Source organism: Pristis pectinata, chromosome 7 (genome assembly GCF_009764475.1).
Source record: "Pristis pectinata isolate sPriPec2 chromosome 7, sPriPec2.1.pri, whole genome shotgun sequence".
Taxonomy (NCBI): Eukaryota; Metazoa; Chordata; class Chondrichthyes; order Rhinopristiformes; family Pristidae; genus Pristis; species Pristis pectinata.
Genome location: NC_067411.1, coordinates 40,445,026 through 40,700,905, shown reverse-complemented (window position 1 = coordinate 40,700,905; position 255,880 = coordinate 40,445,026). Strand labels below are relative to the sequence as shown.

Here is a 255,880-nt window from a genome sequence, read left to right as displayed (position 1 = left end):
TATAAAAAAGGCCAAACTAGGTTAGGATAAAGAATGCAAAGAAAAATCTGAGTGTAATTGCTAAAGTTATAAAAATAATAAAGTATTTTATAGACACTTAAGTAACAAAATGAAAATTGAGTTACTAAGAGACAAAAGATAGATTTGAAAATAATGACAAAAAAGAATATTGAATAATTATTTTCCACAATTATTACTATGGAGGTTATGAAAAAGATGATATGAACCAAAGGAAGCAAAATGGATAAAGACAGACATTAGGTAGAAAGGGGGAGGGAGTTGATAAAATATCTGGTCTCATGGATAAAACCCTTGGTCTAGATGGACTGCATTTGTATATACAGCGTAATTCAAAAAAACCATCAGCTGGTTAAAAATACCACTGACCATACGAAGAAAATTGGAATACTTACTTGCAGATGCAATAGATGAATACCCAGGAACTGAAAATAAAATTGGCCTGGATTATGACAAGAGTCAGATTAGAATCTTTGTGATGTTTCCTTACTACCCAACATAAATGCGATAGAAATTGGCATTTACATTGGGCAGTGAGTAGTAAAAAAAATCACAGATGTCATGTTTCATACGCATATTGGGCTATTTAGAGTTTTTCAGTTCGCAAGTATTGCATGATGTAAACTTGGCCAATATAGAAAACACCAAAGGATTCCCCTCAGTTGGTGATGGCAAGTTTATTTCTTTGTGGAAATTTTACTAATTTGTGCAAGATTTAATAATTTGCATTTTTATAACCCCCTTATTTACTGACTAATGTCCCAATGTGTTTACTTTAGGCAGTGTATGTGGTGTACCAGCTGAAAATCAGGTGGTTGTGCTAATTTAAAGAATGAATGAAAGCATTGAAAGGAAAGAAAAGGGCGGCACGGTAGCGTAGCGGTTAGCACGACGCTATTACAGCGCCAGCGATTGGGGTTCGATTCCCGTCGCAGTCTGTAAGGAGCTTGTACATTCTCCCGTGTCTGTGTGGGTTTCCTCCGGGTGCTCCAGTTTCCTCCCACATTGCAAAGACGTATGGGTAGGTTAATTTGGGTTTAAAATGGGCGGGGCGGACTCGTTGGGCCGGAAGGGCCTGTTACCACGCTGTAAATAAAATTTAAAAAATATTGGATCAACATATGCAGGAAATTTTGCTGGGCAGTCTACAGGGATATTATATGAGGGAGAAAGGTATAGAAAAGAGTACCACTAGAGCAAGATGAGGAGGCCTGTGTGGGGTATAAGACAGAACAGCTCATTGGGCTAAATGACATTTTTTGGTGATGTAGATTGTGTAATTGAAATAGAATTTCTTAAATATCCCATATCAAAGACACACAAAAACACTTGCTTAAAAATATAACTTTTTGTGTACCTAATTTAAAGCTGGCATCTTGGTAGCTAATGTTTAATCTTCTAAATATCTATAGTCCATCCAGACTAAATTAGATCGTGATTTTAGTTTGTGAACTACTTAGTAGGTTCAGTTAATTCATGAATTTACAAGAGGTTCAGTGCCTATTGTTATTCAGCATTAGCTATTCACTATTTAACACAGAATAAAAATTGGTATGTGGTCAGATTCCTTAAACAGTGGACAGATTAACCAACAGTTATGTACAAGTGTGTAAAACTTATATTTCTGTACATTACAGATTGGAGCTGACTTGGGCAAACTTGCCTTTCTGGACCTCTGGAATAATGAAATCAATGACATAATGGGTGATCTGCTTCTACTCTATTCTGTGAGTTTTAATTCATTTGCTGAACAAGCAACTGCCAAACTTATTTTTATTATTTTCTATTGCTCCCTCCAGATTTTTGAGGTGTTTCAGGTTTTCACTCACGTTGGTGTACTACATCCCTGAATGGTCTGGTTCTGATCTTAGCACCTGCATTTCTGGGCTAGCTCAGAAAAGGAAAGTTTCACCAAGCACTAAATTGTTGTTGTCCGAGAGGGATCAAGGCACGGATTTCCTGCAGATAACAAAAAAGTGGACACGACTAAGGTCCTCTCCTTCATACCCAATACACCCACAAATATACCATATGTTCTAAAAACATTAACACACATTAATAAACCCATTAACTGTTTAAATATTTAAAGGAAAATGATATTAGCTAATAACTTACTTTTATTGAAACTTAAAAGCTGTAATTAGTTTTGAAATCACAAGGTGCAGTTGTGTAAACAAAGACCACTCTCTAGTAGAACAGTGTATCACAGGGAGCCAGTTGACTCAAGTGGTTTGGAAGCTGATCACTGTACTTATACAGACAATGATTGGTTCCTCAATGTCTACATGGGACAATGTGACCTGGGACAACCTTGCGAATACACAGACCCGTGGATAGCAAATCAGCAGAAAACAAAGACTGAATGCATCTTGCATCTTGGTTCCAACACATACCAAAGTTCAGATATGTTCCAATTGTCCTACCCCTGGTCTTAATGGCTTTTTGGGCTGGGAGGCAGTGTAGGGTAAAGAAGAGTTACAGATTTCCAACAGCCATCAACTGTTATTCTATGGGTTATTCTGTCCTTAAAATTATTACTCAGGGTACATGCATGCACTTGTGTATCTTTCAGCATAGGTAGAAATACTACCAGAGCAGAGAAGTGACTCAAAAGGAGTGACTCAGAAGTGCACTGCACAAGTCACAAGCTGCAACCACTGAAGAAAACAGTGGCCACAGGAGATAATTTCAAACACTCAAATATGAATTGTTTCAGATAACTAACAACTTGGGCATCACAACTTATAGCTCCCCATCCAAAAACTGATTTATATGGAGAGGCAGAGAGCTGAACAGCCATCAAGTTGAAATGTTAACTCTTCCATGTAGCAAATGCTATTGAAGATTTTCCAAAATTCAGATTTCCAGCTTCCACAGCATCTTGCTTTAAATCTCTGTCACATCGCGTCATGGGATATCTACAGTCTGACTCTTCAATCTTGCAGAGAATTGCGAGTATAGCTGGAAAGATCATTGGAGTACCTCTTCCCTCCATTCTGGATATCTACAACACATGATGCACATACAAGGTCTGCAGAATCATAGATGACCCTTCTCATCCCTCCCAAGACCTATTTGTCCCACTGTCGTCTGGCAAGCGGTACCGGAGTATCCAGGCCAGAACTACTAGACTGTACAACAGTTTTTTCCCCCAGGCTGTCAGGCTGCTGAATACCCTGGAGGCAGTTTCAGACACATGCCATGTCAAAAGCCCTGGTTTGCACAACGGTGTATAAGAACTTTGGCTGCTGCTGAACATGTTTATACATTTAGTGCAACACACTGAGTTCTGTATTTTCTTTGTCCAACTCGGTTTTGCAATAACCCTGCACTGATTTTGTATTCTGTATATACCATTTTTTGCACTATTTGTACTTGCAAAATTTTTTTGTCTGTGCTTATTGTATGTCCTCTGTTGTGAGAGTCTGGGGGAAATGACATTTCGTTCCTCCACGTGTTTTTATAGCATATGGGTGAATGACAATAAAGTATAACTTGACTTGACTTGAATTCCATTGAAACGTCACTGATTGCCGTTAGCAACAGTTTTCTCTCCACAGATATTACCTAACCTGGTAATTATTTCCAGCAATTGATTTATTTACATTTCTGCATGAACATACAAGGTATATTCTAAAGTCAAAGAACATTTAAAATCCAGAGAATACATTTTGCTGGTTTTATTTATGTGACTTAGCAGAAGGTATGCAAGATTGTAATTAATTTTAAAGACGATTTATAAAATACAACAATCCTTCAGAACAAAGAGAAAGTCTGACCACTACAACAATGTAGTTAATTGCCCCACTCTGTAGCAACAGCTTAAGTTAATAATAATTAGTCAAATTTTCATAAATTCAAAAGATAATATTTAATTTGGACATTGTAAACCATACAATAATCATTAGTAAATCCTAAGTATGGTTAGGTCACATCTGTCGAAGGTCTCCAAGCCATTAGTTTAATTGACTTTTACAATATGGGAGAGAAATTTGCCTTTGGATGTGAGCACTAAGTGTGTGTGAGTATCAATTGCTCACTATAACCACTGTTGCACATTCAGTTCAGGCAATGGACCCGACTGTGCAAGGGACGAGTGTAATTAATAGTCAATAATCTTGCACTAATTTCTCCACTCTTTCTCTTTCACAATAGCATTCTGGCAACATCGCATGTTCCTACCTATGCAAAGGATCTCAAAGGAAACACTGTTTAGTTGATATGCATGTCAGACAGTTACGTAACCACCTACGGCAATGATCAAGCTCTTGCATGCATACTGGTTGTTGCCTCAATCCTCAAGATTCAGGCTGGAAAAGTCGAGCTCTCCCTGGGCTGTTGTTTGTTTGCTCTTCAATGGTTTTGATTTCTGCAATGGCATGTCAGTTTGTTGGGTGGATGGATGACTTAAAGATGCTTCAATGGACTTGGCTCCATCTTTAACATTGTTGCCATCATCACCATCAAAATCAGAGTCTTCAGTACTATTGGCATCACCACCCTCATCACCTTTACTTTCTTTCATGCAACTTCTTGTGTCAGGATTTGTTTCAGCATCGCCTTCTCCATTTTGGGTTTCTGAAGAAGTCAACCTGAGAAGTGGGGGGGAAAAAGTTAGATTAGCGTCCTTACTCAGCAAACTGCCCCAGAACACTACGCAAAAGATGCATTTCACTGTGTTTCAATGTATATGTGACTAATAAAGATATCTTGTCGAAGGAAAAAATAAATTGAATTTATGTCCCAAAGTCATTTAGAGGCAATTTGTTTTTTAGAAATGTAAAGTGAGTTGCAATTGTAACAGCCAACTTACATCCATCAAGGTCCACAAAGAGAATGCAGAAACATTAATCAGAATATTGGATTTCTGTGACTATTTTTGTAATATACTTCTATGTTCAAGTAGGCTAGCACCTATTGACCACCCACAATTGCTCATGAAGTGACTGAGTAGGCCATTTCAGAGGCAGTTAGAGTCAACCAGATTGCTGTGGGGCTGGTATTTCATGGAGACCAGATATGTTAAGGACAGCAGATGTTCTTCCCAAGTGAGTAAGGGTTTTTACAAGAGTCTGACTGCTTAACAACTGACATGAGCTTTCTATTCTAGACTTCAATTTAAATTAACCAGCTACTGCGCTAGGATGTGAACATGTATCTGTAGATCAATAATGCAGCAACTTGAAATGAGTGCAACCAAATAACCACTATAGTGTCCATCCTCAACAAGACAAATATTCTCACAAAACTCCTCTGCTCTTTTCTACTATACTGCCATGGACCTTTACATCCATCTGAGGTTACAGCTGTGTGTAATTGGGTAAGATGGACCGAACCAATGATGATCCAATCTCAGTCTGGAGTCATTTTGATCTGTTGTTTTTAAGGAAAGTGTATGGTGGAGTCCAGGGGTCAATACAAGGATCACAACTTTTCTAACTGTAGATTAATGACTTCAATGGGGCACACAGGCAATTTCCCATGGAGACATGGTGAACCTTGAAGAGGATAATGACAGACTTCAAGGAGAAGCAGATAGGCTGGAGGAATGGGCAGATAGATTGCAGGTGAAACTTAATGCTGAGAATTGCAGAGTATTGCATCTTGGCTAAGGTACAAGAAAAGGGAACTTCAACAGGGGACACAATTGTAAAAGGTGCTCAAGAGAGAGAGAAGATAGATTTTGGAATATATTTGCATAGTTCATGGAAATTTGCACAGTTAAAAAAGTAGCTGTAAGATCTGGGGCTTTGTAAACAGAGGCTGAGAATTTAAGAGCAAAGAAGTCATGATGAACCTTCATAAAACACAGTGTGGGCCTCCTTCTATGTCATTGTGACCTTCACTAGCTCCCCTGTTGTAAAGTGTACTTGCAGAACTGGCTCCAGCACTGACAGAATGTCCTGTGTATAAAGGTTGCCACCCCTGTACAATCATCACATGGGGAGGTGGGGGGTTCAAGAATGTGCCCCAACCACAAAACTGAAGAAACTGACAGCGGGCTGGTCTATGCCCCCTGGCTTGGCCGACTCTCAGTCCTATCAAAACTGATGCCTAGAAATCTCCCTGCACACGGGAGGACTGCACAAAAGTGTCAGCTTACTATACTTTGCATTCAACATTTGTTTTATTCATTCACTCAATGGAATGAATTTCAGAAGCAGAGTATAAATGTTGTCACTAGGTATGTTTAGTGCTTCCAACCATGGCTGAATTACTGGTATAAAAAAAACAAGAGCAGTTAAAATATTCATATCCCAAAAAACAGTTATGAGCTGCCTCCTCCACCCACTCCATCTACCCACCATCCACACACGCCTCCCACTGGTTCTCCTCTCCCACTGCTTCCCTCTGCCCTCCCCAACTCCCTCACTTGATTCCAAGCTCCACCTTCCTTTTTTATCAGATTCCATCATCTGCAGCCCTCTGTCGCCTCCACCTATCACCTCCCAGCTTCTGTCACTATTTCCAGTTTCCCCTCCTCCACCTGCCTAACACCCCTCCTCACCTGGATTCCCATATTGCTTGCTAGCTCTTGCACCACGCCTTCCCCTCACCTCTTAGTACTGGCTATCTTCTTTCCATCTTTCAGTCACAAGATCACAAGACAAAGGAGCAGAAGTAGGCCATTCAGCCCATCGAGTCTGCTCCGCTACCTCACCATGAGCTAAACTATTCCCATCCAGCCCCAATTTCCGGCCTTTTCCCCATATCCCTTGATACCTTGACTAATTAGATACCTATCAATCTCCTCCTTAAACACTCCCAATGATTGGGCCTCCAGAGCTGTATGGGGCAATGAATTCCATATATCCACGACCCTCTGGCTAAAGAAATTTCTTCTCATTTCTGTTCTAAATGGGTACCCTCTGTGCCCTCTAGTCTTGGACTCACCCAAGGGAAACAGCTTAGCCACATCTACTCTGTCCAGTCCTTTCAACATTCAAAATGTTTCTATGAGGTCCCCTCTCACTCTTCTGCACTCCAATGAGTACGGTCCAAAAGCCAACAATCGCTCATCATATGTAAGCCCCTACAATCCGGGAATCATCCTCATAAATCTTCTCTGAACCCTCTCCAACATCAGTACATCCTTCCTACGATAAGGGGCCCAAAACTGCACACAGCATTCCAAATGAGGTCTCACCAGTGCCCCGTAGAGACTCATCAACACATCCTTACTTTTATACGTTATACCTCTCGAAATGAATGCCAACATAGCATTCGCTTTTCTTACCGAACCTGGTGGTTAACCTTTAGGGTATCCTGCACGAGGATCCCCAAGTCCCTTTGCACTTCTGTACTTTGAATTTTCTCCCCATCGAGATAATAATCTGCCCGTCTATTCCTTCTTCCAAAGTGTACAATGGCACATTTCTCAACATTGAATCTCATCTGCCATTTCTTTGCCCACTCTCCTAAACTGTCTAAGTCTCTCTGCAACCTTCCTACTTCTTCAATACTCCCTACTCCTCCACCTATCTTGGTGTCATCTGCAAACTTAGCCACAAAACCATTTACTCCATAATCTAAATCATCGATATAGAGTGTAAAAAGAAGTGGCCCCAACACCAACCCTTGCGTAACACCACTAGTAACCGGCAGCCAACCAGAACAGGATCCCTTAATTCCCACCCTTTGCTTTCTGCCTACCAGCCAATGCTCCACTCATTCTAATATCCTTCCTGTAATTCCATGGACTCTCATCCCATTTAGCAGCCTCTTGTGCGGCACCTTGTCGAAGGCCTTTTGACAATCCAAATACACCACATCCACAGCCTCTCCGTTATCCATCCTACTTGAGATTTCCTCAAAAAACTCCAATAGGTTGGTCAGGGAGGATCTTCCCTTCATGAAGCTATGCTGGCTTGGACCTATCTTGTCATGTACCTCTAGGTATTCCATAACCTCGTCCTTGAGGATCGACTCAAATAACTTTCCAGGTGAAGGGTCTCGCCCCTATACATTGATTGTCCATCTCCTTCCATAGATGCTGCCTGGCTCACTGAGCTCCTCCAGCAGCTCGAATTTTTTGCTCCAGATTCCACCAACTGCAGCCTTATGTCCTCATACACTGAAGATGGTGGTGGGGAGCTGCTTTCAGGAATTCTGCAGCTCTCCTACTGAGGCTGCTTCTAGTTTTGCTGCTGCTGCTTCTCCTCTACCACACTCTTTCCTAGGGCTCACTGAGATTTTGGATTGAAAACTAATTCAAACCCAGTGTTGTATCTGAGAATGGAGAGCATCAGTCCCAGCTGGTGAGGAGGCCCCAGGATTTAGATCAAGTGATGTTGAAGTAACAGCAATATATTTCCCAGTCAAGATGGTTACCATTCATGGGCTTGAAAATGTAGATGCAGGAATACTGCTTCCCCTGACTGAAGTGTCTAAAACTAGAGGTTACAGTTTCAAAATGAGGGGTTGGCCATTCAGGACATAGATGAGAAGAAACCTCTTCATGCAGTCGGAGTGAACCTTTGGAATTCAATATATGTTTAAATATTAAAAGGGAATCAAGGGATATGGGATTATTGCAGGAAAATGGCACAGAGATAAAAGATCAGCCGCAGTTTTATTAAATAGAGCAGGCAGAAAGGCCTACTCTTGTTTCTCTTTCTGATGCTGCGGTGACCCATACATCTGAAGCCTTTGTCCTTCGAGGTGAAAGAGATCATGGGTTTGAGAGGTCAGAGTTGGCCAGGCCAGTAACTACATTTTGTAATGATACACATTTTAGCCACAGCATATAGTGGTACAGGGAATGAATGCTTAGAGTGGTGGATGGGGTCTGATCAAGCTGGTTGCTTTTTCCTAGATGGTGTTGAACCTTTTGAGGGTTGTTAGAGTTGCACTCAAGAGAAAATTAGACAATATTCCATTATGCTCCTGACTTGCATCTTGTAGATGGTGGAAAGCCTTTGGGGTATCATAAGGGAAGTCAATTATCACCTCCTCTTGCAGCCAGAATGTTTGTATGGCAGGTCCACTTTAGTTTTTGCTCAATGGTACACCTGTGATGTTGATGGTCAGAATCTTGATGAAGGTATTGGCTTTGAATGTCAAGGACACATAGGGAGACTTTCTTTTGTTGGAGATGGTCATTGCCTGACTCTCTGTGGCATGATTACTTGTTGTACATTAGTAATTGTCTGAAATGGTTGGGCCAAGGACACCATCTTGAGGAACCACTGCAGGGATGTCTTAGGGCTATAATGAATGATTTCCAATACCTTTCTTCATGCGAAGTATGACTCTCACTATTTGAGTGATTTCTTTTTGTTGCACAGTGATTTCTAACGGTGAGAGTTTAACCAGGGCTCCTTAAAAATATAAGAAATAAGAGCAGCAGTAGGCCACCTAGCTCCTTGAGTCCGCTCTGCCATTCATCAAGATTATGACTGATCCACCTCAACACCATTTTCCTGAACTACTCCCAAAGCCTCGACAGCCAGAAATCTATTGATCAGTGTTGTGAATAAACATAATCACCAAATCTCCACAGCTCTCTACAGGGGAGAATTCTGAGTGAAGAAATTTCTCTTCATCTGTTTTAAACAGTCTTGCTTTATTCTGAAACTATGCCCCTCGGTCCTAGATCTCTCAGCCATCAAATCCTTGACATCATGGCAATATCTGACCAAGTGTGGCATCAAGGGGTCATTTTAAGTTTTGTATGTTTCAATGACATCCCCTCTCATTCTTCCAACCTCTACAGAAAACAGTACCGGGCTACCTGATCACTCCTCACACAGGCAAACCTCACCATCCCTGGAACCAATCTGGTGAACCTTTCCTGCCCTCCCTCTACCTTTTCTTCAGTAAGGAGACAATACTTCAGGTGTGGTCTCACCAGCACTGTACAATCGCAGTAAAGCTTCTTTACTCCTGTAATGAAAACCTCTCCTGATAAAGGCCAATATACCATTTGCTCTCTTAATCACTTGCTGCACCTCCACGTTGGCCTTCAGTGACACTGCTCAAGAATGCCTAGGTCCCTTTGAAAGTCAACATTATCCAATTGCTCAATATTTAACAAATACTCTGGTTTTCCGTTGTGAGTACCAAAGTGGATAGCTTCACATGAGGCGAGAACATGGCAGATGGAATACACTCACTCAGCTTGCCCATATCCCCCTGACGTTGCACTCCGTCAAATACTTGAAATCTTGATGTCAGTCTTATTTCACCTCTGGAATTCAGCTGTCTATTCCAAGTGTGAATGCAGGCTGGAGTGAGGTCTGGGCCAAGTGGCCCTAGTGAAACCTAAACTGGGCATTAGTGAGCAGGATATTGTTAAGCAAGTATTGTGAGATCACATTGTTAATGACAACTTCTATCAATTGACTGATGATTACACCATTTGGCTTTGTTCTGCCTTTTGTGAACTGGACACAGGCGGCACAGTGGTGCAGCTCGTAGAGCCGCTGCCTTGCAGCTCCAGTGACCCAGGTTTGATCCTGACCTCTGGTGCAGTCTATGTGTTCTAGTTTCCTCCCCATCCTAAAAATGGGTGGGTTGTTAGGTAAATTGGCCACTGTAAATTGCCCCTAGTGTGTAGGTGACTGGTACAATTTGGAGAAAGTTGATGGGAATTTGGGGAGAATAAAATGGGTTAAGATAGGATTAATGTAAAAATGCTTTATGGTCAGCACAGACTCAGTGGGCCAAAGGGCCTGTTTCTGTGCTGCAACCCTCTATGACTGTGACATAACTGGTCAATCCTCCACATTATCCTGTGACTGCCAATGTTGTCACTACTGGAAAAGCAGAAGCATTTATGTAGAGAAATGCCACTGAGCACTGACATTCCGAGATTCCCTTCCCAAACCCAGGCCACAATTACAACTGTGGATTGCGCACATCCAGTTCAGCAGAGTTCTGACATTGCATCCACAGGGGCTGCAGTTCTTTGATGTAGGATTGTGACTGCATACCGACACATGGTTGGGAGAAACCATCAGGACCACTGACCCCAACTGTGCAACAAAGGTAGCTGCTCCTGCCCTGCCAGCAACGTAAACAATGTTGACAGCAGAGTCTGAGGGAAAAAAAAAGAACTTGCTTGCAAAAACGTATTAGTACTTATGGTCTGGAGCTGGCCTGATCCATTGTGATTAGGCCCTGTGCATTGACAGGACCTTCTGAATGGTAGGTGAAGTCATAATAAGCCTTACGTACAAAGAGTTGGAAGTTCCTCTTTATTCTGTAAAAAAAAGGTATGTGTCCCCCCTTTATCACTTTGAAAAGTTGGTCTCCCTGGTGGATGGATGGGTACATGATGCCTAAATCAATTTTAGTTTCCTGGGAAAGGCAGGATTTCTACTGAATCAGTATGTTCCCCTTAGGTCCTTCTGCACAACTTCTGTTTTTCTATTGCTAAAGTCACTGATGGAATGATGGTAGAAAGCAAAAATGTGAAGTCTTGGGAAGTGAAACGATGACATTATAACACTCATTTATTTGATACTGCGCAGAGCCTGGGGTCAAAGCAGTTCTTACAGAGTCTGACCAAAATGTTTCGGACTTTGCACTGTCAAATACTTGTACAAAGCAAAGCCAGAAAGAGTGGTGATTTTTTTTTGCAATGGGCAAGGAAAGAAATCACAATGGGCCGTAATCTTAACTCTTAAAACTGGAACCAAGGCTGAGGTGGTACATGGAATATTCACTTCATGGAAAAGGCCAAATCTCAGGGATTGGATGGAAATCTAGCTCTACACTGCCGTGCAGTATAGAAGAGCATCAGGCATCAAATCTGTGATCTGAACTTCTTAGTTTCTTGTTTTCGGGAAGGTGGGGGGGGGGGGGGGGGGGGTGAGGTGATAGGATTAAATTACTCTCCAAATAACTTTCTGCAAAGAATGGTTGGGGTGGAAACACTGAGGGAAAGGAAGAGGGAACTATCAGCTTCAAGCCCTCATTCACTCTTATATTGACTGGACCTACAAAAGGCAATTTCCTGCCAGTTTTCCTCTTAAAATAGGTATTATATGAAAAAGATTACATTGTGACTCAGCGATTTATAATCCATGTGCTATGAACAGAAAGACATTAAATACTTGATAATGGGGATCCATGTAATACAAAAGGCATGCGACTTTTGTAGCCTAAGAATGAATACCATAATTTTTGTCCATGGCAGGAGGCTGTGGTTCCTCTTCCAACATCTTAAGGGACTGCTCCTGAATTTTTGGTTCTATTTTAATCTTTCCTGCTTCTTATGCTACTTTTAATTTATAAAAAGTACATCTGCATCAGTGTTTGCTCCAGAAACTGCCTGCAGTTCACAGGAAAATCCAAGCCAATGAAGGACAAAAAGATGATTAGAGTGCCACCTGGTGGCAGAGAATGATTTAGCACACAGCATTTCTCAGCTCAATAATGTGTTGCCTCATCAGTTCCCAGTGTAAGGAAATATGAAGATTTCTGGATTTTGTTGCACAAGTATTTGAAACATTGAATACTATGCCCTAAAATTGCCTCCTAAAAAAAGCTGCAAAGCACGGTGAAGTAAACTGAACATATCAAAATGATTTTTGTTAAGCAAAGGGTATCAAAAGTCACAGAGCCATTAGATCAGATAGAGTTGTAAATGGAGCGTCAGCTGTGTCTCAATCTCTCCTCTGGATCAGAATGCTGTGGGTTCCAGTTCCTCTCCAGGTGAGACATCAAACTGAGCTCCCTCAAGTGGATACAAAATACCCTGTGGCCTAGTTGGAAGAACAAGGAAGATCTCCTGTGTCCCAAGGCCATTACCTATACCCCAATCAATATCACTGAAAAAAATAGTATCATTGTCACCCTGCTGTTTGTGGGAACTTCTGTGCACTACAGAGAGTCCCTGGGCTACAAACATCTGATTAATGGACATCCCCAGATACAAACAAGCTCCCATAATGTTATTAAAAATTCATAAATTTGATGGATGTGTGAATGGCAGAACTAGTTTCCCCTGTCTCTCACTACTTTTAGTAATTGCTCTTTCTTACCAGTTTTATGTGCTTTTGATGCCAATCATTACATTACTGTGGAGCTATGGTTACCATATCGAGTGATTTTATGTATTTTCTGACTTACGGACAAAAATTGCCAAATGGATACCTGTAAAAATAGAATCTGTTCGTTAATTGGGTATGGCCTGTATTGGTTTCCAACCTCACAATTGGTTGCAAAATGCTTTGAGGATGCCCCCAAACTGAGAAGGGTGCTATAGAAATGCAGCTGTTTTGTCTTCAAGGCCTTGCCTCTGGTACAGCCCACACAGAGCAGTGAGCAATTTCAATGTGAAATGATTCCTGACAAAAGTTAATCCCAGTTTACAGGATAAGAGCTAATGGCGTTCTAAATTGGCAGCTTCAGAGAGGCCATAACAATGGGGATAATCTTGAATGATACCTGGATGCAGTACTGAGAAGGTGCTGCACAACTGGAGGTGCCTTATTTTAAATGGGACCTATCACAGATGCCAAGACACTATTTTGAAGAGGAGCAGGAGCACATGCTCACTGATGAAGGGCCTTTGACCTGAAACATTAATTATATTTCTCTTTCCACAAGTGCTGCCTGACTTGCTGAACGTTTCCAGCATTTTCCGTTTTTATTTTGAGTTAAAGGTGGTGCCCAAGGGCTTTAATCGAACAGAATATCTGGTAATCACATCACTGTGGGAATTTGCTGTGCACATATTCTCTGTAACTTTCATACATTACAGCAGTAACTACACTAAGAAAGGTACCCAAGAGACTGCAAGGCCTTGGGACACTTTGAGATCCTGAAAAACAGGCCCTTCACTATTGAATACTGGAACAGGCTTAAGGAGCCAAATGGGCTTCTACCATGCTCCTTAAATATATATTTTTTTAAACCAGGTCTGGGCATTGAATGTAAAATTAGCAAGTTCATTCAGGGAAGGATAAAGGGCTCTGTGGGTACAGGAAGCCCAGGCAATGTAACATTGCTTGCCAAGAACTGACTATTTTACAGTCAAGGAAATTTTAAACTCCAACTGGAAAGCCACCTGGAGAAAAGGCACAGGTTCTCCTAAATTCTTCGCAGTTCTGGCACATGCTAACTACGTGGGCAAGCTACAATTTGCTATGTCTGCACTGTAGACTGTAGCAGGAGACTCAACTAAAAGATACTATTCATGGATTTCATCTAAAATACCAAACTTTAAGTAATGTGTTCCAAATCCACACAGACGTATTCTGCTTAGCTATAGTATTGATTCAGTATCTTGTTAGTCTGCAGGTAAGTTTAACAAGTACCTTGTCTAATACAACAATCTGCTGGAGGAACTCAGTGGATCAAGCAGCATCTGTGGGAGGAAAGGAATTGTCAATGTTTCAGGTCAAAACTCTGCATCAGGACTGCAAAAAGGGACTTCCCCTGCAATTTGTCTGTTTGTTATAGGCCAATAAAGTACCTGCCATCTTTTGGGATTAGGGTACTGCAGCAGTCATGATGCTGGAGTTGCAAACCATGGAAATGTTAAATAGACCATTCAGTTCAAATGGCGCCTGTCAGCTTGCATGCTCGACACAACCTTCTTTCCTCCGTATTCTGTTCAACTCTTAGTGTTTGCTATTCTTTTCTCCCTCATGCTTGGCCCTTAAATGCTGGTCAACTTAACCACTACATATAAAAGCAAGTTCCACATTCTCCAGATAAAGGTTTCTGTTGAATTCCCAATTGGAATAAATGAGAACACAGCAAGTTGTAAAAATGAATTCAATTAAATTGGTCCATTGCAGCTGACTCTTGTTAAATCCCACCCAGTTCCCTGTAGTACGAACAGTTCTGGGCCCTGCACCTTGAGGATATATTAGCCTTGGAACGAGTGCAGATTCAGCAGAATATTGACATGGATCCAAGGGTTAGATAGATCACATTAACTAGGCTGTAGAATATTCTGGAGGTTGGGGTGGTTTGATTTGAGGTTTTTGAGAAGAGTTGAAGGGATAGATTAACTAATAACTACATTTGAGATTTATATTCTTGTTAAGCAAAAAATCAAAGGACATGAAGCCGAGGCAGGTGGATGGTCTGTCATGATGTCACTGAATGGTGGAAGAAACTTGAGGGACTGAGTGTTTTCCTCATTTTCTTAATGTGTTTGATGAAAGGGGACTCAGACTAACCTGCATGCGATTTCAGCAGCAAAAGAGTGGCTGACTCACAAGGTAAGAAAATGAAGCAGGAGTCTGCTCTGACATTCAATAAGATCATGGTGGATCCTGTCATGGGATGAAATCCACTTTCCTGCATGTTTCTCATCATCCTTGATTACCCCATGGTCCAAAAATCTAGCTTAGCTGTGAATATATTCCGTGGCAGCATCCTCTGCTCTCCGGAGTAGAAAATTCCACTCATTTCATGACTCAGGAGAAGAAATTCCTCCTTATCTTAGTCTTAAATGGGCAACGCCTTATGGTTCATGAAGTGAAACATGAGCAGAGAGCACAGATCCCTGTGACACTCCATTACAGCTCCCCAACCTAAAAATGTATTTCAACTCTGTTCGTTAACCAATCTGTTGCTGTAACCCAGACGAGTCCAGCTTCAATAACACTCAAGGAGCTTGACACTATGCAGGACATAGCAGCCCGCTTGATAGGCACCCCATCCACAATCATTCACTCACTTCACCCACCGATGCTTAGTAGAAGCAGCTTGTACCATCTACAGGATGCACTGCAGGAAGTCACCAAGAGTCCTTAGTCCTTCCATAACCTTTATGAGGTCACCTCCATGACAGTCACTTTCATGACCCCTAACAGCTAGAAGGACAAGGGCAACAAAAGCATAGGAACACCACCACTGGAAAGTTGTTCTCCAAGCCACACACCATCTGGATTTAGAAATATATCACCAGTCCTTCACAGTTGTTGGGTCAAAATCCTGGAACTCCCCCCTACACCCCGTACAGCATTGTGGATATATCGACACCTCAAGGACTGCAGCAGCTCAGCCTGAGAAGCTCACATCCCTTGAATGAATAATAATAAAAAACCTTCAACACGACATCTGTTGGAAATCCAAATGTACAATATCAGCTGGTTCCTTTATATCTACTCTGCTAGTTATATAATTAAAGAACTCTTAATAAATTTGTCAATAACAAGTTGTAAAACTATGTTGACTTTACCTAACTGTACTATGATTTTACCAATATGGTTCTACTGATTCTAGTATTTCCCCAATGACAAGCTTTCTCCTTCTATTCTTAAATATAGTTGTTATATTTGTGGTTTTCCAATCTGCTGAGACCTCTCCAGAAATTGGGAATTTTGTATGATCATGACCATTGCACCTATTATCAGTACAACCACATCTTTTTAGAATGCAAGCCATTAAGTCGAGGGAATTATCAATCTTTAGTCTCATTAGTTTGCAATTGCTTTAAATCTCCTCTTTTCATGAGGATGTTCTAGCATTATTTGGATGTTTTAAAGTCTGTTACCATGAAAACAAACATGGAATATTTGTTCAAAGTCTCTGCAGTTTCCTTTATTCCCAAGTCTTACCCCCAAAGGGGAAAGTCTTTAGCAACTCTTCCTTTTTGTGGATATAGAGAGCAACTAGAGATGGATAATAAATGCAGTCTTGCCTGTGTTGTCCTAAAGAGAGCATTGAAAGAAGACAGAACTAAATGCACTATTGTCAGAACATGGGAGTTTATCAATGAAAACAGCCTGTCTGTTGTTAACTTCAAATTTCCACTGCTTTTGAACCAACTGTTAAAGCTGGCACGAGCTACTTACGGATGCACAATCTCTTCCTTCTTCCCACATTTGGCACAGAGTTCCAGTTTGAAAGCACATGGTTTACACATAATGTGGTAAGAATCCTTCACCGTCTTCTGATGGCATTTAACACTAAACAGGATTTTGAAAAGTCAAAAAGTTATGAAAGAGGTACACAGAAAATATTTCAAACAGAACATAGGCTCAGCATGTAAATAGTATATTAGAAGGATCGTTAAGATCTTGAAAGTTTGGGAAGTTTAAAATGTCACACTATAGAGAGACAGCTCAGTCCATTTGATCTGCCATGGTACGAGCCACTTGGCTGAATTCCAAAACTTCCAGAATCCACATCAATGCAACTATTTAATGTCTTCAAAAGGGAGTTACCTAATTTAAATAATCTGAAAGGTTTGCTGAGCTGCAGAAATAATCCATCATTGTTTTCCTCTCTATAACTGGTCTATAAACTGCAGAAGGTCACTGCTTAACTTTTTTTTAGTGGTCACTGATTTGTCACTATGATGATCTTGGTTTCAGGCTGATTAAAAGAAGCTCCTTCAAAAGGTAGTGTTCACATTCTTATCTTTCCTTCATTTTCTGGTCTTTATTGGCCTTCTAAACCCAGCAAGATTGGGATTACTATCTTGTAGTGTCCAACAAAATCACTCTGTTCAGCTAATGAATGCAACACTGCACATTGTGTGCAGTTCTGGTCACCCCATTACAGGAAGGATGTGGAGGCTCTGGAGAGGGTGCAGAAGTAGTTCACTGGGATGCTGTCTGGATTAGAGAATATTAGCTATAAGGAGAGGTTGGACAAACTTGGATTGTTTTCTCTGGGGTGTTGGAAGCTGAGGGGGAGACCTGATAGAGGTTTATAAAATTATGAGAGACATAGATAAGGTTGACAGTGAGAATCTTTTCCCCAAGGTAGAAATGTCAAATACAAGAGGACATAGCTTTAAAGTGGAAAGAGGAAAGTTTAAAGGATGCGTGCAAGGTTTTTTTTTGTTCACACAGACAGTGGTAGGTGCTTGGAACGTGCCGCCAGGGCGGTGGTGGAAGCAGATACGATAGTGGATTTTGAGAGGCAGTCAGATAGGCAGAGGAACACACAGGGAATGGAGGGATATGGACCATGCACAGGCAGATAGGTTTAATTTGACATCATGGTCAGCACAGACATTGTGGGCTGAAGGCCTGTTCCTGTGCTGTACTGTTCTATGTTCTATGAGAAGCCTCTAGCAGAACTCTTCCTCCCCTTCCCCCACCTCATTTGACAAGCACTGCAGCTACTTCATACCTCACACGTTGATTGTGAACTTGGATTTTATTGTTCAAGCCATCTTTTCTTCTTTACCCTCCATCCTCCCTCCCCAGCTGGGAACGCAATGAGCTTTACAAGTTTACTTTTTTAAAAAAAAGGATGGAATTTAGTTTGTCATGAGATAAGAAAGGCGCTCTACACTATACAATTAAGCATTTGCTAAACCAAAACTGCCAAGCTACTGGCAACCTTGCTTAAGCACAAGAAGAATTTGAATTACATTAAAAGCCTGCTCATGATGGAGTTTGGATGCAAAGCAAAAATGCAAGCTTCACAGCTAGCTAACTGAAGTTCAATTCCCAAGGACACTCCATTCTAGTGTTTGCTAGCAGTTCTCCACTAGGGGAGGAGCAGTAAGAGGACAATGCTTTGTGGTATCCCAAGTTTAATTAATTTCCTTTGATTGTGGAAGAATGGATTTATAAACCTGATCAGAATGCATCACACTATCTAGGCATTATGAAATCCTGGATGGTCGACTGAGTCCTTCATGCAAAACCACACTACTTTTTCCACCTCTCAAAGCCATAAGAAGTAGGAGCAGAATTAGGCCATTTGGCCCATCAAATCTGCTCTACCATTCAATCATGGCTGATTTTTTTTTTAAAAACCCCATTTCTCCTGCCTTCTCTCCATAATCCTTAACCGCCTTACCAATCAAGAACCTTTCAATCTCTGCCTTAAGTACACCCAGTGACTTGGTCTTCACAGCCCTCTGTGGCAATGAATTCATCACCCACTGGCTGAAGAAATTCCTCCTCAATTTTAAAGGGATGTCTCTTTATTCTGAGGCTATGCCCTTGGATCCAAGACTCTCCCACTAATGGAAACACCCTCTCCACATCCCCTCTATCCAGGCCTTTCAGTATCCGGTAGGCTTCAATGAGATCCCCCCTCCTCCTTCTGAACTCCATTGAGTACAGGCCCAGAGACATCAAACGTTCCTCATAGAGTAAGCCCTTCATTCCTGGGATCATGCCAATGCTTATGCTCCACTTTAGCTGTCTCCCATTCTTCTTCATCTCACATTATCAACGTAGCTATCCTTTTTCACTCTATATTTTCTGTTCTTACTTATCATGAAACAGGACATTCAGCCCATCAGGCCCATGCTGGCTCCTAGCAGAACAATCCCATCAGTCCCATTCCTGTTCTCCTCATTTCCCAGCACTCTCTCACACATGCCCATCAAGTTCTTTGATTCTTTTGCCACCCACCTACACTAGAGATCATTTACAGTTGGCAAATAGCCCAATAGCACCTCTTTAGGAAGTGGGAGGGAGCTGGAGCACCCAGTGAAAAGTCACACGGGCAGCATCCATGGTCAGGATTGTAGCCCAGAGCTGCTGTGCCATCCTCTCTCTCCATATTCCTTTCTCACTTGTATGTATCCAGCTTCCCTTTAAACGCATTGATGGTATTTCAAATGTACCCAAATAACCATAGAAAACTATAACTAATTGTGAAATACTGACTCACTGCTTTGCTATCTCCACCCATGAAAACCCAGTTGGACTGTCTCTCACTCCTCAACCCCTGTACTTGGTTACCGAATTCAAAGTGTGCTCGGCAAAGTTCACATTATATTCAATAACGTGATGTAAGCTTCACACAAAAAGGCCAGCACATTGCCCATTGCTAGAGAACGTGGTAGTGAGCTGCCTATGGTGGTCCATTTGGGGAAGGTGTTGTCAGGTATGAAGTTTCAGAATCTTGATCCAATGATTTCTCAGGCAGGATGATGTGCAAGATGGTGGGGAACTTGAGGTGGTGATATTCCTATTTATTTACAGCCCTCACCTATGTGGGGAGCTGTTGGAGTTGGAGCTGGTGTACATTTTGTAGGTGGTACACATTGCAGCCTCAGGGAGCCAGTGGTGGAGGAAGCACACATTTTGGGTAAACAAACAATTTGCTGGAGAAACACAGTGGGTCAAACAGCACCTGTAGGGGGAAAGGAATTGCTGACGTTTCAGGTCGAAACCCTGCATCAGGATTCATGGTATTTACTGCTTTCCGGCTCTTCAACCACGTTCTTATCAAGACTCGCTGAACTTTTCCTCCTCTCTTCGTTGAGAGTTCTGCGAGACCCTCTCTCACTGCTCCTCCTGTGGTTTTTAATGCTCTCCGACTACATTCTTACCATGACTCCCTAAATTCCTTTCTACCCATAGATGGTGCTCGACCCACTGAGAGCCTCCAGCAGATTGCTTGTTGCTTCAAATTCCAGTATCTGCAGCATCTTGTCTCCCCAAAAATTTAGGGTAATGGATGGGGTGCCAACCAAGCAGATTGCTTGGCCAGCATTGAGCTTCCTGAGCATTTTTGGAGCTGTACTCATCCAGGCAAATTCCTTCACCCTCCTGCTCATAAGTGAGTACTGCAGAGTTTAGGTGTTATTAGCTTAATTAATTTGGCAGAACATGGTGGGTTGAAGGGCCTGTTCCTGTGCTGCACTGTTCTACGTGCAAATCATTTTCTCAACTACTTTACTGACCATTCCAAAGTCCTACGTAGGATCAATTAGATTGAGTCTTCAAACACCTACATCAATGCACCCTGAGTGGGGCAATGGATAACATTTTTGGGAGTGGTCCAAGTTTGCATCCTCCCCTACGGCAGGAACAAGCAGCTCAAGTAAAACAACAATGTGCAGAAAACTATATCAAGCAAGCATAAAAAGTTATGCAAAGAGATCAAATGCATATTCAAACATTAAACACCCAGTCAGATTCAGGATAAATAAAATGACAAAAATTAATCATGGCAAATATTCTATTTATAAAATTCCAGCAATGGTACTATTTTGAACTTCCTGCCCCATTCCACATGCTAATGTCATGAAAGTCATCATGTATATAGAAGAGAGTCATGGGAATTTACAGCATGGGAGACAGCGTATACCCATAGTGTCCATGCTGGGCAACTATTCAGCTCTTAGCCCATAACCTTATAGGTTACGGTTCTCCAAGTGGTCATCCAGGTAATTTTCAAATATGGTGAGTGTTTCTGCCTCTACTACCGTCAGTGAGTTTCAGACACCCACCACTTGTTGAGGTTTTTTTTGTTTCTAATCCTTCTACCAATTAACTTAAATCTTCACCCCTACATTACTGACCTCTCCACCAAGGGAAATATGTGCATTTGGAGTGAGAGGGGGGTAAGTTCAGGGGATATGTGCGGGCCAAGTTTTATTTTTAAAAGCACAGAAAGTGGTGGGTGCCTGGAATGCACTGCCAGGGGTGGTGGAGGCAAATACAACAGAGGCGTTTAAGAGGGTCTTAATGTGCATGAATATGTAGAGAATGGAAGGACATAGATCTTGTGTATGCAGAAGGGATTAGTTTAGTTAGGCACTTAATTACTAGTTTAATTAGTTTGGCACATCATGGGCCAAAGGGCATGTGTTGTACTGTTCTATGTTCTAAGCCCTTCCTTTTCACCCACGATGTAAGCTTCCCTCTGTCTACTCGGTTCCAAAGCAAACACCACTTTCGGAACTATAATTCTCCAGCCCTGGCAACCTCTTTGTAAATCTTCTCTGCACCCACTCTAGGACTATCACATCCTTCATGTAAAGTGGTGAACAGAATTCCATACAGCATTCCAGCTGTGGCCTCTTTAATACAAGTCTAGCATGACCTCCTTGCTCTTGTATACCATGCCTTGGCCAATACAGGAACATATTCCACATGCCTTCTTAACCACCTTATCCATCTGTCCTGCTACTGTCAGGGATCAGTGAATGTGCACTCTAGGATCTCTCTGCTCCTCTACATTCCTTAGCATGCTACCATTCACCATGTATTCCATTTCTTTGCTTGCCCTCCTTGAATGCATTAACTCACACATTTTTGGATGGAATTCAATATGTTACTTTTGTGCCTACCTATTCAGACAACGGATCTCTTCACACAGCCTACAACTTTCTCACCATCAACCACTGTCGATTTTGGTATCAGTGGCAAATTTCCATAATTGTGGCCTTATATCATTTACAATAAAAAGCTAGGGGTCTAGTACTGAGACCTGTGAATCTCCACTGCACAGAGCCCTCCACTCATTAAAAGCATCCACTGACCTTTTGCTTTCTCCCAGTGAGGCAACTTTTAATCCAACTTGGCACTAGCTTGGGATTTCTTGGATAGAATCAGAATCAAGTTTAGTATCACTGACATATGTCGTGAAATTTGTTATTTTGCAGCAGCAGCACAGTGCAAGATATAAAAGAAATTACTAGCAGTTACAAAAATAAATAACTAGTGCAAAAGAGGAATAATGAGGTAGTGTTCATGGGTTCACGGACTGTTCAGACATCTGATGGAGGAGGGGAAGAGGTTGTTCCTGAAACGTTGAGTGTGGGTCTTCAGGCTCCTGTATCTCCTCCCTGATGTGAAGAGGGAATGTCCTGGGTGGTGAGGGACCTTAAGGATGGATGCTGCCATCTTGAGGCATCATCTCTTGAAGATGTGCTCGACGGCGGGGGTGGAGGGGTTTGTGCCCGTGATGGAGCTGGCTGAGTCTACAACCCTCTGCAGCCTCTTTCAATTCTGCACATTGGAGCCTCCATACCAGGCAGTGATACAACCAGTCAGAATGCTCTCCACTGTACATCTGTAGAAATCTGCAAGAGTCTTTGGTGACATACCAAATCTCCACAAACTCCTAATGAAGTAGTGCCACTAGCATGCCTTCTTCGTGATTGCATCAATGTGTTCGACCCAAGATAGATCCTCTGGAACTTGAAGCTTGCTCACCCTTTCCACTGCTGATGCATCAATGAAAACTGGTGTGTGTTCTCCCGACTGCCCCTTCCTGAAGTCCACAATCAATTCCTTGGTCTTGCTGACGTTGAGTGCGAGGTTGTTCTTGCGACACCACTCAACCAAGCGATCTATCTCACTCCTGTACGTCTCCTCATTGCCATACGAGATTATGCCAACAGTGGTGGCATCAGCGAATTTATAGATAGCATTTGAGCTGTGCCTAGTCACAGAGTCATGAATGTAGAGAGGGTAGAGCAGTGGGCTAAGCACGCATCCTTGAGATGCACCTGTGTTGATTGTCAGTGAGGAGGAGCTGTTGCTACCGATACACACTGATTGTGGTCTCCTGATAAGGAAGTCAAGGATCCAGTTGCAGAGGGAGGTACAGAGGCCCAGGTTTTGAAGCTTGTTGATTAGTATTGAGGGGATGATGGTGTTGAATGCTGAGCTGTAATTGATAAACAGCAGCCTGAAGTATGTTATCTAGCTGCTCCAAAGCAGAGTGGAGAGCCAGTGAGATTACGTCCGCCGTAGACTTGTTCTGGTGGTTGGCAAACTGCAGCGGGTCCAGGTCCTTGCTCAAGGAGTTAATTCTAGCCATGACTAACCTCTCAAAGCACCTCATCACACTAGATGTGTGTGCTACCGGGTGAAAATCACTGAGGCAGCTAACTCTGTTCTTCTTGGGCACCAGTATGATTGATGCCCTTTTGAAGCAGGTGGGGACCTCTGACTGCAGCAGTGAGAGGTTGAAGATGTCCTTGAACACACCAGCCAGTTGGTCAGCACAGATTTTCAGTATCCTTTGATATTTCCAATTTTAAAGCTGGTGTATTTCTTAACATGTCTTCCTTCTTTTTTTAATCCCCTACAATGGCTCACTTTGTTCTTCAGTATCAATGTCTATATAATTTCCCTCTTCTGCAAGGACAAATGCAAAGTATTTATACACATCTACTGCCTCCACATACAGGATACTATTTCAGTTCTAACAGGATATACTCTGTCTGTTCTTATTCTTTTTTCACATTTATAGATCATTTTAGGGTTTACATTGATTTTACTAGTCAACTTTATTTTTACATACACTTTCCAAGTTTTCTTTTCACTTCCAGTCTTTGCATCTTCTGCTTTCTAGTCTTATTTACAAAGCCTCTAGTTTCCATATCAGATTTGCTCTCTTCCTTCTGAAACTGCTGTCAGGTTCCCAGCCCCTCCCCAATGACACTACCAAATCTCTCTGCAAGAATATTGAACCCAGCCCTGCTGAGATGCAACAGGTCTAGCTCATACAGGTCTCACCTCCCCCAGAAGCAGTCCCAATGCCCCAAGAATCTTAAGTCCTTCCTTCTATATTATCTCTTCAGCAACACAGCCATATTAGTATCATCCAATATCTGTGTCCACTGGCAGAAATTATTGCCCTTGAGGTCCTACTTTTCAATCTCCTTCTACACTCACTGCAATCAGCCTGTAAGGACCATATCCTCCTTTCCATCTATGTCATTGGTACAGATAAATACCATTCCTCTAGTTGTTCACATTCACCTCTTCCTCCCCACTCCTCAGGATATTCTGTAGCTGCTCAGTGACATCTATGACCTTGGCACATAGGAGGCAACATATTATGATGTGGCCACAGAAATATCTATTTGCTCACCCTATCTCAGAATCAGGTTTATTATCTCTGACATATGTTGTGAAATTTGTTCTTTTGTGGCAGTAGTACAGTGCAAGACAAAGACATAAAAATTACTACAAGTTACAAAAATAAATAAATTGTGCAAAAGAGGAATAACGAGGTAGTGTTCATGGGATTATGGACCGTTCAGAAATCTGGTGTGGAGGGGAAGAAGCCGTTCTTGAAACACTGAGTGTGCCTCTAAGTCACTCTTTATAAACCTACCTCTTTGACCAAGCTTTTGACCACCTGCCCTAATATCCCGTACACGGCTCGGCATAAAAGGTTGTGTAACAATCATTCCTATGCATTTCCTTGAGGCCTATCTTTTAGTATATTAAAAGGCACTGCACAATTGGAAATGGTTGTTATTGATATACATTTTTAAAGTTTTATTAGAAAGGCTATCCTTTAACTTACCATTTCCGAGGCTGACTAAGTGGCTTATACTTGCTATATTTTATTTTCCATTCCAACACTTCCTTGCATCGTTTGCATACACCTGCATGCGTGATAGCATTTAACCTCTGGGAAGGAAAAAATATTATGTGTTAAAGTTACTACAACAATTATAAGACTGGCTTCAGTAATAACAAGGTTTTAACTATGAGTTAAATAAGCTGAATCTCTTTTTTTCCCCTAAAGACTGGGAAGGACGGGGTTAAGTGACAAAAAGTACTTAAAACTATGAACTGTTCAATATCATATCAGAAGGGAATATATTTCCAATTGAGTGAGAGCCAAAACAAATGGCATAAGTACAAGATGACCACCAATATATCCAGTAAGATATTCAAGGGAAACTTCTTTACCAAGAGTGTGAACAGCAGCAACATGCATATTTAACAATGTAAAGTCTGTGTAGAATGACCTCCTGTCTTTCACTGCAGATTCTGATCTACGATCACAGATTTACAGATGCAAGAATGGAACTTTACCTTTGGTGAGCATTTATGTATTTTCTGGTTATAAATTTTCAATTCTTCTTGTAATGCTGTTTCTCACAAAGTTATTCCAATTACCTCAATACAAAGGAATTCCTCAGGCTATATACCCACCCACTGAGCACCATTGAATGCCCATCGTAAATTGGCACATACTGCTGCAGCAGCCAGAAGCATCTGTTTCAGCCTTGAAAAGACACATTCAAAAGATTTTAGAGTAGAAGGAATGTGCATAAGTGACCATCGAGTGTTCCGTTCCCAGGACTTCTTGGGATGGTTTACACGGAGCTATTACAACAGTGCTGGAACTCTCATAACTCCACTACAGAAGCATAATTAAAGTTTTAAATGATTATGATTTAATTGGCAATGTTAAAAATTTGATAAAAAGCCACATTATAGGCTTGTCATCAGATTGAAGCCCATAAAACAAAAAAGCTGTAAAAGTACAGATAGAAAATTGGCGAAGTAACAGGAAATGGAGTAGTAGTGAAATGTTGTTTTTAGAACTGGAGGAAAGTGTACAATGGAGTTGTCCAGAGGTTGGTACTAGAACCACTGCTTTTCTTTATATATAATAATGATTTGAAGTTGGGTAAACAGGGCACACTTTCCAAATTTGTATGTGATACAAAACTAGGAGATGCAGTGAAATAAAAACTGAATATGTTGGAGGTACTCAGCATCTGTGGAGTGGGAAAAAGATGATCTTTCATCAGAAATTAATTTCTTCCCTGTGTGTATCCTATTGAATCCCTTTATAATTTAAAAAAAAACACTTGTCAGGTAATCCTTTTCTTCTCTATTGTAAGGAAAAGAAACCCAGATTTAATCATTCCCTTATAGTTATAACATCTCTACTCTAGAACCATCCTTGAAGTTCTAGTGAACGGTCAGTGACCTGAAATGTTAATTCTCTTTCTCTCTCTCTCCCCACAGATTCTGCTGAGCACCTCCAGCCAATTTTTTTAATTTCAGATTTTGAGCTTCTGCACTTCTTTTTGCTTTACGACTGGAGATATGGTGAACTGTTAGGAGAAAAGAAATAGACTTCAAAGATAGAGATATGTTGGTGGAGTGGGCGGATAGGGGCAGGTGAAACTTAATACTGAGAAACGCCAAGAGTTACACTCCAGTAGGAAGAGTAGGAAGAATAGGAACCAATATAAACTACAGGATGCAAATGTGAAGGGGCTACAGGAACAGGTGCATAGCTTGTTGAAAATGGCAGGGTAAATTGAGAAAATTACCTACCCTAGGGTTTACAAAGAGCTATGGGCAAGTTAAAAAGGTTTACGGGAGCCTGGGCTAGATAGAGTACAAAGGCAAAGAAGTCAGGTTTCGTCTTTATAAAACACTAGTTCAGCTCAGTCCAGATCAGGAAGCCGCACTTTAACAAAGTGAAGGCATTGGAGAGCCCTCAACCAAAATTATTAACAACAGATTACCAAATCGCTTATCCCAAAGTTGTCTGTGAGAACTTTCTGTGTACAAATTGGATGTGATCTTTACTACCTCAGTGATTAATCTATAGCTATTTCATTGGCCATAAAGGGTTTGAGGTGCCCAAAGTTGTAAAAGAGCATAACTAAATGTCCATTTTTGGTAAAATGATTTACAGTCAGGTGCTGCCAATTCACTTCCAGCCATTTTGCTGTTAGAAACCTAAAGGCAGTATTTATGTGGAGACACAGATGCTGGAAATCTGGAGCAACACAAACAAAATGCTGGAGGAACTCAGCAGGTCAGTCAGCATTTATGGAAAGAAATGGAAAGTCGATGTCTTGAGCCGAGACCCTTCATCAGGACTCGTCTCATCAGGCAGCATTTATATACCATTTTTCCAACCCCTTTCAGTTTCAATTAATGGATTTTATGGCAAGAGGTACAAAATATTGAAAGTGAAATGTAGTGGCAATTTTACGAACAGATTTATCCTAATTTAACACTGAAATCCCAATACTACTTGCAGTACTCCAGGTATGGTCTACCCAGGACTTTGTATAGCTTTAACAAAGTTTCTGTACCCGTCCTCTAGATATAAAGACCACCAACTATGTCTGTCCACACTAATAATGTACATTAGCCATGCACGTGGATCTCCAGGTCTTTGTGCAGTTCACAGTTTCTAGATTTTTATTATTTTGCAAGTAGCAAAATGAATGAACTCAGATGTCTACACTACAATCCACGTGTAATAGTTTATTTTTAATCCATTTCAGGTACTCAGCTAATTGCAGCATCCTACAGCACAGGATACAATTGGGAGACAACAGACAGCAGATGCTGGAAATCTGGTGCAACACACAAAGGCGCTGGAGAAACTCAACGGGTCAGGCAACATCTTTGGAGGGAAATGGACAGTTGACGTTTCAGGTCGACACCTTTTATCAGGACGGGAAAAAGAGGGGAGATAGCCAGTATAGAAAGGCGGGGGAGGTAGTAAGGGGCGAAGCAAAAGCGGAAGGTGATAGGTGGATCCATGTGAGGAGGGAGGGAGGGAGGGGGGGGGGGTCAACTGGGTACAGGTACAGGATACAGTTAGGCCCATTATGTCTTTAAACGAGGCTTTTAATGAATTCCACTTCTCTGTTCTTTCCTCATATCACTGCAAATTTTCTCCATCCACATCCCATTTTAAAACAACTAAACCCGATGCCACCATCTTTTCAAGTCGGGCATTTACTCCTCAGATTCATCCGTATCCGCTGGTTACTGAGAGCCCTTTAAAACATTTTCCCTCATTTACTTCGGCAAAACTCTCGGAATTCAGATTGCTGAACTAGTTACAAATAACAAACATTAAGCTGGAAGAGATCAACTTTACAAGACCAGACGTTCATTCAGCAATGAAACTAGGGAGTGATTATTTACCTTTAACTTTTTACTTTTGTCATACTTGTCATTTTTAAACACAATAACATTTTGATGTTTCTGCGCTCGCTTCCTTGTGACATTTCCCCGTTCAGAGCTCATAATATTCGTTTTTTAAATGTATATATTTCACAAACCACATGCACCTCCAACCACCGCCATAACCCCGGAAGCTGATGGAGAAAAATCACAGGGAAACCTGACAATGAAGCAATCCAATGACGTTTCCCCGTTTTCTTTGCTCTGATTGGTTGATAGCTGTTCGATGGGCTGATATGCACATCAATCATCAAACTACATCCAACCAAAGCAAAGGTGGGCGTTTCTTGGAATGACCCCGCCCACCTTTTACACTAACCGTTGTAAAAATATTTAAATTTACGCCAACCTCTTCTAAATTGTACTACTTACCAGATATCTCTAAAGCGCCCCCCAAAGGGGGGGGGGGGGGCAACGTGTGTTTTTTTTAAATTAAGAGTTTTATTTACCCAAATAAAAATTAAATTAAAAGTTCTATCCTTGCTGCTCAAGATGCACTCCAGCCCCGGAAATGCAAACTGTCAAGTGAGTCTGTGAACCAAATGCTTCTTCTCCAGGATCACCCCGGCACAGATGAATCAGAATCAGATTTATTATCACTGACATACATTGTGAAAATTGCTGTTTCGCAGCAGCAGTACAATGCAAGACATAAAAATTACTATAAGTTACCAATAAATAAATAAATAAAATTGCGCAGAAGAGGAATAATGAGGTAGAGTTCATGGACCATTCAGAAATCTGATGGTGGAGGGGAAGAAACTATTCCTGAAACATTGATTGTGGGTCTTCAGGCTCCTGTACCTCCTCCCTGATGGTAGTAATGAGAAGAGGGCATGTTCCAGATGGTGAGGGTCCTTAATGATGGATGCCACCTTCTTGAGGGACCAGCTCTTGAAGATGTCATCGATGGTGGGGAGGGTCATGCCCGTGATGGAGCTGGTGAAGCCTCTTTCGATCCTGCACATTGGAGCCTCCATACCAGGTGGTGATGCAATCAGTCAGAATGCTCTCCACCATACGTCTATAGAAATTTGCAAGAGTCTTTGGTGACATACCAAATCTCCTCAAACTCCTAATGAAGTAGAGCTGCTGGCGTGCCTTTTTTGTGATTGCATCAATGTGTTGGACCCAGGATAGATCTTCTGAGATGTTGACGTTCAGGAAGTTGAAGCTGCTCACCCTTTCCACTACTGACCCCTCAATGAGAATTGGTGTGTTTTCTCCCAACTTCCCCTTCCTGAAGTCCACAATCAATTCCTTGGTCTTGCTGATGCTGAGTGCGAGGTTGTTGTTGCGACACCACTCAACCAGCTGACCTATCTCACTCCTGTGCATCTCCTCATCGCCATCTAAGATTCTGCCAACAACTGAAAGGGGTTGGAAAAATGGTATATAAATGCTGCTATCGGCGAATTTATAGATGTCGTTTGAGCTGTGCCTAGCCACACAGTCATGAGCGTAGAGAGAGTAGACTAAGCACACATCCTTGAGGTGTGCCTGTGTTGATTGTCAGCGAGGAGGAGATGTTATTACTGATCTGCATTGACTGTGGTCTCCTGATAAGGAAGTCAAGGATCCAGTTGCAGAGGGAGGTACCCTCTGGTTACCAAGCTGTAATTGATAAACAGCAGCCTGACGTATGCATTGCTGTTATCTAGGTGCTTCAAAGCCAAGTGAAGAGCTAGTAAGACTGCATCCACTGTAGACCTGTTGTGGCGGTAGGCAAATTGCAGTGGGTCCAGGTCCTTGCTCAGGCAGGAGTTAATTCTGGCCGTGACTAACCTCCTCGAGACAGAGATCACAGTGTTGCCAGACGCTGTGGGGATTCGCACAGGTGCAGTGTTATTCTCCCTTTCAAAGGTGTTGGAAGAGGGGCAGGCAGTTGACTCCCACAAACTCCAGAAGGCCCACTGCCTGGGCCTGCAAAAGGCACCTTGGCCAGGCCTAGAAACAAACAGACAAGAAGGTCCCAAGTGTAAAATGAACTGCTGGAAGAATTCAGCAGGTGAAGCAGCATTTGTGGAGGCAAAGGAATGGTCGATGTTTCAAACCATGATCCTGCATCTGGATTGAGAGCATAGAGAGAAGATAGCCTGTACATAGAAGTGAGAGGGAGGGGTGAAACTGGTAGGTCATAGGTGGAACCAGATGAGGGGGGATGATGGGCAGATGGAGCTAGGTAGGGGAGAGGGAGGAGGTGGGGAATGGGGGGTATTGACACTGAGGCTGGTAGGTGATAGATGAACCCAGGCAAGGCAGGGATGATGGGCAGATGGAACCAGGTGAGGGATGGGATAGGAAAGGTGAACCAAGGTAGAAGAAACCCAGGTAGATAGGTAGGTGGGTGATGGACAGGTGGGGGAGATTAATAATCTTGGTAACGAGGGATGGAGGTGAAAAAAGGAAGATAGCCTCTAGGTGGACTGATGGGAGTGGATTACCTAAAAATTAAAAATTTAGGTTCCCAAACTGACTTGGACCACACTGTACTGGAAATGTGCAATTGGGTGATCAACTTTAATGATTCCTTCCCTCTCCCCTCACTCCCCCAAAACCGAACTCTGCACCTAAACTTTGGCTGACTTTGTCTCCATCTGGTCACATGTGTGACAATGAATTAAGCAGGCTTCCCTCGTACAAGGGAAAATAACAGAATGCAGAAAAAAGTACGTTTAAAGCTATAGCTGGGCCGACAACTTTGGTTTGTAATTGAAGAAAAAACTCTGCAAACGCTGGAAATCTGAAATAGAAAATGCTGGAAAAACTGTTTATTTTCCAGCAACCTGTGTATTAAATTTTGATAGCATTCGATCAGGCTCTCCTCTACAATTTAAAAGACGCATATCTTCTCACTGTTCTACCTCTGACAATCAAAATTTCGATTCTATTTCTTTCTCCGCTACCTCCGTTGCATGACCCGCTGAGAGAATTGTTTTTCTTCCTTCTAAATTTGCCCCGCCATTCAGTGTGCGCATGCGTGAACGAGCAAAAGTCTCTCTCTCACCCCCCGGGCTCCGAAGCCGGCAAAATACGCACGCGCAGTTTGGCTGGCCCGGCTTCCGCACCATCAGGGGGCCTCATTTTGTTGCGCATGCGCCCCATTTGAGACGAAGGGCCGCCCAAAATCGCGACATGCGCATGCGCAACAGCAGGCAAACGCCCCCCTTCCCCGCTCCCCTGTGTGACATTCACGCATGCGCGCCTGCCCGGCGATCGTCGCCTTTCCCTTTCCCCACAACCTCCAAAGGCGTGTCAACACCGTCAGATCTTAAAAATACGTGTTTAAACACAAAAAAACATGGGAGTGCCTCAGTCGATAGGTGCAAAAATAAAACATCGGATGTGAGAGGAGTTGCGGCTGGAGGGTGTGTGGTGATCGTTGGTTTGTCCCAGCGGAAGGTTCCACCGACGGTTGCGTCCCCCGGGGCCTCGGCCGGCCGACAGGTGGGGGCGGGAGTGCCGCCGCATTGTCCCGGAGGCCGGCAGAGCGCAGCAACGCGGCCTGGCCTCCCGCTTCCTCCTCTCTCCCCCTCCCCCGGACAGCTTCAGGGGATCTCGCTTGGGTTCCCTCCTTCCCTCCCTCCCCCCACACACCCCCCACCCCCCCGCCTCCTCGGGGCCCAGATGACTTGCGGCTTCAGGTCAAGTTTCTCTTCCTTTCGTGAAAGGGCTCTCGGCTTTCACTTCGATCGATGAGTGTTAAGAGAAAGAAAACTACGGTGGATTTATCATTGAAACATCCGGTGTGTGGCAGCCCGACTTCCCTCGGAAGATTCAACATGCCATCCATCACCCGCTCGGAGTCTAGTCACCTGTGAGAAAATTCCACAAAGCTATTTCTCAAAGAGAAAGTTTCACTTCGGGATCTCCGACCCAGTAGTTTCCCCTCTTGTGATCACTGGAATAGTCAATTTTTTATTTATTTATTCGATTGATTGACTGGGAGTGACTTGTAGTTGGCCTTGCCATGAATAACCTGTCTCTGAGCGAGCTGTGTTGCCTCTTCTGTTGTCCACCCTGCCCCGGTCGCATCGCCTCCAAGCTGGCTTTCCTGCCCCCCGAGCCCACCTATGCTCTGCTACCCGATGAGTCCGGGGGCCGCTGGAGCCTGCACCTGTCCGAACGAGCGGACTGGCAGTACTCGCAGCGAGAGAAGGACTCCATCGAGGCCTTCATGACCAGGACCAGCCGGGGCAACCGTATCTCTTGCATGTTCATTCGTTGCTCCCCCAGCGCCAAATTTACGCTGCTCTTCTCGCATGGCAATGCCGTGGATCTGGGTCAGATGAGCAGCTTCTACATCGGCCTGGGTTCCAGGATCAACTGTAACGTATTCTCCTACGACTACTCGGGCTACGGAGCCAGCTCCGGCAAGCCTTCTGAGAAAAATCTCTATGCAGACGTTGACGCGGCTTGGCAGGCCCTCAGGACCAGGTAGGGAAATACCACAACAGGTTTGATCGTAGACTTTTCCCCCTTCGAGCAGACTCTTGAACGACCTATCCTAATAGTCCAACTCTTCCTCTCCACCCCTGTTGCCCTGCAAAGCTTTCCATTTACAATATTTATCCACTTCGCCTTTTGAATGTAACGTGAATTTACTTTAAATGCATTATGTGTTCGTACTTTATTTCTTCATAGAGCTATATAGCACAGAAACAGGCCCTTTGGCTTAACTCGTCTATGCCCACCAAGGTGCCTTCCTGAGCTGGTCCCATTTGCCTGCATCTAGCCTATATGCTCTAAACCTTTCCTATCCATGTACCTGTCCAAATATTTTTTTTAGTTGTAATTGTACCTGCCTCTACCACTTCCTCAGGCAGTTTGTTCTGTACAACCATTGCCTTTTGTGTGGAAAAACTTGCTCCTCAGGTCCCCTTTAAATCTTTCCCCTCTCACCTTAAATCTATTTCTTTTAGTCTTAGACTCCCCTACCTTGGGAAAAGACTGTGACCAGGAGCTTTATCTATATCCCTTGTGATTTTCTAAACCTGTGTAAGGTCGCCCCTCAGTCCCAGTATCTCTTTATAACTTCAGCTCTCCAGTCACAGCTAAACTCAGCCCATGTCCTAATCTGCACCAGTTGCGTTCACCTATTACTCGTCACTGGTGAAGCAGTAATTTAAGTTTTAAGTTTTCATCCTTGCTTCCAAATTCTCCACAGCCTAGTTACACTCTGTCTCCTAAACTCCTTCATCTCAATAGTTCTCAGAGATCTCTGCACTTGTTTAATTCTGGTTATTTCTGTATCTCCGAATTTAATTACCATTGGCACTCCTGACATCAGCTATGCCTTCAGTTGCTTGCATAATTTAAACTCTGGAATCCCTTCTCTGAACCTTCCTACCTTTTGTTCTTTGTTTGGGACACTCCTTAAACACTACCTGTCTGACTAAGCTTTAAGTAATCTTGTGTGTCTGGACATCAATTTTTTTTTATTTGCTAATGCTCCTGTATAGTGTTCAGGGATATTTTTGCTATATTAAAAAAGCTCCCAAATGAAGTTGCTGTATGTTTGAAACTGAAACATAAAACCACTTCTGTTTTTGATCACCATTTTTCCTTTCCAGCCTCTGTCCAGTGGATCAGTTTTTCTGGGTTCAAGACTGTTGTATTGGGTTATAACTTCTGTAGATAACTTTGCAGTGTTCTTTCAGGGTATTAATTTCTGTATGCAATAAAGTTTCTGTTAAGCAGTGCCTCAAAAATTAATTTGTAAGTGCATGCTACTTCAGGCCTTGTCCATCACTGCAGTAGTTGAAGTGTATGCAGCAAGGATTGGAATTTGGTTGGTATCTGGGAACTGAAATAAGGGTGTGTATTAAGATTGGGTGGAAGTGATATTTGGTGGTTTTCAGCAATGTCTTGTTGGGAAGATAAGTCAAGTCAGTACCTGAAACAGCATTATTCTGAAGCTTGCACACTCAAAATGGAAGGGGCAAACGCCACAATTGGAATGTCTCTGCCTGTCTAATGTTACCCTTGTCCTGAATTAGATATCTTTATTAGTCACATGTACATTGAAACACACAGTGAAATACATCTTTTGCGTAGAGTATTCTGGGGGCAGCCCGCAAGTGTCGCCACGCTTCTGGCACCAACATAGCATGCCCACAACTTCCTAACCCGTACGTCTTTGGAACATGGGAGGAAACAGGAGCACCCAGACAAAACCCACACAGACACGGGGAGAACGTAAGGTGTGCTTGGTATGGGATCATGCAAAAAAAAATGACCTGACAGTTGCAGAATGGTCACTAGTTGCCATAAGTTAATGAACATCAATCATCTGTGCATCCAGTGAGCTGTGGCCAGTCAAGGAGAAAGAAAATGGCAAACAGAGGAAACCAGACATGGACTGCTACAGAAGAGTAACAAGTCAGGCAGGAAGTTCAACTTCCTGGGAGTATTTTGGAATTCAGTAAAGAGTGACCAAGAAATTGATAAAGGAGAAATAGAAATGAGGGTAAACTAGCAAGAGAAATAAAACCAGCTTGTAAGGTATATGGAAGGAAAAAGACTAAAAGGCAACTATGGGTTTGTTATGGATGGATGTGAGAATTTATAAAGGGGAATAAGGAGATAGCAAAGAAATTAAACAAGTACTTTGTGTATGTCTGCATAGACCTCCCAGAAATACTGAAGAGCCAAGGGTCTATTGCAAGTGAGAAAGTAAAATGAATTAATATTGGTAGAAAATTATTGCTTCAGAGGTTAATGAGTCTGAAGACTTAAATCCCAAGAACCTGATCCTAATTGCAGACTTTTAAAAGAAGTGGTTTTGGAGATGTTGAATGCTCTGATTATTTTGCAAAATTCTGTGGATTCTGGAGTGGTTCCAACAGATTGGAGAGTAGCAAATGTGACACCATCTTCTGACAAAGAAAACGGGGGACTAGCAGCCTGTTAGACTGATATCAGTAGTTGAGAAGAATGAGAGGTGACTGCAGTGAAACATACAAAATACTTAAAGGGCTCAATTTTGTAGATACAGAGGATGATTCCTCCTGGCTAAGGAGTCTAGAACTAGGATCAAAGCCTCAAAGTGAGGGACAGAACTGAAATGAGGAGAAATTTCTTCACTCAAAGGTAGTGACTCTTTAGAATTCCCTTCTCCAGAGGCCTGTGGAAGCTCAGTCATTGATAGATTTCTGGATGTTGATTAGGACAGGAAAACGATGTTAAGATGCAAGATGACTTCTGATCTTATTGAATGGTGGTGCAGGCTTGGGGGAGGGCAGAATGGCCTATTTGTGCTCCTAGTATTGAGATATTTTGATGACTCTGGGTAACCTACACTCCCTGGAATTTGGTGTGCACTTTGGTGTCAGCATGGGCAATAGGTAATTAAATGGCTTTCTGCAGGGGCATAGGAACAAAGAAGCAGCTGAAAAACCCTTGGTTACGTCTGTTGGCTATGGGCTGACATGGTGAAATGGTGCAATGAGATCTATGGTTGTAGTGCGAGGCAGATTATGGAGCAACTTCTAGTCTGCACTTTGGCCCCTCCATGGGTCAGGATTTTACTGATGCCATTACCTCAGCTTTGGATTTTAGCTATGAATGGAAAGAACTATAATTTGGTGAATAGTTACAAGAAGCAGTAGCCAATGAGTAAGTATATTGGCCAGGAGACTGGGGATTACTACCCTGCTCTTTAAATTGTGCTGTGGAATCTTCTATGCCCACCTGAGGGCAGATGGAGATGTGGAAAACAGTGCAGATATTACATGGACATAGATTGATCAGTGGACAAAACTGAGGTATTAGTGTGAGAGCATCCACTTTTGATTAAAAGAAAGGGAAGGATAGTTTCTAAATGGAGAGGGTGGGGGATAACAGGAATTGTGGGGGAACAAAAAATTGAATGTAGATGCTAAATTACAAAGACTTTTCAACATTTTGGGAACCAAAAGCTGAACTCAAAATATGAAATGGTCACCAATAAACCACCAAAGGTTAGTGAATGTGATACAAAGGAATTAAGCAGACTAATGTACTGTAAAAGGGACTGGAATGTCAAGCACAGTGCTTACATTATACAGAGCACTGGCCAGAATTCCACTGGAATAGTGGGAATGCAGCACACAAAGAATATATTGGTCTTGGAGAGGTCAGTGAAGAGTGAAATAAGGAAGTATGACTTTATGCAAATTGTGGAAACTGGAACTCTTTTCCATGAGGTGCAGTGGCTGCTGGGGGTCTATTGCTGCCCTCCTTTTCATACAGTATATTGCTAACAATTTCATTTTGTTTGTTCTGTATTTGGATATAGTTTATAGGAGCAAGGGAGGTCATTTAGGTCTTTGAGCTTGCTCTTCCATTCAATAAGATAGTGGCTGATCTTCTACCTCAATCCCGTTTTCCTGCCCTACTCCCTGTATTCCTTGATTCCTCTAATATTCAGAAATCTGTCAATTCAGTTTTGAGGTAACAAATTTCATAGATTTGCCACCCTTTAAGTGAAGAAATTTATTCTCATTTAAATTGTGGATGGCTGAGCCCTTGATTTTGAGACTGATCTTCTAGTTTTATTCTGCTTGACCAGGGGTAACAACCTCCCTGTACCTACCCTATCAAAGCCCACTAAAACATAGAAAATTTTGCTGAATTTGTCTCACATTCTCCTGAACTCTAAGGAGCAGAGGCCTAGACTGCTCAATCTCTCTTCATGTGATGGAATGCTAAGGAATCTGTCTGGTGAATCTTCACAGCACTCCCTCTACAGCAAGTGTATTTCTTGGGTAAGGAGACCAAAAGTTTTCACAGTTCTCTAGGTGTAGTCTCGTCAAGGCCCAACGTAATTGTTATAAGACATCTTTGTATAAGTAATAATTTAAATGTGTAATCTGGTGCTGGTTGAATCATTGGAATTGTGTTCTGTACATAAAAGGTCTCAATTGATCTACAGAAGTTGTGTAGATTTTTTGTTTGGTATCTCTGATCTCATCAAACTATTGAGCTCTGTTTGCATCTAAATTTAACTGATTTCCTGTGGATTACTTTGAGTAAATTAAGCTGATAAGAACAACCCTAGTTATGACTAATATTAACATAAAGATAATTGGTACTGTCATTAGAATCCTTTGAAATGTCTGTTCCCACTGAATCCATAGACTTGTCATGATTTCTGGTTCTGTTAATGTTGCTGATTAGGGCTAATTTTCCATAAATGTAAATCTAGTGGAGTACTGACAATTATTGATTTTTTTTTGTGTGTTGTGAATTCAGACAGTGCTCCAGAGAATTAACTTAGGTTGGCAATAATATTGTATCGAGAAAGCATGGCACCGACGGGTTTTAACTATCCCCAGAAGTGGATACGATGCTCCTTAGAAGAAGCACTATGAAGCTCACCTCTTAACGATATTTATCACTGAACCAGCCACCAAAAATATCTGCCTTTTCATTGCTTGTTACTTGTGGGCATTTGCTACATGAATTAACTGTCTTGCTTCTCTGCAACAGTGGTTGCAATGACATATAAGTTGCTATACTAATGCAGATTTCTTTTGCTTTGTAGTTTGATACCAGTAGCCTTCTGGAGCTTTGTAAGTGGGCCTCTGTTAGCCACTTGGTTCTAATGCTGTTAGGGAATGCATCAAGCTGCTTCCAACCTCTGTATAGCAACTTCTGAATCTATATGCTTTTATCCAGTGTTATTACCTGATATGTGGATTTTACTTGCCCCCTACATTTTGTCAAGTAGGCAGTTTCTGATAAAATTTTGTGCTCATTGGTGAATGCCACATGCAGTCAGGCGACTGTCAGAGATTTTATTTTGGTTGGATGTAATGTTCGTAGATATGAATGGATGTCCAGAAAGAGGCAGGGAAATCACCCTTCTGATCCTGTGCTGGATTTGTTTGCCGTTTCTGGCCCAGTGAGAAAGGCATTGCGTTGGTATCCTCTTTGGCAGTATTGCATGGTTCTGGGAAATGAGCCAGGTCAAATGAAGAAGTATCAGTGGAACAACATCTAGGAAATTATATGGTATAGAATAACCATGAAAATGGATATGGATTATTCCAAGATAAAAATAGTCAATTGGCAAAGCGTCAATTTCAATGTGATGAGAACAGTGCTGGTTCAAGTAAATTGGAATCCAAGCTTGGCAGCCAAAACTGTAACTGAACAATGGGAGGCTTTTAAAGTGGAGATGTTCCAGCTTCAGTGTAGGTATATTCCCATGAGGGAAAAGGTGGGGTGAAGAAATTAAAACCAGAGTTCCCTGGATAACCAGAGAGAGAGTGAAATGGAGCAGAAAGGATCATGTGACAGATCTTGTGTTGTTCCCACAAGTGAGAATGAGGCTGATTATGGAGGAAGTTCCAGTAGGAAGTTTTGTACAAAAAGGAAGTAAGTGAGCCAAAGGAGAATGTGGAAAGACTGGTTGAACACATAAGTGAACACAGAAATATTATACATGAACAGGAAAAGAATTGAGACAGAAGAGCTCGGCCCAATCATGGTCCAAAAAGGCAATCTACTCATTGAGGCAGAGGGCACTGCTGATGTACTAAATTAGCAGATTACCTCGGTCTTCAGGGAAGAAGGTGCTGCCAAAGTCTCAGCAAAGGAGAATGTAATTGAGATTCTGGATGAGCTAAAATTGATAGGAAGGCTAGCTGCACTTAAAGTGGATGACTGATCTGGTCCAGACGGGATGCATCAAAGGTTGTTGAGGGACACACAGGAGGAATTTGCAAAGGCCCTGGCCATCATCTTCCAAATTCTATCGATTCAGAGGTGGTGCCTAAGGAATGGAAAATTACAAATATTATACAATTGTTCAGAAAGAGGATGCAAGTCATGGAGGATACATGGAAACAGGCCCATCAACCCATTGAGAATCGTTCATTTATACAGATCGGACAATCCCATATTTTTATACTCTTTGTATTGTCATCAATCTCCACCCCCCTTAGATTCTACCGCTTGCCTACACACTGGGGCAAATTTATCTACCAGCTCAGATTCCACATGTCTTTGGGATGTGGGAATACTCTGAGGAAACCTCCATGGTTATGGAGAACATGCAAACTCCATACAGACAACACCCAAGATTAGGATTGAATCAGGATCTCTGGTGCTGTGAGGCAGCAGATCTACTTGCTGCACCGCTGTGTCATCCTTAAACATAATAAGTACAAACCAATTGGTTTAACTTGGGGAACATTATAGAAACAATCAGGAATAAAAGTGACAGTCACAAAAGTAGAACTGGTGAGAGAAAGCCAAGATGGATTTACTAATGGCCATTTGTGCTTGTTTCTGGAAGTTCTATGGTTAATGAGGGAAATGCAGTATTTTGATATAAATGGACTTCTAGAAGTGTACCACGTAAGAGGCTTCTCATTAAGAATGAAGGCTGTGGAATAAAAGTTGTAGCAACATAGAACAGGAATTGGAGAGTTGCATTAGTCAATACTAAGATCATTGCTTTTCTTAATATCGTAATGATTTGGAGTTGAGTGTACAAGGTACAATTTCCACATTTGTAGATGATACAAAATTTGACGTGTAGTGAACTATGAGGAGTATAGTAAAATAGCAGACCTAGATGGGCTAGTGGAAGGGGCAGATAAATGAAATTTAATGCTGAAACTTGCAAAGTATTCCATTTTAGTGGGAAGAATAAAAAGAGGCGATATAAACCAGAGGACACAGTTCAAATAGGGGTTTTGCTGTCTGAAGTTCCCACCTGCTTCAAAAAGGCATCTATTGTACCAATACCCAAGAAGAGCATTATGTTCTGCCTCAATGACTACCATCTGGTAGTGCTTACATCAACTGTAATGAAGTGTTTCAAGAAGGTGGTTTTGGTGCAAATCAACTCCTGCTTCAGATATGACCTGGATCCAGTTCAATTAGCCTACCGCCACATCAGGTCAACAGGAGATGCAATTTCTCTGGCTTTTCAGTCTGCTCTGGACCATCTGGACAACAGGAATATGTACGTCAGGCTGCTTTTCATCAACTACAGCTCGGCATTCAACACAATCATCTCATCCAAACTCTTCATCAAGCTTCAAGACCTGAGCCTCTGTACCTCCCTCTGCAGCTGGATCCTTGACTTCCTCATCGGCAGACCTCAGTGAGGATTGGTAACAACAACTCTTCCGCGCTGGCCATCAACACAGGTGTGCCTCAAGGCTGCGTGCTTAGCCTCATGCTCTGCTCCCTATACACGCATGACTGTGGGGCTAAGCACAGCTCCAATGCCATATACAAATTCGCCAACGACACCACTGTTGTTGGACGAATTGCATAGTGATTAGTCAGCGTACAGGAATAAGACAGAACATCTGGCTGAGTGGTGCCACCACAACAACTTCTTGCTCAATGTCAGTAAAACCAAAGAGCTGATTATTGACTTCAGGAAGGAAGGAGAGTGAACATGCAGCAGTCTACATTGGGGAATCGGTGGTGGAGAGGGCCAGCAGCTTTAAATTCCTGGGCGTCAACATATCGGATGACCTGTCATGGGCCCAGCACATAGATGCAATCAGAAGGAAGGCACACCTGCATCTTTACTTTCTCAGGAGGTTCAGCATGTCACCCAGCACTCTAACAAACTTCTACAGATGTACTGTTGAAAGTATACTGACTGGTTGCATCATGGTCTGGTAAGGCAATTTGAATGTGCAGGAACATAAGCTGCAGAGAGTAGTGGACTCAGGCCAACACATCACTGGCACATCCTTCCCCACCATTAGTAGTATGTATGTGAGGCAGTGCCTCAAGAAGGCAATGTCTATCATCAAAGATCCCCACCATCTGGGCCATCCACCTTCTTGCAGCTACCATCGGGTCCCACACCACCAGGTTCAGAACAGTTACTTCCCTTCAATCATTTGGTTCTTGAACCAATCTGCACAACTCTGATCACTAACTCAGTATAGCAACACTGTACCACTTTGAACACTGCACTACAGTGGACATTTTTTTTATTCTAATTGTGTTCTTTCTTGTAAGAACTGTGTATAATCTGTTTTTCTTCTGAATCGTGCATATCTGATGCTATGTACCTGTGATGCTGCTGCAAGTAAGTTTTTCATTGCACCTTCATACACGTTCTTGTGCATATGACAATAAACTCAGCTTTGACTTACAAGAACAACGAAATCTGCTATATATGTGCATAGTTCATTGAAAGTGGTTAAAAAGGCTTTTATCAATAGAGGTATAGATTATAAGGTTAAGGATGTCATGATGAACCTTTTATTCAATACTGCTGTAGTGTGGCTGCACTATTTGTGCCCAGATCTGGGTTTTAGAATGGATGTAAAGTTTTAGAGGGGCTGCAGAAGAGATTTACCAAATGATTCCAGGGATCAGGGTCTCTGGTTATGTTGGTAGACTGGAGAAACTGGAGGGATCTGATTGATGTATTTAAAATCATGAAAGAGATAGATAGAGGGAAAGTTCCTGTTCAGAGGGGGTCAAGAACGGGGTACATGGAATGGAGATGGTGATGTGAGGAAGAATATTTGTGTGGGCAGCAATTAAAGCTGAGATGTCCACTGATTGTATCCAGATCTCAGACTGTTCAGAATTGAGTGATCCTGAATTTCTCTCATTTGCACATTATCTGTGAAATTGTTGAAATAGTAATTGGAGGTACGTATAATCGTGGCTTGTTTTCTACTGTCAAACTACTGCCTTTGGTGCCAAGGCTGATTTTAATATAAACTCTATGATTTGTACGGTTCAGAACTATATTGTTTATCAATTGAGTCCTTTGGGTTTTGCTTGTTGGGACTGAAACATACCCCTGGATCTTTTCAAACAGATAATAGATGTGATCATCGATATACTGATCATAAATGTGCTTTTAGGCCAGCACATAATTGCTTGCAATGGAAATGGGTCACTCTGTTACGTTGAATAAAATCCTAAACACTTTTAACTTGTGTCTGTGCTGACTCCAATGATACTTAGTCCCATGCCTCACCTTTTTCTCTGTAAACTTAAAAATTAATCTCCAACTAAGTGTCTCATTTGCACTTTGAAATTTCCTACGAAAATCTGCTTCCACAACTTTTTTTTAGGTAATGTGTTGTATAAATTGATGTCATTTGTCTTGCTTTTTTAAATGTATACTTTTCAATTTTTCTTGAATCCTCTGGCAATTGTTTTAAATGTATATGACCTTTGACTTACTGAACTACTTGTTGGTTTTTTCCTTGCTTTATCAAGTCATTTTAAAAACTTTGAAGTCTCCCTTTAATTTCCTCTACACTAAGGACAGTCCCTGCTTTTCCACTCTCTACATCCAATTTAAGTCCTTCATTCAGGTAAAGCCCTTTTGTACTCTCTGTAAGGACCTAACATCTTTTTAAGTGTAATTCTCAGAATTACACATGTCAATTGAGTTGAGGATTAAGCAGTGCCTTGAACAAGTGGTCGTGACCAGCAATATGCTGCTTGGCCTGGGGAAAAGGCCTCTGCCCACCCCTTTTTAGATTAAGGAAGGAATTATGAAGCAGGAAGAACAAATTTATTGGAGTGGATTTGGAGCTTGAAATAGAAACAAATTGCCACATCATCTTTGGCTCATTACTCCTGTGGGTTTCTTGATCAAGCTATCTGAATTTCATTGTTTCTCTACCCCCAGATGAAAACGTTTTAAGGCATGAACATTTCAAGATTAAATACTGCTTTTAGATGTGGCAGAACATTGATGGTTTAACCCACAGCGTTGGGAAGCCTGTGTTCAGTTCTTAAAGATTTCATGGTTTAAAAAGAAAGAGCTTTCCCTTGGTCATGGAACTAGAACAACTGCTTTCATTTTCTACAGCTCCTTCAGCACAGAGCTGAGAGATGATGTGACAGGTGGTCAAAATTTGGCCAAAGAGGCGTGCTTTTAAATATTTGGGGGAATTCCAGATTTTGGGGCCTCAGCAGCTAAAGACAAAGCTGCCAGTGGTGGAACATTAAAAGCTAAGGATGCACATGTGGGTAGAACTTGAAGGAATACCAAGATCTCAGAGGGTTGTTGAACTGGAGGAGCTAACAAGGATGGGGAGAGACAAAGCCATCCAAGGAGTTGTGCCTAATGCTGAATGATCGATCCTACTTGATGAGAAAAATAAACTTCTATATTAATATGCAGGCACCTGTATGTGTTAAACTAATACCTAAGAATATTTTAAGTGTATGCAATAATTCTCTAATAGTTTTCTAATCTAATATTTGGATGGTGGTGATGATTCATTACAGGGCAGAACAAAAGATTAAAAGCTCATGCTGTAGTACTTGAACAAGTTTGGTGAAATAGCTACCTTGCCTGCACAAAATATCAATGAGGAAGAAAGGCACTCTCATACACATTCCCAAGTGATGCTGCATAATTGAAACTGTCTTGCTTGCCCTTCCCTGTGGTGAGTCATCATCAGTACTCAAAATATATGCAATATAAATATTTCACCCTGGCACGAATAGAACATACCAGTTAAACAAAGTGAAATCCTTAGAGAAAATAAGTTCTTCTCAAACTATATCATGTTTAAACTTGGAAAAAATTAGGAGTGGTACTGTTGATCCTTGGCTTAAATTTGAGGAAGTTTGGAGTCCATTTATTCAATATTTTCATGTGATATAGATCCCCTTATAATAACCTTTCAACTTAGAGGAATGGAGTTGACGACGTAATATTGCTCTGTTTCTACTGAGAAATTTTAGTCCAGTTTTTTTTCTGTTTGTTTTTTTTTTGAATTTTTTTTTCTTTAGCTTAGTTTGGTTTGATATACTGTTTATAAATTTTCTTATTGTTTTGGGGATTTTTTCTTTCTTTATATTTTATAATAAATCTTTTCCTTCCTTTCTTTCATATTCATTCACTAAGAGATCGTTGGATCTATAGATTTTTTAATAAACTTATTGTTTTCTATGATTATCCATGCCATGATTGTTCTCCTGATCTCTTTGTATTACATGTACAAACATTGATGTTATATATTAATCTGTATTAATTTGAAAACTAATAAAAAGATTGAAAGAGAAAATAAGTTCTATTTGTAAATCCTCTTTTAAAGGTAGTTTTTTTTCTACTTTTCCAGATGCTCTATTCTGTAAAATTACTGATTTTTGTTTTAATAATTCATCATAGTAAAAATTCTTGTTATAAGTAGCTCTTGCATGAAACAGGCAAATTAATAGCAAACCCTTAAATTCATTCAGTAGTGTACATCCTTAAAAATAAATGCTGATTTTGCACAGGGAGCGCACTACAGCTTGCTCAAGTTTGCTGGAAATGTCTATTCTTGGGTTAAAAAGTTATTGAACAAATGTTATAGAATGACAAGGGCAGTTGTTGTTGTTGGAGTATAGAAGGAAATATTTGCAGTGGCACAATTGAACTAATTGGATAGCTCTTTCAGACAGCTGGAGTAAGACAGGTAGGCTAGGTGGAGTACGTGGCCTTCTGTGCTGTAGGAATTTGTGCTCCTGTTTGTTTTACTTTCACATCGGTCCCATTGCAAGCAGCTCTTAAGCTTGATAAAGAGGATTTGGCTCCACAACTTTCCCTCACCACCACCACCCCTCCCCCCCCATTTTTTCTTTACATTTTTGATTAACAAAAGTATTATCAGTCTCCAAAATTAAATTAGTAGTTGACCAGCTTCAAGTTTCATTGGTAGAAAGTGATCTAAATGTCTCCTACTCTTGTATTTCCTAATTTGAGCAGTCTGGCTCTGATCTTTAGACTATATCCCCTAATTTTAAACTTCCCAACCTGTGGTGATTAGTTTTTTTTTGTTTCTGTCTACTGTATTAGCTTCACTTAATATAACAATACCAACTTAGGCTTATTATTATTCACTTTGTGGATCATTTTCCAGTGTATTCTGGAGGTGCTTGTCCAAGTTTTTATTAAGATCCAAAATAGTATAGCTGCAGAGAGAATCAAGAATGGAAGGTAATGGAAGGAGCAGAGCTAATTACCTGTTACCTTTTACCTGATTTCTTCTTTTGGCAAGTTTAAAAAGTGCATCTTAAAATGCTTTAGACAAAGGTTTATGTTGAAATTTATCAGGTAAAATAGGGACAATATTGAGTACTTTTGAAGGGCTCATTGGCTGAATCAAATGGGTTTTCTTCCCTTTTAGATATTGATGAACCAGAACATCTTTTTATGACAGTTGTCACAAACCAGCAACAAAAGAAACACACTGAGCATGATTCAGTGTTAAAAACTATTTTATTAATCACTACTTATGATAATACGTAAATAAAAGTTAAAAAAAAAATGTTAGTATGTTAGAATTCAAGAATGTTAAACCTCGAACATTAACCCCAAAACTAAACTCTTTGTGTGTGTGTGTGATAAAAGTCCAAAACTCCCAGTTCCTGAATGGTTCTTAAAGTTCAGTTCCGCAAGCCATAAGGTGAAACATGAGCAAGGGCTTCTTCAACAACCACCGTTGTCTGAAGATAAGATGTAGATGTAGAAAAACATAGAGAGAGTACATACGAAATCCAAATGTTCCACGATGGAACCCAAACGACACTCCAGTGCTTACTCGGTAGTGACTTCCTCACCCCGAAAAGCATCCGAACCGTGGTCGTCCACACACAAATACCTGTTTCCTTCTACAGGTCAGCAACAAAGTGAACTCCACCGGATTACTTCCAACTTCCATACATGGATTTCAGTGGCAAACACAGTTATTGTTTCTCATCCATCGATAGAGAAAACAAGCAGGCTGGTGTCTCTCTCCCTTCTCTCTCTCTCCTTCTTCTTCTGCCTTCTTCAACAACGTCATTACGTCCTTTATCTTCTATTGACGTAAGCACACCCCACACACACATACACACACTCTCTATCTTAAAGGGACTTTCACTGAGTCCGTAACATAGTCTGGTAGCTTCATGGTCACTGATATGGATTTTTTTTAATCCAGATGAATTTAAGTTTGGTTAATTAAATTATCAAAGTGTCATGATAAGAATTGAACTTTGGATCATTTAATCCAATGCTCTGCCTTACTCATCTAATAGCAAGCCCTTCTTTGCCATGTCCCTTAATTATTGCCCTGATAATATTACTGAACTGTGTTGCGTTAACACTCTTTTAATGTGTACCAAATAAAACTGCTTCAGCCTTTTAAGCAACAAGCTTAGAGGCTTACATCAGAATCGGGTTTATTATCACTGACATATGTTGTGAAGTTTGTTGTTTTGTGGCAGTAGTACATTGCAAGACATAAAGACATAAAAATTACTATAAATTACAAAAACAAACAGTGCAAAAGAGGAATCATGAAGATGTCCCCGATGGTGGGGAGGGTTGTGCCTGTGATGGAGCTGGCTGAGTCTACAACCCTTTGCAACCTCTTTCGATCCTGTGTACTGGAGCCTCCATACTAGCTGGTGATGCAAAAACTCAATGCTGTCTACCGTACATCTGTAGAAATTTGCAAGAGTCCTTGGTGATGTACCAAATCTCCTCAAACTCCTAATGAAGTAAAGCTGCTAGCGTGCCTTCTTCGTGATTGCATCAATGTGTTGGGCCCAAGATGGATCCTCTGATATGTTGACGCCCAGGAACTTGAAGCTGCTCACCCCTTCCACTGCTGACCCCTCGATGAAGACTGGTGTGTGTTGTCCCAACTTCCCCTTCCTGAACTTGGGACAACACACACCCAATCAATTCCTTAGTCTTGCTGACATTGAGTGCGAGGTGGTAGTTGTTGCAATGCCACTGAACCAGCTGATCTATCTCACTCCTGTACACCACCTCATTGCCGTCTGAGATTCTGCCAACAACAGTGTTGTCATCGCAAATTTATAGATTGGCGTTTGAGCTGTGCCTAGCTGCACAGTCATGAGTGTGTAGAGAGTAGAGCAGTGGGCTAAGCAAGCATTCTTGAGGTGCTTCATCAGTTTGTGATAATGAATCAGTGAGTAGCAGGGATGCAGAGGAACAGTAAGTATAGATTTGTGCAATACATCTAGCCTCAACTTTTCATTAGATTAGGTTAAATTTTCAGATGCAATTTTTGGCAGTGCTGATTAGATAATTTGTATGGTATTATTAGATGAATTTTGCAATCTTGTTAGATCCAAGAGACTATTTGTATGTCCAAACCCATGACCTTAATGGTGTCAAAACAGGATATTAGAAAACTAGCACTATTGTCCCATCTTTTGGTACCTTTCACATAGGTTTTTAAATGTTCTGCTGAAAACTACTGGCCATTGAGTTATGGGGTAACTGCAGAATGAAAAGTGACCTGTTTCTATTGCACTGCATCACACCATGTCTGCAGTTAGTCCAATCAGGATATTTTGATCTTTGCAGTATAATGATTAAACATTCCAATTATTGACCTGTAAATAGGTCACAGTCGCTTGCTTATGCCCCACCACAGTGGGTTGATAGTTGCTACAGTGTTCAAACCTTTGTCTCAAACTCGTCATTTTACCCCCTAACTTATCTTTGACAGTAAAGCATTTTCATCTGTACATTACAGACACGCAACTTGATTTGATATGAATATGAAAACTTGCATCGCGATTACATTTTAAATGCATGCCCTTGCCACAGGCCACAGACTTCACAACTCTGACAACTCTCAAGCTGAACAAGTAGATTTTTCCCAGATCTCCTGCAGTACTGTTCGATCGTTTTGATGCTAAGCTTTTGTATCAAATATTTGACCTTCATGAAGTTTTTCAATACAGTTGAAGTAATTCTGCCTAAGTTCATGTGTGCATGATCCTTGCAGCCAGGGGAAAAGCATTGTATAAATCCAGGCTTGATTCTATGGGAAGGGAGAGTTTTAGGGTAGAAAGAAGACCTGATATGAACTTCTACAAGTTGCAGGTAAAGTAATGTGCTCTAAACAATGGCACCATCCAGCACTTGTGATTTTAAATTAATATATTTTGTGTCAGGATTGAGGTCAGAAGGTCGGGATTGAACCCGGATCACCGGAGCTGAGACATTAGCTCCACTAGCCATGTCTGTGTTCTGTCTCCATTGCTGTCACTACTCAAGTATCAGAAAGTCTGTTCAAAATCAGTGACAAAGTTAAATTATTGAAATAGAAAATGCTGGAAACATTCAGCATGTCAGGCAGCATCTTTAGAAAGTGACAATGATTAGGATTGAAGAAACATTAACTCTTCTTGTATATTAATTCTTGCAGTAAGTTGGGACACTCCAGGTGCTTTTTAGCCAATGATTTATTGTTGTTTAGGGACTGAATCATGAATAAATCTGCAGTTGGTTTATGCATGATGTAATACTAAAGATTGCAAATTATTAACTCTTCAATTTTGAAGTCTGAATTTTTGTCTGGGGTTAATGCTATTTTCCTTTTTAATTTCACTATTCAACCACAATAGAAAGATTAGGAGTAAACTTTAGCCTCAACTGGGAAGGCTCTAATATGTCTCTAAATACATTCTGGTTTTGCACCTCTGCATTTTTACTGAGATATCTGTGTAAGTCACTTGCTTTTTGAGTTTCTGAATTGTTGGTGGCACGCTGAGGGGAGGGGACAGGGGAAGGAAAAGATCCAAGCAGGGGAGTGGTAGGGGTTGGTTTAAGTTCTAAAATCTTTGTAGCTTGAATCCTGCCACAGGACTCGTTGCAATTTGGGAATGTGTGGTTTTGTTTCAAGTGGTTTGCTTCACCGGACCTGCAGCTGGTGAGTCACACTGCAGCAAACTTTATGCCTATCTGAAGCTTGTCTTTTGGGTGTGCCTTGTACTGTAACTATGGAAAATTGACTACAATTGTAAGTTTGTCATGGCTATAAAGAAATTTGGGTGTTGACAGTAATTAATTGTAAGAATATTGCAAGAACGCCACCTGGTAACTTGGTAAAAGGAGGGGAAATCTTTGTTTTATTTCTCTTGTGCTTTTTCTCAAAAAAACTAATTTGAAACCAAACCAGCAAATTATAGCTTGATATGTGCTTTGTCATCTTTATTTCAGCAAATGGTTATGCACTGGCCTTTCTGTTTATTATCTATTCATTTCTCAGGATATCCATCCCTAACTGCTCTTAATGCAGTCTTGGTGAGCCACCTTCTCGAGCTACTGCAATCATTCAGTTAAGGCACTCCTACAATGCTGTTAGTGTGGAGTTTTGGGATTTAGTCCCAGCAACAATGAAAGAATGATGATCTGTTTCCAAATTGGAATGGTGTATGACTTGGGAGAGAATCTATAGATAGTGGTGTGCATGCCTTTAGGTGGTAGAGTTCATGGGTTTGGAAGAATATGTCACAACTGCATAAGTGAGTAACTTTAGTGCATTGTATGGATGGTACACATTGTAGCCACTGCACTGCACTTTGGAGCTAATGTTTAAGTTGGTAGATGGCGTGAAAAGTGCTTTGTACTGCATAGTTGAGCATTTTTATGGTTGTTGGAGCTGCACACATTCAGACAAATGGAGAGTATTCCATCATATGGAGAGAGGTAGAGAAATTTTGAGGGGAATTCCAGAGTTAAGTGGTCGAGGCAACTGTACACAAATGTCATTAGTGGAGCGATTAAATCAGAATGATCAGGAGACGAGTACAGCGATCTCTGAGAGTTAGTGTTGGAGTTGATTTAAAGCAATAAGGAAGGGAATGGCCATGGAAGGATTTGAGAACAAGAATTTTAAATTTGAGGTCATGATGCAGTACGAGATAATATGTCACCAAGCATAAGCTTGACGAGTGAATCAGACTGATGTAAGTTAGGAGTTAGGCAGCAGAGTTGCAGATAGCTTTGAGTTTGCAGAACAGCCAAGTCCAGAAGTAGCAAAATTGTGAATATAATAAAATAAAAGTACTGGAAAATCCTCAACATATCATTTAGTATCTATGGAGGCAAGTATGATGAAAGTTTGAGAACTATTTGGCTTTTTAATGAATTTCAGTTTTCTTTGTGGGCATTGTTTTTATTTGCATATAGACTATCAGATCCACAGTGTGACCATTGCTTTTGGAAGTACTCATTGTAACTGTTTCAAGTTACTTGAATTAAAATCTTTCTTTTGCTCAACTTTGCCTAACAACAGAGATTTTCTCATATTTAGTCATTGTTAAGACATTGATCTTAAGTCCACAAAAGATTGTGGCCAGCTTTTTAGGGTTTTAATTCTTATCAAAAGAGGAGGCAAAGGTGGTGACTTGTGCTTTCAAGTCACTTTTTTTAAAAAAGTTCAGAGTATACCTTAATAGTAATCAGTATTGTAATATACAACTGAGTATCAAGGGTTTTGAGCAAGCTGATCACAAAGAATGGGTAATGCCATCCATTCGCAATGTACTTAAATTTTGACACTGGAGTAACTTAAATCCTGCTGGTGGACTGGAGGGCAACGTCAGACTGTTTTTATGGAAGATGGAGAAGAGTGATGTATCTACCATTCATTGAAACCATGACTGATTTGTGAAATAACTCCATATTTCAGCCTTTATTCATATCCTTTAACTTTTATTGAAATCCTAGATTCCCATTTGCTGAGGAGATTTAGCACTGGCACATCAAAATGTTTCCTAAATCATTTGTCTATACAGTAACTCGTTTTGCACTGCAGCAGTTTACACTTGAACATTGTTACAAGCGTCATCTTCTGTTTTGAACCGCAACTTGTGTGCATGTCTTACAGGGTCATACAGTGTGGAAACAAACCCTTTGGCTCACTGAGTTTGCATTGACCATCTAGCACCCACTACACTAATCCCACAAAGGTTTCCTGAATCAGGAAGCACCTGACTGAAGGGGAGAGAATGCAGTAAGATGAAGCAGCTACAGGTTAGGAAGCTGGTAGGAGCAAAAATCAATATAAGATGCAAAGAAGCTGGAACAGGAATTTTGAGAAAAAGATATGGAGGTGAGGGTCATTATTTTTGTGTCAGCTGTGTCTCTAGACAGAGCTCTCACCTCTAGGTCAGAAGGTTCAAATTCCATTTCAGTGACTTGAGAGAAAAAAAAAATTTGACGTGGTGCAATATTGAGGGAGATGTAAAATCTGTCTTGTCAGTGCATTCGAGTGAATGCAAGATATCCCATGGCACTATATCAAAGAAGAGCTGGAGAGTTATCCTCAATATTTTGGCCAGAATTTGCCCCTGGATCAGTGCCACCATAAAAAAAGATTTATCATTATCAAGTTGTTGTTTGTGGGAGCCTGCTTGGCTCAAACTGTCTACCGTCCTTCTCATTTTGAAACTGAGAGTACACTTCCAATGTACTTCATTAACCGTGAGGTGCTTGCAGTGTCCTGAAGAAACCTGAAAGACTCTGCAGTCAGGAAAGCTTTTGAGTGTTTTGATAATGTATTGAATGTTGGTGCAGGTAAAGCTTTCTATATTCTGACTGTAAAATCCCTGGTGTACATCTCAGTTGGCTCGGCTGACTTCAAGCCAGGCTGGGAAAAGACGCAACACTCTGACAAGGTGTGATTGGCAGGGAAAGCTAACTTCAGTTTATCCTTCTGCCAAAATGGTTGGATCACATTCTTGTCATAGCTAATATTGTGTTTTGTCAGCTGGATAAGCACAAGAGTTCAAGACAGCAACTTCACTGGCACCTGTTAGTTTAAGTAATTATCCAAGCAAGGCACCACAAAAAATATCCACATTACATACCATGATGGGTATCAATAACTGCTGGAATGATCACAGTCTAATCTGCTCTATTATTTTCATCAACCTGGCCCCAAACAAAAGCGTCAACAAAAACATTTCCATAGACAGAGCCTCAAACAACCTGTCAACTCCCAAACTCTTGGCTTCTGTACCAAAAAGGACCAGAATTGGTTTGATGACAATGACTGTGAAATTAAGGAGCTACTTAACCACAAACACAACACATTACAGGATTGGAAGCTTTAAAATTCCATAGCAGGAAAGACTGCTGTACAGAACCAAATCTTTTTTAATTACACATATGGGCATGTCATTCTGTGAAGTTAGGTACTTTATCATGTTGCTCTGCTCACCTTTTTGCCATGTGGTTTGCTTGTTTTTGCTTGCCGCAGCGAGACAATTTGGGCTATCAGAACATTGCTCTTTTCTTTTCATTGTGTCATTTGTGTTGTGAGTCCAGGGGATCTGTTTCCATTACTTGAGGGTATTGGGAAGACATCTTTTTAAAGCAAGGTTAAAATGTTAATTGGCTTTGAGTATTCATCTTGGGTTGTTGTGCGTTGGAAGAATGTTTTGGGGGAGACCAGTTTAATAAAGAATAGTTCATGTACATTTTACTTCTATGAAGGGGAGGTCATTTAATTAATGACCTCCTTCACTTGCATGCATTTAAGATAAATCATGTTATAAATTTGAGGAAAATTGGAAAGCATGCAGTCAAAATATAGTGTTGCAGAATGTTTGTGATAAATCCTTTGTAAAAAATCTGTCCATAACTGACATCTGTCCTTGATGTACACAACAATTCATTGAAAAACCTTGATTTCATTTGCAAGTAGGTACAAGTTATTCTGAAATGAAGGTTCTTGTATTTAGATAATTGGTTGGGTGGTCCTAAATCATTTCCTTGTATCTCTGTAACCTGAACAGTAACTTGGATGAATCATGTCACAGTCATCCTTAATTACTATGGAACTGGTAATCTTCATGTTACAGTTGTCTGTATGCCCTTTGCCACAAATCCTCTGAAAGGAAATGTAGTCATGCTAGAATGCTGATTTCTGGTATGACAATTCATTCCTGTACCTGAATTTCTCAAGTGTTTTGTTGTATATACGAATTAGTCACTTAAGGTATGGAGATATGTATATTGAAGTTTGCAGATACCACTGCTGTGGCAAGTAATGTCTGATTGTGCAGAAGCATGAGATTTTCCACTTTGGTCTGAGAAAGAAAATATCCCAGATTTTCTCTTTGACTTGAGTGAGACTGAGAACTGTGGAGGAACCAGAGATTTGGGTGTCCATATACGTGCATCACTAAAAGTCACTATAAATACAAACAAATCAAAGGGGTTATTGGAATGTTGAAATAAAAACTAAATGCAGGAAATGTTTAACAATCTAGATAGTCTCTGGGTGTTAATATTTCATGATTTTCTTTGTCAGAGTTGGAGAAAGTTGAAAATGAAACAAAAAAATTGCAGATAGTGGATATCTGAAATAAAAACAGAATTCTGGAAATATTCAGCAGTTGAGGAAGCATCTGTGAAGAGCATAAAAAGAGTTAATCTTTCGAGTTGATTCATCAGAACTAGATATTTCTTTTGTAGACTGAAAAAGCTGATTGTCTGAAATTGTTGAATTCGTTAAGTTTTGAGTGCTGTGACTTCAGAAGATGACATGCTGTTCCTTGAGCTTTGGGTTTCCTTGGAACTTTGCAAGAGGCTAAAGACAGGTCTGAGTCCAATTGAGAATAAAGTGATATGGAACTGGAAGCTCAGTCGCCCACATAGTGAGTGATATTTTGCAAGGCTGTCATCCAATCTGCATTTAGTTTCCCAGTGCAGAGGAGACCACGTGAGCTGCAAATGCACTGCACTAAATTGGAAGTGCAACTGAATTGCTGCATTGCCTGGCAAGAGTAAAGGCCTGGATGGCAAGAAGAGAGTGGGTAAAAAGTCAGGTGTTGTATTATCTGAAGTTTTATGGGAAGATGCTGAGAGAAAATGAGTGAGTACTGCTGGAGATGGAAGAGTGAACCAGAAGAATGGCCCCTTTGGAATGCTGAATGGGGAACGGAAAGATGTGTTAGTCTGCCAGCATGTTGAAGTTGCTCAGAATTACAGAGGATGATCTATTGAATGTGGAAGGTGAGGATAAATGCAGCCCACTTGTTCTGGGTTTGTCAAAAAGTGGTGAGAAAATACAGGAAACAGAATGATGCATTTGTGGTAATGCAAAAACCACAGATGAGAAAAAGGAAGACACATTGGTAGCCTTATCTCCATGGGGTTAGAGTTTACTGATTCATTGTAGAAAATTTACAAATAAGCAAGACCATTCAACCATTATCTCCTTCTCTGAGATGGCTGAAAAAGACCTCTCCAGTCTAATTTCACCTCTTGCACTTGATCTGCAGCCCTGCAATTATGGGTCTCTAAGTACATACTGATGTACTTATAATAGTGAGTTTTCCCGCATTTCAAACCTCCATGATGTCCAAGGTGAAAATTGTAATTCTTCATCTTCCCTCCTAATTTTACTGATAACTTTAAATCCATGACCTTCGGTTTTTGACCCCTAAACAAGAAAAATAGTGCCCCTGGATTTAATTATGAAAGACATTTGAGTAACCTTGGCTTGTGTTCCCCTGAAGGTTAATGATTGGGGGGGAAGTTGATGACTGATGCTTTAAAAGTAATGAAAGGATTCAATAGGTTTGATGCTACAAAACTGTCTTTTAGTGGAAAGCACAAGTAGATGTTTGTGTCATTTTAGGACAGCATTTCTTTTGAGTAGTGAAAACCTTAAGCTTTCCATTCTCCAATCCCACCAAAAGACTATTGACCTGGGTGAACTGAAATTTACAGGATTAAGATCAATAGGTATTCATGCAATAATCTTGAGTACAGATGAAAGGTGGATTACGACTAGTTTACAGCTCTGGTATGATGTAGTTCACTGGCAGAAAAGCATCAGAGTTGAATGCTTCCACAGAATTTATTTTAATTTGGACTCCATTCAGAGAGGCTAACAAGTTTGCATTTGTCTCATTTTATGTGGGTCTATTACAATATTGTTGGTTACTTGGACAAAGGAAACTAACTGTTATTTTAAGCAATGTTATTGATAGTTAAGACTGCAGTTACATTTCAGAATTGTTAGTATTAATAATTCAGGAAAAAAAATACAAGGAATCTATGTAAATCCCTCTGAAAATTGTTTGAATGTCTATATTATGATGTATCTGGTCCTGAAAGTGGAGGGGAGAAATTCTTGTATCTGCCCATTCACCTGTAAATTGACCCTAATGTGGAAATCCTATTGTTTTCAAATTAGCTTTTAAACTCAAATATGTAAAAGCTGCAGACTCTCATAAATTTGGCAAGTTATCTATGCTAAAAAAAAATGAGTAGAAGAATCCAGAAATTGCACAAAACTGTTCTGCAGATAAACATATACATTTAGGATGGTGAATAAGAAAATTAATAACAAGGAATAAAATGATATTTGATTTTTGTGGCAATGGGTACACTTTGCTTATTGCAAATTGCAACTATTTGTAATTATATTCTTTGGCACAAATGTTCATCCTTATTATTTGGAATTGGTTAACAGGCCTAGTCTTTTGTTTCCCAATGTGATAAATTAGAAATATGGCAAAGTCTGGGTTAATAGACTGGAGAAAAGTAGATTGTGGGGAAAACCTAATTGTCAACTGAATTGAAGAACAATGCTGGAAAATATTTATAACCATGTTTGACAGTGACTTGGGCTTCACAAAAAGCTACTACAAATTAATGAGGCGCCTGGACTGAGACTATGTTGGGGTAAGACATAGGGTCAAATTAGAAATTAAATAACCACAGTGATGGATGGCATTTGCAGATCTTGAAAGAACTTGACAAAAGATAGCAGTGTCACCAATACATATTTTTCTTTAAATTATTAAATACATTTTCAGCAGACTCTGGGATTGTGGAATTGCTAATGTTAAAGCTATTTTTAAGGAAGGAGATAAAAACGGGCCAGGCAGCTTCCTTAAAAATGAGCAATCAAAAAGGGATGTTGTGCTTCAAGGGCCTCAGTGAATTCTTTCAGAAAACAGGAAAGTGTAATCAGGTAGGTGTTATGTATCTAGATTTCCAAAATGTTTTGATAAAGTGCAGCATAATTGATAGAACAGATGAATTAATAAAACCAGATCATGCAATTTCAGAGGACAAGTAGATGAATGGATAGCTACCTGGCTACAAGACTCAAAGCAGAGCATAAAGGACCATAATTCAGAGCAGTAGAAGATGAAAAGGATTAAGGACTAAGACCACATTTGTAAATGTCTTGTATTAGCAATTTGGGTTTTATATAAAAAAAAATTCCATAAATTTGCAGATGACACTATATTGGACAGGCAAACCTGAGGAAGAGTAATAAATTAGAACTATACAAGCATGCTAAATAGGCTTATAGTTAGTAAATGAATTTCAACATGCATAAATAAGAGAGATTATGCCTTCACAGGAATAATATGGGGAAGCTGCATAAGCATGAAGGAATGGAAGGATGTGCTAATATGGAGAGACAAAATTGGGTGGGAGGAAGCTTGCATGGTGTAAACACTAGCATGGATTGATTGGACTTTTTCGAAAGTGCTTCACACTTTTTCCAGATTTTTTTTAAGTTGATACCCAAGGGGCAAAATACAAATTCCTTTACAACTTTTTAGTGATGCATACAAGTGAAATAATAGCCAAGGAAATATAAGCCCTTTGTGACAAATATCATACATTGTTAGTTTGTGTTGTACAAAATGTGATAAAACACTTAAAGGCTTTTTATAGAAGACTTGTAGATGTTATGGTTTTTATTTCATCTTGAGCTCACTGAGTTTGCTTGCATGAAGAGCAACACTCATTCTGTTATGTGAAGCAGCTACTGGTTAAATATTAATATGTACCCTTCTGTCTGCTCTCTTTGCAGCCCAGTGAATGAAAGTAGTATTAGAATTATTCATGAAACCACTTAACATTATTTGTAAGATGGAAGATTCTTAATTTGTATGTAATAAGATCTTTTGCAGGAAGCTATCAGTCATTAGTCTAAATAGGTGAAGTCACTTGAATTCTGTAATAACTGTAATGGCAAATTTTTTAATAATTTTAAGAACTTATTGTCTGTCTTTCAGATTATGCAAGTACTTTTACAAGATTTAAGGTTCATGGTATTGTTCTTGAATAATCTAACCATATTTGAATCTGGTTAGGATGAAAGGCCAACAACTCAACTTAGTTCTTTTCTGTCTACAGATGCTGCTTGACCCAAGTATTTTCAGCAATTTTTTTCTTTGTTTACATTTCAGATTTCTAACATCTGCAGTATTTTGACTTTGAATCTGCTAGGGTGTTGAATCTTAAGATCTTGATGTCTAAATTGGCAAGTCTCAGAGGCTTTTTGAGGTTTAAGATTGTACTTTTTAACAATTTTAACAACTTTTAACAAAGCCAACAGCATTATTACTTAGTTGTGAGATGCAGAGATGAGCCATTTGTCAGAGCTGATGGAAGAACTGCCAATGTATTTCAATCTGGAGCTATCCTGCCAATAATTTTGTTGGATGTTGAGTTTGGAGCCACAAGCTGTGTTATATAAAAAAAACAAAACTGTTTAGATGTATTCATTTAAATTTACTTCAACAAATGTTTGTTATATTTCTCATGACCCAAGTGTGTTTAGCTCGTGTGGCACAAGGTTAAAAGGCAAAATTGATCCTGGAGTTACAGACCCTTGATCAATATGGAACTAGCAGCCTGTTGTAATGCTTCAGGGGGACAAGATTAGATGGACTCTTGATGCCCTCCATGCTGACATTCATTGTCTGACCCCGCATCTGAATCATTGAGATACCAGCAAGCAGCTGGTTCTCTATGAAACTACATCTGACCATGTCACGTAAGAGTTCAGAAGAGGAAAACAATACCTTGGTTTTGGCAAAAGTAAGATTATTCCCATCCGCTGGGCATTTTTGAAAAACTGCAGTACAAATTGTCTCCTATGTTTCTTGCATTAAGGAACTTTAGGGGCGGCACGGTAGAGTAGTGATTAGCGTAACACTATTACAGTGCCAGTGGTCGGGGTTTAATTCCCATCGCTGTCTGTAAGGAGTTTGTACATTTTCCCTGTGACTGCATGGGTTTCCTCCCACATTCCAAAGATATACGGGTTAGTAGGTTAACATGGGTGTAATTGGGCAGCGTGGGCTCATTGGGCCGGAAGGACCTGTTTCCATGCTGTATAAATAAAAGGTTTTAAAGGTTTTATTTTATTATAGGTGAAGATTTCATTTTCAGTAACGAGATCAGTTGTATATGTTAAATTCAAATTCTAAACTGTCCAAAGTTCAAACTGGTACAGTGGCACAGCAGGCAGTGCTGCTTTCTCACAGCTCCAGTATCCCAGATTCGATCCTGACCTCTGCTGCCTGTATGGAGTTTGCACATTCTCCTGTGACATGACCACCACCAACACCACCCACCCCCCACCCCCCATGTGTTTTCCCCAGATGCTCTGTTTCCTCCCACATCCCAAAGACTTGCTGGCAGGTTAATTGATTGTAATTTGCCTGATGTGGGAGATAAGTAGAGAGGGACTGATGGGTGTTCTCTGTGAACACGCTCATCCAGTCCAATGATGATCACCTGTGTTGTAAGGAAATATTTGGATATGGTAGATACAGATACAAACACAATAATATGATAAAGTATATAAAAGAGGAAGAGTAGCTAAAGTAAATGTAGGTCCCTTGGAGGATAAGACTGGAGAACAGGAAATAAAGAAAAAGCAGCGATTCTAAATTAATGATCAGACACTAAATTATCCCAATAACAGAGAAGGAAGAACGTAAAAATAATCTCTATCGTAAGTCATAAAGTACTAGATAAATGAATGGGCTAAAGGCTGGCAAGTCTCCTGTGGACCTGAATAACCTGTGTCCTAGAGTCTTAATGGAAGTGGCTGCTAGAGTGTGCTAGAGTTTTAATGGAGGTGGGGGGAAAAGGGGAAGCAAGTGTAATGTTATTCAAGAAAGGAGGCAAACAGAAAGCAGGGAACTTTAGGATGGTTAGCCTAACTTCTGTCATTGGGGAAATGCTGGAATCTATTATTAAGGAAGTAACCATAGGAAACTTGGAAAATTTGTAATATATTCAAGCAGAGTTAATGTGCTTTCATGAAAAGGAAATCATGTTTGTCAAATTTGCACGAATCCTTTGAGGATATAACAAGAATAGATAATATAGAATCAATAGATGTAGTGTATTTGAATTTTCAGAAGATGCAACATTGCTGCATAAGATGAGTGCATGTGGTTGGAGGTAATAATGTGGAGAGGGGATTAGTTAACTAACAGAAAACAGGTGGGATAAATGGGCATTTTCTGATTGGCAATCAGGAGATAGCAGGGTGTCAAAGAATCAATATTTGGCCTCAACTATTTACAATTTATATTAATAACTTGGATAAAGGGATCAAATGTACTGGGGCCAAATTTGCTGCTGATATAAAAATAGAGTAAGCTAGTTGGGAGAAGGATACCAAGAGCTGCAAAGGGATATAAATACATTAAGTGGGCAAGAAGCTTGCTGATGGAATGTGGATACCTGATGGTAGTAACGAGAAGAGGGCATGTCCTAGATGGTGAGGGTGCTTAATGATGGATGCTGTCACCCTGAGGCACCACATCTTGAAGATATCCCCTGGTGGGGAGGGTTGTGCTCATGATGGAGCTGGCTGAGTCTAAAACCCTCTGCAGCCTCTTAGGATCCTGTGTATTGGAGCCTCCGTACCAGGCTGTGATGCAACCAGTCAGAATATCTCCTCTGTACACCTTTGGAAATTTGCGTGAGTCTTCAGTGACATACCAAATTTCCTCAAACTCTTAATGAAGTAGAGCTGCTGGTGTGCCTTCTTTGTGATTGCATCAATGTGTTGGGCCCAAGACGCATCCTCGGAGATGTTGACACCCAGGACCTTAAAGCTGCTGACCCTCAATGAGGATTGCTGCATGTTTTCCAGACTTCCCCTTCCTGAAGTCAATAATCAATTCCTTGGTCTTGCTGATGTTGAGTGTGAGGTTGTTATTGCGACACCACTCAACCAGCTATCCTATCTCACTCCTGTATGCCTCCTCGTTGCCATCTGAGATTTTACCAACAACACTGGTGTCATCTGCGAATTTATAAATGGTGTTTGAGCTGTGCTTAGCCACACAGTCATAAATGTAGAGAGAGTAGAGCAGTGGGCTAAGCATGCATCCATGCATCCTTGAGGTGCACCTGTGTTGATTGTTACACACATTCTGGGGGTCGTAGTACATGAAACAGAGGATGAGTGTGCAGATAAACAAGTCATTAGAAAGGTTAAGAACATAGAACATTAGAACACAGTACAGGCCCTTCGGCCCACGATGTTGTGCCGACATTTTATCCTGCTCTATTATCTATCCAACGCTTTGCTCCCACATAGCCTTCCATTTTTCTATCATTCACGTGGCTTTCTAAGAGTCTCTTAAATGTCCCTAATGTATCTGCCCCCACAACCTCTGCTGGCAGTGCGTTCCACGCATCCACTAATCACCTTAAAATTATGGCCCCTCATGTTAGCCATTGTCGCCCTGGGAAAAAGGTCTGACTGTCTACTCGATCTATGCCTCTTATCACCTTGTACACCTCTATCAAGTCACCTCTCATCCTCCTCCTCTCCAAAGAGAGAAGCCCTAGCTCACTCAACCTATCCTCATAAGACATGCTCTCCAATCCAGGCAGCATCCTGGTAAATCTCCTCTGCACCTTCTCTAAAGCTTCCACATCTGGCCCCGGTGACTTATCTATCCTAATGCTTTTCAAAAGTTCCAGCACATCCTCTTTCCTTATGTCGACATGCCCTAGCATATCAGCCTGTAGTATGCCATCCTCACAAACGTCAATGTCTCTCTCACTCATGCCCCCTTCTAGCTCTCCTAAGTCCATTCTTAAGCTCCCTGCTGGCTACTTTGTAACTCTCCAGATCCCTGTCTGAACCATGCTTTCTAAAACTTGGGAAAGCTTCTTTCTTCCTCTCAACAAGATATTCTAAGTCTCTTGTCAACTATAATAGAATAGAATGTTAGTCTCTATTGTAAGAGATGTGCATTATCTCTTACAGGGAAGTTTGGCCTACTCTTGCACCTTTTTATTATGTTCATACATGCTTACAATACAATGCATGTGTGATACATAGACACGCACAATTTGTGCACACATTTCTTAGGCAGTCCCTCAGTATTGAGGATTACTTGCTTCCACCCCAGTTTTGTGAATTCTGAGGTAGCTAAAGAGGCCGATATGGGAACTACAAACTTTCGCGGGCTTGTAACAAAGGTTGATAAATCAAAATCATCCTCTGCTATTTGCCTTATGACAATTCTCCCACAAAGTACTTGCATATACGCAGCAAATAGATGGCAGAGTTCTGCAGCTGCAGAAATCAGCTTATTTTGCTTTGTTCCATAAGAATAATGTACAGATAGACAATTATACTAACATAATGGACAATGGTTTATAAGACCAGGGTCTGCATTCTCTTAAGTAAACAGCTAATAGCTCCTAATTTTTAACCCCATGTGTTAGGTCCAGCTGCAGCAACAAATAATACTTTAAAAATTCCATGAATAAAAGGTGCTCTGTTAGATTAATGAGCATGTGACTTTCCTGAAATAGAGCCAAAGAATTATTTTTTAACTTATTAATCTTAATTAAAAATAAACTATAATGTGTCAAAACATAAGAATAAACTTGCATTTATATAAACGCCTTCTATATCCCTTTCAGAATTTCCAAAGCACTATACAGCCAATGGAGCACCTTTTGAAATGTAGTCACTCTGGATAGGAGTAATATAGGTAATATAAGTAATATAGGAACCAGTGTAGCACACCAAGCTCCCACAAATGCCAGATAAACTGTTTTTTCTTTATTTTGTTGTATTAATTGAGAGAGAAATGCTTTGTGCGACACCAGGGATAATGCTCCTGCTCTTTTTTTTAAAACAGTGGCACGGGATGTTTCAATTCACATTAAAATAATCAAACAAGGCCTCAGTTTCAGATCTGGTGTATAGAGAAAACTTCTATGGTGGAGCAATGAATTTTCTAAGATTTGTGCTCTTTCATTTTTAATGAGGCTTGACACATTGTTTCAAAAAGACATGGTCTATAAAGCGCCCTAATGGGGGTCTATGACAGACAAGGCCACACTTTAGTTAGGTCTTTACAAGACATTTGTTTAATACTTCCCAACAGGAGACTTGCTTCTCTACCTATTGCATTAACAAAATACATCCTGAATAACATCAGAGAAACTTGTTTAACATTATCCATGGAAGTGTCTTTATTTATTTGATGTGACATTTTTCAGTAGTTGCAATTGTGATTGCAATTGTGATTGCACTTGTAAGTGCTATAGTACTTGTAAAGAAGGGGCTCCACTTTATTAAATATTTTCAAAGCTGTGCTGAAAATACACAGCATGCCTCAATATAAAATAACCACCATAGCATCTCATTTTCATTTGCTAGTTCCACCTGAGGTTCTGCTGCAGTCATTTTTTCTTTTATACTTCCTGAACTTCGTGCACTTTGATATTGTATCATATTAGGTAATTATTACATATGATTATAATGTCGTCATGGTTTTGTTTTAAATGTTGGACAAACATCAATGCAAGTTTGATTCTGTTTTTATTAGCCATGTTGTAGGTGAACTATGAACCATGTAGAAGAGAACTTTGGAAGCCTAAGTTTTCCACCATGAAGGTTCCACTTTCAGAGAGAGAACAATTTAACCCACATTGAATCATGGAGTCTTACACTCAGAAGGAAGCCACTCGACCCATCTAGACTTTGCTAGCTTTTTGAAATAGCCCTACAAATTTTTTTAAATATATGGACATTTTAAACTTGCTATCTAATCTGTTCAGGAAGTGTGTTATTGGATATCCATTAAGTAATGAAGCACATTTCCCTCGAATCAGCATCTGATATACCTTAATGTTCTTTTAAATATTTCATAGTGATTAATCTTTCAATCTAGTGATCATTAGGACTGATTGTCCTTGTCATTTTTTCATTCAAAATGCAGCCGAACACACCCCATGGATTTTATTCCAGAATCCATGACAATTATTAAAGCAATAACTAAAGGGTATTAATCTGCAAATGAGATTGATATGATCAACACCTATAACAATTGGCTTTAGTAAGAATTATTTAGTAAATAATAAAACATTCGACCATTTTAAATCAAACAAAATTGGACTCAAGGCCATTAATAAAACACTGAGTGGAATATTAAATTGTAATGCATTTTAAAAAAAAATATAATGTGCAATTTTGCTACAAGTAACAGAAGGAATTTCCCCTCCCTACCTGTCTGCCCATAAGCCATTTCCAACCTTCCATTTCTTGGGTATCTCCAGGAACTGCTGTTGCAGTGAGGAAATTTTCATTGAAGTGGGTTGGCACTGCTGAACACCTCTGGGAGGAGGACTGTCCTCTTCAAATGTAGGTATGAGATTATCAGGGAAATCTTAGCCATCCCCCCAACTCTTGTATTGAGGTTGTCCCTGGGGCATCCCAGAGGTTTTACCTAAAGGAACTCTAAGCCCAGCAAATTCAATGACCATTTTAAAAAAAGAGACAATGGATCAATCAGGATTAAATCTTTCATGGATAATGTGCAAGCTTTGGGTGGTTCTACAGCCTTTGTTTAATGTGCCAAAAGTTCTATATAAATGCTCATTGGAACTAAAACAACATGAAACAAAACTTGTGTACATCAGACATTAGAAATCTGATATGGAGAATCCTTTACAATTCTATAAATGTCTGTGTTCACATAAATATGATACAAATAACGTGCTTTGCCTTTTCTAATTTCTTTTAAATTTTAACACTTTGGTAAGGCAATCAATATTGGAACAGCTTGAACTTTGACAAAACTGCATGAAAATTACTAAAAACTTTCAAATTTGGGAAACCCTCTTACCTTCTGAAGTCAAAATGGAATGTCATTGTCATCAATGATCGTGTCATGTGTGCACTCTTTTTGTTGACAGTGTAAAAATTGGAACTAGGCAGAAGAGATAACAAGAAATGTAGCAAAATAAGCTTGTTTAAAAGACTATGGACACCGTGGAAGGCAAGATGGTATATTTTACAATTGATACTGATGTGCTCTCCATACTCCTAAGTTCCCCAGGATTCTTCTATGCTTTTAAAAGAGAGGGAGGGCAGACGAAGACTTAATATTTTCTGGGAGAAGTCTGGTGCCCGACTGTGAGCGTTGGATGGAACAACCACTGAAACACTGGGAGGGCAATTGGAAGTTGGGGGTCTGACCCCCAAAGATGGTAAACCACAGCAGGTGGTGGTAGCCATGTTCTAGGAGGAGGTGAGCACTCGGCAGCTGGAAACGTGGGAGACACAGTTGGTGCATGGGAATCAAGAGGGGAAGAAAAAGGAAATAAGCTGTCTGTGAAGGATGTAAGCAAAGTGGGCGGGATATGAGAGGGATGGGGGTCCAAGGGCAAGAGGAGATTGAAGGAGAAAGTTGGGGAATAAGGATCAGAAGTATTGAAACTGAGAAAGGAGATCAGGTGGAGGGACGAGGGAGGGAAACTGAGGAAAAGATAGTGTCTATGTTCATGGTGAGGTGAGGGTTGTGTGTGTGCGCCAAGTCTATTGGCCTCCAATGGTCACGGACTTCCTTGGGATTGCACCAAGATCTCGCTGCCAAGATCATGTGTTAGCTGGTGTGCAACAGCTATCCCGCTTTAAAATAAATGATGCACAGGCACCTTCCACTTGTCAGCAGAAGCAAACTGTTCTTGATCCTGGGGGACTGCCTAAGAAGACTAATATGCCATATCTTTTATCTTGAGTAATAATTTGTGTGTTCTTCATGTATTGGTTGCTGCTTTTACGTAGTTGGTTGGTTGCCAGATTCCTTAATTTGTTCTGGATCGATAAAGCCCTATGACTGCATTAGAATTCAAAAAACAATGTACAGTAGGCATAGGAGTTGACAAGTGCTTTCTGATATTCTTATAGTCAACATAGATAAAGAGGAAGTAATATATTCAGGGAGATCCATTGTGTTCCAGATGTTCAAATTGTTGGCTAATGTGTGGGAAACAAATTGGATTCTGAATTGTAGGTTATTGCAAGTTAGTGTCAGTAATGCTGAAGAGCTCGGCTCTTTATAATGGAATATCAATATATTGCTGTCCTGGCCACGTCCCATCGATGTGGAAGTGTAAGATTTTCTAATATTGATGTACATCTGAGTCTTGGTATTTTGGAAGTGTTGCGTTGATGTAAAGGTTCAGATATTACCTACTAATTGGCTTCATTTGTACACAAAATCAATTTGGAAAATGGTCAAATGGTTTCATGAGCAAAAACTTGTATCATAAATCGTGTGATCCTATGTTTCGTTGCCTATGACATTTCTCAGATTATGTGAATTGACTGTTCCATTTAAAATGACTATTAAGCCACAATAAAAAGTCTGTTCCATATGAAGAATATTATTATACGTGGACTCTAGCAGATTCGTGATGAGGGGAAAAAAAATTTCATTTCTCCCCTCATTTGATCCATAATTAAAATGTTCCATCTCTCTTTCAGGCTGAAAACAGTAGAGATTAAGTACCATAAATGTTTGCAGTTGCACAATGCAGATCAGTACTTTTGAGAGATTTACAGCACGGGGCCATTTACCCAATCGACTCAATGATGCCTGGGAGTGTTACCTAGCCTAATCCAATTTCTTGCCTGTTTGTTAATGATTTTATAGATTGTGCATTAGATCAGATTTTATTTTATTAGCTCTTATTTTTCTTTGAATCATTTCAGGAAATGCTGTCACTTATTCAAAGATTGTGTTGATATTTGCTTGCAATGTTATCTTGGCTTTCGTGGCAGCTTTGCTATCTGTGACTCATTAAGGAGTATAGGTGTGGTGTTCCAATTGATTCTGTACGTAGGCACTAGCCATTCTGTTTTGAGTTGCACAATGTATGCATTGTCTTGCATACGTCAAGTTTCAAGCCTGAATATTTGAGTTTACCAGTCCTCAAACTCAAATTGAAATTTGATTTAAGCTTACTACATACAGCACCATCAAAGGATGCATTCTACATGGAATTATCAGTGATGGACTAAAAATAGAAAGGCAGTATCCAATAACTGGGAAAACCAGATATAAAAGCAGAAAATGCTGAAAATAGTCAGCAGGTGAGATGGTATCTATGGAAAGAGGAACAGCTAGCGTTTCAAGTTGACGTTCTTTCAGAAATAATAAAACGGTAGGCCTGATAACAAGAACCTGCATTGGGGAATGGGCAATGACTGTACCATAGACTATACACAATGGTGGTGAGTGGTTTGGGAGGTAGTATGATGCTTTTCCTCCTGTTGCTTCTGTGAGCTGCATAAGAACATGGAGCTATATGTAGACCATTTAGCTCCATGTGCCTGGTCCACTGTTGTATGTTCTCTGAGCCACTTTCCTGCACTAACTCTATGTACCTTGATTCCTTTAATATCTATTGATCTCTGAACAGCCCATGAACAGTCATTTTCTTTTGCACTATTTATTTATTGTAAGTCATAGTAATTTTTGTCTTGCACTGTACTGCTGCCGCAAAACAACAAGTTTCACGACGTGTCAGTGATAATAAATTGGATTCTGATCTGTCTCGAATATTCTCCACAACTGTACTAATTAGGTAATTCCAAAGATTCAGCAACCTCTTGGTGAAGAAAACTCTATCCTGAATAACCAACCCCTTATTTTGAACCTATGACCCTCCTTCTAGACATCCTACCAGGGCAAACATCAACTCCACATTTACCCTGTAAGAATTTTGTACTTGAGAATGGATTAATATTTTAAGATGTTCTAAAATAACATGATACATAATCAGAGAAATTTAATTCCATCTGGTAAAGGATAACATCTTTACTGCCTATTCAATGTTGTCTGTGGTCCTGCAGCTGTCCACACCTTTATTCATCTAATATAATTTTCTGGTATTTAAAAACCCCTGGGGTGTGAAAAGGATTGTACTGTCAAAGAAATTATTTAAAACCAATCACCATCAATGTCCAGTTTGTTTCTTAAAAAAAAGTCAGTGTTTTTTCAGTGTACCTTCAGTCCAACATCATGAATTGGCAGACAATAATGTTTTCATTTTGTAACTCAGTAATGTGAAGAAGATTTTTGAATACAGATGCTGTATGAATTTCAAAGCTGTAGCCTAATTTCTGTTTTTAGTTAATCACGTTACCTCTGAACCTCTCTCAGGATTTCTCTTGGGCAGTCTCTTGTGGTCATATGAGTAGAAGCAGGAGTAAGGCACTTGGCTCCTCGCCCCACTTCGATCTACTGTTTATTAAGATCATGGCTGATCTGATTTGTAACCTCAATTCTACATTCTTTTCTACCTTCAGTACCCGTTCACCCTTTGCTTACTAAGAATTCATCAACCTCTGCCTTTTAAAATAAAATCAAAAACCCTACATCCACTGCCCTTTCAAGGAAGAAAATTCCAAAGGTTCATGACCTTTGGGGAGAAAAATTTTCTTCAAATGTCCTAAATTTGCATTCTTTTACTGCTGATCAGTAACTCCAAATTCTAAATTCTCCCATAAGAAGTGTCCTCCCATATCCACCCTGTCAAGATCTTTCAATTGTCTCCTACTCTAAAATCAGACCAGACTGTCTCAGTTGGCTTGCTTGTACACCCGTTCTGGGGGTTCAAAGTGGCTGATGAGACGAAAGTGCGACCTGTAGATTCTGCATAATGGGGGTAGGAGGTGCTTGATTATATAGGATGTGGTGGGTGAGTAGTTTGGGAGGTGGTATGCTCCTCCATTTTGAAGGGTTGTGGGCCAGGAATTGGTGGGGGGATTGGTGGGGATGTATATTTCCTGAGGAAAATTTTGAAAACATTCTTGCATTGTTTCCTTTGTCCACCCAGTAATTTCTTCCTCGGACAGACTTCGATGTAGCTGGACTGTTTCGGTAATGTGGTGCCTGGCATGCAAGTGACTTGTCTGTCAGAGCTGACTGAGCATAGCTAGTGATTCAGTGCTATGTTAAACCATGAGAGGACACTGTCATTGGTTCACTTATCTTGCTGGTGGATTTGGAGGATTTTATGGAGATAGCATTAGTGGTATCTCTCCAGTGTTTTGAGGTGCCCGCTGTAGGTTGTCCAAGTATCAGGTATGTACATGAGAGTAAGGAATATCACTGTTTGACAATGAGCTTTGTGCTATGCTTGATCTCCACTTTCATATTTGTTTTTGTTTCAGATATCTAAAGACTCTAGTGTTGAATTTCATCATTGATGCCTGTTTCTGTTAAGAAGTAGCTTCTGAGACGTGAGAAATGGTGTATGTTTTCTAGGGTCTTATGGAGTGGAGGCAGGTTGCTAGAGAACCTGTTTTGTGGATAATGTACAGCCCATTCTCATGTTTCAGTGAATGAATTGAAAATAAGAACACAAAATGCTGGGAAAAACTTCAGCAGTAAAAACTTTTTCCAACATTTTCTGTTTTTATTTCAGATTTCCAGCATCCTGAAGTGTTTTTTTGATTTTCAACAAATTGACAGTGAGTTCAGCCTCCAAATGTGTGCATTGGCAGACATTATCTGTCTACTTACTGCACTGACTGATGTTAGGGAGACCTTTATTTCTGGAGTGATGCTGGTGTATGCTGGACCCTATTTGTCATGTAGATTAGCTCCAGTCCAGCAGGAAGCCTGTTGAAGGTGAGATCAAACCCAGCACAAACAGGGTGGTGAGAAAGATTGAATTATGAGTTGGGCTGATGGCAAAGCCTTGCTTGACACCAGTCTGCACTGAAATTGGGTCCAATGTGCACCTATTGATTCAGATCATGACTTGCATGCTTTCATGAGGCAGACAAAGTAGAGATGAGTTTCTAGAGCTGGCAAAGTTTGACAGGATGCTCTGCAGTCCCTCTCAACTGATGGACCCAAAATTTTTTTTAGAGACCCCAAGTATGATTGATGATGCTCCTTGCACTTGAAGTTGATGTGCAGTGAACATTAAGTTCATTGTGCCCAAATGGACTGAACCCACATTGCACAATTCAAAGTCATTGACTTCACTCCTCTCTGAATAGCACATTGAAAGGTAATCATTGTTCCTTTATATTTCTGGTTAGTTGAATGTTATTGAGTTCATGTGAGAGTGTAGTTAAACCTGAAACAATTAAAACCATTCTGTTCTCAAGATGTTGAAATACATACCTCATTAAAAGGTGATGCAATGAGCAGTGCTAGACATTTTTTTTGAGACAGTTTTTAATTGCTCTTGATAGAGGAATGGTACATATCAGTTCAAGTCTTCCCATTGGGTTATATTTGGGCACAATAATTATACTTTAATTCCTTCAAGGCAATTCCTTTGTAAGGATGGAAATCTTTTATTTGCATTTGACACAGGTTGCTTGCATTAATTTCAGGTGTGAATGTGGCTGACAGGGCCTCATCTTAAGTGTTAGCTTGTGTATTCCAGATTTTACTTGACCTAGCTTTTGGTGGCCAATGCTTTCAGTTGTCTGGGTATTCAACTCTGGAATTCCTTAATGGAGGTATCTTCACCTCCTGTATGACTTTTGCTAATGCCTTGCATTCAAATGCGACCACGTATTTTGAAAATCAAAATCTAGTTTTCTTGAAGTCCTGTTTGTACGACACTGGAGTTGCGCAGTCACTCCAATGTTAGTTCACCTGAGTTTATGAAGTTTCCCTGCAGAGTACAATCCCCTTTTGTGCTATTCAAAGTCTCAGAAGGCACCCTGCTTTCACCCAGTCTAGGTTCATTTTCTAGCTACTGATATGTAGTTGAAGCTGGCATGTATTCCTCAAAGGTGTATCCAATGGGAGAAGTAGAAGAGAATCAAAAATGAAATTGTAGAAATTGCCACAGTTATGGTTGTTACTGGACGAGTAATCCAAAGAATTGGGGTTAAAAATCCCATAATGGCAGTTTAAGAATCTGAATTCCAGTTTTAAAGTAGTGTTTGGTGGTGCAAACGTGTCTCTTGCGAAGTTTCCACCTAGTGAAGAGAATCCACTATGCACCTCTGGTCTGACATTGTGATTCAAGACATAAAATAATGTAGCTGACTTTTAACTTCCCTCCTGAAGTGTTTTTATGAGCTACTAAGTTGTGTCAGGCAACAGCAAAGAATAAAGGCAGGTGGCTCAGCTGAATCAGGAGATGGAAATTGGTAAATTAGTTTATTACTGTCACATACTGGGGTAGAGAGGAAAAACTGTTTTGCATGCCATCCATACAGATCACTTCATCACATCAGTACATTGAGATAGTACAAGGGAAAATAATAACAGAATGCAGAATAAAGTGCTATAGTTACAGAGAAAGTGCAGGCAGACAAAGTGCAAAGCCATAACAAGATAGATTGTGACATCAAGAGTCCATCTTAACGTACCAGGGGATCGTTCAATACTCCTATAGCAGCAGGATAGAAGCTGTCCTTGAGCCCGGTGGTACGTGCTTTCAGGCTTTTGTATCTTCTGCCCGATGGAAAAGGGGAGAAGAGAGAATGTCCAGGGTGGGTGGGGTCTTTGATTATGCTGGCTGCTTTACTGAGGTAGCAAGAAGTATAGACTAAGTCCGTGGAGGGGAGGCTGGTTTCTGTGATGTGCTGAGCTGTGTCCGCAACCCTCTGCAGTTTCTTGCGGTCTATGGCAGAACAGTTGCCATATCAAGCCATGATGCATCTGGATAGGATGCTTTCTATGGTGCATTGATTAAAAATTGATGAGAGTTAATGGCGACATGCCAAATTTCTTTAGCTTCCCTGAGGAAGTAGAGGTGCTGATGTGCTTTCTTGGCTATGGCATCGATGTGGTTGTGCCAGGACAGGCTATTGGTGATGTTCACTCTAAGAACTTAAAGCTCTCAACCTGCTTGACCTCAGCACCGTTGATGTAGATAGGAGCATGTGCACCACCTCCCGTCCTGTAGTCAATGATCAGCCCTTTTGTTTTGCTGACATTGAGGAAAAGATTGCTTTCGTGACACCATGCCATTAATCTCCATCTCCTTCCAGTACTCTGACTCATCATTATTTGAGATTTGACCCACTGTGGTGGTGTCACCTGCAAATTTGTAGATGGAGTCAAAATAGAATCTGGCCACGCAGTTGTGTGTGTTATAGGGAGTAATGTAGGGGGCTGAGGGCGCAGCCTTGTGGGTCACCAGTGTTGAGGATAATCGAGGCCAAACTGTTGCTGCCTATTCTCACTGATTGTGGTCTGTTGGTCAAGAAGTCTAGGATCCAGTTACAAAGGGAGGTGTTGAGTCCCAGGTTGAGGAGTTTGGAGATGAGTTTGCTTGGAATTGTAGTACTGAAGGCAGAGCTGTAGTCAATAAACAATAGTCTAACGTTGGTGTCTTTACTGTCCAGATGTTCCAGAGATGAGTTAGGGCCAGGGAGATGGCGTCTGCCGTGGACCTGTTTTGGTGGTAGGTGAATTGCAGTGGGTTGAGGTTGTCTGGGAGGCTGGAGTTGATGTGTGCCATGACCAACCTCTCGAAGCACTTCACGGTGGAGGACGTCAGAGCAGCTGGTCGGTAGTCATTAAGGCATGCGATCTTATTTTTCTTAGGCACCGAGATGAAAGTGGTTTTCTCAGAACAGGTGGCGACCTCCAGATTGTAGTAGGGAAAGACTGAAAATGTCTGCAAAAATGGAGCTACTTAAAACAATATAATGTTTGCAATGCACATAAGGAATTGAGGCGTAAGAGTGCAGTACAAGAGATCTGCAAAGGGGTGTAATTTGATGAACAGAAGATGCTGGAAAAACTCCAAACAACAACAGGAACACATTATACAAAGACTTGCATCTTACCAACCATATTAACAACCCTATTGGAGAAATTCCTTTTCCATTCATTGCATTCTTCCACCTTCTCTGCTCCCTAAAATGAAGTGTTTGTCTCTTTCTCAATTCTGATGAAGCGTTCCAGACCTGAAACATTAATTGCTTCTCTTTGCCCAGATGCAGTCTGACATTTTGTTTTCCTGCATTTTGTTTCTTAACTTAAGATTTCCACATCTGCTTTTCTTTCGATTTTCATTAAACCTCTTGAGCCTGCTATACCATTTAATATCATAGCCAATCCTTTTCAAGTTCCCTCTTCCTACCTGATCCCCAAATCCTATGACTCATTTGGTATCTAAAAAATCTGTTAATCTTGGCCTTGAATATACTTTGTTCAGTTTTAATTCCCTGAATTTCATGCTACTTTTTTTAATCATTCTTTATTGTCTTTAGACCTGTGATTTGTCTCCATTTCTGCTACAATTCTGTAGTAATGACAAATACAAACCATTTAAGGCCTTAACTATTTCTTTATTTCCTATAATTTCTCCTATCATTGCCTCCAAGGCACACACCTATTTCCTTTACTCTCTCCTATTGTAGAAGGTACCATGATCAGCAATATTAAGTGCAAGAGAGGTCAACAATTAGGTTTATGAGCTGTAGTCAAACAGAATCTCATTACTACTTCAACCAGGGTTTTTGGTGCTAAGGGTGAGGCAGAAAATTGATTAGTGATTTCATGAACATAATGGTTTCTGCCCTAGGGTGTTTAAAACAATAGATGGTAACAGTATGCATTAGGCATAATTTCCAGAGTTTTGATTCGGTACTTGTATTCTTTTAATTGCAAAATTGCATTGATTTCATTATTTATTTAAGAAGGGAGGGTTGAAGAAAGCATTTAGATACTGATCTGACTTTAACATCCTGTTTGGGAAGTTCCTGGGATCTACTATAGACACAGTAAGTGAGCACCTGGATTAGTAGGAGCCAGTCAGAGTCGGCATGGAATTGTGAAGGGAAGTCATGTCTGACAAAGCAAATTCCAGTTTTTGAGGAGGTTGCTCACGTGGCAGATGGATGGGGGTCCTTGTGTACTGTCCTAACAGGATATCAAAAGAAATAAATAGAATTCCAAGGGAAATGAGTGGCAGTAAACCCAAGTGCCTGGGGTTGCCTAATAATGCGGTTTGGTAATTGTTGGATGATAAGAGTACAGGTAAAGACAACGGGACATTCTTTGGTGAAAGAAGGATTGTTCTCTCGGGATCCAGGTTAATACATAATGATTTCATGTATTAATAACTTGACTAAGAAATAGAGTTGTCTGTCCAAGTTTGCAGATGTAAACAAAGGTTAATGAAATATTACCTATTATCTCAATTGAGTTGGGATTCAAAATTGGCAAAGCTGAGCAGCTTTGTTTAAACCCTAGCTAGATCACAGCATTAAATTTTGGCCAACTCATTCTGAAATGATTCATTAGTCTTGAAAGGCTTGTAGTATAGGTTCATCAGAAAAATGCCAGGACTGAAAACATCAATTTTATGAAGAACAGTGGTCATCAAGGCTTGAATTTCCCTTAGTTTAAAAGATTGAGAGGTGTTTAAAATGATCAAAGTTAAAATAACTTGGATACAATCAAGTGTTTCCTTTGGTGGGGAAATCCAGAACAAGAAGACATTAATCTTAACACTAGACATTGTTTCAGAGTGAAATCAGGTGACACTTTCTCCCCCACATGGTAGTAAAAATCTGAAATTGAATTTCCAGAAGGTTATGGATACTAAGGATCAATCAAAGCCTTCAAGATTGAAAGCAATACATTTTTGAGTGCTGGGGATATTGAGGAATATGGATTGAAGATGGGCTGCAGTACAGATTAACCATGACTAAATTGAAGGGCAAAACTGGCTCAAGCAGATGCATTGCCCACTAAAATATCTGGCCCCACAAACTCGCCATATCTGAATAGTTGTTCATATACCCATAAAGGGAAACTGCTTGCTTTTGGAAAAACACTACATTTTATTTGCACTCTGTAAAAATTATACTTAGAAGGGAAATAATGATTTCATTAACAACCACTCGTTTCAAATCTTAAGCATTTGGAGATTAAAAATACATTTTTTTTTGCTTTAACAATTTGTCAAGGCTAATATTCATGAGCTTTAATTATTGTTATAAACTTTATAATTAACCACATTACCATTTACTACTGAATTATTTTTGTGATGTAACTTGAGATTTAAGTAAATTCTGAAAGAAATATTTGAAAACCAGCTCTGTATTTTACCCTTAACAGCTCAACTTCAAGGCTTCCATTGGAACACTGCAATACCACAATTTTACCACAGTGTGTCCTCCCACCAAACCAAAGAAGAATACAGAAATGAATATTTCAACATGTAAACCTGTACAGCAAAAGCTTTCCATAAAATGTGCAATTAAGTAATCAGTGTTACAAAAAATGCTTTCTTTATGCCAGTTGTTTTTTGTTTAAATTCCTACTTTACATGCATGCCTCATTGTGTAACAGTTAATCCCAGGAGCTGCACAGGCTCAATGGGTCCAGCTGTTTACTGTAAATGTGGATGTTGTATGAAAGGATATTACAGAAGTAAAAGTGTCAAATACTAGGGGACATGGCTTTAAGGTGGGAGGGAAAGTTTAAAGAAGCTGTGCGGTGTAAGTTTTATATTACAGAGTGGTAGGTGCCTGGAACATGCTACTAGGGGTGGAACAGACAATAGTGGCATTTAAGAGGCATTTGGACAGGCACATGATTATGCAGGAAATGGAGGAATATTATTCGTGTACAGGCAGACAGGTTTATTTTAATTTGGTGTCATGTTTGACACAGACAATGTGGGCTGATGGGCCTGTTCCTGTACTGTACTATGTTCAATGCAAGTGCAAGAAATAGAGAAAATATAGAACTTTACGATTATTTTTTTGCTGAAATCTAATCATTAAACTCTAATCATCAACATGCTGACTATTCAGAAAAAAGATACAAAGGCTGACATATACCAGAAAGCTAACTGTTAACAATTCAGCCCCAGGATAAGCATTTCTCACACCCCAATGTTGGCGAGCTATATTTGTTTCCTCCCTGTCTGCCCATAAAGCTACTGTCTGCATTTCTGTAGATAGGAGGCTAGGGGTAAGATTGGTAATTCAAAGAATCTTATAGCCCATCCTTCCTGTAATTGCTGCTTAACTTCAGAGTTCTTTGAGTGCCAGTGAGAAATCTACCCAGTCCCAGGCTGGTCCCTCATTTCAGATGGGGCCCCGGGACTAGGAAGACCGCTGGTCAGGCAGTATCTGTGGACAGAGAAACAGGAGTTGATGTTTCAGGTGGAAGACCCTTTGTTGGAATTGGGGAAGAGAGAGGTTTTGAGTTGCAGAGATGGTGGGGCAGGGATGGATCAGACAAAGGGAAGATTTTCTCTCTCCATTAATGCAGCCCAATCTGCTGGGGATGCCCTGCACTTTGCAGCATTTAACAGTCCTGTGCTTGTATTCTTTATCTGCCCTCATCACATAGCTTTTGTTTACTTTCCCTAGCTGCCCCATTAATCCATCAGTTGGCAACTCTGGCCTTGATCTATGAGAAATACCCTTCACCCTAACCCATCTAGTCTGCCATTTGCTAATAATTCAAATAAGCCACCTTTCATCCCACTAGATATAATTTCTATTCTTCCACGGGTGCTTAAACAGCTGTCCACTCTGCTTTGGAGCACCTGTACCTCCCTCTGCAACTGGATGTCTCTTTAGATCTCCCCACCATCGAGGACATCTTCAAGAGATGATGTCTCGTGAAGATGGCACCCTTCACTAAGGACCCTCACTGATTTGACTGTCTAACGTATCTTTTCTTTCAGGTAATTTTTAATGTATAGTGTTTGATATACCTCTAGTGGCTGTATAAGGTATAACTGCTTCTTAGCTTGTGTGTTCTTTCACCAGGTGATTGAGTGTCTCTCTCCTCCACCATCTTTCTTTCTGGTCTTCCTCTTCCTTTTAAGTTACCATGTGTCTGTACTCATTTCCTTTGTTCCCTCAATCTTAATAAAACAGCTGTGAAGCAACAAGTTTTTATTCTTTCCTGACTCTGAAAAGAACCCAGGAACCAAACTCCAGAATCCCACAACTACCCTTTTTATTTTGCACTATTAATTTATTTTTGTAATTTATAGTAATTTTATGTCTGCACTGTACTTCTGGAAAACAACAAATTTCACATTATAAATCGGTGATAATGATTCTGATTCTGAGCTTCTCTTTAAATTCATTCATCATATTTATAATGTCTTTGCTCCTCCATGTGATAGGGAGTTCTGTTTGTTGTACAAAGAATTTTCTCCTCCAATGGATTAATTTTCCCCAATGGATTCATTTCCATCTAATACTTATGGATGCTGATTTTTTTTTAAAGACGCGCTTCACATTTTCTCCATCTCTACCCAATCAAAGCCCCATAATAAATATAATGGGTTCAGCCTTTGATTATCATGATGCCTCTGGTCTTAATTTTTTCTAGTTTTTCTGGTGCCTTCTTATCTATTGGTATTTGGGTCAGTGAAATTCCATGGGGGATAAAAAGCTTTTTATTTTTGTGGAAACTAGGCATCATTGACAATGCCAGGACTTATTGCCGGTCATTTGTGCCTTTTAGTGCTTTGCTTTAAACCTGCTCATCCCTCTTGTATCAACTATGCCACTGCCAACTATTTGATAGTGCCTTGTTTGTTCCCTTTACCCTGTGAAGTTCTGACTAATGCTTTCTTTCCTTTGAGTTCCTATAGTTAATGCAAACTGTTGACTTTTGCACCTTAATAAAGTTTTACACAGCTTTGAGAGCATGAAGTTTGATCCACAATCAGTTAGTTCACTGAGAGAATCAGTTTTATTAACGCAACTCAAAACAAAATTGCAAATGCTGGAAAACTGGGAAGAAAAAACAAAATACTGGAAATGCTCAGCAGGTTGGGTGACATCAGTAGAAAGAGAAACAGTAAACACTTCAAGTCATTAATGTTCTGACAAAGATTCCTGGACCTGAAATCTTTCCACAAATGCTGCTTGACCTGGTGAATATTTACAGAATTTTCCATTTTTGTACCTTTTTATAAGACCACAAGACACTGGAACAGAATTAGGCAATTCAGCCCATCAAGTCTGCTCCACCATTCGATCATGGCTGATTTATTTTTCCCTCTCAACCCCATTCTCCTGCCTTCTCCCCTTAACCTTTGACAGCCTTACTAATCAAGAACCTATCAACCTCTGCTTTAAAAATAGCCAATGAATGCATTATTAATGCATTGTCTCGCTTTACCATGACTTCTAGTTTCTGTATATTAGTACACAGTAGTCTAGATATCTATGCTTATTATTACATGTTCTAAAACTTTGGAATATGGAAAGCAAACCTTTTTGTGCAAAGTTTATGTCAGTCTTAGGATTATAAGCTTTTTAGCACACTGACTACAAACAATACCAGTGTATGTAATGGCAGTATTCATGTGGAACTTCATATCGGGAGCTAACATTTGAAAAGGTGGTTGTTTTTCAATACTATCAATTTACTCATTGACCCTTCAAAACTTTCCTTTTGCCATTTTATATATTCTGCTTCTGTGTAAGAATGATTTTTTTTCTCCTCTTTACATTTTTAGTACAACCATGACAATGATAGGCAGGAGATAATTACAGCTATTCTAAATTCATGGTAAAATGATTATTCCTACTTGTCGTAGATAAAATTGAGAAGAGACTGCAGGAAGGAATTAGCTTTGCTGTACCTCCTGCCATACTTGTGAACATGTTGAAGCATCACCCTGTTTGACTAGATGTTTGTTAACACTCTTGCATTTCTTGCTTTCCTCAGTTATATTCAAATTCTGTTTTATATAGAGGAATAAATTACTGTAATTTGATTTGCTTCCAAAAGTTGACACCTATAGTTTAAATTTGAATTTATTTGTAAAGCTGTTTGTTTAACATAAGTCCTTGAATAATTTGTGGGGAAATCTGTCATGGTCAGAAGCAGCTGTTGTACAGATAGTGGCACCCCGTAAGATGAGGTCTGGCGTGAGGTTTATAAGAACTCTCCCTCCCCAGGTCCAGATGATATTGAGTCAAAGTTTGCTGTCAAGGCAGAATTCAGCTATCTGCCAGTCAATTAGCTGATTGTGATGATAAAATTGTGGGTGGTGCCCCCGGGTTATAAAGAGGAAAGTAGTTTAGCGTATCCTTTCCCTTGATAAACCTTTCACTCAAATACTAAATTCCCTAACCTTGGTTGCCTCTAACTTATGAGAAGAATGCCAGCTTTTTGTACTAATTGACTGATGATTCAGTGCAGTACAAGGGGAGGGCTGCTGTACAGTATTTCAGAAGAGAGGTTAAACAAAGATCCTTTCTGTTTTCTCAAGTGGATATAAAATATCTCGTGCCACTATTTTGAAGAGGAGGCTGGTAATTCAAACCTTGTGTACTGGCAAGTCCTTCTCCCTATCCAGCTTCACTAAAATGGATTTTTTTAAAATCATTTATTCTTCTGGGTGGGATCTTGCTATGTTTAAATTCACCTTTGTGCTTCCTACATTAGCTGTTCACACTTTCAAAGTTAATTAGTTTGAACCATTTGTTTTATGTCCTAAGGTCATGGATGCTATATAAATGCAAATTGCAAGTTCAATTTCCATTCTGGCATATTAAAAGGTTTCTTAAATTTTCATTATTATGCATGCTGATGTCATGACCCACTAAATGGCATATTTTGTTTCCATTTCCAAAGGATTTGGCACACACTGGCTCCAAATATAAATGCAGAATATCTGCTTGTCTGTATCAATGACCTTTGTCATTGCTGTTCAAAATTTTATCAGCTCTCATAGAATACAAGCATTAAACACTTGGGGTGAGTTGGTGAGGGTGGATTCCTAGTATCTCGTACAATGCTCTATTCTGTGTAAAATGTTTTTTATTGGTGATGATTATACCAATGCCTCCACCCATATTTGACTTGTCTATTCTGCTCAGGCATGCTTCAAAACTTTGCTTTGCATGGCTAATGGAAAATATATTCTTAATATATTTCCATATCTATGTCTATGTCTTATTTAAGTACATTCTTGTCCAAAATAGCTAATGCCATGAATGGTGTTAATCTATTTTGCAGTACGGCTCAGATTGACAATTCAAATAGCTTCTGAGGGCCACTCAGATTTTATTCTTTCCCTATATAACCAGCAACCTTTTTTAATTACAAGAAGACATAAATGCTAGAGTTTATTAACCACCTACTTTCTATTATGATTGCTGTTAAACCACAAGAAGCTAAAAATGGTAAAATACAATGAATTATGATTGGTGTTTTTAATCTGTTTTGACAATCTAACCATTTTAGAAATGATTTCAAACAAATTATCAGTTCTGGAGATTCAGTAACAGTTTAGGTTTTTAATCTAACCATCATTTCATCACTTAATTTCATTTTACAAATTAAGCATTCTTGTATAAAGTCAACTTAAGGTCAGAATTGGAAAGGGTAGGAGATCTATTGAGTTTATAGCGCTGTGGTCGGGATCCTTTCAAGCAGTTGATTTTTGGGGGATTTTTAGTTTAATTCTGGGGTTGTAATTTTGTTTTAAGGCTAAGGTGATCTGTTCAAAGTCAATATTTCCCATGCAAAGTTATGAAGTGCAGCCAATGCAAATATTGGTAATCTTTGCAATAAAAACAATTATCTTTAAAGATGCAGCTAGCTGTGTCCAATGTTTTGAATTGCATTTTCTCAGACCACCTAATATTAATTGTTTAAAAACTCCATTTTGCACATACAATATGCACTTACAGGAGTTGTTTTAAACTGCCCACCCTCCTCTCCAACCCATCTTAAGTGCAGATCCCATAAAAACATTAACATGCTCCTGTTGACCTTCAACTTGAGATTTATAAACTTTTCAGTAGAAATCTGCAAAAACTGCAAGGGGGATTTTTTACCTAGGTTTTCCTCTGAATTATCCAAGAACCTAATTTACACAACTTAGACTATAGTAAAGCCAAGTTTCAACTTTTGAAGTCCAATTATGATGATGTAGTGAAACAAAATGTGATTATAAGTTTGAGTGAAGCAGAAATGTTGACAAATGGTGATGCTTCAATGTGCTTGCAAGTATGGCAGGAAGTACAATAGAGCAGATTCTTTTCCAAGTCAGTCACTACAGGAAACTAAACATGCCTGATGGACTGGACCTTCAGGTTCTCCCCTTCCACGACCACTGCTTCCTCCTGTGGAGATCTAACAAAATTAGAACCAGGCTGTTTGTGGTTGATGCCAAGAAGTACTACTGCACGCAAAGGGCAGTGAAAATCTGAAATTCCCTTTCCCCAGTAAAGCTACTGAGGTTAGGGACCATTGAAACTTTCAAAATTGAGATTATTTTTGTTATTACCCATAGGTATTAAGAGAGACAGAATCAAAGTGCATTGTTGGAATCAAGATTTAGTTCAACCCAGAATTTATTGAATGGTGAATAATGCTCGAAGGAACTAATGCCTCTGTTCTTGTTTTTTTCCCCAAAGCCAGTTTTGAAGAATTTTGCGCTTAAGACATAATGTGCTGCTTTAAAAAAAAATTCATTGGAGGTATGGGGAGGTGAGTGGGCCATAATTCTTGTTACGCAGCACTGTTTCACTCACCAAGGTAGTGGAGGTCATATTCTGTCATTACATAGCAAAATGTTTTGGCATTGGGATGAAGTTTTTACCAAATATTTAACTTGGCTTTCTCTTTTTTTTTCCTCATCCAGTTCACAGTGGCATATTCCAAAATCTGCAAATACTGTGGCATTTGTGCCCAGTACAATACATTGCTTGTTTTTCCACTAAACTTTCCTTTTCAATTAGGAAGATTGCCACAGAAAGAATTAAGTAAGAAACTCAAGTCTCTGATTCAGGGAGAGTTGAAACCACAATACAGTTTGAGCTTTTAATTTGATGCACCGGTTTTCAATTATGGTAGCGTTCCACATCCCTCTGTGAGAGGTGCTCTAAATCTAATACAACTTTAGCTATAATACATTTTGTTTGCATTTCCCCCTTTAACAGAGAAAAGGACTTAACATCGCCTTTAGGCTTGTAACCTCTCAAATGAAGATGACTAAGGGGTGACCTATTTTAGGTTGTTAAAACACTTGGCGTGGATTAAAAATTGGCTGGTTAACAGAAAAGAGGGTGTAGGCTTAAATGGGTCTTTTTTTTCTGGTTGGCAAGATTTAACGAGTAATACGTCATAGGTTTTGAAGCTGGGGCCTCAACTTCTTTTTACAATCTATATAAATGACTTGAAGTCATTGAAGGTATGGTGGTTAAGCTTGCTGATGACACAAAGTAGGATGTAAGGCGAAAATAAGAAGGTTACAAAAAGATACAAGTAACTTAAGTGATTGGGTGAAGATCTAGCAAATGGAGTATAATGTGGGAAAATGTGTAATTGTCCTTTTTGTCAGGAAAGATATAAAAATATTATCTGAATGAGAGATTGCAGAGCTCTGAATTGCAGAGGGATCTTGGATGTCCTAGTGCATGATTTGTAAAGAGGCTTGTATGCAGGTACAAGTAATGTTATTGTTTATTGCTCAGAGAATTGTATACAACAGTAGGGAAGTAGTGCTCCAGTTACATAGGGCATTGGTGAGACCACATCTGGTGTATTGTGTACAGTATTGGTTGTCTTATGAGGAAAGGTTTGTATCTGCTGGAGTTTGGAAGGGTGAGAAATGACTGATTTGACAGGGTGGATGTGGAGAAACTGTTTTGTTGTGGGGAAGAATCGAGCTAGGAATCATTGTTTAAAATTAAGGGGTCACCCATGTAAAATGGATGAGATGAAAATCTTGATAAGCAAGGGCAGAAAAGTTGCTATGAGGAAACAGGAATGCAGCATTGAAATTACTGTTGGATCAGCTGTGATATTAAATAGAGTAAGCTGTGATATTAAATATAGTAAGCTTGAGGGACTAAGTGACCTACTACTAATTTGTATGTGCATAAGAATTAGTTTGATTAGGTAGAGATACTATTTCTTCTGGCGGGGCAAGAAGCAGTCCAGAACAAGGATGCATAACAAACTTGGAGGTCGTTCAGGGTGATGTCGAACAAAGGTAGTGAGAATTTGGAAACTGCAGAAAATTCCAAACTTAAATCAAAATGTTGTAGTTAAGCTGTTAATACTAAAGGTTGTGGAACCTAGGTGTGGGGCAAAGTAGACAGAGTTAAGGCACAATTCAGCCAGGATCAAATTGAATTGGGGAAACAGAATCAGATCACCTCCTGTACCTATTAAAGAGTGTTGTGTTGTGCACTGCATATTCTACTTCAACTTGTGAGTTTAGAAGTCATGCAGACCAGCCTTGTATAGATTTTGACAGATTTTTGTAATCTATTATTTGTTGCCTGCATTTTTGAATTCATTATTTTGGCCACTCCCACTTCAATCACTGGGTTAAAGATGAAACCTTTTAATTTTAAACAGTAAGACTTTATTTAATTTGCTTGTTCCTGAGCTGCTGGGGGGGGGTGGGGAGGGAATTATAATTATTAAAACTGCAGGATTAGTGTGCCTGGGCTACTCAAGTTTGCTGTATTACTTTGTGTGCAGAGTCTTGGGTTATATCGCAACATTAAAGGCGCTATTTAAATGCACAAAATGTACAAAAGGTGACCATTAACCACATCAAATATAAATCAAAATGGATAAGTTATGATGAGAATGCTTTGTCCTTTAATGATGTATTCTTAGCCCTGAAGCTTTTACGTAAGATGTATTGCTTGAAGTGAACTTTGGGAATATCTCTTTGGCAGAAGGGTAGAAAGTTATTTAGATAAATTTCATATGTATGAAATGATGAAGTTTTTGGGTGAAGAAATTAACACTACTGACCCTTAAAGATCAATTTCTAAATGGACTTTAAAATAAGGTATTTATTTATTAATGGCATGTACATCAAAACAGTGAAATGCGTCTTTTTTGCATTACTGAGAACGTACTGGAGATCAGCTCGCAAGTGTCTCCACTCTTCCGTCGCCAACATAGCATGCCCACAACTCCTAACCTGTACGTCTTTTTGGAATGTGAGACGAAATCGGAGCACCCAGAGGAAACCCACACAGACACACGGGGGAAAACGTACAAATTCCTTGCAGACGGCGGTGGGAATTGAACCCGGGTCACTGGCGCTGTAATAGCGTTATGCTAACCACTATACATTTTTCACAGTAGATTATGGTCAATAAAAAAATGGAGTACTTTGGAGGAATCTATTGTGGACAGCCAGTAAGTGCTCTATATTTCATATTTCACATGATGGCTATTCAGCTCATGGAGTCTATGCCAGCTCTCAAAGCAATCCTATCAATCCCATTCCCACAATTATTTCCCAGTAAACTTCTATGTCATGTGCCTATTTAATTCGCTGCACTTCATGTCTCTGTTAATTGATAAGATGAATGCATCCCTGTGGCAGGAGTTAGTTACACAGGAGAGAACTGAAATGTGTTTTTTTTCTGGCAGGGTAGGTGTTGATATTTTGGTCTTGCATTATATTGAAGGACTATTGTAAGATAGAGGGATACAACTCCTCTTCTCTCCAGATTCCCAGATCTTATCCATGCTATTAATAGCATAGTAGGACAGGCACAGTAGCATAGTGGTTAGCATAATGCTTTAAGCGCCAGCGACCTGGGTTCAAATCCAGCCGCTGTCTGTAAGGAGTTTGTAAGTTCTCCCCGTGTCCGTGTGGGTTTCCTCCGGGTGCTCCGGTTTCCTCCCACATTCCAAAAGACGTACAGGTTAGGAAGTTGTGGGCATGCTGTGTTGGCGCCGGAAGCATGGCGACGCTTGCGGGCCGTCCCCAGAACGCTCTGCAAAAAGATGTATTTCACTGTTTCGATGTACATGTGACTAATAAAGAAATCTTATCTTATGTTGTTTTAATTTCCATTCTACTCTCAATTGAGTTGTTAAATCAAAGTGTTGTCTGCTATCTTGGGTGGAGGTAGGAGATCTCATGTCACCATTTCAAAGAGCAGGGTTATTCTTACTATTCTGCCCAATATTTATTGTTCCGTCTGATCATCATACTGCTGTTTATGTTCGCAGTATATAAATTGACTGCCATGTTCATGCACATCTACCACCCTTTACAAAGTCTTTCATTGCTGTAAAATGCTTGGTAAAGTCATGAAAGGGACATGCAGGTTGTTATAGAAATGCATGCCTACCTTCCATTCTCAAGGTCAATTCAACTATTTTTAAATAACTGTCTGAATCAAGGTACAGAACTGTAAATCCACTCGGGAAAGGATCATTTAAACGTAGGGCTGCCTTTCAGTAGGCTTTCAATTTAAGTAGGTAATCTCCTGGTACCAAATTAAAGTTCTTGTATTCATTACTTTTACTTGTATGAAGGATGGTTGCATCAGCAGAATTTAAGATTTCTAGCACCGGAAACCCTTTGTCTAAATCTCTTCCTTCAGAAATTAATGCCGGTGATTTCAAATTGTTCCTCATTCCTGCAAATGAATTTGTTGTCATGCTTTGGCATTTATTTCTCTTCCCCAAGGCAGCTTGATCTGTATGTTTATTAGCAGATTGCCTTGCACAATGCTCCATCTCCAATAATTGGTGACTAGCAGTGACTAAGAACCATGGTCAGTAAATAACTGTATACAAATGATCGTCTCCTCCTGTTGCTTTGGTTGCCGTTTTCTATAATTTTCAGTCAAGGTTTAAATTGTGTGATTTAGCATGAACAAAATTAAGAGTTTTATATTGTTTTGCCACAATCTCCTCCCCACTCCCACACCAGCACCAAAATTATTTAACTTGCCAGTGCTAAGTGTGTCTCTACAGAAACTGGTTGCCTGTAGCTGAATGATTGCCTTGTTACTCTTTAAGTTTCAGTAATAACATTCCAGTTGTGTCTAATTTAGTCTCAAAGTATTAAGTCTGCAATATTTTACTAAGTTAGAAAGCTTTTGATCAGTTGAGTCATTATCATTTTGCCAATAATTCTTCATTGCAATAGTAATGTTAGTCTGTGTCATTGCTTATCCTCTTCTGTGCATTATTTTGGAAAAACTGCCCAGGCCGCCTGTGATCCCAGAACATAGCAAGAGTGACTAACGTGAACATGACAAAAATGTTTGTGTATGAAAGCCATCAGGATTATCAGTCCTACTTGGGAGTCGCTGATTTCTGGATACCTGCAGAAAATGAAGCAGGTGCATTTTGGCAATTGGTATCAGGAGCGGAGCATTTTCCAGGCCTGTAACATATGCAGGAACTACCTTCAATTTATCAGACAAAGTGCCTCAAAGTTTGTGCATATTGCACCAACCTTTTCTTATAAACTGTTGGATATTTTGCAAAGTCAGCTGAATCTTCGGGCAAATAGCCCAATTGGTGGCTTTCTCCTGCTTAGTTGCAAGGGACTGTAGTTGGATCAAGAATGTAATATTCCACGCCCTCTCCCCCAACCACTCATCACGTGCATTCTCTTTGTTCCCAGCAATCCATGCTGCCCTCTGCTGTTTTTCCTCTAGTACTTAACAATGGTGTACGGTTGGCTCCAAGCTCCTGTTACACTCCAGTTCCTTCATGAATTACTATTCAGTTGCTTTTTTCTTTTGGTTCAAACTCAAGGTAGAAAGATGGATACTTGAAAAGGCAGGAAATTTAATTTTCATTTGATATCAACATGCATGTAAATGGATTGCACTTCCACCAGGAGAATACTGGAAGTTTTCTATTTCGGGCAGTGACTGCACTCTGAAAATAGGTCATGGTACTGTAAAGTGCTATATAGAATGTCCTACAGGTCTTAGATGGCACCATGACTTCCAGCTTTTTTTTGGCTAGATAGACTGAAACTTGCTTGGGTCTGATTTTTAAATGAATCTGCGGAGGAATTTTGATCACAAGTTCCTTTTATTAAAGCTGATTGTTGTGACTGTGATCTTAGTCACTGGAGAGAAACTGAAGCAGGTGATATAAAGTCTTTATTCGTCACGACAAGCAGGCATTCTCCTGGAGACTGTCTCAGTAGAGTCTCCCAAACTCAAAGTACATCAGATTTGATACTCTGAGATAAAAGGTAACAGCAAGTGATTCAATGTTATTTCAATAGCTACAATGACATTGTTTACTTCAATATCTTGAGTCTGACAATGCTTCCTTTGAGTTGCATATATACAATGGGAGACACCTCTGAATGTTCAAACACCTTTGCTGGGACAAAGTAATTCACACAGATGGTCTAAGAGCTTCTGAGGACAAAGATCGCAAGCACCCAAAATTAATGCTGAGGGCTAACTCTAAGTACACAAATATCCCAACTATTGTTAGATCAAATATGTCTGTGACCATGTTTGATGTGCTAAGTGACAACATCAGTCTGTTCTGCAACCTTGAACTTGGTCACAATGGTGCAAAATAACTTGGCCAGTGTTGCCTGTTTTTGATGTGGCCAGTTAACATGCCTTGATTGTCTTGTGCTTGGCTGATGCATACAAGAGTGTCTCATGGTCTCTTCACTTTACAAGTCATATATCTGAGTAACCAGCCCCCTGTTGTCGGCCGGCAGCCTGTGCTTTGTAATGGTACTGGGTGTTTACAAACTGTCCTTTTAACTTCAAGCTGATTGCTGCTTGCAATTTACATTAAGAACTGAAGATTCATTCTCATTTGAACTAATATCTGCTATATTGACATAATTCCATAATGGTGAGAGGGGCCCTCCCAGTCAGATCCTTCCTGCATGGTCGAAACATAAGTCCCAGCACGCACTGCCCCCGGGAGGACTGCGCTGGGGACAAGACAGTCATCCGCCTCTTTGCGGGCTGTGGGTTTGCGAGGAGGGTGTAGCGAAAGATGCAGGGGTCCTTGTCACGTTTCATCCCCAACATCTGTGTAACAGAGAATTCTCTGATCTACGGGCTGTTCCCAGGGACACACACGGAGATGGACATCAACTGCTGCTGGAAGGTCATCAACTCGGTGAAAGATGCCCTTTGGTCTGCTCGAAACTTGTTGGTCTCCCAGCACTGTGAGATGTCCGTAGGGGAATGCTGCTGACTGGCACATTCCAGGCTGCGTGAGTACATGCTGAGGGATGCACTGAAGCTGGGTGCAGCCAACGCAGGGGCTCGGCGGGGAAGGACTACAGTTCAGGGTTCTGCCACTGGAGAGGGAGGGGCGGGGTCAGGCGAAGAAGCCCCTTAAATATTGTAAATATGGGATTGGGGGTAGCACCCCAGGGAGCCACACGAGTGGCATCTGTGCTGTGGTTTTTTTAATATAAAAAGGTAACACTAATGATTGATCCCTACACAAATGTAAAGGTTTGCACTGTTTTATTGTTGTATATAGTTTGTTTTTTATGATGAATAAAGTTTATTTTGGAATAATTTAAAAAACTCTTGAATCCCTAACGTTGATCACGGACAACAGTATGAATACAATATTTATCTCAAATGTTAACTTTTATTTAATGCAAAATCTTCAAGGATGTCAAGTCCTTGGCATTGTTGCAGAAGTAATTTGCTAGCATGGGTACGAGAAATGAGAGCTTTAGTTATACAGAGGGACTGAAGTATTCTTCTGCCTAGAGCAGATCAGATTAAGAGAAGATCTGATGGACTTCTCAAAATCATGAAGGGTTTTGGCAGAATCATTGGTAACCAAGGGGCATAGATATGAGATGATTGCTGGAAGAACCAAAATGAGATGAAGAAACAAAATTTAGTGCAGCAAGTTATTGTGATCTGAATCACAGTGCCTGAAAGGGCAGTGGAAGCAGATGTATTGGTAACTTTCAAAAGAGAATGAAATAATAGTAAAGAAAACAGTTACAGGATGGAGCAAAGGGCAGGGAAGGAGGCCTAAATGGATGGAAAATTTAAAAAGGTACAGCTGCTGGAAGTCTGAACAGAAAATGCAAGAAACCCTCACTAGGTCAGGCAGCATCTGTGGAGTGTGAATTGGATCAGAGCTTTCATCAGAAGGAAAAAGAAGTTAGTTTTTACATTGTCGAGAGGATGGTGAGGGATGGATCTCTGATGGGATGAGGCCAGGTTTACTAAAGTGATCCTGATGTTTGTGGAACTATGTGGTTAATAGATGAATGATGATAGTTGAAGAGAGTGAAAACCAGCAATGGGACATATTAAAGCTGTGAAGTGCAGGTCAGAGCTGTTGCTGAAAACTGAAACCAAAAGGGGAATGTTGGAAAAGTGCCCAGCAGATTATTAAGCAGTGTCTGTGGAGAGAGAAAAACTGGGTTTATTCCAGATGGATAAATTTGGAGTTGAACTGAAAAGTCCTGATGCAGACAGAAAAAGCAAGTTGTTGAATTTGACATTGAGTCCCGAAGGCTTGATTTGTGTGCCACTGTCAGGTCAAAGTAGGAGTGCGATGGGAAATTAACATGACAAGCAACTGGAAGCCCAGTCACCCCTGCATACAGAACACAGGTGCTCAGCAAACGGTTACCCAATCTGCATTTGGTTTCTCCAGTGAAAAGGATATCACGTCATGTTCACCAAATGCAATGTGCCAGTTTATAAGAAGTGCAAGTGAATTGCTGCTTCACCTGGGAGGACTGTTTGATCCCTGGTTGCTGGGAAGGAATGAGGAAGTGTTGCAGCTCTTGTGGTCACATGCAAAAATGCTGAGTTGGGTGGTGGAGATGGAAGAGCAGACCAGGGAGTCAAAAGGAATGATCCCTTTGGAATGTTTGAGAGAGGGGAGGTGAAGATGTGTCTGATGATGGAACATCACTGAAGGTGGCAGAAATTGTGAAGGATGATTCATTGAATGCACAGGCAGGTAGGGTGGAAGGTAAGTACATGGGCAATCCTGTCCTTGCTCTTGCGAGGAGGACAGTGCATGAGAGCAGTGGTGCAGGAAATAGTGTGCCTCATCAACTATGTTAAGGAGAAAGGAAGTCATCTTGGGTACCTATGTGGAAGTTGCATCAGCTGAGCAGATTCAACAGAGATGGAGGAACTGTGAGAGTGGAATTGAGTCCTCAGGAGATTTTGGTGGGCGGGGGTGGGGGTTGGTTGCGTGGGGCCTAAGTGGATAGTTCAGAGATTCAGCACAGACACAATGGGTCAAATGGCCACCACCTTCCATTGAAGACATTTAATATCATTTTAATATATTGACTATTTTAATAACTTTTCACTGCACTACGTATGTACTTTAGTGACCAGAAACACTTGAGCTATTATTTAGACATATAATCACTTTATTTGCCTTTAGTACTTTTCAAAAGTTGAGCAATTCTTTTTAGGACTAAGATAATGGAAGGTAGGTGTTGCTTTTCTTTGCAAGTTGTATTGATCGGTTTATCTTGCTCCATATCAGTGAAATGTATAATTCAGAATGAGGAGTTTCACATGGTGCTTTGGCAAAATTGGGTTTTTTTCTGCATTGTGGTTCCTCTCATTAGTAAGAATAAATCTTTTTTTCCCTGCAATTTCCATGGTTGGTTGAAACGCACATCCCTGCAAGAAATGCATCATCTTCACATGGGTTTCCTGCAATCAATCAATGTCTGTCTTGCTTATTGAAGATAGCAGAAGAATGAGATTTCCTACTTCAAGGCTACGACGTACATGTTGGCCTTGAAATGTTCAGCTAGTACTTTCCTGTTTCCTCTGTCAGGGACATTGTGTACAAGCATAATCTATTGTATGACAAATGACCCTGGCAGATAGGTTTTTGGATTAACTACTATACCATTGTAGTATTGCTCCACTGTTGAACTTCGTCCAGTTTTATTTGGACCATGCAGACCTGGACAGCTATGACTTTATATGTTCAAAGGTGTACTTGATCAGCTATTTTGTTGGTTTCTTGTATAGATGTGACATCAAATAAGTAATTGCCTGTAAAGCTCTTCAAGACATCCTAGATTCAGATGAACTGTGTTGAATTAACTATGGAAAGAAATCTTAAACCACCCAATATTATTGACACCTAACTGATTAGAAGTGGGCTGATTTTTTTTCCCCCTCTTTTACACTGAGACTGGTTTACCCTGTCTAACTTTTATTAATGTCGTGTTAATCCACATTTATGGTCTTGTTGGTTAGGCATCAACAGTTTCTACATTGTTGCAGGAGTAGCATTGCCAAATGCCTACACAGAGGGAGTGGCAGACTGAGGATACCTGACAGCCTTGCACTGTCACAGTCCCACGGGCAAATGTGCAGGAACTTCTCACATTTAACAGAGATAGTGAATGCCACACTGTGGCCCCTGGGAGATGTGACTTGGAAACTTTGGTGCTGGGGTCAGCATAGACAGCGGAGTAACCAAGTAGGTACTTAAGGAGGAATGGACCACCCTTAAAGGTCCTAAACTGCACTCACTCCAAAAATAGCAAATCAAGAGCCAACCTGGCAAAATGGAGTTTCTCTACCAGACTTGAAGCCAGTAACTACAGTAAAAAGCAGCCACGAAATACCATTCGGTCCACCAATTGATTGAAGGCATTCCTCGCATGTTGCAAACATTGTGTTCATTATTTGTTGTATGATGCAAAAGATGATGAGGGTGGTCTTGTAAATTATCTTAAAATATTTGAGATCATGGTTTACTGGAAACAGCAGCCATTTTGCCTTCGTTCTTTCAATACAGTTGGTGACTTTAGAACTATGGATCTATTCCTTGCTTTGTGACTTCACAAGCGCTGTGACTTTACCAAATTCCAGTAGAGAATTGCTTGCATGTTTTGCTGCAGTTGTCTTGCACTGTATGTTTCATTAGACTCCTTACAATGACCTACAATAGAAAGGCAGTACATTGTTTTCCCGAATCCAGACTGCTACATAAAAGCAGTGATTGTATGCTCCTTGTGTCTGCTCCTCAGTCACTGTTCACTGAAGCATACAAGAGGATGAGCCTTGCGCCCAATACAAGTCTGCTTTAAAAAAAACTGTCCCTGTTCAAGGCAAGACCATTTTAAAAAAAAAATGTAGACTATTTCCCATATCTTGGCAGTCACTTTTTAGTGAAGACAGCTATCGATAATGAAATTCGTCATTGATAATGAAATTCACCATCGACACACTAGCACAGTTTTTGGCATACTGTGGCAAAGATTGTTTGAAAACTGAGATCTCAAACCTGGTGCAAAACTCATAGTCTACCAGACAGTAGTGATCTTTGCCCTTCTGTTTGCTTCTGGGACTTGGACTTCTTATCGCTGACACCTTAAAGCGCTAGAAACGTACCAACACTGTCTCCAAATCCACTGGATGGATAAGTGCACAGATATCAGTGCCTCTACCAGGCCAACATCTGCAGCATTGAAGCCCTAATTACACCCATTCAGCTCCACGAGCCAGGTCACTCACATACCTGACACCATCTCCTGAAGTAAGCACTGAGCATCTGAGCTCTGTGGGAAGAGATTATCTGGTGGACAGAGGAAATGATTGAAGGATGTAAAAATGGACAACGAGCATTTAGGATGGCATGAGTAGCATGCTCATTCGTCAGGATCAGCACACAAGCCCTTTGTAAATGGCAGGAGGAATACACATCTCAGGAACCACCTACCCACTCGTCCCCTTGGGCAGTTTCTGGCCTATTTGCGCAAGAGTCAGCGATTCCCACTTTGACCATGTCAGTCACCTCAGAATCCAGAGTTGAAGTGGAAGCAAGTCACTGCCTAAGTAGAAGAATCCTTCTGAATCATGTCATGGGAGTATATTAATGGTGACTGAAAGATCGATTGTCAATTGCTTGCACAACATTCGTCATTGTGCAGCATGGACAAACGCATTATGTGCATGTTTTAAATCTCAACTGGAGTTGGAGTATGTGTAGTTTGAGTTCTGTATCTTGGTAAATTTCATCCCATGCTAATGTGTTGTGTGAAGATCATGCATTGTAAGTGACTAGTAGTGACCATCTCCCTACACAACAGCAATGAGGCTGAACATTCACCACACAGACCCCAAGGATTGACATCCTCAACACCACTTAAAGGCATCTACCGATGGACAATAAATACAGGCCTTCTCACTGATGCTAAAATCCTGAATTTAGATTTAAAATAAAATGTAGAACCTCCAACCTCATGACAAAATGTGAAATGTAGTTTGCTGCTTCTGTAACTTTCACATGAGTTACTTGCGTACTTTAGTTCCGATGATGATGTGATTAAAGGCTTTATTGCCTTAAGCCAACTTACTATTTTTATACTCTGTGGCTCAATGGAAGAACTAACTCACTCTAAGGGTTTGTGATAGGTGACTTACTGAGACCAAATTATATTCAACAACGGAGACAGTTGAAATAAATGTTGAAATGCTGAAAAGAGGTCTTGATGTATCATGCCTAAATTTTGCCTCGAGTTTATTTAGCAGTTTAGTGCCATGTTATACAATTTATTTTTCACTTGGGCTCCTTTTTATATTCATTAGTAGTTATGGGCCAGACAGAATATTCCAAATCTTTTAACTGAATCCTTAAAAATGCATGATTTTTAATACCTGGTCTTAACCTTAGAATAAATTATTTCATGTGTACATCAAAAATGAACAAAACAATTATGAGCTTGGAGCACTGTTTTGTAAGATTTTCGGAGGAGACCGGGAACAGCTAGAAGTCGTGGCCCATGTAGGATCTGATGATGTGGGCATAATCATGCCAATGTTCTTCTAGTGGTGCTTCAAGAAATGGCAAAGGATTTTGGAAAGGGACCTCTGAGGTGGTAATCTTAAGATTTACTCCCAGACCCACATATCGAGAAATGAGAAGATGGTGTTCATAAATATGTGGCTGGATCAGTGATGCCAAAGGTTTTCATGTTCCTGGGATATTGGAACCATTGGATCAAGGATACTGATTTAATTAAAATTTGGGGCATATAAATTTAAATATTTTCTTAATTAACATTGAATTAATATAAGATCTCTCTATTGGGGTTGAATGGATGGGTTGCACCTAAACAGATCTGGGACCAATTCTCCCTATGATGCTAACTCAAACTGTGGGGAGGTTGAAACTAGATTGTCGGGGGGAGGAATCAGAACAGAGTAAGACATCAGTAAGGGTGGCAGCGGAAAGCTGGTGGTAAGGGCATCAGTAAGATCAGAGGATGGGGATCTATCAAAGATTGCAGGGATGCATTGAGAAATATAAATGTAAGTGGGATCTGAAATGCATTAAATGGAAAAGTGGCAGAAACTGAATCCAGAAATATCTTTGAGATGAATTTGTTGGTCAAAGCCTTGAAGATAAGATCCAACATGTTTACAGGGGGTAAACCAGGGTGTTAATCATGATTGCTATTTCAACAGTCCTGCAAACACATGATAGGCCATGCACTGGAGGATTTTGTGAACAGATTGCAAAAAAAAATCTATGACGATTTAACAAGCCAAATGCTCACATCTTACTGATAAGAGTTATGTTCGGGGTTTTTGTAGTTAAGTTGACAGCATGTGACCCAGTGATCAATCTGATACCTGAGCCAGGTAGCAGTAGTACTGTTGTTCCCGCTGACTTGTCAATGGACCCTGTTGCTGTTTGTGCTCCCCTAATGAGAGGGGAATCTAAGAAGACAAAATAGTCTGTTGGCAAACTTGGTATTTAGCTGGTTAAATTTAGTTGGAATTGCACACAGTCACTTGGGGATGTCTACAGTTTAGCTATTGCCAGTAACTACTTCAATAAATGGGTGATGTTTCTATGAAAGAGATTGCACTTCATGTCTGGAACAAGTTATGTGGATTTGTAGCCACTGGTTTGGAAATAACTTTGGCATGGTGACTAATTTCTGCTAGTATTTTCCTGAGTGATTACATTTTCTTTTCAATTATACCACAAAATTAGGCCATCTCTGCTAATTCCTCTTTTGGGAAATTTACTGTAAAGATTTGCATAAGATAGGGAACTTTAACAGAAATGGCTTTTTAATTGGTGGACAATGTGGTAATTTAAGATTTCTTCATGGGGGTTGAAATTAATCTTCCAACTCTCCTTGCAGTTCTTCCATGGGGAATTGAATTTAAATCCAGGCCAAGCTGATATATATGACTCTGCTCTACTTCAGAGACCTAGAGTGGAAAAAAGTTTGGCTGTGGCTGTAGGAAAGATCTATTGTAAAGAGCTTTTGTGCCAAACTCCTGCTGTTCTTAATGGGAAGATTCAGAAAGTAGGATACAGTTTTAATTACCTGTTCTAACCTTTGATTCTAATTTTTCTGCTCCTGCACCATCACAATTTGTTTTCAAGGCTTCTTCCTTCCCCATTTGTATTGCATGGAATTAGATTCTTGTGATAGATATTAGGACAGTGTGATACTTGGTATATAACTTTAGCATTGTGTATTTCTTTTTGGCTTTGGTTCCTTTTGTAGTCACCTCATTCTCAGGATGGTTATGGTATGTGTGTGTTTAGCAAAATAGAATTGGCTGATGAAAATTATGTAAATATTTCAAGCTTCCCTTTTCATTGAACAGGTATGGAATTCGTCCAGAGAATGTGATCCTGTATGGTCAGAGTATAGGCACAGTACCCACAGTGGACCTGGCTGCTCAGTATGAATGTGCCGCAGTTATCCTTCATTCACCTTTGATGTCTGGAATGCGTGTAGCCTTCCCTGATACAAAGAAGACCTACTGTTTTGATGCATTCCCCAAGTAAGTGATTCTTTTTCTTCCAATGTTAACTGAATTCGTGTTGATTGAGTGAGTAACAAATTCTAATGAATCCAAATGTTGCTTTTGTAGTATGGCTTTCTTTAAAGGGTTGTTGATTTTTGTTCTACCTGGCCATCAAAGTGATGCAGTGCTGCACTTGCAATTCTCCTGCTCCAGTATAGTGAGATGCTGCACTCTTCTGAGTGGAAATTAAAATCTGCTTTCTAAGATGCATTGACCACTGCACATGCAATTGTACTGTTTGGTGGATTTGCACGTCACTCATGGGTAGAAGGATTAAGAAAATTGAGAAAACTTTTTCACCTGAAGAGTGGCCATCTAGAATTCCCTGCTTGAAAAGACTGTGAAATCAGAAACTGTTATGAACACTTGGTTTCATAATCTGAAGGGCTAAGAAATGAGAGCTGGCTAATGGGAAGGCCCTAAGTGACCCTGTTCTCCCTGCCCAGAACACAGTGGGCTAAAGGGCCTCCTCTTGTAGATGAAGTTCTATGACTCTACTGATGCTTTGTGTTTCTGGACAGAGTGGAACTTTATCTTGCTTGTGCTCTCTGGTCACATTTATGCAACAAATAACATGCATGCAATTTACTTATCCCCTGTCCCAAGATGAGTAAGCATGATAAATAGTAATGAGTGATAACCATCAGAACATATTTATCAAGTTATTTTGTTTATACATTTTTATTTCTGATGTTCAAAAGGTGATCGCTTCCCCTCCCACAACACGGGGAAAGAAAGTAAAGGTTGTCAAGGGATGTCAAAGGCTGAAGCAGTTGTGCACACCTGTAGATTTCAAAGAAACTCTGAGATATATTGAGGTCCTACTGAGCCTGAGGAATAGATCCATTGGTGAATTGTTGATGTTCGTCATTCATTCTTGAGAAAGATCATGTATCTAGACTGTAGTGTTGCAATGTTTATGGAGATGGCTGGTTAGACCAGTTTGGGCCTGAGAGTTCCTTTCACACAGGTGACAGAAGTGTAGGGATGCTGTACCATCAGCGGTTCTTGATTTTTGAGATTCTCTTTTCTTCTTTTCTTCCTCCATTCTTGCCTCCTCATACGAGTGAGCACCACTTTTTACGTGGGCACACCAAACCGGGTGATCTAATGCTTGTTGTTCCCAGTGGTACATCTGAATATTGAAACTCTTCAGTGATATTCTAAGAGAGTCTTTGAATTTTTTTCCATCCACCACGTCACTGTTTGCCCTTAGTCAGCTCTCCATAAAAGTAGCTGCTTTGGTATAATATCATGGAGGACCATGGACTTGTTAGTAGGGGCAGAGATGTTATTCTCTGCCAGTGTGACAAGAATGCAGTTGCAGAAGATGTCACTGCTGATTCTTTTACCAAGGTGATGCATATTGGGGGCAGTTCAGAAATTAAATTTCAGTGTCTGGTCTGAATCCAGAGAGGCAAAAGATGTCAATGTACTCTTGGCAGCAGCAGGTTGAGCAACCTTGCGTAAAGGAGGGAGATAAACAAAGTTTTTTTTTGAGGCTTGAGCATTTTGAAAGGAATGCTTATGGGATAAAGACAAACCAGCAGAGTTTGAACATGCCAACCCAAAAGGAGGAAGTTTAGTCCTGATGCTGAGCCAGAAGACTGGGATGGCAGTGGCAGTGTCAAGCTTAAAAGAAGTTGGGCATCATGGACAAAAGCTGGTTAATTTCTCAACAAATTGAAACTAGCTTCTGAGCATGTGGGGAGAAGTTTTGTGTTGGCAGGGGTGTGGGAGGAGTCGCTGTATTGATGATCTCTCCATATTAGATGCACACACTTGCAATCCCCTCGGATCTGCTTTTGAACTCTTGAGCAAAAGTCTGCCTCACTGAACTGCAGGTAACATTAGTGAAATGTTGCCCATACTGGGCAAAGTTTACCAATCTAATGCTCTGCATGCAGATGGCCTTTAAACCATTCAACTCCAACATTTCCTGAGTATTCCTTGGGCCATCATTCACTTTGACAAGCATTGCTGTTTTGATTTGTCATCCTGCCAACAATTTGGGTCAGCAGCTATTGTCACTCTGTCCAACTCAAATCACTAAAGGTTTTCTGGATTTCCTTGGTGTCTGATATTTCAGTATACCATGTAAAAGTACTAAATGTTTACGTATGTGCATTGTTCAAGCAGAAATACCATAACAACCAGTATAAATGTGTCTTGTGTACTTTGAGTTCAATTTCTTATATTTAGCTTGTTTTAATTGCTGCGGTGAATTTCATCACACCTATTGTGCTCTAATTATAGTCTCTGGGAATAGTTGAATCAAAGCATTATAATGTGATTCTTGTGTTTTTTTTAACTAGCCCTTTGAGTAAACTAAATAATGACAGCATCACCCTTCCCTCCCCCACCACGAACCCTGCTGCTGAATCTGTAACTTTTGATTTCTCTTGACAGCATCGACAAGATTTCAAAAATAGCCTCTCCAGTGCTGATCATCCATGGAACTGAAGATGAAGTCATCGATTTTTCACATGGGTTGGCATTGTACGAACAATGTCAAAGGCCAGTAGAACCGCTGTGGGTGGAAGGAGCCGGTCACAATGACGTTGAGCTCTATGGACAGTACCTTGAAAGACTGAAGCAGTTTGTTTCTCAAGAATTGACAAGTTCCTAAATGAAAGTTTAATATGCAAGGGCATTATATTTTGTTTGTTTTTAGTTAGAAAATGCTTTCCATTTTTCTTTTATTAAAATTGCATACGCAATCTGATATAACTGCTGAGAAAGATATTGAAGGGTTTTGGTTGCAAAATTGTGGTACCCATGGGGTTCTAAAGATTTGCAAACATAACATTGATAATTAATGCCAGTATTTAAAATAAAACTGGAGTACAGAATCAGTTTGACAAATTGTTTTAGGGATACCCAGGATAAGGAAGTTAACCATATTTTCCCTTCATTCTTTTGTTTGGATATATTGATGATGTATTGGATGAAATGTTTCTTTAGTTGTCATGCACATATTTAATTGTTGCTTTGTATGTTTTGCCAAATGGATTAGCATATCAATAAGAAAGAGAAATTGCTTCACTAGGCCATCTGGAATGCATCTTTTGTAAATCAACTTGATGTTCAGAATAACCAGAAGTACTGTGCGTGCTGGGAATCTGAAATTATAAACAAAAGTTTGGAAACAATACGCAGGTCAGGCAGCATCTGTGGAAATGATGAGGTCAGTGACCTTTTGTCAGAACTGATTTTCACCGTGCAAAGTAAAATCCTTAATCAATTCAAGATGTAAATTGACCATTGTCACAAAATTGTTCAATGCTTTAATCGTGTGCTTGGTGGCAAGTTTCCATGGGAAGTAGTTTGGTGGAGTGTGAGGTGCCTGAGTTCTGCCTCCTCCTCGCAAGATTGAAGAGAGCAAGCAATCTTTGCCTGTTGCACAAAGTTTGTGCCATTTACATGGCATTGAGCAGGTCTGTATCAATCAAATATTGCCCTCAGCTTTTCTTGGAAAACTGACCTTAAAGTAGTGTTTAAATTTTTTTATAATTTCTTTTATAAATTTGAGTGCACAGAGATTTATTTTTTTTATTTTGTTGTGCATAATTTTCACAGACTGTGGCTACTCAAGTCCTGAGGGTTTTGGTTTTGCTGATTGTATGGACAAACTCCAGTTTCAGATTACACATCATGTACTTTTTTTTTGTAAATGCAAAGGAGATGGGAAGTCTTCCCTTGTTAAGACATAGATAACCTGTGTTTTGAAGGAATTTTTCACTTTGTTTTTGGCACATAAAAGACCACTAGTAATGAAATAGTGTTTATTTTTCACCTTTTTTTTAATGGGGAGTGGGAATATTGAGCTGTGGGAGTGAGGGGTGGGATCAGCCACTAGCCTAATTATGTAGGGAATAGTTTTAAAGGATAATAACCAACACACTACAATGCATTGTTTTTAGGTGTATTTCCCATTAGAGAGACTAACATATGCAACACTAACCGCTGTAGGTAATGCAGAGTGAATGCATTTACAAGAGCAATTGAAAAGTCGATTTCTTTATGGGAGGAAACACATTTTAAAATTATGGTACTCAAGTAGCCTTACAGATTTTTTTAAAATGTGAATGTGTAAATGCTTGAAATTCTCTGAATTTATATGCTCATGTATGATCCCATGTTTCTGTATATTATGACAAAAATGCTACTTAGTGGTCAACTATGTATATTGCCTGTGAATTAAATGTACAAGTCCAATTTATACATTTACTGTCAAATAAGGAGCGGCAAGCAGGCATTGCCAGCATTAATGCAATACCTTTGTTCTAGTTGCTTTATATTTCAGAGATCAGTACTTCAGGAGCCAACCTTTGCTGGGAACTTATTTTTAAAGACCAAATTTGAAATCTGACAGAAATGGTATCTTTCAGAAGTCTTGTAAACTGTAAATGACATCCATCCGTATTCCTTTACCTTGCCTTGTTGCTTATTCATTGCCTGAAAATATATGCAGTATTCATTCTTTAAACTGCTCCCACCCCACACTATACCCACACCATCTCTCCAATGCACAGGATGGCATGGGATTAGCTTTTGATTTTATGGTGTACATTGTACTTTGTTCTCATTTGTGAAACTTTTTAACTTAAAGTCCTCCACTAACAGCTGAGTAACCTAGCTGTGATAAATCAGTATTTGCTCCTTTCTAGCAAGCCTGGAAGAAAAGCATTTAAACTCCTCATTTGCAAATCGCATTTTACAGGATTTAGCATAACCTGACCTGCCCAAGTGACAGCAGAATCGCCTTAGTTGTCAGATTGGAAAGAGGAATGGTTCTCAATTGTGCTCATCCTGTAGAGGTTAAGAGTAATTATGATCCATGTGTTGTTAAATGTTCTGTCCTTCCAAGTGATTGGGTGTTTCTCATTCAGCACACCATTGGCTATATTTTGAGGTTTACCAATCTCACTAGATGGATTGTAATTACCATCCTTCAGCTTTTACTTTTCCAAGATTCTATTAAGAAGCAACAGAGGTTAACAGGAAAACAAAAACAATGGCTCACAGATTGTTATTTAGGTGGGCAGATAACTTGACCGGCTGGGAAGTAACACGTACACATGACCAGCCTGAACAGAGGGGTGCCATATAATTAAAGCACTTCAAAATCTTGTGAAATCTGTATTTCATGTAAACACTGTTTAAATGTGAGTTAATGAAGTGGCCTGTGGCAAGATGAAACTTTCTAGTACTTTTTACCATCCTGACTACTGAGCAAATCGAAACTACCTGTACCTGTTCTGTGTTTTGCTTATTTTCTGTTCTACCTGATGCAGGCAGGTTGGTATTTTTATTATAGTTGAATTAAACTTTGATTTAAAACATGCAAAAGTGTTACTGTACCTTTCTTTTCCCCCTCTCTTGTGATGTTAACATCTGTTCATATTTTTTCCTCTATTCATTTATGGAACATGAGCATTTGTGACCAGGTCGGCATTTATTGTTCTTCCCTAATTGCCCTTAATTGAGTGGCTTGCTGGACAATTTTGCACACCAGTTAAGAATCAACCACATTGCTTTTAGGCAGGAGTCAGTTATAATGCAGTCTGGGTAAGGATGGTAGATTCCCACTTGTGAACCAGATGGGCTTTTAGAACTGGTACCAACCTTTTAATTTAGAGTAAGTTAGTTAACTAATTGAAAAACTTCTGCAACGTGTAATGAGCATTCTGACTGGTTGCATCACCACCTGGCATGGAGGCTCCAATGCTCAGGACTGAAAGAAGCTGCAGAGGGTTGTAGACTCAGCCAGCTCCATCATGGGCACAACCCTCCCTGCCATCAAAGACATCTTCAAGAGGCGGTGCCTCAAGAACTCAGCATCCATCACTAAGGACCTTCACCACCTGGGACATGCCCTCTTCACGTTACTACCATGGAGGAGGAGGTACAGGAGCCTAAAGATGCACACTCATTGTTTCAGGAACAGCTTCTTCCATCAGAGTTATGAACAGTCCATGAACCCTACCTTGTTATTCCTCTCGCACTATTTATTTATTTTTGTAACTTATCGTAATTTTTATGTCTTACACTGTACTGCTGCTGCAAAACAACAAATTTCACAATGTATGTCAGTGATAACCTGATTCTGAGGCCCAATGCAAGCTTGAGGAACAGTAGCTCATCATCTTCCATCTTGGCATACTGCAGCCTTCTGAACTCTATATCAGTCATCCATCTGTGATATTGGCTCAGCTTGTTTGTGTTTTTATTTCCTTTTAAACATTTGGGAGAGGAGGACATGCCCAGTAGGTCAGGCTTTCTGCTCTGTATTTCACAACTCCTACATGATTTTGTCTACGTTCTCACTCTCTAACTGCTCCCATTCACTCAATGACCAGATAACCTTGTTTACAGTTTATCCCCATGGTCACCTCGGTTTTACCCAATCAGAGACATCCCCCTGCCTCCCAACCCAACCTTCCCTACAGCTTAAGCTGCTTCCCAGTCCTGATGAAAAGTCTTTGACCTGAAACATTAACTTTTGCCACAAATGTGGCCTGATTTACTGAATATTTCCAGCATTCTCTGTTCCAACTGCTTCTTTTGAACTTTGTCATTTAGTGACATTCTCTCCTCATTCTTTCTGATAAATTGAAACTCATTTGCTTTTCGTATCAAACTTCCTTTGCCACTTGTCTACTCTTCAGCCATCCTCCTTGCTATACCTCCATATTTAGTGGTGTTGTCTGCAAATTTGAAATTTCCCCTGCACACCCATATGAGTCATTAATGTATATCAAAGCAATGGTTCTAGCATTGATCTGAAGGTAATTTTGTCCATCAACTTCAACTGAAAAGCAACCATTTACGACAACTGTTTTCTGTTCTAGAGCCAATGTTTTATCCATGTTTCCACTGACCCATTTCATCGCTCCATTTTGCTAAGCAGTCTTTTACGTGGGGCTTTGTCAACTACTTTCTGAAAATGCTTATAGATCAGCCTTCTCTATTACCCCACTGCCTTTAATAGATACTTATTGGTTCTCCTTTAATTCAAACTTTTCCAAGTGCCAATGATTGTTTTTGTGATTATTGCATCTAAAAGCTTCCCTTCTCATTCCCAGAATCTGATTTGGTAATGCCTCTCCTTATTGAGCAGAAAATGCACTGATCAATGACATTCTCCAGAGCACAGTTGGTAATTCTGCCTTTTTTTTTGCCCTTTTGCTTTAACCTTTATCTAAATTAAAAATGGGGTAATTGAAATTGCCTGGTATCTAAATTTCTTGCACATCCATAGTTTCCCTGCAGATTTACTCTTTTATCACCCTCTCACTATTTGGTGTCTTGTAGAATAGCCCCAGGTGTGATAATGAGCTTCTTGCATCTTGCCCAACCAAATGGATTTGGTTCTTGATCTCTCAAGAATATCTTTTCAGAAAGATACCTTCCTTAATTAGTTCCATCTCCCTCCATCCTTTTGCCACTTCCCTACCTTCCTGAATATCTTGAATCCAAGAATATTGTGTCCCATACTGCCCTTTTTTTGTTTGGACCATTTTTCATCCATTGTTGTAATCTCCTCACCAGACCTATTCATCACCTAGGGTATATTGACACAGATGAAAGATGTTCAGCCTAACCAGTCCATGCCAGTGATTATGCTCAATGTGAGTTTCTTTCCTCATCTAAATCGATCAGCTTAACCCTTAATTCCCTTTTGTGAATATCCAGCTGCACCTTTAAATACATCTGCCCTATCTTGAGTACCCTTGATGCTAATGAGCACCTCATTCTTATCAGTCCTTGGTTAAAGGAGTTTCTTCTGAATTCCACGTTGCATTTCTGGATGACCTCTAGTTATGCTCTTCTCCACAAATGGAAACATTCTGCATCCACTCTTTTAAAACCTTTTGTCATTGTAAAGATCTCTATTAGGTCACCTTTCAGCTTCCTTTTCCCAAGAGAAAAGAGACCTAGTTTATTCATCCTTTCCAGATATAAATAGCTTCACATTTCTGGTTTCATACTTGTAAACCTTCTCTAAACCCTCTCCAGTGCCTCTATTTCCTTTTCATAACATGGCAACCAGAACTGAATATAGTACTATAAGTCTGGTTTGACCAAGGCTTAATGTTAAGTGCAACTTCCTTACTGTCCCTCTAGCAATAATTTCTAACTATTTCTATGGTCACGCTAACCTGTGCCTTTAGTGACTGGTCTATTTGTATTCAGATCTCTTTGCTCCTTTACCCCACCTGGATGCACAAATTCTAGGTTATAACCAGCTTCTCTATTCCTACAAAAAGATACGACCTCTCATTTATCAGTGTTGAACTTCACCTGTAAATTATTTGCTCATTCTGCAAGTTTAAGTCCTTTTGTAATTTATTGGAGCACTCCTCCAATTCCTTCCCAATTTGATATCATCACATTTAGAAATCGCTGCTTTATTCTCGAATCTAAATTGTCAACGTAAATTGTGAACAGCAGTGATCTACAGTAAATAGCTACCTTTTATTCCCATTTTGTTATCTATTTGTTCTGCTGCATGTCCTCTGACCCAACATTCTCTGATCTTATTCGTCTACTATGGTGTTCCTTCTCAAAGGCTTTTTGGTAACCCAGGTAAGTTCCAACTTTTTATTTACATTACTGTACATTAAATGCATTGCCACATTCTCCAGTACTTTCTCAAAAAATTCAATAAGGTTGGTCATGCAAGATTTTCCCCTTTTTTAAAAAAAAACGTCCATTCTGACTATTCATCATTGCAATTCTTGTCTCTAGATGTTTTAGCCTCTCCTTTAGCAGGGACTCCATAATTTTTTTTCTACCTTCCTCGTTAAGCGCTTTACATTTGCACAGACCTATAATATGTTAGCCTAATACAATGGAAATTTGAGGTGGAGTAAGTTTGCGAATTGATGTTGAAATGCCGCACCTAATTGAAATTTGTGTGACTGTACAATCAGATATTGTACTGGGTAAGTAGAGTGAGGGCATGCCACCTTTAGGATTAAACCTCTTGGGTCGATTATAGACATGGTCACAGTTTTAATAGCAAGGGAGTTCTCTCCAGTCCTGATTATTCCACAACCATCATTATCAATAACCTGTTAATATGTTGGTGTATAGGATTCTGCTGTGCATAATTTAGCTACCTACATACAAAGTAAGGTATTTCAGAATGTCTTGGAGATCATGAAAGATAATTATATAAACACACTTCTGGTGTCAGTGTTGGGTCAATGGGTAGCTCCCTCACCTAGTCAAAAGGGCTTGCATCCCAGTCTAAAAACTTGCACAAAACCTCACAACCCAAGGATGTGAAAATTACTATATAAATTAAGTTTGTTCTTTAACTTGTTAGCTACTTTACAGAATCGTAATTGGAACAATTTCTTGCTCATTACAGTTGATTGCTACTGTAAACTTTCAGTAAAACCCACAGTATTATAATGCTCTTAAATTTAGCATGAATGTTTTAACTTGTGGCCCAATTATATAACTCCTTTATATGTATGATTCATGCTGCATGCTTAATAAAATTACAAGCAGTTGTATGCCTGACCTACCATTTTAAAATGAGTGACATTCCCACAAGGGAATGTAGTGGTGTGCCATATTTTGATCATGAATCTCAGTCTAGCAAATTCAGTATAAGAATACTAACCCCAGAATAATTTTAAGAAATAACAGTGTGCGAGGGATGCTTGCTGTTATTAATGTGTAAATTGTCCCAACAACTATCAGTGAGGAGGGGGAAACCCACAAATGGTGAGTTGCCATGGGACGTTTTACAACCTCCTGCTGTTAGTTGAGCAAAACCAGTTTCTTGTCCTTTAACATATTGGTGATTTTCATTGCAGTCATTGTATTTGAATGTTAATTGCTCATCACACCTGCTGCAGCAAATTCCTCCTATTAACAGGGTAGATAATGCTGTGATATTTGTTAGCTACTGTCTAAAGATTAAATGTATACACTTAAAAGTATGGTACCTCATTCCTTCAAATAGTGAATTATTTTGAAATTTAAAGTCATTTTAGAATTGTACACTTCCCCTCTTTTGTTTTCTTCGTTCTCTCAATCCAACCTTTTTCTTGCTTTACCTAATTTGACTCCACATTCACCAGATTTCCCTTCTTTGTTTCTCAACCACTGAATCTCATTGGTTAAGTAGTTGGGCTCATTGCTCAGAGACCCCTGAGATCTGTTGCCCTTGCCAGGCCACAATCAGCTTGTAATTACCAGCAGAGTAGAGTACAAAAAGATTTTGAATTGAACGATGTATAAAAATATATAACAAGTAGACTATGCTCTTCTCCAGCTAGAACTGGCCTATTATTAAAGAAAGCCTGTGATTTGAGAGTAATGCAATTTTAATGTAGAGAGCACCCCTGGTACTTTCAGCTTCCAATTTTTCCTTGGCTTCAGTTCAACTGTTTTTGGGGCCACTATGTTAAGGTTACTTGCAAAGAAATACTGATTTTTTTTGTGTAATTGCATATGCAGTCTCAATTATTTGAATGAACTTCTTAACTGGGACAATTTTCTTTCACAGGTTCTGAGTAATAGTTCCAAAGTTAATACTCTGTTGTATTACAGGTCCTGAAGAACAATCTTGTATCATAAAACTAAATCCATTATTATACAGTTCCACATCTGGAGACTCTGCCTTGCAGTTTGCAATGTGATTCAGGGGAGGTGCCTGGGAGCAAGTAAGTAAAACTTTGGCTTGGCATTAGGACATAAGAGGTTGCAAACTAACTCTGCTTTAAGGGGCAAATTCTGCAGGAGATGTATGGAAAGGTTACAACAGGAGCAAATGAATATGCAAGGGATTTTTTTCTCTAGAAAAGAGGAGAGAAGGAATAACTTGATGGTAGTCTTTTGGATTATGAAGGATAGCCATGCTATCATCTGAAAGGGAGACTATATCCAAGAGCCATAATAATAAAAGAATCATTAGTAAATCCAGTCGGGAATTCAAGAATAAAATCTCTATCCAGAGAGCAATGAGAGCATGGAACTTGCTCTCATGAGAGATTGGGGTAAAGAGCAGAAATACTTCTAACAGGAAGTTGCATAAATACATGGTAGAGAAAGGTATGGAAGGGGATGTTGACAGAGTGAGCGTGAGGCTCACTTGAAGCATAAACATTGGCATGGTAACTAAGGATGAATGATCTATTCCTGTGCTATAAGTCCTGTGCCGTCAGACTGCAAATTTTCAGCATGGTTTTTCAGTGATTGTAATTGGGAAATGGTTTCCTACAAAGTTCTGCTTTGGGGCATTCATGAGATGGAATAGAACAAGGTCGATAGGTGTCAAATCATGCAGAGATTACAAATCCAGGTGTGTAATTAAGTCCTTGGGAAACCAAATGAGACCTCTAAGGGATAATGATAAGGGAGCAATCAAAGAGTAATGCATTACTTTCAGCCTCAATAATAGTGAGGAGGCATTCTGGTTAAAAGGAACAACAATAAATTAATTTCTGAATGGAGATAATGGTTGGCACGGAAGGACAGAGGTTGGAGGTTACAGAATATTAAAGGCATCAACTCATTGATAAGGTTGTCAATAAGGAGTTTACCTTTGATCACATGTAATTCCATCTGTTTAAATTTATAAGATTCCTATTTAATTAATTACCTTTAATTATAAATAACTTCCTCATTGCTTTGCATATACTTCATCATCACTGGGTCTAAATGCTGGAACTTCCAACCCAATTGTGCTGTGAGAGTGTCTTCACCAGAATAATTGCAGCTGTTCAAGAAAACAGCTCACTGCCATCTTCTCAAGGGCTACTAGAGACAGGGAATTAGTGCTGCCTTACCAACAATGCCCAGATCTTTAAAAATGAATAAAGTAAAAAAGTAATACGCATATCAAACTTAGGACTTCAATACGATGAACTGATCCAGTTATTCCTGTTTCCTAATACTGCTTCACCTATAGCCTATGCTTCATGATAACTCTGACCTATGAAATCACATGAGTAATCAACAAGTAATAAGTGCGCTAACCCATTCCTTCTCGCCAGCCTCGATCTCAGGTCCAGAATGCCTTTTAATATCCTTGGCAGATGAGGAATTCTCTGCACTTCATGCTTCACCTCCTGAGCACTTCTACTTCTGATATTGGCTGAAAAGATGCCATTGCTCATATTTTGATGTATTCCATCCTTTTGTTCCCCCGGATTTATAATAAGCAATGCATTGTGATCTGAATTGCACTGACTTAAAGATGGTAGAAAACATTCAATCATTCTCCTTCAGTGAGAAAGTGTGCATATTTTCAAATCCTTTCACAACTGTTTCAGAATGTCTCAAAGGCATTTTATAGCCAGTGACATACTTTCTCCCCGTGTCTGCGTGGGTTTCCGCCGGGTGCTCCGGTTTCCTCCCACATTCCAAAGATGTACGGGTTAGGAAGTTGTTGGCATGTTATGTTGGCGCCGTAAGCGTGGCAACACTTGTGGGCTGCCCCCAGAACACTGTGCAAAAGATGCATTTCTCTGTGTGTTTTGATGTACATGTGACTAATAAAGATGTCTCATCTTATTGCAGTCAATGGGCAAATCCAAAGGGAACTGCTGGTGTTCAGCCATTTGAAGAGCAGCAAGTCAAAGTTGAGTTTATTGTCATATGCACAGATGCAATGAAAAGCTTATTTGCAGTAGCATCAATGGCATATAGCATCATATAAGCAGCATTCAGAAGATAAAAAAAACAAATAAAGCTTAAATTAAGCATAAACTGTACCCAATTTTTACAAGAAAGAACACAATTAGAACAAAAAAAAGTCCATTTTAGTGCAAAGTAATCAAAGTGGTCATAGTGTTGCTAGAATGAGTAGGGTAGTGATTAGGGTTGTACAGGTTGGTTCCAGAATTGATTGTTTGAAGGGAACTAGCTGTTATTGAACCTGGTGGTGTGGGACCTCAGGCTTCTGTACTTCTTGCTCAATGGTAGCTCCGAGAAGATAGCATGGCCCGGATGGTGAGGATCTATGATGATAGATGTTGCCGCCTTAAGGCAGCCCCTCAAGTAGATACTACCGATGGTGGGGAGGGATGTGCCTGTGATATATTGGGCTGAGTCCACTACTCTCTCCAACTTCTTATGTTCCTGCGCATTTGAATTGCCGTACCAGACCATGATGCAACAAGTCGGGATACTTTGAACAGTACATCTGTAGAAGTTTGTTAGCGTGTACAAGGCTTGCTGACAGACTAGGAAGCGTGGAAGTCTCTGACTTACTGACAGATTCAGTTTGCTCCAACACGAGATTACTCATGATGACTCCAATGTTTAAAACATATTTAGACAGATTTAGAGGGATATGGGCTAAACACGGGGAAATGAGACAAGCTGAAGGAGTCAACTTGGTCAACATGGATGAGTTGGGCCGAAGGGGCTGTTTCTGTGCTTTTTGACTCTATAACTATGATTGCAGGTAGAAGTACAGATTAGCAGGACACTGAGTGTACAAAATGCAGCAACCAATGTGCACAGCACTATCCCAGAAATAGTAAATGATAATGAGCAGGTAATCTGTGTTGGTGATGTTGGTTGAGACATAAATTTGGCCAGGACATCAGAAGAGCTCTCCCTTGATCCCATTCAAAATAATACCATGGGATCTTTTACATTCCCCTCAGAGAGCAGGTGGTTTAATGGCTTATCTGAAAGGCAGCATTTTTGACAGTGCAGCACTCCCTTAGTACAGCACTGAACTGTCAGCCTGGTCTTTTAAGATAAGATATCTTTATTAGTCACATGTACATCGAAACACACAGTGAAATGCATCTTTTTTGTGTAGTGTTCTGGGGGCAGCCCGCAAGTGTCGCCACGTTTCTGGCGCCAACATAGCATGCCCATAACTTCCTAACTTGTACGTCTTTGGAATGTGGGAGGAAACCCACGCAGACACGGGGAGAACGTACAAACTCCTTACGGTGGCTGGAACTCAACCTGGGTCGCTGGCGCTGTAAAGCGTTACGCTAACCGCTACACTACCATGCCTGCCTACTTTTGTGCTCATTCTCTGGAGTAGAACTCACAGCTTTCTGACTTGGCTGAATGTGCTATCAACTAAACTGTGGCTTAAAAAAAAGAGATGAATGCATAATTGATGCCTCAATATTTGCAAGGCTGTGGAGAAAGAATGGGATTAAACTGGAGAGCTCTTTCAAAGAGCTGGCACAGAAAGGATCAGTCGTTTTTCAGAATCACAGAATGCTCACAGCATCAAAGAAGGCCCATCATGTCCATACCAGCTCTATGTAAATGTAATCTGTCTAGTCTCACATTCCACCCTATCCCTATAGCCCCACAACCTTTTCCTTTCTGATACTTATCTCACTTCCTTTTGATTGCTACAATTGAATCTGCTTCTAGTATTACCCATACTCCAGACCTTGACCACAAGCCGTGTAAAATAATTTTTCCTTATGTTACTTCTATTTTTTTTTTGCCTTCATTCTATGTTCCCTTGTTCTTAACCCCTCTACTAATGGAACAACCTGCGTGCCATCTTCAACAAACAATGTACACATACACTCAGATCTCTCTGGTTTTGTACCCCTTTTAGAGTTGTCCTCAAGTTTATACTGCTTCTCATTCTTCCAAACAAATTATAACATCTCTCAGAATTGAATTTCATTTGCCACATGTCAATGCATTCCACCATCTAAGTAGTCTATTACTATCTTCAGTTCAATATGCCCCAAGTTTTGTATAATCTATACTGTAAGTTGCCCGAAACATCCAAGTCTAAGCCATTAATTGATATTAAGATAAGCAGTGGTTCCAACCCCTGGGAAAATAACTTCCTTCACTCTGAAAAGCCACTACTCTCTTTCCTGTTACTTAACCAATTTTCTATTCATACTGCCAAAACCCCTTTTATTCCATGGCTTTCAATCTTATGACTAGCCTCTTATGTGGCAACTCATCAGTTGCCTTTTGGAACTCGTATATAGCACATTAAACGTAATTCCCCCATTAACCATCTATGTAATTTAACCAAAAAGCTCTATTAAGTCAGTTAGACATGATTTGCCATTAACGAATCCGTGCTGTCTTCCTGTAATCCACATTTTTCCGCGTGACTGCTGATTTTGTCTCTTATTATTTCAAAAACTTTTCCTGTCACTGAACTTAGACTGACTTGTCTATAGTTCCTAGATTTATCCTACACTTTTTTCAGAACAGGATGTAACATTGGCAAATTTCCATTTCTCAACTACTGCCCGTGAATCTATAGATACATATAAGATTTTGGCCAGGGCTTCTGCAATTTTCCACTCTCAATTCCCTCAGTCACCTAGGATGCATCCCATCTGGACCAGGGGATTTATCCACTTTAGGTGCAGCTAGCCTTTCTAACAGCTCCTCTTTATACTAACCTAAATCTCAACTACATCATCTTTTGCTGAGACTCCAGCAGCAGATTCTTCCTTGAAGACGGCTGTAAAATATTCATTTAGTACCTCGACCATGCCCTCTGCCTCTGAGTAGATTTCCTTTTGTTTGGGTTTGTTCTCACCTCTCATCTTACAACCCTTTTCCTGTTCACTTTCCTGTTTTATTTTGCCAATCTTTTCTCATTTTGTCACCTTGTTCCCTTCCTCTCACAATCCCTTTTTCACTTCCTCTCACAATCAACCCTGTTGTCACCGGTGTCATCAACCTTGCATCTGTCACATGCCCTTTTCTCTGGCACTGTTTGTATTAGTCATTCAGGGAGCTTGCACTTAAGCTTCTCCCTCCACCTCTGACACATCATTTGATAACTCTATGAAATGAACAAACATCAGCCACAAAAATAGGTTGTGGGCGAAAAACTCAATTCTTTTTAATGCCTCTGAGATTCTTTTTTTCTCTGTTCTGTTTGCAGCAGTGTCCAGGAGACCATTTCTGGGAAAGGCTAGGCTTTGGGCCTCAATCCCATTCCAGTTGTCCAATTTGCTCTGCTGTACTGCCCTCTCCGTCTTGGCACACTCTTTGGCCTAGATTCCTGGCTGTCCTTGAGGAATATCATTGGGGCTTCAACCGTTACTTAAAGGGAAAGGTCCAGCAAAAGTGGCAGATTTCTCGGTAACAGCAAAAAATCAGTCTGCAACAGGATGTTAAAAGGCTGATAATTTTAAATGAGGCTCTCTCACGAGAATGTTTCAATCTTCGCAAACTTAGGACTTCAGTAACCAGATATTCCACAGTTCACTTCTATGTCAGCTTCCAGTTAAAGTCCACAGAGCACGGGCCAAGATCCAATTTGGGAATCGAGCAGACACTGAAACCTTTTCTATGAATCAATCCTTAAGATTTGGAACATAAATCTGATTGGGAATACGTAATACTCCTGGGAAGTGGCTGAGACCAATAGCAGAATTTCCATTTAAGGGGAAGCTGGATAAAGAAGGGCATCCTGATGGGATGATTAAGAGGGGTTAAATCTGATTAGTTTCCCAAATATCTATCAACCTATATATCATAGACCCAAGATTCCCAATTATATTCAGACACGATTCACTGACCATAACACTCAGCGTTACTGAGATCTGATAGGGACTCTAGTTCAATATTACTCTTTATAAAATCAATTCTCTATCTCAATGTCATTATTACTGTACCCACCCCCTCCCATTCTCACTTCTATTCACCTCCTCAGTTATTCAATCCCAATATCTTATCTCCATTAGTTATGCCTTTCATCTTTCGACAAGTTTAGGCACATCCTTATCCTCTCCAAATCCCAAACCATCAAGTTAATCTCTGGCAGTCTCTCCCAATCCCCCTCATTTACCTAGGATGCAAGACCCCCTCTTTATTAGCTCAAGTAATTTGAAGTCCCTCCAGACCAAAAATTGACCTTAGCTACACCAGAGCTTGTCTACTTCTGACCCCAGCTCCCTCAGATCTCGGCACTTCAGGCTCCAGTCACTAGACCCCAGCGACCTCAGACCCCAGTGACCACAGTCTCCAGCAATGTTAGATTATTGGTGACATCATGATGAAAATGACATACAGAGCCAAGAGTCTGGAAAGTGTTGGTCGCAGATGGTGTTATAAGTGCCACGGAGCCATGTGTGAAGAGTGGGTTAAGAGGGGATAAAATAAAGTCAAGAATGGCTTGAGATGATGGTCTACCAGGGCAGGCTTTCTTGTGGCTCTTAGGAAGGAAGTGGTCGTGAACAGTGCATAGTTGGGGATAATGAGGTTGGAGTCATGTACAGAAGATCTCCACAGAAAATGAGGTGAGTGACTGGCCTTGAAATGATAATCTGATATTAACCGGTGGGGTCATGAGCCACAGGGAGATCTAAGGAGGTGCTGGAGTTCTGCCGATCAGCCTTTTCCATTCTTCCACGTAGTGGTTGGTTTGCCAAACAATCATTCCCCTCAGCCAGTTCGATGACAATGTTAGAGTTGGTCCTAATTGAACGGAGTGTTGCAAGTTCAGAAGGGGATAGGTTAGACGAAATGAATTTAGTGGAAAAATTGGAAGCTGATGCCATGCGTGAGGGTAAAAAGCCAGAAGGAAGGGTACAGATATAGCAGGAATACTGAGTAAAGGGTCCTCTAGCTGGAATTAGGTAAAAAGTTATTGACCTGATGCTACCTGCTTAATAACTTAAGACTATATCTGCTTCATATCTTCACCACCTTAGCTATTTAAGATCTCAGTTATCTCCCCATTTTCTACCACCACCTCTCGTGTGGACCTCTTTTTGCTTCTGTTTTATTCATCATCGTCTTTGATGCCTTTTGCCAACACACATTTTGTCATCTCAACCAGGAGCTAACTTTGCCCAAACCTCCATTCTCAATACCTGAGTTTTGATGACTTCATTGGGTGAATTAATCGGTTCATTTATGTGTTCAAATACAAACAATTTTTCTGATAATGCATCAACATTTTTCTCCGGGGTTGTCCTGAGGATTGACTTTTAACTCCCGGAGACTTCAGTGTGATGCAAGATGATTGGTAACCCAAGGCAAACAGGCCAAGAGACCAGTACATGGGCATGGTAAAATGCAATGTACATAGACAAAGTCCGGGTGGGCATGGGTGACTACCTGCTGAGATTTCAGATGTCATGTGGTTGGAAATCATGGTGTTGACACAAGGGACCCACTAATTTGCTTGGAGTCTTTGGAGATTAATGATTTTAATTGTTTAGAGACTGAATTTTATTTTAAAACTTATTACAACAGGTTATGCATTCTTTCCTCATTAGCACCAAAACAGATGCAAGTGGCCTGGAACGATAAGACACAGTTAGCAAAGAATGTTTTGCATTTTGTTAGGGCTTTTTAGGATTTTTGGCCCTACAAAAACATCTCATAGTCAACGGAAATGCAGTGGGAACAGGAGGAGACCATCTGGGTCCTTGAGACTGTTTTGTCATTCAATAACATTGTGGCCAATCTGACCTTTGGCTTCAATTCCATGCTCTTGCCCATCCCCATAAACCTCCATTCCACTGTTAACCAAAAATCTATATCAGCCTTTAATAGACTCAACAATTCTGGCTTGAGATTTTACTAAACAGGGTGGAAGAGGTAGTATAATGGGATTTCCAAGAGGCACTCAATAAGGTACTACGTAAAGGGTTCATTGCATTGGATGTAATACATCAGCAAGGATGGAAGATTGGCTAATTGAAAGCAATCAGGATAAATGGGTAATTTTCAGGTTGGCAAACTATAATGTGAAGTACCGCACGGATTAGAATCAGGTTTATTATCACTGACATATGTTGTGAAATTTGTTGTTTTGTGACAGCAATAAAGTGCAAGACATAAAGACATAAAAATTACTATAAGTTACAAAACTAAATAAATAGTGCAAAAGAGGAATGATGAGGTAGTGTTCATGAACTGTTCAGAAATCTGATGGCGGAGGCTACAAGACGAAGTCGGGCTGCATAGCTAACAACAGTGCATCCCTTCTGCATGAACTTAATGCATTCTATGCGTGTTTTGAACAGAAGGGAAGTGGATTGTCACCATCCACCCTGACCGCCACCAATGCAGCTGAACCTGTGATCACAGTGGAGAACGTAAGATCAGTCTTCCAGAGAGTGAACACGAGGAAAGCACCTGGCCCAGATGGTGTCCCTGGCCGCATGCTCAGATCTTGTGCTGATCAGCTGGCAGAAGTATTTGAGGACATACTTAACCTCCCCCTGCTTCAATCTCAGGTTCCTACCTGTTTTAAGAAGACCACTATCATCCCGGTACCAAAGAAAAGCAAGGTAACATGCCTCAATGACTACCGACCAGTGGCTCTGACATCCACCATCATGAAGTGCTTTGAGAGGTTGGTCATCGCACGCATCAACTCTAGCCTACCAGACAACCTGGACCCATTGCAATTCGCCTATCGCTGAAACAGGTCTACAGCGGATGCCATCTCCCTGGCCCTACACTCAGCTCTGGAGCATCTGGCCAGTAAAGACACATACGTTAGACTATTGTTTATTGACTACAGCTCTGCCTTCAATACAATAATCACAAGTAAGCTCGTCACCAAACTCCGTGACCTAGGACTCAACACCTCCTTCTGTAACTGGATCCTTGACTTTCTAAGAAACAGACCGCAATCAGTGAGGATAGGCGGCAATACCTCTGGCAAGATTATTCTCAACACTGGTGCCCCACAAGGCTGCGTCCTCAGCCCTCTACTCTACTCCATATACACTCATGACTGTGTGGCCAGATTCTGCTCTTCCATCTACACGTTTGCAGATGATACCACCGTTGTAGGCCGTATGATGAGTCAGAGTACAGGCAGGAGATAGAGAGCTTAGTGGAATGGTGTCATGACAACAACCTTTCCCTCAATGTCAACAAAACAAAAGAGCTGGTCATTAACTTCAGGAAAGGGGGCGGTGTACATGCATCTGTCTACATCAATGGTGCTGAGGTCGAGAGGGTTGAGAGTTTCAAGTTCCTGGGAGTGAACGTCACCAACAGCCTGTCCTGGTCAAATCATGTAGAAGCCATGGCCAAGAAAGCTCACCAGCGCCTCTACTTCCTCAGGAGGCTAAAGAAATTTGGTTTGTCCCCTTTGACTCTCACCAACTTTTACAGATGCACCATAGAAAGCATCCTATCTGGATGTATCACAGCTTGGTAAGGCAACTGCTCTGCCCAGGACTGCAAGAAACTGCAGAGTTGTGGACACAGCCCAGCGCATCACGGACACCAGCCTCCCCTCCTTGGACTCTGTCTTTATCTCTCGTTGTCTTGGTGAAGCAGCCAGCATAATCAAAGACCCCACCCACCCGGGACATTCTCTCTTCTCTCCTCTTCCACTGGGTAGAAGATACAGGAGCCTGAAGGCACGTACCACCAGACTTAAGGACAGCTTCTACCCCACTGTGATAAGACTATTGAACAGTTCCCTTATACAATGAGATGGACTATGACCTCACTATCTACCTTGTTGTGACCTTGCACCTTATTGCACTGCACTTTCTCTGTAGCTGTGACACTTTACTCTGTACTGTTATTGTTTTTACCTGTACTACCTCAATGCACTCTGTACTTACTCAATGTAACTGCACTGTGTAATGAATTGACCTGTATGATCAGTTTGTAAGACAAGTTTTTCACTGTACCTCAGTACAAGTGACAATAATAAACCAGTACCGATACCAATACCAGAAGCTGTTCCTGAAACAATGTTTGGGTCTTCAGGCTCCTGTACCTCCTTCCTGATGGTAGTAACGTGAAGAGGGCATATCCCGGGTGGTGAGGGTCCCTAATGATGGATACTGCCTTCTTTCGATCCTGCACATTGGAGCTTCCATGCCAGGCGGTGATACAACCAGTCAGAATGCTCACCATCGTACATCTGTAGAAACTTGCAAGAGTCTTTGGTGACATACTGAATCTCCTCAAACTCCTAATGAAGTGGAGTCATTGGTGTGCCTTCTTCATGATTGCATCAATGTTGATGCCCAGAAACTTGGAGCTGCTGGGACCACAACGGTTTATAATGCATATTAATGACTTTGATGAAGGGACTAAGTATATTATGCCCAAAATTGCTGAGGTTACAGAGGTGTGTGGAAAAATAAGTTGTCAATAGGCTGCAAAGACTATGCAAAAGGATGCGGATAGGTTAAGTGAGTGAGCAGAAATTTGTTGGGTGGAGTATACTGTGGGGACGGGAGGGAGAATAGACAAGAAAGGCAGTGCCTAAAAGGAGCAAGTCTATAGAATGGTACGGAACAGTGGGATCAGGGTGAAACACAGGAAGTTACTGTGTAGGTACAGCAATTAATCAGGAAGGGAAAGGGAATATTGGCCTTTATTGCGAAGCGGATGAAGTCTAAAATTAGGGAGGTCTTGTTACTACTGTACTGGGTGCTCATGGGACCACAGCTGGAGCACTGCATCCAGTTTCAGTTTCCTTGTTTGAAATGAGATATACTTACATTGAAGGCAGTACAAAGAAGGTTCAATTGGTTGATTCATGGAATGAAGGGGGTTGTCCTCAGCGGAAAGATTCAGTAGGTTGAATCTATATTCAACTAATACTACTCAAGCATATTAGATTCTCAGGGGGCTCTACAGAATTGGTTCTAAGAAGATAGTTTCTCATACTGGGGGTCTAGATTTAGAAGGTATAGTTTCAGAATAAGGGTTTGCCCATTTAGAACGAAGATGCAGAGTAATTTCTCCTCTGTTGATTGCAAATCTTTGGAATTCTCAATCCTCCAGGGCTGAATCATTGAATGGGGTCAAGACTAAGGTTTTTGGTTTATAGATCAAGGGTTATGGGAACAGGCAGGAAAGAGAAGGCCAAGAGCAGATCAGCCACAACTTTTTACCATGCATATGTTCTGATATAACATTCCCTTAGTACGAGAGTGGTGAATCTGACTGGATCTGTGCCCGTGTCCTTGGCCTAAACCCACAATATTCCAAATTAGAGGTGAGAGTGTGACAGGCACCATGTGTAACTGTTTGCTTTGTATTGGCCAAGGAGGAGAAATCAGATGGTAATTTGATTCCGATTAGGTTCTGATTCATCACAGTGGGATTAAGACAATTGCAGGCTGATTAAAATAAAATGACATCCATGTGGAAAGTAGGATGTTTTCTCTAGGAGTAGAATGGAAATAGATTGCAAGAGGAAGCATCAGTTAGATACCGGACAGCATCCTGACCAGGTGACCTGGTAGGGAAATGTTGTTTTCCACATTCTCTTGCAGCGTAAAAGGAAGTCCATTGAGTCTATGCCAGCTCTCAAAATATTCCCATCAATCCCATCACCCACTAATTTCCCTGTAACCTATTCTCTCCCAAACCCTCCCAAACTCTACCACTTACCTATACATTAGGGGCAATTTACAGTGGCCAATTGATCTACAAACCCCATGGTTTTGGCATATGGGAAGAAACCGGAGCACCTGAAGGAAACCCTCACTGTCATAGGGAGAACATGCAAACTCCACACAGACAACACCCGAGGTCAGGATTGAACCGAGGTCTCTGGTGTTTTGAGGCAGCAGCTCTACCTGCTGTGCCACTGGCAGTGGGATGCTGTTGACTGAGACCAGGAACCAGTAGGATCAATATCAAACAAAATGCTGGAGGAGCTCAGCGGGTCAGGCAGCATCTGTGGAAGAAAATGGACAGCCAACGTTTTAGGTTGAGACCCTTCATCTGTTGACTTCCATCCACAGATCTTAGCTGTCCCAATGAGTTCCTCCAGTGTTTTGCTTGTTGTTCCAGATTCCAGCATCTGCAGTCTCCTATGTCTCTCAGATCAATATCATACTATTGATCCTGAGAAATTACCTACTTAAGAACAGGAAGCACGCAGGACAGAAGACAAACCCCCTCACCCTCATAAGAAATGGATGGCAATGAGTGGGAAACATGGAGCTTGACGTCACTGGGTTTATACCCTGAAAGAGTTACTGAAGTTGAACTCGGGGTGGGGAGAAATTTGACAATTAATAAACTTTAAAACGGTATTTCAAATTGAAGAGGCAATCCATGCAAAACAAAACAATTCAGATCTGTAGACTCTTTTATCAACCAGTTACTAGAGACTAAATTGCATCCATGAAAGCCCGAGAGAAGGGGATAGCAATAGTGAGCACTCTCACTGCAATCTCCTGAGGATAATTCTGCTCCTTTCAAATCCTGGAGCTGACTAGCACAACCTCCGAACAGCTCTCACTGATTGTATGCTTTAGAAAAGCAAATGTCTTTTCCGACACTTCATTCTGGACAAAGAATGTTCAATTTAATTATATTTCATTATTAAAAGTCTTTTTAGTTGCTGAAACAATGGCAATTGCCTGGTCAAGTGACTCATACGTAATGAATCATATTGATTGCATTACTATCCGTACAAGACATTTTATTTTGCATGACTTAATAGTACGACTAAGCCTGCTGCTAAAACAGTAAACCTGACTTCCACTCGCATGCATCTGTAATCCAGTTCCTTTGTTGCTGCAAATCACTTTCAAACCCACCCAAATTCAGGGTTGTGGTTTACACAAATTACTCAGTTGCTACTAGTCTAATGAGAATAGGTTTTCCAGGAATGCTGCTGGCAATGTCATTCCTCCATTTACAAACACCTACTGGAAATGATGCAACTCACCTCAGGTCAATAACAGACTGACATCAAATGTTTTTTTTAAAGAAAAGAACTACATATTTAATTCTGAAATTACTGGAAGGGAAAATGTCTTCATTATGTGAACTAGAAACCAACACTCCTTTTATCAATCTTTCTGTCTCTCAAATCAATCTTTCTGTCTCTCAAATACTTTTGAGACAGGTTTGATTCAAATCTAAGTAACACAGTGGGCCAGAGTTTCTTAATAGACAGGGATGGAGTGCAGCACAGAGGCATCAGAATGATACCAGTGCTGAAAGGGTTAAGGAATGAAATATAATTAAACTGAACGTTCTTTGTCAAGTGCATTTAAGACATTTGCTTTTCTAAGATGTACAGAGAGAGCTGTTCAGGGCTTGTGTTAAAAGGCGTAAATAATTGCAAAAATTAAGATTGTATTGCTGTGACTGTAGGTTATGAAGTGTTCTGATTGAGGTGTTTAAGGTGATTAAAGGATTTAATAGGGTGAACAAAAATTATTTCCACTAAGGTGCAGATCAGCCATGATCTAGTAAATGAAGACACAATCTGGTAGGATGAAGCCTCCTTTCCCTGCGTTTCTTTACATGGATGGCCTAATTTCAAGACAATTTCAGTACCTCATCCATCAAATGAGTTTGGTTTCCTTTAAACAGGTGGCACTTCAGTTCCTGTGTTCCTCATTGTTACTTCACCCCAGTTAATGGGGGATAATTAATTGTTAACATTGGCAGGGGGAGGTGAGATTAAATGCAACGTAAACAGGAACAATGAAATCAGGTCACTATGAATCTGAACATTAACTTCTGGCAGGCCTATATTTTTGATTGAACAAATGTTTGTTTTTGACTCAGAAGTGGATGCTAGTATTGCAATAAAGAACTAAATCATCAATAATACCTGTATTGGGTGATAATAAACAAAATCCATTTAAATAGATTACATTTCAGATGTTAAAGAATTAAATTCTGTTTCCATTTTCCCCCATTCTCTTGATTTTATCTCTAGCAGTTAAACTTTAATTTTGCCCTTTATCATACAACAAAACCAATCGTTGGTATTGTGGCAAACTGCAGATGTTAGAAATCTGAACTATCACTGGAAAATATTGAAAATAATCGGCAGCTCAGGCAGCACCTGTCGAGAGAGAAATACAGACCACATTTCTGACAACAGGTCATCAACCTGACATATTAACTCAGTTTCTCCCTCCATTGATTCTGCCTCAATGGGTGTGTTTCCTAGAATTTTCTGTTTAAACCATTGGTGTTGTGTATTGACTGTCTCTGCTTCCCCCACTCTCTCCGACAGTGCATGCCAGGTACTCACCACTCTCTGGGTGAGAAAGGCCTCCCTCAGATCCCCACTAAATCTCTTACCCCTTACCCTAAATCTATGTCCTCTAGTTTTATTCACCTTGGGTTAAGGTGAAAAGATTCCTGCATTCTACCCTATCTATACCCCATATAATTTTATATACCTCAGTCATGTCCCTTCTTAAAATCCTCCATTCCAGGGAAAATAGACCCAGCCTATCCAGTCTCTCCTCATAACTAAAACACTCCATCCCAGGCAACATCCTGGTGAATCTCCTCTACACCGTCCACAGCACTATCACACCTTTCATGTGGTGACCAAACTACATGCAGTACTCCAGCTGAGGTCTGACTGACATTTTATAAAGTTGAAGCATAACCCCCCTTCTATTGTATTCAGTGCCCCGACTAATGAAGGCCCATATCCCTTATGTCTTCTTAACCATATTATTCACCTTCAAGGATCTTTGAACTTGCACACCAAGGTCCCTGTGTTCCTCAATACTCCTGAGGACCTTACCATTCACGATGTATGTTGTAGCCTCATTAGTACTCCCAAAGTGCGTCACCTCACATTTATCAGGATTAAACTCCATTTGCCATTTCTCCGCCTATTTCACCAATACATCGATATCACCCTGTAACCTATGACTACCCTCCACACTGTCAACAACTCTACTGAAATTCGTGTCATCTGCGAACTTACTGATCATGCCTCTTACATCCACATCCAAATAATTCATGTATATTCCAAACAGCAAGGGTCCCAACTCCAATCTCTGTGGGACACCACTAATCACAGACATCCAATCACAAAAACAACCCTCTACCATTGCCCCCTGTCTCCTATTGCCAAGCCAATTTTGGATCCAATTTACCAACTTGCCCTGGATCTCATAGGCCCTAAACGTTTGGACCAGTCTCCCATGTGGGACCATGTTGAAGTCCAAGTAAACCACGGAGACACAAGGGATTGCAGATGCTGGAATCTGGAGCAGAAAACAATGTGCTGGAGGAACTCAGTGGGTCGAGCAGCATCTGTGGAAGGAAAGAAATTGTTGACTTAGGGTGACTGATGCAGGGTTTCGATCTGAAACATCAACATTTTCTCTCCAACCACAGATGCCTCATGATTCGCTGCGTTCCTCCAACACCTTGCTTGTTGCTCCAAGTAAACCACATCTACTGCACTGCCCTCATCAATACACTGTTACAAACTTCAATCAGATATTGGGTGTCTCTAATGAGTCCCTGCTTTTCCAAGTGATCGTTAATCCTGCCCCTCAGTATTTTTCCCAATAACTTCCCTACTGCTGACGTTAGGCTCACAGGTCTGTAATTACCAGGCTTTTCCCTGCTGCCCTTCTTGAAAAGGGGGAACCACATTTTCCATCCTCTAGTCATCTGGTAGTCCATTTGTGGCTAGTGAAGATTTAAAACATCTCAGCCAGAGCCACAGCAATCTCTTCCCTTGTCTTCCATAACAGCCTGAAATAAATCTCAAATGGCCCTGAATATTTATCCACCTTTAAGCCTGCTAAGGCATCGAGTACCTCCTCTTTGCTTATGGAGACTGGCACTAGAATTTCACCTTCCCTTCACCGAGTTCTCCAACTACAAAGTCTGTTTCCTTTGTGAATACCGATGGAAACTATTCATTTAGGCCCTCACCTACACCTTGTGGCTCCATGCAGTTTGCCTCTACGCTATTCCTGATTATTCTTTTGTCCTTAATATACTTATAAAATGCCTTTGGATTTATCTTAATTCAGCCCATCAGTGATATGTCTCATATCTCAAAGTTTATCTCCATTTTCCTTGAAAGATGCAATAGTTTCTGAATGAGCCAAAGGCAAAGGGCTCCATGCTCCAACCATCCTCCACATAAGGTTCTCCACAGTACCTTGTCTAAAACTTTCCCTTCCCTGACATTCACTTGTTCAATCCATGCTAAACCATCTCCAACAATGACGTCTAAGAGATTTGTATCTTCACGATGGGAATCACAGCAACAACAACCAGAATATGTGAAGTGCCCTTAATGAGCCAACAGAATTTGACAGCAAACTACATCAGAAGATACAAGAACCAATAACTGTTAACATTTTAAGACAGCCTTACATTTGTACTGTGCATTTTGCATCTCTCATAAGGTATCCCAAAGGTAACTTTCATTTCCATGACGCCTTTCACAACTTTGGGAAACCCTGAAGTATTTTACAGCTGACGGAGCACGCATTGAAGAGAGGTTGCTGTGTTAATGAGGGAAACCCAGCTCGCAGAATTTAACATCCTCCTTCCTCCAAAGTTCATAACATACTTTGAGTAATCGCTATCTGTTGACCCAGAGTCTGGCTGTAAGTTGTTCATTTATACACCATATTTTGTGTACAAAGAAGGAATGTGCCATAGATAAGACCATATGTGATGTATTGTTTCTGAATCCTTTGACAACAATCTGTTTACACTAACATTCTGGGTCGTTTACTTTTTTGAAACATCTTCCTGTCTGAACTGTCCTTGAATCCTTTGAACTACAGGCTGCTTTAACCACTATCTCTGGTGGCAACAGATCCCTCTACCAATGTTTATTACAACTGTTATCATCCTAGTTACCTATTTCCTTATAGAGGTATTTCTCCAATGTGATGGTTGGATGCTTGGAGAAGAAAATTCATCATTTTTTTTGTCATTGTCTTTCAAAGTTGCCCTGTTTACACTGGAAAGCCTGGTGCTTCAAGATACAAAGCAGTTTAATTATTAACCCTTAACTCTCAAGCATATGTATAAATAGCCAAGCGATTAGTCAAAGAGATGGGGTTTAAGGAGCATCTTAAATGAGGACAGAGAGGTGAATATTCTTAACTTTGAGCCTTTACATCTGAAAACTAGAGTCTCCAGTGATGGACCAAGCAAACTCAAGGAAGTGCAAGAAGCCAGACTTTTGAGGAGTGCCGATATTTCAGGGGTTGTAGGGTTGGAAGAGGTTACGGAGGTAATTGATAATCTTCCTCCAGAATTAGAAAAAGTTCAAAATAAAACAAGTTTTTAAGCTGTAGAGAAGAAAAGGGAGAGGTTGAATGGACAAGCATGGAGGTGGTTCAGGTGGAAGGAGAATGATAAAAGGTATGTCCGGAGGAAATGAAATTACCAGAAAAGGAGAGAGAAAAAAATCTGCGTACTGAAATCTGAGAAAGGCTGATCTGAAATCTTTTTAATTTAATGTTGAGTCAGAAAGGCTGTGGTGTACCAGGTCAGAAGATGAGGTGTTATTCCTTGAGTCTCTGGGGTATTGCTGCCACTGGATTCAACCCTGAATTCAACAAGTTCAGATAATCAGTCATTCTAATATGTTAATGTTTTAAATCATGGCCAAGAGGTACTTGTTGCTTAAATTCTCAATAGAGAGTGTGACATGGGATCTCAGAAACTGAGAAAGGAAACACATCCAATTGCAGGAATTACAGAAGGGTCTCCCTGGTGCAGATTCCGTCCATCAAGACCAACAATGAACATCCTGAGATAAATCCAGGAAAAAGGTAGAGGCCCGCACCATGCACATGGGCTTTTTTGTTTTCACGAAAGATATCTTTATTAGTCACATGTATATTGAAACACACAGTGAAATGCATCTTTTGCGTAGTGTTCTGGGGTCAGCCCGCAAGTGTTGCCATGTTTCCGGTGCCAACATAGCATGCCCACAACTTCTTAACCCATACATTTTTGGAAATATGGGAGGAAACCGGAGCACCCGGAGGAAACCCACGCAGACACAGGGAGAACGTACAAACTCCTCACAGACAGTGGCCGGAATTGAATCCAGGTTGCTGGCGCTGTAAAGCGTTACGCTAACTGCTACACTACTGTGCCTGGCCTTGGACTCTGTCAACCAACAGGGATTATGGACAACTCTTATTAGCTTTGGCATTCTTCCAAAATTCATACAAATTCTATGTCTAAAACAAAATAACATGCAAGCCGTGATCTGAACCAACTTTTTTTTAACCAAAATAAACTTTATTCATAATAAAAGACAAACTATATACAATTATAAAACAGTACAAGCCTTTACAATCTTGTACAGATCAATCATTAGTGTTGCCTTTTTATATAAAAAACACAGCACCGATGCCATTCGTGTGGCTACCTGGGGGCTTCCCAGTCCTGTATTTCCAATATTTAAGGAGATTTCTCGCCTGACCCCACCCCTCCCTCTCCAGTGGCAGAAGAACCCTAAACTGTAGTCCTTCCCCACCAAGCCCTTGCGTTGGCTGCACCCAGCTTCAGTGCGTCCCTCAGCACGTACTCCTGCAGCCTGGAATGTGCCAGTCAGCAGCATTCCCCTACGGACATCTCGCAGTGCTGGGAGACCAACAAGTTTCGGGCAGACCAAAGGGCGTCTTTAACCGAGTTGATGACCTTCCGGCAGCAGTTGATGTCCGTCTCTGTGTGTGTCCCCGGGAACAGCCCGTAGATCAGAGAATCCTCTGTTACGCAGCTGCTGGGGATGAACCGTGACAAGGACCCCTGCACCTTTCGCCACACCCTCCTCGCAAACCCACAGCCCTCAAAGAGGTAGGCGAACCAACTGGCCCACCACAGACCCAACCCCAGTGCAAGTTGTGTCATCACTCCAATCCTCTGCTCAGTCTTCTACACTATAATACTTCACCTTTGATAAGCTACCTACTGGAGTGGAACTAATTTATAGGATGAATAGGAAACCATTTCACATTCATCATCTCCACTCCAGAACCAAGGTCACTTTGATCTCAATCATTGATTTAAGATAAGATGGCAATGCTTTGTATGGGCACATTCAGAGGTCAAGTTTCAAGTCATTGCTAATTCCTTCACCGAAGCTTGCAAGAAGATAGTCCTAAATACGTGTAAGAAAAAGATCATCTGCCAACCTGCCACCACCTCACAACACTGGGTCCCAACAATTAAGAACCACAATAAGTCCCTGGGAGAGCTGGACTACATTGTGTAATTTGGGAGCCACCTCTCAGTGAAGGCAGATATCAATAATGAAATTCACCACTGCCTCCAGTGTGCCAGCACTGCCTTCAACTGACCAAGATCTCAAACCCACACCATGTTCATGCTCTAATGAACTACAGCGATCCCCGGCTTCCTCTATGCTTCAGAGATGTGAACAATCTATATCAGGTACCTCAAAGCCCTAGAGAAGAAGCATCAATGCAAAATCCTCCAAATCCATCGGCAGCACAGGTGGACCAAAATAGCATCCACTCCCAGCCGTCATCCTACCAGTAAGATTCTGATCACCAGACTCCTGAAATAGTACCTCTGAGCTCCATCACGGTGTTTCCAGGAGGACAGAAAAACTCTTCAAGGATGTTCTTAAGTCTTCTTGAAAAAATCTCCAACTCATGAGAATCCCTGGCCCAGAAGGGGAAGTCACAGAGCACCTGTTTGATGGGAGCATAAAGAGAGCCTACACAATCAGACAAAGGAGGTCATGACATCTCAGCAGCCACCTACCTTGATGACGTCAATCATTCCCTGTCCCACCTGTGGAAGTATCCATAGGTCTCATCAGCCACTTCAGAACTCATAGAACTGGAGTGGAAGCAATCCATCCTTGATCCCAAGGGACGGCCTAAGAACATGTTTATGTACCCCACACTGCTTTCCTCTTTTTGAAATAAAAGAATGATTCATATATTCACGTTATATACAGATTTAATCTTTCCTGAGTTGCTTTGATCTTTTCAAAGGAACATCTGTCTGGCTTTATTTTCACTTCTTGGATTGAGAGTCACTTCTTGACTTAATTCAGTATTATTGTGTTGCTTCTTCCATAGTCCCTACTGCATCAACTTCTGGAATATGCCCATGATCACATATCTATTCAATATTCCCTTGCTGGAATTAAGTGGTCTACATATACACTTCTGATTCTCCAATTTACACAGGGTAGCTCTTTGTACTACATAATTCAACTGTCACTCCAACATCCCATTTCCAAATGTAAGATTTATTAGATGGTGTCAAACCACAAACCCTTTCATGTCATATTTTAATTTCCCTCCATAGTTTGGCATAATTTTGTCTTTGCCTCAACTGCTTCTCTTCTACTTTTCCCTCAAGGTTTGGCTGAATTAAGCTCAATCGTGTTCTAAGATGAGCAAGTCAGCTGGAGTATGACCCATTATGGAACCAGGCATTTTTCTCACAGTTTTGCAAAAAGTTTGCTCATTTACAATCTCATTGTAAACACACACGCCCCTGAAACACTTGTTATTTTGGTTCTTTGCTAATTCTCACTGATCCCTTGGCTGTATCATGTGGCACGGAATGATATGGCGAATAAAGCATGCACGTCATGCTATTTTGGTTTATAAAGCACTCAAATAGAAATGAATGATATCTAGGATAGCCAGTTGAGTCTATTTCTTCTGATAAGCCGTGATGTGGGAAAATAGATCTCAATTTTTCAATAATAAGCTTTGTTGTATTACAGGGCCAAACATATTCCACCTTGATCCAGAGTGAGGGACTAATTATGATTACTAGAAAGTTATCAATCGTCTTCTTGCAACAATCAATGTGTATCCTTGGGAAAGGTCTCATTTGTTATGTCCAACTCTGCAAATGTGATCTGTTGCAACTATGACAGGTTGTACCCTCACCTACCAGTTCACTGAGACCTTTATCTAGTCCTGGCCAACAAATAAAACATCTGGCCATTGCCTTCATGCTCACAATACCAGTATGTCCAATGTGAAACCTTTCTAAATTTTGTTTTCACAATACATTTAGTAAGACAACTATGCATTGCCATTTAATGAAACCTTTCTCTGTGGACAACTCCTATCATTGGTTGTAGCTTCTTGTTTTCACCTGTACATTTGTTAGAGTCTGTCCATCCTCTTAGAGTTTTTTTTCTTTTCCTCATTTTCATACAGTATCTTTTTGTGCCTTCTTGTCTATCTCCAATCCAGGAATGACAAATCAAATTATTTTCAATGTGAAGATCATGCTCCCAATCCCCATATCTGAATTTTCATATGGTAACCCTGGAAACACATCTGCACTGGTATTTTGATTTTAACTTTTATGTTCAATTGTATAATCATATTAAGATAAAAGAATGGGTCACTTTTACATTCTTGTTATTGCTGCCAGATGACCAAGAATTGATAATAAGGAGTTTTGATCTGTGATCAATGTAGAAGGTTGCAGTAGGAATTGATCAAACCTTAACACTGCAAAGACAATCCCATCACCTCTTTCTCATTTTGAGCCTTGTTTCTTTCACTCTTCAATAAAGTTTGTAATGTTGGTGCAATGGATTGTCCATTACACTATAGCTTACATCTCTCAATCCACAATTTGAAGCACTGGGTGCATGTTGGATCATAATAAACTAACAAAGACTCAATTCCCAGACTCGTCTTACATTGGTTATATACAATTCACTGTTCTTTTCTCCAAATCTATTTCACGTCTTTCTTCATTCACTGATGTAACAGTATCAGTATTGTTGCAAGACTGCAAAAATCTAGAAGAGTTCTGTGTTATGCTAGGAATGATTTAAGCTCTGCAACATTTTCAGGTTTCTCTGGCTTCTAAATTACTTCCACCTTTTCTTTGACAGGTTGCAATCGATTTGCATTTACCAAGATAAACTACTACTTTCTGCATGAATGCACATGTTTCTTTTGTGCTTTGCATTGTGTTCATGTACTCTGTTGCACACTGATAATATTCAAAGATTTTCTTGTAACTGTGAGTATATCATGCTGATTGCAGAGACAATGATTTAAATTTTGTAGTACCTTGTCCACTGAAAGATATCCAGTGATGATATCACACCATGAAGTAGTTTTATGTAGAAATAATAGTCTGTATACTTAACGATCATTAAATGTTGTTAGCTCTCTTTATCTACATTCAGCTGAAATGAATGTGAGACAGATCAAGTTTGCTGAAAAATTCAGCTCCTGCTAACTTTGCATATAAATCCGGTGAAGTAGCAGTGGACAGGTACTGCTCATTATTTACTGCCTAGTTCATGGTAATCCTGTCATTACCACGCAGTTTAACAATCATGTCCACTCTTTACCTCTGCTATACCTGGTTTGTCTTCAGTAGAGCTCCATTTACTTCCAATGTACCTAACTCTTCCTCTTACTGATTGACACAAGTAGAAGTTTACAGTAGATTGGTTTTGCACTGGGCTTCATTTGGGATATGGGTATTGTAACCTGTGAAACACACGGAGGTATCTTTGAATGTTCCTGCATTCTTTCCCAATGCTATGTCCATTAATGATTTTGAAACAATACACTGAATATCTCTCCAGTCTGACTTAAATCCTCCAAACCAATCTTTGCCCTCAATATCAGTTGATTAACATCATCAGCTACACTATTTTCTGTCTACTGTGACACACTAAATATTTCATTACTTTGTCTAAATGTGTTTTCCAGTTGGTTGTACTCTTTGTCAGTGTCTCTTTGTCACGAACCAGCAACAAAAGAAACACACTGAGCATGATTCAGTGTTAAAAACTATTTTATTAATCACTACTTATGATAATACGTAAAATAAAAGTAAAAATGTTAGTATGTTAGAATTCAAAAATGTTAAACCTTGAACGTTAACCCCAAAACTAAACTCTTCGTGTGTGTGTGTGTGGCAAAGTCCAAAACTCCCAGTTCAGGAATGGTTCTTAAAGTTCAGTTCCGCAAGCCATAAGGTGAAACATGAGCAAGGGCTTCTTCAACAACCACCGTTGTCAGAAGATAAGACGTAGATGTAGAAAAACAGAGAGAGAGTAAATACGAAATCCAAATGTTCCATGATGGAACCCAAACGACACTCCAGTGTTTACTCGGTAGTGACTTCCTCACCCCGAAAGGCATCCGAATTGTGGTCGTTCACACACAAATACCTGTTTCCTTCTACAGGTCAGCAACAAAGTGAACTCCACCGGATTACTTCCAACTTCCATACATGGATTTCAGTGGCAGACACAGTTATAGTTTCTCATCCATCGATAGAGAAAACTAGCAGGCTGGTGTCTCTCTCCCTTCTCTCCCTCTCTCTCCTTCTTCTTCTCCTGACTTCTACAATGTCATTACGTCCTTTATCTTTTATTGACGTAAGCACGCCACACACACAAATACACACACACTCTATCTAAAAGGGACATTCACTAAGTCCGTAACACCTCCCACCTAAAAAAAATTTTTCCCAAGAAAAATTTAACCGCGCATACAATTAGTAATGTTAATAATTATCATTCTGCACAACTACAGACTATCAGATTAGTACAGATACATGTTTCCCATTTAACATTGAGAAAGACAATCAGCAATCACATTATCTTTACCTTTAATGTGAGTTATCATGAGATCAAACTCTTGCAAAATTAAACTCCAGTTTAACAGCCTTCTGTTCTTGTTTTTGACTCGGCTCAGAAACACCAATGGGTTATGATCTGTATACACAGTCAATGGTTTCTGAGCGGTGCAAACATATACATTGAAATGTTGCAAGGCTAAAACAAGCGACAGTAATTCTTTCTCTATGGTGGAATAATTCTTTTGATGCTCATTAAATTTCTTTGAAAAGTAAGCTACAGGATGGTCAATATCATCAAGGTCACCCTTCTGCAACAACACAGCTCCTGCAGCTTCATCACTGGCATCTACTGCTAATGAAAATGGCTTTTCAAAGTCAGGTGTTTTGAGCACAGGATGGTAGCATAAAATGGCTTTCAGCTTCTCAAATGCTTCTTGACAAGAATCTGTCCAAACAAACTTTACTCCCTTCTTCAGAAGATTAGTTAAGGGAAGAGCAATATCAGCAAAATTTTTACAAAATTTTCGATAATATCCAACCATTCCCAAAAATCTTCTAACAGTCCTCGTACCTGTGGGAATAGGGAACTCAGATATTGCTTGAACTTTTGCCTGAATAGGAGCTTGCTTGCCTTGACCTACAACATAACCAAGATACGTCACAGTGGCATGCCCAAATTCACTTTTTGATTACCTCCCAATTTAATCTCCGGTTTACCTGGATTGTCCTTGTAACTCTTTTGAAAGGTTTTAGGTTGTCCCCATTTGGATTTATGGGTTAAAGCATAATCATCTGCCAACCTAGCAGTTTCTTGTAAAGTTTCCACTGCCTTTTCATTTAAATATGTTGTTAATTCAGCTGGAACACATCTTTTAAAGTCTTCCACTAATATTAACTCTTTCAATTTATCAAAATCCCCATCTACATTTTTAGCCATGTACCATCGTTCAAAACATATTCTCTTTCCATTGGCAAATTCCATATAAGTCTGATCTGCAGATTTCCTCAAGTCTCTAAATTTTTGTCTATAAGCTTCAGGTACCAATTCATAGGCCTTCAATATAGCTTGTTTTACCTTGGTATAATCAGCTGCATCTTCAACAGACAAAGCAGAGTAAGCTTTTTGAGCTTTACCTTTAATCACACTCTGTACCATAAGAGCCCATCCTTCCTTTGGCCAGTTTGAACTCACAGCAACCTTTTCAAAATGTTGGAAATACTGATCAGCCTGATCTTCCTCAAAAGGAGGGACTAATCGAACCTCCCTGCTGGCTGAAAAACCATCATCAGAATCAGATTCCAAACTCTTTTGCATCATTTGTAAATCATGCTGCCTCTGTTTCTCCTTCTCCTCACTATCCAGCTCCATCCTCTTCAATTCCATCTGCTTCATTGCTAGATCAGCCTCTATCTTCATCCAAGTTATCTCTCGTTCAGTCTCTAATTTCTTTTGTTCGGCCTCTAATCTCTTTTGTCCCAACTCAACCTTCAGTCGTGTTTGTCCTAACTCCATTCTTTGCTATCTGCACCTGTCTAACAGGTCTCTCTGACTCACCCCCAGAAAACTCTTCTAACTGTTCTAATTCTTCCTCCTCCAGATCCTCCAACTCCACTGGTTGAAAAGTCACATCAGAAATCACCGGTTTACTCTCAGGAAACTCAACTACCTCACTCAACTCAAACACTTCCTTCTCCAAATAATAGTCAACTATCATTCTATGAATAACTGCTTTTCTCATAGACTGCTTTACTTCTGTAAGGTTTAGCTTTGTAGCAATCTTTATCAAATCATCCTTTTTCGCCACCTCCAATCCCTTTAGGGTTGGTGACTCCAAAAATGCCTTAATATCCATTGCTGCTGGTTTCCACACACACACAAGCCAATTAAAAAGAATTTATCAGACCTCCCTCAAAAATCTTTGGATTGAATCCCGAACAAATCTCGTCAATCTAGGGAACGATCCCAGACGACACTCGTTAATCTTTGGATTGGATCCCGGACGAGCCCCCAATTTTGTCACGAACCAGCAACAAAAGAAACACACAGAGCATGATTCAGTGTTAAAAACTATTTTATTAATCACTACTTATGATAATACGTAAAATAAAAGTAAAAATGTTAGTATGTTAGAATTCAAAAATGTTAAACCTTGAACGTTAACCCCAAAACTAAACTCTTCGTGTGTGTGTGTGTGGCAAAGTCCAAAACTCCCAGTTCAGGAATGGTTCTTAAAGTTCAGTTCCGCAAGCCATAAGGTGAAACATGAGCAAGGGCTTCTTCAACAACCACCGTTGTCAGAAGATAAGACGTAGATGTAGAAAAACAGAGAGAGAGTAAATATGAAATCCAAATGTTCCACGATGGAACCCAAACGACACTCCAGTGTTTACTCGGTGGTGAGTTCCTCACCCCGAAAGGCATCCGAATCGTGGTCGTCCACACACAAATACCTGTTTCCTTCTACAGGTTAGCAACAAAGTGAACTCCACCGGATTACTTCCAACTTCCATACATGGATTTCAGTGGCAGACACAGTTATAGTTTCTTATCCATCGATAGAGAAAACTAGCAGGCTGGTGTCTCTCTCCCTTCTCTCTCTCTCTCTCTCCTTCTTCTTCTCCTGACTTCTACAATGTCACTACGTCCTTTAGCTTTTATTGACGTAAGCACGCCACACACACAAATACACACACACTCTATCTAAAAGGGACATTCACTAAGTCCGTAACAACTGTGACACACTAAATATTTCATTACTTTGTCTAAATGTGTTTTCCAGTTGGTTGTACTCTTTGTCAGTGTTACTTTGCTGAACTTACTTAACTCTGTATCCTTACACATAACTTGAGCAATCTGTCACTGTATGTTGATGCACTGGTCACTTAACCATGTCTTTGTCTTGAAGTTTTTCTGCTTTCTGTCATTGCTGCTGGTGTAAATGTTGTTCAAGCCCAGCCTCATTTGTTCATGTTGGCTTCAAAACCATGGGGAGTTCCTCCCTGTGGTGTCTTGCTGTGAAACCTTCCGCACCACCAGAATTACTTTGATTCACCACCTTGGCTTTGGGCTGGAGGATACAGCTCATTTTTCCCAGGAATTAAAACATTTTACTGTCCTAAATGAACATTCATGTGTTAGCTCACTTGTGTTATATCTAACACAGCTATTTAACACCTGTATCGTCCATGCACTTCAGATTGTACGTTGGAACTACAACCTTTGTTACTGCTCTGCGACAATAAACTATGGTTTTATTTGTACTTGGACTAGACAGAATTTTTTAGAATTCCTTCTCATCATCTCCATAGCGGTTGCAGTTTTGCAAGCAAGGTTGAATGTGAGATTCTGTGTATTTAATAAATTGAATTTCCTCCAGTTAAAGCACATATACACTTGTCACTCAATGTATGGACTATGAAGGCACCAACGTTACACCACTGAAATATGCACCACACTGAGGCGATATGCTCACTGACTGTTCTGCCTGAGTTCTGATTCCTAGATTCAAGTTTATAGCTCTTTACAATTTCTGGTGGTTTGCGTTGAAATGATCGTGTAAATTTTGCACTGTTTCACTAAAAGAGAACAGTTTTTACTTTCTGTTGCATCAGAAGGCATGCTAACATAATGTACAGTTCAGAACCTATCTCAGTTGGAGGAATGAAGACACCTCAGGCCTCTATCTCACCATTCCCCTTCTCCTCTTTATATTGGCTGTCTCTCCTCTCCACTCTTAGTCCCGATGCAGGTTTTCAACCCGAAACGTCAACAATTCCCTTCCCCCCCATAGATGCTGCTCGACCTGCTGTTGCTTCAGTTTGAGAAATGGCTTTCTTGTGCTTCTGCATTGTTTTGAGGAGGCATACTCTCACCGTCACCACCTATGTTTCTTGCTGTGAGGAACATTTCTATGCAACCTTTGGATGAAATGAAAAGCTCACACCCAGTCTGCACCAAGGCTTCCAATGTAACCAGTTTGAATCTGAGCAATCATTTTGATGCAGTTTCTGCTGTACCATGTTGTTCCTCTTGCGCTTTTTATCCAATTACCATTGTTCCTCCTAAGCAGTGTTTGCTGTGGACTTGGGTGAATCCTTGTGTGAGGTCAAAGTTAAAGCAAGTGGCTGGTGCTCTGGACTCACCCCTGAACTGTTCACTTACACTCTTCAGTAGACTCAAGAACTTTGCTCTTACTTTTGTTGCTTTACTATTTTCTTTTGTTTTGTTGATATTCAATCCCTGCTGTATTGTGTGCATGTTTATATTTGTGTGTGTGTCTGTGTGTATATGTGTGTGCGTATGCATGTGTGTGTGTGCATGCATGCATTACTTACTGTGAACCCAGACAATATAGAATAATATAAAGAAACATGAGATGTAGAGAGCTGCTGGAGGACATGCCACCGGTTATTCATTTCTCCAACTACACTGTTCATCTGTGCACGTGAATCATACAAAGAGGGCAGTAATTTATCCCACAGCACAGAACCCCACTAGTATTGGCATCAAGAGTCTTTTTTAATTCTTTACAGGTGAAGGCTGCTGGCAAGGCCGGCATTTATTGTCAGTAATTGGCCTTGGAACACCCGCCTTGTCAAGGCACTCCCAGTGAGCTGTTGGGTAGGGAGCCAGGATTTTTGCCCAGTGACGGTGACGGACGTCTGGAGGGGAGCCTACAGCTGGTGGTGTTCCCTTGCACCTGCTGCCCTTGGCCTTTGTGAGTTTGGTACAGGGTGTGGAAGTAATCTGCTGAGCAGCTGCTGCCTATTACTCACTGTCTGCCTCGGCTTCAACGCCACTTGTTTTTTTTTCCCTAAAAGATCAAAACCTGGAGTTTCATCCAAGCTAACACGATTAAACTTTCAATACAATCGACAATAAAATGGGATTTACATTGCAATTGAGAGAATCTGTCTAAAATGAGGTTAGAGAATAGCCTGGATATACCCGAGATGCCCATTAGAGGTCGGCAGCTACTCGCTTCTAGTTGGAAATGAGAAAGAAAGAGATTTACAAGTCTCCCAGAGCGAAAAAAAATCTATGACGACGAAGCGAAACCCCACCTTATTCCTGTTGCTGATTTAACCCAATCCGACCATTCTACACTTCCTTTTCCTATGTACTGCCCTGACTCGGAGCAAGGCGAGAGGAGGTTTGCTCTCCCTCTTTCTCACACACACATACAAAGTTTGGGAGTTTAAGAAAGTCAAAGGAACCACAACTTAGAAGCTGGAAGCCGAGCTTTAGGGCGCACGTTGCGATGTAGCGGCCAGAGGAACTTAGAACAGTGACCAGCAACACTCCGCCCCAGAATAAAAGGCACTGCACTCTGCTGAGGACCTGAATGGCTCTGAAGAAGATGCTGCGAGCCGTGTCTCGACCATGAAGGCCAGCGACTCTGACACATCGTAATAGCCCGTCTATGTGTGTGTTTTAAATCAAGGCTGCACTTCTTAATAAGGTAAGGAAAATACCAGCCTTCGCCCCGTCCCAACTGATAACCCTTTGGTCCGAACATTTGAAAGTTTAGGCAATAGCGTAGATATCGCTAAGTACGGATTGTAATACTATCTTTGCACCATTCTGTTGCTGTATTTAATGTTACATTTATTATTACCATGTGTACTGTTTTCTCCGTGAGCTTCACGCGAGCAAGGAATTTCACTGCACCCTGGTGAATCTGACAATAAACTAATGTACTGGAGAGATTGCTGAATGTGTGCTGGGCGCTTGGGGTTATTCGCCTCACACAGAACAGAGATACAAGTGGTATTATTTTGTTCCCAGTATAACTTGACTTGCTGGTATAAAGTAGACTGGAGTGTAGGTAGGAAAGATAAAGAGGCCTATTTGATGTTTCTGCACCTCCTTTTGTTTCTTCTGAGCAGGGACATTGCCCATCCCCCCACATCCCCTCATCAATGAAGATCTGACAAGTCATCCAGTAAATAGGGAGAAGCAGCTCCCTGGTGTGCTAAGAGTGTCAGACACCGGCTGTAAGGCCATTGTCAGGAGAACGAAAGATGAGATGAGGAGAATTTTGTTCTAAGCTGCATTGTAGTCAGTCGAATGACAGGGGAGTGCACGCAGATCTAATCATTTCCAAAAGGGAATTGATAAATACTTGAGGTAATTTTGTTATGGGGAAAGAATGGGGGGGGGGGGGGGTGGGGGTGGAGAGAGAGGGGTCTGATATCTCTCTCTCAAAGAGCCAGAATGTGCTGAGCAGTATTCTGTGCTGGGTCAGTCTATGAAGATACATATAATCTAAAGTTTAACAGCTGTATATACTGTTGCTTTCTTTGGAAACCAAAAAGAAGTAATTTGCACTACTTGCATAAGTTTCCTGTTTAACATTTCTGATGTTTCATTCTTTTATACGGAAGTAACCAGGCACTTTTTAACTTAAAAAGAAATGGTTAGTATTCCCTCAGGACTTTAGATATTTTTTAGGTTGATTCAGATTCTGGAACTTGGCTTCCCCACAATAGTCCTGGACTCAGCCTTGGTGGTATTGGCTATCTGTACTGCAGAGAGCTCTCAGTAGATTGTGTGGGCAGTTTTAGAACCCTAGAACTTGCGGAGGCCAATCAGCCCATTGTACCTGTGCCAGCTCTCTGAAAGAACCCTCTAGTTAACCCAACACTCCCTGCTCTTCCCTCATTACTTTGCAATTTATTTTCCCTTTTCTGGTATTGCTTAGTGAGCTTCCTACTGAGTCTGCTTCCTCTGTCCTTTCTGATTGGGCATTCCATCTGACAGCAACATTTTATGTCGATTTTGGTTATTTTGCTGATGACGTTAAATCTGAGCCTTTTGTATATTTTGTATTTATATTTAACTGTTTCCCAATGATTCTGAGTTAATGCATTGTGAATATTGTGTTAAGCAAGTTTCAGAGGGTCCCAGGTTTAATTCTGTGCCTTGTGCAGCTGTGTCATAGTCAGTGGACCTCTTGTGCGTTTGAGGGTTGTGGATTCAAGCCCAGCACTGGCATGTAATCCGGGCCGATACTCCAGCACAGCACTGAGGAAGCACATCAGTGATAATCTCCGTCAAGTGAGATGTTAATCCAAGACCCCACCTGCTCTCTCAGGTGGATGCAAGTAGTCCCGTGGTCCCAGAAGTAAGAGTGCTACCGACTGAGGGCAGATGAAACTGAATGCCTCGCTGAGACTGAATGCTTCGCTGAGGCTTGGAAATAGATGAAAGAGCAATGCATTAGCTAGTCTTAAACACCACGTCATGCCTTATTATCCCCCGGCTACTGGATCATGGAAGGGTCACTCTGGTTGTAAAACTCTGGTTAGGCCGCTTCTGGACTATTGCAATCGGTTCTGGTCACCCCATTATAGGAAGGATGTGGAGGCTTTGGAGAGGGTGCAGAAGAGGTTTACCAGGATGCTGCCTGGATTAGAGGGCATGTGCTAATAAGGAGAGGTTGGACAAACTTGGGTTGTTTTCTCTGGAGTGGCAGAGGCTGAGGGGAGACCGGATAGAAGTTTATAAAATGATGAGAGGCATAGATAGGGTAGGCAGTTGGTATCTTTTCCCCAGGGTCAAAATGTCTAATACTAGAGGGCATGCATTTAAGGTGGGGTGGGGGGGGGGAATGAAGAAAAGTTCAAAGGAGATATGTGGGGCAAGTTTTTTTACACAGAGAGTGGTGGGTGCCTGGAATGTGCTGCCGGGGTGGAGGCAAATATGATAGAAACGTTTAAGAGGCTCTTTGATAGATACATGAATATGGAGGGATATGGACCTTGCGCAGGCAGAATTGATTAGTTTAATTAGGTGTCATTAGCTTAATTAATTTGACACAACATTGTGGGCCGAAGGGCCTGTTCCTGTGCTGTACTGTCCGAAATAAGATATCTTTATCAGTCACATGTACATCGAAACACACAGTGAAATGCACCTTTTGTGTAGAGTGTTCTGGGGGCAGCCCACAGGTGTCACCATGTTTCCAGTGCCAACATAGCATGCCCACAACTTCCTAACCCGTACTTCTTAGAAGCAAGTTAAGAAATTACATTTTAGAATGTACATTTGGATAAAGATCATGGCAGTTTTCTATGGTTCTGGCTCATGGGAAAACACACAATTGCCTCAATTTCGAAAGTTGACACTTTGGCATAGTATATCTGGTGTGCACTACTCCATCCCTCCTGTTGAGTTCCTCCTCTTAAACGGAGCTCTGGAACACAGCTTTTGGTACCAGTGTCACTTTGCTTGGCTCATTGTCAAAGATGTCACAACAGGAACTGCCTTTGTGAAACATTGTCACTTTTGATGTGTGTTCTTAGAATATTTGCCTGCTGTAAAAGTTCCAAGCAATTAACTGGCCCATTGTGCCTGAGCCAGCTTCTTGAGAGAGCCCTCCAGTTGGTCTCACTCTCTGCTCCTTTCTCAAAACCATGTAAGATTTCTCCCATACAAGTACTTATTCAATTTCCTTTTGAAAGTTGCTGTTGAATCCGCTTTCACCGCCCTTTCAGACAGCACAGACCTGACCACAACAACAATTCGCTGTTTTTTTTCCCCAAAAGGAATCTCCACCCCGTTTTTTTTCCACCTTAATGTGGGCACCCTCTGGTTACTGACCATTCCAACACAGAATTAGATCCCTCTTAAGTGCTCCTGAAAATATGTCATTTTGAGAACTGCTCTTAGTTCTCCCTTTAGCCTTTGTCTCTCTGAATGGAGCAGCACCAGGAATTACATGGGCACTTTAGGGATAATAAATTATACAGCTATGAGGAAAGGATGGGCGAATGGGACTTAATGGATTGACATACAAGGGGCTGGAACAGACATAATGGGGCAAACTGCCCCTTTCTGTGCTATCACAAGCGACTAAAGAAATTAGATCTATGTTCTTTTGAAGTTTAGAAGAATGAAGGGTGATCATATTGAGAAGTATAAGATCCTTGGTGACAGGATAGATATTGAGTTATTGTCACTAGTGTAGTGGTTAACATAATGCTATTACAGCGCCAGTGACGCGGGTTCAATTCCGGCCACTGTCTGTAAGGAGTTTGTACATTCTCCCCGTGCCTGCGTGGGTTTCCTCCCACGTTCCAAAGACTTACAGGTTAGGAAGTTGTGGGCATGCTATGTTGGCGCTGGAAGCGTGGTGATGCTTGTGGGCCGCCCCCAGAGCACTCTATGCAAAAGATGCATTTCACTGTGTGTTTCGATGTACGTGTGACTAATAAAGATATCTAATGGGAGAATCTCGAATGAGGGTCATAGTTACAATATTAGAGTCGGTCATTTAAAACTGAGGTGCCTAGGGACTGCTTCTCGTGGTGGGTGGGAATCTCTGGAACTCCCTACCCTGGGAGGTTGTGGAGGCGGGATCATTGGGAGCACTTAAAGAGGAATTAGATAAACTTTTGGAAGATCAGGTAATTGAGGGCTATGGGGAACTGGCATACAAGGTGAGATGAGGCCTGGGGCAGAGCAGCCATGAATGTACCAAATGGCGGGCAGGTTTAAAAGACAGAGTGGCCTACTCCTGCTGCTATTTTCTGATTCTTTAATTCTCCAGCCTCTTGATATAATTTGAAGATCACACTTAGTATCATGGAATTTAATTGCCTTGAACCCAGGCAAAGGAGCCAAACAGTATAGATGGCATTTGATTGATTTAGTGACTGTAAAATAGCAGCCCTGTTGACAGTAAACCTGTAGTTATAAATCACAGCTGTTAGGATTTGACTCTAACCAGGATGGGTGAACTCACCATCACAGCCCAGCTACCAGTCTAGTTGAGAGACGCTGACTCAGCAGCAAAGCAGCCACAAGCTGTAAAAGCAAAACACTGTGGATGCTGGAAATCTGAAATCAAAACAGAAAATCCAAGAAACTCCGCAGCAAACAGGCAGGATCCATGCGGAGAGAAGCATTTTGGGTCGGTAACCTTTCGTTGGAAGTGGAAAACGTTAGAGATTTTAACAGCAAATATGGAGCCAGGAAAAAGGTGGAGGTGGGCGATTGAATAAAGCAAAATCATATCTTGGAACCCATTCTATTCAGTAACTTGGGTCAGTGGTCTGTTCTTCCAGATTTAGTCTTTTGCCTATTGCCTGGATGTGAGAATTTAACTTTGTGCGATCTGGGGAATGGTGCAGGTTGCATTACCATTGTTGTAGAGTAGTACAGCACAGAAACAGGCCCTTCAGCCCAACTCGTCCATACCGACCAAGGTAACCACCTCAGCTAGTCCCATTTGCCCATGTTTGGCCCACGTCCCTCTAAACCTTTCCTAGCCATGTTCTTATCCAAATGTCTCTTAAACGTCGTCATTCTACCTGCCTCAACTACCTTCTTTGGCAGCTTGTTCCATAAATGCACCACCCTCTGCGTGAAGAAGTTACCTCTTGGGTCCCTTTTAAATCTTTCCCCTCTCACCATAAACCTATGCCCTCTAGTTTTTGATTCCCTTTCCCTGGGGAAAAAGAAAATTGTCGATGTAATGTGGGTTTCATCTTCACTGTGCCTGTAGCTCTCAGCGCTGGCAGGCACGGTAGTGTAGCGGTTAGCGCAATGCTATTACAGCGCCAGTGACTTGGGTTCAATTCCCGCCACTGTCTGTAAGGAGTTTGTACATTCTCCCCATGACTGCGTGGGTTTCTTCTGGGTGCTCTGGTTTCCTCCCACACTGCAAAAGATGTATGGGTAGGTTAATTTGAGTTTAAAATGGGCGGCGTGGACTCGTTGGGCCGGAAGGGCCTGTTACCATGCTGTAAATAAATTTTTTTTAAATTTTAAAATTTAAATTCTAGTGCTCTGTGCAAAGTGAGCTGATGATGGGATGTCATGTTGGTTAGACCATACTTGGAGTATTGTGTACAGTTCTGGTTGCCACATTACAGGAAGGATGTGGTAGCAACAGAGAGAGTTCAGAAGAGATTCACCAGGATGTTGCCTGGAATGAAGGGATGTAGTTACAATGAGAAATAATCTGCTGGACGAACTCAGCAGGTCGAGCAGTTTCTGTGGGAGGAAAGGAATAAGGAGAGATTGGATAAGCTATAGTATTTATTCTCACTGGAAAGTAGGAGACTAAGAGATGATTTTGTAGAGGTTTACAAAACTGAGGGGGCATAAATAGGATAGATGGTCAGAATTTTTATTTTGCCCAGGGTATGGGAGTCTAAAACTAAATGGCACAGAGAGGGGAGAAATTTAAAAGAGATGTGAAGGTTGTTCTTCACACAGTAGGTGGCAAATATTGGAACGAGCTGCCAGAGGAGGTAGTGGAGACAGATACTCTTACGATGTTTAAGAGGCATTTGGACGGGTACTTCAGTAAGGAGTCGAGGGATATGGGTTTAATGCGGACAAGTGGGATTAGCATAGATAGGCGTCGCGGTTGGCATAGATGAGGTGGGCCGTAAAGGCTCATATCTGTGCTGTAAGTTACTGTGATTCTATGTCTGGTGATCAAACCAGCCAGAACTTGGAGAACCTCGCAAAGTTTATTGCTATGGAACTGTGGCCCATTATCTGCGGTCAGCGCCTCTGGGACACCTCTGGCAAACTTTCCTTTGAGCTTGTAAAGACTGTCAATGAATGGATGTTTTCTAAGAAATCTTCTCCAAAAACTTGAAGAATAGTCTACTGTCACTGGATGTGTTTTCCAGTCTAAATGAGACAGATCTGATCTAACGTTTGCCTGGGGTTTGTTTGGGACTAGTTGAAAGTAAAGCATTTCTTTTGGTTCACTTTTTTTCTAGAGATCTACAGGTCCTACTATTCTGCATTCGGTCCCTGATCTCACCAGACACTCCTTGCCAGAAATACTCAACCACCCTGTCTCAGCATCTTGCTCATATTCACTCACTAAGGTGCTGGAGGATTGGCACTGAGCTAAGTAAAAGTTTGCACTGAAGGATAATGTTCTTGCTGTATACCTGCTCCCACACAGGCAGACAGTTATTGCCAAACTAAACAAAAAGATTGGCGTCCATGATATGTAACAATAAGTGAGTACTGGTTACATGCTGCATACCCAATATTACATGTTACACTCCACTCTCAGATAGCAGTTTCTAGTGTTGCTTCTGCTCTGCACACTTGTACCGGGTCTGGGTACATCTATTATTTGTCCCATTAGCAAACTGTGATGCTTTGCACCATGGAACATTCCATCCTGTTAACAGTAAACAGCCCTCAGAGCTTTTGTTAATGATCCCACTTCCTCTAACCGCCCCCATTAACCCATCAGCTGGATGACCTCATCGATGATGCCATGACCTCCTCAGAAGGCCAAGGACTCTTGAACGGACCTCTCATACACTAAAAGATGAACTCTTGATCTCCCAATCAATCCTGCTGTGGCCCTTGCACTTTATTTGTCTATCTGCACTGTACTTTCTCTGTAACTGCATCACTATATTCTGCATTCTGTTTTCTTTTTACTACCTTGATGTAATTATACATGGCATGATCTGTTTGGATGGCACGCAAACAAAAGCTTTTAACGGTATCTTGGTACACGTGTCAATAATAAACCAATACCAATATCCACATGGCAATACTAACCTCCCCATCAGAGATGTTCCCTTCATCCCTCCCTTTCCCTCTCTGTAACTTAAGGCTAATTTGTTTTCTCTGTTTCCCAGTTCTAGTAAAGGATCTTTGACTCAAAACATTAACTGTTTCCTCCTCCACAGATGCTGCCTGCTAACTTTGTGTTCGCAAATTAAATGCCTTATTTCCTTGTGGTGTAGGGCTTTGGGATGTCTTGAGGTTGTGAAATTTCTTTTTTTCTTGTATGTCACTGCACATTAATCTGCATTTGTAGGTGACAGCTCTCTATAACAGACCTAAATAAAATGCTCGAGAGACCTTGTATGTGTTGGATTTTTTTCTCTACTTTGTTGTGAGAAAAGAGCTAATTTCTCATCAGTCTTATCATTCATAGTCATGACTGAAGGACATGTTCTGAAATGTAGTTATATGACGTATCCAATTGGACTCTTGTGTTATTTCTATTGCATTGAAATTCTACTGAATCATCTCATCAGGAATCAAACTTTAGGAAAAGTTTTGAGAGGAGATTTAGAGTCTCTGAGATATACAGCACAGAAACAGGCCCTTCAGCCTACTGAATCCATGCCAGCTGTTGTCCCCCATTTACACTAGTCCGGTTTTATTCTCCCCACATTCTCATCAACTGCCCCCAAATTCTATCAGTCTGGGTTGCACACTAGGGGCAACTTACAGTGGCCAATTAAACTACCAACCCACCTGTCTTTGGGATGTGGGAGGAAACCAGAGGAAACCTAGACTGTCATTCCCTTTATGAGCAAACTCCACACAGACAGCAGCTGAGGTCAGGATGGAATCTGGATCACTGGAGCTGTGAGGCAGCAGCTCCAATGCTGTCCAATCCTTAAGTACTAAATTTACTGCATGAGCAACTTGGGTTAAATGGAGAGACATGGAAGAGGGAATGAGGTTAGTAATTGGAGGGCACTGATTTAGGATATTTGTCATTAAAGTAATTGGGTCTCTTGACAAAACAAGGCTGAGGGGTAACCTATTAGAGGGCTTTAAAATTATGGAAGATTTTGACACTGAGGGAATGTGAGGAAGTACCTGTCTAGAGGCCATTATAAGACAGTCACGAAGAAATCCAGTGGAAAATTCAGGAGAAACTTCATTACCCAAAGAGCAGTGAGAATGTGGGACTAAATTGCCATGGAGGGAGGTTGCGCTGAATAGCAAAGATCCATTTAAAGAGAGACTGGACATTTGGGGGAGGGAACAGAGGATTATGCTGATAGATTTAGATGGGGGAAGACTGGAGAACTCAAGTGGAGCCTCAAAGCCAAAATGGACTGATTGCACTGATTCTGTGGTGTGTAACTGATGTAATCTTATGTAAACTACAGGAGGAAGAGGAGAGGAACTTACTTTAATGCAGTGAATTGTTCTGATCTGAAAGGACAGCAGAAGCAGATTCATTGGGAACATTCCAAAGGGAATTAGGTAAATTTGCAAAGATGTGAAGAAAGAATAGGGGGAGGGGACTAATGTGTTAACTTCTTTAAAATTTAAGATTGGAAATGGAAGGAGCGCTCATTACCTAACTGCTGGGTTCACTGAGGGGTGTTCACTGATGATGGTTTCTGACCTTATAAGCATTTGCTGTCATCTAAAACCAATGTTATTTTGCTTCTGAAGTGGTGGTTTTTGGTGGCTTGCTGCTACACCAGTGCTGTGGGTTTTGGGGAGCCTGACGTACTCAATGTGGGACCTGCAGACTTTGCCATCAGTGGGGCAGGAGGTAGTTTAGGGGTTTGGAGTATTGGGCTTCTGCGTGCTCCTGATGAATGGACTTGAGGTTCTTGGTTCTGTAATAAAAGCTGCTATTTCTCCATTTTGAGCAGTCATGAGGCAGGGATTCCCAAGGAATCAGTGGAGGTGTTACAGTCATTCGAGGAGACTTTGAGAACATCCTTAGATTGGTTCCTCTATCTGCCTGGTAATGTTTTCTTCAGGAAAGGGTATCTCTTTTGACATGGAGGGGAACTCAAAATGGCACCTGGCATTTTTACTTTCTTGTTGAGCCAAGGATTTATTAGCTCCAATATCTCATTCAGAAGTCAACGCTTCTGACGGTGGGGCACCAGGCTAGATTTTTGTGCTTGAGCCCCTGGAGTGGGACTTGAACCCACAACCTTCCAATTAAGGCGGGAGAATGACCCGCGGAGCCACAACTGAATCTCCTTCTGCTTTTCATGTGGGCAGGAATTCCTGACTGCTAATCTGCTAACAATGGAGACTTGTTTTTTTTCTGAGTTTTGATTGCAGTAACATTTTTGAGAAATTGCTGAAGTAATGATTTAATTTCTGCGGAAGAGAGGGAGCTTTTAATTACTTTGTGAAGTTTGCCTCCTAGAGTTTGAGGAGGAATGTGGAAACTCTTTCATTATCACGGAGTACTTTTTAATGTTTTATTCTCCCCTCTCAAACTGAATTGGCACAAGATGTTTGCGCTTTTGGGCAATACTAACACTAGAGGCCATAAGCATAGGCAACCAGAATTAATTCCAATAAGGAGATCACAGGAAACTTTTTTACCAGAGAATGAAGAACTGGCTTTCACACAGGTAAATAATAGAGATACTGTTAAGGGGATAAAGGAATAGAAGGATTTGCTGATGTGATAAGGTCAAGGGACAAGGATGAGTTTGTGTGAAATGTAAAATCAAATCAGATCTGTTGGGCAAAATGACCTGTTGTCTAATAAAAACAGAAAAGGATGGAAAAGCTCAGTAGGTCATGTAGCACCAATGGAGGGAACCAGGTTAAATTCTGGTTTAATCAGAATGCTTCACCTGTTTCTGTGGCCTGCATTAGTTATTTTAGCACAGGATTTAAGGTTGATTATTAGCTTGGATAGGCTGGTTGTTAATTTGAGTATAGCAGCAGATGTGGCACTGTCTTGCTTAAGAAAAGCTTTCCTTTGAGCCGGTGAATTTAACAGCAGGTTGTGAGTATCAACTTTTGCCTCGGTTTATTGTTGTGCAACCAGATTGAGGAGTCTTCAGTGGGTAGGTTTTTATTACCAGGTTGCAGTTGGAGTGTGTAGTGCTCTTGACAGGGGAGGAGGGAGCCCACAGCTGTGGGGTGAGTGATGGGGGTGGGAACCTAAATTCTACCCAGCAGGTAAGCACAAGACATTTATCTCCTGAATCCAGCTATGAACTAAGCCAGATGTGTGACATTCAAAAATGACAACTAAACGTGAGACATGCAGCTTCATTATGGTATTTAAATAGCCAAGCCCTTCCCTCCTGTGAACCACTTAGTCATCACTCCCTCCTCTACTAAAACCTGATAATAGCCAATTTGAGGTTTTTAACATTTTTTTATGTGATAACTGTGGCAAACACGCTGAGATTTTTGGTCACCCTCTGTGTTTCTGGAGAAAGATTTGATGTACAGGCTGAGAATTAAACCTGGAAAAGTTTACTTTGATATAAAAACTAAAAATGCTGGAAGTACTCAGAACGTTAGGCAGGATCTGTGGAGTTAACATTTCAGGTTGAATGCCCATCATGAAGATTATTTTATTTTGACAAACATGTTTAGAGTTTATCTTAAGTTGACTTGAAGAACCAAGGAGTGTTTGGGCTTGGGTGGAATCTCGATTTTGTGTAACACTGTATCGCCTCAATAACTTGTGCAGTATTGCATGGAATATATGTCATAGAATGGGGACCATTCAGCCCATCAACTCTGTGCCGGCAGTTGCTTGGCATGTCCTGGCATTACTTTTTGCAACAAGTTGTTACAGTTGCCATTTTGTAGTCCTCTGACATCTTCTGTGTATCCAGGAAGAAAACTGCAAGCCCTACTATATCCTTCCCTTGCCAGCCTGGGATACATCCCATCCAGACCCGATGTCTTAATTACTTTAAGCATAGTCAGCCTTTCTGGTACCTCCTCCTTGTCGATGTAGAACCATTAAAAAGAGGAGCTGGAATATTCCCTTCAACTTATCACCTCCGCCATTCAATAAGAGTTTGGCCAGTTCTCTAACTCAATTCTGTGCTCCCACTCTCTCTCTCTCCATACTCCTTGATGCCTTCCATGTCTAGTCATCTAATACCTTTTTAAATATATTCAGTAACTTGGCCTCCACAGCCTTGTAGGGTAGAGAATTCCACACATGCACCACCCTCCGTGTGAAGAAGTCTTCTCTAATTCCTAAGTGTCTTGCCCTGTAAAGTGAGACTATTGTCCCTTGTTCTAGGATGTGAGTCCTCCCTGCATCTGATCTGTGTAGCCCTCTGAGTTTTGTACATTTTGGACAGAATTTTCAGTTTTCACCTCATTGATTACCTCTACCACATTCTCTTTGACTGAGAACAATACTGACAAGACAACTAACAACAGGAATTCGTACATCAGACTGCTGTTAATTGACTACAGCTTTGTGTTCAACACAATCATCCCATCCAAGGTCATCATCAAGCTTCAAGCCCTGGGCCCCTGTACCTCCCTCTGCAACTGGGTACTCGACTTCCTCATCGGCAGACCTCAATCAGTGAGGATTGGTAACCTCTTCTCACTGATCATCAACACAAGTGCACCTCAAGGCTGCACGTTTAGCCCCCTGCTCTACCCTCTGTACACATGTGACTGTGTGGCTAAGCACAGCTCCAACACCATTTTCAAATTCACTGATGACCTTACTGTTGTTGGATGAATCACAGGTGGCAATGAGTCAGTCTACCGGAGCGAGATAGGACACCTGGTTGCGTGGTGCCACAACAACAACCTCTCACTCAACGTCAGCAAAACTGAAGAACTGATTGTTGACTTCAGGATGGGGAAGGAGGGTGAACATGTGCCAGTCTACATTGGGAATCGGTGGTGGAGAGAGTCAGCAGTTTTAAATTCCTGGGTGTTAATGTGTCAGATGACCTGTCCTGGGCCCAGCACATAGATGCAATCATTCAAATGCACAGGAACGTAAGAAGCTGCTGAGAGTACTGGACTCTGCCCTATACATCACAGGCACATCCCTACCCACCATCGGTAGTAGCTACAGGAGGTGCTGCATCAAGCAGGCAACATCTATCTTCAAAGATCCCCACCATCTGGGCCATGCCATCTTCTCGCAGCTACCATCAGACAGGAGGTACAGAAGTCTGAAGTCCCACACCACCAGGTTCAAGAACAGCTACTTCCCTTCAACCATTTGGTTCTTGAACCAACCGGTAAAACCCTAAGCACTACAGTTTAGCAACACTATGACCACTTTGATCACTTTGCACTAAAATGGACTTTTTTTTTGTTCTAATTGTGTTCTTTCTTGTAAAAATTGTGCATAATTTATGTTTAATTTGTTTTTTTTGTGATTGCTGCTTATATGATACTATGTGCCTGTGATGCTGCTGCAAGCAAGTTTTTCATTGCACCTGTGCATACATGTACTTGTGCATATGACAATAAACTTTGACTTTGAGATATCCTGTTCCTTGGTAAATGTGAATACAAATTGTTTAGTAGGAAAGACTTGCATTTCTATAGTACTTTTCATCTCCCTTCAATTGACAGCCAATGAAGTATTTTTGAACTGTTGTCACACTGGTAGGAGAACGGTGGCAGACAATTTGTGCACAGTAAGATCCCACGCACAGCAGTGTGATAATGACCAGGTTGCCTGTTCTGGTGGTATTGCTTAAGAGAGAAATAATGGGCAGGACACCAGGGAGAACTCCTCTGATCTTCAGAATGTTGCTGTGGGATCTTTAAATTCACCTGAAATGGCAGCTGGGGGCTTGGTTTAACATCTCATCTGAAACACTATTGCCTGCAGCACAGCCTTTGCTTGGTACTACACTTGTCAGTAGTATTAGCCTTGATCTTTGTGGTCAGATCTCTGCAGTGGGAATTGAACCCACAACCCTTTGATTTGGGCAGCAATGCCTCTACTGACACCTTTCTAGCTGACACCCTCACAGCCAATGAAGTCCAATAACCCAACGTTCCTTTATGCTTCTCTTGAGCATCTGCCCACTCTTCTGTTTCTCCCCCTATCCCTCTAATCCATTCCCCTGCATGACTATCTAGCCGACTTTTAATTCCACCTCTGCTATTCTCCTTGGGCGCTCGCTGTGGTACCAAGTCCCACCTTCCCACCACTTGAAAGTGGCACCTGACCACCAAATTGCCAATGTTGGTCCATGTGGCCAATTTGAGGGAGATGCCACTTCCTACTGACAGTTGTAAAACCAAGGCAAGTAGATCAAGTTGAATGACTGGCTTCCTGTTCCCACCTTGCTAGAATTGGTCTCAAGATTTTGACCAAAATCTGATGAGTTAGTTCCTGCCTGTTATCACTGAATTCCTTTTTTGGTTGGATATGCTGATTTCAGCATATGTGATGAGTCACTTCCTCCAAGCTTAAAAACACTGCCCATTTAATATGTCTGATTGTACAAAGCCTGTTCTGTGGAAGAGGAATGTTTATTCTTAGATAAAAGAAATACGTTGCAGCTTCCGGAAATCTGAAACAAAAATAGCTGAACATTTGCGGCCTACTCAGCATCTGAGGACAGAAGGAGATAAATTGATCTTTCAGGGATATGCGCTTTTGCTAGATGTGAAAATAAAAATAGACGAATAAGCAGTTTGGTGCCTCCGTGTCCTTGTATTCCATAGTATGGAGACTAGACATGTAGTTTGTGTTCCAAGTGTTATCTAGAATGTCTTGGTTCTGAAAACAGAAAATGCAGGAAGGACTCAGCAGGTCAGGCAGCATTGGTGGAGAGAGAAACTGAGTCGATGTTTCTGGTCCAAGACCTTTTGTCAGAACTGTTCTGTTCCTGTTGGTTTGATTCCTCTAGGAGCAGCTCCAGTGCACTCTATTTTTAATATCCCTGTTAAACTCTATCATCACATTATGATTTGTGTGTCTGTATTCCTAGTTCACTTGCTCCTCAACTCCAGTTTTAGTTTCCAAGACGTGTGTGGCTTCCTTTTCCGTCCAATAAACTTTCAGTCATAAGATACTGTATGTGTGAATGTTATTCTTAAAATGGAAGTAATCTGTGAGAGGTTCTTTCACTTGCGTTGAATTGCTATAAATTGTTCTTTCATCACTTGCTCTTTCCTTCTCTTCACCTCTTGAGGAACTAGGTCTCACTGTCCTCGCTGGATACTGGGGGAATCAGTCAACAGGTGTCTGCACAATAGCTTGACCATCAGCTGGGGTCTGGAGCCAGCAAGTCTCATTAGGAGAGCACGCTTCTGTGTGGATTCTGTGTTTCTTGACACTTGATCTTCCTGCAGCTGGTGGGCACCTCCAGCCAAGATCAACAATTATGTGTTGAGACAGGTGTATCAAGAGTACTTGCCCCAAGGATTTCTAAGAAGGCTTTGGTTTTGATTTGGACTGGGAGAGGCCGGTAGTTTTTAAGCACAAGTACTGTATCTAATCAATCTTGATGCACTTGGGAGGTGCACTCCCACCCATGCAATTTCTTGTTTCTCTTCTTAGTCCCATTAACTCGTCACCCCTGCATTTGCTGACATACATTGGATTGCTGTTAAGTAATGCATCAAATTTATTATTCTCAATCCTTATTTGTAAATCCTCGGGCCTGTTTTATCTCGCATTTCTGTAACATGCCAGCCCTCTGTGCTCCTCCAATTCTGGCCTCTCGTGTGCCCCTGATTTCCTCCACTCCACCACTAACGATGTGTCTTCAGTTATTGGGGCCCCCTTGCAATATCCTCTTTAAACCTTTCTGTCTGTCTTGTCTATTCCTCGTCTCCTCCTTTAAGACAGTTCTTTAAGAACGACTTCTTTAATCAATCCTTTGGTTACCTTGCTAAAATGTGGTGATTAAATTTTAATTTGATAATTGCTCCTTGTTTCCCCAAATGAATGGCATCAAATAAGTACAGGTTGTTGCATTAAGTACTCAAGATGGCAACCCTAACCATTAGAAAGCAGCTGTATTGGAGGCTTCTTGTTGGTGAGAAACATCAGCCATTAGAGTGAAAAATCCCAAGGTAACCACTCACTGAAGTATCGCTTGTGTGAGGGGCATAGATGGCTTTAAAGTTGCACCTAGACAGAGGAGTCTTAACGTGCTGCTCAGACTATGGCCTGTTGTAGAAGTGTAGTAATTTTCCCGCAGAGGGTGTGGGTTAATTTAACAGATCACATCGAGAGCTTTGAACTTATTTTGTATTCTTAAATGTGTGAGAGGTAGGATTGGCTGATGCTCCTACAGGAAGGCACGTTGTGTTCAAAACATCATTTTGACTTTTGCCTCAGGATGAAACAGGCAGAGGAAGTGGTAGAGGCTGGTACAGTTACGATGTTTAAAAGATATTAAGACAGGTACATGGTTTAGAGGGAGTTGGCCAAACACAGGTAAATGGGACTAGCTCAGACAGACACTGTGGTCGCTGTGGACAGGTTGGGCCCAAGGACCTGTTTCTGTGCTGTATGACTCCATGAGAAACACAGTGGGGAGAGGTGACTAATGAAGTATTTATTCTTAGGCAGTCTCTCAGGATCAAGAATGACCTGCTTCACCTCCTGGTTTTGTGAGTTGTGAGATGATTGATGAGACAAATGTGGGAATGGTGGAGTAAAACAGCAGGAAATGTCAAAGTTTTCCAGGAAAAAAAATGTTCTGAAAAAGCCACTTTTTGTATGTTGCCTTGAGCCCTGTTCATCCCATCCTCAAACCAATAAACAAACCTTGAATGAATTTCACTGTGCATATTGAGATGGCCAACTTTCCCGTAAAAGTTGGCAAATACACGTGGTAAAAAGTTGCATTTATGTAGCGCATAAAATACAAAATCAAAGCAAGAGTAGGCCTCAAACCTTCTCCCCACTCAACAGGATGACACTGATCTTCTACCTTAAACACCGTTTTCCTGCCTTACTCCCCATTTCTCTTGATTCCTTTGTTGTTCTTAGGCAGTCCCTAGGGATCGAACATGAACTGCTTCCACATAGCTTGCTTTGGGCACATCCTTTCCTCTGTCTGCCTGGTAATCTCTTCCGTGACAGAGCTCCGAATAGTGTGTCTATTTTTTGGGAGTCTGGTGTCAGGCGTATGATCAACGTAGTCAACCCATCATGGTTGACTGAGAGTAACTAGGATGTCAGTGTTAGGTTGGCCTGGCAAAGGACACGTTCATTTATGTTCCCAGTGAATTTAGAGGATTGGCAGAGACAGAGTTGTGGTGTCTCTTTAGTGCCCTGAGAGTTAGTCCAGGCTCAGAAGCATATAGGAGGGCAGGGGTCACTGCCCAAATCCAAACGTACCCCCACACTGTTCCAAAAGATATGAATAAAAATAGGTTTGCCTTTTTCTACAGGATCAGGCTGACTAGAGTAGCATGTGTGGCCTGACATATAATCTCCAGCCTTGCTGCCACCATAGTATCTTATTTCACCATATGTTCTTCTGTCAGATAATTTAATTCAGCTCAGAAATGGCTATGGTTCAGGGGGTGGGACATTCACCTCAAAGTCAGAAGGTTGTTGCTACAGGTCCCACTCCAGGATGATGCCTTGGGGAGTACGGCACTGTTGGAGGTGTTGCTTTCTGTTCAATGGAGGCCCAATCCACCCAAGTCACTGTCTTGATGCATGGAAGATCCCAGGACATTGTCTTGGTGCAGGAGGATTCTCCTGTTGCTCTGGCCAACATTTAGCCATGACCACTTTGCAGTATACATTACAGCAGTAACTTCAACCCAGTTGGCTATAAGGCGTTGTGAGACATACTGAGGCTGTGCAATGTGCTATACATAGGGAAGTCTCCCTTTTATTTCTTTTGATTCTGCAGCGCAGGGTTTAGTGTTTTTATTTCCTGGGAAGACAGATTGTATAGTTGTGGAGTTCCTTTTCAAGAACTGTTGAATGAGATTACCTTTAGGCATGCTGGCAGTTCCCAGTATGATACCTACAATGTAACTGCCTCCTTGGATTTCTGTGCACCCGTTAATAACTGGATCAGTCTTGGCAGGCTCTTCGCTCTGAAGTATTCCCTCCTAAGTGGGACGTGCTTCCTTTCAGTTGAACCTTGCCTTCTTTTGTGAACCGCAGCACAGGGACACAATCAGTACAAAGCCCTTATTGTTCACAGCCTGCCCTTGCGAGGGGCTTTGTTGAGAGACGCCCTGAAAGGGTGGCCCAGTGCATTCAACACGAGATGAAAGCAGTGCAGTAGAACAGAGCACGGAAGCTCAATTAAGATTGTAGCCTTGGGGTCTAGTCTGTTCTGCAAGTGAGTGATGGCAGGTAGGGAGAGGTTTTGCTTGCAGCCTAATTGTCTGTTTTATCTTGGCAGCTAGGTGCCAGCATGCAAGAGGAGAGGAACCTGCCCCGCCCCTCCCTCCCTTTCCCCCCAACTCCCAATGGGAGGTCCTGCCGCTCATCATCTGGTTACGTCCCCGGCAGAGTGATGCCCGTCCGCCCACCTCCTGCCCCCACAGTGATCGGCCACTCCGTGCAGTGGTCTTCCTCCAAGGCAGAGAACCTAGCCACCTTCATCGCCAGAGGGAGTGAGCAGTGGCAAGAGTCCGAGGCAGCAAGGAGCAGGAGGCGAGTGAAGAATAGTCTTGTGTGTGTTGGCATCTGCCTGGGAATATTTCTTATTGTGTTGGCTGTTGTGTTTGGCACCAACCCTGGTCCCGAGCGAGATGGTAAGTGACCAGTCAGGTACGCGACCCATGCAAGTGTTGATTTGCTGATTGGACTGTGGCCCACAGATGTTACTTTTTGAACGTATGACTTGTGTTGGGCCTCTACCCCCTCTTCTTGACCCCTGACTGAGGCAGAACCAGCACTCAGTTTGACCCAGAGTTGAACTTCCAAACCCCACTGTCTCCTCCTTTGCACAGTCATTTATTCCACCTCCCAAGACTTTGCCCATCCTTTGGCCTTTCTCCTGCTGTAACCTCATTTGTTACCTCCAAGCCTTGAACTCTTCTCCGACTGACCCTCCCACCTTCTTAAACTCAAGCTCTCTAATGTTCTGCTATCCCTGTCCTAATTTGCACTGAGCCCCATTCACCCGTCAGCTTATGTGCTTGTTGAGGTATGATACCCTCTCTACAGTGATTCTTATCCTAGCCTTCAAACCCTCCAAAGCCTTTCCTCCCTTTCTCTGTAACCTCTTCCCAACAGTCATGCCAACAACCTCTCTGATGTCTCTGATCTAATTCTGCTCCCCTGCGGTCCATCGGTGATTGGGTGCTAACCTCTCTGAACCTCTACTGCTCCCTCTCCTTGCTTTTTGACTGAGTTTTCAGTCATCTGCCCTGACAGAGCCTTGTGCCCTGGTGTAGAGGGTTGACTGACACTGCTCCTGTGGAGCACTTTGCGATGTCTTCAGTGTATTACAGAGACACAAGTTCCAGCTGGTGAATAATGTAATGGTAACTTCTTTGCAACAAAATTAAAAAGATGAAAATCAAAAGAAAACTGCAGATGCTGGAAATCTGAAACAAACAGAAAATGCTAGAAACTCTCAGCAGGTCAGGTAGCATCTGTGGAAGGAGAAACAGTTAACGCTTTGGATTGAAGACCCTTAATCAGAACCAGGTTTCTTTTTCCATAATTAAAAACTGAGCTCGAGAAATCTGTTGGAAAATTATATTTACCTGCAATGTGCATTTTTTTGTGCTGGTGCCATCTGTTTTCTGAGTTGTTATGTAACAGTTTATTTTTCAGCTTCATTACCATTTAACCATCATCCTTGGATTTGATGGTGTTCAGGTTAAATTAAAAGCTGGAATTGTGTTCCCTTTCCAGCTGACCTGTGGGTGAAACCATTGAGGCCTTTGCAGAATGAGCAAGAAAACAAAACATTTGCCCTCTGTGGGCTTGCATCTTTTAATGGAGAACAGTGGAGAAACGGCAGAGGTCGGCCCATTCATTCAGCTGCCTTTCTCTGAGCCATTATCCAAGTGCAAGCTGTTTGGATGCACTTATGTAAATAAGTTGGCAGTATCGTTGCTTGTAAAAATGACAGAGTAGTGCATGTCAGGAGCTCCATGCCGTTAGAGTTAAAGCAAACACCCTCCTTTAAATCTCCTTGTGCTGGTCTACAATCTGGCAATATCCAAGTGAAAATCCAAGGAAGAAAAAACTCAGATGCTAGAAATCTAAAATAAGAACAGAAAATGCTGAAACACCCGTCTGTGGAAAGAATGACCTGCTGCTGAATATTTCCAGCATATTCTGACTTTTATTTTGAATCTCCAGCAACATCCACTTCAGGATACATTATACAAAATGCCAAGATTAATTGCGACTGATGACAGTGGAATCTCTGTGCGCTAATACACAGACTGCCTCAAGCAGTGATAACATTTTGGGATGCAATACCTCTTAGTTTGTAGTTTAATGTGTCTTGAAAGTAATTTTTAGCACTTTTATTGGAAATGACCTGAATTTTGGAGTCATACAGCACAGAAATGGGCCCTTCAGCCCAACTGGTCCATGCCAACTAAATGAAGATCTAAGCTAGTCCCATTTAACCATGTTTGGACCGCATCCTTCTAAACCTTTTCTATCCATATACCTGTCCAAGCGCCTTTTCAATGTTGTTAATGTACCTGCCTCAACCACTTCCTCTGGCAGCTCATTCAATATTCTGACCACCCTCTGGGTGAAAAGTTGCCCCTCAGGTTCCTATTAAATCTCTCCCCTCTCACCTTAAACCTATGCCGTCTAGTTCTTGATTCCCCAAGCCTGGGAAAGTCTGCTAGCTCATCACTGGATCGAATGGCCTGTTGCACCGTTGTCAGCCTTTTTCCCAGGGCCCAGGCTTTTCTCCCCCTTCAAACACTTTTCAGGTCCCTCTTTGAAAGTTCCTGTGATTCTGCTTCCGCCGTCCTTTCAGGCAGCATCTTCCAGATCACTTCACAAAAGAAGGATCCATCTCCCGTCTAGCTGTCCTTACCATAACCCGTATCCTCTGCTTGCTGATCTTCCTTTGAGCTTCTCCTTATTTATTCAGTGAATATGCTCATATCATTTGAATCTGGATTAAATCTCCTTTTAACCTTCCTTATCCTGAGGAGAACCATCCAGCCTCACCATACTTGCACCTGTGCTCTGTCTGCAGTGGTCACATTGAGCTTCTGGTTGCACATCATTTCGACTCCCCTTTCCGTCCCCACACCGGCCTGTCTGTCTTCCACCTCCTCCACTGCCAGGGTGAGGCCAAATGCAAACTAGAACAATACCTCATTCCGTTTGGCTGTCCTACAACCTACTGGTATGAACATTGAATTTTCCAATCGCAGGTAACCCACTCCCCCAAATGTTCCTTTCCCGCTCCCACCAGTCCACCCTCCCTCACCCCCATTCCCTAGATTTGTTACCCTCCCCTATCTGGTTCCATTTGTCCATCATCTCTCTCCACTTATCATCTCTGTCTCTACTTTTCCCCTTTCCTGGCTTCATCTGCCCATTTTTTTTTCTTATCTGTTTCCACCTCTCACCCATCACCCAAAACTCCCCCCTTCCCCACCTGGCTCCTATCACCTACCAGTCTCATCCCTCCCTCTCACCTCTTTATTGCTGGCCATCTTCCCTCTCCACTCTCAGTCCTGAAGCAGGGTCGGCTCAAAATGTCGACCATCCCTTTGCCTCCACAGATGCTGCTTGACCTGCTGAGTTCACCATTCTTTGTATCACTGAATCCCTGGTCCTGATTCCAGTAAATCTTCTCTGAACTTGCCCTCAGGTCTTTATGTCCTTCCTAAGGTTGGGTAACTTGAATTGGGGACATAACTCCAGTTGAAGCCTTCGTAACAGCTATCCAAAGTTTTATCCAGCTGCAGCATGACTTGCTGACTTTTACACTCAATGTCCCAACTGATGAAGGCAAGCATACTGTATGCAGTGATGATGCAAGAGCCATACAAGTCAGTGTGGTGCATAAGTTGGCAGGGACCCAGTGTTGCCATGTGCCTGGAACCCTGGTTCTTTCAGAGTTCGAAGGTTTTACCTGCAGTTTCTTTTGAAGAATGGCAGACAAGCTACAGGGAAGATGCTCCCGATGGTTAGAGAGTCCAGAACCAGGGTCACAGCCTCTGGATACAGTGCTGTTTAGATCTGAGATCAGGAGAAATTTCTTCACCCAGAGGGTGATAAACCTGTGACAGTTCCCAACTACAGGAGGCAGTGGAGGCCAAGTCATTAAATATATTCAAGAAGGAGGTAGAGATGTTTCTTAATATGGGGAAAAAGTGGGAACAGGATCCTAAAGTGAGTGACCAGCCCCGATCGTGTTGAATGGTGAGGCAGGTCCAGACGGTTGAGACTACTCCTGTTTCTATGTTTGGGAGGTGGAATGTTTTTCTTCCAATAATTTAGTTTCCGTTTCCGTTTCCGTTTCCATTTCCCCAGCCAAACCTAGTCGCTGCTCTCAGTAGAGAAGGAATATACTTGTTCCAACATCCCCACACCCCTCAAGCAAACATCAGAAACTCGGCAAAATAACCGGACGTGACGGTGGGGGCAAAGCTTTTATTACCCAATTTGGGAATTGCTGCCCGAGGAGCAGATTCATTACGGGCATTCAAAAGGAAACTGGATAACTAAAATATTGTGGGAACAGGGAGGAGTGGGACCAACTGGAGTGCTCTCTTAAAGAACCAGTACGGGCTTGATATCCCGTGCTGCTTATTCCATTATTCCAAGATCAATGGTGGAATGCTGGACATATTGGATAAACCAAAATGTCAATTGCTGGAGGCATTTTTAAGATGGTGGATTCTCAGGGTGTTGAGGAAGGACTTTGGGTCCCAAGGGGAGCAGAGGATTCAGAACTTGCTGTCTGACAGAGCGGTCAAGGCAGAAACCCTGAACGCATTGAAACCTTACCCAGAAGACTACCGGACCGTAGGCTGGGAAGTGGATAGTATGGCCTCCGGCTGTATTGTGAGTGTAACATCACTCCTTCCAGAATCAGCGAAGCATAGAGCAGAAAAGGAGGCCATTTGGCCTCTTGTGTCTGTGACAGCTCTTTGGAATGAGACCCAATAAGTCTCTTTCCCACAGACTTGTAATTTTCTTCTTTTTTAGCTAATTATTCAATTTCCCTTTGCGAGTGCTGCTGTCACCACCCCTTCACCAAGCACTTTTCCAGCTCATAACAGCTCACCACATATTTTGTTTTGGAAGGAGAACGTCTCCTTTGGCTCTTTCACCAGTGCTTTCATCTCCTGGCCCTCCCGCCGATTGAAGCAGTTTTCCCTCATTCACTCTGTCGTAACCTGTTGGGGTTTTATACAGGGAAGGGTGTTTAAACTGCTGAGTCCTGGAGCTGTGCAGTCTCGGCAGAAAATAATTTCCAGTGGCTGGTGACTGATATGGATTATTTGTGCAATGTTTCAGAGAACTGTCCAGACCACCAGCTGGGATTTACAAACTGGGACCCAGGCCACAACGAGCAGAGGAGAGTTGTCATCGGGAAGGGCGATCGGTTCAGACTGGTTTCATCAGCCACTCTTCATTCCATCATCATTCGTCAAGGAGGTGAGATGGCAAATGCATTGTTTAGGGGTAGGCCTGGATTTTTGTGATCAATTCTCTGAAGTGGGACTTGAACCCACAACCTTCTGATTTCAGAGGGGAGTGTGCAACCCACGGAATGACTACTCAGGCATGCATTTGTCCCCCAAGCCATCCTCACCTCCTGCTTCCTACTATACAGCACCTCCATATACCCCACCCCCAAACTTTAAAATATTTCTGCTTTGCCTCTTTATTCAGCATTGCTTCTCTTTCCTCCTTTTCTCCCCTTCTCTCCCACTTGGTGTTGGTTTATTATTGTCACGTGTACCGAGATACAGTGAAAAAAATCTTTGTTTGCATGCCATCCAGGCAGATTATGCCATATGTAAGTACATCAAGGTAGTAAAAAGAAAACAAAATGCAGAATATGGTGTAGCAGCTACAGAGAGGGTGCAGTGCAGCTAAACAAATAAAGTGCAAGGGCCACGACAAGGTAGATTGGGAGATTGAGATTCATCTTTAGCACGTGAGAGGTCTGTCCAAGAGTTTGTTAGTAGTGGGGTAGAAGCTGTCCTTGAGCCTGGTGGTATGTGCTTTCAAGCTTTTGTATCTTCTACCTGACGGGAGAAGAGAGAATGACCAGGGTGGGAGGGGATTATGTTGGCTGCTTTCCCGAGGCAGCACACGCTGCACAAAGTAGGCAGGCTTCTTGGGGACCCTGGTAACAAAGTGGTTAAGTAGGTGGAGAAGTAATCTAGAGGTCTAGGCTAATGATCTGGAAATGTGAGTTCAAATCCCACCACAGCACCAAGGCTTTAAATAATGAAATAAAAAGCTAGCATGAAAGTACCATTTTCTTTAAGAAAATTGTAGCTGGCAGGGAAAGAAATCTGTTGCATTCTATCTTGTGATTCTTGACCTTGAAATATCCCAAAAAGCCATTCAATTCAGAAAGGGTTATTCAATAATTCGCCACAATATCCCTATCATACCAATGGTGCACAGCTTATTATTGGTAATTGGTTTATTGTTGTCACATGTACTGAGACGCAGTGAAAAGCTTTTGTTTGCATGTCATCCAGACAGATCATTCCATACATAAGTACGTCGAGGTGGTACAAAAAGAAAAAAACACAAAATGACGAATACAGTGTTACAGTTGCAGAGGAAGTGCAGGTAAACAAGTAAAGTACAAGGGCTACGATAAGATAGATTGGGAGATCAAGAGTTCAAGTTTATCATATAAGAAGTCCGTTCAAGAGTCTTGCAGCGGCGGGATAGAAGCTGTTCTTGAGCCTGATGGTATGTGTTATCAAGCTTTTGTATCTTCTGCCTGATGGGAGGAGGGAGAAGAGAGAATGACTGGGGTGGGTCATCTTAGCTTCTGTGCATTTAGTAATCTCTTATTAAAGAATTGTGTTAACATCTGTAATTTATAAATTCACAACTCTGCCTGATGTTGGATTTTAAGCAGAAAATTTTCACATTTCAGGACAAGTTCCATGGTCTAAACTGGTTGGTGCAAGAGATTAAATGGTGTTCTTCTGGAGGTGTTTAACGTGATAAAGGGATCTGATAGAGTAGAGGGAGAGAAGCTTTCATCTGCTGTGAGATTGGGAAATGCACAACAAGGTCTTAGTCTTAGAGTTGGAGTTAGGCAGTTCACAGGAACACTTCTCCACGTAAAGCGCAGTGGAATTGGGAACCCTCTCTTCCCCTGCCCTTGACTCCCGAAAGTGTTGCCAATACTGTGTGTCAGTGGATAAACCTGAAAATGAGATTAAGAGATCAAAAAACACAAATTGCTGCAGGAATTCAGCGGGTCAGGCAGCATCTGTGGGGGGAAATGGACAGTCGACTTTTCGAGTCGAGACCCTTCGTCTGGACTGAAAGATAGAAGGGAGATGGCCAGTGTAAAGAGGTGAGGGGAAAGGATGGAGCAAGACCTAGCAAGCAGTAGGTGGATCTGGGTGAGGAGGGGTGATTGGCAGATGGAAGAGGGGAGAGTGGAAATAGTGACAGAGGCTGGGAGGTGAGAGGTGGAAGATTAAGGAATGTTTGTTAAACAGGGGATACGTAGAGTGAGATTTAAATCGGCTGCCATCTAATTGAATTGTGGAATGGATTTGAGGGTGAAAGGTCTCCTGTTCTTATCTTCCTTGAGAGCAAGCGACACCGTTCCTCGTCCCTTCTCTGGTCTTGGAGCCAATGGACTACAATCCCTCCTCCGGCTTGTATACCTTTACAATTTCAGCATTCTGAGGGCTGTCTTTTTGTGTTGTTGCACAGGCGTGTTGGTCTTTGCTGACAGCAGGGATGGTTCCAGAAACATCTCCTTAAAGTGCAACTACATCCTGGTGAAGGACGGAGGGGCGCTTCACATCGGAGCTGAGAAGTGCCGCTATAAATCCCGAGCCACCATCACGTTGCGCGGCCGGTCCGATGAGGGCGAAGAGGTGCCAGGCTTTGGCAGGAAATTCCTGGGGGTGGCCTCTGGCGGCACGTTGGAACTCCATGGGGCCGCCAAGACATCTTGGACGCTGCTGGCCAAGACCTTGCCGCCCTCCGGTCTGGAGTTCGGGTCATATGTTGAGAGGCCGGCCACCCGGGGTTTGAATGTCCGTGTGGTGGACCAGGACACGGGGCAGGTGCTGCTGGCGGACCGGTTCGACACGCACGACTTTGCCAACGAAAGCAAAAGGCTCCAAAACCTGCTGCAGACCCAAGACTCTGGCAGAATAATCGCCATTGCTGTGAGGGACTCTGCTGCCAAGAACCTGCTTCGGCAGACGAAGGAAACCATTCAGGAGCTGCTTGGCAGTAGTCTCGTTCACAGCCTGAGTTACAGGTGAGAGAGCTGAATTGCTTGTTCTTGCAAAGGACACCTTTAGGAATTTGCATTGAAAATGCAATCACTATTATTAACCTTTGATTTTTTTTTCCCCTGAATGGCACAGTGGCTCAGCTAGCAGAGCTGCTGCCTCACAGATCCAGGGACCAGGGTTCAATCCTGACCTCCGGTGCTGTCTGTGTGAGGTTTGCCAGTTCTCCCTGTGACTGCGTGGGTTTTCCCCTGGTGCTTCAGTTTTCTCCCACATCCCAAAGGCCTGTAGGCTAATTGGCCTCTCTGAGTTGTTCCCTGGTATGTGGCTGAGTGGCAGAATCTGGGGGGGATTGATGGGAATGTGGAGAGAATTGGTATTAGTTTATTATTGTCACTTGTACCAAGGTACAGTGAAAAACTTGTCTTGCATACCGATCGTACAGGTCAATTCATTACATAGTGCGGTTACATTGAGTTAGTACAGAGAAATTTAAAAGTGTATAGAACAATTATAGTAAGAGTAATGAGTAGTTCTGTAGAGAGCAGCTTGCAACGAGTCGCCACGCTCCGGTGCCATCTTGCAGAATAAGCTATAGGGAGAGAATTAGTGGGGGAATGGGATTGCTTAGTGAGCCAGCATAGTCTTGATGGGCCGAAGTGGCTTCCCTCTACATCATAAGGAAATACAGAACGTGGTTTAATAACAAGGCATGGGTCCTTTTTCTAATTTCTCCCCTCATTCAAAAGGGACTGCAAATGAGAGGCATACAGAGGGATCTAGTTGTTCCAGAGCATGAATCACAAAGGGTTAGCAGGCAGGGACAACAAGTAGTTAAGTGGGCAAATGGATAATTGCCCCTTATTGGAAAGGGGTCAGCATTTAGAAATGGGGAAGTAGTTACAATTGTGCTGATGAGGCCACACCTGGAGTTTTGGTCCCCTTACCCAAGAAAGGTGGTAATAACATTGGAGGCAGTTCAAGAAGGTTTCATCAGGCTAATTCCTGGATTGAGAGGAAGAGGCTAAACAGGTTGGGCTGTATTCTTTAGAGTTTTGAAGAATGAGAGGTAACTTCGTTAAAACACATAAGATCTTAACGGGGCATGATAGGATAGAGGCTGAGGTTTTTTGCCAGTGGGAGAGTCTTGAACAAGGGGACAATAGTTTCAAGCTAATGGGCCTGTCATTTAAAACCAATCTACATAGAAATTTATTCTTGCAGACAGTAGTGAATCTCTGGAATTCTCTGTCCCAGAGTGTTGCGGGAACTAGATCCATAGAAGTATTTAAAATGGAGATAGATACTACTTTGGAAGATCAGGGGATTTGGGGCCATGGAAACTGGCACAGAAGAGGAGTTGAGGCCTGGGGTAGATCATCCACGATACTGAGAGGTGGGGCAGGCTTGAAGGGCCAGGTGTTCTACTCCTGCTCCTATTTTCTTATGTTCCCCCTAAGTCTGAGAGGCTACTTGGCTTTAGCTCCTTCACCAAGCTGTTCCTGTTTAAGCTACTTGGAATGGGAATTTTGCACCTCCCCAGTCACCATTGTTCCACCAAAGGTCCCCGTAACCTCTGAGATACAAACGTGTAAATTTATTATTCACTTTTTGGGATCTGATAGCAAGGCCAGCATTTATTGCACTTCCCTTGAGAAAGTGGTGGTGAGTCCCCTTTTTGAATCACTGCAGTCCAACTCCACATGGACATGATGGCAGTGGGCCACCTCTGAGGGCATTTAAGATGGGGAGATGCACAGAGGTGGTTCACAGAAAGGGAATGCTATTCCAGTTTTTAATTTAACCTGAACACTGTCAAATACAAAGATGATGGTTAAATGGTGATGAAACTGAAGAAGAAATTGTTACCCAGCAACTCGAACAATGGATGGAACCAGCACAAAGGATGTGCATTGCTTGTAAATATAATTTTTCAACAGATTTCTAGAGCTCCATTTTTAATCATGGAAAGAGAAATAGAGTTCTGATGAAGGGTCCTTGATCCAAAACATTAACCAGTTCCCCTCGCACAGATGGTGCCTGACCTGGCTGGAGAGTTTCAATTTGGCCAAGGCCTCAGAATAAAGGGCCAGCTTTTCAACTTAGATGAGGAAAACTCTCTTGGAAATCTTTGTAATCTCTGTTTCAAGGGGTTGTGGGTGCTCACTAGCTGAGTATAGTTAGTTCAAAAACTGAGATCAATGGACTTTGGACTCCAGGCAAGTCGAGGGATGTGGATAATTGGTAGGATCAACTGTGATCTCAGTCAATAGTGGGGCAGGCTGCCAAATCCTGCTTCTGTATCTTGTGTCTTTTCTCCCTAAGCCTTCCTGCTCCTTTAAGAAGTTTTTAACAAAACCTACCTCTTTGACCAGGCCCTGCCTTCGTACGTGGCTTGGTGTAAGATATAATCTGATAACATGCCTGTTGGAGAACTTTTGGATGTTTTATCATGTGCTATCTAAATGCATGCCATAAAGACTTGCACATCTTGTGTAGTTATCCACACTTCCAATCAAGGGCCACCGTGTAATGAGCAGGAATTTAACAGAATAACCATGGTTGACTTTTCTCCCTGTCTTGGGCCAGAACTGGTGCACTGAATCTGGGATTGTGGTCTTTATGACAACACAAAGCACTGAGTCATTGGAGATGGAAGGTGGTATCAGGACAGTGGGCATTGTATATCTTGGCTCTGGGTGAGAAAGGGTAGCTTGGTCCATCCATGTAGGAAGACTCTGTTTCTCCACCCCTACTTCTCCTCACTGCCCAAAGGGTCATAAACAGTAACACATTGACCAAGGAGACCATTCCAGACATTGTAACCATGCTGGATTGTTGGAAGGGTGGCTCCTACTGAAAACAAGTCACAAGAAGAAAGTTTGTCATCCTAAAATGCAATGTAGTCACTGTTGTCATGTAGAAAACAAGACAGCTGCTATTGAGCACAGCAAGATTCCACAAATGTTGATTGGGGGATAAATAGCAGCAGGACACCAGTGAGACCTGCCTTGCAAATTCTTCAGAGTGTGACTCGTACAGCATAGAAATAGACCTTTCAGCCCATCACATCCATGCTGACCATCAGGTACCTACTTATCACAGTTTTTGTGCCAGTGATTTTAAGAGACAAGAATATTGGAAATTAGGGCCTTGATGGGCTGAATGGTCTCCCTTGCCCCTTATTATGTGCTCGAGTCCTGAACCTATTGCTTTTGGGGTCCTAATTGACACAGGTCGGGAAGCATGGTGTAAAAGCTCAAGAGGAGCTGCAAGACACTGCTCCGCAGCTTTCTAGCTAGGCAACAGAAGTGAACATTAAAGGAGCAGTGTGCAGTGTCTGGTATGAATGCCAGCATGAGTCTACATCCAAAACAACATTGAGGCGGCTGTACTGAGAAGATGCCAAAATACACAGTGCAAAGAAACCATTTGCAGTTTGGTTGAGAGTTCTTATTTGCCTGGCTTATTCCATTAATATATATCTATACCATTTAACCTTCTGAGATGATATTTAAGTAGGAATGAGGACATTGCATATAACATGTGTACGGTCGAGGAGTTATTAAACAGGTATTGGAGAAAGTAACTCTGGAGTGCCATCAAGTGGTTAATTGCTGAATGACATGCCATTTATAGCCCACAAATGGACGATTCAGCCCTACTTACTAGTCTGTGCCAATGTTTCTGCTCCACACAAGCTTCCACACACCCCTCTACAGCCTTCTAATTCATTTCTCCCTGGGGTTTATCCAACTTGCCCTTAAATCCATCACTGCTATTTTTCTCAACTTCTCCATGTGGGAGTGAGTTTCACATTCTCACCACTTTTGGGGTAAAGACATATATTGCTTTAAATTCCACATTGGATTTATTACCAACTCTCTTTATTACTCTTGCTCCTGGTTTTCATCTCCCCCACAATGGGAACAGCTTCTATATATCTACCCTACCAGACTTGCCTTTTTATAATTTTAAAAATCTCTCAATCCACCCATTTCTAGAGAAACGGGCACAGCCTGTTAAGGAGCAAAAAATAAACTGCTGTGGGAACTCACCAGGTCGAGCAGCATCTGTGGAGGTGAAGGGAGAGATAACATTTTGGATCGAGACCCTGCAATAGGACAAGTGATTCCTGCATTTGCTTGTGTCTAGCCTATTAAGTCTTCTCTGACAAGTGTAACCTCTCAGTTCCACCAACATCCTTGGCATAACCAGTGCCTCTAAATCCTTTTTGCACAAAGGAAAGAATTATGCAAGTAATATATTGGAAAAATATACTTATCAAACCTTTCCTTGAATGATTTAACACATTTCTTTTCAGTTTTGTTTTGTATGGTTGGATAGTTTTCCTTTAAATACATCATCTGGTGTCTGAACATATGGTGAGGGGTCTTGTGTATTATTAGCACCATGTGGCATCTTGCATCTGTGCTGTAGTGAGGATGGTCGGTAAGTTGATATCCTATAAAGAGAATGTTAATACAATAACTTTAGCTTCAACACATTGATTATTAAGGTTTTAGTGCTAGTGCAGTTAACGTGGCAACTGCCAGTAAAGAGAGACCTGCATTTTTGTAGTGCCTTTCAGCACACAGAATGAAGTACATTTTGATGTGTGTTCACTGTTGATGTGTGGAAAACACGGCAGTCAGTTTGTGTACAGCAACTCCCATGAATAGTAGTGTGATGATGATCAAATCATCTGTTTCTTATTTCACTGTGCTTTTGATTAAGGGATAAATAATGTCTCCAGGGCAGCACTGAAAACTCCACTTTCCTCCTTTTGAAATGGTGCTACCAGACCTTTTAATGAGAGCAGATGGGGCTTAACTTAACACCTCAGCAAAAAGATGGCACCTCCAACAGTGCATCTGTCCCTCAGTACTGCATGGTGCATTTGGGTTGGCTCAATGGCAGACTTTAATTACTAGTTCTGTTTGGCAGATGCTAAAAGAGTGCTGCTGGCTAATAATTTGAGCAGATGATTCCTTTGTAATTTTCTTTCTTGGACAGGCAAGCCTGGGCTTTGGTGGGTGTGATTGGTGCTGGTAACACATCTTGCAATGAGTCTGTGCGAGACTATGAGAACCACGATACAAGAGGCAAAGCTGAAGCCCAGAAGGAGTTTGTGACAGTGGATGGCGTGAAGTTTGCAGTATCTGCATCGAGTCAGTGGAAGAAAGGTGCCCAAAATTCGATCATTTGGCTTGTAATGTTTCACTCAAGATGTGTGCATTTGAGCAACAAGTAGCCTGCTGGAGGAACTCAGCAGGTCTGTGTGTGGGAAGGGGAAGGAACTGTCGACATTTCGGGTTGAAACCCTGCATCAGGATAGTGATGAATCCTGAAACGTTGAGAGTTCCTTTCCCTCCACAGGTCCTACTCGATTCGCTGAGTTCCTCCAGAAGATTGTTTGTTGCTCCAGATTCCAGCATCTGCAGTCTCTTGTGTCTCCATATGTGAGTTTGAATTCTATGTGACTTACTGTTTTGTCATAGTCTTGCTACTTTATTTTCTAATTCCTGTCCTTTTCTCCATAAAGGTAATTGCTTCCAAGATGTATTGTAACACCCAAGAGCCTGCTCTTGCATCTGAAAAACTGTGTTCCTGGGAGTTGTTGGCCTTAAGGCCAGCATTAATTGTAATGGACCATTGAGAAACAGGTGGTGAGCTGCCATCTTGTGGTCTCTGCAAGGCAGATGTTCCTGTGGTATTTGTTGTATCTAGGATGTAAACCCACCAGTGGAGAAGGCCCAGAGACCAAGAGTAGAAAAGAGCCTGTAGATGGTGGCCTCATCTTGTGTCTGCCTATTTCTATGAGTCTGTCGATGTCTCCTTGAAGTCTTTGACTGCCCTCCTCACAGGCACACTGCAACCATGTTGCTGCCTTGGAAGAAGGAGAGAACGATGGCAGAAGGGGTCAAGTGGACTGCTAATAGCAGAGTGGTGGAGTATCCATTCCTACCATGATTGATCAATCCCATCGTGGCTCAAAGTGTGGTCAGTCTATCCTGGTTATGTCACACTGAGGCCAGGCCAGCTCTCTTCCAACGTCCCTGCAAGCACACACTGGGATGAAGGCAGACAGATTTCTGTCTCGTCTTTCACTTCTTCAGGAGGGTGGCTAAGGCACATTACAGCTAGAGATGAACTCTTGAAGTGCGGCTGTTGTAACATAGGAGATGCAATTGCCACTTGCACGCACTGGGCTCCCACTGACAGCAAAGTGGTATTAGCCAGATCACCTGGTTTTTGAGGGTGTTGACTGAGGAGAGAAGTTCTCCTGTTCTGCTTGTAATCGTGTCCTGGGATCTTTTACTTACCTTGAGAGGCCAGACAGGGCCTCCGTTTAACGTCTAAAGGTAGCACCCTGATGCTGCACAACTTCCTCTGTCTATGAGAGAGACAGCATGGAAACAGGCCATTTGGCCCACTGAGTACATGCTGACCATCATCCATCCATTTACACTAATCCCACAATCATCCCGTTTTAATTCTCCCCACATTCTCAACTCCCCCCAGATTCACTTGCCTACACACTAGGGGCATTCTACAGCAGCCAATTAACCTACCAATCCACGCATCTTGTGGATGTGGGAGGAAACCAGAGTACTCGGCGGAAGCCCACTTGGTCACAGGGAGAACATGCAAGCTCCACACAGACAGCTCCGGAGGTCAGGATTGAACCCAGGTCTCTGTTGTGAGATGGTGGCTCTACCAGCTGTGCCATTGTGCCGCCATAGAGGGTCAGCTTGATCTGTGTTCTGAAGTAGCTCATGATCAAGAATGAGAAAGTTTATAACTCTTGTGTTTGTCCCTCTGTGGGTCACCTGTGAGCAGCATCTGTGGGTGGGGAAGGAACTGTAGACGTTTTGGGTCAAAACTCTGCATCAGGCCTCCAACTTGAAATGTTAACAATTCCAGCCCCCCCCACCATAAATATAAGATAGGTGGTTATCTAACAAAGCATCCAGGAGAAAGAAATGTCTCTACCCAGAGAGCAGTAAGAATGTGGATGTCAGTAGCACAGGGAGTGAAGAGGTGAATAGCAGAGATGAATTTAAGGGGAAGTTGGATAAACACATGAGGAAGGGGGTGGGAAAGGAATAGGAGGATGTTCCTAAAGGGTGGGATCAAGAGCATTATCGCTGCCAGGAACCATTTGGTTCTCTGTTTAAGATATGTATTTAATGTGTACATTATTGCAGATTTGTACAGATGAATGGTTCATTTAAAGCCACCATTTGCCTCACCTTTTCATTTCTGCAGTTTCAAAGCCAAATAGTTCTGATCTTTGTCTCGCCTTCTGTCTCCCTCTCTTCCCTTGTTCTCTCCTTCCTTCCCTCTCCCGGCCCCCGCTTTCTGGTTTAGGGATTCCACAGACTGAGTTCCAGGTTGACGTGTCCGGGGGCTTGGTGTTGGAGCTGCTGGATGAGGTGGAAGGCTGGAAGGAGGGTGATCGGATTGTCATTGCCAGCACAGACTACTCCATGCACCAGGCTGAGGAGTTCACCATCCGTCGTTGCTCGGGGTGCGGAGCTCGGCAGGTGGAAGTCACAGGTAGGTGAAGAGGTTACCAGCACTGAGATGAAGGGGCAAGAGACAAGTAGTTCAATTTGATGCAGAAGGAGGCCATTTGATCCATTGAATCAATGCTGGTTCTTGGACCAAATCCATCAATCCCCTTTTCCCCTCTTCCCCCACTTATTTCCCACTCTGCCCCACTTATTTTGCCCCCCCCCACCCCACCACCCCTCCCATGTCTGCCGACTCTTCCCCAATTCTCCTACCACCCATCTACGCACTAAGGATTATTTACACTGGCCAACTAACCTACGTGGGAAGGAACCAGAGTGTCCGGGGGAAATCCATGCCCTCACAGAGAGAGAGTGCAAACTTCACATGGATGGTACCCCAGGTTAGGATTCAACCCCAGTTGCTGGAGCTGTGGGGCAAGAACACGAACTGCTACACCACGGTGTATGGTCTGGGCTGTGAAGCACAGCTCTCACATATGATTTTCCTGATTTTTAAATGCATCATCTTCCACTTTCCACAACCTTATAAAGTCCTGGAACAGGGAAAAGGCAGTGAGTTTAATCCCAGGCACAGTGAGGGAACAGAACAGCTCTCTGTCACCAAGGAAAAAGAAAGCTGATAAAATCGAGAACTCAAATTATTATGGAAGATCTTGGTGCTGACTTGATTATGAAGGCATACTCCAAACGTGGTAGCAAATATCCTATTGTTTTAAGGCATTTCAAACTTTGATAAGGTGTTAGTGTTCTTTCTAGGGGTCTGGCATTGCTGGCAAGGTCAGCACTTATTGTCCATTCTTTACAGGCTATTTCAGAGTGAAGGGTCAACCATGGTGCAGTGTGGTCATTGGTGAAGGACATCAGTAAAACAGCTCACCTTTTAATGACAGCCCAGAAGTTTTATCTTTTCTGATAGCAGATTTCTCTTTAGCAGTAAGGTGGATGGCCGCAGTCTTTTTCCCCAGGGTAGGGAATCTAAAACTAGAGGGCGTAGATTTAAGGTGAGAGTGGAAAGATTTAAAGGGGACCTGAGGGACAAGTTTTTCATACAGAGGGTGGTGGGTATGTGGGAAGAGCTGCCAGAGGAGGTAGTAGAGGTGGGTACAATTGCTACATTTAAAAGACATTTGGACAGGTATACGGATAGGAAAGGTTTAGAGAGATGCAGGCAAATGGGACTATCTCAGGAAAGGCACCTTGGTGGGCAAGGTGGTGGGGGTTTGAATTTATTTGCAACCCAGGGACCTGAATCATTAGTTCAGGTCCCTGGGTTGCAAATAGAGTAATTTAACCACTAGACTACTGTATCCTGAAGAAAACACTAAACAGAAACTAATTTCTTCATATCGTGTGACTATATTTGGTTACTTGTGAGTAACATCAGTTGACTGGAAATGTTTTTAATAGGATTTGAACTTGGATCTTTGGATTAGACCAGGTCTCTAGATTACTGGTCTAGTAATTTAACCACTGCCCCTATCAAGTTTATAATCTGTGGTGAAGTGACAGTGCTCGCTGCTAACTATGAAGATCGAGCGACCTCCACGACGAGCCTGGGGCCTGCTTGGTAATCAAATCAATGGGACCCATGGTGTCCAACAGCTAGGTGTCATCAAGCAGGCTGAGAAGCCAATCACAGTAAATGATTATCCCAGATAGCAAACCAGTAAGTACGTAGCACAATCCTTAACATTTTAAACATTATAAAGTGTGCTAGATAAAGACTGGAACATGCATGTAGGATTAAAACAGAAATGAACCATATCTTGTTAAATATTTTGAAATGTTAATGGAAGGCACGTGTAGAAATGTTACCTTGGGGCCGGATAGTTTGCTCACCAGTGATTTTGGCTTAGAAGACCATTAAAAAGCTGAATTAGGTGTTGTATAACAAAATATAAGGTTTGCAGTGTATTTTACAAAGGGATTGATTCATAGAATGCTGAAATTTAGGTGGTTTGTATGATCTTCCTTGATTGCAGTGGCGAAGACTGCAGACACGGTATCCCAGCAGGAGAGCTCAAACCCTGAACTCAAGGTTTTCCACGTTAATCTGTGCATCCCAAAAATTCCAAGGTTGCCGCCAGTGTCGCAGAGTGATAGAAACAAATACCAGTTAGTCTCAACATCACCACTGCCATAAAATGCAGGCCAAACTGTTCAGTTGTTCTGTGGTTCTCTCCAACTTGGTAACAAAAGCAGGACACCCCTGAAGAAATGTAGTATGTTCTGTATATGGGGGGAAAAAAGGGTGCATTTTCCAAAGATGATGTGGTTATTTAACAAGCAGACAATGATAACATTATTGCACAAGACAGATAATTAAAGCTGCTTTTTTTGTTAAGCTGTCCAGAAATCTATATGGACAAACTATGCAAGTGTTTTTAATTTATTCATTTACAGGATGTGAGTGCAGCTGGTGACACCAGCAATTAATGCCCATCCCTGGTTGTTCTTGAACTAGAGATGATGTCCCATCTTGAGCTGCTGCTGTGTAATGAAAGTGCTCCGTCATTGCTGCGGGGTGGGAGTTTCTGAATATGGACCTGACGATGATGAAGGGGATGGTGTGCATCTTAGATATTTTCCCATACACTTGCTGCCCTTGTTTTCTTGAGGGGAGAGCTGATGGGTTTGGCAAATGCCAGAGCAGTAGACTGGGCAGTGCGTTTTGTCAGCTGCATGTGCCACATTTTGTTAGTGGCACCCAGTGCAGCCACTGTGTATTGGTGATGGAGGGAGTGAACGTTTAGGGAGGTGACTAGGAAGTGTTTACCTCTTTCAGCCAAGAAAGATTAAGATCTTTATTAGTTACATGTACGTTGAAACACACAGTGAAATTCATCTTTGCATAGTGTTCTGGGGGCAGCCCGCAAGTGTCGCCATGCTTCCAGCGCCAACATAGCATGCCCACAACTTCCTAACCCAAACGTCTTCAGAATGTGGGAGGAAACCCATGCAGACACAGGGAGAACGTACAAACTCCTTAAAGGCAGTGGTGGGAATTAAACCCGGGTTGCTGGCACTGTAATAGCGTTACGCTAACTGCTACACTACCATGCCTGCCTAGATGGGGTTGTAGAATACAATGACAGAGCCTGCTGCCACAGTATGTCGTTATGGAAAGTGCCTCTCCTTCTGTCATGGACTTTGTGAGTGCCTTGGGACGTTCTGAAAGCCAAGGGTGACAGGACTGGCTTGAGGTACGTGGCAGACCTTGGCAAGATGCTAAATGCTGCTCAAGTGGCCTGAATGGATGGTGCAATTGATTATTATGAAGGCATCCGTTTAAACTAATGCGGTCGAGATACCAAATTAACTTTATCTGCTTGTGGTTAAAACTCTTGGCTTAATATCACACTTGCTCTACAGCCATTGTAACAGGAAATTTGAGCACAGCTTTTTTAGCTGTAAGCCAGAAGCATCGCAGCAAGGTGACATTACACAAACTGGAGTTGTATTCCCTGGAATTTAGAAGATTAAGGGGTTTTTGATGGAAGTTTTCAAGATTTGAAGGGGAACTGTAAACCAGAGGTATTGCTGGAGATGGGGAAAGAATGGGTATATGGTTTGCAGATCAGGTATGATCTCATTGAATGGCAGAACTAATTTGAGGGGCTGAATAGTCTCAAGGACCCATATTCCTGTGAGACCGTTGTTAAACAGTGAGGAGATGTGTTTATTCTGACAGCTAGCAGGCAGTGGTTTTCCCCTGAAAACAGGAGGCAGTTGTTGATGAGCAGGGACAGTGAGAGTGCTGGGAAAGGTGTTGTGAAGTGGACAGTGCTTCCTAGCATAGCCTGTGGCTGGGAGGAAATGGAAATTCTGTGCATTCTTGCAGTTAAAGGGCCAAGCCCTGAAGAGCAGACTGCTGAATGCTACACATTGCAAATAGGAGAAGGAATTGTTTTACTTCCTGCCAGTGGACAATAAATATCAAACTATTGCTTTCTTTCAAAATAAATAAATTCTCACATTCAATGTTAGTCCAATTCTAATGTATTTATCAGCTAAAACTATCAGTAATTTATAAAAGAAAATACCATACTGACTTTGGATTGGGGAGTGGGAGTACAGAGTGGGGGAAGGACATATAAAGTTAAAATAACTTGGCATTGTCTTTTTAGTTGGTGGAAAAATAACAGTTGGGTTCTGGGTATGTCTGGGTTTTAGTAGATGGGCTTGGCAGAGTTTATAACGGACAGCTCAAGCAGTGGGATTGAAGCAACTGTGAGAAGGCTCCTGCCATTGTCTCTCCTGACTACAGGGGTCCAGATGGAAGAAAGACAGATTTGCATTTCAAAAGCACCATTCAGGGCAACCCAAAGTGCTTTGCCGCCAATGAAAAGCTTCATGATGCGCGGTCACTTTTGTAATGTAGCAGCCTATTCATACACAGCAAGCTGCCACAAACAGCAATGATCATGATGACAGGCATTGGTTATATAGGGGGTGACCCTTCTACTTTAACAATGATGGAAGGGCAAGGTCTCCCTGATGGATTGGGAGGCTTGTGAAATATATGATTTGGGTATTAAAATGAACATTATTCCTTGATGCAAGTGACATAATGTGACTGGCAATACGAGAGATTGCGAAGTTTCCTTTTGATCGGATTCTTCTCTCAGCCTTTGTACCTGAGCTGCTTAAAGCTTTTCCTTTAGTGTCCTCTCATCCCTTGGGACTAGTTCCATTATGTTGCTGGATAATCAAATTCCATCAGTGACACTCAGCAGGTCAAGCAGCACCTGTAGAAAGAGAAACAGAGATAATGTTCCAGGTTGTGTTTCCCAGCTTCCAGCATCTGGATTTTTAAAAATTTTTAGTCAATTTCCTTGGTGGTTGCTAAACACATTGCTGTTAACAGTGCAGCAATAAAAAAACACATCTGATTAGAGGAAGTGTGAAATTGGATATTACACAGAACATACACGATGATCAGTAACATGATATATTGGACCTAAGTTCATCTTGTTCATATTGAATTGTGATCAAAGGTCGGTGGTAACAGAATTTACGGTGTAAAATCAGGCCATTCAGCTCTCCTGGTCCTTGCTAGTGTTTATGCTTGACATGAGCCTCCTCTTTATTTATCATCACGTCCTTCCTTCCATTCATTTCTCCCTTCCTCTCCACTGCCTCTTATTTCAGGAAAGGCTCAGTTCCTTCATGTGGGAGAAATCATGGACGGGATAGACATGAGGGCAGAAGTGGGAGTGTTGACGAGGAACATTGTCATTGAGGGGGAGATGGAGGATTCCTGCTATGGAGACAACTGGTGTCAGTTCTTTAAGTACGATACATTTGGAGGGCATTTAAAGGTAAGTCTGAAGTTTGCCTGTTGTCCAGTTGATTTTATTACAACTCTGCAGCAGACATTTTAATTTAAGTCTTTATTAAATTCAAGAAAATGATGAACACTTAAAGATAAGAGTGGAACAAGGAGGTTTTCTTTTTTAATCTTTGCATCACAAGGATTATACTTTATCCCAATGACCCTGCCCTCCCCTCCCCTCTTTACTCCATGGTCCACTGCCCTCCCCTCCCCTCCCCTCTTTACTCCATGGTCCACTGCCCTCTCCTACCTATCACCTCTCACCTTATTACATCTTCTCCCCCTCCCCCACCCACCTACCTTCCCCCTCTCACCTGGACTCACCTATCACCTGCCTGTGTGTGCTCCTCCCCCTTCCCCCCCCACCTTCTTATTCTGGCTTCTGCCCTCTTCCTTTCCAGTCCTGATGAAGGGTCCCGGTCTGAAACTGTTTATTTCTCTCCATGGATGCTGCCTGATCTGCTGAGTTCCTCCAGCACTTTTTGTGTATTGCTAACTGATTTAGCACCTTTTTTTTTAGTGCCATTTTTCGCATGAGGTGCTGACAAAATCTTCAGAGCCTCCTGGGAGAATAATGCAGACTCTGCAGCCGCTCTGTACTGTTGTTTGTGCTCTACATCAGCCTCCTTCCAGCCCTCTATCAGCTATCATCATATCACTCAAGTGTCAGATTTATCTCGCCCTTGTGTGCTTATCAGTTGGATTTAGCAGTGAATAATTGAGGAAACTGGGTGTAGAGTCATGCAGCACAGAGGCAGGCCCTTCAGCAGCCCTCTTGAGTCCATCCCAACCATCAAGCACCCATTTACATGAATTCTATTTTCTGTTTCCCACATTGGGAATGGAAGTAAGTAGAACTATTTTGTTCTGTTTTATTCAAAGAGCCTTGGAGCATAAGGCAAAGGAACCAAGCCAGCAGCAAACTAGATTTAGGGCTTCTGAGTTGTAGATATATAGCATGGAATCAGGCCCTTCAACCCACCGAGTCAGTGCCGACCTTTAAGCACCCTCCTACACTAGTCACGTTTTATTCTCCCTACATTTCCATCAACTCCCCCAGATTCTTTCACAGATTCAGATGACGCGCAGTTCTAACTTAAATTCCTACACCACAGGGGCAAGTTACAGTGGTCAGTTAACCCATCAACCTGCAGGTCTTTGGGATGTGGGAGGAAGGAAACTGGAGCACCCGGGGGAAACCCACGTGGTCACAGGGAGAACGTGTAAACTCCACACAGACAGCACCCGAGGTCTGGATTGAACCTGGGTCTCTGGCGCTGTGAGACAGGAGCTCCACTAGCTTTGATGCTCTGCTGCCCCAGATATAGCTCCATAAATGACATTCAGATCTAGATGATTCATAGTTCTAACTTAATTCTTGCCTTCTATCTGAAAAGTTTGAGGTGTATCAATTGTTGACGGATCCCTTTGAAACCCTTGTCGTGGGTACTTTACAGTCCAGTAAAGAATTTCAGGATGATTCTGGTTGTGTGTTCAAACTCTGTTCAGCAAACTACACTCATGGAATTCTTCAAGAGCACTGATCGGAATTTTTATCCCACCTTTAAGTTCCTTTGTTTGCAGAAACTCAGCTTTCGTCTTTTCCTTTCCATTTTTGTAGATTTTGAAGAACTTCACCTCTGTCCATCTCTCTGACGTGGAGCTGGTGCACATGGGTCAACAGGTGATGGGCAGTTACCCTGTGCACTTCCACCTTTGTGGGGACGTGGATAGACTCGGTGGCTACTCATCGCCAACCTATCTGAAGAGCCTTGCAATCCATCATTGCTTCTCCAGATGTGTCACAGTTCATGCAACAAATGGCTTGTTGGTAAGTCTGTCTTCTCAGTTGGTCTGGAAAGTTTAGTTTACTTAGAATTACACAACATGCTTAGCACAGAAACTGGCCAATTGGACCAAGTGGTCCACCTCATTGACTAGGCTACACTAGTGACTCTTCCCACCCTCCTTGTCTCACCTCAAAGGATCTTCCCCTTCCTTGTGTATATATATCCAGCTTCCCTTTATTCACATCCACAACTTCCTATAGGAGCAAGTTTCAATCCCTGGATAAAGAAATATCTTCTGAATTCATCGTTGGATTTATTAGAGATCACCTTATACTAGACACAAATGAGGAAACATTTATTCCATCAAACCCCCTTTCATTGTTTTAAAGACTTTTTCCATCAACTTACCTGTCAGTTATTAAACTGTTCAATTGTTCCTGATGACCTGATTCTGGTAACTTCCCAGATAATCTTCTCTGCATTTTTGGTGCCATCCTCCTTAAAAACCTGGGTTTACACCCTCCTTAAACATTTTAAGGGGATGGGGGCCAGCATTTATTGTCCAACCCTAATTGCCCTTGAGAAAGTGGTGTTGAGCAGTTGCCTTGAATTGTTCCAGTCCTTCTGATGAAGGTCTGCTGTTGGGAAGGGAATTCAAGGATTTAGACCCAATGAGGGTGAAGGAACGACATTGTACTTTGTGGACAGGGTGGTGTCTGACTTGGAGGGGAACCTGCACGTGGTGGGTTTCCCATATATTTAAGATAAGATATCTTCATTAGTTACATGTACATCGAAACACACAGTGAAATGCATCTTTTGCGTAGTGTTCTGGGAGCAGCCCGCAGGTGTCGCCACACTTCAGGCGCCAACATAGCATGCCCACAACTTCCTAACCTGTACGTCTTTTTGGAATGTGGGAGGAAACCGGAGCACCCGGAGGAAACCCGTGCAGACACGGGGAGAACATACAAACTCCTTACAGACAGCAGCCGGAATTGAACCCGGGTCACTGGCGCTGTAATAGCATTACACTAACCGCTACACTACCGTATTTACTGCTCTTGTCCTCCTTGGTGGTGAGTTTGGGAGGTGCCATTATCATCACCTTCTCCTGCCTTCGTTCCCAACACACATCTTCCCTTTTGCTTTCTTATCTGCTCCCCACTTCCTCTGCATCTTAAACGTGTGCATCTGTATCCATAACTATATGCAAGTGGAGCAGCTTGTAGAGCTGCTGCCTCACAGCACCAGAGATCTAGGTTCAATCCTGACCTCGGCTGCTGTCTGTGTGGAGTTGGGACGTTCCTCCTGAGACTGTGTGGGTTTCCTCCGGGTGCTCTGGTTTCCTCCCACATCCTGAAGATATGCGGGTTGGCAGGTTAATCTGTAAATTGCCCCTGGTGTGCAGGTGATTGGGAGAATCTGTGGGCAGTTGATAGGAATATGGGGAGAATGAAGTGGGATTAGTGTAAATGGGTGCTCGATGGTCTTCTTGGAGTCGGTGGGCCGCAGGGCCTGTTTCCATGCTGTGTGACTCTATGGCAATGGGTCATCACCACTGTCCTTCTGCTGATGCTATTTTGTGCACATGTTAAAGAGCCCCCCCCATGGGGTGATGGACTGTTATCCACACCTGGTCACAGAGAGACCACTTGTCTGGTCCCAGTGGCTGAGTGAGATGGAAATCCTTGACAGAAAGCCCAATTTCCCTTTGTATTTTCTTCTGCAGATTAGAGACACTGTTGGCTACGACACGCTGGGACACTGTTTCTTCCTTGAGGATGGGATTGAAGAGCGGAACGTTCTTTTCCACAACCTCGGGCTTGTCACCAAACCTGGCACTCTCCTACCCACAGACAGGAATGATGCAATGTGCTCCTCGATTCGGAATAATGTTTATGGCAACTACATTCCGGTCCCAGCGACTGACTGCAAGTAAATGTTAGGATTTATCTTGGGACCATGCCCATTTCTGTATTTTGTCAGGAGGGTTTTTTTAAAAATAAGATGCATTCAAACAGAATAAAAACAGAAAATATTGGAAGTACTCAGAGGTCAGGCTGCATCTGTAGGAAGAGAAACAAGGTTAACATTTCAGGTCAGAAACCCTTAGTCAGAATGTTACCTCTGTTTCTCTTCCCACAGATGCTGCCTGACCTGAGTGTTTCCAGCATTTTCTGTTTTGTTTTAGATTTCCAGCATCTGCAGTGTTTTTTGATGTTTGCATTCAGATAGAATTTTCTTTAACAAAGTGAACCCGTGAGTTTGAGCAGCCTAGATTGGGAAGTAGGACCTAGAAGGCCAGAATGGATCGTATGTGGCAGGCTTTACAGGGGATGCACCGGTTGTATGCTCAGATGTACTGAGTCAAAGATCATTCCTTGGAGGCGGCATTTCCTATATATGGACTTGGTTTCCTGCAGAATGCAGCAAACTTCTGGTGAGGAATCTCCAGCAGTGTGTGCTATGTCTTCAATGCACAGATTTTGCTCTCTTGTATCCTCCTTTGATCTAAATTCTGGCATCAGGACTATTATAATGGCTTCACCCTTGAACTAAATAGCCATGCATACAAATTTCCTGCAGTTTGGTTCAAAGTGGGTATAAAGTTAGCTCGCTCCCAATGCCAAATTCTCTGCACTTTTCTTTCAAGCTGTTGATTATTTTTTATCCTCTCTGATACCTGCAAAACAGATTACCTGGAAGACACATTAACAACTGTGAATCTTCCCTTGCTTGTGCTCTGGCTAAGGGGGAGGAGTTCAGACTTTGGTTCTGATGCTTAAAGGAAGACACTACTGAGCCCTGCATATCCAACTTCTTCCCCCACCCAGCCCACATTGTTTATGCAAGTTACGTTAACGAGATTGGCAGGAAATGTGGGCATAGATAGATGACTGCAGCAAAGGCAGAAATTGGCTGCCACTTCCTGTCCCTGCATCACACTGATTTGCAACTTCGCAGTTGGTTTAAATGACACAACCCTGTTGCTGACGGGAGGTTGTTGATTTTAGATTAGAAGCTGAAGAATTTGTTGATCGTGAAGGATTAGGGTACGTGGAGTTGGTTCACTGGTCAGCATTGAATGATGGGGCCAGGCTAGAGTGGCTGAGAAGATCAACATGCCTCCATTCTGAGCAGAGAGATTTGTATCTTTGTAGCACCTGTCACTTCCCAAAGCCTTAAGAGACACACCTCTGAGACTGCAACACTCCCTCAGTCGAAGTTCAGCCTACTTTGTTTTGTGGTAATGTTGCTGGAGCAGGACTTGATCCTGCGACACGTGGACTCTTGAGTAGTCTGTGCTGAGCCATAGCTGATAAAAATCATCGCACCAATTCAGAGTTATATCTGAGGGAGCTAAATTATAAGATATCTTTATTAGTCACATGTACATCGAAACACATAGTGAAATGCATCTTTTGCGTCGAGTGTTCTGGGGGTCAGCCCGCAAAAGTGTCGCCATGTTTCTGGCGCCAACATAGCATGCCCACAACTTCCTAACCCATACGTCTTTGCTTATTGCCGCTTATTGTTAATTTAGAAGCTGGGCTGGTGGGGGAAAAAATGTGAGTATATGTGCTGTGCACTTAATACAGTAACTTGCAGATGGATTTGTGCTCTGTGAGTGTCAGAGCGATACTGCCGGAGAACTTTTCCTTTGGAGTTACATTTATTGCCTTGGGACTCCCCTCCAATGTTTCTTGCACTCGGTTACTCCTGCAAGTATGAACACCAGCCCTCTGCAAACCAATGGCTTTTTCTCACCTTAACATGTGCTTGTGAATTTCAAAACAGTAAAGCTAGCCAGTTCTAAGCATTTGTATTAAAATGTGGAGAGTATTGTATTAATGCAAAGTTATTCATTACTTTGTTATGTCCCAAAGCACTCCTCGGCCAGTGAAGTACTTTGAAGAGTCGTTGCTGTTTTTGTGGAGAGAGAGCAGCAGCAAAGCTGCACGGAAAGCTCCCACACAAGCAACAATGAGATTTTAATTTGGATAGTAAATGTCAAAGCTGAGTTTATTGTGAAATGCACAAGTACATGTATGCACAGGTGCAATGAAAAACTTACTTGCAGTAACATCACAGGGCACATAGCATCAGATAAGCAGCATTCACAAGAAAAACATAAACATAAATTTTACACAAATATACTTGGGGGTGCTGGGTTTGAAAGATGAGGCAGAGGAGCAGAGTTAAAAGCCATTTCTGAAAGAGGTGGAATAGGATGAATTTTCTTTTGTGGAGTGATTTACCATCTGAAAGGGTAGTAGAAGAAAAGTCAATAGGTTCTTTCAAAGGAGGTTGGATAAATGTTTGAAAGGGGAATGCTTCCAGAGTTACAGAGTCAAAGCGAGGTGAGTGAACTTAGTTCAGGAAAAGGTCTTTCAGCCCATGATGTCTGTGCCGACCATGATGCCAGTTTAAACTTGGCATCTGTCTGCGTGTGGCCTAGGTGCCTCCACTAGCTTCCTGTCCGTGTGTCTGTCTAAATGCTGCTTAAACTTTACTATTGTAATGTTGCTATCATGGGACTAACTGGCAACTGTTTTTTTAAAAAAAAAACAGGCATAGCAGCAATGGACCAAATGACCTCCTGGATTGTATTATTCTATACAATGAGGAGATGCAATCACAAGGAAGGTGCGCCAGCGTCTTTACTTTCTTAGGAGGTTCAGCTTGTCACAGAACACTCCAACAAACTTCTACAGATGTACTGGTGAAAGTATCCTGATTGGTTGTATCATGGTCTGGTATGGCAACTTGAATGTGCAGGAACATAAGAAGCTGCAGAGATTTGTGGACTCTGCCCAATACATCAAGGGCACATCCGTCCCCAGTTGATAGTATCAACAGGAGGTGCTGCCTGAAGAAGACAGCATCGATCATCAAAGATCCCCACCATTTTCTCACAGCTACCATCAGGCAGGAGGTACAGAAGCCTGAAGTCCCACACCACCAGGTTCAAGAACACCTACCTCCCTTCAACCATTTGGTTCTTGAACCAGCTGGCACAACCCTTAATCACTGCAGTTTAGCAACACTTTGCACTAAAATGGATTTTGTTTTTTTATTGTTCTAACAGTTCTTTCTTATAAATATTGTGTTTTTCTTGTGAATGCTGCTTATATGATGCTATGTGCCTGACATGCTCCTGCAAGGAAGTTTTTCATTGCACTTGTGCATATATGTACTTGTGCATATGACAATAAACTTGACTTTGACTTTATGGAAGTCTCTCTTCCAAGACTGCACTAGTGTTGTTTTCACTGTGTATGACATTTCTCTTCAGGGCCGTCTCCACCTTCTGGGTTGCCAATCCCAACAATCATCTCATTAACAATGCTGCTGCAGGTTCTCAGGTGAGTGCCTCCTTCATGTTGTGCTGCTGTGTTAGGATGTGGGTAGAGGAGGGGAGGAGAGGCTGCCACTTCCTGATTGGCACCTGTCTCCACATCACCTTGATTTGCAACCTTACAGTTTGCTCGGGTAACTTAGCAAGTGTTCAAATTGTGCAACGGGATTGATGTAGATGTTCAGAAAGGTTGGCATGGATATAGTGAGCTGAAGGGCCCGTTTCTGTATTGTATGACTCTATGCTAATGGTCTAGAGTTACCTGCTGCGGTTGAATGATGACAAGCTATGAGAAGAAATCAAGTAGGAGCAGAAGGATACTTTAAAAGATCATAGCTGATCACTCCCGCTTTACCTCCACACCCTGCATTTCCTTCGATCCTAAGATCGGTAGATCTTGCCTTGAATATATTCAAGGAAAAAGGTCAGCCATTTAAGAGTGAAAGGACAAATTTCTTTATTCAGAGGTTCGTAAATCTTATAAACTATGTCTTCATAGGCAGAACTCTTGCATCCCATTCATGAATCTAAACATAAACATGCATAGGAAGAAGGACCTTTTAAACTTTTCTTTTGAAAATAAAAACCATGTGAAATGCTTCAAAATGCTGATTAGTTAACTTTAATTGCCAATAGCTTCAGAGTGAGTCTTAGGAGTAAATTTTGTCTCCCCCACCACCCAAGTGTAATAATGCATTTTATCTCCGTTAGGATACTGGGATATGGTACCTGTTCCATAAAGTTCCAACAGGAGAATCCCATGGGTTGTTCACTGAAACCAAAGCTGAACTCACACCATTGGGTACATTCTACAACAACAGAGTCCATTCCAACTTCAAGGTATGTTCTCTTGGAGGCAATCCTTGCTAATGATCTGTGAATTCATTTTGAAGTAAATGGAAATCATTTGGCCTATTATACCTATTATTCAGGTAGTACCACTCCTTCACACAGTCCTACAAGTTCCGTCTTTCAGTTTCTTTATCTAATTCCCTTCAAGAATTCCTTTTGGATCTGCTTTCACTTCTCTTTCAGGTAGCACAACGTAGGTCACAACTTTTTATGGAAGAATTAAAAAAATGTAGGGTAGAAAGTCATTCTTAGTCACTTGCACGTAGCTTGCAATATGATAGTGGCTGTTTCTGAAAATCAGTTCCATTGAAGCCCACAGAGCTGAGTTTTGGAAGGAGAGTACAAAGTGCAGCCAGCAGTATGAGTGTGTCTAAGGATGAGTCATAATCCAGTGTTTCCTCTTGTTGCCTCTGGACCTTCTGCCGTTTTGTCTCTTAGAATCTGACTGCAGGAGAGAAGTGATGAGGTTTTGTTCTGGACGATGTTCCTCATTAGCATGTGGAAGCTAAAGCTCTCCATTTACCGTTTGTAATCAGATTGATCCACCATCTTGCCTCCCACCTTGGGTTTCATTAGCCATGTTTCTATTACAACTTCTTCCCTTCCCAGTCCACACACACGTTGGTCACTCATCATGCCCCTGCCTCATTAACGCTATTAAAAGGCCAACAGATTCCAGCGATTGGATGCCATTTGATTGTTGGTCAAGCAACATTTAGTTCCAAAGAAAATGCTGGAGGAACTCAGCAGGTCAGGCAGCATCGGTGGAAGGAAATAGACAGTCAATATTTTGGGTCGAGACCCTTCAGATGAAGAAGTTTGACCCGAAACATTGACTGTTCATTTCTCTCCACAGATACTGCCTGACCCGCTGAATTCCTCCGGTATTTTGCTTGTTGCTTCAGATTCCAGCATCTGCAGTGTCTTATGTTAACATGTAGTTCCTATTTCAAGTATTTTAGTAACTGACCAATATAAGTGTTCAAATTTTAAAAAAATGCTTTTGTTTTAATGTCCTGGTGAGTCCATAGTAGTCTTGGTATGTCTGTAGCCCCATGTGTTTCCCATTGCACAGTGTTTCTGGTTTGTATCTGCGTACAGGTAAAGGACAGCATTTTGTGTGGAGTTTCTGCCTATAGATTACAGGGCATCGAGTAGATTCAGTGGTTTAATGCTTGCCTACGTACTACTGATTTTGGCACGGAGTCAGACAGAAACATTTATGCCAAGTTTCTTTTTCTAGGAGTCAACCCCTTTAGCATTTATCTGCATGTGAGGAATATTCAGCACAAACATTGCTCCTGCTATATTCTATTTACCTTCATGTCCATTTGCTTAATTTCTTAATAAAATAATTCTGTTTTTTTTCCATAAAACCAGTAGCTTTGTTCATTTTCCTTTTGACTTTTATTTTCTGGAGCTCTGTTTAGAATTTTCCTTTCCTGCATCAGTCTCTTTCTCTTTCTGTTTTTCAATTTTGTTTTTCTCCCATTCTTCCTTCACTCCCCAACTTATCACCCTTGACCTACCTGCCTGCCTCAGCCCCTTTTTACCCCAGCTTCCCCACCGGTTCCTGTTGGTGTGGGTCAGTGTATTCCCTGTTATTTTATGTGCAGTGCTTTTCTTTTAGTTTTGGAGCCTAGTCAGAGTTGTATTGTGCTCAGCAAGATCCCAGAAATAGCAATGAAATATTAACCAGATCATTTGTCTTAGTGATGTTAGTTGAGTGTTAAATATTGGCCAGGATATTAGCAGCGAGCAGTTTGCTAAAGTTTACATTAAAGATTGAGATCTTTCCAAAGGTCTGTGGGACTGAAGCTTTCCCATATGTAAACATTATGACCGTAATGTGACAGCTAGTCATCGTGCTAAAGGTGAGTTTATTTTCCCTCTTCCCTTGAGTGTTGGCCGTGGCTCAGTGGGTAGCACTCTCGCTGCTGAGTCATAAGGTTGTGGGTTCAAATCCCACTCCAGTCTTGGCCATCACGTTGGTACAATTCAGAGGGCGTGCTGTACTATAGGATCTGATTCCTTTTGGCTGAGATGTTAAATTAAAGCTTCATCTACTGTCCTGGATAAATACAAAAGGTTTTGTTGTGGTGTCCGAAGGAAGAGCTCATTAGTTCTCCTCTGCAGCCTGACCAACATTTATCCCTTGGCCACCATCACAGAAAACAAATTATCCAATCCTCCTCACCTGTTTGTGGGAGCTTGCTGTGTGCAAATTGGCTGCTGGTTATTCCTATTTTGCCGCAGTGACTACAATTCAAAGATATTTCGTTGGCTGTAAAGTGCTTTGAGATGTCCTGAAAGGGGGAAGGAATGTAATTGTGACAATTGAATATTTTCTGATTCGAGTACATGGATCAGATTGTGCATTAGATGAGTTATGCTGAACCTTATTCCTGTACGTCAGAAGACTTTCAGACACACATGGAATGAGCAGAGTTCTCCTAGAGATTTTAGTGGGAGTTTAAAAAAATGTTTATTATGAAGTAGCAGGGTAAAGCAATAAAACCTTGCAGTTTGGTTTCCAGTAATGAGGCTTGGTCTTTGTCACTAGGCCGGTCTGTTCATTGACAAGGGAGTGAAAGTTACCAACGCCAGTATGGATGACCCGAGGGAGTACCTCTGTTTAGACAACAGTGCCAGGTGAGTGAGACCACTAACCTTATGATGAAGGAGCCTTTTCCTTTTGACAGGGAAAAATTCCTTCTCTCTGCCAAGTCAGCCCACTCTGAACTCCAAACACTCTACTGGAATTGACATGCAATTCCACACCATCTTTTTCAACCTCAATGTGTTTTGCAATCAATGAAGTACTTTGGAAAGTTTTGTTATGTTGGAAATCAGCTGGCAGAGAGGAAGATCACCCCAACAGCCAGGCTCATTTTTAGTGAAACTTGATAGAATTTTTCGGGAGAGTTGCCTGCTGTTCTTTGAAATAGGATCTTGGGGCCTTTTACATCTATCTGAGAAAGAAAGTGGGCTGGTTTGACAGCACCTCCAGCAGTGTGGCACCTCCGCATCACTGGCTCCAGAGACTTAACCTAGACTTTGTGCTCAAGTTTACGGGGAAGAGACTTGAACCTGGATCTAGAGTCATACAGCACAGAAGCAGGCCCTTCGGCCCATTGTGTTCATGCCACCTTTTGTACCTACCTACACTAATCTCATTTACTTGCATTAGGTCCATAGCCTTCTATGCTTTGGCGATTCAAGTACTTGGTGCTTAAGTGTTTTGAGAGTATCTGCCCCTATCACTTCTTCAGGCAGTGCATTCCAGATCCACACTCGGTTTAAAAATATTCCTCTCAGATCCCCTCCTACCTCTCACCTTAAACCCTCTCGTAGCCTTCTTGTCTTAGACCCCTCCAGTATGGGGAAGAAAAATTTTTACTATCAAGCCATCTATCCCCCTCGTAATTGTATATACCTCTATCGCGTCACCTCTTAACCTCCACTGCTGCAGGGAAAGCAAACCCAGCCTATCCAGTCTCTCCTTATAATTGTAATGTTTCGATCCAGGCAGCATTCTGGTGAATCTCCCCTGCACCCTCTCCCAACACATCCACATCCTTCCTATGGTGTGGTGACCAGAACTGCACACCATACTCCAGCTGAGGCCTAAAGAGGTTAGAGTGCTAAATGATAGAAATTTATAACATTATGAGAGGCATAGACAGCCAGTATCTTTTTCCCAGGGATCATATGTTGAATACCAGAGGGCATGCATTTAAGGTGAGAAGGGGGTAAGTTCAAAGGAGATGTGTGGGGTAAGTTTTGTTTCTACACAGAGAGTAATGAGTGCCTAGAATCCCAGGGGTGGTAGTGGGGGTAAATACAATAGAGGAGTTTAAGAGGCTCTTAGATAGGTACATGAATCTGTAGCGAATGGAGGGATATGGACATAGTGTAAGCAGAAGGGATTAGTTTAGTTAGGTGTTTAATTCCTAGTTTAATTAGTTCAGCACAATATCACGGGCCAAAGGACCTGTTTCTGTGCTATGTTCAATGTACTCATTGAGGTATGGCTGATGCACAGCCACAAACCTTTTGCAACTCAGACCATATTTCTCAGGAAGTGCCTCTTGTCAGTTGAACTCATTAGAATGATTTTAACCTCGTGACATTTTTGTCTTTCCGTACCTTGTGATGCACAATGGTGTCAGAAAGGAAGGATCGATTGGTGCTGATTTAAAAAAAAATAATTACTGGGTCCATTGAAGCACCTCTCTCCAGTGCCCCAACCCTGGACATCCTGCTTGAGCTCATTCTTGTGTAGTAGATCGTAAGTAGTGCAACATCGACTTTAAACCTGTTGCTATTATGTTTAAGGTTCCGGCCTCACCAAGACGCTGATCCACAGAAGCCACGGATTGCTGCCCTCATTGATCGGTTGATAGCTTTTAAAAACAATGACCATGGAGCTTGGGTCCGAGGAGGAGATATTATATTCCAGAACTCTGGGTAGGTAGATCAAAGAAATAAAAGATGGGCAACACATAAGATGCTGGAGGCACTCGGAGACAGTCTTTCACACGTGGTGTTACTTATTGCATCTGGTGCTCCTGTTGCAGCCTCCTCTACATCAGGGAGATTGGGTGACCGCTTCACCGAGCACTTTCACTCCGTCTGCCATGCCAGCCAGGATTTCCCGGTGGCCAGCTGTTTTAATTCCACTTCCCATTCCCACACCGGCATGTCTGTCCACGTCCTCCTCCACTGCCAGGTCGAGGCTAAATGCAAATTAGAAGAACAGCACCTCGTATTCTGCCTGGGCAGTCTCCAACCTGGCGGCATGAACATCTGGTAACCGCTCCCTTCTGTCCCTTTTCCCCTCTTCTCTCTTCTCTTGATCCACCTAGCCCCCATCACCCTCTTTTTTTAACCTCCCCCCACCCCCCCCCCCCATTCCATGCTCCACCTTCCTCTCCTATCAGATTCCGTCATCTTCAGCTCTTTGTCACTTCTACCTAAACTTTCCAACTTCTGACATCATTCCCACCCTCCCCCCTACCTCATCTGCCTATCACCCCCCCCTCACCTGGATCCACCTAGCTCCTGCCAGTTCTTGATCCACCCCTTCCCCCCCCCCCCCCCCCCCCCCCCCCCCCCCCCCCCCCCCCCCCCCCACCTTTTTATACCGGCTATCTCCCCTCTTTCAGTCCAGGAAAAGGGTCTTGACCCAAAACATCAACTGTCCATTTCCCTCCACAGATGCTGCCTGACCCGCTGAATTCCTCCAGCATCCATTGTGTTACTCCATATTACAGCTTCTTGTGTCTGTAAGAGATTTGATGCCTTTACTGAGAATGCAGAGGCTGGAAATGGGCCATTTGGCCCAACATATTTGTGCTGATGTTCATGCTCCACATGAGTCTCCCCATCCCACCCTATCAGCAGACCCTTCTCCATCTTCTGTGTGTATCTCTACTCCCCACATCACCTTACCCTTGTAGTAGCGAGCTCTGTACGCTCGTCTCAGAGTTTGCTTTATTTGTTCAAGGGATACAGGTGACACAGGCACTGTCAGCATTTACTACTCATCCCTACCTGGCCCTGCACTCTGGGAGCAATTAAGCATCAACCAAGGTGGTGGGGTCTGGAGTCACTTACGGGCCAGACAGGGTGTGGACTACAGATCCCCTTTCCCTGAAGGAGGTTAGTGAATCAGATGATTACTGAGACTAGTTTTTATAAATAAAATTACTTGTATTTAAATTCTCCAGTTCCATGGTGGGATTTGAACTCTCATCTTGTGATTGAATGGTGGAACAGACTCGATGGGCCAAATGGCCTAATTCTGCTCCTGTACCTTAGGTCGGTGGTCAAGAACACTGGCAGGTAGTTCATTCATTTGACCACTAGGTGTCAGCATTCCGTGCTTTTTGCACTTGGTTTCCATCTAGGTGACCATTTGGTAGAACACCTACGCTCCGTCCGTAACCGCGATCTGCGTCTCCCCATTGCCAGTCACTTCAACTCCCCCTCCCACCCCATCGCTGATATGTCAGTCCTTGGCCACCTCCACTGCGGGGAGAAGCCCAAACACAAACTGGAGGAACAACTCATTTTCCATTTTGGGACCTTACAGCCTAATGGCACGAACATCGAATTCTCCCACTTTAAGTAAACCAATCCCCCCCACCCCCCCGACCTTGCCTCTTTTTTTTCCCTTTCCTGGCTTATCTCTTTTTTTCTCCTAGCCATTTTTTTCTCTCTCTCCTTTTCCTCTTGTCTCCTCCTCCCATGCCGCCTGCCTCCATACCTTTGACACATCCCCTGGTGGATCTGCTCTCCCCTCCTCCCCCACACCTTCCTATCACTAGCTCTTATGTGCATCTGCCTATCACCACCTTGTGCCCACCCCACCTGCCCTCTTTTGTCCACCTATCACTGCTCTGCTTTTCCCCCCTATATATTGGGCTTCCCCTTTCCCTATCTTTGGTCCTGAAGAAGGGTCCTGACCCAAATCGTTGACTGCCTGCTTTTCTCCACACGTGCTGCTGGCCTGCTGAGTTCCTTCAGCATCCTGTTGTTTTTTCATCTAGATTCCAGCATCTGCAGTGCTTTGTTTCTCTTCCATCAAACTTCTTATTTCACAATATTTTCATTCTTCCCTGGCTACAGGAGCAGCTAACTTACTTACCTCTCCCCCTGGGGTCCATGCCTCAGTCCCCTTCCCCTGCAACTTGTTCTCTCTCACATGCCCATTAACTTCTCTAATATTCCTACCACCTGCACTAGGGGCAAAAAAAACCCAAACTGCTGGAGGAACTCAGTGGGTCAGGCAGCATCTGTGGAGGCAGAGGGATGGTTGACATTTTGGGCCAAGACCCTGCATCAGAACAATTTACATGAAGTGATTCGCATGCCTTTTGGGAAGTGGGCGGAAGCTGGAGCCCCCAGAGGAAACCTAATGCGGTCACAAAATCTCCACTGACGGCACCTGAGGACAAGACTGAACTGGGGTCTCTGGACCTGTGTGGAGGCAGCAATATCTGGAGGAGCATTCGTCTCTGAGAACGGGATGGACCTGCCGAGAGCTTTATACTGTGCTTTGCTCATCCTGCCTCCATCTCTGGGAATTCTTTGGCTGCACTGATTCAGCTTCCAGGATTTGACAAGTCCTGCAAGCAAAGTCCCTCTCCCGCTCAGGAGCGCACCCCCTGGCAGCTTTGTAGCTTTGCTCTGATCGTTTTTTTGTTTGAAGGTAGTGACAGCAACAATTCTAATCCTTTAGATCCTCCAATTATTAATTGAATTATACAGGTTCTCCCCAGCTTATGAATGCCTGATGTACGTACAACCTGTATGTTGAACGGGCATTTGGGAGGCCGGCGGGATGGATTTGCCGGCTGCTGTGGGACTGCAGGCATCTTCTGCTATGTGGCCACACTTCTGACTTCTGAATGGTACATATTATGAACAGTTCACAGGAATGGAACCCTGCCATAACCTGGGAGCACCTGTATATTTAACTGTGTTTGTACTAAACTATCCAATAAATTGGACTTATCTAGCACCCCTGGATAGTGTAAGATATTCCAAAGTATTGCACAAGAACATTTATCAAACTAGCCACTTGGGGCGATGTTGAGTTTTACTAATCTAAGTCTCCGAGGTTTTAAGAAGCGTCCTTTGGAGGAGAGAGAGAGAGAGAAGCAGAGAGGTTTTGGGGAGGAGTTTGAGTTTGAGACCTTTGCCGCTAAAGAGATGGTCATGCAAAGAAAACTGGTGATTGACAACTCCCTCCCCGAACCCTCTCACACTCCAGCTATTTTTGAATCAGAAACAGATTTATTATCACTGACTTATATGACGTGAAATTTGTTTTGCGACAGCAGTACATTATAAAGACATAAAATGCTATAAATTACAAAAATAAATAAATAGTGCAAAAAAAGAATAACCTGGTAGTGTTCATGGACCACTCAGAAACCTGATGGCGGAGAGGAAGAAGCTGTTTCCGAATCTTTGAGTGTGTGTCTTCAGGCTCCTGTGCCGCCTCCCTGATGGTAGTAATGAAAAGAGGGTATGTCCTGGACGGTGAGGGCCCTTAGTGATGGATGCTGCCGCCTTGAGGCACTGCCTCTTGAAGATGACCTCAATGGTGGGGACAGTTGTGCCCGTGATGGAGCTGGATCAGTCTACAACCCTCTGCAGCCTCTTGCGATCCTGTGCATTGAAGCTTCCGTACCAGGCTGTGATGCAACCAGTTAAGAATGCTCTCCACCGTACATCTAAAGAAATTTGTGAAAGTCTTTGTTGACAGGCTAAATCTTCTCAAACTCTTAACATTTTTTACAATTGCTTCATTTACTTTTCAGGTTCTCTGACAATGGAATTGGCTTGTCATTTGCCAGGTAAGACTAATGGACTTACAATCACAATAGAACTGCAAACCCTGGAAATACATGGAGGCAAAAACAGAGGCCAGCATTAGTGCTTAATGCACTTTGTTCATGCTGAGCTGTTTATTTCCCCCTTGACCCACTGAGAACGTACCATAGTTGCGACTCCTTTCATCCATTAGTTACTGTCCGCACTGCATACACTGCCTGCCCTTGACTCCACTTGTGCTTTAAGTTGGCTAGCTGGCCGTCATTGTTTGCCATTACTGTAGATGTTTGTAACGAATGCATTGCGCAGGCCTTATTAAGCCCACTTATATTTTGGGGTGATTTCATGTTGAATCTACACCAGTGCAGAAATTGTGTTGCACCATTAAATGTGGCTTCTGACAAAGAAATTGCAGTCCCAATGTTTGATTAAGGAGTTGAGTTTTTTTAAAGTAGAGGCATTAGTAATAGATCTGTAGTCCAGAGGTTATCAACTATTCAGCCATTGGAAACGGTTATTGTTTATCATGTTTTAAACATGCCCTGATCTAATCGAGTGGTGGAATGGGCTTGAGAAGCTGTTCCCACCTGTCACAGCCGTCACATGTCAGGCATTCACACAAAAGACTTCTACAATCTACTGTGTAAGGACCAAATGGTTCACAGGGTGGGGGCTTAGCCAACAAGGCCAATATTTGTTGCCCAAAACTCCAATAAACTGGCACCTTTAGGGCAGAAGTAGCAGATTTTTAAGACTATTGGATGTTCTTCCTACTAACGCCCAATACACAGCAATGTGATAATTTTTTCAGTGAAGCTGTTGAGCTTAAAGAGAGTGGGAAATAGAATTGGCAAGTTTCAGCGTGTGCGGCAAAACAAGCTGAAACGTACCAGCACTCTGGACCGTGGTTCCAGTCACAACCTATCCCACGTTTCCGACCCTTGGTGTTCGTGATCTTGGCCCCGGCCTGCAGTTAGAACACATGGGTGAGTCAGGTGCTGAATGATAAGATTTCTGAACAATCAAATACTGGATTATCAGAGCTTTACTGAAGCTGTAGAGACGTTGGTGTGACTTGCTGCCTTGAATCACTGCAGACTGTACTGGGGAAGTCCTCCCACAGTGTTGCTAAGTAGGGGTTCCAGTATTTAGACCCAATGACAAAATATCAGTGATTTCTTTGGCCATTTGGGAGGGGTGTTTGGTGGTGTTTTCACGTGCCTGCTGAACTTGATCTTATGGTAAGAGGTCAGGGGTTTGGGATGTGGTGCAACACTTTGGCAAGTTGCCACAGTGCACCTTGTGAATGGGACATGGTTGAGGGAGCACTGGTTGTTGGATTGCAGTCAATGAAGTGAGTTGATCTGTCCTGGATGGTAACAGCTATTGCAGAGGTTGCAGCTGTACTCATTCAGGTTAATGATGTACCTCGTAAAGTGTCAAAGGAAAAAAGCAGTACAGTGTGAAGAGGGGAGTGGTGGTAGGGACTGTATACTCGGTGTTTTAGCAAGAGATAAATACTGTTTTTCCGCTCTTGGGAGGTCTATCCCATTTACTTCCCTTCTCATTGGTTCATTTTGAGGTGGGTGAATTGTGTGGGTTTTGTGTTGGAACAAAAGTATTTCAAAGGCTTGTGTTCTCTTCTAATGAACAGCTTTTTCTACACAGTGACGGAAGCTTCCCAAAGGATGAAGGTTCAAGTCAAGTAATCTCAGAATCCTTGTTCGTTGGAGAAAGCAGGAATTATGGATCTCAAGGAGGCCAAAACAAGTACTGGGGGGTTGGTGGAGTGGAAGGAAAAAATCGTACCTTGCCCAGAGACAAGTAAGACACTGAAGTTAAATTCTGAGCACTGTGGGAATATTTGTGTACGTGTCACACCAGATCTAGGCTTGTGTCCCCCGAAGTGTAGAAGTTCAGGCAGCACTTCAATTGATTAAAGTTTGCAGGACTTTGAAAGGAATTATTTAGGTAGATGTTTCTTTCTATTGTTTGGGAGTCTCGGTGTAGGGGATGTCTCATTCAAATTAGACCCTTGTCATTCAGCAGGGAAGTTTAAGAGCACTATTTTTCACATGCACTGTGATCAGTGCTTAGTTGATCATTTTAAATGTGAGATCGACAGATTTTTATTGAACAAGGGTGCAAAAGAAAGGGAATAGTTGGGATGCAGGTTAGCCACAGCTTTGGATGGTTTGAGCGGTCGAATGACTCTGATTCCCAAGGTACAATTGATGTCTGAGTGTAATCACTTGTGTACGATACTGAGATTTTTGTGAAGACCTTAGTAGTCATCTAAGGGCAAAATCCCCACAGCATTTCTCATCAAAGGTCCCAAGTAAAGATGAGTTGGCCCATCCAACCTCTCCTAACGTGGTTCTGTGACTTCCATATATCATTGTCCCCTATTCTCAGAAGGCAACTGCTGATATCTAGCCTACTAATTTTTCATTTCATTTTTAATCAGACATTTTATAAAAATGAAGTCTATTGAAGATTGAAATAAGCCACATATGCTTTATGAAATCTAAACCCTTATTTAATTAAATGAATCCACCTTTATCAATCGCTTTCTGTTTACATACCATTGTTAGATCTTTCCATTTCTCTTACATTGCACGCAGTGAATCACTGTTTTCTTTCACCTCCTGTAATCCATTGAAAACTTGCCTCTTTTAAGCACTCAGTAAATTGCTTGTACCTTACAAGTCTTAAGGTGCTACTCTTACTGCTGAAGACTTTTCACTTTTTTCATATTCTTGACAAGACTTAATTTACTATATGCAGTTTTTGTCTCTATACCTCAGGAAGATAGACCTACTTTGGGATAACTGCAGCATAGATTTACTTATTTTGCTGAGTTGCTTAGTAATGGTAATGATTATCATGCTACACAACTACAGACTATCAGATTAGTATAGATACACGTTTCCCATTTAACATCGGGAAAGACAATCAGCAATCACATTATCTTTGCCTTTAATGTGAGTTATCATGATTTGAGGGAAATTGGAAAAATTAGATCTCATTGAAAGGGATTGTCCGACAGAAGCTGAAAAGGTTGTTTCTTCAAGATGGGGGAATCCAGATCTATGGGGCATAGTGTCAGGATATGGGGTCAGCTGTTTAGGACTGAGATGAGGAGAAACTCCTTCAGTCGAAGGCTTGTCAATTCTTGAAATTCCCTACCCCAGAGATTTGTGGATACTCTGACACTGAATGTAGTCAAAGTTACAACTGACAGATATATGGACACCAGGTGAGAGAGAGATCATGGAGATTGAGCAGGAAAGTGGACTTGAGGCACAAGATCAGGCACAGTTTTATTGAACGATGCAGAAGGTGCAAGGAGCAGAAAGGCCTTCTCCAAATGCTATTTCCAATGTTTGTATCCCTCTGCACTTACCATCAAATGAAGCTTGTGCATTTCTGTAGCAGTAAATATTGCCTATAAACCTATTTTCTTCTTTTACGGAGAAATCTGACATATCCTCTTTTTGTGCCTTTCAAACAGGACCTTCCCAATACGAGGATTTCAGATTTATGATGGACCAATTCACGTCACCAAGACAACCTTCCAAAATTACATGGCATCGTCAGTCAGATTCACCAGTGCCATCGGATTCTTTCTGAAGAACCCGTGGCAACTGACTCCCAAGAACAGTTTCTCTTTGTTGAAATTTGACACAAATGTATGTATGTCTTGATATTTGTGGTATTGTAATATTAGTGCACAAAGATTTGAAATATTAGAGGTTATTATGAATCAGATTACCATACCACAGTCTCACCACGATAACTTCATCTGATGCCTTTTAACTGAGTGACGATTGATAAAGGCAAAGTAGTGTAATAGAAGATTTGGCATTGACACACATGAGGTGATATTAGGGCAGGTGACCAAAAGCTCGGTCAAAGAGGGAAGTTTTGTGGAGCGTCTCAAATACGGAAGGAGAGGTGGCAAATAAGGGAGGGAATTCCAGTACGTAAACCCTTGACCATTGAAAGCAGGGTGACTGATAGTGGAGGAAAGAAAATTGCGGGACCTGAAGGAGGCTAGAAATTAGAGTTTGGGGTTTATCGGAACTCAATGTGCTGGTCAGTGTATAATGATTCATATGTAAAGGTCATAGAGTCATACAGCGTGGAAACAGACCCTTTAGCCCACTGTGTCTGTTATCAACTTCTATAGAGCTCTTATAAAACTCTGACAATTTGGTACAGACTATCTGCTTTAATTTCAATTTTCCTCTCGTATCCCCACCAGGCACTACCCCTGCCAATTCTCCTGACTGCCACCCATCCATTACGAGGGATAATTACGAGGGATAATTTACAGTAGCCAATTAACCTACCAGCCAACTTGCCTTTGGCATGTGGGTGCAAACCAGAGCACCTGGAGGAAATCCACACTCAGAGGGAGAACATGCAAACAGACCTCGCCCAAGGTCAGGATTGAACTCTGGTCACAGGAGCTGTGAAACAGCAATGCAACAATGGGCAGGCACGGTAGTGTAGCGGTTAGTGTAACGCTTTACAGCACCAGCGACCCGGGTTCAAATCTGGCCACTGTCTGTAAGGAGTTTGTATGTTCTCCCCATGTCTGCGTTGGTTCCCTCTGGGTGCTCCGGTTTCCTCCCACATTCCAAAAGACGTACAGGTTAGGAAGTTGTGGGCATGCTATGTTGGCACCGGAAGCGTGACGACACTTGCGGGCTGCCCCCAGAATGCTATGCAAAAAGATGTATTTCACTGTGTGTTTCGATGTACATGTGACTAATAAAGATATCTTAAAAGATATCTTGATATGCTGCCCAGGAAGTATGGTTTTATTATGCCTTAGAGGTTGGGTATTGGCTGTTTGTACTTGAATGTGAGAAGGATTAATTGACACTTTTATCCATAAATTCAGGTGGATTATTTCTCCATTGTTTTATTTACTCACGTGAAGTAGTCAGGCCTACTTATAATCACCCTTGAGTTGGCGATGGTACTTTGCCTCACCTCTGTGGTCTGTGTGATTTATTGCCAGAATGGCTGACTTGGCCATTTCAGAGGGCAGTGGAGAGTCATACTACAGTGGCCCAAGGCAAGGAGGATAGATTTCCATCAGTAAGGGACATTAGTGAACAAGATTTTTATAATAAACCCAAAAATTTCATTACTGATACAAATGCTTTAATTCAAAATTTAAGTATTTGAACTTAAAATCTCCAGCTGCTGTAGTGGGGTTTGAACCAAGTCATTGGGCCACTTCTCTAGCTTACTAATCCAGTGATATAATCACTGTGCTACCGCACACCCTGTGTCACCCATTGTTTATTAATTTGATTAAGTTGCTGTCCACTTGTCTCTTATTTTGCCCTTTTGGTTCTTGCACACATTTTGTCAAGTCACTCACCTGTAATCAACCATGAAGCCAAAAATCATAAATCCAGAGGGTTGTTGGTATTGGTTCTCGGATGTTTTAGGATCCTTTCCGAAGGACAGCACTTCTGGCAGACGCAGAGCAGCATTCCCACAGCGCACCACTGCACTGCACTGGAGTGGGACTTGAACTCCCAACCTCAGATGAGAGTGCTATGAACTTCAGCTACTGTCCTAGGAAAATGTACAGAATATAAGAACACACAGGAGAAGCCCTGCTTCCACAATCTGCTCTAACATTCAGGAAGAACCCATAATTCTTGCCTCCCCACTACACTAATCCAAAGCCATCTGCTGGCTCCCTTTTATCCACCCTGCTAACTGTCCTCAAAGAACTCAAAGAAAAATAATTTCCCTTTTAAACCCTGTAGATTCTGTCTAATCCATTTTATGATTTTTGTATGTGCCCTGCAACTACTTAGTAATGTTTTCAAAGGGTCCGATAATTTATTTTAATGGTGTTGGTTGAGGGTTACATATTAGTCAGATTGCCAGGGAGAGAGCTCCCCTGTTCTTTGGCAATATAGATAGGACAGGGCAGATGGAGTCTTAATTTAAAGGCTGATCCAAAAAATGGCTCCTATGGCAACACAGCTATCTCCAGGTATTGCACTTAGATTTCTGTGCTTAAATCTCTGGAATGACCTACTGTCTGGGCACAACTGCTCTCCACTGAATCTATGGTCAATGATCTGTTTACATCACTGATTTGTGTTTAAAACCTAGGTGGCCTTGCGAGTATTTTTTGGCAAGCCAGGCCCGTGGTTTGAGGGCTACGATCTTGATGGCGACAAGAATGCAGTGTTCCATGACATCGATGGCTCGGTGACTGGTTACAAGGACACGTACGTGGGCAGGATGGACAACTTCCTGGTCCAGCACCCGGACTGCAAGAACATCACGTCCTGGTTTGGCTCGGTTTGCAGTGGGAAGTACGCTCAGGTATACAAACACAGCAGAATTATTTAATGTCGTTGTAGCATTTTGCATAACCTTGAGCAGTCGCAGAGCATTGGAGGGCTTTGGAAAAGGTACTCTTTGGAAAGTGCAGCCACCTATTTGTGCAGAACAAGCTCCCACAAACTGCAAGGTGAGGAAAATCAGATAATCTGCTTTGGTGATATTGAGGGATGATGTTGGCAACAGGAGAGAGTGCTCTGCTTCTGTGTGTTCTCATTATATAAGCAGTGTTTGTTTTTTTTAAAGTATAAATCCAATAAATGGACTTGATTGCTTTTTTCTCTTAGCTTAAAAAACATTTCATTCTGACTGATTTATTAACATAGTTTAATTGAATTTTACAACCTGTATGCCTAGTTATAAATATTTTAATTGGATCTATTTTGTGCACATACATTTAATTACATTTGCAATAAATATCACATCAATTTCCCCAGGTCTAGAAAAGCAGCTTTACGAATGCCTCAGGGTATTGCATGAAAACTATCTCACTTGATCGATTGACTACTGACTATAATATCAAGCATCCACATGTTTGATTGGATCTAATCATCACGAATAATCATTTATTTTCATGTTGTCTTTTGCTTCAGTTCTTCTCACTCTAATGTCTGCACCAGTCAAAGGGCAAAGTGAAGCTCTCTACCAAATTTAGTGGAACACCACTCTTTGGTTTTGTTACTGAAAGAGCCAGTGTGGTTTCTGTGCAGTGGGCTTCTATGTAGAGACTGGGGTTTAGGAAGAAATAAGGACGTGCCTTTGTTTATACAGCACCTTTCATAAGCTCAGGATGTCTTAAGATGTTTCACCACCAATGGTTGTAATGTAGGAAATGTCAGCCAATTTTCACACAGGAAGATCCCGCAGACAGCATTGAGACATTGGCCAAATCATTTGTTTTTGAAGGTAGTTGAGGGTGAGTATTGGTCAAGACACAAGGGAGGAGGACTCGTGCCCCTTTTCCAACGGTAACATGGGCTCTCTTATGTCTACCAGAATATCTTGGCTTCCATTTGTATAGCACAGTCTGGGTTATACTAGGGTGCACCTGCCTTCGCCTTGTGGGATTTGAACCTAATGCTTTCTGACTTGGAGATACCAATGTTGCCCGTTAGTTAAGTCAGATTTTTTTTACTTTTTCCAGCTTGCCAACACAAGCTGGCCCACCAGAATCCCTTACATTGGAAATCCTTTTGATTGAACGGCTAGTTTACTTAATGCAGAAATCTTTCCCACACCTTTGTAGGCTCCTCACCTTTCCGCAGACTGGCTCTCCCAAGGATTAACAAACTGGTCCTGTCTGCTTCATTGTGTTGCCATGGTTTCAACAGATTTGGGACTTGACACCACAACTATTGGAGGCTTGAGGGCTACCCTCTGAGCCATGTACTCAGTCTGAGGAAATGCCATTACATACCACGTGCGTGAATGTTCAGTATTGGAAGTCCGAGAACAAAGAGCTTAAACCGCTGAGGCACCTAGTCATTGGGTTCGTCGCTTGTCAGTGAACTGTGACTCTTGTTCCAGGTTTATATACAGACCCGTCGACCCCAGAACCTAACCATGACCATTGTAAGAGATGAATATTCCAAACATCCCATGACGCTTCGTGGAATCAACCAGCGAGCGGACTTTCAGCAATATCAGCCTGTAGTGATGCTCCAGAAAGGCTACACAATCCACTGGAATGGCCGGGCACCGGAGGAAACCTTCCTTTATCTCATAAACTTTAATAAGTAAGCTGCCGTATAATTCACCTGTCCTACTCCATAAAGTTAGCCAATCTCTTACTTAAACGTGCAGTCACAAGGTGAGACTGTTGACATAGTGAGAATTGGATGGTGGTGGTACAGGGAGTTCAGGTTAACTGTTCAGAGCTGTGTGAGAGGGGAAGAAATCTGTCCTAGATTGGTAATGTTAAGTGTGTGATATAGAAACATCCTTGTGTTATACTCTGTGTCTGACCTCTGGTTTATTGACATCAATGTATTGTGCATTTACTGCTCTTGATCTGAAGGTTGTATTATTTATCTAGTCAGCATTTGCTCCTTGAGGTGAGAGGTGTTTGTTCCACTACATGAAGCACTTGGAACGTCTGAAGTAGGAACAGGAGTAGGCCATTTGGCCCTTTGAGTTAACTTTGCCATTCATCAAGATCATGGCTAATCTTCAGCCTCATTGCCATTTCCGAAGCAATATCTCTATTTCCTTCAATTCCTGTCATGTCCCTCCTTAATGCTAAATTAAGAGTTTGGAGGCGAAGCCCACCACTATTAATGTGCAGATCATCCAGTGAGTTCAGGGGAGCAAGAGAGGAGCTGAAAGATGGGAATTTCCAGAGCTTGCTGGTTGATTGGCACCGCTCTGCCGATCGCTACACCCACAGACAGCTATCCTTTGGCTTCCCTGTTTTTTACAGTTTGTACATTAATCACCCATCAAGCTCGCTGTGGAGTTAAGGCTGGAATTTAAGCACTATAAGGATTTTTTTTTTGTAAATGTTTCTGAATTCCTGAATCAACCTCTGAACCAGGAAGGGAGCAATTTAGTCCTGATGCAGGGTTTCGACCCGCAATGCCTTTGCTCCCATAGATGCTGCTCGGCTGCTGAGTTCCTCCAGCAGATTGTTTGCAGAAACAATTTATACTGTTCAGTGTCAGCTGATTAGTTCTTAATAGACATATTTTAAAATTTTAAAAATGTATCTAAAATATTACTTTCTGTCCTGATGCAGGTTTTTGACCCAAAACGTCAACAGTTCCTTCCACACATCCCCCTGCCCCTCCACAGATGCTGCTCGACCTGCTGAGTTCCGCCAGCAGATTGTTTGTTGCTCCAGATTCCAGCATCTGCAGTCTCTTCTGTCTTCCTAAAATTTTTACTTTGTCTTTTTAAACGTTTGACACCAATTATAAGCTAAGATATCTTTATTAGTCACATGTACATCGAAACACATAGTGAAATACATCTTTTGCATAGAGTGTTCTGGGGCAGCCCGCAAGTGTCGCCACACTTCTGGCGCCAACATAGCATGCCCACAACTTCCTAACCCGTACATCTTTGGAATGTGGGAGGAAACCGGAGCACCCGGAGGAAACCCACGTAGTCACGGGGAGAACGGACAAACTCCTTACAGACAGTGGCCGGAATTGAACCCGGGTCGCTGGCGCTGTAATAGCATTACGCTAACCGCTATCTGCCGTCCTTCTGCATCTGTTTCCTCGTTCCTTGAATCTCATTGGTTAAGGACCTGGTCCCTTGGGTTATAGTTGTATTGTTGCCTCTGCTGTGCTTTTAACCTCTTGTGTTTCCTAAAGTGTGCACCACAGTGAAATCATTTTGGGGTAAAGGATGTTGGGTGGAACTGCGCTCACCATCAGATCATCCACTCCCAACAAGATGTAATCCATCTGTATCAAGCACTCAGCGATCAGCAACTAATGTCGAACCAAGCTCCTTCAGCACAGTTTTGTATAATTATCCAGAGCTTCAGGTTGGGGGAGCATTGACTAGTATCACAATTTTATTTGTTTACTGGGCTCCCTGAGTTACAGAAGATCTGACTTACAGAAAACGGACTTTAAAAATGCTTCAGTAGGGTGTGGGAGAATTTGTGTAAAGAGAGTTGCAGTAAGAATAATAAAATGTTTCATGGTATTCATGAATAACTGGACACAGTATATATTCCATTACAGGCAACCCCTGTATTAAGGCCATTCAGGTTTTGGATATTCACCCCTGCAGAATTCACAAATCACTACCCAAAAATTTGAGATACAGAATACATTTGGAATTTATATGAAAAAAGTAAATAAATGACAAAGTTCATTTCTTTTCAACTCGTGTTTCTTGACACAAGTGCAGATGATGTGGCTTCACGCTATGGAAAATCACAATAGGAAAGGTCTTCTAGGAATGCAGACCCCGGTAACACAGGGGTCCCCTGTAGTTTAGTTATGGGTAGTGTTAGTAGGGTGAATATTCAATGAAGTGAATGAATTATAGCAAGGGTTTGTAGAGCGATACGATATGGGTTACCATAGAAATGGACGTTTCTGACTTACGGAGATATTGGCTTATGGACAGTTCCCAGGAACGGAACCTTACCTAACCAGGGGACTGTCTTTAATTTTGTGCTCTTTCTGAATGCAGCTGTTTTAATGTTGGATTGTCAAACTTTGTCATCATATGGTGAGGAGTCCACACAAACTTCTTCCCACAGGCCTCTGTCAAACTGTGGTCCTGGGCTGGGCTGAGCTGATGGTTTGTATTCTTGCCCACAGGGGAGACTGGATCCGAGTGGGTCTCTGCTACCCAAAAGGATCTGCCTTCCAGGTTATGGCTGACATCTACCAAAGGCAAAACTCAACAGCTCACGGTGTGGAGGATTTCCAAGAGGTTGCTTCTCTTGAACAACTGCAGAATAAACCAGGGGAGAGAAAATACTACTTTGACAATGGTACTGGGTATGTCACTCTTTGCTATTTGGGCATCTCCTGACTACATATGTAAATAACACCGACAACTGACGAATTTTTCTCTCTTGCTTTTCGGTGATGGCCTTGCTCCATTTTCTATTGTTCCTTCAGCTTTACTTCCTGTGATATTAAGACACTGTATATCCTTGTTCGCTGTCAAAGTACCAAAGACCGAGATGGTCCGATACCCTTAGAGTTAGAATCCCTGCCTTTGCTATCTCGAGGCTGCTCCAATACACCCCTCTCCAGTCACCTACCTTCCACGCTCCATGTACTGAAGTCAAATCTCTGCTGCAAAGTCCAAACTCTTTTTAATAATCGTTTTCACTGGCAAGGACAGCATTTATTGCCTATTCCCAAACCGTATAACAAATCATTCTCACCTGAGGCTCACTGACCTACTCTTATGTAAAAGTCCTCATTATTTTCAGTTCTATTCATGGCTTGGCCCTCTGTAACCACCCCGAGATGCTGAGAACTCTGCATTCCTCCAAATCTGGCCTTCTGTGCATTCCTGTATTTGATGTGTGACTGTGACTTCTCCTGTCAGAGTCCAAGCTTTCTCTCTCTCTCCTCTGCCCCCCTCCTCTCTCCCCATCTTACCCCCCCATACCCCCCCCCCCCACCTCCCCTCATCTCTCATCTCCCCCTCTATTCTCTCCTTATTGGGCAATCTGTCATGCTAAATCCATGTATTACTTGGTGTAACGTTTTATTTAATAGTGCTTCAATGAAGTACCTTGGGACATGCTACAATAAAATAAATGCAAGTTGAAGGTATTCGTTGCCTTCTTTATTACTTAGACTGAAGTAGTGAAGAGTTTTCCCTATAACTTAATATTCGCTTTGTTTCTTAAAGTTACAGTTGATTGATTAACTACAATTTTGGGATTACCTACATAGATTAAGTGCCTGATCGCTTTATCCTTTCTTCCAATCAGGCTAAATTTATTTAACAGCTTTTAAATGTTTGTCTCCAGTAGCCTAAATACCAGTAGGGGGGGGGGGGGGAGGAATTTGTAGAACTAGCAGAGGGAATGGAACCAGTGAATGGGTCGAGTGGCCGCCTCCTGCAAAATCTTAAATATGCATTTTTTTTATATTTGTCTTGACTCCGATATAAAATAAATTGTGTGGTTGTAATCAAAGTTGCCATTGATGTCCTGGAGAAAGGGGTAAAGGATGCACAGGATCTGTAGAATTGGAACTATCAGGAAAGACTGAACAGACTGATGCTCTTGCCTCTGGGAAAAGAGCACAGTGAGTGAGTGGGAGAGGCTCTATTGGAAGCATTTAACAAATAAAAAAGTCTCAGTAGATGGGTGTAGAGAAGGTGTTTTCCAGAGCTGGAGATTAAAACCAGGGTCTGGAAATAGCCATTGGGATTTCAAGAAAAACATCGTTACCCAGGGAGCAATGTAAATTTGTTCCCACAGGTTGAGATGTTTAACCAGGTGTAGAAAGGAATTGAAGATTATGGGCCAAATGCAGTCAAATAGGACTAGCTCAGGAAGACATGTTTTGTCAGAATGGATGAATTGGGCTGAAGGGCCTTTTTCCATGCTGTATAACTCTGATGGGTTGATGGCAGTGATGAAGAGGGTTGGGAGGGAGGTTCCTGCAGAGCACAAACCCCAGGAGGGAACTGATGGGATGATCAGCCAGTGATGGTTTAGTTGAATGAACCTTGCAACAGGGTTGAATTGGAGGGAAGAATATCTTGGAACTGGTTCACCTCTCAGTGCAAAGGACAGGTTGTTTTTACAGGTGTTTGGAAGCTCCCACCTCCCTTTCCTGAACTAGAGAAGACCATGATCTCGGGTGTCTCCTTCTTGCCTCTAGGCTGCTGTTTCTAATGCTCCAGGCCAGACAAGATCGGGAGGGTCATAGCTACTGCTCCACTCAGGGCTGCGAGCGGGTCAAGGTGGCTGCCATGATGGAGTCCCGGACAGTAAGCAACTGCATGCCTGCTGCCTACCCCAAATATTCTGCACCTCCCACAGCCACCATAGCAATGCCACCAAAGAACTCGGGGAAGTGTGAAAACTGTGGAGCTTCTCAGGTAAGCACTCCCCCTTCCTCCTCAAACCCGGTTTACAGGTGTGCATTAGTTCAGCAACTCCATGCCTCTGTAGGCCATCATTCTGAACATATTTTGACAAAAGGTTGTCCACTTGGAAATATGGGATGTCCAAAACAAGTTGCAACCCATGAAGTATTTCGGAAAGGCAACCATTGCTGGAATGTGCGAGAAATTCCAACCAATCTGCACACGGACAGAATAACGCATCGTTAGTGATGTCGGTTGAGGAATGAATATACAGTGGCATGCAAAAGTTTGGGGACCCCTGGTCAAAATTTCTGTTACTGTGAATAGTTAAGTGAGTAGATGAACTGATCTCCAAAAGTCATAAAGTTAAAGAAGAAACATTCTTTTCAACATTTTAAGCAAGATTAGTGTATTATTTTTGTTTTGTACAATTTTAGAGTGGAAAAAAAGGAAAGGAGCACCATGCAAAAGGTTGGACACCCCAATAGATTTAAGCTCTCGGATAACTTTTACCAAGGTCTCAGACCTTTATTAGCTTGTTAGGGCTATGGCTCATTCACAGTCATCGTTAGGAAAGGCCAGGTGATGCAAATTTCAAAGCTTTATAAATACCCTGACTCCTCAAACCTTGTCCTAACAATCAGCAGCCATGGGCTCCTCTAAGCAGCTGCCTAGCACTCTGAAAATTAAAATAAATGATGCCCACAAAGCAGGAGAAGGCTATAAGAAGATAGCAAAGCGTTTTCAGGTAGCCATTTCCTCAGTTTATAATGTAATTAAGAAATGGCAGTTAACAGGAACGTTGCAGGTCAAGTTGAGGTCTGAAAGACCAAGAAAACTTTCCAAGAGAACTGCTCGTAGGATTGCTAGAAAGGCAAATCAAAACCCCTGTTTGACTGCAAAAGACCTTCAGGAAGATTTAGCAGACTCTGGAGTGGTGGTGCACTGTTCTACTGTGTAGCGACACCTGTGCAAGTATGACCTTCATGGAAGAGTCATCAGAAGAAAACCTTTCCTGCGTCCTCACCACAAAATTCAGCATCAGAAGTTTGCAAAGGATCATCTAAATAAGCCTGATGTATTTTGGAAATAAGTCCTGTGAACTGATAATTTAAAATAGAACTTTTTGGCCGCAATGAGCAAAGGTATGTTTGGAGAAAAAAGGGTGCAGGATTTCATGAAAAGAACACCTCTCCAACTGTTAAGCACAGGGGTGGATCGATCGTGCTTTGGGCTTGTGTTGCAGCCAGTGGCATGGGGAACATTTCACTGGTAGAGGGAAGAATGAATTCAATTAAATACCAGCAAATTCTGGAAGCAAACATCACACTGTCTGTAAAAAAAAAGCTGCAGGTGAAAAGAGGATGGCTTCTACAACAGGATAATGATCCTAAACACCTCAAAATCCACAATGGACTACCTCAAGAGGCACAAGCTAAAGGTTTTGCCATGGCCCTCACAGTCTTCGACCTAAACATCATCGAAAATCTGTGGATAGACCTCAAAAGAGCAGTGAATGCAAGACGGCCCAAGAATCTCACAGAACTAGAAGCCTTTGCAAGGAAGAATAGGTGAAAATCCCCCAAACAAAAATTGAAAGACTCTTAGCTGGCTACAGAAAGCGTTTACAAGCTGTGATACTTGCCAAAGGGGGTGTTACTAAGTACTGACCAGGCAGGGTGCCCAAACTTTTGCTTCAGGCCCTTTTCCTTTTTTGTTATTTTGAAACTGTAAAAGATGGAAATAAAAAAGTGATCTTGTTTAAAATATTAAAGAAATGTATCATCTTTAACTTTATGCCTTTTGGAAATCAGGTCATCTTTTACTCGCTTAGCTATTCACAGTAACAGAAATTTTGACCGGGGTGCCCAAACTTTTGCATGCCACTGTATGTGCAATGTTGGGGGAAACTCACCTCTTCTATGAACCATGGCTGTGGCATCCTTTATGCCTTGTAAAGGTGGACTGTCCTGCAGTCAATGTCTTGTCTGAAGCGCAAACCTGTGGGGAAAATGCAGCATCTAAGAGGTTGTCACTCAAGCACAGGAACCTAGGCTGCCACCTGCGTATCGGTATTGAAGGAGCACTGCTCTATTGGAGATGCTATCTTTAAAAACATTGAGCAGAGCTTTGACGGAAGCTCATCAACTTGAAACCTAAACACTCTCTCTCTCTCCACAGATGCTGCCTGACCTGCTGGGTATTTCCACCATTTTATTTTTATTCCAGATTTCCATCAGCTTTTTTTGCTCTTTTAAGCAGTTTTATCTGCTCCCTCAAGTGAAGGAGAACAAATTGGCTACTGTGTGTACTATATTACAGTTTATTTGATAGGGATCCTATGAAGTACCATAGGATGTTGTGTGACTGCAGTTCAAAGTAGTATTGTGGGTCACAAAAACCACTGTAGAAATTGAATTAAATTTTGTCTGGTGTCTTATTTTAACTTTATGTCAATGTGCTGAGGTTTGCAATTTGAATAGTTGGACTGTGTGGTGTTGGCTGATGCCACCTGGTGCAGCAGTGAGGGAACACACCTGATCGGGGTGTCCTTAGATGAGGGTGGCGGAAGTCTGCTGCTGCCTGTCACACATTGGCCCTTCCTGGATTATCAAATTGGCATGGCCATTCTGATTCCTGCCCCAAGATAACAGGCTACTGATGTTTGCCATCTTGTTCCAGATGGGAAATTGGGGAAGAGGTTAGGGAGGAGGGGTGAGATCGGCACATGTGTTCCGACTTGCCTACTTTTGTGCTTGTCCTGTGTTTCCCCCGGTTCTGTTCAGAAAATATTGTCACCTGTCCCCACGTTAAGGCACCTGATATGAAATATTACAGCAGGCTGATGCCTCAAATCAATGGCTGTTGTTATAGGAGTGACTTAAATTGTAAACAGTGATTCTCCCCACCCTTCAATTGTCTGGGTTCACAAGTGGGTAAGTGGCTGATTTGTTGCATTTGATGTTGATACTTCAACCCGTAATGTTTGGGGAGGTGACATTGTTCTGGCCTCCCTTGTGATTGGTTGAGCTGGCCTTGAGACTCTCCAGGCCGTTGGGTCCATTTGGCTCTTGCACAGCTCCTGGCATCAGGTGTGCTTGTGGCATTTGAAGCCTGTGGCCTTGTGGACTCAAGGGGCCTGGGGTGAGAAGGGACCCATGGCGACAGAGGCTGGAAGTGGGGAGGGGCACACGGGCCCAGGAGCCAGGTGTAAGGAGAATCCTCATGTAGCCCTGGGGACAGGATGTTGGGGAGGGACCCATGCATGCCAGGTGACTGGGGGTGGGGAGGTGCCCTCGCAGGTCCAAGGATCAGGAGCCGGGAAGGGTCCTTGCTTACTTGGGACCAGGTGTGGGGAAGAGTCCACGCAGACCTGGAGCTGGGGGTGTGTTGAGACCCTAGGTCCGTGGAATGTGCATGTTTCTACATTGGGGTGCATTGATATCATAACTTATTGATGGACCCCCAGTTACAGTAAGCAGAACACTTGCATTTCTGCTGCAGACTTTTCTCTGGTCTTATGAAGATCTGTAATGCTGCAGCTTGAATTAAAACCATAACTTTATCCCATCCTTGGGAGGTCCCAATACTCCTGACAGCTGAAGCATCACATTAAAGACTCGGTCTCTGCTGTTATGTGCTTGAAGAAGGTGGCTGTCCAGCTCGTTGTTGGAAAGATCCCACTCTCCTCATGTCAACCCAACCAAAGGCTGGAATGAGAGGATGGAGCATTGTGTTTGGTCACAGAGGTTGGGAATTTTTGACCTGGACACTGGTGTTTTCTGCTGTGGGGGGGTTTGTTAACCTGAAAAATTTGGCATAGGTGGTTCTCCATTGCGTGATCAGAGAATGATACTGGGCCACGGGTAACTACCAGGATAGCTCTGTGTAGACGGGGACTATATTCCCTTGAGGTTAGAAGGTTGACGGCTTACCTAATGGTGATACTTAAGATGATTAAATTTGATAGGATAAGGGGAAAGAACAACTGTTTCTTTTGGAGGGGCAAGTTTAGAAAAAGGGGGTATAACTTTAATATTAGAGCCAAGAACTTGGTAGGTTAATTAGCTGCTGTAAATTGCCCCTCATGTATAGGTGAATGGTAGAATCTGTGGGGAGCTGATGGGAATGTGGGGATTAGTGTAGGATTAATGTAACCGAATGGCCTGTTTCTGCATTGCATGATTCTATGACTGATATTTTTTCATACAAAGGGGGATGGGGACCTGGGACCCTATTGTCCAAAAAGCTGTGGAGGCTGTTTGGGAACATTTTGGGGTAAGATTGATAGATTTTTGTTTTGAGGGATGAATCATGGTCCAGTGGAATACAGGGTTAGATTTGAGGGGCTGAACAGCCTCCTGCTATTGTCACATTCAACCAAATTCTTAAATTGTTTGCAGCAACAAACAATCTGCTGGAGGAACTCAGCGGGTCGAGCAGCATTTGTGCGAAGAAAGGATTTGTTGACGTTTCGGGTCAAAACCCTGCATCAGGACTCCATGCCGGTCCTATTGCAGGGTTTTGACCCAAAACATTGACAATTCCTTTCCTCCCACAGATGCTTCTCGACTTGTTGAGTTCCTCCAGTGGATTGTTTGTTGCTCCAGATTCCAGCATCTGCAGTCTCTTGTGTCTCTCAAATTATTTTCTCTGTGTGCTAGTTCCATCTGATGGGCATTAGCAGGTGTAAACCAGATTAGCCACTGGATTGTTTTCAGACCAGAACTTGCTTTAATACCTGTCTGTGTTTTGCAGCTGGCATTTACTAGTGACCCGTACCAAACCTACCTCCGTGTGCAGATCCAATCTCTCGGGAGAACTGGGATCCGGCAAGGCCAGGACAAGCCTTTTATTTCTGTAAGTATTCTTGGAGCTATTCGAATCCATTTCAGCAAACTTAAAGGTTTCGTGACAAGTCCCATGATTTAGAGCAAAGCCTAAAACATGGGTAAGAATCTGCAGGCAAGCATGTGCTTTGATCGCTCCCTGTGGAATCCTTTTTGGCATTATCCAAGTGGGATTGGCCCAGGTTCCCACTGTTTGGTACTGCACGTAACATCTTTGATGAAAGGAAGATAAATGAATGTGCTCTAAGATGATGTGCTGTAGGATGGCACCTGTGGCACAATTAGTAGAGCTGTTGTCTCGTTATCCAAGAGACCCTGGTTCATTTCTGATCTCTGATGCTGTTTGTGTGGAGTTGCATGTTCTCTCTATCATTGTGTGGGTTTCTTCCAGCTGATCCTGTTTTCTCCCACATCCCAAAGATGGGTTGGTAGGTTAATTTGCTAATGTAAATTGCCCCAAGTGTGTAGGTGAGTGGTGGAATCTGGGGGGGGACAATGAGATTGTGGGGAGAATAGATTAAGGGAAATTTAGTGTGGGTCTGTAAGCCAGTATAGATTTGGTGGGTTGAGTGGCTTCCTTCCAAGTCACATGGAAATATGGTGGCTTCTTGACTGAAGGGAATGGGAAGGTCAAGTTGGTAAACTGACCTTTACAGTGACAGATGTTGCATGCTTTCGGTAGAAGATCGTTAACGTGGAATATATGGTTATGTTCTCGGCACTTTCACATGTTCATCTGACTCTTAAACAAGGGAATTTTTTTTTTCAACATTCATTTCTAGTCAAACTGGAGTGATGTATTGAATTTATGAAAAGAATTTATCTTGTTCTGCTCGGTTTTCTTGCCTGTTAAGTTGGTCTCTGCAATGCATGTATGTATTCACTAATAACCATCAGCAAACTAACTTACCAAATTATAGAGACTTTATCACATGACCTCCTGATGTAAATCTATGTGCAAAATGTTTGAAGAGGTTACAAATATTGTTTGCAATATGGAGCTGGTAACTGGAGGACTAATCAAGAGATGCATGCGTGCTTTAGTGTGCAGGCATGTGTGTGTGTGTGTGCATATGTATTTCTATATGCATGTGTATATAAGTTCATCGTTTTACCTGTTAATGCATCTGTGTATGTGTGCCTGTATCTGTTCATGCCTGTATGTGCATCTTTGTATATGTGTGTCCATATATGTTTGTGTGGCTTTGCCCATGAGTGAGCCTGTGTAAGGTTACGTATGTCTGTGCAAGTGTGTGATTTAATGCTTCTTTCTATATCTCTATCTCCATTTGTGCACTTTGCATCTTAGCTTAATCTGTGAGATGCAAATTTATTTCATGACTACCTGTCTTGCTACTGATTGTTGGAATGTTGGGCTGGTTTCCTAGAATTGAATTGATTCTCATCTGATGCAATTGGTTCCATCGGATGCTGGTACCTTCAGGAGCAATCACTTTGCCCACACCATGGATACGGCCCTTCAACCCAATGAGTCCTTGCACCAATTTTCACACTAATCCCACCTGAACCCATTTTATTTTCCCCCATTCGCATCAACTCCTCTCAGGATCTACCACTCATCTATACACTGGCGCCAAATTCCAGTGGCCAGTTATCCTACCAACCTGCACACTTTTGGGATGTGGGAGGAAACTGGAGCACCTGGAAGCACCCCACACAGCCACAGGGAGAACATGCAAACTCCACCAGAGGTCAGGTCACTAGCGCTGTGAGGCAGCTGCTCTACTTGCTGTGGCATTTGCCTCACCTGGAGCACATCATCTGGGAGCACGCTCATTTACTTTCGTCAAAAATGTTTCTTGCAGTGGTAAACAATGGGATCCTGGGCCGGTTTCACTAACACAGCTGGACGCAGTCTTATTATTGAAGAAAATCATTTTAGTCAATTTTAGCAGATCTCCATCTAATATAAAATCACTGACGGTGACTTGAATACATCTAGACTGAGTCATTTAATCAGTATGCTATAGTTCATTTCTTTGCATATTGACTATTCTATGACATGAAACAACTTTTAAATCAAGCCAGCTGGTGCCCAGATGTCTGGAAGAAACCAAGCACAATTTGAGGAACTTGTCAAATGAACACAAGGGCTGAACCTTCCAAAGGCAACCTGGAGGCAGAGGTGGAGACTTGGACAGAGCCTGATCTTAGTGAATGAAATCCTCAACCTCCAGAGGAGATGACAGGAAGTGTGAAGGGATCTGGGTGTTGTGTTTGGTGAGGGGGGTCTGGGTGTTGGCTGCGAGAGGTGACATGGTGGGTGTGAGAGGGTCTGTGGGGGGTACGGTGGGTTGGGAGGTGGGTGGCAGGGGTGAGGGGGTTTGGGATTGTATGGTGAGTGGGATTTTGGGGCATGTGTGTCAGTGGGCAGATTTGGGAGTGGGTGCAGACATGCAATGCTTGCTCAGTACTGCACTGGAGAGTCAGCTAGTTTAGTACTTCAGTCTCAGTTGTAGATTCAAACCAATGGACGTTACCTCGTTTACCTTTCCCTCTTGCTCAGCCTCTGCCAGTTCTGCCCACGTTGATCTCCAGTGTAGAATCTGCTCCTGTATGTCCAGTTTATGCACTGTTGCACAGTGGTCTTTACCTAATCAGCAAGAACAGTTATTGGTCAGTGAAAGTTTCTATTCCTTGTATTCCTACTACTTTGGTATGACATTAAAACCTAACAATGCAATCCAGCTTCTCACATCACTCCCTTTCATTCCCCCCTTCCTCCACCCACCTACCTTCCCCCTCTCACCTGGACTCGCCTATTACCTGCCAGTTTGTGCTCCTCCCCCTCCCGCGACCTTTTTATTCTGACTTCTGCAGTCTTCCTTTCCAGTCCTGATGAAGGGTCTCAGTCCAAAATGTTGACTGTTTATTTCCCTCCATAGATGCTGCCTGACCTGCTGAGTTCCTCCAGCTTTTTGTGTGTGTTGCTAGCAATGCAATGCCTAGTTTAGCTCTCCATTTGATTATCTATCATGATGCTGCATTGAGGAATTGGGGTTGTTCTTGAGCAGATTTCAGTGGAGAGGTTGATCTGTTGAGACTCGTGCTCTGAAACTCGTAGCCAGTATTACACTTGGGGCTGTCCCTCAGTTCCCACTTATGAGGCAGGAATCTGTGGCATCTGTGAGCGTCTGATGAAGCATCATCTTCTGTCTAACCAAAACCAGGTAGCTCTGCTTTAGATCAGTATGAGGTGTTGGATCATTATGAAGCATGCACCTAATGATTCCATTCACCTGGATGTCAATACCAACTATGTTAATGCTACTACAAAAGCAACATATTGCAGATCCTGGAAATCTTAAATAAAAACCAAGTGCTGGAAATACTAAGCCAAACAGCATCATTGGAGAGAGAAACAAGAGTTAATGAATCGGGTCATTGACCAGTTATCAGAACCTATGGACCCTCAGCAGAAACATTAACGACTGCTTTGAAGCATTATCAAGTTTTAAATATTTTTATTTCTATTGTGCCTGAAATTCTACATTCAAAAGTACTTCATAACTTTTAAAGTATATATTGAAGTGTAGTGACTGTTAGAATGAATAAAATGTGGCAGTTTGTTTGCACACTGGAAGCTCTCACAAACAGCAATGTAATAACAACCAAGGAATCCTCAGTTGAGGGAAATGTACTGGTTACAGTGGTGGTTCCCCTGTTCTTCTTCAAGATACTGTGTGGGATCTTTTAGGTCCAGATCTTGGTCTTGATTTAACATCTCCTCCAAAAGTTGTGAGCTCCAGCCATGCGGTGCTTCCTCAGTACTGCAATGGAGAGTTGGCTAGTTGAGCACTCCAGACTCAGTAGTAGGATTCAAACCAGTGATACTCTGAATGGGAGGCTAGGATATAGAGACGTTATGGGATGGTCTTGCAGTGGAATTTTCACATGCTCAAGAATGGAAAAATCTTTGTTGTTCATGAATTTTGTTTCCATATCACAGTGCACAAGGGCACTCTGGTCAGTGGGAGATGGGTCAAACTTGGGGCATTGTTTGCATAATGTATTTACAGAACTTTTGCAAGTGCAGTTATTGTATTTATGTTCTTGCAATATAACTAGATACTAGATAGAAACCCACTGACAGTCAATGAAATAGAAGTAGTATAAAATAACCTGTTGATTGTTTTAATACTTTGCCAATATAACTGACTGAAGGCATGCCTAGAGAGAACCAGAGTAGTGAAAGTTGAGAGGAGATTTAATACTAGTGTTCAAATTCACGGAAGGAGAGTGTAAATAAAGGGAATCTCTCTCCATTAAGGACTGGCACCATGCCACAAGGAAGACGGGGAAATCAGTGACAGGTGGGATACTGTTGGATGTTTCTAATCTATGGTGATCTTAGTTAGGGTCTAGGGTCAGTTAGCTAAAACTTTGCTGTAGTTAGATTGGTGCACAACCAAGGCAGAAGCAGAATGGTGTCATAAACTCGTTTAAGAACCAGGAAAATTTTTACGTGGAAGTACAGACTCACCTCTGTCAATCTTTAATATCTATCTCCAGTTTTGCGGTGAACATTTATGAGTATTCAAATATGGAGTAGGAGTACTCAACTCGGCTCCTTCAGACTGTTCTGCAATTTGTTATGATCACGGCCAATCTGATTGCAACCTCCAACTCTGTACTCCCATCTGTCCATGGTAACCTTGCATCCCATTGCTTCCCAAGACTCTAGGTACTTCTGCTTTAAAAATATTCAAAGACAGTGCTTCCATCGCCCATTGAGGAAGAGAGTTCTAAAGACTCCTAACCCTCTGGGAGAAAAAGGTTCACCTCTTCTCTGTTTTAAACATGCAACCCCTTCTTTGAAAACAATGACCCCTAGTTCTAGATTCTGCCATAAGAGGAAACATTTTCTCCACATCCACAAATCAAGACCCCTCATGATCTTGTGTTTCAATCAAGTCCCCTTTCACTCTTCTGAACTTCAGATATTAGTCTAGCCTGTCCAACACTCTCTCATACAATAACCTCCTTATTCCAGGCATTAGTATAGCAGCTTTTTATGAACTGCTTCTAACTCAGAAACATTCGTCCTCAAATAAGGAGACCAATACTGTACACAGTACTCCAGATGTGGAGCCACATATAACTGAGGCAAACCTCCTTACTTTTATATTAAATTCCCCTCGCAATAAACAATAATATTCTGTTAGTTCTCCTAATTACTTGCTGTACCTGCATTTTAGTCAATTGTGAATCACGCATAGGGACACCCAGATCCCTCTGTAATTCACAGCTCTGCAATATCTTACTTATCTAGATGGTCTGTTTGATCTTCCATGCCAAAGTGGACGATTTTGCATTTCTCCATATTACACTCCATTTGCAAGATCTTTGCCCACTCATTTATCCTTTAGATATCCCTTTGTGGCTTCTTTATGTCCTTTTCACAGCTTGCCTTACTACCTATTTTCGTGTCATCAGCAAATTTAGCAACCATACTTTCAGTGCTTTCATCCAAGTCAAGGCCCCAGTGCCAGTCCCTGTGGTACAGTACCTTTTTGCCTTGCCAAAGACCCACTTTTGGCTACTCCTATTAGGCAGTCGATTTTATATCCATGACAAAATATTTTTTGCATTCTGAACTCTGCTTTCCTCCACTAAGCTTTGGTATGGAAATCTGTGGGAGCTCATCAAATGCTTCTAGGAATCTATGGTGCACTGATTCCCCTTTTATCTACAGCACTTGTTACTTCAGTGAGCTCCAATAAATGAAATGCTTTATTCTCAGGTGAATGGCACCAAGTTCCCATTCTGGGACAGATTTTTCATGGTCACGGTTGATGCCTGCAATGGAATGGTTACCCAAAATGTATCTTTCACCAAAGCTGATGCAGTGATGGCTCATTATCTGGAGACTGGGATCTCACAAAGGTAGGACAAAGAGAATGTTTCGAATTGGTTTATTATTGTCACGTACCAAGATACAGTGGAAAAACTTGTCTTGCATACCGTTCATACAGGTCAATTCGTTATACAGTGCATTGAGGTAGTACAAGGTAAAACAATACAGAATACAGAATAAAGTGTCACAGCTGTAGAGAAAGTGCAGTGCAGATAGACAATAAGGTGCAAGGTCATACGAGGTAGATTGTAAGGTCAAGAGTCCATCTTATTGTACTAGGGAACCATTCAATAGTCTTGTAACAGTGGGATAGAAGCTGTCCTTGAGTCTGGTGGTGTGTGGTTTCAGGCTTTTGTATCTTCTGCCTGATGGGAGAGGGGAGAAGAGAGAATGTCCCAGGTGGGTGGGGTCTTTGATTATGCTGGCTGCTTTACTGTGGCAGCGAGAAGACAGTATAGACAGAGTTCGTGGAGGGGAGGCTGGTGTCCATGATGTGCTGGGCTGTGTCCACAACACTCAGAAGTTTCTTGCAGTCCCAGGCAGAGCTGTTGCAGATAGAATGCTTTCTATGGTGCATTGATAAAAGTTGATGTGTCAAAGGGGACAAGTTAAATTTCTTTAGCCTCCAGAGGAAGTAGAGGCGCTGGTGAGCTTTCTTGGCCGTGTTGTCAATGTGGTTGGACCAGGACAGGCTATTGGTGATGTTCACTCCTAGGAACATGAAGTTCTCAACCCTCTTGACCTCGGCACCGTTGATGTAAACAGATGCCTGTGCACTGCCCCCCCCCCCCCCCCCCCCCCCCCCCCCCCCCCCCCACCTTCCTGAAGTCAAATTTGTTTTGCTGACATTGAGGGAAAGGTTGCTGTCATGACACCATGTCACAAAGCTCTGTATCTCCTTCCAGTACTCCGACTCATTGTCATTTGATAGGATATGGCCTACTACGGTGGTATCATCAGCAAACTTGTAGATGGAGTTAGAGCAGAATCTGGTCATGCAGTCATGAGTGTATAGGGAGTAGAAAAAGTGGCTGTTCACTTGAATTTTAATTTAGTTATCACGTGTTGGCCTGGCTGACCATGCCAGAAATCATTGCCTATTCTAATTGCCCTCGATGCACTTTGCAATTGGCCATGCTGAACCACCACAGTCTGTGTGGTGAAGGGGCACCCACAGTGCTGAGATCCAGGTTTTCAACCCTGCGACAAAATGAAGGATCAATGAGATATTACCAGGTTGGGGTGATGTGTGGAGAGAAACCTGGTGGTTTCTTGTCCTTCGGGATAGTTGGGGTCATGGGTTTACCTGGAAAGCGGAAGCTGGAGAGAAGTGCTTGATCTCAAAGTGATGCAGGAAAATGCAGCTTTGTTGCTGTGACATTATTCCTACTCCAGTCCTTTTTCCCCCTACCTGCTATGCGCGTGACAGAAAGGCCAACACCACAGCACAAACATCAATGGTCTAGCCATGTTTGCAGCACTTCCACTTGCCTTTTAATGCTTTTAAGCTACTCAAAGGTGGGAAATGATGAAGTCGGCTTCTGATCTGATTCTTTTTCATCTTTTGAAACTTTTTAGTATCTTCTAGATCCAGTGACCTCCTCAGTACAGGTTAATCCTTCTCTCCTTCTGATCCACTGGTTCTCTCACCTCTCCCCTTTTTCCAACCACCAAGCCCTCCCCTATTACCCAGTTTCATTCCCCTCCCCTACATGGTTCCATCTGCCTATCGTCACTCCCTTATCTGGTTCCACTTAACGTATTCCAGCTACTGCAGCCTCTTGCGTCTCCACCATCCCCTCCTCTCATCTGACTCATCTGCCCCCTTTTTTTCCTCTCCTTTTATCTGTTCCTATGTATCACCCAGTCTCCCAACTCCACCCCACCCCCTCCCCCCACATGGCTCCATCTGCCATCATCCCCCACCTCACCCGCTTCCACCTAGCAGCCCCTGTCTCACCCCTCCTTATACTGGCCATTTCCCCTCTCAGTCCTGATGCAGGGTCTCGCCCCAAAACATCAACCATCCCGCTGCCTGACTTGTAGAGCTGTTTCTTGCTTCAGTTACCTACCATTATCTTGCCAAGGACTTCTAAGGTTCCTAGCCAAGGTTTATCGAGCTGGTAGTATTTGGGCCAAAGTACCATTAAAATTTCCTTATACAATCATGTAGATGTAGAAATACAAAACGTTGGTTGACCTTTTAGAGAGATCCTTTGACATCCCCCTTTGTTGAGAGGCTGAATGACTTCCTCTTATGTTCTGAGGTAGTTGTGTGTTACAGGACTCTATATTTGGCAATAGAAAGGGTGTTTTCTTTTCCAGGTCAATTGTTTTATTAGGTTCAAAAGACACCATCAGTGGGGATATTGAGGCCATTTCTGAGAGACTGGTCTCATTGGGCACTGCAAAACCTGCAAAACTTCACAAAAAAGGTATGTGTCTTCAGTCTATCTAATGTTGTACATACTTTTTGGAAGCAGGGTGTATGTATGAGAGGATAAATGTTTGATTCATTCTTGGGTTGTATGTGTCACCGAGGAGGATGGTGCTTTCAGCCATCCATAACTGCACTTGAAAAGATGATGACAAATCTCTGCCTTGAACCACTGCAATTGCTGTGGTAAAGCTGTTATGGGGTTTGGAAATATAACACCTTAGACAGGCAGAGTGAGCTTCTGCCATAGTTTGTACCTGAACAGAGAGGACAACCTAGGTACAATGCTCTTCAGAAATTTGCTGAAAGTATTCTCTTAACACTATAAACAACTTTACAACTGCATGATCTCTGTTTATAATCTTAGGACAACCAAAGTTTAAAGGGTAGTCACTGCTATAGTGCAGGCAACAGTGCATTCAATTTGTGGACATCAAAATCCCTCAATATCATTAGAACTAAATCATCTTTTTAAGTAGTTGAGGAATAAATATTTTCTTGGACACTTGAGAGAACTGTTCCTCAAAAGTGGCCATAGACGTTCATCCTCATGCACAGGATCTCTTAAACATCGTACTTGAGCATTCCCTTAGCACTGGAGTGTCAGCCTACATTTTGTCCAATTTTCTGAGGTGGACCTTGAATCCAACCTTGATTTGTTTGCCTTCCTTTTAAGCATTCCCACAGGAGAATGAAAAAAATAGAGAGAATGTACTATATTCAAACATATTTTACATATCAATAGCAACAACCAAAATGCTGGAGGAACTCAGTGGGTCAGGCAGCATCTGTGGAGGGGAATGGACGGTTGACGTTTTGGGTCGAGACCCTTCATCTGGACTTAAAGATGGAGGGGAAATGGCCAGTCTAAAGAAATGAGAGGAAGGGATAAGCATTAGGTGGATCCAGGTGACGAGAAGTGATGGGCAGATAGAGGAGAATGGAAATAGTGACACAGGCTGGGAGGTGATAGGTGGAGGCAACAAAGAGCTGCAGATGATGGAATCTGATAGGAAAGTAGAGCATGGAGTCAAATAAGGGAGGTGGGGTGGGCAGACAGGAACAGGAGGGGGAGGGGATCCAGTGTGTGGCTGATAGGCAGATGGAGTGGGTGGAAGAGGGTAAAGAAACAGAGTGATTGGGGTGGGGGGGGGGGTGGTGTGTAGGAAGAGCAGGGTCAGTCAGGAGGAGAGAGAAAAGGGACAGGGGGGTAATAGTTTACCTGAAACTGGACAATTCAATGTTTATGCCTTTGGGTTGTAGACTACCCAGGTGGAGTAGGAGGTGCTGTTCCTCTAGTTTGTGTTTTGCCTCACCCTGGCAGTGGAATGGCGACTGTCCATTTCTCTCTGCAGATGCTGCCTGACCCTCTGTTGCTCCAGATTCCACCATCTGCAGTGTCTTACGTCTCCATTTTGTCTAAGTAGCTTTTAGTATTTCCAGAGAACTTTTACCAGTTAATATTTCTCACCCCTATTAACTGACACATACTGGTTCAAATCCATGTTATAAAATCAAATTTATTAAATAGTGCTCCAAATTTTCCTGATTTTGTTTTTTTGCTTTGAATATTGATTGAAGCCATTATTTCCAGTTGTGAAGCAAAATGAATAAAAGGTCTTGTTAAAGGACAGTTAATTTTGAGTGAATATTTAACTGTCGGAAATTAAATGTACACTGATTATTACAAGGACACAGTATGAAACACAATTAAACTTTTCAGTGGGAGTTAAGATCCCAGGTCGAAAGTGTCAATACCTGAAACAAGGAATAGTTGTAACTCAGGCAGGAGATCTTACCCAATAATACCCAAGGGATTTTTTTTAATGCTTTGTATGACGCATTGATCAAAACAATTTATAGCCTGCAATCTCATCCAATGATTCAAATATCAGAGAAAAACAACTTGAGCTTTAACAATTTGATTTTTGGAAAGGTTTTAAATCAATTAATTGAAATTTGTGCCTTGTGCACACTTCCCACTGTCTATTGTAGACATCCTGCGGTTTTGAGCAGCATGGATAGAACTAGAAACATTACAACTCAATCAGATCTGTCATGGTACTGCAATGGATATAATGGGGCATTTGTTCTACAGCTAACTGACCTTGTCCACTTAAGATCATTGCTACCAATGGGTCTCTCCATATAACTTCTCTGGATAAATGAAGCCATTTGGCCCATCAATCTGATGCTATCTCTTTGAGAAAACTCTCTAATGATTTCCACTTCGGTACTCTTTTCCATCTTACCCTGCCAATATTGCCCCCTCAAGTATTTACTCATTCTCTTTTGGGAAAAATATTATTGGATATGCAGATACCATCATCTTAAAAGTCACTATGTTAAAAATAGGTGAGAAGTTCACCTTTAGTTGCTTGCTCCAAGCATGTAATAAAGTAGTTGCACATTATATCTAGCTTTTGACATTTCAAGCTTTCTCTGCTTGAATCTTGTATCTTAAGACTGTCAGGATCCTGGCTGTATGTTTTTTGAATGCACAGACAGGATGTGTGTCTGATTCCAAATGCAACTCTTCAATTGCCTCTAGTCTGAATTAATTTTGTCACTTTGTCCACACTTGAAAATATTTTGAGGCGTAATTTATGTTAAGAAATGAATCAACTCCTGCTTTGCCTCAGTTAATAAAATAAAATCCCAATGACTCAAACACAAGTTACTAAGGAACAAAAATATCAGGTTTCTTTATCCAAGCCTAATAGGTTAAAAGAACACCAATTGAAAGACTCTTTTACTTAAACATTTGCAGGATTTCTCTGAACTATAGAGGTCCATTCAGGCTTGTATACTGGTGGGTGACAATACATCCTTTTTCATATTGCAGAGAGCATTGCCTTCTTTGGATACAGAGGGGGCTCTCGCCCACTGTGGACTCGCCTCTACAGTAGCCCTGCTGGGCAGGGTCTGCCACTTCTGGAGAAGTACATACCTCTACAACTGGAAAACTATGGCTGCACTAGGGTTGACACCATCCAAAGAAAAGAACTAGAACTTCTACACAAAGCTTTACAGTGAATATCAATCTGAATAAATGTGACCTAACTTATTTTATTTATACTGGTTTTATAGTCATTTTTCCCAACCCACTCTTACATCTAGCTATGTTTTTTTACATAATATATATGAATGCAACCTTTCTTAAAATAAAGATTCTAAACAATGTGTCTCTTGTGTTCCTGGGCTAAGTGAGTTTAGTTTTTCTTTTACAGAAATATGCCGGGCTGCTTGTTTCCTGTTTCTCTCTGGGTACATTACAGTTTTTTTTAGTATGCATTATATTCAATGCATGCTTTTTCTGCTGATTACAACTGAAAAATTCATCCTGGGACAATAGCTACAATCTAAGGGGCTGATCGTTTAAAACAGCATTCAGATATTTCTTCTCTCTGGAATTCTCTGCCTCTGAGGGTGGTGGAGGCCAGATCATTAGGTATACTTAAGGTGGATATAGTTAAATATTTGAAAGATTGAGCAAATGAGGGTTATTTTGAACTGGTACAGAAGAGGAGTTGAGGCTAGCATACGTCAGCCATAATCATATTGAATGGCAGGGCAGGCTTGAGGGGCCTGTGAGCCTATTCCTGCTCCTGTTTTTTTTTTGTGGGACAATTATTAAGGAGTAATATGACCACAGAATTAGAACATCATAGGGTCAGCAATAAATCTGTTAGGGAGTTAGCCAGAGAGTAATGAGAATGTGGAGTTTGTTATTGCAAGTATTTGTTATTTATTCCCAGAGATCTGGGCTTTTCTGCCAAGCACAGCATTTACTACCCATCCCTAATTGCACTTCTTGTTTTATCTTGAACAGTTGCAGTCAATGCAGGAACTCCTACATGGCTGATGGACAGGGTTCCAGCACATTGATCCAGCAATGATGTAGGAACAGCAACTATATTTACAAACTTAAAGCAGACCATGCTGGAAATACTCAGGTCAGACAGTATCTGTGAAGAGAGAAATAAGTTCACATTTCAGGTCAATTATCTTTTACCAGAACAGGAGAAATGAGGAAAGATAGAATGTGACAGTATAGACATGAAGATTATCTGAGTAGCTCCAGCATTTTGCAGACTTTGAAAGCCTGAAATAAAATTAATCTTTTGCACTTCAAAAATATTTCCAAGCTAGGATAATGCCTGAATGAATCACCCTTCCCCTTGGCTGTCTTCCCTTTATAAAAGCCCTTAACTCCATCAAGCAAGAGCCCACAGTAATTTGTCTCCATTTTACATTTGCTTCATGATGATATTGCAGGCCATGATCTTCACCAATTTCATTGTCCAAGCCAATCTCATTGTAGACTGGTGCCAAACAAGGCTTAGTCATCATCCCAACACCTTACTCATTTTTTCTTGACCCAATGCACTTCCCCTCTGACAAGTTTCCCATTGGAGTGGAGCTAATTTAAAGGACCAAATAGGAAACTGTTCAACCTATTATGCCTTCACTCCAGCTGCAGTATGCAGACAGCAGCGTGTGCGCCATCTCTGAAGCATATAAGAGGACATATTTTACACTTAATATTCCACAAAACAAAGGTCCTTAACCAATGCACCCCTGGTATACAAAAGCACTCTCTGTCAATGAAGATACACATCAACAACAAAATTCACCATTTCCTTCAAAGTGTCAGCACAGCCTTTGGCTGAATAAGGTAAAGAGTGTTTGAAGATCAAGACCAACCCAGCATAAATCTTGTTTTCAGCAGCAGTGATCTAGGCCCTCCTGTATAGTTCTGAGACATGGCCTGCCTACAGTAAGGATCTCAGTACCTTCAGATAGCTAATGCTGTTTTCACAGAATCCACCAAATCTATTGGAAGGACAAGCAAATCCAGCACTGAGGCCCTAATTACACTCACTTGGCTTGGATGGGCATTGTTCACATGCTCAACATCAGAACAGGCACTCTGTACTGTGCTCTTATGGCAAAAGATTACCAGATGGATTGAGGAAATGATTCACGGGTGTTCTCAAAGCATTCTTGAAAGAGGGTAACACCTAACTTAGTTGGATAAGTACACTGTTGAAGCTGAATGTTTTTGATTACATGATACTAAATTTCATGGAGTGCAGTGAAACAAGTCAATATCAAGATCACTTTTTAATTAACATTAGTCATTAACAATAATAAAAGTACATTAAACAGTTTAATTTTGGAAAGTGAAATTCTTTCACATATTCAGGCTCCTTGTAGCCCAGAGATTTATCACATTAGGTTACAATTATGAAGCATTTAGACTGGCAGTGGTAATTCTAACCCTTTGCCTATAAAGTGATAGAGTGAAGCTTTTGGCCAGGGTCTGTCACACCCTGCTCTGCCAGTCTTGGCTGTGCCATGGTTGGAAATGACTGAACTGAGGTACATCTGCAGAATGATGTTCAGTCAACTGGGGGCTTCTCAAGTGCTTCACTGATATCACTTATGAAGCCTTGGCAAGAACAACGTATATGATGATAAGCACTCATCCTGAGCTAGGGAATGCTGTAAGGCACTGTGAGATACAAACACAAGGAAAATCATCCTGAAAAAGAGTCCTGCGACAGATCAGTGGGCCCAAACTATTGGGACAGTTAAGACTGTATGAGGGCCATGTTGTAGCATTAAATAATCAGTGCTGATTTACTAATTCGACAAAGAAGCCCTGCTGCGAGAAAGAGGTCAAACTGGACTCGAGTAGCTCACATTTTAAAAGTGGGAAACGCCCTGTGCTTCTTCAAACAAAATAATCGCTCTTTGGTTTAAGACTTTTATGGCCAGAAACTTGCGATAATGATACTGACCAATCAAGCAACTGGTCTTAAATGTACAATGTAAACATCAAAAGATTTCTGCAAGAATACATTCAGTGTTGAGATTGTCGAGCTTTGAGGAGTCCTGAAACACACACAGGAGCTGCTTCTTACCAATTGTAAACCAGATACAATCAATGACATCCCAATCCATTAGGAGAACAAATCCATCAGATTCAACCCAAAGAGGCTCCTTTTCTTCTGCTCTTTACAGAGTTTCTTGAAACAGTCCACCACTGATTTGTTGCAGTAACTGAAGAACGCTTGCTCTGCTCTTTGAAGGACAATATTCAAGTCCAGTGCTCCCTGCAAGCTAAAAGCACATGGTGTGCAGTATTTGAATATGTACACTGTACATAAAACAAACCAGGACATTGATCAGAGAATAGTCTGCATGCTAATCACTGAAAACGTAGAAACACAGTACAGTACAGTACAGCACAGGAACAGGCCCTTCAGCCCACCTTGTCTGTGCGATCAGGATGGCAAATTAAACTAATCCCACCTGCCTACATGTGGTCTGTATCACTTTATTAGGCCTGTTCATGCGTCCATCTAAATGACTCCTAAATGTTGCTATCGTATATGCTTCTGCCACCTCTCCTGGCAGCACGTTCCAGGCACCTACCACTCTCTATGTAAAAAAGTTTGCCTTACAAATCTCCTTTAAATTCTCCACCTTTCACCTTAAATGTGTGCCCTACTGTATTTGATATTTCCACTCTGGGAAAAAGACAATCTACCCTATTTATGCCTCTCATAATTTTATGTACTGCTATCAGGTCTCCCCTCAGCGTCCAATGATCCAGAAAAAACAATCCAAGTTCGTCCAACCTCTCCTTATAGCTAATACACTCCAATCCGGGCAACATCCCAGTGAATCTCTTCTGCATCCTCTCCAAAGCCCATTCTGTGCCTTCTTCAAAGCCTCCAGCTTTCCCCTAGTGTGGCAACCAGAACTGCTTGTAATATTCTAATGTGGCCTAACCAAAGTTTTATACAGCTGCAACATGACTACCCAACTTTTATACTCAATGCCCCCATTGATGAAGGCAAGTATGTCATACTCCTTCTTTACCACTCTGTCCACTTGTGTTTCTACTTTCAGGGAGCTATGGACTTGCACCCTAAGATCCCTCTGCTACATATAGTACACCACTATAACCATATGGTAGTGTCATAGAAGATGATTAATTGATCCTGATGGTTGAATTTTTTGAAACCACCTGACTTTGATTCAATCAACTGGCTTTTAACCAAGTTAGAAGCGAGCTGGGAAACCTGAACATTGGCTTCACAAAAGCTTACAGCCTGGCCTATTAATATATCAGGTGAGAGTGTTCCACTGATTACTAAAAGTGGAATGAGGTATGAACCCTGCAACTCTAACACAAAGATGGGAATAATTCTTCTGACCCAGACTCGCTCACAAGGGATGCTGAGCTGACTGAAGGTCTTAAAAATGAGACCTGAAGGTGTTTTGTTAATCTCTGCACATTAGTCACTGCGATAGGAACTTCACCAGGAATTAAATGGTGAACCTCCTCTTCCTGTATCTTACACTACACATTAATGTGTAGTCCAGCAGGTGTGAACTGTCTAGAGCAGCCAGCATAGATCATGCATGGGTCTTTCACATGACTATCTACTGTATGAAAATAGGCCATTCAGCCCAGCTGATCTATGCTGGTGTTTATGCTCCACTATGGAGAGAAGGCAGGGGAATAGGATTAGCTCAAATTGATCTAGTTAAGAGACAGCAATGATCCTCCTCCTACCCTGTAACAGCTAACTCAAATCAGCAATCTTTTTTTTCCTCATGACTCTGTACTATGTCAATCTGGATCCATTGTGAAAGGTGCCCAAACCTAGAGGAAGATGCTTCTGGTTGTTGGAAACCTATCATCTTAGCCACAGAACATCACCACAGAGTTACACACAGATTCCAGCGACTGCAGTCTCTTGTGTCTCCATCAACGCAGCTTTTCAGGATAATGTCCTGGCCTCAACCACCTGCAGTAAATTGGTGAGGGACTATAAGTAAAGCTGCTTGATGCTTTCATACCTATTCACAATACCCCTGACAATGAAGCAACCTACACAACAGCTTACTATGTAACATGGTAACAATCCTGAGAGAGAGTGAGAGCGAGGGAGAAGAAGAGCGAGGGAGAAGAGCGAGGGAAAAGAAGAGCGAGGGAATGAGAGGGAATGAAAGGGAAAGGGGAGAGGGCAGAGAGGGAGAGGGAGAGAGAGATGGCAGCCAGGAGGGAAGAGAGTGTGCAAGTGGGAGGGAAAAGAACAGGGGTTGAAGAATGGGTTGAAGAAGGAAGGGAGAACAGGGAGAGGAGGGATTGTATGTTTACCTATTTGTAAACTGGATGAGTTCCACTTCATCTGTGCACCTCAGCAGCATTTCTCTCTTCTCCAGAAGGATTGCAGCACAGATAAAGAGTTCAAAGGTGTAGTCGACATTGGCCAAGGGCAACTCCGGCCTAACTTCACCTTCTGCAGATTCAGAAAGAAAAGGTTGAAGAGCAGCAGAAAGAGACCTTAAATGTCAGACAACCTTCAAAATAGTGAAATTGTTAATTATTTTTATTTTTCTTAATAAATTACAGAACTACTGAAAATTATATTTTTGAATTGCTGAACTGTTTTCTTTTAACTTCCTGAGATCCATCAGACTTCAGGAAGACATGGAAAGATTAGCATCAAGAGAAGCATGTTTTACATGCAAGTAATGTGGGAGTTGTGTGACAAGATATCCAAGGAGGAAAATCAAGGAATGGCATTGAATCATGTAAATAAACACAGACAAATGCAAATAATTACATACAAATTTCCATGAAACAGGCAAATTATAAAAATATCTGAGGGTGGGAGTAAAGAGATAATAATAAAGTTCAGTTCAACAACTGCTTAAATCACTTCAAGATTATGGTAAACTGATTTGGTATAACACACATAGAACACAGATTTACCAGGGAGATGAACTGCTTGGATGAAAAGTCACTGACTTTAAGCCCTCTCTCTCCACAGATGCTGCCTGATCTGCCGAGCATTTCCAGCATTTTCTGATTTTACTTCAGATACTGGGATTATTTGCATTGGAACAGAGAAGGTGAAGAGAAGATTTAATAGTTTTTTGTTAAGATTATGAATAGTTTTCACACAATGTACAGGGAAGGGTTTTTTTTAAGATATTTTCTGATGACGGTGTTTTGTAACAGAGATTAGCTGCAGCAGAGACACTGCACCTTTTAGAGGAAAATAGATAAACATTTGAAGCCTAGGCAAATACAAGTTTATGGACAGAGAGCAAGATAATGGGATTAGTTCAAATTGCTCCAGCACAGAGCAACACTGACACAATGGGTAAAATGGTCTCCATCTACAATGTAACCATCAATATAATCCAGTTACACAATCCCTATCCTTAGAAAAAGTTGAACACAATATTTCTAATTTCACATAGAATTGCAGAACTATAGAATCTGACTCAAAAACAACATTGTTATGATCTGCAGTGCACCGCCTATATGGGCCGTGGGAGCAGATTTAATTGCAACTTTCAAAAGAGAACTGGATGAATAATCAGGAAGGTAAAAATATTTAAGGCAAAGAGGAAAGGGCAGAGGAGGTGGGGATAATTGGAGAGCACTTTCAAAAAGCAGCGCTCCTGTGATTTACCACTCTATAAGTCTTTCACAAAATCAGTACAGTGCAGCAGAAGATGCTGTTTAGTTCATCAAGTTTGTATCAGCTCCTTTACAGAATGATCCATTTAATGGCACTCCCCTGCTCCTACCTCACAGCCCTGAAACATTTTATTTACAAATTGCTTAAGAAGGGTGATTATTGAATGTGTTCCCATAGCTCCCTCAGGCGTTCCAGATTCTAATCACACGTATAAAAATATTTTTCCTTTTGTCTCCTCTCACTCTTTAGAGAATCATATTAAATCTGAGCCCTCTGTTTATCAACCCTTCGGCCATTGGAAACTGTTTCTCTTTAATTATCTTGGTCTAATCCCTTCCTGATTCTAAACACCTCTGTCAAACCACCTCTTAACCTTTTCTCTATGGAGAGCAGTCATGGTTTCTCCTGTCTATTCATGCAAGTACAGTCCCTCATTTCTGGATCCATTCTGGTAAATCTCCCTCACATCCTTCCTACAGTGTGGTGCCCAGAATTAGACACAGTAGTCCAGCTGAGGCTGAACTAGTGCTTTGTAAAGATCTTGCTTAACTCTTTGGTTTTAGGAACTTATGCCTCTAGGGTCCTATAAATGTTTTATTAATCTGTCCTTGAAAGACTTTGTTCATTAACGCCATGCCTATATGTTCCTTCAATATTGTCTCTTCACATTTTTCCTGCCAAAATATATCACTTCACACTTCCCGGTGTAGAATTTCACTTGTCATGTGCCCACCCATTCCACTGCCCACCTTCCTCACTCTTGACGTCACTTCCAAGTACTAGGACTCCCAAATTCAAGCCTTTAATACACATCAAAAACAGCTCTGGCCCCAAGGCTGAACCTTTACAGAACAGCACTGTGTACCAATCTGGCAGGAATCCTGGTCTATGGCCCTTTTTTTTTTGCAGAGGGCAAGCTCCCTCAGGCTAGTCTGGGATTGCAGATGGCTCTCCCAATCCCAATGAATATATTTATTACTGGTTGCTGGGGTGGGGGCTGATTTGCTGCCTTTAAAGCAGAGTATGGAATGATTTCTCACCAAGACCGAGTGGTAGGGTGGGAGGGGAGGGTTGGGGAGAGGAGCTGCCTTGTCATGATGTGCCAGCTGCCAAGGTGTTAAGCAGGCATGACAGACCAGCTGGTCTTTCTCCATCCACTTTCAACATTTTTACAAGTTCAAATTGCAGTCAGGAACCAGCAAGCAATGATTAAAAGTACTAATTAGCAATACTCTGTGTGACAACGTGGCATATGAGTATATCTTAACTGTTGACAAACAGGCAGAAGCAGAGTCTAGATCATATGACAGATCACTAACACAATCAGAATTTTGCTGGGGACTCACCTTCCCTTTGAAAGCGAGACATCCTCTCCAAGTCTCGTGCCCTTTCTGCTTCCAGTGAGTTTAATTCGAGATGGTGACTGCTGAGGATCTCGAAGAGACAGATTGCTTCACTGTGCTCAAACTCCCGCTGAAACCCCAGGAGTAGCCACCTGCCAACAGGGAAAGGAAGGAAGTCCCAGAGGGGCCAGAGGTGCAATAGTTTATTATTGCACTTTTATTCAAAACCATTTTGGACAGAATATCACTGGCACAGCAGAGAAAGAGAGTTAAGTGATATATGCTGCACAAGTCTCCTTCATCCCTATTTATCTTTTCCTGTCAGCATACCCCTCTATTTCTTTCTCCCTCATGTGTTTATCCAGCTTTTCTCTCTGTGGGAGCAAGTTCCACATTCTCACCACTAAAGAAATTTCTTTTGAATTCCCATCAGACTTTTTAAGATCTTATATTTAATCATCTTAGCTCTGGTCTTTCCCACTGGTGGAATCATCTATTTTATGTCAGTCCTTTTACAATCATAGTGGTTTGAGAAAACAAACTTAACAATAATTGTATATGCAGGGTTTCGACCTGAAAAATCAATAATTCCTTTCCCACCCCCACAGATGCTGATCAACCTGCTGAGTTTCTCCAGCAGATTGTCTGCTGCTCCAGATTCCAGCAGCTGCAGTCTCTTATGTCTCCTTAACACAATTGGAATGGGTTTTCCAGCAGTATACAAGAATGCATTATGGCCATCATTATCAACTATAAGCATGCAAAACACTTTTTTTGGTGTCATTTTGATTAGTCAAAGGATGTTTTAACCCTTCAAGCACCACAACATTAGGAGCCAACAATGTATTCTCCTAAGTTTGTTGTGGAGAAAAAAAAGACTTTATTTAAATGTTTCACCTCCAAAGGAAAAAAAGCACACGATCAAATTAATGCAAATCAGATATGATAGAAAATGCCTCAAAATAAAAGTCTGTGAAATTAAAATAATGGAAGTTAAGTGAAGAATTAAAAGGGGTTCCACCTTAATTCCAGCTATTTTGAATTAGTTTCACAGCAATAAAACACTCGTATTTATGACAATAATAGCAGTGCACACTGCGCATGGGGAACAAAACTTGAAAGCAAATTGCCTGACGTCCTAATTATTTTCTTACACCCTGACAGCAATGCATGAGCTCCTTTGCCTATTTAAGAAAAATGCTAATCTTCTTCTGTTAAAGTTCAACATCAGCCCTTGAACTGATGTCACCAAAGACTCTTACAAATTTCTATAGATGCAAGGTGGAGAGTATTCTAACTGGTTGTATCACAGCCTGGTATGGGTCCTCCAATGCACAGGATTGCAAGAGGCTGCAGAGGGTTATAGACTCAGCCAGCTCCATCACCAGCACAACCCTCTCCACTATCGAGGACAACTTCAAGAGACAGTGCCTCAAAAAGGTGGCATCCATCATTAAGGACCCTCATCATCCGTGACATACCCTCTTCTCGTTACTACCATTGGGGAGGTGGTACAGGAGCCTGAAAACCCACACTCAAAGATTTAGGAACAGTTTCTCCCCCTCCCCCATCAGAATTCTGAATGGTCCATGAACACTACTTTGTTATTTATTTTGCACTATTTATTTTTGTAATTTATAGATTTTTATGTTTTTGCACTGTACTGTTGCCGCAAAACAACAAATTTCACGTCATATGTCAGTGATGATAAATCTGATTCTGATTGGTGGTTGCTATCAGCTTTCCCTGAAGCACAAAAAAACAAATGGACTGGTTGGTGTAAATAGGTGAAGCATGCAGCAGTCAAATGCACACTTAGATCTACAAGTCAAATTGAGGTAGAATGCTTGCCTTTAGTAGTCAAGGCACTGAGTTCAAGAGTCGGGAAGTTATGTTGCAGCTTTATAAAACTCTGGTTATGCTGCGTCTGGAGTATTGTATTCATTTCTGGTCACCCTATTATGGGAAGGATGTGGAGGCTTTCGAGAGAGTGCAATTTACCAGGATGCTGCCTAGATTAGAAGGTATGTGCGACAAGGAGATGTTGGACAAACTAGGGTTGTTTTCTCTGGAGCGGTGGAGGCTGAGGAGAGACCTGATAGAAGTTCGTAAAGTTATGAGAGGCATAGATAGACAGCCGGTGTCTTATTCCCCAGGGTCGAGATGTCTAACACTAGAGGGCATGCATTTTAGGTGAGAGGGAAGTCCAAAGGAGATGTGCAGAGCAAGTTCTTTTTTCCCCCTACACACAGAGGGTGGTGGGTGCTGGGAATGTGCTGCCAGGTGTGGTGGTGGAGGCAGATACAATAGAGGCATTTAAGACGCTCTTAGATAGGCACATGAATATTGCATAGAATGGAGGGATATGGACCATGTGCAGGCATAAGGGATATGGTGTAATGAGCTTAATTAGTATGGCACAACATCGTGTGCCGAGGGGCCTATTCCTGTGCTGTGCTCTTCTATGTTCTAATGCAAAGAGAAGATAAATGAATGATGTATCCACCTCCACTCCATTGTTTGAAAAAGTGCTTTAACTATTAAAGGAATTGTTTTATAAAGAACTTTGGTTTAAGCGCATAAGTTTAATCTTCAAATTCTTGTTTTTCCTGGCTCTTTAGGATAACAGATCAGTAATTAGATTGCTACACGAGTCATCAAACTACTGTCATACTTACTGAGATGGAATGAAAATTCTATTACCTATAAACTAGAGTGCACTGCCTGTAAGGGGTGTTGGAAGCAGATATGAGGGAAACTTTCAAAACACAAATTTCAAATGAAAAATATTGCACATCTCTTGGGGGAAGAACAGGGGGAATGCAGCTGATAGGAAAACTTTTTCAAAGTGTCATGGCTGGCAATGATGGGCTGTTGCTTATATTCTGGTAAACATTTATCTCCCTATAAATGTGATCAAAAAAAGATAAGATCATCATTATCAAATTGTTATCTGTAGGAATTTGCTGCACATAAAATATCTACTGCATTTTCTATGTTATAACAATGCTTACATTTTATAAGTATTTCCTTAGGATATCCTGAGATCATGAAATTTAGGATTGCACTACAGAAATGCAAGTATTTCTTTTCATGTACGAAATTAAAAACAGTAAATGTGGGAAGTCACTGTAGGAATAGCCTGCAGAACTTTAAGTATAAACATTCACTCAACCTTTGAATACAAATTTTCTATTGTCAATTAAAAAAATGGATTTGTCCTGCAGTGGGTGATTTACTACTGGGCAGGAATTTCTTAGAAGCCTCTCGACTGCTATAACTTTACCACAATAGGTTTTCTGCTTCAGTTTTATTTAGTGGGAATGGAAACAGCTCTAAGAAAAAAAAACAATTTCCATAATTAGGAGGAACATAAGTAGTGTGGTATCTGTTCTCAAGCAGACTTCTCAAAAGCTCAGTCATGCTGGGCCATTGCCTCCTATGGCCCAACAGCATTGTGCACAAGACCAAACAGAAGATGAGGTGATATTGCACAGAAACAGATCAGTTACTGAAATTAGTTCAGTTTAAGTTTGTACTCCAGACTGAGAGCTGCCCCGGGTCCTGCTCCATCTGACCCTACCTGCACCTCTTCTTTCTTTCTTCCTCCCTCATGTGTTTCTCTAGCTTTCTGTAAATGCTTCTGTTTTATTTGCTTCAACCACTCCCTGTGGGAGTGAGTTCCACGTTCCCATTATTTTTGGGGTAAGTTTCTCTGGAATTCTTTACTGGGTTCATTTGTGACCACCTTAATTTTATGCTTGATAGTATTGACTCCTACTCTCCCTCCCCCACGTCCCCTATACCCACATAACAAATCTCCTCACGACTTCATAAGAGTTTTAATAAGAGTTATCCTTACTCTTCTCTTTATAAAGTGCATCAGTTTGTTTGATCTTTTCAGATAATTATAACCTTTCAGTTGGGTGGCGCAGGTAGTAGAGCTGCTGCCTCGCAGTGCCAGAGACCTGGGTTCAATCCTGACCAGGGGTGCTCTCAGTGTGGAGTTTGCATGGTCTCCCCATAACCACATGGGCTTCCTCCTGGTGCTCTTGTTGTCTTACCTGTGACAGAAGGTAAGGCCATTCAGGTTATCTCTCAGGAGATGTGCGTGAAGCTCTGAGTCCAGTTCCTTAAGGAGCTCTTCCTCTAGTCCTGATTACATATGAAGAAATTTGTAGTCAATTAAAGCAAATAAAATTAGAACTGAAAGGCTACTGTCATCCACAAAACCACCTGGTTGACAATTCACAAGAACAGTCATTCAGCCCCTCAACTCTGTTCTGCCATTCAATTCTCCCAGGATGGGATTCACAGTAGGACCTGCAGTAAGCAGTGTACAGTTAATGCATCTCACCAAAATACAGTACTCTATTAGCTGCGAGATGCTTTGTCAGATTGTCAAAGGAATTTTATATGTGCAAAGTCTTACTTTTCCTCATGCTTATCCAGCTTCTATTTGAAAGATTTCTTTGCTATCCACCACAACTGCTTGCTGTAGTAATGAGTTCTACACTGTCACCACTCTTTGGATAATGGAGTTTCTCCCAAATTCCCCATTTGATTTATTAGTGACTACCTTATATTTATTGCCTCTAGTTCTGATCTTTCCCACAAGTGTACCATTTTCCCAAACTATCCAATTAAATGTCACAACTTTAAAAATCTTTATTAGGTTCTCTCTCATCATTCTCTTTTTTAATAAGAGAAACAACCATTATGACCAATCCTCCTTTCTTTAACAAATGATCCTCATCCAGAGCCAGAGAACTGAAAATCCAACATTGAACTCCTGGTGCATTAGCTTATTTTGAACAAGACATGCTTTTTCTTTGCTCTGAAGAAATTCGTTATATTTTGTTAATATGGTCATCCACCGTTCAGTCACTTTAAGTTAACACCTTAATGGTTAACAGCACTGGTTTAAAATATAAACAGTTGTGACTTTGGAGCCCCAGGACTGAACCACATTTACATCTATTCAACACATTTAATTAGGTCCCAGCATTGCTGTTAATAGGAAAAGGCCATGAATCATTTCAAATTCATCTCAAATTGGGAGAATAGTCAGAGCTAAACCCACACACATACACCAATATGTTACACTTGTGTTACACAGCGGGGGCTTTCTCTGGATTTTAGTATCTTCTGCATCTCCAATTTTAATTACTCCATCAATGCTGCCAAGCCTTCAGTTGCACAGACCCCCAAGCACTGAAACTCCCTCCCTAAACTTCACCACCCTTCTTCTCCTCCTCTTCTTAAGATGCTCTTTAAAACCTAGCTCTCCTTTTTAGTTTCTTCATCATCCACACCAGTTTCAAGTATCATCTGACAACTGGAATGGTTGCACAGTCCAGATGAAGGGTCTTGACCCAAAACGTCAACTGTCCATTTCTCTCCACAGATGCTGGCTGACCCACTGAATTCTTCCAGCATCTTGTTCGTTGCAAACTGGAATCCACTATGAATGTGCAAGTTGTAGTTTGTGTCACCTGGTTGAAAGCCTAGCCCTGATACTATCACACTTGATCAGCTATCTTTTAACAGTGGTTTTCAACCTTTTTCACGCTGCGGCTCCCCAGAACATGTCCTTGTTAGATGGTGGACCCCCAAAATCAAACAATCGATAATTCATGCATACAACACTTAAATTACTGCACATAGGCCCTATTGAAATAGTGACTATTTCAATCACCAATAATTACCAGCGGTGTGTTTCATTTTTCAGTTCAATGTGAAGGTTGTGCCTGTTTTGCACTGCAGAGTTTGTCCAAACGTGGTGGTATGTGCGACAAACAAATGCGTATGTCATCCTCAATATTCAGTCTTGATCTGTATTTGGTTTTCATAGCAGTGACTGCAGAAAATGCTATTTTGCACAAGTACGTGGTTGCAAGTGGTAACATAACATTGACGGCTTTATGGGAATCAGGAAATACAAGGTTAGTGCAGGAAAATGGCAACATGATTTTATTGAATGATGGAGCAGGCACGGGGGGGGGGGGGGTCACATGACCTATTCCTGCTTTTACTTCTTATGTCCTGCAACTGGTCTTCAAGCCAGATAATCGTAGGTCAGCTACTGGAGTGGGTGATTTTCTCAACAGTAATGCAACTTGTATGTTGGTGGCAATTAATGCTGGGATTAAAACAGGAGACCATAAAACCTAACTGTGGCCAGAGGTTAATCAGGTCATGAGGGATTGTGCTCAATTGCTCTCCAGCGTTGACTTCACCAGAGTAGTGGAGTCAATGGAAAGAGCCTCTCTTGCATGTGCCCGAAACAAACGTTATTAGAAATACATCTCTGGAACCTTCTTGTCATTTTCTGTCCCCGTTATGGGTAGGGAGAGAGTGGGTCCAGTGAATGGCTGAGCAATTAGCCTAATATTTCTCTGGGTCAGGGGATGTTAAATAGAACTATGTTGGCTTTCTTTGACAATGCAGGTTCAAGTCTGTCAAAATTGCACCAGGAACTCCCGGCACTGAGTTATCCCTGGTACAGAGAGTCCCTACTCCAGACTTCATTGTAAGAAGCAGTATTATTGCAAAACATTCTGGAAACAGCCAAGACTAGCCACAATCAAGCCTCAAGCTCTTTCCAGGGGCTCCCTTCGGAGCACAACTGAAATCTGTCCAGATTCTTCAAATTGTGTGCATGTAGCTAATTAAGATGAAGAGCTTTATTAGTTACACGCACATCGAAACACACAGTGAAATTAGCTGACGTTTAATAGGCAGCAGTCTCACCTCTGAATCAGAAGGTCACAGGTTCAGAACATGCTACAAAGATTTTGCCATGACAGTACAAAGATAGCATTATACTACTGCAGGTGTTGACTGTCGTGTGTTATAGTTAAACAAGGCTCTGGGTAACCACTCAAATGGATCCCATCGGACTAGATTTTTGAAAAAGAGCTAATTAGTTCTCAGATGGTGTACTGGTAAAAACATTTAATAACTGCTAATGCCTCCAGTAAATCTCCCCTTAACGTTCTTTCCTTTAAGGATAACAACTGCAGCTTCTCCAGTCTCTAAACTTAAATAGCAATGTATGAAACAGCAACAGTTTGGCAAAATGTGACAGAAGATGGCAGCATGGTGTCAAAATCTACAATGTAACAAGGAAACAATTATTCTCAAATTCATGTAAAAAGAAAGCATATACCAATACTAAATCAAAGTACTGACTTAAAGAAAATATGGTGCCGAGGAGGGGATACGTGGGCAGGCAAGAGAAATTGGAATGTATTGGCCATGGCTCAGTGATTGGAGTCAGAAGACTGTGGGTTCAAATCCCACTCCAAAGGCTTCAGCATAAAAATCCTGACTGACATTCCAGTGCAGTAGTGAAAGAGTGCTGCACTGTTGAAGGCGAGGTCTTTTAGGTGAGATGTTAAATTGAAGCTCCAGTGGATTGAAAGATACCACAGCACTATTCCAAAGAACTGAAGGGGAGTCCTCTCCCATATCTTGTTCCAATATTTATCTCTTAGCTAATATCTACATAGACTTACTGATTTTCCTTATCAAGCCTTCTTCTTTGAAGTCGGAAGCAATTTTCTCAAAGTAGAAACTACAGCACCAGTAAGCATCCACTTCAGAGTCCAACACCTCTAAGAAGCGACTAACCAAGTCATTCATACCTTGAGCATAGCTCACATCTAAAGGATCGAAGAGAAAACAAAACAAACATTAGAGAATAGGCAACATCTTGTTTTAGATGCATCACTTTTAGATCAAAGTTGAGGTACTCATTCTAATTTTATAAACCAAAAAGTGATTTCTGATGAAGTGACGGTGACCTGAAACATGAACTCTTGATCTCTCAATCTACCTTGTCATGGCCCTTGCACCTCAATTGTCTACCTGCACTGCACTTTCTCTGTAAATGTAACACTATGTTCTGCATTCTGTTATTGCTTTTCTCTTTGTACAATCACGATGCACTTACATTTGGATTGATCTGTCTGGATGGCATGCAAAACAAAGTTTTTCGCTGCGTCTTGGTACATGTGACAATAATAAACCAATTAGCAATTAATTCTGTTTCTCTCTTCACATATGTTGCCTGATTGAGTATCCTTAGCATTTGCTGTTTTTATTTCAGATTTTAAGCATCTGCAGTTTTTTTGCTTGATAAAGGACAAATCTTTCTTGCTGTGAAACCCAATTTCTCGATCCTTCTATAAGTAAAATTCCTTTTTTTGGTGATTCTGTGGGATAACATGAAGACTACAATGCACATGATGGAAACATTAGAGAGTGAAGAATCCACTGGTGGTATGAGGTTAAGAAATACGATAGGAGTTGCTCATATGGACCCTCAAACCACCACAATTAAATGATGGAGATGGAGGAATTAGGAAAATGGAGTGGAATCCTTACAAGGCAGGGTGGGAGGAAGTAAAGTTGAGATAGCTATGGGACTCTAGGCTTGTAAGGGATGTTCTACATTAACCCAGCCCCTGAAATGGAGTTCTCACACTGAACAACTTCTTCAACTCCACTCATTTTCTCCAGATCAAAGGTATAGTTATGGAACTCATATGGGCCCAAGCTTTACCTGTGAGATAAGTTGGACACTCCTGGTTTCAGTCCTCCTCAGACCCTATCTTTCAACTCTTCTTCCAGTATATGGATGATTATATTGTTGCTGTTTCCTTCACTCATACTGAACTCAAGTATTTCATCACTTGTGCTGTCAACAGTTCTGCTGCTTTCATCTTCACATGGTTTGTCTCTGACTCTTCCCTTCCCTTCCCAGATTTCGTTGTCTCCGTCTCTGATAGGACCAACTGCACGAAGCAGGGGCATGCACAGTAGTTGGGGAGAGGCAAGGTTTCTCTTCTGTTCCTGCCAGCACCTCAGCCGTAATTGTCATTAGATGCATTAAGGCCAGGTCTATTTTTGTATCTATTTAATGCGCCTCTCCAAAAACAGCCCAGTTTAGATTCCTGAACATGCCCCAGCTTCAGCTGAATCTAAGTGCAAGCTCTCTGCTTCCAGGTTAAGGTATAATCACAGAAATAGAGTTCAATTCCAATAACTGTTATGATGACATACAGAGAAAAAGTGATCAAAATTTCCTGAGCAGTTGATTTAATTTCAGATTTATATTTCACTGTGTTATTTTACTAAATGTGGTATTTAGTAACATTTCACAATGAAGTTAAATGTAATACCCTAGAGACAGCTAAAGCACAAAAGTTAAGATTTTATTAGTGATGAAGTGTCAATATTACACGTAATATGGACAGATCTGATTTTCTAGAGCCAAAATAAAATTGAGATCAAAATGTAAACTGTTTCACTGGCAAAGAGGGGAATCATTCACTTCATCAGTATTGGCTAGAGTTGAAAGTAATTCCCTCAGGTGACAGAACAATTTCCTAATCCTTGAATATGTGGCAGGATCATTTTTTAACTTTTGATTAAGTTGTCCAAGAGTGACAACACTTATTCCACTGAATAAGACTGTGGATTCAAGCCTTGCTTCAAAGATTCATGCATAAAATCCAAGCGGGTGCATTGCTGAAGGAAGTTTCCACTGTTGAAGGCCCATCAGATTTCTTAGGTTGATGCAGGGGACCCCGTGGCCACCATTTAAAAGAAGAAAATTTTGTTTGGCAATACTCATGAGAACCCTGCTGGAAATTCTGATATATCGAATATCCAGAGAAATGTGAACAGTTGTTGACGAAGAGCAGAGAAAGCACCCCAGTGTCCTAGATCGAGTATTAATCTCTCAATTAATATCAGGGAAACAGGTCGTCTGATCGTTATCCCTGTTTGTGGGAGCTTGTTGTATGCAAACAGACTGCTTCACTTTCTACATAACAGTGACTACACTACAAAAGTATCTCACTTGCTTTCTAGGATGTCCAGAGGTTGTGAAAGGCACTACAGAAATGGATGTCAGAAATGAATAACAGTGTTACCTGGATGGAATGCAGCAAAGGTGATGAGTATGTCTCTTAATACCAGAAGGTTGAACACACCTTCATTTCTAAAGAGAACAATTATCATAAATAAGTAAATAACCATACTAGGCAAGTAAACAGAATGATCAATAACTGATCACAAATTATGATCAATGAGCTAATGGGAAACTGCTTGGAGGAGACAATTTAAAAACAATCTGTTCTTTGACATGCAACTTCATTATAACAGTTTGTAAAAACAAGTGCATACTTACTGATAGTAAGTTAGGACTCGTTCAGTTCTGGGCACATCTTTGTCTATGATCCTAATTGCCTCATGAAGTTCATGCACATTGATTCTTTGACGGTCCACATAAACCTGGAGAATGTTTTATAAAAACATGTACCTTAATGTCAGACCATGAAGTTTGCTGCTATTTTGGCATTAAATACTTCTCCACAGCTGGATCAAAAGATTTGGATATCATGTGAAAACAGTAGAGAAATTGAGAGAAAGAAAATCAAAGGGAGATTTCATTAAGGCATTCAAAAAAAATCACGAAAGGGTTTCATGGAATAAATGAGGAGAAGCTATCACCACTCTGGTAGGAAGGTCAGCAGAGTCACAGGTGAGATTTGATTTAATATAGCGAGAGTTGGTATGATACGGAACGTGCAACTCAACAGGTCAATGGAAGTAGATTCTACAGTAACATTCAAGGGAATTGGATCAATACGGAGAGAAAATTTACAGGCTGTGGAAAAGAGCTATCAAACTTTGAATAGCACTTTCTGAGTAATAAGCATGATGGACTGAATGACTTTAATAGAGTCACATAATTTTTTGATTCTATGATTTGAAAGTCCATGATTGATTAGAAAAGGTTAATAATGATGTTTGTAATAAAAGCAGAAAATGTTCAGCAGATCAGATAGCATCCATAGAGTTAATGTTACAGGTTAATGACTTTTCCCCAAAATGTGATCAACCTTGTGGTGTTAAGACCTACCTGCAGAAGGAAATTATTTATAGTGCAGGCTTCCAATGTTCCTTCTTGAGTGTGGTCATCATTACTCTTAAGAGTCAAAGAATTTTGCGGTGTGCATTTAGGTATCTTGATTCATGGTCTGGGACAGCTTTCTCATGGAGGTATTAACCAATTCTATTCACCCACATTTCCAATTTGCCAGTAATAATGCCCCACCTTGATGTATTTGAGTGCAATTAAGGAAACCGTTTCTTATAGAGCGTCTGATGTCTATCTAGAAATGGAAATCTAACCTCTTCCACAACTAATCACGTCAGATTTATGATGCATAGCCTTTGATCCATTGGCCAATCAATATCCCTTTCAGCTATTTCCCTTAACAAATACTTTCATAATTTACCCTTTTAGTCTAATGAAAAGTGCCTTACATTATTCACCATAGCTAAATCCTCTTACACCAGTGTTCTAGTGGTCCTCTTCCAAATTTCTCAACTGTCTCGCACCCTTCACATGTGGCATGCCCACATCCAGGAAATCCTTGGGAATGGGAGGCAATGTGCACTAGGCAATACAGCTGTGATGTCAGAAAGCACTTCTTCATTCAAAAGAGTAGAAGGAAATTGGATCTCTCTTCCCCAGAAGGCTGAGGGTCAAATGAATAATACAGGACAGTAAGAAGTTTGCTATGGAAAGCTATAAAGGAATGAGGCAGATAAACAGAATTGAGATGTACATTACCCATGTTTTAAACTGGATGGCAGAATAGGGTTAAGAGGCTGGGTGGCCTACTCCTGGTTCATGCTGCAGAAGGATTATTTTTCTAAATTGCATATTATGTATTGTCATTACTGTGTGTGAACCAAACATTTGGTATAGTTTCAGCAAAGTTTTTGCCATTGAGGAAACAGACCTTTGCTTGCAGCTCTATGAAGGCTATCTGTTCACGTCTCTCCTCTGACAGGTCCACTTCCTGCCCTTTGATACTGAAGGCATCACTAGTCTGTTGATAAGCATGTGCCACTTCATACAGCTCTTCTATAGGGGAAAAAAAAGGGCAGGCATATATCAGCCCAGTATGCATCATCTATTTCTGTGGGCATCATTACTCTGGGGTGGCACTGCTAACTGCCAAGAACAAGATGGAGCCAGTAACTCCCAGTTACTCCATCAGCACCAGCTCTGCCTCTAGAGGGATTGCCAATCAGCCCACCTGATTAAATATAATTGGCATCGGACAAATTTTGGGAGACAACCCTATGTAAGCAGGTTTCTTTTTAATTCAGGTCACATATTTATAAAATTTCAATTTAAGCCTAATCACATCAAACCTGAGATGAACATCCGATCCAATGTATCCCCAGGTTATCAGATCAGGGTTGCTGCGAGTGACATCAAGGTAGCATTTGATCACACTCCGTCAAATGCTTTCTTGATGTCAATGGCAGTCAATCTCTGGAATTCAGCTCTATGCTCATGATTGGACCAAGACTGTGATAAAATCTGGAGCTGAATGACCCTGACAAAATCTAGACAGCACAGGTGAGCCCGTTAGTGGCGTCACTTTATTGTGCTTCTGATGACACCTTCCATCACTTTGCTGATGATTCAGGGTAGACTGATTGGGTGGTAATTAAACAGATTGGATTTGTCCAGCTTTTTGCAAGCAGGACATACATGAACAATTTTCTACACTGACTACCAACAGAGAAATGGTATTGCTGTTTGTGGCAGTCCCCTGAATGCATATGATGATCCCCTAGTTGCCTGGCATTCCAGATGCCACTTTGTCCTTTCTGTGCCATCATCAGCTTACATTTCCAGTAACCTGTGACACAAAAAGCTTTGTTACAAGAATGGCTACAGAGGAATTCATAAAGTTCTAATTTACAGAACATTCTGCATGATGCCCCAGTCCAATTTTTATCATTAACACCTTTGGGTCCTGGTCTAAGGATAAAGGATCAGCCATTTAGGACTGAGATCAGGAGGAATTTCTTCACTCAAAGGTTTTGAATGTGTGGAATTCACAGCCCTGTATGGCTGTAGAAACTCAATTGTTGACTATGTTGAGGGATAATATTCTTTGGACATTTAGTTTAAATTATTATTTTTCAGGAACTGGCTATTGTTGAGTTTCTGGACAATGCTGACACTCCCGCATCCTCTCCAGGATGTTGATGGTGGCCAACTCAATCATGGTAATGCAATTGAGCGTCAAGGATAGGTAGTTAGACTCTTGTTGGGGAAGGTCATTAATAAAGCAGAAGAGAATGCTTGGGTGCAGAATACTACCCTGAGGTACTCTAACAATGATATCTGGGGTTGGGCGATCAACTTTGTAACGATCGCAGCCATCTTCCTTTGCTCAAGGTACAACTCCAATCATTGATGTGTTTTCCCTTGATGTCCATTAACATCAGCTTTGAAGACCTCTTGATGCCACATTCAGTCAAATGCTGCCTTGATGTCAACAGCAATGATTGGACCAAGGCCATGATAAGGTCTGAAGTGGCCCTGGCTAAACTGAGCATCAGTGAGCAGATTATTAGCAAGTGTGGCTTTATTGTGTTTTCAATGACACCTTCTATCACTTTGCTAATGGCTGAGAGGGGACTGATTGGGTAGTAATTAAACACATTGGATTTGTCCTGCTTTCAGTGAACAGGACATACTTGGACAATTTTCCACATTGTCTGTTAGCTGTCAGTGTTGTAACCATTGAACAACTTGACCAGAGACATGGAAGGACTTAAGGAATATAGGGTTGAAGTAAACGTGTGATGCTCTGGTAGAATTGCAGCCATGTTCTTATTTAAAGGTGAAGCAGGGTTGAGTTGTCAAGTGGCCTATTGCTGCTCCTGTTTTCTAGTTTCCTGTTTAATTATTCCTGGACACAATTCTAAAACAGAACTTTGACTGCACAATGATCTAGTTTTGGAATATGGGCACTTAACTGGTGGAACACTTACTGTCAGTCTCATCCACCTTCATCTTCATGCTACTTGATATCAAGGCCAGCCACCTACGTTTCATCATCTTGTAACGGACGTAGAGCTCCAAGGCCAGTGTTTTGCGCTCTCGTGTTGTAGAGGTGCAAGGATACATCCCAAACAGAAATTTCCACACATCCTTACGAATACTAGGATCCACACCACCTGAACCCAATAACAAAAACATGAAGTGTACGTACTTTCTCAAACCACTGCACTCCAGGAGATGTTGGGTTTCCTAATCTCAAATTTGAATTGCACCCTATGGGAATTTTTTTTTCCAAATAACCATCAGAACCCAACTGATGCACCACTTATAGGATGCACTTCAGGATTTGATGGGATGTAATGGTAGGATCAACTCTGAAAAGATGACTGTTTATGTATTCACTTCCACAACTTTGGAATATCCAACGTCTCCTTGAAGTACTTCAGAAAAGTAATCACACATATCTCAGAAAAAGAAAGCATGCTTTTTTGTTTATCTTCACATACACCTGGGAAGGCAGATCGGGCCTCAGTTTACCATCTCACCCGAAGTATGGATCTCTGACAATGCAGCAGGCCAAAAGGAGTATCAGCGCAGAGTACAGGGCTTAGGTCTCCAAATGAGTTATGGCTGAGTGTACCTGAGTCACAACTTGCATACTGTCTGTCTCTCACCAAGGTGTCTTAAATAGTCACTAATAAATGTTTAAGGAATTCAGGAGAAACTTCCTTATCCAGAAAGCAAGGAGAATGTGGCATTCACATCTAAGTAGAGTATTTGAGGTAAATAACGTGGTTGACTTGGGGAGACACCACATAAACATGAGGAAGAACAAGAAGGGAGTGGAGCGTAGGGTATGACTGGAAGCAGGAACTTGTAAACCATGAACATCATCATGGGCAAGTTGGGCTGAACTATGACTGTGCTTTACATTCAGTTCATCAGTTATATTTCCTCTCTTTAGTCTCTGAGCTAAATGTGTATAGAATCATAAAACCAAATCCTTATCAGTGCAGTGGTTGCTAAATTTCCTACATTACAACAAAAAGCAGTTCATCAACTGTAAAACATTTGGGGCATCTTGGGCCTGTGAAGGGTGCTAAATATACAAAACATCTTTCTTCTTTCCATTGCCCTGACTGCAATCACAGTTGTGATCCTCACAATGCATAATATTCAAATTGCACAGTGGGGACAATATTTATCGCGATTGATAAAAGCTTTGCTTGCATGCTGTTATTAATGAAAAACACCATGAGGGCTCTGCTGACGGATTTGCTCCCACTGAAGCTGACAGACAGTTGACAGAGGGAAGGGGAAACTGTGATATCTGCCATGACTGGGTGACATTTCATGTTTCTGTTGTTTCAGCAATCTTATAAAATGTGTGGTAATGCAGTACAACACCCCTTCTTAATCAAAGCCATATATGCTGGAAATGCTGGATGCTAGGATTCAATAGATTTCTCTCCCATGCATTGGAGATTTGGTATTGGAAACTCAAGTCCCTGAAATAGCTTACCCTCAAATAAAATATTTGCCTTCCTATAGCACCTTCCCCAATCTCAGGCTGTCCAAAAACATTTTACAGCAAATGAAGTACTTCTAAATGGTGTCAATGTCATAATATAGGAAAAAGGACAGCTCATTAATCATAGAATCATACAGCACAGAAAGAGGCCTTTTTGGCCCACCTCATCCATGCCAACCGTGAAGCCTACCTACATTAATCCCATTTGCCTGTGTTAGGTCTGTATCCCTCTGTGCCTTTCCTATCCAAGTACCTGATCAAATGCCTCTTAAAAGCTATAATTGTATCCACCTCTGCCACTTCCTCTGGCAGCACATTTCCTATAACCAACATCCTCTGAGTGAAAACCCTTCCGATCTCCTTTCAATTTCTCCCCTCCCACCTTAAGCTCTAGACTTCCCATGCACAGTGAGATCCAGCAATGTGCAGATAATGTTGAACAAGGTATAAATATTGACCCAGATGCCTGGAGAATTCTTCTATCCTACTTTGAAATTATGTTATGGGATCTTCTATAACCACTTGTGAGATTGGATTGACCTTCTTAATACCGCCTCTGAAAAATGGCACCACCAGCAATGCAACACCTCCTCAGTCTGCTCGAGGAATTGGAATTGGTTTATTACTGTCACATGTACTGAGGTACAGTGAAAAACTTGTCTTGTATACTGTTCATACAGATCCATTCATTACACAGTACACTGAGGTTTACAAGGTAAAAACAATAACAGAATGCAAAATAAAGTGTAACAGCTACAGAGAAAGTGCAGTGTAGGTAGACAGTAAGGTGCAAGGTCATAACGAGGTAGATTTTGAGGTCAAGAGTCCATTGTATCATACTAGGAAACTGCTCAATAGTCTTATAACGGTGGTATAGAAGCTGTCCTTGAGCCTGGTGGTAGGCTTTCAGGATTTTGTATCCTTCGCCCATTGGGAGAGGGGAGGAGAGAGAATGTCTGGTGTGGTTGGGGTCTTTGATTATGCTGGCTGCTTTAATGAGGCAGCGAGAAGTATAGATGGACTCCATGGAGGGGAGGCTGGTTTCCGTGATGTGCTGAGCTGTGTCCACAACTCTCTGCAGTTTCTTGCAGTCCCGGGCAGAGCAGTTGCCACACCAAGCCGTGATGCACCTGGACAGGATGCTTTTTATGGTGCATCGATAAAAATTGGTGAGGGTCAAAGGGGACATGGCAAATTTCTTTTGGACTAGTATAAATCAGGAACCCGGATCTTGAGAATGGGATTTGAACCTAAAATGTTTTGATCTGAAGGTGAGACTGCTACCCATCCAGTTAAAACTGAGAATATTGAAAGGTAACAAAGCCTCTTTCACAGCCTCAACTTTTGATGAAACTGAAAACCTCCTCATTACATCTCCAGCTTCCCAGGAACTCTTGCACTTCAGGATATTTCTTAGCTCACTATTTAAGAGTGCATATAAATACAGGTTCCATAGACAAACTCACCTACCTGCGATCTGACACACTCTCCATCCATGGAAGATGTTGATTAGTAAAACGTACCATCAAGTTAATTGTTTCAGTACTCTGTTATGCACGAGCTCATCAGGATCATACATAGAGTAATACAGCACAGAAACAGGTCCTTCAGCCCAACTGGTCCATGCCGATCAAGATACCCATCTGAGCTAGTCCTATTTGCCCACATTTGGCCCATATCTCTCTAAACCTTTCCTATCCATGTACCTGTCCAAGTGCCTTTTAAATATACCTACCTCAGCCACTTCCTCTGGCATCTCATTCCATATGCGGACCACCCCCTGGGTGAAAAAGTTGCCCCTCTGATTCTTATTAAATCTCTCCCTCACTCCCCTCATAGTGCACTCCTAACCTTTCTTTGGCAATTGACAATCAGCTTAATACCTTTCAGGCTAAAATTACTAGACCTTTACCTATTGCATTAACTAACTTTGCCTACAACAGAACAAAAGATTTGTATGCACAAAGAAACCAACAACTTAAAAAATCTATTTAATTTTTATATAAATATAGGCATGCATTACAAATGTGTATAATAAAAAATGCAACACTTAATTGGTATACTAGTCTATAGTTCTTGGAAATAATTATTAAAAAATTAATCTCTCCCCTTCTGAAAGTTTTAACAAGCTTGTTGAAGATCAAAATGTGGGCTTGCTTTTACCCAAGAAGTCACACCTCAATAGCTTCAATGTGGAAAACGTGTTTGTGCTATAGAAGTGGGGGAACAGACACAAGAGACTGCAGATGCTGGAATCTGCAGCAACACACAAGATTCTGGAGGAACTCAGTGGGTCAAGCAGCACTATGGAGGGAAATGGACAGTCCACGTTTGTCCAGATGAAGGGTCTCGATCTGAAACGTCGATTGTCCATTTCCCTCCATAGATGTTGCCTGGCCTGCTGAGTTCCTCCAGCAGTTAACTTGTACACACTTGCCTTTGATTAGCTGTGTTGAAAGACAAGTAAACATCATTGCAATTAATTATAAATCCAGGGTTAATATAATTGGTCTTGGCATTCTTTTGGACGCAGCAGGTGAAGTAATTTTATCTCACGCAGGTATCCCAGAGACCCAGTGGGTCCGAAAATCTGGCAGTAACTTGCATCTCAAAGACAAAATGACTCTGAGTGAGGAGCAAGTCCCTGCCTCTCTGGCCATCACTATCCAGCCAGCTCCCCATGGAGATCTAATTAACTCCTAAAACAGTGTTCAGATCCACAAAGACATTTACCTATTGTATTAACAAACAGGATACACGATTTGTAAGCCTATAAACCCAACTTGGCAAAGCCAGTGTTTATGCTCCACACAAGCATCCTCCATCCCTCCTGTCAGTCCCTGCTCCCTTATGGAACTATCTAGCTTCTCTTTAAATATATAATAGATTATCCTGAAATATTTATGTTAAATGCACATAGGTATATAGAATATTTACATAGCAGCATTGTTAAAATTGTGTTAGGGTGTACAGTAATACAAAACTTATGATAGGAAGATAAGACAGTTCTTGTTTTGAGATATGGTTCAAGAGCTGCTTCTCTTTAGCTTCTTAACACAACTCGGACCAGAACCACATTCCAAACAACATCTGAACATAGCGTCTTTACAGATAAGCAGCTGTATGTAGAAAGCATATTGCAAACAAGTATTAGGAAGACACACAGCCCTTTCAGAGCTCACAAGCACTCTTGCTTGGCTTAGACAGTCATATGCTTGAATCACATTTCAGAGACTTGAGCCCAAAAATCTGTATAGTGTATTACCGGTGGGTGTGCTGCCCTGTGAAGGACATAGTCTTCCACATGAAATGATAAGCCCAGACTTCTTTTGCCTAAAGTTACCCATGACATTAATTCAAAAAAGAGCAGAGGAATTCTCCGCTATGCCCTAACCCATACCCATCTCAAATGAACGTCACTGGGAACTTGCTACACACACATTGTCTTTCTTTCCAGTGACTGTACTTCTGAAAACTCTTAATTGGCTGTAAATGGCTTTAGGCAATTCCGTAGTTGTGGAAAGCACTCCATAAATGCAAAATTGTTTTTATATTTTGTAATACCATAGCTGTTATATTTCACCGTGACCTACAGTAATCGGAGCATGGGGCATCAGAAGTAGCATGTGATATTGCATACATAGCTCTTGATTAAAGAAAAACAGCTAATTACTCAGTCACATCTTTCGCAAAAGGACTCATTTTTACAACCAGCATGCATGATGTGTGTTGCACTGGTGAGACATTTGTGGTCATTTCTGAAAAGTTTTCTGACTTGCGAGAAAGGAAATTGCTTGAGTGTCTGGTGAACGTAGATTTGAAAGGTTTTGTTCCTATGGGTCACTCTAAAAACCAAATGACATTCTGTCAACAGGGAAACAGTTAACTTAAAACAAAACATTGGATTTGCTTTCTTCCCCATTCATTAGCTCATCCCAACATACTCCACTGTCACTTCCTCAGTTAACTCTTGTAGCTTTTCATTTTTCAGGATACAGCCATTGCTTGCAAGGCCAACATTTATTGCTCATCCATAATTGCCTTTGAGGAGGTGGTGGTGGTGAGCCGCCTTCTTTAGCCAGTGCAGTCCAACTGGTGAAGGTGATTCCACGGGCACAGTGTACCTACCTGACTCTAGTTAAATTACATCAATTACCAAGTTGTCGCTCACTACTTGCCAAGAAACTGAACGGGGGTATCGTACATGTAGAAAAGGAGAGTAAAGGGGATGTTAACATTAACACAACAAGGTAATGCACTAATATTGCACAACCCATCTCGCAACTGACCCAGAGCAACAGACCTTATATCTGCGTCACACGAAGACTACCCATCTCCAACACTGGCTCAGTTCTCACTTTAGTCCATGTGATCCCGAACTGGTGAATGTTTTTGTTACTGACAGACTATATTTTGTGATGCACTCCCAGCAAGCTTCCCTTGTTCTACACTCCATAAATACCTAGCTATTCAGGACTCTACTGCCTATGTCCTACCTTGTTCCATCTCCTTCATCCATCATGCCTTATGATTTACACTGGCTTTCAAATGCTTTAATGACCTCAACCCTACCTATCCTCCAGCGGACTGAAATATCCGCCCTCCTCCAAGTCTGGTGCCTTGATTTTCAATGTTCCACCCTTGGCAACTGCGTCTTTATCTGCCAAGGCTCCAGCTGGTAGATCTCCCTCCCAAAGCTCTCTATCCTTCTCTCAATCTATTAAGATACCTCTTCAAGCCTAGCTCATCCATCATGCTTTTGGTCGTCAGTCACAAAATCATCGAATTTGTCAAATTTTGTTAAAAGGGGTGATACAAGTTGTTGGCTTATACAACCTGCTTAAGTTATACACTCAGCCAATGTATTTTGAGCATATTCTAACCACAAGCAGTTTGATACTTAAACATACAACAGGTCCTCCCCAGGTTATGACAGGGTTCTGATCCTCAGAACTGTTCCTAACCCAAACAGTTCGCAAGTCAGAAATGCGTCTGTGAACTGAGTTCCCACACGACTGAAGCTGCCTGCAACCCCGCAGCAGCTGCAAATCCATCCTGCCAGTCTCCCAACACTCATTTGTACGTACGAGCTGTACAGAAGTCAGGCATTCATAAGCTGGGGAGGACCTGTACAGGCAAGTTTACATGAAAAAAAATGGAAAGCACAACTATTGATCTGTGTAAAATGGAGGCAATTTAACCTTTATACGTGGTTACTAAAAGGAGTTCTCTTTTCAATTTGCACCTTTCCTATCATATCTACAACAGGAAACAGATTGCAACGTCATGCTTAATTACAAACACCCTGGCTGTTTAACATCTGTTGTCCCATGAGAACAAATAATGGTGCTCTATTAACTTATCATTCATTACACCACCTTAGACACGAGCATTTTATATTTCTAATTTCTCTTGCTGTGCAGTATGCCCATCTCAGAAAGAGGAGAAGTGGCATCTCTCTGCTGGCATGCATTACTCCATCACTCTCCCCATCCCCTAGCTAGTGTTTGGTGTTCTTCAACTCCTAGAAAAAGGGCACCACACACTCTATTCTGTAAAGCATTACAAGATATCTTTATTAGTCATATGTACAGCGAAACACACAGTGAAATACATCTTGTGTGTAGTGTGTTCTGGGGGCAGCCTGCAAGTGTCGCCTCGCTTCCAGCGCCAACATAGCATGCCCACAACTTCCTAACCTGTACGTCTTTTGGAATGTGGGAGGAAACCGGAGCACCTGGAGAAAACCCATGCAGACATTGGGAGAACATACAAACTCCTTACAGACAGCGGCCAGAATTGAACCCGGGTCGCTGGCGCTGTAATAGTGTTACGCTAACCATTACACTACCGTGCATGCCCCTCATTACTGCTCATCTAGGAGCAGATCCACTCGAGTGTGGGACTCTTCTTTGCTGTGGGACTCCATTCTGCCATCTAATCTAACCTCACTTCTCCTCCTCCAATCCCCCCATCCTCACACACAATCCCTACCCTTGGAGGTCTCCATTCCAGCATCTGTTCCCCACCCTTCGACCTGCTCCTCCTCATTGTGCTTTAGCCCCATCCATGGTCAATCCATTCCATCCTTCATTGTTCTCCAAGGGCACTGCCCACCCATCAACTGTACCACCTTCACAATAGGGGCAATTTACCCACTAACCCACAAGTCTTTGAGATCTGGGAGGAAGCCGGAGCATATGGGAAAACCCACACTGTCACAGGGAGATCATGTAAACTGGTAGCATTGAGAGACAAGATTGAAATCCAAATTGCTTCCACCACACAGTTTTGTTCACCATCCTCTCTCCTCATGTCAAGACCTCCGGGTCTCCACTTAGCACTCCCCTCTATGTCCCTTCACCCATCTACCCTCAATTTATATACGTATCTCTCCAAATCTGTCATCTCCACCTACTGTATCTCAAAAGGGGCTCTCACCACCAAACCTGTTGCCCAGGAGCGGTTAAGAGTTGCAGTGCACAGGGAAGCAAGGAAAGGGAGGGGGGAAGCAGGATTCACCTCCACCCCCACCCCAGAAGGGTCTCACACATACCCACCATCACATGCAGCATGGTCATGTCCCACTTCCTCCTCATTCCCCTGCCCCCGCCTCACCTATGCCTCACCTATGCCTCATCCCCACCCCACATCTGTCCCTCCTCACACCTCTCACCCCGTCAAACCCCCCGCCCTCACCCCCTCCTCACACCCCTGCATCCTCCTCACACCCCCTCAGCGCCCTTCATCCCCACACCCTCCTCACCGCCCCAGCGCCCCTCACCCCCACACCCTCCTCACCCCCCGCCTCCTCCTCACCCCCTCAGCGCTCCTCACCCCCACACCCTCCTCACCCCCTCAGCGCCCCTCATCCCCACCTTCCCCGACACTACCGCCCCCCCCCGACTCACCACCCCTGAAGATGAGCTTGCGGAGTTGCGACTCTCTCACCAGCCTCCCGTCCGTGTCGAACAGCTGGGCGAAAGTGTCGGCGTCGAGCCGGGGTTGTGGGGGCTCCGCCGGTCCGGCCGCCTCCTCCCCCAAGCTGCTCTGCAGCCACGGCCCCTCGGCCGCGGCCCCAGTGAAGGCCTCCGCCTCCCAACGCTCCTCCTCGGGCCACCAGCCGCCTGCAGCCCGGCCTCCCGCTCCACCTTCGACCCCACTCGGCTCCATCAGCTCCAGAGCTGCAGCATCGCCCGAAAGGCCTCTCACTCGATGCAGCCCCGGTCCAGGCGCTGGACCCGGCCCCAGCTGCCGAGCAGCCTCTCCCGGGCGCCCGTGGAGTGTTGGGCTGGGCTCCCGGAGTCACCTGGCTGGGAGGGAACCTGCTCTCTAACCCAGCCCTTCCTTCCCACTCCCTGCTCCCCTGGTGCACGCAGACCATCCAACTGCTTGCTTCATTCATTTATTCATTCATTTCATCCACCACTACTTTTTCTGCCCAGTCACTAACTTGACTTTTTCATTACTCCTTCCTTCACCACCGCTGGAGACACAAAACGCAGTAAATGCCGGAAACTGGAGCAACACACAACAGGCTGAAACAACTCATCCCATCAATGGAGGTAAATGCACAGTCAACATTTCGGGTCGAGACCCTTGATCTGGTCCACCCTCTTCACCTCCCACACCCCTCCCCCCCCTCCCTCCCCCCCCTCCTCCCCCCCCTCCTCCCCCCCCTCTCCCCCCCCTCCTCTCCCCCTCCTCCTCCCCTCCTCTCCCCCTCCTCCTCCCGCTCCCCCTCCCCCTCCTCCTCCTCCCGCTCCCCCCCCCCTCTCCTCCTCCCGCTCCCCCCTCCCTCTGCTCCTCCTCCCGCTCCCCCCTCCCTCTGCTCCTCCTCCCGCTCCCCCCTCCCCCTCCCCCTCCTCCCCCCCCTCCCCCTCCCCTCCCCTCCTCCCCCCCTCCCCCTCCCCTCCCCCTCCTCCCCCCCTCCCCCTCCTCCCCCCCTCCCCCTCCTCCCCCCTCCCCCTCCTCCCCCCCTCCCCCCCCTCCCCCCTCCCCCCCTCCCCCCCTCCCCCTCCTCCCCCCCCCCCCCCCTCCCCCTCCTCCCCCCCTCCCCCTCCCCTCCTCCCCCCCCTCCCCCTCCTCCTCCTCCCCCTCCCCCTCCTCCTCCTCCCCCTCCTCCTCCTCCCCCCCTCCCCTCCTCCTCCTCCCCTCCCCCTCCTCCTCCTCCCCTCCCCCTCCTCCTCCTCCCCTCCCCTCCTCCTCCCTCCCCCTCCTCCTCCCTCCCCCTCCTCCTCCCCTCCCTCCCCCTCCTCCTCCTCCCCTCCCTTCCCCTCCTCCTCCTCCCCTCCCTCCCCCTCACTCATCTCCCCCCTCCCTCCCCCTCCTCCTCCTCCTCCCCCTCCCCCTCCTCCCCCCTCCCCCTCCCCCTCCTCCCCCCTCCACCCTCCCTCTCCCCCTCCTCCCCCCTCCCCCCCATCCTCCCCCTCCCCCTCCCCCCCTCCCCCCCTCCCCCTCCCCCCCCTCCCCCTCCTCCCCCCCTCCCCCTCCCCCCTCCTCCCCCCTCCCCCTCCCCCTCCCCCCCCTCCCCCTCCCCCCCTCCCCCTCCCCCTCCCCCCTCCCCCCCTCCCCCTCCCCCCCCTCCCCCTCCCCCTCCCCCCCTCCCCCCCCCTCCCCTCCCCCCCTCCTCCTCCCCCTCCCCCCCTCCTCCCCCCTCCCCTCCCCCCTCCTCCTCCCCCCTCCCCTCCCCCCCTCCCCTCCCCCCTCCCCCCCTCCCCCCCCTCCTCCCCCTCCCCCTCCCCCCTCCTCCCCCTCCCCCCCTCCTCCCCCTCCCCCCTCCCCCTCCCCCCTCCTCCCCCTCCTCCTCCCCCCTCCCCCCTCCTCCCCCCTCCCCCTCCTCCCCCCTCCCCCCTCCTCCCCCCCTCCCCCCTCCTCCCCCTCCTCCCCCCCTCCCCCTCCTCCCCCTCCTCCCCCCTCCCCCCTCCTCCCCCCCTCCCCCCTCCTCCCCCTCCTCCCCCCCTCCCCCCTCCTCCCCCTCCTCCCCCCCTCCCCCCTCCTCCCCCTCCCCCCTCCTCCCCCTCCTCCCCCCCTCCCCCCTCCTCCCCCTCCTCCCCCTCCTCCCCCCCCTCTCCCTCTCTCCCCCCTCCCCTCTCTCCCTCTCTCCCCCCTCCCCCTCCCCGTCTCCCCTCTCCCCACCTCTCTCCCCTTCCCCGTCTCCCCCCTCCCCGTCTCCCCCTCTCCCTCCCTCTCCCCCCTCCTCCCCCTCCTCTCCCCATCCCCCCTCCTCCCCTCCCTCTCCCCCCTCCTCCCCTCCCTCTCCCCCCTCCTCCCCTCCCTCTCCCCCCTCCTCCCCCTCCCCTCCCTCTCCCCCCTCCTCCCCTCCCTCCTCCCCCCTCCTCCTCCCCTCCCTCCCCCTCCTCCTCCTCCCCTCCCTCCCCCTCCTCCTCCTCCTCCCCTCCCTCCCCTCCTCCTCCTCCTCCCCTCCCCTCCTCCCCCCCCCTCCTCCCCCCTCCTCCTCCCCCCTCCCCCCCTCCCCTCCTCCCCCCTCCCCCCCTCCCCCCCCTCCCCCTCCCCCCCTCCCCCTCCCCCCCTCCCCCCCTCCCCCTCACCCCCCTCCCCCTCCTCCCCCCCTCCCCCTCCCCCCTCCTCCCCCCTCCCCCTCCCCCCCTCCCCCCCTCCCCCTCCCCCCCTCCCCCTCCCCCTCCCCCCCTCCCCCCCTCCCCCCCCCCCTCCCCCTCCCCCCCTCCTCCCCCCCTCCCTCCCCCCCTCCTCCTCCCCCTCCCCCCCCTCCTCCCCCCCTCCCCCCTCCTCCTCCCCCCCTCCCCCCCTCCCCCCCTCCCCCCCCCTCCTCCCCCCTCCCCCCCCCCTCCTCCCCCCTCCCCCTCCCCCCTCCTCCCCTCCCCCCTCCCCTCCCCCCTCCCCCTCCCCCCTCCCCCTCCCCCCTCCTCCCCCTCCTCCTCCCCCCCTCCCCCCTCCTCCCCCTCCTCCCCCCCTCCCCCCTCCTCCCCCCCTCCCCCCCTCCCCCCTCCTCCCCCTCCTCCCCCCCTCCCCCCTCCTCCCCCCTCCCCCCTCCTCCCCCCCTCCCCCCTCCTCCCCCTCCTCCCCCCCTCTCCCTCTCTCCCCCCTCCCCCTCTCTCCCTCTCTCCCCCCTCCCCCTCTCTCCCCCCCCCTCTCTCCCCCCCCCTCTCCCCCCTCCCCCTCTCCCCCCTCCCCCTCCCTCCATCCCCTCCCTCTCCCCCCTCCTCCCCCTCCCCTCCCTCTCCCCCTCCTCCCCTCCCTCTTCTCCCCTCCTCCCCCTCCCCTCCCTCTTCTCCCCTCCTCCCCCTCCCCTCCCTCTCCCCCCTCCTCCCCCTCCCCTCCCTCTTCTCCCCTCCTCCCCCTCCCCTCCCTCCCCCCTCCTCCCCCTCCCCTCCCTCCCCCCCTCCTCCCCCTCCCCTCCCTCCCCCCCTCCTCCCCCCCCCCCCTCCTCCCCTCCCCTCCCTCCCCCCCTCCTCCCCCTCCCCTCCCTCCCCCCCTCCTCCCCCTCCCCCCCTCCTCCCCCTCCCCTCCCTCCCCCCCTCCTCCCCTCCCTCCCCCCCTCCTCCCCCTCCCCTCCCTCCCCCCCTCCTCCCCTCCCTCCCCCCCTCCTCCCCCTCCCCTCCCTCCCCTCCCTCCCCCCCTCCTCCCCTCCCCTCCCTCCCTCCTCCCCTCCCCTCCCTCCCCCCCTCCTCCCCTCCCTCCCCCCCTCCTCCCCCTCCCCTCCCCCCTCCCCCCCCTCCCCCCCTCCTCCCCCTCCCCTCCCTCCCCCCCTCCCCTCCCTCCCCCCCTCCCCCCCCTCCCCTCCCTCCCTCCCCCCCCTCCTCCCCCCCTCCCCCCCCCTCCCCCCCTCCCCCCCTCCTCCCCCCCTCCCCCCTCCTCCCCCCCTCCCCCCCTCCTCGCCCCCTCCTCCCCCTCCCCCTCCCTCCCCCTCCCCCCTCCCTCCCCCCCTCCCTCCCCCCTCGCCCCCTCCTCCCCCTCCTCCCCCTCCTCCCCCTCCCCCCCTCCCCTCCCCCCTCCTCCCCCTCCCCCCCTCCTCCCCCTCCCCCCTCCCTCCCCCCCTCCCTCCCCCCTCCTCCCCCTCCCCCCCTCCCTCCCCCCTCCTCCCCCTCCCCCCCTCCCTCCTCCCCCTCCCCCCTCCCTCCTCCCCCTCCCCCCTCCCTCCTCCCCCTCTCCCCTCCCTCCCCCTCCCCTCCTCCCCCTCCCCTCCTCCCCCTCCTCCCCCCCTCCCCCTCCTCCCCCCCTCCCCCTCCTCCCCCTCCCCCTCCCCCCCTCCCCTCCCCTCCTCCCCCCCTCCCCCTCCCCTCCTCCCCCCCTCCCCCTCCCCTCCTCCCCCCCTCCCCCTCCCCTCCTCCCCCCCTCCCCCCTCCCCTCTCCCCCTCCCCCCCCTCCCCCCCCTCCCCCCCTCCCCTCCCCCCCCCTCCCCCCCTCCCCCTCCCCCCCCTCCCCCCCCTCCCCCTCCCCCCCTCCCCCTCCCCCTCCCCCCCTCCCCCTCCCCCTCCCCCCCTCCCCTCCCCCTTCCCCCCCTCCCCCTCCCCCTCCTCCCCCTCCCCCTCCCCCCCCTCCCCCTCCCCCTCCCCCCCTCCCCCTCCCCCTCCCCCCCCTCCCCCTCCCCCCCCTCCCCCTTCCCCCCCTCCCCCTTCCCCCCCTCCCCCTCCCCCCCCTCCCCCTTCCCCCCCCTCCCCCCTTCCCCCCCTCCCCCTCCCCCTTCCCCCCCTCCCCCCCTCCCCCCCTCCCCCCCCTCCCCCTCCCCCCTCCCCCTCCCCCTCCCCCCTCCCCCCCTCCCCCTCCCCCCTCCCCCCTCCCCCCTCCCTCCCCCCTCCCCTCCCCTCCCCCTCCCCCCCCTCCCCCCCCCCTCCCCCTCCCCCCCCTCCCCCCCCCCTCCCCCCTCCCCCCCCCCCCCCTCCCCCTCCCCCCCCCTCCCCCCTCCCCCCTCCCCCCCCCCCCCCCCCTCCCCCCCCCCCCCCCTCCCCCTCTGCATCTTCCCTGTTAAGACCCTAAAGCATTCTGCACAGATCAAAGAGATAAACCCCAGAGGGTGCAGGGCTAGTCTGCTTAATCTCTCATACAATAAACCCGCCATCCTAGGAGGCAATCTGTTGAACCTTTGCCGCGTTCCTGCTATCACAAGCATGTACTTGCTTAGGTTGGGACCTAGACCTGTGCACAATATTTCATTGCTTGTATCATCTTTCAGTGATGCATATGCAAGGTTATCTATGTACCTCTGAACACGCTCGCTTTTGCATCTCTCAGTATTTGGATGGGGATGTAAGGGTGTCCCATCAACATCGGTAAGCTGAACTTTGAACTTTCCCACAGATATTTTTTCCAAAATTCCTTCAATCAAACAGGTCTACCCAGGTGATGGAAGATCGGGATGATGCTCGGTGGGCAGCCTGAAACTGGAGGATAAACACAAGGGAGCTGGTCTTCATGAGAACTCTGCAATTGAACGTGTGAAAGATTCTGCTGCTCCTAGGCTAGTAAGATTAAATTATAGGGTTTATTAAACTTCCTCGTAAGTTAGTACTTCAGGACTGAGGTATTATTGTTCATGCTTGGTAGTATTTGTTTGACATTTGCCAAGATCACAGAATTACGGAGGATTTATAATATAGAAGCAGGCCTCAAACCCAACTGTTCCATGCAGTGTTTATATTAAACATGGGCTTTCTCCTACCCTAACCACATCAGCATGCCCTTCAATTCTCTGCCTTGTGTTTATCTGGCTTCCTCTTAACTGTATCTGTGTCATTCACCTCGATTACTCCCTGTGTGAGTGAGTTCCGTATTCTCACCATTTCCTTGGTCAAGAGGTCTAACCAAGGAACTAAAGGTCATGTGGATTCCTTATCTGATTTATTGGTGACCTTCTTGGATTGATTGCCTCTTATGACTCATGGAAACATCTACGTCAGTCCTATCAAACACTTTCATAATTTTAAAAGATCAGTACCACACCAGCATTCAGTACGTAATCCCACAGCCTTCTGCTTTGTAAGGAAAAGAGCACCAGCCTTTTCAGAATCAGATTTATTATCACTGACTTGTATGTCGTGAAATTTGTTGTTTTGTGGCAGCAGTACTGTACAAAGACATAAAATTGCTATAAATTACGAAATAAATAAATAATGCAAAAACAAGGAATAACAAGTAGTGTTCATGGGTTCATGCATGGGCTGTTCAGAAATCTGATGGTGGAGGGGAAGAAGCTGTTCCTAAATTATTGAGTGTGGGTCTTCAGGCTCCTGTACCTCCTGCCCGATGGTAGTAACGTGAAGAAGGCACGTCCCGGGCGGTGAGGGTCTTTAATGATGGATGTGGACTTCTTGAGGCACTGCCTCTTGAAGATGTCCTCGATGGTGGGGAGGGTTGTGACTGTGATGGAGCTGGCTCAGTCTACAACCCTCTGCAGCCTCTTGCGATCCTGTGCATTGAAGCCTCCATACCAGGCTGTGATGCAACCAGTTAGCATGCTCTTCATTGTACATCTGTAGATACTTAAGCCGCCTTGGCACCAAGCAAGACAAAAGATCTTTCAGTGCAGAATCACTTCAATCCAGCAACTTCAGAGATCACAGAAACTTACAAATTCAAAGCCAGAAACCAAAGGTCATGTGAGTCTATAAGTGATTATATCGTTGTGTTGAAGGATCTGTCTCAGCATTCTAATTTTGGCATCATCATGAAATGAGTGCTGCAGGACATGTTTGTGTGCACTTTAACAGATGAACACATGGCTTCCAAAACTTTAGCAGTTGTCTAATGTCAGTGTGAATTCAGTGTACAGGCAAACAACAGTAGCAAAGCAGGAGCTCTGATGCTAAGCCCGAGTCACATGAGTGACTTTAGTATGAAAGACAAGATTGGTTGACAAGCTACTACTGATGTAATGAATATTACCGATCATAAATAGACCAGTGAAAAGATTCAGTTGTAAAAGGGAAGAGCATAGAGCCTCACAGGGTAATGCTCGGCCTGGGATTGAAAGCCAAAATAATATCAGGTAAGTAGATTCTCAATATAAGAGAAGCCACCTAGGAGAGGCTTATACAATATTGAAGCTAATGAAACATATGAGGAGCAAAGATGCCACTAGCAATGATCATGGAAAGTGCAATCATTTTAAAATTACAGTGCAAGTTAATGTTCAGCATATGTATATGAATATTGCTATAGGTGCTGACTTCTCAATATTGGGCAGGGATAAGTGCATCAAGAAGTTCAGCAAAGTGATATTAACAGAAAATACAGTGAATCGGAAGACTGAGAGATTGGAAACCCTGGGACAGATGCGATGTGTGGTTTCTTGTCATGGTTGAAAAGTGAAGATACCGGTCAAAGCAGCTAACTACACAATCAGACCAATGCTATCGGAAAAGGATCAACTCAAAGAATTAAAATTGGATTGACAAAATGTATTTAG

The 255,880-nt window shown here is 42.5% G+C and overlaps 4 protein-coding genes across 10 annotated transcripts; 2 read left to right on the top strand and 2 right to left on the bottom strand.

The window, feature by feature from the left end:
- Nucleotides 1–3,609: 3,609 nt before the first annotated feature.
- c7h9orf85 (chromosome 7 C9orf85 homolog) lies at nt 3,610–28,536 on the bottom strand. Its single transcript, XM_052020152.1, has 4 exons — nt 28,359–28,536; nt 24,961–25,067; nt 16,782–16,895; nt 3,610–4,610 (listed from the first exon to the last, which is right to left on the bottom strand). The coding sequence occupies exons 1-4, from the start codon at nt 28,458–28,460 to the stop codon at nt 4,310–4,312; spliced, it is 624 nt and encodes a 207-aa protein (XP_051876112.1). The 5' UTR covers nt 28,461–28,536; the 3' UTR covers nt 3,610–4,309.
- Nucleotides 28,537–31,613: 3,077 nt separating this feature from the next.
- On the top strand, nt 31,614–100,112 carry LOC127572800 (alpha/beta hydrolase domain-containing protein 17B). The gene is made up of 3 exons (XM_052020433.1): nt 31,614–32,834; nt 94,562–94,741; nt 97,175–100,112. The coding sequence occupies exons 1-3, from the start codon at nt 32,368–32,370 to the stop codon at nt 97,392–97,394; spliced, it is 867 nt and encodes a 288-aa protein (XP_051876393.1). The 5' UTR covers nt 31,614–32,367; the 3' UTR covers nt 97,395–100,112.
- A 34,066-nt stretch (nt 100,113–134,178) lies between these two features.
- On the top strand, nt 134,179–218,280 carry cemip2 (cell migration inducing hyaluronidase 2). 3 transcript variants are annotated; one of them, XM_052019210.1, is made up of 24 exons: nt 134,179–134,502; nt 151,902–152,252; nt 156,961–157,101; nt 159,370–159,928; nt 164,919–165,088; nt 167,277–167,465; nt 172,595–172,764; nt 174,400–174,609; nt 176,301–176,506; nt 179,868–179,937; nt 180,642–180,770; nt 183,346–183,434; nt 185,121–185,252; nt 189,116–189,151; nt 190,797–190,952; nt 192,643–192,820; nt 195,282–195,497; nt 197,043–197,251; nt 199,799–199,981; nt 201,836–202,055; nt 206,802–206,903; nt 212,658–212,800; nt 215,097–215,206; nt 218,054–218,280. In XM_052019210.1, the coding sequence occupies exons 2-24, from the start codon at nt 151,910–151,912 to the stop codon at nt 218,242–218,244; spliced, it is 4,152 nt and encodes a 1,383-aa protein (XP_051875170.1). In that variant the 5' UTR covers nt 134,179–134,502; nt 151,902–151,909; the 3' UTR covers nt 218,245–218,280. The 3 variants fall into 3 exon arrangements, 2 of the variants coding, with proteins under 2 accessions (XP_051875170.1, XP_051875169.1); XM_052019209.1 differs by having other exon boundaries at nt 151,898–152,252; XR_007956613.1 differs by lacking the exons at nt 215,097–215,206; nt 218,054–218,280 and adding an exon at nt 208,939–209,134 and having other exon boundaries at nt 151,898–152,252; nt 212,658–212,775.
- Nucleotides 203,989–249,086, bottom strand: si:dkey-238d18.4 (TBC1 domain family member 15). 5 transcript variants are annotated; one of them, XR_007956614.1, is made up of 11 exons: nt 248,406–249,037; nt 239,954–240,139; nt 237,895–238,019; nt 236,271–236,374; nt 236,014–236,081; nt 233,590–233,736; nt 230,134–230,224; nt 226,073–226,221; nt 223,391–223,532; nt 209,395–209,507; nt 203,989–204,044 (listed from the first exon to the last, which is right to left on the bottom strand). XR_007956614.1 is itself a non-coding variant. In XM_052019214.1 (10 exons), exons 1-10 carry the CDS (start codon nt 248,665–248,667, stop codon nt 209,504–209,506), a joined length of 1,278 nt encoding a protein of 425 aa, XP_051875174.1. In that variant the 5' UTR covers nt 248,668–249,037; the 3' UTR covers nt 209,274–209,503. The 5 variants fall into 5 exon arrangements, 4 of the variants coding, with proteins under 4 accessions (XP_051875174.1, XP_051875172.1, XP_051875173.1 ...); XM_052019214.1 differs by lacking the exon at nt 203,989–204,044 and having other exon boundaries at nt 209,274–209,507; XM_052019212.1 differs by lacking the exons at nt 203,989–204,044; nt 209,395–209,507 and adding an exon at nt 220,317–221,337 and having other exon boundaries at nt 248,406–249,086.
- Between the last annotated feature and the right edge of the window lie 6,794 nt (nt 249,087–255,880).

Bases quoted from the DNA above. Each gene is read 5' to 3' on its own strand.
- c7h9orf85 (XM_052020152.1), bottom strand. From the start codon at position 28,460: ATGAGCTCTGAACGGGGAAATGTCACAAGGAAGCGAGCGCAGAAACAT. The intron at 25,068-28,358 runs GTAAATAATCAC...TTTCCTTCCCAG, and splicing joins ACAAAAGTAAAAAGTTAAAG to AGGTTAAATGCTATCACGCA. The intron at 16,896-24,960 runs GTAAGTTAAAGG...AATCCTGTTTAG, and splicing joins CTTAGTCAGCCTCGGAAATG to TGTTAAATGCCATCAGAAGA.
- LOC127572800 (XM_052020433.1), top strand. From the start codon at position 32,368: ATGAATAACCTGTCTCTGAGCGAGCTGTGTTGCCTCTTCTGTTGTCCA. The intron at 32,835-94,561 runs GTAGGGAAATAC...TTCATTGAACAG, and splicing joins TGGCAGGCCCTCAGGACCAG to GTATGGAATTCGTCCAGAGA. The intron at 94,742-97,174 runs GTAAGTGATTCT...TTCTCTTGACAG, and splicing joins TGTTTTGATGCATTCCCCAA to CATCGACAAGATTTCAAAAA.
- cemip2 (XM_052019210.1), top strand. From the start codon at position 151,910: ATGCAAGAGGAGAGGAACCTGCCCCGCCCCTCCCTCCCTTTCCCCCCA. The intron at 152,253-156,960 runs GTAAGTGACCAG...GCAATGTTTCAG, and splicing joins CCCTGGTCCCGAGCGAGATG to AGAACTGTCCAGACCACCAG. The intron at 195,498-197,042 runs GTATACAAACAC...CTCTTGTTCCAG, and splicing joins GCAGTGGGAAGTACGCTCAG to GTTTATATACAGACCCGTCG.
- si:dkey-238d18.4 (XM_052019212.1), bottom strand. From the start codon at position 248,667: ATGGAGCCGAGTGGGGTCGAAGGTGGAGCGGGAGGCCGGGCTGCAGGC. The intron at 236,082-236,270 runs GTAAGTATGCAC...TGTTCTCTTTAG, and splicing joins CGAGTCCTAACTTACTATCA to AAATGAAGGTGTGTTCAACC. The intron at 226,222-230,133 runs GTAAGACAACAA...CCCTGTTGGCAG, and splicing joins GGCCTTACCTTCTGTCACAG to GTGGCTACTCCTGGGGTTTC.